The sequence below is a fragment of the Mustela erminea genome, chromosome 4 (assembly GCF_009829155.1).
Source record: "Mustela erminea isolate mMusErm1 chromosome 4, mMusErm1.Pri, whole genome shotgun sequence".
Taxonomy (NCBI): domain Eukaryota; kingdom Metazoa; phylum Chordata; class Mammalia; order Carnivora; family Mustelidae; genus Mustela; species Mustela erminea.
This window is the reverse complement of record NC_045617.1, coordinates 57,045,893-57,334,250: the sequence shown is the minus strand read 5'-3', so window position 1 is coordinate 57,334,250 and position 288,358 is coordinate 57,045,893. Positions and strand designations below refer to the sequence as shown.

At 38.3% G+C, this 288,358-nt stretch overlaps 2 protein-coding genes and 2 long non-coding RNA genes across 6 annotated transcripts; 1 reads left to right on the top strand and 3 right to left on the bottom strand.

The window, feature by feature from the left end:
* Positions 1–31,757: 31,757 nt before the first annotated feature.
* Positions 31,758–48,622, bottom strand: LOC116587753. The gene is made up of 3 exons (XR_004284623.1): positions 48,529–48,622; positions 43,527–43,529; positions 31,758–31,768 (listed from the first exon to the last, which is right to left on the bottom strand). It is a non-coding gene; the product is annotated as an uncharacterized LOC116587753 (long non-coding RNA).
* A 51,643-nt stretch (positions 48,623–100,265) lies between these two features.
* EPM2A (EPM2A glucan phosphatase, laforin) lies at positions 100,266–262,557 on the bottom strand. 3 transcript variants are annotated; one of them, XM_032339317.1, is made up of 4 exons: positions 262,460–262,557; positions 167,300–167,474; positions 110,770–111,011; positions 100,266–102,664 (listed from the first exon to the last, which is right to left on the bottom strand). In XM_032339317.1, exons 2-4 carry the CDS (start codon positions 167,359–167,361, stop codon positions 102,387–102,389), a joined length of 582 nt encoding a protein of 193 aa, XP_032195208.1. In that variant the 5' UTR covers positions 167,362–167,474; positions 262,460–262,557; the 3' UTR covers positions 100,266–102,386. The 3 variants fall into 3 exon arrangements, with proteins under 3 accessions (XP_032195208.1, XP_032195207.1, XP_032195209.1); XM_032339316.1 differs by lacking the exon at positions 262,460–262,557 and adding an exon at positions 208,033–208,413; XM_032339318.1 differs by lacking the exons at positions 110,770–111,011; positions 262,460–262,557 and adding an exon at positions 208,033–208,413 and having other exon boundaries at positions 102,466–102,664.
* On the top strand, positions 102,660–109,666 carry LOC116588380. The gene is made up of 3 exons (XR_004284921.1): positions 102,660–102,745; positions 103,612–103,754; positions 108,582–109,666. It is a non-coding gene; the product is annotated as an uncharacterized LOC116588380 (long non-coding RNA).
* On the bottom strand, positions 245,499–262,567 carry FBXO30 (F-box protein 30). The gene is made up of 3 exons (XM_032339315.1): positions 262,460–262,567; positions 252,028–254,083; positions 245,499–247,342 (listed from the first exon to the last, which is right to left on the bottom strand). Exons 2-3 carry the CDS (start codon positions 254,065–254,067, stop codon positions 247,139–247,141), a joined length of 2,244 nt encoding a protein of 747 aa, XP_032195206.1. The 5' UTR covers positions 254,068–254,083; positions 262,460–262,567; the 3' UTR covers positions 245,499–247,138.
* Positions 262,568–288,358: the final 25,791 nt, after the last annotated feature.

The window sequence follows — 288,358 nt, the reverse complement described above, 5'->3', positions numbered from 1 at the left end:
AATGACAAAAAAAAGTGAAAAATGACACTAAACACCGATCTATCAATAATGCCTCTGAAGTAAATGGACTAATGCTCTAAGCAAAACACACAGGATGTCAGACTGAATTAAAAAACAAGAGCCACGTATATGCTGACTACAAGAGACTTATTTCAGATCTAAAGACACCTGCAGATTGAAAGTGAGGGGATAGAAACCATTTATCATGCAAATGGATTTCAAAAGAAAGCCAGAGTAGTGATACTTACATCAGAAATACTAGATTTTTTTTTTTTTAATTAAGTAGGCTCCACACCCATCATGGAGCCCAGTGTAGGGCTTGAACTCATGACCCAGAGATCAAGACCTGAGCTGAGATCAATAGGTGGACACCTAAGTGACTGAGCCACCCAGACACCCCAGACAAACTGATTTTTTTTTTAGATATTTATTTATTTATTTATTTACTTTGGGGATGGGGTGGTGGAGGAAGAGGGAGAGAGAAAGCCATGCAGACTCTGGGCTGAGCACAGAGCCTGACATACGGCTTGATCTCACAACTTTGAGATCAGACCTGAGTTGAAACCAAAAGTTAGACACTTAACTGACTGTACCGCCAAGGAGCCCCCAAACAAACTAGATTTTAAACCAAAGACTATAACAAGAGAGGAAGAAGGATATATCATAAAAAAAGGACTATTCAACAAGAAGATCTAACAATTGTAAATACTTATGCCCCCAACTTGGGAACACCCAAATATATAAAACAACTAATAACAAACATAAAGGAACTCATTGATAATAATACAATAATAGCAGGGGATTTTGACACCCCACTTACATCAGTGGATAGATCACCCAAACAGAAAATCAACAAGGAAACAATGGCTTTGAAAGAAACACTGGACCAGATGGACTTAGTAGATATATTCAGAACATTTCATTTGACAGCAGCAGAATACACATTCTTTTCAAGTGCACATGGGACATTCTCCAAAGTAGATCACAAACTAGATCACAAATGAGACCTCAAAATATACAAAAAGATTAATACCACACCATGCACCTTCTCTGACCACATGCTATTAAACTTGAAATCAACCACAAGAAAAAAATTTGGAAAGACCACAAATACACAGAGGTTAAAGAACATGCCACTAAAGAATGAAAGGGTCAACCAGGAAATTAAAGAAGAAATTTAAAAAAAAATACATGGAAATAGTGAAAATGAAAATCAACAGCCCAAAACATTTTGGATGCAGCAAAAGCGACCATCAAAGGGAAGAATATAGCAAGACAAGTCTACCTCAAGAAGCAAGAAAAATCGCAAATAAGTACCTAAACTTACACTTAACAGAGCTAGAAAAAGAAAAACAAATGAGGTCTAAAACCAGCAGACGAAGAGAAATAAATGATACAAAAACTAAAAAACAAAACAACAACAACAACAACAACAACAACAAAGTAGATAAAGACCTAGCCAGACTTACCAAAAAGAAAAAAGACTCAAGTAAACAAAATCACAAATGAGAGAGAAGAAATAACAATGAACACCTCAGAAATACAAAAAATTAGAAGAGAATATTATGAAAATTATACAGATTATACAAAAAACAATTATACTAATTGGGCAATCTGGAAGAAATGGATAAATTCCTAGAAATGTATAAACTACTAGAACTGAAACAGGAAGAATTAGAAAACTTGAACAGAATGATAACCAGCAAAGAAATTAAATCAATAACCAAAAATCTCCCAACAGGGGCAGTTGGGTGGCTCAGTCAGTTGAATATCTGCCTTTGGCTCAGGTCATGACCCTGGAGTCCCAGGACTGAGTCCCACATCAGGCTCCCTTCTCAGCAGGAAGTCTGCTTTTCCCTCTGCCCTTCATTTCTCTCTCTATTGCACTCTCTCTCATTCAAATAAGTAAATAAAATCTTAAAAAAAAAAATCTCCCAACAAACAAAGTCCAGAGCCAGATAGATTCACAGGTGAATTCTAACAAACATAAAAGAAGAGTTAATACCTATTCTTCTCAAACTATTCCAAAAAATGGACAAGAAAAACTTCTAAACCCATTCTATGGGAACACATGGGTGGCTCAGTTGGTTGAGCATCTGCCTTAGCCTTAGGTCCCAAGTCCTGGGATCAAGTCCCATGTCAGGCTCCTTGCACAGTGGGAAGCCTGCTTCTCCTCTCCCTTTCCCCTTACTTGCTACTCCACCTGCTGTGCCCTCTCTGTCAAGTAAATAAATAAAATCTAAACTCATTATATGAAGTCAGCATTACCTTGATTCCAAAACCAAACAGATTCCATTAAAAGAGAAGACAATTAGCCAATATCCCTGCTGAACATAGATGCAAAAATTCTCAAAACACTAGTAAATTCAATCCAACAATGCATTAAAACAGTCATCTACCACAATCAAGTGGGCTTTATTACTGGGCTGTAGGGGTGGTTCAATATTCACAAATCAATCAATGGGATATACCACATTAATAAAAGAAAGGATAAGAACCATGTGATCCTCTCAATAGATGCAGAAAAAGAATCTGACAAAGTACAACAACTATTTATGATAAAAACCCTCAACAAAGTAGGGATAGAGGGAATATACCTCAATATCATAAAGGCCATATATAAAATAACCCACAGCTAATATCATCCACAGTGGTGGAAAACTGAGAGTTTTTCTTCTATGATCAGGAATAAAATGGAGATGTCCACTCTCACCACTGTTATTTAACATAGTATTGGAAGTCTTAAACTTAGTAATCGAAAAAGAAATAAAAGGTATCCAAATCAGCAAGGAAGAAGTCAAAGTTCACTCTGTGCAGACAACATGATAGAAAACCCAAAAGACTCCACCAAAAATTTACCACTATTGATACATAAATTCAGAAAAGTTGCAGGATACAAAACCAAATACAGTAATCTGTGATATTTCTATACACCAATAATGAAGCAACAGAAAGAGAAATCAAGGAATCAGTCCCATTTTCAATTGCACCACAAACCATAAGACATCTAACAATAAACCTAACCAAAGAAGTGAAAGATCTGTACTCTGAAAACTATAAAACACTGATGAAAGATACTGAAGATGACACAAAGAAATAGAAAAAACAATCCACAGTCATGGATTAGAAGAATAAATATTGTTAAAATGTCTATACTACCCAAAGCAATCTATACATTTAATGCAATCTCTATTAAAAGGTCACCAGCATTTTTCACTGAGCTTAAACAAACACCTAAAATTTGTATGGAACCACAAAAGATCCCAAGTAGCCAAAACAATCTTGAAAAAGAAAAGCAAAGCTGGAGGCATCACAATTCCAAGCTTTAGGATACATTACAAAGCTGTAGTCATCAAGACAGTATGATAATGACACAAAACAAACCCACAGATCAATGCAACAGAACAGAAAAACCAGAAATGGACCCTCAACTCTATGGTCAACTAATCTTTGACAAAGCTGGAAAGAATACCCAGCAGAAACAAGGGAGTCTCTTCCACAACTAGTGATGGGGAAACTGGATAGCAACATGCAAAAGAATGAAACTGGACCACTCCCTTACACCATACACAAAAACAAATTCAAAATAGATGAAGACCTAAATGTGAGACAGGAAACCATCAAAATCCTGCAGGAGAACACAGAGAGTCAAACCTCTTTAACATTGGCCGTGACAACTTTTACTAGACATGTCTCCAGAGGCAAAGGGAAACAAAAGCAAAAATGAACTATTGGGACTTCATCAAGATAAAAATCTTCTGTATCGTGAAGGAAACAGTCAACGAAACTAAAAGGCAACCTTCAGAATGGGAGAAGATATTTGCAAATGATGTATTTGATAAAGGGTTGGTATCTAAAATATATAAAGAACTTAAAAAACTCAATATCTGTCAACTAAACAAACCAGTTTAAAAAAATGGACAGAAAAGAGGAATAGACATTTTTCTGAAAAAGACATATAGATGGCTAACAGATACATGATATGATGCTCAACATCACTCATCATTAGGAAAATACAAATCAAAGCTACAGTGAGATAGCACCTCCTACCAGTCAGCATGGGCAAAATTAACAACACAGGAAACAACAGGTGTTGGGGAGAAAGGGGAACCTCTTATACTGTTGTTGGGGATACAAACTGGTACAGCCACTCTGGAAAACAATGTGGAGTTTCTTCAAAAAGTTAAAGATAGAGCTACCTTATGATACAGCAATTGCACTATTAGGTATTTACCAAAAGGGTGCAATAATACTTATTTAAAGGTATACATGCACCCTGATGTTTATGGCAACATTATCAATAATAGCCAAAGTATGGAAGGAGTCCAAATGTCCATTGACTGATAAATGGATAAAGAAGATGTACTGATGTATACACAATGGAATGCAATGGAATGGAATATTACTCAACCATAAAAAGAATGAAATCTTTTCATTTGCAATGATGTGGATGGAGCTAAAGAGTATCATGTTATGTAAAAAAAAGTCAGCCAGAGAAAGAAAAATATCATATGATTTCAGCCATGTGTGGAACTTAAGAAACAAAACAGATGAACATGGGGGTAGAGAGGAGAGAGGGGCAAACCAGAAAACAGATTCTAAACCACAGAGAAGAAACTGAGGGTTATTGGAGGGGAGTAGTGGGAGTGGGTTAAATGGATGATGGGTATTAAGGAGGGCACTTATTGTGATGAGCACTGAGTGTTATATGTAAGTGATGAATCACTAAATTCTATACCTGAGACGAGTATTACACTGTCTGTTAACTGACTGAAATTTAAATCAAAACGTGAAAAAGAAAATTTTTAAAAATACAAAGATCCTTGTAAACTTATATTAGGCAATAAGCTATGGAAACAATAAATAAGTACATTACATAATATTTGAATAATGGTAAGAGCTACATAAAATGTAGAACAAGGTAAAGGGGATCACAAGGGCCAGTACAGTGGGAAGGCAGTTGGTAAGCCTAAATACAGTAGTTAGGGTAGATTTCACTGAGAAGGTAATGGTTATTCAAAGACTTGAAAGACATGAGGAATTAGCCCTGTATCTAACAAGTAAAGCAAAAGGAACAGCAAGTGCAAAGGTCCTAAGGCATGAGCATACTTGAAATGCAAGAACCAAAAACAGGAAAAGGGGAGCATGGTAAGAAGATGAGCTCAGAAAGATGATGGTGACCAGGTCATGCAGGAATTTTTAGATTATTGTATTTTTACTCAGAGTGAAATAAACAGCCATTGTAGGGTTTTGAGCCATGCTCTGTGGCTTGTGTAGAAGAATCAGTCTGGCTGGTATATTCAGGATGGATGTAAAGATGCAGGAGTAGAAGTAGGAGACAAATCAGAAGGCTATTGCAGTTATCTGCATAAGAGATGGTGGTGGTTTATACAGGATGAGAATGCTGATGTGTGAGAAATGGTCAGTTCCTATTTATACCCAATACCCAATTGTATACAATACCCAACAGTATTTCCTAACAGACAAAAAAGAGTTAAGGACAACTCAATATCTAGAACTTAGTATCTAGAAGAATGGAGTTGCCATCACCTGAGATGAGGAAAACTGTGGGCAGACAATGTTGAGGGGAGACAGATGGTTGGAAGATCTGTTTGGGACCTGAAAGCTTGAAGTGTCTACTACACAACTAACTGGAAATATTAAGGAAGCAGTTGAATATATAAGTCTGGAATTCAGAAGAACGGTCTAGACAGAAGTTACAAATTTAGGAGTCATTAGCATACACCCAGTATTTAAAGTTATATAACAGGATGATATGACTAAGAAAATGAGTTTTGATGGGAAATAGAAAAGGACCGAAAACTGAGACCTAGGGCAACCAAATATTAAGAGGGAAGACGCCAGCAATGGCAATTCAGAAGGAGGAATCAGCAATAGAGGACAAAAACAAAGAAAGCTGGAATGCCGGAAGCCAAAAGAAGTAACAAAGAGAAGGAAGTCATCTGCTATGTCAAGTGCTACAAAAAGGGACAATGAGAGCTTTGGTTTCCATGGAGGTCCCTGGTTTCCATGGAGGTCCCTGGTCACTTTGACAAGGGCAATTTTGGTGGAGATGAAGACCTGATTGAAAAAGGATTAAGAATGAACAGAAGGAGGGAAACTGGAATGTTGCAGCAAAGAGGAGCAAAATGACGGTGAGACAGAAGGTTATTTTTAATGGAGAACTATTTCAGTTTGTGTGTTGATGAGAATTGTTGAGCAGAGAGTGGAAAATTGATGAGATAGAGAGAGACTGCTGAAATGATGTCCTTGAGTAGGCAAGAGGACGCAGGATCTAGCGCATACATATTTGGGATGTCTGGCTTTCAATATGAATGTGGAGACTTGACTTCTGGCAATGGAAAAGAAAGCGAAGTATGTGTGCTAGATTCTTATGGGGAATAAAGGTGATGGAGGGATTCTGTCTATGTTTTCAGTAAACTTTCCAATTATCTAATTTTCTCGGTGAAATAGAAAGCAAATTCATCTCGTGACAGTAAAGAAGAGATTAGGGATTGTTTGGGGAAGGGGGATTGAAGACACGAAAGAAGGTATAAATAGCCATCTAGTACAATAAGAGATAAAAATATCTTATCTGATTGCCAGGTAGCACTTGAAAGACCCACCTGAAATTCAAGGTCAAGAATGTAAAAATGAGACCAGATAGTGTGGTTGTGCGCATGCACACGTGCATGTGTGTGTGTGTGTGTGTGTGTGTTCCATTCACAATCAGTTGCACAGGCACAGGCACTGAAAGTAGGCAAAGGACTGGACTTAATCAGAGTTACTATTTGTCAAGTTAGTACGACAAAGCAAGAGGGAGCAAGAAAGTGATTAGAATGATTGACCATAAATTTAAGGTGCATAAGCAGGGACCCTGAGCATTGAAGGAGTAAGGGATAGTGAAAAAAATGGTCAAATACTATTTAATGAAAAAGAGGTAAACACAGGATTGTAGGCCCCGGTAGGCAGAGACACATCATTGGAGTTAGTACACTGGAGGGAATGACATATAAATTTAGGAAGTAGTGGTCAGAGAGTAGGATGGATGAAATTAAGATTTTGGAGGAATAAGACGTATTGATAATGACGATGTCTCGGGTATGATCATGGGAGTGATCAAGCTGTCAAAGAATTTAAGAACTACAAAATGGTCCACATCATTTTGTAGAGGATCCACATCTCTACATCTTCTCTGCATTAACTCTAGCCCTAAATATTGCATGTTTTGAGATGATGTCCTGTCTGTGTTACTAGCTAAGATACTCTTTACCTATTGGCTATCTCCATTTGGATGCAGAAAAAATACCTCAAAATTAACATGCTCTGGGGTTAACTCATTGTTTTACCCTTTCCCTACCCCCTCCACAAGCAGACCCAGAGAATGTGCCATTTGTCTATTCTAGCTAAGCAAAAATCAAGACTAACTAGACCTCCTTCCCTAACCAGCAACATTAAAAGAATTTACAGTCTCTGTTGATTCTATCACCTACGTCTACATTTTAAGCTGTCTTCTTTCTCCAGTCACACTCTCACAGGCTGAAATTTATGCCCTCAACATTTCAAAACTGGATTACTGATGCAGCTTCCCAGCCTCTTTGCTATGGTTTTGTCCATTTTCAAAGCCATTATCCACATCCCTTCTGGAGTATTATTTCCTAAATGCAAACCTGCTTAAAGTCCTCAGTGGAGGCTTTATATTACCTTCAGGATGAAATCCATACTCCCAGGCAAAGGCAGGCAGCTGCTTATCTCATGCCTGCCTGCATCCAACCTCACATTTCACTGCTTCTCAGCACACCACATCACCTTTTGCTCCAGCCACACAGAATTGCAGCCAACTCCTCAACTCTTTACCTTTGCAAATGTGTTTCTGTTTCCAGGAATGCTCTTCACCTTTTTCAACTAGCTAATTATTACCCATTCTTTACAGTTAACTCAATCTTGCCCCCTTCTGAAAAGCTTTCTCCAGGGTTCTCAGTGGGTTTAGGATTTCCACCTATGTGTTCCCAAAGCATCCTCTTCCTATCTACATCAAGACATTTTCCCTATTGTAAATTTCCCTATTGTAAATTCCCTATTGTAAATTTTTAATTTGTCTGCTTCTCTTCTGAATCTGAGCTCACTGAAGGCAGAACATTGGGGTTTTTTTTAGTTAAACTTTCTGTAGCTCCTAACACAATGTCTGGGTACATAATAGGTAAACAGTATGGGCTTTCAAAATGAAAGACTGGTTCTTAATTGAATCCAGCCATTATGGTGGTTTAAATATCTGTTCAAATCCTGAGATCTCCATTGCATGAAATTTCTTCAGGACAGTAATTCTCTTATAGTTCCCAAAGTATATAAAAAAATAGCAACACAGAATAAGCACTTGGTGAACAGTGAACTGCATGAGTCCTGCGGTTTTTCCCTTGGTGATACAGCAGGGTCAGGACCTGCAAAAACCCCCCTCAGGCCAGCTGACCTCAGTTGTATTAGAACAGAACACAAGTGAGTGCAGTGGGCTAATACAGCACTCACTTTCCTTCCTAAGAAGGAAAACTGCCAAACAAAAGGAAATAATCATTTTTATATTAAACAAAGAATTACATTCTGAGTTTGTGTAGTTGCCACACTTCAGCAAACCATGTTCACTTACTTAGCCAAAGGTTCTCCCGTTTCCACTGCCCCTTCTTCCTAGGCAGTTCTCAAGTGGAGCTTCACCAGTTGCCAGCATCAACTCAACTAACCTCCAGCACCAGCTCCCCCGTTTCTTTCTCCTGATCAAGAAGTACAGCAGGATTCCAGGGAAGGACCAGTGTAGGCTTGAAAACTCTGGGATATTCGCCCTACATCAACAAATGGAATATAACATCAGAAACAAGAGAATGAGAGAGTAATTGAATTACAGGTTTTTAAGGCTTATTACTGTAGCTTTGTTTTACTTCACTCAACCATTCCTGAATTTCAGGTTAGCATGTGCCTGATGGGTTACTGTGCTATGCACCAAGATACATAGCAGAACACATTGAAATAGAAGTGTGGCAAGAAGTGTATGGTTGAGAGGCAGGCAGGTCTGCACTGGAATCTCAATTCTGCTTCCAACCCAAAATATTGTGTGTCAGTTACTCAGTGTCCTTAAGCCTGAATTTTTCATCTGCAGACTGGAGAAGATTATGTCTTCCATAAAGGGCTATTGTGAAGAGGCACTAAGATCATACACATCATGTGCCTAATAAAGACTTGACAGAGTTGACAATTAATAAATGATACCTGTTCTCCCAAAGAGTTTACTATCCACCTGAGAGACAGAAATTTACATAATTTACCATAATAAAATGTTATTAAATACTATTGAGCAAATCCTATGAGAGTAGAGACAAGGGAATAATTAATCCTGCTGGAACACGTAGCAAGGAATACTTTACAACCAGGTGTCCAGATTTTGCTGTTTGACACTAACATTGACCAATTCACCTCTATAACCATTGAACATGCTCTAACAGCTCTGCTGTAAAAGGAAACAAATCAATCTTCTCTTGACCTTATACCACTCCCTCCAGCTTCTTGCTCATTTCTCTTAGATGATCTCATCTAGTCCCTTGACTTTACAGACAATTTATGCCCTGATGACGCCAAATTTACATCTTCAAACTTGTACATTCAACTGCTGATTCGACATGAACACATCAGTAGGGTTCCCATACTTAATGGGTCTAACACAACTACTAATCCTGTCTAGTCTCCCCACAAAACAAAACAAATTAAAACAAAAATACTTGCTCCTTATTTATTTTTTCCCTGTCCTGTAAATGTCAACACCACAGTCATCTTTGCTTGCCCTTGGTCCTTCACCCTGTTTCTAATCCATCAAGTCCCTGGACTCAACCTCCTTGTTCCTTTCCCTCCATCTTTACTGCAACCACCATCACCCCAACCCCCACCATCCCTCAGCTAGACCTTGCATAGCCTCCTAACCCACCTTACAGTTGCCAATTCAGGTTCACTGCTCTGTCCATGTTCCACTTGTCTTCACAAAGTAATTCCAGTGATTTTCATAAAATCAGCATGCCCCTTTTTTAACACTACCGTGCCTCCCCATTTCACTTGGAAAAAGTCCTCAGTGCCTTGCCATGACCTAGGAAGCCTTGTGCTGTCCAGCCCCACTTAGCTCCCTGACCCCCTCTCCTGCCTCTCTCCAGTTCACTCACAATGCCCCAAGCACAAACAGCTTCTTTCCATTTCTCAAATGCAGCAAGTTATTCCCATTTGGGGAAAAAATGAATTTGTTCTTTGCTCTATGCAACACTTCCCCCAATCTCTGCATGGCCCATCCTTTCCCATATTTCAGATGTCAGTTCAAATGCCCCTATCTCAGAAAGGCGACGCCCCAACCATCCATTATAGAGGAGCCCTGCACTCCCTCTCACGCCAATCGCTATTATGTCACTCACTTGTCTTCTTCACAACACTAATTCTTTTCTGAATTTGTGCTTGTTCGTTGTTTATTCCTCTCCCTCCAAAATATAAGACTCAGGTAAGCCCAGCCCTCAAGAGCTTGTTCACTGCTCTATCTCCAATGTCTAGACCAGTGTATGGCACTTCATAAGCATTCATATAATATTTGCTGAATAGATGAACATAGTTCTGAAGTGTTTGGTAAGAGGAATTGTCAGATTTAATAATTAAAACTAAAGGGGAGGGGGAAGGATACATAGACAGAGCACAGAGGACTTGGTGCATGAAATGACTCTGAATGACACTGTAAGTATGGACAGGTGTCATTATAAATTCCTCCCAACCCACAAAATGTGCAACACCAAGAGTAAACCATAATATAAACTATGGACTTGGGGTGATAATCACGTGTCAAGTATGTTTATACATTGCAATAAATGTTCTATCTTGGTAGGGGATGATGATCATGGGGGAGCTAGGCATGTGGGGGCTAGGGGCAGGAGGTATATGGGAAATCTTTGTATTTTCACTCAATTTTGCTAAGAACCTAAAACTGCTCTTAAAAAGAAGTCTATTAAAATTTTTTAAACTAAAAAAAATTAACTCTAGTATTCTTTATGGCTTCACTTGCCTTCTGTGCCACTAGCAATTGTCATTGAGAATTTGCTACAGGGTGAAACCAGGGGTAATGTTGGAGTGACTTTACTCACAGATGAACTTTGTGCTCTTGGAAAAATGGTACTTAGAAGGTCAACAATAAAGGTACAATTCAGCCCGCCAGGGCCCTTCTCCCAGGTCTGAAAGGGATCCTGCACAAAATGGTACATTTAAGGCACTTATTTAACTTGAGTGACAGTGCATATTATTCTGAACCTCTTTTCTCCTAAATCAATGAGAAGTTTAAAAACAATGAGAACAATTAAGAGGAGTAGAAGAAATTAAGAAACTATTCAAAGCAGTCATTTCTACAAAAACATGTTCAAATTAAATCAGGAACGCAGAGGCCTTTCTAAGTTATGTGCCTGTCAGGAGGCCCCAAAAGCTGTCTCTAGACATTTCTGTTCAGGGAAAGGTCTAGTCAGCAGAAGGTGGGAGGCCAGACCCTCCACAAACACAGACTGGTAACGGGGACGACACTCCTGCTTTCCTCCTCTAACTGCCCAGGTACTGAGCGTTTTTAAGTCTAGTACCTCATTTGTGGTCTCATGAATTCTAGAAAACAAAGTCCCTCATATGGAGTCACCCCGTATTATTTCTGCATTGAAATCCGAGACTGGAAGGCACAGAGTCCGTGCCTCCAAATCTGTTTTTCAAGGCTCTCTCTAATTGTTAGTGCAAAGGTGCTACCACACCTATGAGCCCTGTATCCCCTGGGTGGTCACTATCACTGGTGACAGAACACTCTCCTTCCTGACAGAACCAGCATGTGTCCTTCCTGAAGAGTCATGCAACCAACCTGACATACGCCCGCGCTTCATCTCTTTGCCTCCTGCACTATCTAGTTGATCATTTTCATACTGAAAACTGAAGCAACAGAGAAGGAATAGAGGAATCTGCCTTCCGTTGTCCCATTCCCCCCAGTCTGGTGAGAACCACCCGCACGGCCACTGCCACCTTGGATCCTGGGACAGTAGCAGTGAACAAGCCAGGCGAGGCTCCAGTGTGGAGCATCAGTGTTACCATCACTTTAAAAAGGACAAGGTAAAAGTTGCTTTATTAAATGTTGACAACCTTTAAACAAAGCAAACACAGCTCAAGGTGACACTGTCAAGGAAATCTTGCCTCCTCTAGGAGTGTTTTTTCAACACTCTATGCACATTTGACTCACCTGGGGAGCTATTTTTATAAACTCACTGAGAGGTTATGATTTAATTGGTCTGAGGTAGGATGGTTCTAATGAGCTGCTACCGTGAAGAGCCAGCACCCTAAGTAGGTAAGTAGAAACCTCCAGATTCTTAAAGAGCCAGGGAGAGCTCCTGGCATTGCAGTGCTGACCTTTGTAACTGAGAGGACACAAATAATAAATAACAAGAAAGCAAATGAAGAAACACATCTCAATTAGCGCTGGAAACCAGTGAGGTGAGGAAGATTCATTCTACAGTTACAAGGTCTTAATCACAATTGTGTCATGTGTACAGTTATTTTTGGTAAATGAAATAGTAAAAATGCTCTGTTGATAATAGCTTCAATTGGGCTTTGTTTTTTCTGATGATACTTTTGGTAACTTCACTTTGACTTTGTGAATTTACCTTTTCCAAATTGACTTTCATAGGAGTAAAACTCCCTGAGTTATTTCTTTGCCTGAAGCCCTGCTTTGATGTGTTTAAGGTAGGGGGGAAATCCTTTTAAATGAATTTCAAGGCTATGTCAAAAGCAGTTTAAAAGTTAGTAAAATATTGTCATAAAATTGCTAAAGTAAATACTTTTTTGAAATTTAACAGCAGCACATTGGACAGTTAAAAGTACAGTTCGGTCTGTATGTTGTGGGTTTTTGTGAGCTATTGGCTTTCTACCTAATCCTCTCAGACTCCTTCTGGAAGGGCTGTACTGTTTTGTTTTTGCCATGTCTATACCCAGTCCCTCAGGTTCATTGCTAAGATGTGAAGTTTGGTTGCCCGTACACTCTCAAGGTCTTAACCATCACTCACTCCCACACAGACCCACAGGGCTGTCCACTAAGAGACAGATGCCATTGCCGACCCATGGCAATCACCGAGTTCTCCCACAGTGGGGAGCAATTTGTACGGAGCCACCCACACTCAGCCGTCCGGTCCTTCTCAGAACTGTGGAAATAAATGAGCACCAACCAATGAGGAGAGTAAAGACTATTTATTCTGAACTAGCTATAGCAAGGGAGTCAGCCATTATCACTTGTGTTTGGGTATAGACTCAAAGACAGGTAAGGGAGTTGGAAATTTTAAGGTGAAAAAGGTAAGGCTTAGAGCATGCCCTGATTGGAGGCTATTGGCACAAGGAAGCTGCAGGTGGGCTAACTATATGTGCTTCGTGATTGGTTAAGAAAACAAATTTGGCAGGGCGCTTGGGTGGCTCAGTCAGTTAAGTGTCTGCCTTCAGCTCAGGTCATGATCCCAAGTTCTTAGAATCGAGCCCCACACCGGGATTCCTGCTCAGGGAGAGCCTGCTTCTCCCTCCCTTTCTCCCCCTACTTGTGCTCTCTCTCTCTCTCTCTCTGTCAAATAAATAAGTAAAATGTTAAAAAAAAAAAAAAAAAGAATACATATTGGGCTTTCTCTTGTTGGTCATAAACTGGACATGGGGGAAAAAATAGGGAAGGTCAGTTACTTTTTTAAATTAAATTTAAAGAGAGAAAAAGAGAGAACATAAGCAGGGGAGAGGGACAGAGGGAGAAGGAGACTCCCCACTGAGTGGAGAGCCCAATGGGGCTCCATCCCAGGATCCTGGGATCATGACCTCAGCCAAAGGCAGACACTTAACCAACTGAGCCACCCAGGCGCCCCAAGAAAGTGTTAGTTATTAATCAGGTTTTGGCTCTTTGGCGCAAACTATTGCAGAACTTTTTATTTAGAAAGAGAACTTCGTGAATTCTCACTACAGATAGAAATCTGGCTTCCTTCAAGTCTGAGTTACAGCAGGCTGTCTTCCTGGATTGTTTATTGTAGATAAGGGGTTGGTTTCTCAGGCAGGTTGCTGCAGGTTGTGGGTCAAAGTTCTATCTTTATATATGGTCTGGCCATTGTCCCTTCATATATTCAGTCTCTCTGAACCAACAGATTACGGGTTATGGTGGCTTCTCTGCTTTCCAATCTCTCCTACCTCCTGCCTGCAATGATTAGCCACAAATATACTGATACTTTTATTCACTAAATATAACTTATATTTAAAAGGCAGAACAACTAGGGAATGGTCCAGAAGGATACTATTAGCTACTTCTTTTATTATGATCTCATATTTCTGGGAAATCTTAACCTTTGGATTTAAAGATAGATAAAGGCTTTAAAGCAGAAGCTGTCCTATGACAGGCCTTTCTTTATTTGGTTTGTGCCAGGCACCATGAGAGCTGAATACATGTTTCATCATTACTTAGAAATAAGAAGGAAGTAGCTATGGCAAAATCAAGGTGTCTGAGCAGTATATTCCTGATTTCTCTGGATGCAAATCAGAGAGCAGTCCTCTGGCAGCTCTTCTTCAAGAGCTCTTCACTCTGCATTCTCTCTCTCTCTGGTTCCTAGAAGTGCCACTTATCTGTTGATGATGAGGCCTGAGCAACAGTCAAATCCAGGCTCCATCAGGAGGAGTATCCCACACCCTATGACTTGATTGCCCCTCCAGTTCAACTCAAGACGTCTGTAGCTGATCAGAACACATAGGCCAATATATACTTAAAAAGTACATTTCTGTCCAATTTCTTTTCATTTTTTTTAGAATATGCAAACATGGGAACAAATATTACGTCAATTAGTTTCAGGCAAATATTATGCTGAGATTTAGTTTCTCGTTGTACTTGAGATCCATTTAACCAGAGAATGGTAACCACCACCAATACTAAAGTCAAGGATGAACACTTACATACATTCTTTAGAGGAATTCTTTACATACATATTTGCACAATTATGGGATATAGACATTATTCCCATTTTGTACACGAGAAGAATGCAAGCCCCAGAAAGACCCAAGGGAATGCAACAAACAAATTGCACAGCTTTTATTTCGTGTACCAAGAATCCTTGCTCCCGGTTACTCATACTATATTAGTTTTCCAGAGAAATGTGTTCAGTAGGGAATCAGGGAAGCCGGGTGTGTACTTCAGTCTAAATCTAGAGGCCCAAGATTCAGGAGCACCAGTGTCAGAGACAGGAGAAGGTGAATGATGAATAGATGAATATTTCAGCACAAACAGAGAACAAATTTGCCCTCCCTCTGCCGTTTTGTTTCCATCAGGACTTCAGAGGAGTGCATGACACGTACTGACAAAATGGGAGTGATCTTTCCCCAGTTCGTTAATTCAAATACTCTCTGTTCTAGAAACACTCTCATAGACACACCCAGAAATGTTTTACCAGCTCTCTGGATGTTAACACATGACATCAACCATCACACATGTCCTGTGACAGCAGATATTTAAAGATGCTCCTAGGTCATTTTCACAGAATAACCAGAGGCACGTGTTCTAAAGACAGCTTAACCCTTCCAAAGCCAGGGTTTTGGGCACCCAGGAGTCCTTTCTCATGCTATATAGCAGACCATGCTTGGTTCTCCCCAAATGATAACACAAATTACCTTGTAATAATGCCAGCATATATGATAAATTCCTTCTACACAAGCTCACAGATCACATCCTGCCTCAGGGAGCAAAGCCTTGGTACGTTTATCAAAGCTGCTGCCAAAACTGTCACTTACGATTCAATGGTGCCACATTCTCCATGTTCATTTCAACTTTATAGTTAATATAAAATCACTTCTTGCTTTTGTTATTTTCAGCTGTCCTCCAGCCACCTTATCAGTTTGATGTTTATATATGTTTATGATGTTATCAGTGTGAGATAGGGCATTTTTATTTTCTTAGCGGTTGGCAGAAGTATTTATCATCAGAAGAAGAGATCCACCAGTGCTCAGAAAATTATTTGAAGCTTCTGGTTGAGTAGAAGCTAAGACCTTGGAGGGACTAAATGTAAGAATTTGCCCGCCAGAGGCAAGGAGAGGAAATTGTTTTCACTGGAGAGGGAAGAAGGAGCCAGGCAAAGACAGGAAAAGAGAGAACACCCACAGTTGTTTATAACTCCTTGTAGCTCTCCACTAACACTTCAAGCCTACACTAATAAAATTCTGATTGTGATAAGAACTTTTGTGGACACTGATGAAGAGTATTCTCAGTCTCAGTCTGTAGGAGGAAGAACCAAGATAGTGAGCTAGACCTAGTTGTATGAACTTTGTCTTTTTAATCATGTATTCTGATGCTTTGACATCTGGGGTCTTGCTGACCCTCCTACAGTTGGCCAGTTCCTAGAGATAGGAAACTACTCTCTTAGGAGAGAGCTCTTCAAAGACAAACCAAGTAATGCAGAGCATACACCTCCAACCATCTCCTTTCTTGCTCACACTCTGGGCCACTCTCCACCTACTCTCATCTCCTGAGACAATGAGGGACAGCTCCTATGCCCTCGAGCCTGATGAAATTGTTCCATGGATGGGCCAACCCCAAGCCTGCTTACCCTGTCTTGCCTGTTCCTTCCTGCAGAAGCATTGGGGGAAATCAGAGGGGGAAAATGAACCATGAAAGACTGTGAACTCTGAGAAACAAAATGAGGGTTTGGGAGGGGAGAGGAGTGGGGGGTTGTGTGAGCCTGGTGCTAGGTATTAAGGAGGGCACGTATTGCATGGAGCACTGCGTATGCTGCGTAAACAATAAATCTTGGAGCACTGAAAAAAATTAAATTTGTTTTAAAAAGGTCTGTGAAGTAGTTTGCAAAGAGCAGAAATTTTAAAGCACATTAAAGCACACACATACACACACAGTGAAGGCCCTTGTTCCGTTTCCCCTGCTTTCTCTCTTCAGGCTGACTCTCATTCTTCCCCGTGCAGGCCCACAAGGCTTGGCATGACTTCTGCACTTGGGCATTGTGAGTAACTAGTTTTTCAAAGGCAATCATCTCCCTATCTGTTGGCCTTACCCTACCTCAACGTTCCTATTATTATGCTATGTTTTTAAAACACAGTGGAAAAATCCAGAGGAAACCACAAAGGAGAAATATGTCAGAAGTTCCTATGTGGTGAGAAGAGCTCGGAATTCTCAGTCACTGAGCTGGGGCTGAGCCAAAATTACTTTAGTCTCGGAGGGGCAGGAAATCCTCCCTCCTGGATATATCTTTGCTTCACCCCCAGCATTATACCTCACCTCCCTTCTCCTGTTACCTGGTTGAATTAGCAAACCAATCAATCAATCCCTAACAGTTTGTTTTCATAACACGAGTGATTCTCCGTGAGAATCACACGGTAGGAAGAGATATGAAAATACGTATTTTCAGCTCTGAACAAAAACAAGAATCTTCAAACCGATGTCCATGGTCAAGTTTTATCTGAACTGGGTGGTAGATAAAGGGTAAAACATTTTTCTCTTTAGGGAAATTTCTCTTTTCAGTATTAAGGACACACCTAACAGAATAAACATTATACATGACAGGAAGGGAAGAAACATGAAAAAACAGTGTGAAAAAAATTCATCTTTTCAGAAGATCTCTTGACATCTAACTAACCTATATGTTTAGGCTATTAGAAATTCCCGTTGGGCGTCCTGAAGCTTTAAGAAAAATGTAAACACTAAGATTTGAAATTATGTCTATGGTAAATCCAGAGCCCTAAAGTCACTTAGAAATAATGATAACTCAGAAGACAGGTGTGTATGATAGAAATTATTTTTAATTTCTATTTAAAATAATGTATTAAAATTTAGAATAATTATAATTATGCAAAATCTGTTCTTATTTTTATTCCATTATAAAGTAAGAATTAAGCAATTCAAAGTCAGATACAAATTATAGCCTATAAAATATAGAACTGGCAGCCATTTTGGACTGTGGGGATATAACACTCAACACAAACACACACACACACACACACACACTCTCACTCAATTATTTTTTTATTTTAAAGGTGTGAGCAGATTCTTTGTGACCAATAAATTAAGCATGCATGAAAGCAGTTTTGTGAAGAACTAAAAATAAGTATTAACTGTGTTTAAGAAAATATATATATTTGGTGTTCTTTTTAGAATAATCTTTAATGGAAAGCCATTCTTGTAAATTAAAATACTTTGAATTATTTTCACTCTGTAAGACAAAATTTTCTAGGACCCTTTTGCATGCAAACAATCCATGTAATTTAAGTAGTAAAAATTAAAGATTTAAAAAGTACTTGGCATAATTTTCAACAGATGCTTCCATATATGCCAGTTAAAGAAGTCAGAGTGAGTTAGGCATCTAGGATTTTCATCTTTGTGCCCTCACCACTGGCACAGTATCTGTCATCTTGTAGGTTCCAAACAGGTGTTTTAATAAATGAACAAAGGAGAATTAAGAATACAACTGTAATGATAGCCATTAAATGCCAAAGATCCTCCAGAGGTACGTGCTAGACAAATTAACATCAATTTCTCTAAGTGTGATGTATTAGGGAAGATTACTATGCACAAAAATCCACCCAAGCCACATAGGACTCCAGTTGGTTTCTACCCCTTGGAACTTACAAGACATTAAATGGCAAAAAACATTGAACATTTCCAAGTAACATGCACCATGGTTTAGACTTTCTGTCCTTAAACACATTTATTTTTCTTTTAAAAACTCAGCCTTCTATACGAGACACTAACAGTAAATAAGGCTAAGTCTTCGTAGATAAAACAGAGAGTTATTTCAAAGGAATCTAGGACAAATGTACAATTCGTAGAAAACATTATCAGACTATAAAACTGTAAAACAATTGACTGGAAGGAAAACAATCTGAAAGTCAAGTCTACATCTTAATAAGGATGTGGTTCCAAATGTTCTGACCACTTTCTAACCATAAGGGACCATTAAGAATTCTCCACTAGCTAAATCCACTTGGGATAAGGGGATCCTACCTTCCTGATCCCCTCTGCCATTACAAGTGTCCAAATTCACTTCTCTTCCCCTATCAGAGGCCACAGCTAGGGTTGCTGGCAGAGTGACTCCTGAACTTCTCCTGGTGGACAAGTGGGATTCAGGTATATGGGAGTGAAAAAACTTCTTCCTTTTCCCTCAAGTTCAGTGACTGGGGCCTGAGAGTTAAACAAAAGGTAGACTAACAGTATGACAGAAAAGACAAAAAATTTTATCAATATTTAAAATTTTGTGTGCATGGGGACATCACAGAGAAGAGGTGAAAACCCAAAGGAGCAGCTAGACTCAGGGGCTTTCATACCATTTTAACAAATGGCAATGAGCTACAGATACATCACTAGCAAAGAAAGGAGTCTGGGCTGCCAGGACTCACAAACTGTGGGAAGTCAGAAGGAAATACAGGGGAGAGCTAATCATGGAAGACAGGCATTATCTTAGTAAGGTTTGTCACCTTACTAATCTTACTTACCAATCTCAGTGCCAGCTCTCCATCTCCAGTGATCAGTGTCTCTCTCTTAGTCCTGGTATGAGGTGGGGGTGGGGATTTATTCCCTCTTTTCAGACAGATTGGGGGAGGGCAGGAAGCTCTTTTTTTGTCTGCTATTTCGTAACTGACTTTAACTCAAAATAATCAAATATGCCAAAGTGGCAAAATTTGGGGTGGCATATTCTGGACCCCTTCACAGGAGTGGGTGAATTGTCACATATTCCAGGGGGGCACTGCTCAAAGTCCTCTTTAGTTCTATCTGAAATGTCCTTTGAGGTATCCATGAAAGGGCAACTTAAGAAACTTACACAGGGGCACCTGGTGGCTCAGTCAGTTGAGCATCCAGCTCTTGGTTTCAGCTCAGGTCATGATTTCAGGGTCCTGGGATCAAACCCTACATGAGGCTCCATGCTTGGAGGGAAGCCTGCCTGAGATTCTCCTCTTCCTCGCCCTCTGCCCCTCCCCCCACTCACATGTGTGCTCTCTTTCTCTCAAATAAATAAATCTTGAAAGAAAGAAAGAAAGAGAGAGAGAGAAAGAAAGAAACTTATACAAGTGAAAGCAGTATATGGAGAATATGCAGAAAATAATGAAGTCAACCGCTAAAGCAAAGAGATCTTACTGAAAGGCAAATTAACCTGGAAATAAAACAATTTTTACAAAGCCAGTTAGATCCTCTTCATCTCATGTCATTTTGTGGGTAATTTAAGCCAGAGCTCCTAGATAGATCCCTCTAGATAGTTTAAATCTTGCTCTGGATTTTTCAGCCTCTATTATTTTGCTTTTATTTTTTGTTGGTTTAATTGCATGCTCGATTTTGTCTTTGTATTTCATTTTGCTCACTGTGATTTTTGAGACCACTTCCTTCTTAGCACTTTCCATTGCTAGATTTAGATTTATGAGATTAAAGGGATGAGAAATATAGCCTTGAAAAAACACAAACAGGATGGAGCAAAGGATGCTCTTTTTTCTTAATCATGAAAAATGAATGACACTTAGGGTAATCAATACAGTCAAAATAAATTACTGTCCGTTCAAAGAATGATCCATGGATTCTGAAAGGTGTCTACACCAGCAAAAATATCATTATAAAATAATAAATCAAGGCTAGTATCAACTGCTAATCCATAGAATGAAGAACATAGACTTTTATCTACAAAGGTCTTCGTGGAGGTCATCCAAGAAAATCTCAGTTTCCACAGGAGAATTCTGCAGCTCAGAAGTATTAAATGACTAGCCCAAGGCCATACAATAAATTTTGGCAGTATCAGAACTAGAAAAAACAAAGTTTAATGGTTCCAAATCTCCTGCCACTTCTATTGAAACAGTATCTTTGACATCTGAAAGAGGGGGAAAAAAAAAAAGAAAAAGAAAAAAAATACTTGTTTTGTATTTGGTTTTACCTAAAAGGAGGAACTTTTTTCAGGACATGGCTTGGAGATTTTTGGGACCACTTCCTACTTTGATTTTTGTTCTTCCCCTTTATTGGGCCATATTTCCCCTAGACTTCAAGAACTATGAAATGAAAAAGGGAGAAATACATATCAGTATATTTTAGTCCTTATCAGCTGCTCTGATGGAAATCTTAAAGGAATGTTGAATGTGGGAGATCAAATGGGATCTTACACATCCCAGCTTTACCAACTTACCTAAACATGTTTGTTTGGTTTTTTTTTAATTTTTTATTTTTTATAAGCATATATTTTTATCCCCAGGTGTACAGGTCTGTGAATCACCAGGTTTACACACTTCACAGCACTCACCAAAGCACATACCCTCCCCAATGTCCATAATCCCACCCCCTTCTCCCAAACCCCCTCCCCCCAGCAACCCTCAGTTTGTTTTGTGAGATTAAGAGTCACTTATGGTTTGTCTCCCTCCCAATCCCATCTTGTTTCATTGATTCTTCTTCTACCCACTTAAGCCCCCATGTTGCATCTTCACTTCCTCATATCAGGGAGATCATATGATAGTTGTCTTTCTCTGCTTGACTTATTTCGCTAAGCATGATACGCTCTAGTTCCATCCATGTTGTCGCAAATGGCAAGATTTCATTTCTTTTGATGGCTGCATAGTATTCCATTTGTGTATATATACCACATCTTCTTGATCCATTCATCTGTTGATGGACATCTAGGTTCTTTCCATAGTTTGGCTATTGTGGACATTGCTGCTATAAACATTCAGGTGCACATGCCCCTTTGGATCACTACGTTTGTATCTTTCGGGTAAATACCCAGTAGTGCAATTGCTGGGTCATAGGGCAGTTCTATTTTCAACATTTTGAGGAACCTCCATGCTGGCTAAAACATGTTTTTAAGTATTAATTGTAATTAATCTTCCTAATTCTGGTGTCAAAACACACACACACACACAAATATATAAATATATATATACACATATATATTTATACACATTTATACACATATATACACATATAAAACATATATATGTATATATACACATTTATACACATATATAAAAATATACATACATATATAAACATATCTATATCTATATTTTTTTAAGTAATTCCTGTAATGGCTGAACCCCATCGAAAGGAGAAGAGAGACCAACCGCTAAGCTGGAGTTCAGTCTAACAGGAAAATGCAGCAGGCAGAATGGAGAAGCTCAGACCGAACAGGCTACACTGCCTGATGAATGACTCCCAGATGGTTGTGATGCCCTCACCTCCATCAGGAAGGCCACACAGCCAGCTTGCTGTCTCCACACCCTTGCGGACCGCGAAACCCCACCTGCTCAGTGACAGAGTGAGTCACAATCGGCCTGGATTCTTGACTTGGTGCAGTTTGCTACCTCATTTTTGCAAGAACTGAACTGCCAACATTTATCTTCTCACTATGTTAGTGAAAACCAGGCTGCTTGCAGCTCGCTAACGGACAGAAAATAGTGTCTTGCTTCTCTGAAAAATATAAAAAATAAAAAATAACCAGCCATTAGAATTACCCAGAATGAATTGGGAAATTGTATGGGGAAAGGGCAGGCTACAAGGCTGTGGATCCAAGTTCAGGCATAAAGTGTGCCTCAGGCAGAAAGCCGGACAAGCATCCCACACTAAAATGTAATACATTGGGGTTTTTGGTTTTTGTTTATTTGTTTTTGGGGTGGTTTTTTTTTGCTGCCTTGTAAAAGTGATAGGTTTAGTGTTTCTTAAGAGCAGAAGTTGGCATGCCGGTAACAGCCTCAAAGCCTTAATAGGACATTAGATGACCAATCATGTCAGAAGTCAGGGCCTGTCCTCTGTCTAGTCCATGGTCACAGGTCCTCTGAAGCCTGGGCTGCGATTACCTCTGTGAGAGGAACGGTGCGTGGCCAGCAGCCTGCAGCCTCCCCCGTAGGCTCCTAGGAGAAGGTGCCTTGACTATTGAATTTTTTCACAAAGTCATGATCTTTGTAGTCACAAATAAAATGACATAAAGCATTTGAAAGCTTTGAGCATATTCAATTATCTTTAGGACCATAAGGTTAGAGAATACTGCAAGAACCTTTGGTTGAAATATCATCTTTGGCATTTTCTTTCCCATTATCTCTGCATTCAGTTGGTCATCCATATCACCAACCCAAAAGCCTAAATATCTCTGAAATCTATTCAGTTCTTTCCGTCATTTCTGCACAGCCATTATCCCAGTCTGATCCACCATTGACTCTTACCTAAGCCATTAATTTGTCTCCTTGCTTCCATTCTGATGCCCTCCTGTGTGTTAGCAAACCCCACCGTGAAATCTCAGTGGCTTAAAGCACCAGGCATTTGTTTTTCTGACTTGAGGCCTGGGGGTCGGCTTAGCTCAGGTCTGTCCGTCTCATCCTGGGACCAGTGGCACATGGACATGAGTCTCATGACTGACAGAGAAGCAAGAGGCCAAGACAAAACTTGGAAGCACATCCAGAGCCTCCACCAACATTCCACTGGGCAATGCATGTATTATTGCCAAGCCTGACATCCCGCAGGCATGCACATATGCTGCCCCCATCTAGTGGGAAGGGATACAAAGTCACAAGGTAAAAAACAAGGATCTGTTATTCCAACTGTGGAGGGAATGCAGAAGTGGAAAAGATAATGCAATACAACACACTACCTATTATGTCTTCTCCCATAAAACCAGAGAGGTCTTTTAAGTAAACAAATTCAAATAAACATGCCACTCCCCTTCCCATACTCTTTAATGACTGTATTACCAATTGCAAAAAAGTGCCCTACAGGATCGAGCAGAAAAGCCCTTGCTTACAGCTCCAGCCTAAACCTCTTGCCATCTCTCTTCCTCCTCCATTCGAGGCTCTAGCCATACTGAACTTCTGCCCTGCCAGCCTCTCCCCCGCCTCGGAATTTGCTCAACATACTCTCTCTTCCTGCCTGGAATACATTCTCTCCCTTTTCCTTCATTGAAACTTATATCTGAATGATGTCACTTCTGAGAAATTTTCCCTGACCAACAAGACTGGATCAGGTCCCCTTATTAAACATTAATTCCTTCTAACCCTCCTTATGGCATTTATCCCAGTTCAAATTAATTGATACTTGGTAGTCTAATGATTATCTCCCTTGCAAAATTATAAGCTCCATGATTGTAGAAATAGTACTTACTGTGGGGGAGGGGTGTTATTTTCTTAGCTTCAGGGTTCTGCATCATGAACACTCAAAACACATATACGTACATTCACATAAACACACACTCACACACATATATTCCCATATGAAAAGTTTTTCTTTAATGATCTCTCCCAAGAGCAAGAGCCCTCAATTTCCACAAAGGCCTGCCAACTTCACTCTCTATCCTCTTCCCTCTATAGTATCTTAATAAGCTCCTAATCAAGCGTTCAGTTTATTTGGGCTTCAAATACCTAAGAGAAAATATACCCTCAAGCATCCTCTCTGTAACTTTGATTAAGAACCCAAATAGGAAAAAAATTACCTTTCACTCTCATTACAACCCCATCCATTTGTTATCAGAGACTAGGTCTTTGGAAACACCCTTGAAGTAGGACGCTGGTAGGTCTAATTCTGGAATACATTAAAATAAGGGGATATTTTACCAAATATGTCATGGTAATATGGGAAAGAAGATTCACATCATAGGGGCACCTGGGTGGCTCAGTCGGTTAAGCATCTGCCTACAGCTCAGGTTGTGATCCCAAGTCCTAGGATTAAGCCCCGCGACAGGCTCCCTACTTGGTGGGGAGTCTGTTTCTCTCTCTCCCTCTGCCCCTCTCCACGTTCGTGCTCTCTCTCACTTGCTCTCTCTCTCTCTCAAATAAATAAAATCTTTAAAAAAGGATGCACATGGTAGCAAAACCTACCCCAAACCCAGTGTGATTCCCCATTGATCTCCCTTTTCTCACCCAAAACCTCTTCCCTGAAAACACATTTGTTTTCCATATGTTTCCTAAGAACTAAATTCAGTTCACACTCACTTCACTTGTTCTACTTAGTAAATCAAAAGTCTGGTACATAGCCTGCACCTAAGCAGTCTCAGAACCCCACCCCAAATAGAATTGTCAGAGTATTTATCAAATAAAACAAGGCTCTTCCTAGAGGAAAATTCTACTATTAAGAAAACATGGGTTCTCCACACTAGTATTCATCCTTTGAAGATCAATTTAAATGCCATGTCCTTCAGAAACCTCCTCTAACTCAACAAAATGGATAGACTCTTTCATATCCAGACTTCTGTATAGTGGGTTGACTGATAGACCCTGTAGACTTATATTAAGAATTTTTACTTTGAGGCATCTGGGTCACTCAGCCAGTTAAGTGTCTAGCTCTTGATTTCAGCTCAGGTCATGATCTCAGGGTCGTGAGATCAAGCACCGTTATCAGGCTCAAGCTGGGTGTGAAGGCTGCTTAAGGTTCTTTGTCTTTTTCTCCCCCCATCCCTCCCCCACTCCCTCTCTAAAAAAAAAAAAAAAATAGTGTAAACAGCATTGAGGACTGAGCAAAGAGCTCAGAGCAAGGGAATATTTTACTCTTCATTTTCACTGACAATAAATTGTTACACTCTTCAATTCCTCGCTCCTTCCCCCCCCAAATTTTTTTAAATCCTAACATTGTAAACACTGATATTACAAAATATTCCCAAGGAACAGATGACAGAAATCTATCCATTATGGTAATGGAGCTGAGAGCATAGGAAAATTGCTAAGGGAAATTGCATCTGGATAAGCTGTCCCAGATGGTGCCTTATGATGAGCAGCCTGCCCTTCCTAGCACAAACTTATGGTCACAGGGTCCTCCATCCCAGAGGGAGAGTATGTGCAGCATAACAGGAAATTTTGCTAAGCCATATGGCCCTGTTTCTCTGCTACTACCTCACGTACCATGTACTTCAATATTCTCCATCACCTGCCTGGACATGATCTATAATATGCATCTATAAGCTGATAGCAGTTAAAATGACTCCGGGAGCTTTCCAACCAGAGTTAATGTGAATTTCCTTTTATTCATACATTGTAGAGTCCAGGACGACAAAAACTACATAAATTGGTAAATGCATTTATAGCTTTCAACCACCAAGTCAGAGAACCCCCTAAATACCTTCAATGATTATGGTTCTGTGTGGGTGAAGAGATTTCATGTCTTTTAGTCAAATGTCCCTGGCAGAAGTCTAAGTAAAGCACAGTGTAATAAAATTTGATTTTGACTTTTTAGTAATATAACTGGTTATACAACTCAAAGAACTTTTCTGAATAAGATAGATAAACTATTTTCTTAGGAATCATTTTAAATGCACTGCTGAACTAGCACACACAAAAAATAGGAATCAAAAGATCCTAAAAATTAGGGGTAATAATAACTAAGGGAGTTAATAAATACCAAGACCGGCTTTTGTCCCAAAGGTTTTTGCTGAATGATGGAAAGCTAAGCTTCTGATTTGTTAGGTTCTTTGTACATGAAGGGAGGTAGGAAAAGTCTAGTACCCACTGAAGATGGGGAAGCCAGAAGGAGACCATGTATAAAGCAGGGACCCTAATGACACTAAAGGAGAAAGTAAGGATATTTGCATGCCTGAATTATGACCCTGGAAGAAAACACTTACCTGAGAACTTGAGAGCTCAACCTGCCCTTCAAATGGGTTTGGGCACAAGTTCATGCTTCTTAGTCCAAAAAGTAAGAAATAAATTTGAAATCATTTTGAGTTGGATGTGTCACACAAAAGAGAATGGCATAAATAAATGTTAAGTCAGCTTTTACAGTGTCAGTCTGAACTCTGACCAAAGACTCAACACAGATACAGACCAAGACAATAAATAGTTCACCCTACAAGAGCCAAGGACTCACATGAACAAGTTACCATAAGGAGTAAACCATAGAAAGAGACTAAAAATAATTTCAGACATTAGAATTATTAAATAAAGAATGCAAAATCATTATGTTTAGTATGTTTAGATAATTTTTAAAAATTAAATAAACTTGAAACCATGAGCAAAGAACAAGACATGATAGAGAATGACCACATTTGATGAAGAACCAAATAAAACTGCATTTAAATAATACCCAAAATAAACCAAAAAATCATATTTAAATAAAAAACAAATAAATAAAGCTTTAATGATCAAATTAGAAATTTAAGAGTGATTAAACAGCAGATGAGATGCATGTTCACTGAGAATCAGAGAACTGAAACACAGCTATGAAGAAATTAGATGTAAAGTATGAAAACCAGATTGAAAGACATGGAGGATAGAGTGACAGGGCTATAATAATACCTCATTAGAGATTCATAAAAAGATGAATAAATGGGAATAGATAATATTTGAAGATAAAAAGGCTGAGAACTTTAAAGAAGTATTGAAAGACCTCCATATGCAGGACTCCAATACACCTCAAATAGAATAAATAAAAACTAATTCAATTTTAGACACATAATAGTGACACCGAGAAGTGACAAAAGAAAAATATATTTAAAACACTCTAAGGAGTAAGACCAGATTATATGCAAGAGAAAGATAGAGTGCTTGCTGACTTCACATCATAAAGGATGGAAACCAGAAGAATGCAGAAATACAGACTGATGGAAAATCACTGCCAACCTAAATTTCCATACCAAGCAAAAGTATCTTTCGAGAATGAAGAAAAAACAGAAACATTTTCAGACAGAAGAAAAAGTGAGTTTACCACCTAAAGATCCCTACTACATGGATTCTAAACAATGTCTAAATCTTAAACAGAAGTAAAGTAATCCCAGGTGGAAGATTTTACATGCAAAAAGGAATAGTGTGCAAAGGCATTGAATAACCAGTGACTGTATAAATCTATGAAATTATCACCTAGTTTATGGTGAAATGTAGGTGAAGAGTAAAATACCTCATAACAATAATATTTTCTTCTTCTTTTTCTTCTTGTCCCTCTTCTCCTCCCCCACCCCCTTCTTCTCCTTCCTTCTCCTTCTTCTTCTTCTCTCCCCCACCCCACCAGAAAGAAAGAGAGGAGGGGCAGAGGGAGAGAGAAAGAGAGAATCTTAAGCAGGCTCCATAAGCAGCCCAATGCAAGGATCAATCTCGTGACCCTTAATTCATGACCTGAGCTGAAATCAACAGTCGGATGCTTAACTAACTAACTGAGCCACCCCGGTGCCATAATAGTATTTATTTCTATCCTGCGTTCCTACCTTTGGACAGGGCTTTGACAACTTATTCTTCGAGTCCAGCAAATATGTCCCCAAAAATGGTTAATTTGATTTTATATGATTTTGATGATTACAAGGAAAAAAATGTGGAATTTACTCTTTGTTAAAGACAGCACCAAGGAGATTAATCTTCACCTAGGAACTCAGAATGCTTTACCTGATTCACGAAATTCATTCTGGCTCCCTTTCAAGTTGAACTTTTCTTCCTGTCCTCCTTCAGAACAGTGAGCCTTGCCAATTCACAAAAACACTAAAGGGACTACTCTTATATTGTTTAAATCGGGGTGGAAGACAAAATGGCACTTGTGTTGCCCATTCCCCAATCCTCTGCCCAGGGTGGACCTTGTTAGTTAATCATGGCACTCTTTGCTGAGGGGCCAACTGCCTTCACAATCTTCTCAAGGGTTGTAGACAGCCCCTCCAGTCATTCAAAGCTAGCATTTGACATTGAACCTACTTGCCTTTTCCAACTTAAATGCTGCTGGCTCTATTCTATATGGAAAACAGTCTGTGATTGCTATTTCTTTCCTTAGTTGTTACAGAGAGAAATGTAATTTTATTTTCTATCCTGGAAATATTTCTTCACTTCTGCTTGCTGGCCCGGGGTAAAAATTATAACAAGTAATAATACCAGCTTAGATGTTCACACTGGCTTAGGCATATACAGTCTGGTTATTTAGGTACACACATTCTATATTTGCTTATAAATAACTGAACAAAAATTATGTGTTTGCCACATAACAATAAAGTCTCATATTTTGATAGTGCTTTACAGTTATCAAAGCACATTACCATAAATCTTTTGTCTCAGATTCTAAAACAAATATGTATTGCACAATGGCATGTGACAGGCATTGTGCTGGATGTTGGGGATATAAAAGTTCTTGCTCCCTTCAGTTTATAGCTTAGTAGAGGAAACAGACACATAAACAAATAATGGGAACATAGGATGACACTTTCATAATGAAAAATAAGGGGAGGCAGTGTGATGAAGTGATTAAAAGTACGGACTTTGGAACCAGAAAAACCTTGAGTTCCTGTCCCTGCTTTATAATTTCCCAGCTCCCTAAATAAGGCTCTGTATTAGTTAGGGTTCTCCAGAGAAATAGAACCAATAGGATATGTATATGTACATCACATATAAGTATTTATTATATATGCTTATATATAATATATATCTGATATACTTCAAGTATATCTTATATGTAATATATATTTTTATATAAAAGTATATATACATACAGGCATAACTTAGGGATAGTTCAGTGTCAGTTCCAGACCTTTGCAATAAGGTATATTCATAGTAAAACACATTGAATGATTTTTGTTTGTTTCCCAGTACATAATAAGGTTAATATTCTTACATGACACTGTAGTCTATTAAGTGTATAATAACATTACATCTAAAAAGAATAATGCATACACTTTAATTTAAAAAAATACCTTCTTGCTAAAAAATGTTAACTATCACCTGAGCCTTCAGCAAGTTATAATCACCAATCACAGATAACCATAACAAATAAAAAAATGAAATATTTTGAAATATTAAGAGAATTGCCAAAATGAGACAGAGACACAAAGTAAGCAAATGCTGTTGGAATGATGGTGCTGATTGACTTGCTCAATGCAGGGCTGCTACAAGCCTTCAGATTTGTAAAAAACAGGATCTGCAGAGTTAAGTCAGTGAAGTACAACAGAACAAGGTATGTCTGTGTGTATGTGTAGGGGTGGAGAATATATATATATATGTATATATATATGGTATATATGGGGGACAGGAAAAGGAAGAGACAGGGAGAAGGAGAGAGAGAGCAAGAGACTGAGTCTAAGGAATTGGCTTACGTGATTGTGGGGGCTGACAAGTCTAAATTGAAATTCTGGCAGGAGCCATCTGGAGCCAGAATCCCTTCCTCATACGGGGCCTTCAGTCTTTTCTCTTAGCACCTTCAAATGATGCGATGAGGACCACCCAAGCTATGGCGGGTAATATGCTTTACTCAAAGTCTAATAGTTTATATGTTAATCACATCAACTCAGCAGACAGCCCAGTCAAGTGGACACATAAAATCAACCATCTCAGCCTCATTTCTTTATTAGTCAAATAACAATGAGTATGAGGCAAACTAATAACACCTGCCTCATAGGACCCCTGTGAGGTTGTACTGGACTCTGTACTATCAGTGCTTGGCATGGTGTCTGGAAAAAAGTGCGTGCTACGGAGCGCTGGGGTAGCCTCAGCATCAGGTCACTTGCCACTCCTCTCCAGGGAACCACGAACCAGCCCCAGGCACTGCCCTGCCTGTCCTCCCCACTGCCTTTGTGCCTGTGACCTCTTGTGGCTGGAACAGTTCCACCAGTCCTTGTAGAGACACTAACTAACACCAAACACAAGGTGGCCCAGGAAAAATCAGCAATATTTGACTGTCGTTGATATACAGAAATCAGCCATTTCACAGGTTCCACTTACTATAACCAAACTACTTTGTAACACTATCAGTGTAGTTTAAAAAGAAATTCCAGAATAACATCCAAAAACTATCAAAAATCAATGGGGGTGTTACATTTTTAATCCACAAATGAAATCTCAAAAGTTCATTTTCTTTCTCTCAGTCTCTCTCTCTCTCTCTCTCTCTCTCACACACACACACACACACACACACACACACACAGAGCTGTCTCCGTGGCCCAAATGTTCCTCTAACCTAGCCTTGCCTCACAATCTTAACTTCCTTTTTTCTTCCCCTCCCGCCTTCTAGATTATTCTTCTGTGCTCCCATAAGTAGTTCCCTGACCTTTCTGATATAAACAACTAAAGCTCATGCTTCCTAAGAAAGGTGCAGTCTAGCAAAGACAAGACTCTGTAATGGAGAACATTAATTAAACTACACATTAACCTTTTTTTGCAGTCATAGCATTTTATGCATACATAATCTATTTCCAGATTCCATTACTTTTGTGTCTGCTGGTACTTTGAGTTCTACAACTAAAGCCACTCAATTAAATGGGGTGGGCCAGGGACCTCAGAGTTTTACATATTGCATTTTTGTCCCAGAACTATATTTTTAAACAAACAGTTCTTGTTGTGAACAGAATATATAAAAAGCTTGCCATGATTGCCCAGGCCTCAAACTGTATACTTGTGGAGATACCTTCAATTAATACCTTGGCGAACATGCTCTTCTCTTCCTTTGGGTGACTACCACTGACATATTTTTATTTTTTCCCTCATCTCCTTATGCAAAGCCAGAAGGTTCAAATGTATTTCTGATGAGCAGAGATCTTACAAGTTACTTGACCCCGATATGATAGAACTTTCTGAGCTGAAAAGATGAAGAGTCCTTCCAAATTCCCCTGCCAGCCTCACCACAGCTTGGAGGTTAATAAGAGAGTATTTAGGAGGCAGAAAGTATTTAGAGCTTGGGGAATTGAGGTAACAAGTGGAGGAGGAGAAGCACTTACAATTATAAGGTAATATTGTGAATACAAGAAGTAAGTGTCAGCCCATTTTCTAGAGAGCAGCCTTTGGCATCAGGCTTTCTGAAAGGCTCTCTGGGAAACACTGAGCAGCAGGGCAACTTGAAGCACTTAGCTTATCCTCAAGCCGTATTCTCCTTGTGGTGACTGTCACCTCTCTGCTGAAGAAAGCTGACTTTCCTCTCCTTAAGAATATATGCAGCCATACCACGCAACTGATAGCGTCTCTGATTCCCGTTCTTTCTTTGAACACATCCAAAGTATTTACGATGATTTTCATTGAGACGTTTTGTGTTTGTAGTTATATTTTTTCATAGCAATCAAAGAAACTCTGGTGGTGTATATATGCAAATATTGTACAGAATCATGTTAAAAAGCAAGAAAGACCTTTTGCTCATAGCAAATCATGGTATGCCTGAGGTCTGTTCTATCTCCAGTGTTATGTTACATCCATGTAAAAATAGAAAATAAAAGTATAGCAGTTTTAACAGTTCATCTGTGTGTATTTCACCGTACACATAGAAAAAAAGTTGTCCCTAGGGGCATCTGGGTGGCTCAGGCAGTTGAGAGTCCAACTCTTGATTTCAGTTCAGGTCACAATCTCAGGGTCATGGGATCAAGACCCATGAGGCTCCATGCTCAGCAGGGAGTTGGCTTCTCTCTCTCTGCCCCCTCCTTGCTCGCTCGTTCTCTCTTTCTCTCTCTGTTGCCCCCCTTTCCCCCCTAAAATAAATAAATAAATCTTTTAAAAATTCCTCTAAATACGCAGGCATGGTATCATTACAGCAGTGTTTCATTACAATCTTTAAATTCAGAAAGTATGTATTTTGGGAATAATCTTCCATCTGTCCATTTTCTGACAGGAGTTCACAGAGCTGAAGGGGGGGAAAGTTTTCTTCAACCCTCTCAGGGTGCTTGCCTGGGTCTGAAAATTGAACTGTCAAAGATAGGTTAACAAGAGAAAAACATATAAATTGTATTGAATTTTTACATGTACATGGGAGCCTTCACAAGAGAAGGAAGACCTCATAAAGTCACCAGAGCAGGGAGCTTATATGTCTTTTAGACAAAGAGGCAATAAATTGGTGAAGAATTAGGACAAAGTGGTCCAGACTTGGGGTAGTAAATAATGGGGAAGAAACTAGGTGATAGGTATTAGTTTAACGAGGTTGGTTTGGGGATTTCCCGTTCCTAAATTCCCTGTCTCTGATGATGAGAATGTCCTCTCCTCTCCTGATACAGGGAGGGCAACTTCTGCATGGGAGACTCATCTCCTGCATTCAGGTAAGAAAGTGAGATGGTAGGGAGGTGTGACCATTCTGTTTCTACTATTTTCTCAAACTTCATTGGCTTAAGATATTTGATACATCAAAGTGCCATATCTTGGGGGTACTATATCTGAACCCCACCAGAGTGACTACAAGCACTACTCTCTAGACTGGCTGCAGGAAGGGGTAGAGAGAAGGGAACAAGAAACCTAAAATAGCAAAGGGTGCCTGGGTGGCTCAGTAGGTTGGGGCCTCTGCCTTTGGCTCAGCTCATGATCTCAGGGTCCTGAGATCGAGCTCCGCACCAGGGTCCCTGCTCGGTGGGGAGCCTGTCCCCCCGGCCCCGCCTGCTTCTCTGCCTACTTGTGATCTTTGTCTGTCAAATAAATCAATCAATCAATCTTAAAAAAAAAAAAAAGAAGAAACCTAAAATATCAAGATGAAAGGGTGAAAGGGTCACATCACCTTCCTCTTCAACAAAATTGTAATTTGCCAAAATTGTCCTTGAGGAATAATAATTTACTAGGCTGCATTTTAGAATTTAGATTTAAATATGAGATAAATCTTCACAAACTTCCCAAGTACTAATATTGTAGGCATGGTAACAGTCTAAACTGGACTACTTTCTAACAGGATCATCCTTATGCAGAAGCTACTACAGGTCCTAGGGTTCCCTGGACCCCTCACCCCCACCCTCTATTACACTTGTATGAGGCCAGTGGGCCAGTGCTGAAAGTTTCATCATTATAACACTATCCCACTTAAAATGGATATATATATATATATATATATATATATATATATACATACATACACACAAAAGCAACCATGGACTATATGTAAATGAAATATATATAAAATGGATATATTTATATATATTTATCATGGAGGAAAGGTAATATGTGGTCATTATTTGTCCAGTATATACATCTGCAAGCCAGGAGCTTCCTGAGAGCAGGCATGTTGTCTTCATTTTTAGAATCCAGACACAGGCAAAATATTTGGTAAACAGAAGTCATCAACAATTTGTTGTAGAATATATAAATAAATCAATCCCAATTAGTTCTAGTGTGAATCATTTTTCCCATTTCTTACAATTCACCATCTATCTGGGAGCTGGCTGTCATGGGAAATAAGAAGGGGACATGAACAGGGAATGCCTAAAGCCTATGGAATTACCCAAAAGGACTAGAATTGAGTGGGTGTCATGGGAAGCCTAGAGACAATAAAGGCAAAGGATTTGGAAAAGTAAATAAAGCCAGTGTTCATCTCAACTTTCTACTTGTTAACTATGTGATTTGGGTCAAGTCCCTTCGCTTTCTTCATCTCAGTTTCTGTGACCAGAATAATAAGAGTTGTGACAAATATAGCATAAGCTTATATGTAGGTAATAAATAATGGATAGAGACTAACTTGCAGCCATTTTAAATGATTTATAATAACCACTACAGTTATCCAATACCATTAGTGTCAATTAAAAAAATAATCACCTCCAGGAAAGGGGAAATTTTTTAAAGGATAGTAGAAGAGAGATAGAGAAATTTATTCCTTCATACTTTTTCTGCGGATGGCTCCTCTTCTCCAACTACATTCTCTCCCTAAAATGGATGGCCCTTTAACAGGTAAACACCAAGTCGATGTAGTAAATTAATTGATTCTGACTTCATAAGAAGCAAATCTCTTCACCACAGCTAATCTGAGACTGACGGACACAGTAATTATGTAAAGACGGCATAATCTACTCTTCTCTCTGTGGTCATAACTCAAACTCTTCAGATGTACAATTTACAAAGCCAAGATTAGTTCAGCAATCCAAGTAGTTGTGCGAAAGGAAGAACAAGAAGTAGCTTCATCCAACTGATCATCCAAAATGATAAAAGGCCCCATCCATGAAAGACACAAGACCCTGATACTGAACAGGTGATAGGAAGGTCACTTCTGGAGCACCACTGTCCATCTGGCTGGTTCTTATCCACATCAAATACTTGGACAACCTGGCACAAAGTGCTATGGATAGACCCAGACCTTGGAGACATCAGCCCAGGTGGCAAGAGTGAGGTCAGCAGAGAAATTCATCTAGAAAGACCAATTTGCCTCCATTGCAACTCTCCTCTCAGTAAATCAGTTCTGTTCAGTATGTATTCCGCCAACTTAGAATTTCCTGATACAATCCACACTTTCCTTGAACTGAAATCATTGGAGATGTCTTAAAACATAAAATTCATAGAGCACTCATCATATAATAAATAACCTGGATCTTATTTTTCCAGTTGTTCAGGGGAAACTTCAGATCACTGCTCAAGATTGGGATGGGGTGGACAAATTTTTTCTGTAAAGAGCCAGATAGCAAATATTTATGCTTTCTGAGTCATATAGACTCAATTCTCACAAAAGCAACCATGGACTATATGTAAATGAAAGAACATAGCTGTGTGCTTACAAGAACAGGCACAGGGCAGGGTCTAGGCCACAGAGGGGCCTAGATATGCAAACTCCATATCAACATCTAAATCATGCCATAAAATTAAATACTCATGTATCATTCTCTCTGGTTGGAAACGTCATCAAACGAATGTGATTTTTCACCACATCAAGTAATGTCAGTAATTTAGAGCTAACACTACCATAGGTGTTCATAGTAGACAGTCAAACAATATTTGTTGAATGAATAAAGAGATATGTTAAAATATAGGGATATAGTTCTTCAATCATGCTGTATCTCCAGAGGTTGCAAGTTTTTAAATTCTCAAAAATACATCTGCCTTGGGACGCCTGGGTAGCTCAGTGGGTTAAAGCCTCTGCCTTCAGCTCAGGTCATGATCCCAGGGTTCTGGGATCAAGCCCCACGTCTGGGCTCTCTGCTCAGCAGGGGACCTGCTTCCTCCTCTCTCTCTCTACCTGCCTCTCTGCCTACTTGTGATCTCTGTCAAATGAATAAATAAAATCTTAAAAAAAAATACATCTGCCACTGTGCTATGCTGAGGTTTCCCTTATTATTATTATTGTGTATTAATATGCATTTTCAATAAGTTTGCTTGAGAAAGTGTATGAGGTACATAATTATTTATCCACCTTAAGGATAGATTTTGGGGAAAATTTTGAGTTTTCATATTTTACAAGACTCATGTAGGGTATATACTATATTATTTTTTCCCATTCCCTTCAAAGTCTGGGAGCACACCAGGTAATCAAATACCATAGTATTTCTCCAGTGAAACATATGAACATTCCTATCAAGTGAGATAAATAAAAGATTATAAGAATCCCGCTGTTCTCAAAGTATGATTTAGGGATGGCTGGGAATCTCCAAAACCTTTCAAAGGGTCTATGAAGCCAAAATTATTTTCATAAAAATACTTAGACATTTAACTTTCTCACTTTACCTTTCTTTTGAACACATAGTGAAGTTTTCAAGGGGTTCCATGATGTGTGATATTAAGGGCAGATTAAATGTAGAAGCAGATAAAAGACTCTGGCTGTCTCATGTTAAGTGAGTCTATATAGAGATTTGCAAGGATATAAAATAATCCTACTCTTCTTATTAAAATTTGGTTTGGGAAAGTATAGTTATTTTCATTTAATAATATTTCTGTCCTGACTCTGGGAAACAAATTTAGGATTGTGGAAAAGGAGGTGGGTAGGAGATGGGGTAACTCAATTATGGGCATTAAGGAGGGCACATGATGTGATGAGCACTGGGTGTTATACTTAACTAACGAATCATGGAACACTATACCGAAAACTAATGATGTACTGTATGTTGGCTAATTGAATTTAAATAAAGACATATATATTATTTCTGTTAACATTTAATCGACTTGTTATTTGAGAACAAACATGGATACATATTCATTTTTATTTCTAATATGGCAACAATTGATGAATACAACTCACATAAGCAAAAGACCATTGGGGTCCACAGTAATATTCAAGAGTGAAAGGAGTCTGGAGACAAAAACATTTGATGAGTGCTATAGAAGGTTAACTTCAGTTCAGGTCAACGGTAGCTTCCCAATGAGTGCTGCCAAAGCTTTTGCTATTCTGGGCACTTGCACATCCCAGTTAATGATGAGGGACGGTGGAATACCTAGGTGACTTGGGGTTAGAAGATCATCTAATGTTTGTTCTAAAGCAAAGTCCCAAATCTTGGTGTCTTGGGTTTAGAGGGCTTTCATAGGTTGTAAATTGAAATGCTTTCAGGATTCAGGCAGATAAACAAATTGTATGAAACAAGGCCAGTGCAGACCATGATATCTGGCCCATGGCATGCCATGCAGGCAAGTGAGCCTGGTCTTTTTAAACCTTTGGAATTTAGGAAAAACTGGAAATCTAGTGTTTTTTTAATGTGAAGTTTCCTTAGTTTAATCAATGTTTAAAAAAAATACCACTGGTAAATTAAGTCAGATCATCTGCTGGTTCTTGTTCACCTGTTACTCAGGTAGTTATGTGGTCTTGGGTACACATAAGACTACACCCCATCCTTGAGAGGTGTTGACTAAAAGTTAGCTCTCTTTCCCTCAAGGCATGGACAGATGGAAATGTTGGTCAGATTTGGGAAACAAAAGGCATGGAGTAGCTCTACCACTGACTCTTCTATTAATGCTTCTTCTGTTCTAAAACCATATATTTAATAAACAGTCAGCTTTGTCAAATATTTTTAGTTGACTTTTGGTTTCATTTTGAAATAATCACTTTGAATTTTGTCTTCATATATTAGTTATAGAGCTATAACCAAAAGCTGTATATCCTGAACATGAAGGTTATTGATTTCTAAAATTAATTTTAGTAATACAATTCAGAAAATATTCACTAAAAATATTCTGGAGAACATGGGTCATGGGATGACAATAATTAAACATGTAGAATCATAGTTCTTTTCCCAGATACATTTCAAGTGAATAAATACTGTGTTAAGTCTGTTATAAATAAAGCACAGGACAAAAGTAATGCACCTTGCCTCTCTATCCACTTGCCTTTATAAAAATCTGCTTTATAAAAAACAACTTAGAAGCCAGAAAACTGAATTAGGGAGATAAATGACACCATGAAGCGTTCCAACATCAGAATTATTGGGATCCCTGAGTGGGTTGAAAAAGACTAGAAAATATAGTTGAACAAATTCTGGATGAAAATTTTCCCAATCTGGGGAATGGAACCAGTGTTCGTGTCCAGAAAGAACATCTCCCAAAATCAATGAATCTAGAAAGACCTCAAGACACCTGATTGTGAGACTGATGAATCATAATTTTAGACAAGAGCTTCTGAGGGCAGCTAGGAGGAAAAGATTCCTTACCTACAGAGGAAGGTCCATCAGAATAATGTCACACCCGGGAAGCCAGAAAGGGCTGGCAAGACATATTCAGGGCACTAAATGAGAAGAACATGAAGCCAAGAATATTTTATCCAGCAAGGCTGACATTCAAAATGGATGGAGAGATGAAGAGCTTCAAAGACTGGCAAGGTTTAAGAGTATGTGCCCACCAAGCTGGCACTACAAAAAATATTAAGGGGGGTTCTATAAAAAAAAAAAAAAGAAAGAACCCAAGAGTGACATAGAACAGAAATTTATAGAGGCAATCTACAGAAACAAGGCAACATGATGTCAATAAAAACATCTTTCAATGATCACTCTCAACGTGAATGGCCTAAATGCTCCCATAAAACAGCACAGGGTTGCAGATTGGATAAAACGACAGGACCCATCCATATGCTGTCTACAAGAGACCATTTGGAACCTAAAGATATATCCAGGCTAAAAGTGACGTGATGGAGAAGCATCTTTCATGCCAATGGGCCTCAAAATATAGCTGGGGTAGTGATTCTCATATCAGATAAATTAGATTTTAAACTAAAGACTATAGTCAGAGATAAAGAAGGACAATACTTCATTCTTAAAGGGTCTATACACTAAGAAGATCTAAAAATTGTAAATATTTATGCCCCCAATACAGGAGTAGCCAATTACGTAAGACAATTGTTAATCAAGATAAGGAGTCATACTGATTATGTATTAATGTATTAATGAATACATTAATAGCAGGGATCTTAACATGCCACTCTCAGTAATAGACAAATCATCCAAGCAGAAAACCAATAAAGAAACAAGAGCATTGAATGACACATTGGACCAGATGGACCTCATAGATATATACAGACCATTCCACCCTAAAACAACAGAATACTCATTCTTCTTCTTTTTTTCTATTTTTTTTATTTTTTAATTTTTTGAATTTATTTATTTTCAGAAAAATAGTATTCATTATTTTTTCACCACACCCAGTGCTCCATGCAATCCATGCCCTCTATAATACCCACCACCTGGTACCCCAACCTCCCACACCCCCACCACTTCAAACCCCTCAGATTGTTTTTCAGAGTCCATAGTCTCTCATGATTCACCTCCCCTTCCAATTTACCCCAATTCCCGTCTCCTCTCTAACACCCCTTGTCCTCCATGCTATTTGTTATGCTCCACAAATAAGTGAAACCATATGATAATTGACTCTCTCTGCTTGACTTATTTCACTCAGCATAATCTCTTCCAGTCCCATCCATGTTGCTACAAAAGTTGGGTATTCATCCTTTCTGATGGAGGCATAATACTCTATAGTGTATATGGACCACATCTTCCTTATCCATTCGTCCGTTGAAGGGCATCTTGGTTTTTTCCATAGTTTGGCGACCATGGCCATTGCTGCTATAAACATTGGGGTACAGATGGCCCTTCTTTTCACGACATCTGTATCTTTGGGGTAAATACCCAGGAGTGCAATTGCAGGGTCATAGGGAAGTTCTATTTTTAATTTCTTGAGGAATCTTCACACTGTTCTCCAAAGAGGCTGCACCAATTTGCATTCCCACCAACAGTGTAAGAGGGTTCCCCTTTCTCCACATCCTCTCCAACACATGTTGTTTCATTTTTTGTTAATTTTGGCCATTCTTACTGGTGTAAGGTGATATCTCAATGTGGTTTTAATTTGAATCTCCCTGAGGGCTAATGATTATGAACATTTTTTCAGGTGTCTGATAGCCATTTGTATGTCTTGATTGGAGAAGTGTCTGTTCATATCTTCTGCCCATTTCTTGATATGTTTGCCTGTTTCGTGTGTGTTGAGTTTGAGGAGTTCATTATAGATCCTGGATATCAACATTTTGTCTGTACTGTCATTTACAATTATCTTCTCCCATTCCGTGGGTTGCCTCTTTGTTTTTTTTGTTTTTTTTTCTTTTATAATTTTTATTTTTTATAAACATATATTTTTATCCCCAGGGGTACAGGTCTGTGAATCACCAGGTTTACACACTTCACAGCACTCACCAAAGCACATACCCTCCCCAATGTCCATAATCCCACCCCCTTCTCCCAAACCCCCTCCCCGCAGCAACCCTCAGTTTGTTTTGTGAGATTAAGAGTCACTTATGGTTTGTCTCCCTCCCAATCCCATCTTGCTTCATTGATTCTTCTCCTACCCACTTAAGCCCCCATGTTGCATCACCACTTCCTCATATCAGGGAGATCATATGATAGTTGTCTGTCTCTGCTTGACTTATTTCGCTAAGCATGATACGCTCTAGTTCCATCCATGTTGTCGCAAATGGCAAGATTTCATTTCTTTTGATGGCTGCATAGTATTCCATTGTGTATATATACCACATCTTCTTGATCCATTCATCTGTTGATGGACATCTAGGTTCTTTCCACAGTTTGGCTATTGTGGACATTGCTGCTATAAACATTCGGGTGCACGTGCCCCTTTGGATCACTACGTTTGTATCTTTAGGGTAAATACCCAGTAGTGCAATTGCTGGGTCATAGGGCAGTTCTATTTTCAACATTTTGAGGAACCTCCATGCTATTTTCCAGAGTGGCTGCACCAGCTTGCATTCCCACCAACAGTGTAGGAGGGTTCCCCTTTCTCCGCATCCTCGCCAGCATCTGTCATTTCCTGACTTGTTTATTTTAGCCATTCTGACTGGTGTGAGGTGATATCTCATTGTGGTTTTGATTTGTATTTCCCTGATGCCGAGTGATATGGAGCACTTTTTCATGTGTCTGTTGGCCATCTGGATGTCTTCTTTGCAGAAATGTCTGTTCGTGTCCTCTGCCCATTTCTTGATTGGATTATTTGTTCTTTGGGTGTTGAGTTTGCTAAGTTCTTTATAGATTCTGGACACTAGTCCTTTATCTGATATGTCGTTTGCAAATATCTTCTCCCATTCTGTCAGTTGTCTTTTGATTTTGTTCACTGTTTCCTTTGCTGTGCAAAAGCTTTTGATCTTGATGAAATCCCAATAGTTCATTTTTGCCCTTGCTTCCCTTGCCTTTGGCGTTGTTCCTAGGAAGATGTTGCTGCAGCTGAGGTCGAAGAGGTTGCTGCCTGTGTTCTCCTCAAGGATTTTGATGGATTCCTTTCGCACATTGAGGTCCTTCATCCATTTTGAGTCTATTTTTGTGTGTGGTGTAAGGAAATGGTCCAATTTCATTTTTCTGCATGTGGCTGTCCAATTTTCCCAGCACCATTTATTGAAGAGGCTGTATTTTTTCCATTGGATATTCTTTCCTGCTTTGTCGAAGATTAGTTGACTGTAGAGTTGAGGGTCTATTTCTGGGCTCTCTATTCTGTTCCATTGATCTATGTGTCTGTTTTTGTGCCAGTACCATGCTGTCTTGATGATGACAGCTTTGTAATAGAGCTTGAAGTCCGGAATTGTGATGCCACCAATGTTGGCTTTCTTTTTCAATATCCCTTTGGCTATTCGAGGTCTTTTCTGGTTCCATATAAATTTTAGAATTATTTGTTCCATTTCTTTGAAAAAGATGGATGGTACTTTGATAGGAATTGCATTAAATGTGTAGATTGCTTTAGGTAGCATAGACATTTTCACAATATTTATTCTTCCAATCCAGGAGCATGGAACATTTTTCCATTTCTTTGTGTCTTCCTCAATTTCTTTCATGAGTACTTTATAGTTTTCTGAGTATAGATTCTGTGCCTCTTTGGTTAGGTTTATTCCTAGGTATCTTATGGTTTTGGGTGCAATTGTAAATGGGATTGACTCCTTAATTTCTCTTTCTTCTGTCTTGCTGTTGGTGTAGAGAAATGCAACTGATTTCTGTGCATTGATTTTATATCCTGACACTTTACTGAATTCCTGTATAAGTTCTAGCAGTTTTGGAGTGGAGTCTTTTGGGTTTTCCACATATAGTATCATATCATCTGCGAAGAGTGATAATTTGACTTCTTCTTTGCCGATTTGGATGCCTTTAATTTCCTTTTGTTGTCTGATTGCTGAGGCTAGGACCTCTAGTACTATGTTGAATAGCAGTGGCTATAATGGACATCCCTGCCGTGTTCCTGACCTTAGCAGAAAAGCTTTCAGTTTTTCTCCATTGAGAATGATATTTGCGGTGGGTTTTTCATACATGGCTTTGATGATATTGAGGTATGTGCCCTCGATCCCTACACTTTGAAGAGTTTTGATCAGGAAGGGATGCTGTACTTTGTCAAATGCTTTTTCAGCATCTATTGAGAGTATCATATGGTTCTTGTTCTTTCTTTTATTAATGTATTGTATCACATTGATTTGTGGATGTTGAACCAACCTTGCAGCCCTGGAATAAATCCCACTTGGTCGTGGTGAATAATCCTTTTAATGTACTGTTGAATCCTATTGGCTAGTATTTTGTTGAGTATTTTCGCATCTGTGTTCATCAAGGATATTGGTCTATAGCTCTCTTTTTTGATGGGATCCTTGTCTGGTTTTGGGATCAAGGTGATGCTGGCCTCATAAAATGAGTTTGGAAGTTTTCCTTCCATTTCTATTTTTTGGAACAGTTTCAGGGGAATAGGAATTAGTTCTTCTTTAAATGTTTGGTAGAATTCCCCCGGGAAGCCGTCTGGCCCTGGGCTTTTGTTTGTTTGGAGATTTTCAATTACTGTTTCAATCTCCTTACTGGTTATGGGTCTGTTCAGGCTTTCTATTTCTTCCTGGTTCAGTTTTGGTAGTTTATATGTTTCTAGGAATGCATCCATTTCTTCCAGATTGTCAAATTTATTGGCGTAGAGTTGCTCATAGTATGTTCTTATAATAGTTTGTATTTCTTTGGTGTTAGTTGTGATCTCTCCTCTTTCATTCATGATTTTATTTATTTGGGTCCTCTCTCTTTTCTTTTTGATAAGTCGGGCCAGGGGGTTATCAATTTTAATTCTTTTTAATTCTTTCAAAGAACCAGCTCCTAGTTTCGTTGATTTGTTCTATTGTTTTTTTGGTTTCTATTTCATTGATTTCTGCTCTGATCTTTATGATTTCTCTTCTCCTTCTGGGCTTAGGGTTTCTTTCTTGTTCTTTCTCCAGCTCCTTTAGTTGTAGGGTTAGGTTGTGTACCTGAGACCTTTCTTGTTTCTTGAGAAAGGCTTGTACCGCTATATATTTTCCTCTCAGGACTGCCTTTGTTGTGTCCCACAGATTTTGAACCGTTGTATTTTCATTATCATTTGTTTCCATGATTTTTTTCAATTCTTCTTTAATTTCCCGGTTGACCCATTCATTCTTTAGAAGGATGCTGTTTAGTCTCCATGTATTTGGGTTCTTTCCAAACTTCCTTTTGTGGTTGAGTTCTAGCTTTAGAGCATTGTGGTCTGAAAATATGCAGGGAATGATCCCAATCTTTTGATACCGGTTGAGTCCTGATTTAGGACCGAGGATGTGATCTATTCTGGAGAATGTTCCATGTGCACTAGAGAAGAATGTGTAGTCTGTTGCTTTGGGATGAAATGTTCTGAATATATCTGTGATGTCCATCTGGTCCAGTGTGTCGTTTAAGGCCTTTATTTCCTTGCTGATCTTTTGCTTGGATGATCTGTCCATTTCAGTGAGGGGAGTGTTAAAGTCCCCTACTATTATTGTATTATTGTTGATGTGTTTCTTTGATTTTGTTATTAATTGGTTTATATAGTTGGCTGCTCCCACGTTGGGGGCATAGATATTTAAAATTGTTAAATCTTCTTGTTGGACAGACCCTTTGAGTATGATATAGTGTCCTTCCTCATCTCTTATTATAGTCTTTGGCTTAAAATCTAATTGATCTGATATAAGGATTGCCACTCCTGCTTTCTTCTGATGTCCATTAGCATGGTAAATTCTTTTCCACCCCCTCACTTTAAATCTGGAGGTGTCTTCGGGCTTAAAATGAGTTTCTTGGAGGCAACATATAGATGGGTTTTGTTTTTTTATCCATTCTGATACCCTGTGTCTTTTGACAGGGGCATTTAGTCCATTAACATTCAGGGTAACTATTGAGAGATATGATTTTAGTGCCATTGTATTGCCTGTAAGGTGACTGTTACTGTATATGGTCTCTGTTCCTTTCTGATCTACCACTTGAGGCTCTCTCTTTGCTTAGAGGACCCCTTTCAATATTTCCTGTAGAGCTGGTTTGGTGTTTGCAAATTCTTTCAGTTTTTGTTTGTCCTGGAAGCTTTTAATCTCTCCTTCTATTTTCAATGATAGCCTAGCTGGATATAGTATTCTTGGCTGCATGTTTTTCTCGTTTAGTGCTCTGAAAATATCATGCCAGCTCTTTCTGGCCTGCCAGGTCTCTGTGGATAAGTCAGCTGCCAATCTAATATTTTTACCATTGTATGTTACAGACTTCTTTTCCCGGGCTGCTTTCAGGATTTTCTCTTTGTCACTGAGACTTGTAAATTTTACTATTAGGTGACGGGGTGTGGGCCTATTCTTGTTGATTTTGAGGGGCGTTCTCTGAACCTCCTGAATTTTGATGCTCGTTCCCTTTGCCATATTGGGGAAATTCTCCCCAATAATTCTCTCCAGTATACCTTCTGCTCCCCTCTCTCTTTCTTCTTCTTCTGGAATCCCAATTATTCTAATGTTGTTTCGTCTTATGGTGTCACTTATCTCTCGAATTCTCCCCTCGTGGTCCAGTAGCTGTTTGTCCCTCTTTTGCTCAGCTTCTTTATTCTCTGTCATTTGGTCTTCTATATCACTAATTCTTTCTTCTGCCTCATTTATCCTAGCAGTGAGAGCCTCCATTTTTAATTGCACCTCATTAATAGCTTTTTTGATTTCAACTTGGTTAGATTTTAGTTCTTTTATTTCTCCAGAAAGGGCTTTTATATCTCTCGAGAGGGTTTCTCTAATATCTTCCATCCCTTTTTCAAGCCCCGCTAGAACCTTGAGAATTGTCATTCTGAAATCTAGATCTGACATATTACCAATGTCTGTATTGATTAGGTCCCTAGCCTTCGGTACTGCCTCTTGTTCTTTTTTTTGTGTTGAATTTTTCCGTCTTGTCATTTTGTCCAGATAAGAGTATATGAAGGAGCAAGTAAAATACTAAAAGGGTGGCAACAACCCCAGGAAAATATGCTTTAACCAAATTAGAAGAGATCCCAAATCGTGAGGGGGGAGAAAGTGGATAAAAAGAGGTTCAAAAAGGAAGAAAGAAAAAAAAAAGAAAAGAATTTAAAAAAAAGAAAACAAGAAAAATATAAAAAAGAAAAAATATATATATTAGATAAACTAGTTAAAAAACGTTAAAAAAGAAAAAAGTAAAAGTTAAAAAAAAATTTAACAAGAAGGCGAGAAAAAAAACAAAAAATGAAAAAGAAAAATATTAAATTAACTGCAAGACTAAAAAAAATCACAGGGAAAAAGCCATGAGTTCCGTGCTTTGCTTTCTCCTCCTCTGGAATTCTGCTGCTCTCCTTGCTATTGAAACCGCACTCCTTGGTAGGTGAACTTGGTCTCGGCTGGATTTCTTGTTGATCTTCTGTGGGAGGGGCCTGTTGTAGAGATTCTCAAGTGTCTGTGCCCCAGGCGGAATTGCACCGCCCTTACCAGGGGCTGGGGTGAGTAATCCGCTCAGGTTTGCTTTCAGGAGTTTTTGTTCCCTGAGCGCTTTCCGTAGAGTTCTGGAGGACGGGAATACAAATGGCGGCCTCCTGGTCTCCGTTCCGGAGGAGCCCAGAGCCCAGGCCCCACTCCTCAGTGCGCCCTCAGAGAACAGCGCCCAGTTACTCCCGTCTGCCTGACCTCCGGCCGCGCTCCGAGCTCACCGAGCCTGCGACCGGTTCAAGGTAACACCGAGCTGTTAGCTTACTGTCGGCTCTGTCTCTGTAGCCGGCTTTCCCGTTCCAGTACCCGCAAGCTCTGCGACACTCAGACACCCCCAATCCTTCTGTGACCCTGCGGGACCTGAGGTCACACTGACCCCGCGTGGGTTTCGCCCCGGTTTAGCCTCTGGAGCGATGTCCCTCAGCGGAACAGACTTTTAAAAGTCCTGATTTTGTGTGCCGTTGCTCCGTCGCTTGCCGGGAGCCGGCCCCTCCCCCCGGGGTCTATCTTCCCGTCGCTTTGGATTCACTTCGCCGGTCTTACCTTTCAGAAAGTGGTTGTTTTTCTGTTTCCAGAATTGCTGTTCTTCTTCTCTTCGATCTGCCGATGGATTTTCAGGTGTTTGCAATCTTTAGATAAGCTATCTAGCTGATCTCCGGCTAGCTGAAGTAGTCTCAGCCTGCTACTTCTCCGCCATCTTGACTCCTCCGCCTCTTTGTTTTTTGACTGTTTCCTTTGCTGTGCAGAAGCTTTTGATTTTGATGAAGTCCCAAAAGTTTATTTTCGCTTTCGTCCTTTGCCTTTGGAGACATATCTTGAAAGAAGTTGCTGTGGCTGATATCAAAGAGATTACTGCCTATGTTCTCCTCTAGGATTCTGATGGATTCCTGTCTCACGTTGAGGTCTTTTATCTATTTTGAGTTTATCTTTGTGTACGGTGTAAGAGAATGGTCGAGTTTCATTCTTCTACATATAGCTGTCCAGTTTTCCCAGCACCATTTATTGAAGAGACTGTCTTTTTTCCACTGTATATTTTTTCCTGTTTTGTTGAAGATTAATTGACCATAGAGTTGAGGGTCCATATCTGGGCTCTCTCCTCTGTTCCACTGGTCTATGTGTCTGTTTTTATGCCAGTACCATGCTGTCTTGGTGATCACAGCTTTGTAATAAAGCTTGAAATCAGGTAACGTGATGCCCCCAGCTTTATTTTTGTTTTTCAACATTTCCTAAGTGACTCGGGGTCTCTTCTGATTCCATACAAATTTTAGGATTATTTGCTCCAGGTATTTGAAGAATACTGGTGGAATTTTGATCAGAATGGCATTAAAAGTATATATTGCTCTAGGCAGTATAGACATTTTAACAATGTTTATTCTTCCAATCTGAGAGCATGGAATGGTCTTCCATCATTTTGTGTCTTCTTCAATTTCTTTCATGAGTGTTCTGTAGTTCCTCAAGTACAGATCCTTTACCTCTTTGGTTAGGTTTATTCCCAGGTATCTTATGGTTCTTGGTGCTATAGTAAATGGAATTGATTCTCTAATTTCCCTTTCTGTATTTTCATTGTTAGTGTATAAGAAAGCCACTGATTTCTGCACATTGACTTTGTATCCTGCCATGTTGCTGAATTGCTGTATGAGTTCTAGTAGTTTGGGGGTGGAGTCTTTTGGGTTTTCCATATAAAGAATCATATCATCTGTGAAGAGAGAGAGTTTGACTTCTTCATTACCAATTTGGATACCTTTTATTTCTCTTTGTTGTCTGATTGCTGTTGCTAGGACTTCTAATACTACGTTGAACAAGAGTGGTGAAAGTGGGCATCCTTGTCTTGTTCCTGATCTCAACGGGAAGGCTGCAAGCTTTTTCCCATTGAGAATGATATTTGCTGTGGGTCTTTCACAGATAGATTTGATGAGGTTCAGGAATGTTCCCTCTATCCCTATACTTTGAAACGTTTTAATCAGGAACGGATGCTGGATTTTGTCAAATGCTTTTTCTGCATCAATTGAGAGGACCATGTGGTTCTTCTCTCTTCTCATATTAATACAGAATACTCATTCTTCTTGAGCACACATGGAACTTTCTCCAGAATAGACCACATACTGGGTCACAAATCAGGGCTCAACTGATACAAAAAGGTTGAAATTGTACCCTGCATATTCTCAGACCACAGTACATTGAAACTGGAACTCAACCACAAAAAAAAGTTTGGAAGGAATTCAAACACTTGGACAGTAAAGATCACCCTGCTTAAGAATGTTTGGATCAACCAAGAAATCAAGGAAGAACTTAAACAATTCAGGGAAACCAATGAGAATAAAGACACATTGTTCCAAAATCTATGGGATATGCCAAAGTGGTCCTAAGAGAGAAATACATAGCAATCCAAGCCTCACTCAAAAAAATTGAAAAATCCAGAATACAGAAGCTCTCTTTACACCTTAAAGAACTGGAAAGTCAACAACAAATTAAGCCAACCTGATGCACAAGAAGGGAAGTAATCAAGCTTGGAGCAGATATCAATGAAACTAGAAGCTGGTTTTTTGAAAGAATCAATAAGATCAATAAGCCACTGGCCAAACTAATCGAAAAGAAAAGAGAAAGGACCCCAATTAATAAAATTATGAATGAAAAGGGACAGATCACAACTAACACCAAGGAAATAGAAACAATCATCAGAAATTATTATCAACAGTTATATGCCAGTAAGTTAAGCAACTTAGACGAAATGGAAACCTATAAACCTGGAAACCTATAAATGTCCAAAACTGAATCAGAAAGAAATTGACAACCTGAATAGACCATTATCTAGTAACAAGACTGAAGCAGTGATCGAAAACCTCCCAAAAAACAAGAGCCCAGGACCTGATGAATTCCCTGGAGAATTCTACCAAACATTCAAAGAAGAAATAATACCTATTCTCCTAAAGCTGTTTCAAAAAGTAGAAACAAAAGGGAAACTTCCAGACTCTTTCTGTGAAACCAGCATTACCCTGATCCCCAAACTAGGCAAAGACCCCATCAACAAGGAGAATTTCAGACCAATATCCCTGATGTATATGGATGCCAAGGTTCTCAACAAGATCCTAGCTAATAGGATCCAACAGTACATTACAGAGATTATCCACCATGACCAGGTGGGATATATCCCTAGGATGCAAGTGTGGTTCAACATTCACAAATCAATCAATGTGATAGAACAAGTCAGTAAGAGAGAAAACCACATGGTCCTCTCAATTGATGCAGAAAAAGCATTTGACAAAATACAGCCATTCCTGATTAAAATTCTTCAAAGTGTAGGGATAAAGGGAACATTCCTCAACTTCATAAAATCTATGAAAAACCCACAGCAAATATCATTCTCAATGAGGAAAACTGACAACCTTCCTTATGGGATCAGGAACATGACAAGGATGTCCACTGGTGCCACTGTTGTTCAACATAGTACTAGAAGTCCTGGCAACAACAATCAGAAAACACAGAGAAATAAAAGGTATTCAAAGTGTCAATTCCATACTTTATATGGAAACCCCAAAAGACTCTATCCCCAAACTATTAGAACTTATATAGAAATTCAGTAATGTGGCAGGATACAAAATCATTGTACATAAATCAGTTGCTTCCTTATACACTAATAATGAAAATACAGAAAAGAAAATTAGAGAATCAATTCCATTTACTATAGCACCAAGAACTATAGGATTCCTGGGAATAAACCTAACCAAAGAGGTAAAGGATCTGTACTTGAGGAACTACAGAACACTCATGAAAGAAATTGAAGAAGACACAAAAAGATGGAAAAGCATTCCATGTTCATGGATTGGAAGAATAAACATTATTAAAATGTCTATACTGCCTAGAGCAATCTATACTTTCAATGCCATCCCGATCAAAATTCCACCACCATTTTTCAGAGAACTAGAACAAATAATCCTAAAATTTGTATGGAACCAGAAGAGACCCCAAATTGCTAAGGAAATGTTGAAAAAGAAAAACAAAACTGGGGTCATCATGTTCCCTGATTTCAGGCTTTACTACAAAGCTGTGATCACCAAGACAGTATGGTACTGGAACAAAAAAAGACACACAGACCAGTGGAACAGAGTAGAGAGCCCAAATATGGACCCATAACTCTATGGTCAACTAATCTTTGACAAAGCAGGAAAAAATATACAGTGGAAAAAAGACAATTACTTCAATAAATAGTGCTGGGAAAATTTGACAGCTATGTATACAAGAATGAAATTTGATCATTCTCTTACAACATACAGAAAGATAAACTCAAAATGGATAAAAGACCTCAGCATGAGGCAGGAATCTATCAAAATCCTAGAGGAGAACATAGGCAGTAACCTCTTCAACATCAGTCACAGCAACTTCTTTCAAGACATGTCTCCAAAGGCAAAGGAAACAAAAGCGAAAATGAACTTTTCAGACTTCATCAAGATCAAAAGCTTCTGCACAGCAAAGGAAAGAGTCAATGAAACAAAGAGGCAACCCACAGAATGGGAGAAGACATTCACAAATAACACTACAGACAAAAGGCTGATATCCAAGATCTATAAAGAACTCCTCAAACTTAACACTCAAAAAACAGATAATCATGTCAAAAATTGGGCAGAAGACATGAACAGACATTTATCCAAAGAAGACATATAAATGACTAACAGACACATGAAAAAATGTTCATCATCATTAGCCCTCAGGGAGATTCAAATCAAAACCACATTGAGATACCACCTTACAACAGTTAGAATGACCAAAATCAACAAGACAGGAAACAACAAGAGTTGAAGAGGATGTGGAGAAAGGGGAACCCTCTTACACTGTTGGTGGGAATGCAAGTTGGTGCAGCCTTTTTGGAAAACAGTTTGGAGATTCCTTAAGAAATTAAAAATAGAGCTATCCTATGACTCTGCAATTGCACTACTGGGTATTTACCCCAAAGATACAGGTGTGGGGAAAAGAAGGGCCATCTGTACCCCAATGTTCACAGCAGCAATGACCAAACTGTGGAAAGAGCCAAGATGCCCTTCAACAGAAGAATGGATAAAGAAGATGTGGTCCATATATACAATGGAGTATTATGCCTCCATCTGAAAGGATGAATACCCAACTTTTGTATCAACTTGGACGGGACTGGAGGAGATAATGCTGAGTGAAATAAGTCAAGCAGACAAAGTCAATTATCATATGGTTTCACTTACTTGTGAAGCGTAAGAAATAACATGGAGGACACTGGGAGACGGAGAGAAGTGAGTTGGGGAGAAATCAGAGGGGAAGACAAACCATGAGAGACTGAACACTGAGAAACAAACTGAGGGTTTTGGAGGGGAAGGGAGTGGGGGGGATTGGTGAGTCTGGTGGTGGGTGTTATAGAGAGCACGTATTGCATGGAGCACTAGGTGTGGTGCATAAACAATAAATCTTGGAACACTGAAAAAAATAAATAAATAAAATAAATAAATTTAAAAAGACTTTAAAAAATAAAAATAAAAAACTGAGCCATTTATAATTTTTCTGAATATTAAAAAATGTATGTTCACTTTGGAAATTTTAGGAAGTTATAAACAATAAATAGAAGTCATCAGGCATCTCATCATTTGGAGAGAGCAAGGATTAGAGTGTACAGATGTAGATACAGGCATAGAGAGATATATTTACATTCCTAGCCATAAAGATATTTTTGGGTGTCTATTCTCCAAATACATATACATGCAGATATGTAAAAAACAAAATTAGAGTAATTTTTTTAAAGATTTTATTTACTTATTTCACAGAGAGAAGAAAGAGCACAAGTAGGCAGAGCAGCAGGAAGAGGGAGAGGGAGAAACAGGCTCTCTGCCAAGCAGGGAGCCCGATGAGGTGTTCGAACCCAGGACACTGGAATCGTGACCTTAGCTGAAGGCACATGGTTAACCAAATGAGCCATGCAGACACCCCTAGAGTAATATTCTATATACAATTTTGTTCTGCTTTTTTTTATTAATGAGCACCTTTTTAGTTTTGATTTGAAAATAGCATTTCTCATTTTACTAACACAGCACTGGAAGAAAGCAAGTGGAGGGTGTGGAGGCACAGCCATGCCCAGTAAGGACATACAAACAGCAGTTATTATTACAAATTATAGCCCTGAGTCAGTCAAGCCCTAATAACTGAACTATCATTTTTTCTCCCACTCCCTGACTCACATATCTTCTCTTATTTATATAATAACAATTGGAACACTAAATGCATGTGAAGTACTTTCCAGCCCTTGGACCATTTATGAGGACCATGATTACCAAGAGACTAATTAAAAGTCTCCGTGCCAAACAGTGGCCCCAGTTTTTCTGTACACAAAAATCTGGTTGTTACTCATATGCAGAAAATCCTACTAGAGTCTGAAATTATACAGTTCTCCAGGAGCTTTTGATATAGCTGGATATCACACAAACACAAAAGAAGGATGAATATCATGCTAATTTAATGAGTTAAATAAATTAGTAGAGTAGCAGGTATAAAATAATAAGTTCACAAATTCAGGTGTGCAAAAAACAGCACATATCTTTCTTTTCTAGACCAACCCATTTCTGGCCCAGATTGAAAGGAAATTCAATTTGAGTCAATGCCAAGGGCTCATTTCCCTGAGTTGATAGAGCATCCAGGTCTGAGGAGGTCACAATCACCTGTCCACATGAGTTATTTTGAGACAACAGTCTACATGATTTCTTCAGGATGAAAGACCCTGACACTTTGATGGTCCGCTCGGCTTGGTAGTTTGGGGGGAGGCTGAGTTCTGAGACCACAGCTGCTTCCTTCTCTGGCATACGCAGAGCTACTTGTCTGTTCACTGCTGACCCTGGGATGTTGCCTGGGAATTGCTGCCCAGTCTCCACTCCCCTGTAAGTCTTTAGCTCTCTTCTCCTGTCCCATTGCAGAGAACACGCTTCACTTTCTCAGGCTTCCTCTCAAAGACCTTCTCTTTTCTTTCCTGCTACTCCAGCATACTAATATAATCAATTCCATGGATAAAGGTTTTACAAAATACAGGAAAAGCTGTTGTTTGAAGTTATTTAGCAGAGCTCATGGAAGAAATCATCCCAAATATGAGAGGGGTCTATCCATCTTGAACAAGCAGAAAAGAGTCAGGGCTTTCCAAGTAAGTGGAATTGTGAGTAAGGAGGTAGAGAGAAAATAGTCATATCCTAGTCAAGAAAGACCTGTAAAGACTGACTGGTTGGGAGTTCATAGAGTAGGGAGAGACCTATTTGGAGATGTAGTGGTCACTTTCTGGAAGGTATTAAAGGACAGATCATTGCTATTTTACTTGTTTTGAAAACAACAGAATGCATTAATGACATTTTTGAGGACTGGGACATGGAAAACACGATGAGATAGAGAATTATTGGCAAAGCTATCCTGGGATAATTGTTAGAGAAGACCTGTCTGAGGAACTGTGCATTGGGGTTGCACCATAAAGGGTGAGTCAAACCTTCCACTCATAATTGATTTCAGTATGGAGATTGATAAAGCCATTCAGGCACTAAGAGTGTATGAAAAGGTTTATTACTTACATAATGAGGCTTTTGAGGGAGAACCATAGATATCCAAGCCAGTTCAAATGACATGAGCATAAAGAGGGGCATGTGGCTTAGTTTTTTGTTGTGGTTAGGTGCTGGGGTTAGGGTGAGTGTTCCCATGAATGGGTTGGGTCTTGCATAATTTAAATTCCCACATGTACCTGTGTCAAGGGAGTGAGAGGGTAGACTTTCTTATTGGCTTTCCCAGAGGAGCAGGCTTGTAGCTATCTATGGTTAAGCATTAAACATGGAGACAGACTCTATTACAAGGCAATATTTCAGTTGGGACCTAAGGATGGAAGAGCCACGGGAAGAGCTGGAGGAAAAGAATCCCAGAGAGAGGGAATGTATGCAAAAAAATCCAAAGTTGTAAACGTTTCAGGAATAGAATGAAGCCAATGTGCATGGAACACAATGAGTAGAAGAAGATAAGAGTAGAGAGGCCAGAAGAGTTCCTCTCATGCAGGGCTTACTACTGGCTGTGAGTTTGGATTTGATGGCCAAAGCAACAGGAAGTCATTACAAGATGGCAGCTTGGAGAAGTCAGAATTTTACTGCAAGCCTGAGAAAACCTGAGATCTGGATATGGTACAAGAGGAAAAATAGAAAAATCAATAAAACATCTCTTATTTTTTTTTCCACTTAGATATTGTATACCCAAATAGACCTAATCCTCTTGCATCAAAGGGTTTAGCCTAAGGGCTTAAGACAGGCTTTGAATCCCTGCAGAAATCTCTCTACCCACCCCTAGCCTCACACCATGGTGCTGCATAAATCATTAAACACAAATGTAGAAAATAAGAAAAAAGTAAGTGATATAGAAAAGTAATAAACACATAACCATTCCTTCTTTAATGCTATTGAAAAGATGTACGGCAAGTTTCAGTCCAGCTCCATCAGTGTTTCTTTCTCCCTCCATGGTTACATGCCTTAGCTCCAGTCTATCAAGTATCCTTGGAGAAGAATGACTGGAAGTTAGAAGGAAGTTTCTGAAGCCCAAGATCAATAGCACGCACCTGCTAGAGAAAATCAAGTACCATCGCTTCTTTAGGAATGCTTGCAACAAAACCTGTATCACTTATTTTTGGCTAATATAGTTAGCCCTTGGTGATAGATGTGAAGTAGTCACCCATTTGTTTTCAAAAGCAATTGTTCAAAACCACTATTCCTTTAATAATAATATAATGTAATATTTTCCTGTTTATTTAATTTCTCATTTGGAGAAACATTTATGATTAGAATGATTTCTACAACCTTTGAAATGATTGCACTACACATTTCTTATTATCACAATATTACCTTTGTACCTGTGACTTAAGCGAGGCAATAGGAAGCCACTGAACATCAGCATTACATCCACCCATTTGTACCTGGAAATAGGTAGCAGCCTCCTCACTGATGGGGCATGCCCATCAGTGCCCATCCAAAGGCCATCCTGTGAATTTTGCCTTTGAAGGCAATTAATCTATTTGAGAAACAGCTATGTTTCTGACCTTGCAAACTTCATTTTTACTGATTGTGTCTCATTCTAGGCCTTAAATTAATCCTAAACACCATAAAATTTCAGAATTTCTATTCCACTAAAATAAAACTACATCAGTACCAAATTAGTTATCATTTTATGGTCAACTTCCTCTGTTGTTATTACCCAGAATCTTTTTTTTTTTTTAGCTATGTTTCAAAATTGTCAGTCATCAAGGAATACCCTGACAAACTGACATGTCTTGTGTGGGTTTTTATACTTGACTTAGGCAAATGAATTTAAAACCTCAGTTGTCCCAGGGTTACTGCTCAGAGCAAGCAGATATTTATGGAATGTGAACTTGGAGGTGACAAGAAGTGCCTCTCTTCTTGCTGGCCACAGCACTTTACACTTCCAACCAGCAGTCAGACCTGAACAAGGGTGTGGTAACCAAGCTCCTAAGGCACAAAATCTAAAGGGGCACTCACTGAGTAGTGCAAGTCCCTCTTTCGATTTTGCCATTTAGGCACCTGACCTACCTCGCCCTCTTCTAGGCCCTAAAGGCAGCGCATTAGGGATAAAGCTCAGAAGGACTCATTGTATGTGTCCTTTGTGTCCTATGTGTACAATTACATTCTCTAAATTCTCTAATAGTGTAACACCAGAAGACATGAGCAACCACCACGCAGAACTAGTTTATTAGACTAGAATCAAACTCACCAAAAAGATTCTCAGGAAAATGGGACCCTGAACAGGTAAGTTTTGAGAAATTAGAGGGCACTTGAGGTTTGGAAACTATGGCACTGCCCAAGGCACAGCATGTGACAGAAGAATCCTGATGACTATGGGGGAAGAGAGGTATGGGTGGGTACCGAAGGAGGAAGAGGAAAAATCATCCAGTCTCTCAAGAGGACACAAGCTCTGCAAAATCTGCTTCTGTATGGTGTGGATGTGTGTATGGGGGGTGGCGAGGGGGTTACTACATTGTAACTCATGTGATCATATATATATATGTATATAAATAAATATATATATATGTGCACTCATACATAAATACATAAAAGAGGTATAATGTCATATATGTAACTACTCATAGATATGAAGACTAAAACACATACACACAGGGTGTGCATGTGTATGTAGTGGAGTATGTTGATAGGAAGTCTTGTATGAAACTTGACAGGACCAACTAACATCAAAGCTGTGTTACATTCACATGGAAGGTGACCCACCTAACCAGCAGCCCTTTAAATTTGCCTGGAGCTTATTTCCGTGTTTGTGCCAAAGAAAGGCTTAATCACCACTGTTACCATAATATAAGCCTCAGGAAGCTTTCAGCTTCATCCCACCAATGACCATCTCTGTTCTGTTTGTTTTGATTTTTTAAGATTTTATTTATTTATTTATTTGAGAGAGAGAGAAAGAGAGAGAGCTGGGAAAGGGGAAGAGGGAGAGGGAAAGAGAATCCCAAGCAAACTCCCCACTGAGCACAGAGCTCTAGGCCAGGCTCCATCCCATGACCCTGAAATCATGACCTGAGCTGAAATCGAGAGTTGGACACTCAACCAACTGAGCCACCCAGGCACCTCCTGCTTACCCCATTTCTTAAGTATTAACCAGTAAAGGTTATTGAAGAGGAGCTGCTTTCATGTGGCCTGAGAGGAAGAGAGACAAAAACCATTACCAACACCCAAAACAGCAAAGAACATTCAGAAGATACTGCAGGCCACCCTTCAAAATGCAAGTCAACCTTTTGTTGTACACTCCAGTCAAAAGAAACTATTAAATTTCTTAAAAGAAGACTTTCTCTAAGGCGTTTTAGACCAGTGACTTTCAGCTGTTGCCTGGCAACAACCCTAAGGCGAAAGTAGCCTAAGGTCTGAAGAAATCTAGTAAATTAGGAAAGAAATGTGCCTGGTGCCTGTGTCAAAGTCATTCTGGTTTAGTAGTACAATAAAAGGACAGTGAAAATCCAATAAACAGAGTCTGGAATCTTTCTTAGAAATCACAAAACAGCAAGTTGACTTTGGCAAAGGGGAAACGTGCTCAAGACACTCCCTGTAAGCCCATCGTTTGTGAGTTAACATTGTCTCGGGCTCACGCCACCCTTCACAGGCGCCGTCTTAGAGCGTCTGCGGATGGTCAGGGAAATAGGTGCAGCAGGAGAGCCTCGGGAGCCATTTAACAGCACCCCGTGCACACAAGCTCTTCTCAAACACCGTGGTGACCCAGACACGGTTAACTGACTCATTGGAAGGTCAATAACTTTTCTTGACCAATCTATTTTTGAAAAGTTTCCTTAGACTACTCTTCCTTGAGAACTGGAATTGTTTCTAGATAACTTTCAAACATTTGTCGTCCATCTCCTATACCCTCTACCCTCTCTTAAATGGGCTGATTAACACAAGCTACTACAACACAGAACCCCCCAACTTGGATGACTTGAAACAACAAAGGTTTATCTCTCGCTTAGGTAAAGTCCAATCCAAACTGACCAGCCAGATCCATCATGGAGCTAAACCATCTAGAACATGCTGCCAAGACAGGATAAAAGAAATTGGTGGGAGCAGACAGATTCTTATTGTTTGTGTCTGCAAAAGGAACCAAGACATCTGCTCCTAGCTCATTGGTCAGAACTAGCCACAGGCCCACAACAAAACTGCAGGGGAGCCTAAAAAATGTAAGAAAATACATGAGACTTAGTGGGTGCTGTATCTGCCACATCCTGGTTCCCCAGCCAAGCACCCGGACTGGAAGATGAGGCAGATACCATGATTTGATCCAACATGAGGCTATTGAATCCTAAAGCCAGATCATGCCAAGGAATGTGCCTGTGCTTCTATGATCATACAGAGAGAGCCCAATGGTCATCCCCCAGAGTCTGACATCTGGCCCCCCATTCTCTATGCAGTGCCCAGAATGGTGAATTTCCCCCACTATAGGCTGGATATTTAAAGAGCCTAGTGGTATGGCCACTCACCCTTGTTGTCAACTAGAAGCACTTCATATTTGTACTCCAGACTTAGAGATCAAGAATGTGACAGCATGAGGGAAGGCTGCCACATAATTAATGTCATTTTATGTTTATTAAGATTGCATTAATTAAACTTGTTATTATAGCTCTATAATAAATATACCTGTTCTGCATTTCAGATTTTCCCAGGGGGCTAAGAATGAGATAATTTCCAGGAAATGGACTTCTCCTACAGGCCAAAACTCCTTGTTTTGTCATCTTACTCACAAACAGGAATCTGAAACTCAGAGACCGAGTGACCTATCTGTGCTTACATGACCTGTAAATGCAAAGCCAGAACAGGAGCCCAGATCTGTGACTCCCAATCCAGTGCAAGGTGCTTTGTTAAGGGCTTGCCAAGAACTAGATTCCAATCTCCTCCATGCTTTCTTTCTCTTTTCAAATGTCAGAATACCCACCTGACACTGCAGGGAAGAAAAAGATGGACAGCCAGGTTCTTGCTGATAATAGCACCTGTGGTGTCTCCTCCAGCCAAATAATAGGCAGCGGCAAATGCACATTTAAATCATGCAGAAATTAGCGGCATGATGAGGACAGTAAGAGTCCTCTGATGGAATAATTACTTCCCCCTGGGGTGTTCAAGCAGCTCCAGTGTTCTGGCGCCCAGACTATAAATGAGTTTGCACTGGAGGTATCAACGTAGCCAGTACAATGGAATTGAAGGGGGAGGAGGCAGCCACAGGCATGGAGTTTTCAAAACCAAGTGATATATGAGTTGCTGAAATGCTGTTCAGGAAAATTTACACCTCTTTAAAAGCTTTACACTTTGAAAAGGAAAAGGCAAAATGGCACTTCAGCATTGACTCTATCCTGACTCCTGCAAGGTTGGTGTAGTCAACATCTACTTTTGTAATAATAGCCTAGACAGATATTAAAAACCACACACCTGGTTAAGCAGCATGAATTTTACAAACATGTTTTGCTCTTTAGTCATACTAGAATCATTCTACTGTACTATCTAGGCAATCCATGATAATGTGAAGGGACGGACTGTTCAAGAACATTCAAGGGACCTCATAACCCTTTCCCCAACCCTGGCATGCTACCCACTGGCAGAATCAAGCATCACATTATGGAAAGTTCCTGATAAAACCAGAAAACTCATGCACCCTAGTGGCAATGGCAAATGCACTGGATTGATTTTCATTCATTTCTAGAATGATCAAGAAGTTACGTGAGATTGTAAGAGTATTATGTAAATATAATAGATGAAAATCTATGTCCCATTTCAAAGCACATATTCAAATGCATTGTTTAAAAGCCCCCTTTGGGGATGCCTGGGTCGCTCAGTCAGTTAAGCCACTGTCTTCAGCTCAGGTCATGATCCCAGGGTGCTGGGATCGAGTCCCGCATCGGGCTCCTTGCTCGGGAGAGAGCATGCTTCTCTCTCCGCCTCTGCCTGCCTCTCTGCCTGCTTATATGCACTCTCGCTCTCTCTCTCTGACGAATAAATAAATAAATAAAATCTTTTTTTTAAAAAAAAGCCCCCTTTGACTTAGGTAGTTTCTGACTTTTTTATGCAGAGTAATAATTATTTACATTTGATAGTTTTTACACTTACACAGATTTTAATTGTATCTTGCTTGAGCCTCATACAGTGCTTGTAAAGTAAAGTGGACAGATATTATTATCTCCACATTTTAAAATGAAGAAATGTGAGGTTCAGAGAAGTTATGTGCTTTCCCCAAAATCACACAGCTAGCAGGAAATAAAGCTACTATTCTTAGCCAAGGCTTACCTCCTGCTTCTTCTCCAAAGGCTGTAGGCCAGATTAATCTCATCATCCCAATATTTACCAGCCAGATTCTTTTTTTTTTTTTAAGATTTATTTATTTATTTGAGAGAGAGAGAGCGCGCAAGATGAGGGAAGAGACAGAGGGAAAGGGAGAATCAGGCTCCCTGCATAGCACAGAGTCGACACAGGGCTCCAACCCAGGATCCTGGGATCATGACCTAAGCCAAAGGCAGATACTTAACCAACTGAGCCACCCAGGCATCCTGCATTTTTTATAATACTTCCAGAAGCACACGCTGTATCTACAGTTTCTGGTACTTCCCAGAGGACATCTGAAAACAGGATGATTGAAGATATAGGCTACGAGCCTGGAATCTGTGGGCATTTGGGAGCTGGATCTGTGGATCCCCTTACACTTCTACAAAACATTATGTGTGGATTCATTTTTCCAGAGAGAGGGTCTGTAGCTCTCAAAACTCTTCAAAAAATTAAGAGTCACTAAATAAAAAGTAATAAGAATGTCCTAAAAGAGTGTTTCTTAATCTTATAAACCTTCTTCTCTTTCATTTGCATAAAAATCCAATGCCCTTCTTTAAAACTATTTAAAAATCAAAATAAGTAAAAATCACCAAAAAAGAAACCACAAATAGGACATAGATCTGCTTTGTTTTTAAACTATACATTATCTTATTGTCCAAAGATTTTAATATACTCTGGCTTTCCATTCCCTCCTATCCCACAATTCCCACCCTGGAAGACTGTCTCCCCAGGCTGATTAAAAATACTTCTCCAGGGGCGCCTGTGTGGCGCAGTCCATTAAGTGTCTAACTCTTGATTTTGGCTCAGGCCATGATCTCAGGATCATGAGCTGGAACCCTTAAGGTTCTCTCTTTTCCTCTGGCTGTCCTCCTACCCCATACCCCCACTTCTCCCACACCCCCAGCCCCACTCACACGCTTTCTTGCTCTCTCTCAAACACACACACACACACACACACACACACACACCCCAAAACAAAAAAAAAAAAACTGTTCTTCAGAAGCAATGTTACAAGGAGAGTGGAAAGAATCAGCCCCTGGTGTTGGATTTCTGGGGAAGGCCTACCTCTTCTGCACTTCCTTCACCTTTTGTTGTTCAATTAATGAGAGATTTATAGGAGAGTCTAGGGGTCAGATTTCAGGGGCAAGAAATACTATCATTAGGACAACACAGTAGCATTTTTTTCCCAATTTATACAATATCCCAAAGTACAAATCTGGCAGTTTAAAAGCCAATGAACAGGAATAAATAGCAACTTTTTCTTAAAAACAACTTTATTGAGATATAATTGATATAAACTTCACATACTGAAATGTATAATTTTTTTTTTATTTGTTTATTTGACAGCTAGAGAGAGAGCACAAGTAAGCAGAGTGGCAGGGAGAGGGGGAGAGAGAGAAGCAGGCTCTCTGCTGAGAGCCTGATGCAGGGCTCGATCCCAGGACCCTGGAATCATGACCCGAGCCGAAGGCAGCCGCTTAACCAACTGAGCCACCGGGGCGCCCCTGAAATGTATAATTTGATTAAGTTTTGATTCATGTAAACTCTGTGAAATTATCACCACAATCAAGAACATACCCATTAACCTCCCAAATTTCCTCATTCCCCTTCATAATCTATTTCTCCTACTCTGATCCCCATTCTCAGGCAATCACTCATTCATTTTTTATTTGCATTTTCTAGAGTTTTATATAAATGGAATCAGTCACATACAATGTACTTTTTTTTTGTCTGGTTTCATGTGCTGAGCATGATGATGATTTTGAGTCATTGCGTATATCAGCCGACCATTCTTTCATTGACCTGTTGGTGGATAGGGTTGTTTGGGTTATTTCCATTGGAAATATAGTATTATATTGGGTTATTTCCAGTTTAGAGCTATTACAAATAAAACTGTATGAATGGGGTGCCTGGGTGGCTCAGTGGATTAAGCCTCTGCCTTCAGCTTGGGTCATGATCTCACGGTCCTGGGATCGAGCCCCGAAATGGGCTCTCCGTTCAGCAGGGAGCCTGCTTCTCTATCTCTCTCTCTCTCTGCCTGCCTGTCTGCCCACTTGTAAATAAAAATAAAATGTTTTTTTAAAAAACTGTATGGATGTCTTTGTATAGCTATATGTTTTCATTTCTCCTGGGTAATATGTGGGAGTGGAAAGGCTGGATCACAGGGTAGGTGTTAGGTTTCAAATTTTAAGGCAGCACCAAATTGTTTCCTAAAGGGTGTGCACCACTTATATTCCCAGCACCATTCTATGAAAGTTCCATTTCTTCCGCATATTCTCCAGTATTTGGTATGGTCAATCTTTTTAAGTTCAGCCATCCTAATAGGTGTATAGCAATATTTTATTAGGGTTTTAATTTGCATTTCCTTAATGGCAAATGATGCTCAGCATCTTTTCCTGTGTTGATGTGCCCTGTCTTTGATGAAATGTCTGTTCAAAACTTGCACATTTTTTTATTGAGTTGCTTACTTTTTATTATGTGTTGAGTTCTTTACATGTCCTGGGTGGAAGTCCTGTATCATATATATCATTTGAAAATATTTTCTCCCACTCTATGACTTATATCTTTATACTCTTAAAAGTGTCTTTCAAACGCAGAAGTTTTAAATTTTGATTAAATCCAATTTCTTATTTTATGGATCGTGCATATGGTGTCATATCTAAGGAAACTTTGCCTAACTCAATATCACAATAATTTTTTCCCAATGTTTTCTTCTAGCGAGTTTTAGATGTTCAGAATTTCTTTAGCATATTATCTAATTTTTAGTTAATTTCTTATATGGTGTGAGCTATAAGTCAAAGATTTTTTGTTGTTATTGTGGGGCTTTTTTGCCCCTAGACATCCAACTGTTCTGGCACTATTTGTGGCAAAGACCATACTTTCTCTCCTGAATCACCTGTGTACACTGTTGAAGATCAGTTGTCATAGATATGTTAGTCTAATTCTGGACAACTATTCTGGTCCATTGATTTGTCCATCCATCTCTATGCCAATAATACACTGTCTTGATAACTGTGGCTTTATAGTAAGCATTTTCTGTAGAAAACAACTGTGAAGACATCTGGCCCTGGAGTTGCCTTGTGGGAAAATTTCTATCTACAAAATTTTGTTAACTGATAAAGGACTACTCAGATTTTCTATTTCTTGCATGAACTTTGGTATTCTTACAAGAACTTTGGTAGTCTGTCTTTTAAGAAACTCATCCTTATTTGTCAACTTATGTTGTTTTCTTATTATCCTTCTAATATCTGTAGAATTTATAATTATCCACCATTCTCACTCCTGATCTAATTGGTTCCTTCTCCCTGCCTCCCACCCCGATCACTGGCTAGAGATTTATCAATTTCATTGACCTTCTCTTTTTTTTTTTTTTTCATTGACCTTCTCAAAGAAACAATTTTGGTGTAATTATTTTTTCTGTATGATATTTCTGTTTTCTATGTCATTGATTTCCAATATAATACTATTATTTCCTTTCTTCTAGTATTTAGGCCTAATTTTCTTTCATTTTTTTTTTTTCTTAGAGTGTAAGCTGATGTCATTGATTTGGGATCCTCTTTTCTAACACTGGCATTTAGTATTATTTATTTCCTGTGAACTATGACTTCAGAGACATTCCACAAATCTGGTATGCAGAATTTGATTTTCACTGAGTTCAAGTTGTTTATTGAGACTCTTCTTATGGCCCAGAATGTGGTCTGCCTTGGCAAATGATTCATGTGCACTTGAAAAGAATATGATTTCTATTTTGGGGTGGAATAATCTATAAATGTCAGTTGGCTCAAGTTGGTGGCATTGTTTATGTTTTCTACATTCTTGTTGATTTTCTGACTACTGGATCAATTATCAAGAGAGACTGAAATCTCCAATTATAATTGTGGATTTGTTTGTTTCTTCTTGCAATCCTATTAGCTTTCTCTTAATGTATTTTGAACCTCTATTTTTAGATCCATTAAACATTAAGGATTGTAATGTCTTCTTGATCCATCTACCCTTTTATAATTATGAAATGACCTTATTTATCCCTCATAATATTCCTGGCTCTAATATCTACTTCGATAAAATACAGCCATTACAGTTTTCTTTCAGCTTTCTTTGGTAGTGTTAGAATGGTATACATTTCATATTTTAACTTTTTACTTAGGAGTGTCTTCAAATTTAAAGTACCTTCCTTCTAGGCAGCTTACAATTGGGTCTGACAATGTGTGCCCTTTAATGGAATATTTAGACCCTTTACATTTGTTGTGCTTATGAATATGGCTATGTTTACTATTGCTATTTGTGGGGGGGTTTTTGTTGGTTTTGGGGTTTTTTGTTTTTTGGGGTTTTTTGGGTTTTGTTTTGTTTTGTTTTGTTTTGTTTTTTTGCCACATGTGTTTCCTTTGTCTTTTTCTTCTAACTTTTGGATTAATTGAATTTTATTTTCAATTTATTTCATCTTGTGGCTTTTTAGCAGTAACTCTCTGTACTGTTACTTTAGTGATTACTTTAGGTTTATAGTAGAAACCTCTAACTTACAACAGTCCATATTTAGATGATATTATACCACTTCACAATAATATAATAACCTTATAGTATACTTCCATTTTTTTTGTCTTGGTCTTTGAGATTTGTACTTAAACCATAGAACACATTGTTATTATTTCTGTTTGAAGAGTCATTTTTTTCAAAAATATTTTAATAATAAAAATGTCTTATAAATTTTCCCATGTAGGGAAAAATTTTATTTCTCTTTATTCCTGGTTAGATCCGATTTTCCATTTGGTATCATTGTCTAAGGGATGTTCTTCAACATTTCACATAGTGTAAGTCTGCTATATGACTATGATATATATCATCATTTTTTAGTTTTGTTTTGGCATACAATTAAGTTACTTGGAAAGAGTTTGATCTTTTTTGAGTCTTGCATTTAAAATATATTAAGCAGGACCAGAGTACACATTAGCTAAAGCTAATTTTGCCTCAATCATAATGCAAAGTCCTTTTACATACTTAACAAAATTTTCCATAAATTAGATTTTCCAGACTGGTTGGTAGGAATAGGCACAATTTCCAGGCCTGTGTGAATGCTGGGAACTTTCAAATCTCTTCCTTTTTTTTTTTTCCTCTCAGTCTAGTTCTCACCTCTTCAGGACTCTGTCCTGCAAACTCTAGCTGCTTTCATCAACCCAAACCCTCAGGGAGTCTCCTCAGGGAATAACCTAGATTTCCCCTCCCTGGGAGCAGGCTGGAATTTCTTGCTAGAGGGTAAGCTGGGACAGTCACTGGGCTCCAGTCACTTGTCTCTCATCACTCAAGGTCTTTTATTGCTTGATGCATTGTGTCTTAAAAATCTTTCTCTTATATATTTTGTCCAGTGTTTTGCTTGTTGAATGTGGGATACGAAATCTTTTTCCTGTTACATCATCTTCACAATCCTTTAAAAAAAAAAACAAAACTTGTCTTTTAAAAATTAATATAGAGATCTTATTCTTTTTTTAAAAGATTTTATTTATTTATTTGACAGACAGAGATCACAAGTAGGCAGAGAGGCAGGCAGAAGAGAGAGAGGAAGGGAAGCGGGCTCCCTGCTGAGCAGAGAGCCAGATGCAGGGCTTGATCCCAGAACCCTAGGATCATGACCTGAGCCTAAGGCAGAGGCTTCAACCCACTGAGCCACCCAGGCGCCCCTAGAGATCCTATTCTTTTTACTATTTTTCTGAGCTAAACTTTGGCACTCAGGGAGGAAGCAAGCAGCACACAGGAATAATGGCATTGTGCTCTCAAATACCAAAATACACCGTCAGAATTATTTATGCCTTGAAATTACATGACTGCTCTTTGTCATTGAGTCTATAGCCCAGACATCTATTTTTTGAGCAGTGTTAATATGAACAAAGAGAATAGTGAATATCACTATATTTGAAAATAAAGAAATATGGTAAGTCATACACAAGATATACACTCAAAGATGCATTCCTTTATTTTGATCTTTATATATTGTGGAGATGATTATGTGTCCCCCCAAATTATCTTTCCTATTCATTAGTTTTGTTAAATTTAAAGACATAATTGACTTTATTCATAAATCCATGAATTGGGCAGCACACCATCCAGCATGTAGAAAGAGCTCCCGTTCCTATTTATTAATAGCAATTTCTAACCCAAACCCAACCTTCAAAGAAAAAAATTTTAGAACTTAACATAATAGAAATAATTCTAGATATATCCCCAATCCAAAGAAATGCATATTTCCCACCTTATCTAAAACAAAACTTCAAATGAATTCTGATGGTCCTTAATGCTAATCTGCTTAAGAGTACTCAATAATTAATATAATCTCTATCTTTTTGTAGTATGGCTTCCAAGCTGACTACAACATTACCAAAAACTTCCTAATTGCCAAATCCAGTGAATGCTATTGGGGTTGGATTTTTTTTATATTTCCTTTTACACCTGACCTCTTTCAAGTATTTGAAAACTCTTCTTGAAATGTTCTTATTTCAATCACTTCACTAGTTCACCCTCATAACATCTCCCCTAGATTCATGCAATAGCTGTGGAATTATGGAAAACATGCAGTAATTTGTAGGAGCACAATATAACAAAATATAAAAACAGCCGAATCAGGGATGCCCCATTTGAAAGAAACATTCTCATTTTACTATGCTGTTCTTATGATTAATGAGAAAAGTAAACCCGATACATGTTTCTATTTTGTACTCATTTTATTCAATAAAGAACTGCATTGCACATGGCTCAGAATATATGAATTACTAATATGCCTCGAAGTGTTATTCCTCATGCAGAGAGAGGAAGAGTGATTGCTGATGTTTACTCTCACATACACACTTTATAATCCACAACAGAGGACAAAATATTGAGAAACAAGTTGCACAAGAGTGAAAAATATCCTCTGCCCAGACTGCTGTGTTTATTCTCCTGCTGTGATCCATTAGTAAACAGCTGTTCCTTGACTTCTGTAGATAAGAATTCTCTCAGTACAGCAAGTTGGGAAAGAAGAGACTCATTTTTTTTCGAACAGGTGAAGCCAGGGACAAAACATGATTTGCAATTCCTTGGATGTATCACACAAATTGAGTACCTAATTCATATATTCTAATTGTCATTACTGAACATAATTCTCACTTTACCCAAGTCTTACATCATTCCCAAGAGGAGAAAAAAATTAAAAAACACAAGAATTTAGGTTAAAGGAATATTTGATGAGATATAAAACATAACAAAATATCTAAAACTTTGAAGAGTATGCCATTTGAAGAGAATCCATCCTATTCTCTATGAGTCAATTTATCAAAAGATTTGAAAATGAAAACTCAATGTTGGTGACATCTCCTAAACAAAACCTCTGAATTAAATATAAGTTATGTACGCACAAATCAGAGAGTAATTTGCTTGGAAAATCACTTACATATTTAGCTGCCATTCACTCAACTACAAAATATATTAAGGGCATGCTTCTCAGTTGCTGACAATGAACACCAAAGACCTCAGAATACGTTTCCCTGATGAATCACAATGAATTACACAGACAACTACAGTGTCTTAATAATGTGTGTTCAGTGCCAAATACAGGATTTGTAGACCTCATTGAGTATAGTATTGGCATGTTTATCTTCTGGTAAAAAAATATATAATGTGTTTTAACATTCCTTAATATTGGAAAGAACCTAATAAAAACTATGAGTGCTATAGGGAAATAAATTAATTTTACTTAAAGGCCTATTGATTCTTCTTTTAATAAGAATGGACAAATCATACAATTTATGAATAATTCCTTAGAGAACAGAATTAAAATTCCTCATGTGGAACATGCTTAACTTGGATAATTAAGTTATTTTTAAGAAATGCCCTTCAGGAAACTTTATTCTAGTTTCATTAGTAATCCCAAAGTTAATTCAAAGGTAATTCAAATTTGGGCAAATTATTAAGGAAAATTTTAATGTTTGAAAATTTAGTGAAAATCATATTAATTAGCACTCATTGTTCTAAATTGTTTTTCTTTGGTATTATAAATGAATACAAACATTTCCACTTTTCTGATAAAAAAAAAATCATCACCAATTAAGTCATTCATTCACTTACCAAACTATTTTTGAGCACTTAGCATATGCCAGGAGTAATGCAAGATGACTAAAATATACTCTAGGACTTGTGTTTTGTACTCCGCAAACTTATACTTCTAGTATCAGAGGAAAACAAACAGATAAAGACTCAGGAACAATATATTGTGACAAAGAGATGGATCAGGTCCATCAGGATACAGGATACATTGTTGTTCTGCAGAAATAACCCAAGTTTCCAAGTTTCTGGAATGTGTGGGACAGTCTGGAGGTGGTTTACAAAAGCAGCTGCAACCGTGAGAGTAGGGACGAATTAGAGCTACCTTGAAGTGGCTGTTGGTAAGGAAAGTATAATTTAAGGTGCTACTGGACAGAGCATTTCACTCTAACTTCTCATTTACATATATGCTTGCTTCCATAAAATAACAGATACTTCATTTATGGAATCCAATAGAAGCTGAATACCATTGCTGGGGTTGATATGCAGGTGACCAGAGAACAGCAAAGCAGAATATATAAAGCAGCAGCAGGACAGAGGACTTTGTAAGAGATATGTTTAATGGGGCTTTGTCTGGGGCATGATGTGCAGCATGTGACTGTCATCTTTTCCAGTGCCTCCATAAATCTTAAGTAGAGACTACAAAACTAAGAAGAAGAGAATGATGATGAATGGTAAGTGGAATTGGATTTTATGTGAAAACCAATAAAGGGTCTGAGTTACATGTACCGATAGGTGTTAGGCCAAAAGAGGATCAGCGTGAATGGATGAGAAGATCACTAAGATTTGGGCTGCTCATGAAATGCACGGTCACTGTACCATTCAAATTTTAAAAGAAAGAAATGAGACAGAAGCAAAATAAAACTTGGAAAAAATAATCCCAACATCCAATTTCAGTTCTGACATGACATGCTTAGAAACTGTCAATGCCATTCTTAACTTAAGAAAAAACACTAAACAAACTGAAAATCAATGACCTCCATCAGAAAATTGAGGTCATAAGGCAAATTCAAATGCTGAAATTTGGAGAGACAGGAAAATACAGAAAACCACAGCCAACACCTATTTATCCAGCAGAGAAGTTGCTGGAGCCATACACTGTAGGTACACAAAATTGGCAAATTTGACAAATTGTTGGAGTCTGGGTGTGGATTTGAATGAGAATGAGAAACTCCTGGGGGCCACAATCTTTGAGAAAGTAAAGACTTCTGTGGATTTTACTTCCAGGAATCTCACAAGGTTGGTATTTTGAAGAGCCAAGAGAGAGTCTCCACATGTCCCTGGTGGAAGGTAGGGAAAATAGTCATATTGAAATATGCCGGAATAGTCTCCATAACAAAAGGAAAGCCTTTGTTATGGAGCCAAAGGACAACCACCCGTTAAAACACTGAAATTTAATCTTAAGATTATAAAATACTTCCTCTCGCTCACACCAATGCACCATGTTAAAACAGGACTTCAATATAAGAAGAGTGTATGACAGCCCAAAGTGCTCTAAGGCACAGACTCTACTTTAGGAAGAGTTCTTAGAGAACCCTGAAGACAAAGGGGAGACCAGAACAAGGACATTGGAGGAACTGGAAGCCACTGACACCTACAATAAACATGAAACACATCCTGTCTCTTAGCCAGATAAACAACATGAAAGCTCACACCAGTGGCCACTTACCACAGTTCTTATTACCCAATACATCATGTCAAGCTTAAGATATATATAAAATAATAAATAATAATAATACAAGGCATACTGAAAGTAAAAAACACAGTCTAGAGATTCAAAACCAGCATCAAAACCAGACTCAGATATGACATAGTTCTTCTAATATTAGAGTATTTAAAAATAACTATGGTTAATATGTTAAGGAATCTAACAGAAAACAGAAAACATACAAAAACAAATAAGCAATGTAGCACAGAGATGGAAACTCTAAAAATCAAAATGAAATGCTAGAAATAAAAAATATTGTAATAGAAGCAAAGAATGTTTTTGATGGGCTCGTTAGTAGACTGGACACAGACAAGGAAAGAATCAGTGAACTAGAAGATATGTGAATAGACACAGTCAAACCGAAATGCAAAGAAGAAAAAAATGAAAAAAAAAAAAAAAAAGAAGATAGGATATTCAAGAACTATAGTAAATTCCAAAAAGCATACATCACACATATTTGGAATACAACATTAAGAAAAAAAGTAGAATGGAAATATTCTGGAATAAATATTGGAAATAATAATGTCTGCGAATTTTCCCAAATTAGTGACTGATACCAGATCACAAACATTTAACAGGATATTTAACAGGATAAACATCAAAACCCAGAGGCATATCATTTTCAATCTGCAGAAAATCAAAGACAAACTACTAAAAGAAGCTCAGGGAATGGGAATGCCTTACCTATAGAGGAAGAAAAAGAAGAATCACAGCAGAATTCTCATCATAAACCATGCAAGTCAAAAAAAAGAATACAGTGAAATATTTAAGGTGCTGAAAGAAAAATATACCTTTCCAGAATTCTGCATGCAGCAATATTATCTTTAAAAAAAGAAAAGAAAATGAAAGAGAAAAAAAAAGTGAAAGAGAAAAAATTTCTCAGACAAACAGAAACAGAGAATTCATCAGCAGCAGACCTATCCTGCAAGAAGTATTAAAAGAAGTTCTTCAGGGAGAAAGAAAATAATATAGGTCAGAAATTCAGATCTATTAAAGAAAGGAAAACAGGAATACATTAAGGTAAAATAAAATATTTTATTTTTAATAGATTTTAAAGATAATTTGTTGGTTTTTTTGTTTGTTTGTTTTTGTGGGGTTTTTTAGATTTTACTTGTTTATTTAAGAGAGAGAACACAAGCACACGGAGTTGCAGGCAGAGGGAGAAGCAGGTTCCCCGCTGAGCAAGATCAAGTCCTGGGACTCCCAGGACCCTGGGATCATGACTTGAACTGAAGATAGAGGCATAACACACTGAGCCACCCAGGTGTCCCTATTGTTTAAAGTAATAATAGTAACAATGTATCATATGATTATACCACATGGAAAAGTGAAATGAACATAAGAGGCTGGAGGGAGGAACTAGGAATACTCTGTTAGGAGGTACGGGCACTGCACCTAAAACACTACAGTGTGATCTGCAGATGGATTTAGATTAGATAAAAATGCATATTTTGAACTCTATGGCAACCATAAAAAGTTTTTAAAAAGAAGCCTAAATGATATGCTAAGAGAGGAGATAAAACGGACCATGAAAAAAGGCCCAATTAAAACAGAGATAGTACAAGAAGATGGTAAATGAAGAAACAATGAACAAGCACAACAAATAGCAAATAGTAACAAACACAATCCAGTCACATCAATAATCACTTTCAATGTGAATGGTCTGAATACACCAATTAAAAGAAAGGAATTATCAAAGTGGATAAAAATAAGACTGAGCTATATTTGTCTACAAGTAACTCACTTTAAATATCAAAACTCAGACAGATTAAAGCAAGGGGCTAGAGAAAGATATGCCATGCTAACAATAATCTCACCTAGAGTAGCTATATTAATTTAAGACACAGTGGACAAGTCATCAGGAATGCAAAAGGACAGGACATGGTGATAAAGGTGTCTCATTCTCCAAGAAGGCATATTAATCATTTATTTGTATGTACCTAACAACAGAACATCAACATATGGGAGCCTAAAACTGATGGAACTGCAACGAGAAATAGACAAACCCACTTCAGTGTACTTTTTCAGTAACTGATAAATCAAGCAGGCAGAAAATTAGTAAGGATTTTGTTGACCTGAAAAGCACCGTCAATCAACTTGTTCTATTTGATATTTACAAATTCCTCCATCCAATAACAGCAGAGTACACATTCTTCTCAGGATCCCATGAACATTCAGCAAGACAACCACATTCTGGGCCATAAAACACACATTACCAAATTTTTAAAAAAATAGAAACTATTCAAAGTATGTTCTCAAACTACAATGGAATTAAGCTAGAAATTAGCAACAGAAAGAAAATGGAAACTTCCAAACATCTGGAGATGAAACAACTCACTTCTAAATAACATGGGTCAAAGTGACAGTCTCAAGACAAATTAATGATTATTTTAATCTAAAACATAACAAAATTTGTGGAAGCAGCACAAGCAGTGCTTAGAGGGAAATTTGTAGCTTCATTTAAAGAAAAAATATCTAAAATCATCTAAATTTCCTCCTTAGAAAATTAGAGACAGAAGAACAATTTAAGACTAAAGCATTCAAAAGAAAATAATAAAAATTGCAGAGGGAATCAGCTAAATGAAAAGAACACAACAGTGATAATAAAACCAAAAGCTCTTTCTTAGAAAAAAATCAGTAAAATTAGGGGTAGGGGAAGAAGAAAGGAGGACACAAACTACCAAGATAGGAAAGAAAAGGTGGATTCTTATTGTTGATCTTATGGATATTAAGAAGATAAGAAAGGAACCTTAAAAAACAATTCTGTACCTACAAGTTCAATAACTTAGATGAAATGGACCAATTTCTAAAAAGATATAAACTACCAAAGCTCACACAAGGAGAAATATATATTCTAAATATATTTTAATATGTAGATATTAATATTCTATTAAAGGAATTAAATCAATAATTAGTAACCTTCAAAAAAGGACCGCACAATACCCAGATAGTTTCACTGGTGGATTCTATCAAATACTTGGGTAAGAACTGATACTGATTCTCCACAATTTCTTCCAAGAAACAGAAACAGAGGAAATACTTGTTGACTCAACGTATGTTGCCCACATCACCGCAATTCCAAAACAAGAAGGATATCACAAGAAAGGAAAACTAGAGGCTACCATTGCACATAAACATACATGAAAAATCCTTAATGAAATATTAGCAAATTAAATCCTAAAATATACAAAAATTATACACCATGACCAAGTTGGGTCAATATCTTTGTTCATACATTTTTGTATACTTATTCAATTATTTCCTTAGGATAAAGTCCTGGAAATTTTCCTTAGGATAAATTCCTAGAATTGCTAAATTGCAGGGTGTATACTACCTGAAGAATTGTAATAAACCTACATTAGAGTTGATCTAATACAAGAACCTAAGAGCTATTTGAGCCATTGATATATCATCTCTGGTGATCTTGTTTTGTTTCCATTTGGTTTTTTCCCAACTTTTTTTCATAGTAATTTATATATTAAGGACTTATACAAGTTTTTCATATTTTGTAGCTGATTATTCCTGCTTTGTCATTGCCTTTTACCTCCATTTTTGGTGTTTTTTGTATTTTTAATACATATGCAATTAAATATCTACATATTTAATGCATGGTATGTTCTGGAATAATAATCCTTTCCACCACTAATTTTAGTTTTTAAAATTACAGTTATTCAATTATAAACTTGGGGGTCTTTTTTGTATTTTATTTGATTCTTCTGATATACCTATCTTTTCTGATATCAGAACCATCTTGATTTAGTTATTGAAATTGTGTATTACCTTATAACTTTAATATTTCTTCTTTCTTTAAGATTAAATGTAAACTTATTTAATAAGTTCTCAGAAAAATGTTTCATATGGATTTTTTAAATATCATCAGAAATGAGCCATTTTTCTTTTTTCACATTTATTTGTTTTAGTAATTTGTACACCCAACATGGGGCTCAGACTCACAACCCCAAGACCGAGAGTCACATATTCTTTAAGTACACACTCTTTCAACGATTATGCTTTTTCAATTGTTCAAATATACAAAGATGTAACATGTGTGTCATAGGTTTTTTATTTCACATTTTTATTGCTTTTTAAAATAAACTTCTAAACTTTTGGTGTTTAGCCACTTATTCTAGATAGAGCGCAAAACTATTGTTTTTTTTTGCATATGGATTTTGAAACCAGCCATGTTTCAACTAATTCATTTCCAGATTTGTTTTTTTAGTTAGGCCATTAAAGTATTACAAGTAACAATGGTTTTTGGTTTTGCTTATGAAAGTTTTTATACCTTTCTTTTTGTTTATCTTTAGTTCCTTGAGTAGCATGTGCAGAACAGTGTGCAATAATAACAATCATCAGCACTCCCATCCGTATCGTGATTTGATGATGCCAGCCAGTGGCATATGGCCTCTCAGAACACAGTGTGATAAAACTGAGCATTAATAACAAAATGTTAGCTCGAAACAATAAAACAGGTAAACTAACTGTTTCAAAATGCTAATACTATTCCTTAAAAGTCAAGGAAGTGTCCCTGCTAGTGGTATTTTTGTTTTTGTTTTTGTTTTTTTTAAAGATTTTATTCATTTATTTGACAGAGATCACAAGTAGGCAGAGAGGCAGGCAGAGAGAGAGGAGGAAGCAGGCTTCCTGCTGAGCAGAGAGCCCGATGCAGGGCTCCATCCCAGGAGCCTGAGATCAGGACCTGAGCCAAAGGCAGAAACTTTAACTCACTGAGCCACCCAGGTGCCCCCCTGCTAACATTTTAAAACACTAGTACTGCTAGTGTTTTAAAACAACATATCAATAATGTATGTTGTGATCAATCAAATGCATTTATTACTGTTTATTGAGATTAACAAATAATTTTTATCTTTTGATAAAATCCACTGAGATTTCCTGATGAAACATTCCTTTATGGTAGGTCATTACAAAACATGTAACTTATTAGTGCTTTTTTATACTGCTGGATAAAATTTGCCGACATTTTATTTAAAATTTGACTATTTGCAAATAAATTAAATTGGTCTTCAGGATTTGCATGTGTATGCTCACACCTTCCATTTTCATATTATTCTTATATGGAAAACTTTCAATTCTCTTTATAGAATAGTTCCGGTGATGTAGAAATATATATTTCTTGGAGGTTCCTAGAACTTCCATGTAATATAAACTTTGAATGTATTTTTCTAAATGTGTGTTTGGTTTTTTGAAAGCACTTTTTTCCTTAACATTTTTTATTTATTTATTGACAGATTTAGAGAGAACACAAGTAGGCAGGGTGGCAGGCAGAAGGAGAGGGAGAAGCAGGCTCTGCTGAGCAGAGAGCCCGATGTTAGGCTCGATCCCAGGATCCTGGGATCATGATTTGAGCCAAACACAGACACTCAAACAACTGAGCCACCCTGGCACCCCTGAAGGTAAGTTTCGAATATAAACTTATTTCTTCTTTTCTTTTCCAGATTGCTTTTTCCTCATTATTTTTTATAATTTTAATTGTGCTAAAAAATCATGTTTCATTAAAATGTTCAAATATGTTTATATATGGCATTATATTTCCATTTCTTTAAAAAAAATCCTTTTAATCTGTAGTTTCACTGCTCATTTTCCAGATATTTGTACTTTCCTGATGTTTTTTCCTAGATTAACATTGCCAGAAGTTTTCTGTCTTTTGATCTTTTCAAAGGGCTAGGTCTTATATGTATCAAATCTACTTTTTTCTTCTAATTCATTCATTTCTGTTTAAATCTTAACTATCTATTCTTTATTTTTCCTTTTTAATTTTTTTTAAATTTCTTGAAGTGAATGTTTAATTTGTTTCCATTTGTTATATGTTTCTTATAGTGAAATTATTTTAGTACTATGGATTTTCTTCTGAGTATTCACTTCTCTACATCCCACAGGTTCTGTTTCTTTCTATAATTAGTTTTATCTTTATCAAAGGAAGATAATAGCTCTTAACTACAAGGAATGCCATTTTCCTTCAGAGGGCTTTAGGAAAAATGTAGGAGGATTTAGATTAGTCACATGTCCAGAAGGGGCTACTGGCATCCTTTACCCAAAAATTAGGTGAGCCAAACATCCTATAACACATAGGATGCCCCCCAGAAGAAAAGCATTGGCACCCAAAATGTCAATAATGACCCTATTCGGAGACACTACAACATGTGCAGTATATAGCATAAACAAAAATATTCTCCCACATTCCCACCCCCATCCCACTACCCAAAACAATCACATTCTACTGCTTTTGCTATTTTGGGATTTGCCCACATCTCTACATAATATACATCTAATGCATACTTTCAACTATGTCAGACTTCCTCCTAATTATTCTGTTACATGAAAATCTGGTTTCCTCTTCCCCTCTTCCCATTGTCTCAAAATTGCTATATCACAACTTTTATAGTATATATATTGAATATTTTTATTAAAACTATGTAGATATTTTTTACGCTTTAGTACATTATGACTTAATTCCTCTTCTCGTGTTTCTTCTGGTTCTTCCTGGAATTACAAAATACTTCTCTTTTATTTCATTTGTTTTCATTTCTTTAAATCTATTTGATGGCTTCCTACACCCTACACAATCTTATAAAAACACCACTCAATATACTTTTCTACACTGTCATACTGAAAAGTTATTAGTTCCATTTTTGAACTAAAGATACCTCTATTCCTCCTGGAACTCTCTTACCTTCTGGCTATCATATGGACTGGATTCTCTCTAAGCCTTCAACAGACTTGTCATCCTGAGATTCCTCTTTACTTTCTTCTATGCTGTATCCTCTTTCTTGGATCTTAGGTCTTCCTCATTCTTGGTTTATTTACTTATTTTGATAGGAACACATTCTTCATTAGGTTCTTAAGAAGTGCTGCACAGGAAATAAATTTTTAAAGACTTTATGTCTGAAAATATCTTATTCTGAACTTATATTGATTGATAGTTTGGCTGAGCATAGAACTGTTTTCCTAATAGAAGGCTGTTTCATTGTTTTCTAGCATCCAGTATTTATTTTGAGCCACTCAGACCCTTTGTATCTGACCTGTTTTTTTAATTTTGGGTAGCTTTTAGGGTCTTCTGGTATTCTAAAATAGCGTGATTAAAGGTCTTGATATGACTTTTCTAATTATTTTTAAATATTCAGGAATAAAGTTTACTGAAAGTTATTGGCTAAATAGTAAACTTTTTCAATATGGAAATTTACATTCCTCACTTTTGGATGATTTTCTTTTACTACATCTTTGATAATTTCCTCCCCAATGTATTATCTATGCTCCCTTTCTGAAATTTCTACTGTTCAAATACTGTACTTCCAGAGTTTGTTCTCCAATATATTTTTTTAAGATTTTATTTATTTATTTGGGATAGACCAGGATCCAGCAGGGCGGGGAAGGGGGGAACAAGGGAGAAGCAGGCTCTCACTGAGCAGGAAGCCCTACAGAGAGTTCCATCCCAGGACCTTGAGATCCATGACCTGAGCTGAAGGAAGATGCTTAACTGACTGAGCCACCCAGGCAACCCCTCTAATTTTCTTATCTTTCCTATCAATTTTTTGTCATGTTCTACTTAGTGGAAAATTTCTTTATCTTTCAAACTCACTATTAAATTTTTTATTTCACTTATTATATCTTTAATTTTCAATAACTCTATTAATTCTTTTCTGTAGCATCCTCTTATTTTTTTAATGGGTGCCACAATTTCTTTTTTTTAATGTAAGTTATAATTTCTTTGAAATTTTCATTTGTTTTCTATATTATCTGTACCCATTTCTGTATACTATGATATCTTTCTTACATACATTGGAAGACTACATGGTAATCCTTAGCTTTTCTTATATACTTAAGAGTGAAACATTAAAAAACTCATTAGACTCTGCCTTATATGTGTGATCATAGTTCTTTGTGGTTAAACTCCATTCTAGGTCATTCTACCCGTTCTTTTTAATGAACCACTTAAATATTTACAGCAAACTGTGTCATCTGTAAACATAGTATAGCCCTCTATGTATATAAATTTCCTTTTACTTTCTTCAATAATGTATTATAATTTTCTTCACAAATTCATATATAACCTTTTGGTAGAGTATCTAAGTTATAGTTTTTCTTTATGTTACAAAAGTTACATTTTTCTTTAAAAATTATATTTTCTGATTTATTATTTCCAAATATAGAAATGCTATCAAATTTTATCTGTTGATCTTACAACTGGCAATCTTGCTGAACTCTTAATTTTTCTAAGTTTCTGTATATTCTATTCTATTTTTAGCCATCACATCATCTGAGAAAAACCAATGTTATTTCCTTTTTTTCTTTCTTACATTTGTTATTTCCATTTTTATCTTATCATATTGGCTATATTACCATTTGTCTCTTTATATTTATTGTTTGAGGTCACCCCAATTTTTATCCTTTTACACACACTTTTCTGTTGTTATACATTTTATAAGATGCCTGTTGTTTTATTCTCTTTACTTATCCATGAATATGGCAAGCTGTGTTCCACTTGGAGATTTTCACCTAATAGTAATCAATGAATTCACTCACTACTGTGAATGAATACAGGAAACCTCATTTAAAATGGAGGTGAGTGTTATATGCAACTAATGAATCACTGAACACATCAAAAACCAATGATGTACTTTATGTTGGCTAACTGGACATTAAGAAAGAAAGAGAGAGAGAGAGAGAGAAAGTAAGAAAGAAAGAAAATAAATAATGGAATTGGGAAGCCAGAAGGCAGAAGCAGGAGTTCTCACACTGTACCAATCACAGCCCCTTTTAGCCTCAACAGGAAAAGGCATACCTTTCAGAAAGAAGCTTACTTTACACTTCTTGCAGGAGGAAGATTTTCTCCTTGCCTAGCAACAAGCCCAGTTGCGAAGAGACTATCAGAGCTCACTCAATGAAGAGCCACTACACTTCAAACTCCCAGTTTACTTCAATGAACTTTTTGTTATAATAGTCCTTCCCAACTCCCCCCTTTTCCACAAAGACCATTCCTCTCCTTTGTTCTCTGGATCTGCCTATGGATTTTGCTGTAGCTCTCCTGTCCCAAATTGCAATTCCTCTTCTATTCCCAAATAAAGACATTTTCCTGGTAAAATAACTGCTGTTTTCCTCCTAAGGTCAATAGCTCTGTTCTCTGCACACTGTTACCTACAGTGAACAAATTCATAGCCAGAAGGCAAATGTCAGTCTGTGGCCAGATCTCAATCCTACTGAAGTTTCTAACGGAATTCTTCTATCATGTCTGCCTAGTTCTGTCATTTCTAACAAAAAACTGTATTCCTTCCATGCAACAACAACAAGTTTCTTCACTGACCACCTCCTACACCATTCCCCAACCTCCCAATCACACCCTTGCCCTTAGAGGGTTTTCATTTCAACATACACTTCTTACATTGTGACTTCCAGTAAGAAAAATGTATATTCCATTTTTGTCTGTGGTTCCTGGCTCATAGCTCCTAGAAGCCTTGCCATTTCCTATATAAGGGTAAAAGGGACATCTTTGGTATAATATTTAGTTTTCTTCCTCATTCCTGAAATAGTTCCTAAGTGATAAAGGTGAAATTAGTTTCTTTCGTTATTCCTAACAAGCCCCTTCCAACCACATCTGAGTTCATGTTAACAAAACAACTTTCAGAAAGCCCACAGGATGAAGACTGGTTGTGAAGAGAAGCAACTTGTGATTTAAATGTTGGAACTTTCAGCACCCCTCCTCCAAGGAGGTAAGAGGGTCTGGAGGTTGAATCAGTCACTGAAGGCCACTGATTTAATCAATTGTGCCTATGTAATAAAGCCTTCATAAAAACCCAAAAGGGCAAAGCTTGGAGAGCTTTCATATTGTGTACACATAGGGGTGCTGGGAGAGGGGCACACCTACAGAGTGCATGGAAGCTGTGTCTCTCCCACATATTTTTCCCTATACATTTCTTCCATCTAGTTGTTCCTTGTTTAAATCTTTTTATAACAAATTAGTACTCTAATAACTAAAATGTTGCTCTGAGTTCTGTGAGCTGCTCTAGCAAATTAATCAAACTAAATAACCCCAAGGAGGGGTTGTGAGAACTTCCAATTTATAGCCCAGTGGTTGGAAGCACAGGTGGCACCCCGGACTTGGGATTGGCATCTGAAGCAGGGGCATGGGGCAGTCTTGTAGGACTGAGCCATTAACCTGCAAGATCTCATGGAATCACCAATTAGATAGCGTCAGAATTGAGTTAAATTGTAGGACATTCAGCAGGTGTCACAAAATTGCTTGGTCTAAGGGGAAAAAATCACACATTTGGTGACCAGAAGTGTAAGAAACAAAGCAGTGTGGTAGTCAAGTGTGGAGAGTAGAAGAGACATACAAGAGGAATGGTTTTCCTTATTTTTCAATTTTCACCACTGGGTTTTGCAACATCTACCTGATTTGTAGGTATTGGCAATGATAGTTTCCTAAAGGGGGTGTTTCAGTCATCAACTTATTGCTTCTCAGTTCCAAATCCACTGTCTTTGCCTGTTTGTGAAATTAGAATGTTTTTTCCTTGCCAGGTGGCCTGATGTTAAGCTTGGGCAGGAGAAGGTGCTAGAAGGACACTGAAGGGGTTTTCTTCTGGTGCCTGGTTATGCTCTTCTCACTTGGCTCCCACAGCATCTGCAGCCACAGGACCACCTACAGGCAGCTCCCAGTTGGCACCCTAGAGGGCAATATCTCAGCAGTGGCCTCTCAGTGAGTTCTTCAGCAGGACAGCTTTTCATGGACAGCTTCCCCTACACCAGAGGATCGAGTTCTGACAGCACTTTGGCAAGGTCTCCACCATACAGCGGGTCATGGTTGCAGATTCTCCAGGGTAAGTCTGAATCTCACCATGTGCTGGAGAGAGGAAGGTAGTTACCTTCCAAATTCCCTTCTTCCTTGGATGCTCCATCTCAGCCCTATAGGGGGAGCTATTTCCCATGTCTGCTATTATTCTCCCATTCTTCATATTTTCTTTACTCCTTAGTAGATAATCCCACAACAGTTAATATTTTTTATATTAAACTTTCCCTTTTTACATTACTGTGTGATACATGTGTCTCCCGAATGGACTCTAATACCATATAAGATACAGCCTTCTTGGTATCACTTTACCTATGCTGACTACATCTCTCAGAATTCACCTTACCTGTTTTTGTTTAATTTAATGTAATTTAATTTAACTTAATTTAGTGCACTGACAAGTATATTTGCACCATTATCAAGTTACACCTAGCAAGGAATGACTTTCCTTTTGGTTTGACATCAATGACAACCAGATCATCTGCTAAGAGTATTACAGATCTGATCTTTGGAAGGATTTTCCACAGACTAGCTTGTGACTCTGTACCTTTCACATCTTGTATTCCTCCATTTCTCACAAATGTGTGGTGTTGGCCCCTGAAAGTCACATTCATAATATGATATGACCTCTGGCCCTGTACTTTCATGTTATAATGCCAGGTGGAGTCAGCACAGTGAGCAAGAGGAGTATTTCAGGAATACATTCTTATATCAGGATGGTTATCAATATTTTAACTTTGCCTTAAAGTGGCTGAAAAACTGCACAAACATTTCCCATTAAATGCAAGTTCAATACCTCAATTCCATTTCCTTTTAGATAAGTCTCATAAATTCCTGGAACCACTTCACGATCATCTGAGGCAAGAGAAAGGGACATTGGAGTAGAAAAAAACAGTCTTAAGATTGAAATTGCTTACTTTTCCAAATTTTACCACAAAAAAGAATTGTTAACCAAATGATTGAGACATCTTGGGTCCAGAGACAGAGCAACAGAAGTGTTCTTGCTGGCATCCATGCCCTGTAGACTGTCTGTGGTCTCTGTGGTTGGCCATGGAGAAAAGAGCCACTGAAGTCATGCCCGCTGGTGCAATGGCAGGCGCCGTGTCTAGCTGCGACCCTTTCAAGCCCGTGAAGCTGCAAATACCTTTAGTGTATGCCTTTTCTGTGCAAACTAAACTACCTAGAAAAGAAGCTGTTATTTCCTAAATTTTTTTCAAAAGAATTTTTTTCTTTAAAACCTGACTGCTAAAGTCAGTGAGCCTGACACCTTTAACTTGTGGGTTGTCCCAGTGACTGGATGGGAAGGAAACATTTCCCCATCCAGGTTCCTTTTGCTGTGTGCCCTCCTAGAACTGCAGTCAAAGCACTATTTTAGTTTCTATTTACATTTTTATGTGATTAATTCATTGGCCTCTCTCCCCACAAAGACTAAGAATATTGAGTTCAGGGATTGTGTCCATTTTAGTTCATTAGTACTTACCACTTGATGTTTAGTAAGTGCCCAATAAATATTTGTTTAAGAAAAATAAAAAGACTTATCAAATGAATCAATTCTTCCTGTTTTATATGTTTAACCTGTATTTGCCTTTATTACCATGTTTAACACATTCTGTTGATACTATCTATTAGCATGTCTGTATACCCTACTTGATTATAAGCTCCTAGAAGTTTGACATTATTTCTTAATTATTTAGAAGTCCCTGGTAAGTAATAAATGTTTGCTGACCTGATCTGTGCCCTGAACTGGGAATTCGTATATCTGCCTGATATCTCAGGTGGATTATGTAGCTTCTTTGAGATTCATTTTTTTTAATCTGTAGACTGAAAAAGTTATTCTAGAAATGATCTCCTAGAATCCCTTCCAGTTAAAAAATCTGAAAGTTATGTGATTCTAAATACAAAATACATTTTCATATCCCAAACCACTAATGGGATCATAAGTAACTTAAATGGGGGAAAAAAGCCTTCAGGGTAACTTTGAAGATGTGGGGAGAATTTTCATTAAAATATATAGGATGGAAATGTGTTGATTGATTTTTACCCACCAGAATTATAAACAATAAAATGTTTATTCAAAAAATCCAAATTGGATAACCATAAAGAGTTTATGTTCTTTGGGGGCCATGCAGAAAAATCTCTAAAATGTGTATACATTTTTAAAACTTATCATTTTAGGAAATAAAGTAGTTTGTACTTCTTGGGAATTTGAGAAATGTTATTATGCCTGCTGAATAATATTACCATATACAAAGACTTGAAACTTTCCTTTAGGAATTTACTATCATACTCAAGAAAAATATATTAGACATTTGGGTACACTGGACCACTTAGGATAATTCTCTTTTAAACAAATTTGATTTCTAGTAGAGACTAAAACATATGTATATTTAAATAATTCAGTTTTAGCTTCACCCTGCTCTTACAAATGTAAATTTTATATTGACTCTACAAAAAGTTACTATTTTAGAAAATCTAACCCAGGCACAGAAGAATATCTGGAAATACTCTATTCAACATGAAATAATATTTTCCCCATGAAGAAAATCTTCCCCATTTAGTTTTATTATGATCTTCAAAATATATAATTAAAGAACACTAATTTGCTAAAAAGTGCACAGTATTTAGTGTCATTTGTTCCAGAATAATTTTCATAAATCAAATAGTTCATTATGATCTTTCAAAGAAAGAGAAAAGTAGAAGAAGACAATTTGAGAAAAATAAGTAAGTCAGACTGGTGTTTTATTTCTCATGTTCTCCTGCAAAATACATCCCTTAGTTAACAATATTACTTCTTTTTGGAAAAATAGAATAAAGCACATTACCTCCAACTCCTTCCAACTTCTCCTTTCAAATAATCATGAGAATCTTAAACATAAGTATGGAGATGGTTTGCTAAAAGGTCAAAGTTTGGAAAACACTAATAAGGACCCCTGGCCTCCAAAGAGCACCTAGACCCTCCCAATGCCAGGGATTTCACTACTTAGGGTTCCTTTTTCAGGGATTTCTGAAGAGCAAGCAGGTCTCTTTTTGGTGTCTGATTTTGGGGACAGCATTAAATAGATCCAATTATTATTACTTAATCATGTTGCATCTAGAATTTAGAATACAGCCCAATCATGATAGTAAGTCACAAGCAGGAGGAACATTTGATAGTTTGGAGAGAGAGGGGATATGGCCTATAACTGAGGAGGGCAGGCTGCAGAACCACAGTAAGGCATTCCTAGCATTCATGATGGTGGCCTCTTGTCACATGGGGGTTTGGGAGAGGGAAGGAAGGATGGAGAAGAGTAACACACCTAAAGAGACAGCAACATGACAATGAAAGTTAAATAACAACTTTGCCAGGATAGATTATATGTGTTATGGTTTATTTATCACAGAAAAATCAATTTCTGAAAATCAGAAAGTGGCCTTAACTGTCAACCTGTGCTTTTTTTTTTTTTTTTCTGTGAGAGAGAGAGAGAGAAAGACTGCTCAGAATTTCCAGCAGCAATAATTATTCAACAATTATAATTAAAACAACATGCTATACTTGATAAGTATGGTTTAGCATGTTCTCATTGTGTAAAGGATTTTTCTGCTCCTTATCCGTTATAGAAACATTGAAAAAAAAAAAAAAAAACATATTCTGAATAGCTTGAACACTAGTCCTAACTGTGATATCACTAACGCCTGGTACTTGGTCCAATAGATGTGTGTACCTCAACTGTTCCATTAGCTTTTCTCTTCTCTGAAACAGGTGGTATACAGGAATTCTTCATTTTGAAGTTCAACCACAGAGAAAGGTGGAGGTATGATTATGCTGACTGCCAATCCCAAAAGGAATATATGTGGCTCAGAGGAAGACCAACATCGCTATCTTTCAAGAACACTTACATTCAGGGACGCCTGGTGGGCTTAGTTTTTTGAGCATCCAACTCAGTATTTCAGCTCAGGTCATGATCTCAGGATCATGAGATTGAGCTCCTCTGGGAGGATTCTCTCTCTCCCTCGCCCTCAATACTTTGGATTTATTGATAAAGAAGCCATATATAATCCTACCTGTTCATTCTGCAGCTCTCTATCCTATTATAGGATACATCTCAAACCATGTGACTAGCTATGGAAATTTACTTCTGCCAACTGACAGCCTCTTTACCAATAATCCAGATTCTTTTTCAATTTCACTTCCAACAAAAAAGGAAGAAAATGAAAACCAAATCCAGAAATAAATCCAGGAAATTCTGACCCCACATGAAAAGAAATCAACTGCACATGATTCTTGCATCCCCTGTCCAGCTATTTCAGTGTGCTGCATGAACGTCTGTAGGCAGCACACATGCATAAATTTAATCTGGCATAGCTGTGTAATTAATTTCTTAGATATCTTCACTCTTTTTCCCCACTTGTATTTTGTACCTATAGAAAAATAACCTCAGCACCCTGGTATAAATAAAAAAATGTATGCTCTTAAAAGCATGTATTTACATTTTATATTAATTTTTCATATTTAAATATTGTATTAAAATTTCATGTGGAAAACATTTCTAAATTACTAATCAAAATCTATTGGAGCTATGTCAAGACATAAATATTTGCTTCATAGTTTTTTTATTAAATATTTTAAATGTTAAAATTCTATTTGAAAATAGAATTTGGGTTGCCTTCAATACAGATTTAAAAGTAAACCAGCTATAAGGCAACACGGCATAATGGTGGAGAGTAGGGTTTATGGTATCAGACAGCCTGATGTTGATTCTGCGTATAACACTTACAAGCTGTGTGACCTTTCAGAAGGTATTAACTTCTCTGTACCTCAGTCTCTTCATCAGCAAATAAGAAGAATCTTAGTAAGTCCATCAAAGAATTGTTACGAAACCAAATTCATTTTAACCTATTACTGCTACTATTGTGTCTAGTACCAGAGTGATATCTTGATATTGCTTTCATCATCAGCCTAAAGAACCAACTCATAGCACATGTTTGGCCAGACACTATGTACAGGAATCCACTGCTTGAGCCCTCTCAAAATTTGCCAAACACACATGCACGCAACAATCTGTAACACAGCGGCTTACATATAGCTCTGTGATAATCCAGTTAAGAACAGCGTCTATGGATATGCTGTGCTGACATCAGAAACAAGACAAAAGGTGAAAAAGAAAAGAAAAGAAAAAAAAAAAAGGTGATGGCTGAGATATTCATTGAAGTCATGGCAATCCTGTATTCCAGGAGAAAAAGTGCAGGTCCCCTCTGGGTAATCTAGAAAGGTTTCATAAAACAGCAATGATCTTGGCAGTTTAATGGCAGGAGAGACACAACTGGGGGTATTTAAAAGAAGAAATTGCTCTCGGCTTATGAGCCTGTTGCCTTAAATGCTTGGCATTTGGACTGGAATGACTGTATCATGAGTGTTTGGGACAGGTTTGTCTAACATGAGAAAAGGCCCATGAACCAATGAATAGAAACTAAGGAAATGAAGTTCCAGGCTTGTCCCTGACAGGCTGTGATGTATGGTATGTACATCTTAGAATCCTGGACAACATAACCAGTGACAAGGCACTACAAGGCTTTGAGGGAAGAGAAGGAAGGGTGTTTTAAGAAGAATGTTGAGAGGCTAAGAGATGGGAGGAAAAAACAACACAGACTGCATGGGGGACAATGATTTAAACATAAAAGATATAGGGAGGAAGTCCAGGAGAGGGACATTGATCAAGATACAAAACTAAGAAGTATCCGGGACAGGTTTGTTAGCCAACAGCCATGAGAAAAAGGTGAGACAGACCTAACAGGGGTGCATGAGATGAAAGGAAATTTGGTCTAGCAGTAAAAGGCATGAACAGAATGAAGATGACAGAGGAAGTGAAAATGCCACGAGTTCGTGGCTTGAAAGGGGATGGCTCCGCTGCTCTGATGGACAGTGAGGCAGGGCAGAGGGTGGGTGAGGAGACAGGGCACGGCTCTTCAGTCTTCACCTGGCATGTCGTCTCCATCCCAAGCTGCCCGATGCTCAGGGTAACATAAGCCAAAAGGAACAGCAAGTAAAAGGAAAATCACAAGTGTACTTCGAAGCTCTTGCTTTCTTGTGAGGTCAGCACCAGCTGTCGTAACCTTTCTTTGCTTCTCTCCTCTCCCTGACCTGTGTCACGACTAGTGGCTGGACACCTGACATGTTGCTCCTGAGAGTGGGGGGCAGACAGTACTCAGGACTCAGAAAGAGTTGTGTGTACTCACAGTGAGGTATGCATGCCCACACATACACACCTTAGCAAAACCAGAAGTATCAGAACTAAACCATTTCATTAATGCCCTTTCTGTGTTCTTTTCTTTTGTAAAATGACTTTGCTTTCCACACTTAACTCACAGGGAAAAAAAAATCTTTGTTAACCCCCTCAGCTGCTTTCACAGGTATCCCCTCCTAAGCAGTTCAAGACCTTACTAAGTGAGAGGAAATGTTCGTTTGGCCTCCTCAGTTGGTCATCTCTTTTCCAGAGGTACACAAGAAGAAAAGAGCATAGTCAACACTTCTTTAAACAGACTGGCACAGAGGAAATGCTTCTTTGCAGGCCCATTCAAGTTTAATGCATTTTGAGAGAATCATACACCGCTGAAGAAATTGATAGGTGTGTGCCACAGAGAAAAGAGAAAAGCAAGACAACTTACTCTCAGAACGAGCATCTAAGGGCCAGCTCCCCTCACGAGCTAAGTACCTCCACTTCGGAATAGACAACAAGCATCTAATTAACACAAATATCTAATTGCTTTAACTGAACAGGCAGCAAATTATGTCAAAGGGAAGAAATTAAACAGCAGGGGAAACAGAAAGAAAACAACTCAGGAGATTATTTATTTGAGAAATATGATCATATTCACAAGTATCCTTGTCTTTAATGTACTTGGCTGAAACATCAACACAGCCAACAGCTCTTGTTTTATGAAACAGTAAAAGCAAACAAGCTCTTCCAACAGGAGGGCAGGGCTGGTATTTAGCCAGACGACTAAGAAACCAGTAAAATCCACACACGTCTAATACACTTGAGTAGTGCCCTGAGTCGATTTAATTTGATCTGACTCCCTAGTTGGCTTAAAGTTAAAATAATAAATGGGTAGACAGGCAGGACTTGACCAGTCCGTCTCCCTAATCTAAGAACAACCTACGAATTGTCAGTCAGTAAGCTAGAACTGGCTTCAAAAAGGATCAAATTCAAATTTGTTTCACCGACACCATATTGGATTTTCGTCAGGCATGTTTTAAAAGTGAAATCTTCATACAGAATTCTGAATAAAAATCTTACATGGAAAGTACATGGAGAAGATGACTTACACCCAAACAAGCCAGTTTTGCGAACTCTACCTGATTTCAGGGGCTGACTCCTGTGGCAAAGGTGATCATTTCTTTCTCCTGCAGGCTATGACCCTCCTTGCCCTTTAGGGAGAAGACACCCTCAGCTCACTCCATTTGGCCCAGACATGTTATTGACGTAGTCCCTAAACACATAATGTGAAACCCTCTGCCAAGCTACAGAATGTTCACAATTATTTAGGTTGTTATATTTTCTTTACCCCGTCTTCTCCAACATCACTGGGGAGTGGCAAGGGCTGAGTATCAAGTTTTCTCTTTGAGCATCATAGGACTTTGATACCTTTCTCCCATATCCTTTGGTTCCCTTGGTAAATGTTAGTCTGTAGCTTTTAATGTTCAAGGAAAAAGAGGAAATCAAAAGCTGACCTAAATCAATCATGTGAAGCAGAGATTATTAATTATGAAAAGGAGCTCAGAAGTCATATGATCAAATCTTCCATCCAGTAATCAATCCTCTCTAAAACATTTTGGAGGCAAATTTTTCAAATTCTGGCTTAAACTAATTTAGTAATGGGAAGCTCATTGTCTCACAAAGAAATCTGTTTTACCATCTTCCAAGTCTATTTAGAGGGTCCTTTTATTTATTTATTTATTTGACAGACAAAGAGATCATAAGTAGGCAGAGAGGCAGGCAGAGAGAGAGGGGGAAGCAGGCTCCCCGCTGAGCAGAGAGCCTGATGCAGGGCTCGATCCCAAGACCTCGAGATCATGACCTAAGCTGAAGGCAGAGGCTTAACCCACTGAGCCACCCAGGTGCCCCTAGAGAGTCCTTTCTTTAAGGAAGCAGAAATCTACCACCCTATAATTCTTGACAATGGATCTTACCTCCGCTCTCTGGAGCAGCAAGTACAAGGTAATTAATTGCTTTATTTATATACTGATCCCTCAAACATTTAAAAAGTGTCATTTCTTTCCATAGTCTCCTTTTCTCCAAGTGAATCTTCCTAAGCTCCTTTCCGCATGTTTTGATAATTACATCTAACTGAACAAACCCACCGTGATTGCTAAATGAGTGAAAACCCACACAACACCTGGAAGACAGGTGTTTGCATGGGTGTTCAAAAGGCGGAAATGCTCGTACAAAAAGATCTCGGAACCTTGTTTTCTCCATCTCTACTTCTGAAGAAATCAGAAGTCCTTTTCAGAAAATTGTCTAATCTGGAAATGTCAATCTCCTACTTCAAGCTTGACAGAACTGAATATAATCCTTCAATTGATTAGTAGTCAGAGTTTTGCATTTTTTGTGGTCAGGACCTGAGCACTCCTTGTTTGTATTTTTTTGTGTATAATGAGTCAGCCTCTCGTTGTTAGTCTTCTTAGCAGCAAAAACAAATGGCTGGCTCATTTAAACACCCTAGATTGTTTTCACTTCAACTACTACTAACCCAGGTTTCTCTCTTATATTTTTGCAGAATATCTTATTGATAGCATTTCTACTATAGCTGTGGGAAGGTTGACTCCTGACTAAAATGTGGATTTGGTTTATGTGTCCTTTATGTCTGTCATTAAAAATGATGATCAAAAATTATATATCATAGGTCAAAAAGTCGTTCTTTGTGATCTGAAAGAAAAGAGACCGCTGAGAGAGAAGTTATAGTCTGTACTAACCACAAGTAATTTCATGAAAGTAGTATTTGGAGAGAGAAAATTGGCAAATGCTTCAGACTAAACTAGGACACATTTGCTTAGGACATCACAAAATTATCTTGCAAAAGAAACATGTTTTATATGATTTGTTATTCCTTAGGCACATCCAGGACCATGCAGCTATCTAAAAAATAAAATAACTTGTCTTTGCACACAACTCCAATCCCTGCGTGCCAGCGTGCAGGGTTCCTTTATCAATTTGGTTCATATAATGATCCAGTATCCTCCAAAAAGTATCACCTCCATTTTCTAATCATCAGCTTAATATCCTGAAAATATTTAGGGCATCTGGGTGGCTCAGTCAGTTATGTCTGACTCATCCTCAGCTTAGACCTTGATCTAAGGGTCATGAGGTCAAAGCCCCATGTTGGGCTCCTCATTGGGCATAGAGCCTATTTGAAAAAGAAAACTTCACTGGGTGTTATACGTAAGTGATGAATCACTAAATTCTACTCCTGAAACTAATATTACATACTCTATATTAACTAATGAATTTAAATAAAAACTTGAAACTAAATAAATAAAAATAAAAATACTCAAAGCTTTATTGTGTACCTAAATTTAAGTCTTTTAAGGAATTAGTTAACAAATTTTCACTATTATTGAAGACAATAATATACTATAAATAGGCAAAAAATTAAGACTTAGTGCCAACTTTAAAAGGAAATACTGACAATGTAATGACACTGACTATAGTATCTGCAGTTTTCTCTGGGAGACAGAATTCCACTACTCAGAAACCTAAAAATGTAATAGGTCACTAAGTTTGCCTAATCTTTTAGTTGTGGGCTTTATTTATGACTTTCTGAGGACTATAGCTGTTTATATGTAGGAAAAACAGTATAAATATGTAGGAAGAACAGGTGGTCACAACAGATTATTTACTCTACTGATTACAAGAGAAATTATAGAGACTCAGTAAATTGCTGGATTAGTTAGAAAAAGAAAAAGAAAATACACTCCTCCATCTGTAAAATTCTCGATGTGCAGGAAACTTAGGACAATGACCTAAATTCTAGTTCATTCTTGCTTAGTCATGAGAATGCATCTATCAATCAAATTAACACATAAGTATGGAGACATTCTGTAGGTTTGAGAAAATGTTCTGATATTTGTGTCCATGAGGTGAAGGTTAAAGGATAATACTATTTTCGGGATATCTTCATTTCCAAAAGTTAGAATTTTGCCCTGAAACATTTATGAATTTCACTTTTTTTTGACATTTATACAATAATATTCATAATGTGAGGCTCTCTGTGGGGCAAGTGCTTCAACATGGCATTATTTATCTAAAATATGACTTTGATATTGCAAAATATGCATATATCCACACCCACAGATAGGAACAAAGGGTTGGACAGAATATGACAAAATGTTAAGTGTTTGCTCTTGGTTATTTTCCTTTCAGGTTCTTTGATTTTTTTTTTTAATTTTTATTATTGAATTACAGTTGAGGTACAATGTTATAGTAGTTTCAGGGGCACAAAATAGTGACTGACAATTCTATACATTATGCAATGCTCACCACAACAAGCATTGTTACCATCTGTCACCATATGATCACAGTATTATTGACTATATTGCCTAGGTTGTACTTTCCATCCTCATGACTTATTTATCTTATGACTGGAACCTCCTTGACCTATTTTACCCATTGCCCATCCCCCCTTCCTTTAAGTTTTTATTTAAATTCCAGTTAACACATGGTGTAATATTAATTTCAAGATTCCCCCTACCTTCTGGCAGCCATTAGTTTGTTCTACTTATGAGTCTGTTTCTGGTCTTTGTTCATTTGTTTTGGTTTTTTAGATTCCACATATAAGTGAACTGAAATGGTGTCTTTTTCTGACTTAGTTCACTTAACATAACACACTCTGCATCCATCCATATTGTCATAAATGGCAAGATCTCATTCTTTTTCATTGTTGAATAATATTCCACTCTGGATATATACCACATCTTCTTCATCCATACATCTATTGATGGACACTTAGGTCACTTTCATATCTTGGCTATTGAAAATAATGCTGCAGTAAACACAGGGGTGCATATATCTTTTTGAATTAGTGTTATTGGTTTTTTTGGATAAATACCCAGTCATGGCATTACTGGATCATATGGCTTTTCTATTTTTAGTTTCTTGAGGAACCTCCATATTATTTTCCACAATGACTGCACCAATTTAAGTTCCACCAGAGTACACAAATGTTCCCTTTTCTCCACATCCTTGCCAGCACTTGTTATTTCTTGTCATTTTGATTTTAGCCATTCTGACTGGTGTGAAATAATAGCTCATTATAGTTTTGATTTGCATATCCCTGATGATTGGTGATGTTAAGCATCTTTTCATGTGTCTTTTGGCCATCTGTATGTCTTCTTTGAAAGAATGTCTACTCAGGTCATCTGTCCACTTTTTAAATTGGATTTTCAGTTTTTTGATGTTGAGTTATATACACTCTTTATATATTTAGGATATTAACCCTTTATCAGTTCTATCATATGCAAATATCCTCTCTGAATCAGTAGGATCCCTTGTCATTTTGTTGGTGGTTTCCTTTGCTGTGAAAAAGCCTTTTATTTTGTTGTAGTTCCAACTTTATTCTTGCTTTTCTCTTGCCTGAGGAAACATCCAGAAAAATGTTCCTATAGTGGATGTCAAAGAAATTACTGCCTATGCTTTCTTTTAGGTTTATGGTTTCGGGTCTCATGTTTAGGTCCTTAATCCATTTTGAGTTTATATATTGGATGGTGTTAGAAAGTGGTTCGGTTTCATTCTTTGCACATAGCTGTCTAGTTTCCCCAATACAATTTATTTGCAAAGACTGTTTTCCTCCCTTGTATATTCTTACCCCTTTTGTCATAGATTAACTGGCCGTATAAATATGGGTTTGTTTCTGGGGTCTCTATACTATTCACTGATCTATGTGTCTATTTTTGTGCTGTTATCATACTATTTTGATTACAACAGCTTTGTATATATCTATTAAGATGTACTGATATATTAACATAAGATATATTAAGATTGTGATGCCTCCAGCTGTGTTCTTCTTTCTCAAGACTGCTTTGGCTATTTGGGGTCTTTTGTGGTTCCATATAAATTTTAGGATTATTTGTTCTAGTTCTGTGAAAAATACTATTTGTATTTTGAGAGAGATTGCATTGAATCTATAAATTGCATGGCAACTATTTTGTGTACTGATTTGTACCTCTCTTTCTCCAAAAGGAATTAAATACAACATTTTATAATGTATCAAACAATATAACAAAATGAAAATAAAATTTGAAACAAGAAAATGAGGCAATGGGGTAAAAATGGATAGGAATAAAAGGCAGACCCAGGTAAAGTTAGTTCAAAATCTTATACTACATAATCCTAATTGTTACTGAGAAGAGGAAAACCTAATTATTAGTAAGCTTCACAGTTGCATAAAATATTGGTTTTTTATTGCTCAGGAAAATAGCAACTGTGCTTAATCCTTGGCCAGAAGGAATTTCTTCCATGAGATCACTCACTGGGAAAATACTGTGCAATGTAATACAATCAACAATACTCTTAGTGCATATAGTAATGCATTTCCTAAGAATGTTCTTTTTGCAAGGCCATTGGTATTAGCCTATGATGGCAAACCAAAGAGGAATTGAATACATGCAATTGTCAGCAAGAGATTGGGTTGAAAATGCAAAAGGATATTTTATAGGATCATGGCTTTCTGATATATGATATTTGTTGTGATTCAATACCATTAAATACTAGTAGTATATAGAGAAATAGTTACTAAAATGCTTAACACAAAATAATAACAAAAGCAAGCCTTTGATAGTATTTACATTAATGAATTACCCCAATCATTAACTTATATTTTTAAAAAGTTTTCATGAAATGTATTCCCCACATTTTTCTTAGATAAAATATAAATTAGACCTCGGCACAGAATCCAAAAAAGTATTTGGCTTCAATAATATAAGAGTGCAAAAGCCTATATTGCTAAGCACTATTTACAAGTCCTCCCTAAAGAGGCTACAGTGCAGTGTGTTAAGTGCTTTAAGAGCAGCCAACATGGGGTCCTATGAAAAAGCCTGGGAGGAGCAAACTTGAAGACTCCTGAAGATATCTCAGAGAAGGTCACCTTGGAGACCTGTAGGAGGAGTTGAAATGCCGGCCAGCCACAGACGGGAGGAAAGAGGACTCCAGGCAGAGAAAAGAAAATACGTAAAAACCAGAGGAAACAAAGTTCATAGAGCATTTCAGTAAGTAGCTATCACTGAAGAGTACTCATGGGGGATTTAGGAATGACAAGAGAGACTGGAGGGAAAGTGTGGTCTAGATCATAAGGTGCCTTATATGTCACAATAAGAACTCTTACACTTTTTCCGAAGAACAATGAGGAGCCATTGAGAAGTGATGAGCAAGGAAGAGTATCACAGCTGACCTTCAGAACGGTTTCTCTGGTGCCCAGAAAGGGGTAAGAATAGCAACAGAAAGATAAGTCAGGATCCTTTAGGAGACTGTTGATAGTTAGGAATGAACACACTTCAGAGGTGTGTAGGAGGTATAATTGAGAGAACGTGTTGAGTGATTAGAAGGGGGTAAGGGAAGGAGCTGGCAGACAGGACATTTGGTTTCCTGACTTGAGCAACTGGGGAGAAAGTGCTGCCATAGTCTGCCCAACAACAACAAAAATATGAGAGATTTGGCAAAAGAGGGAAAACTTCAGTTTGTGGCATACTGACTGGAAGATGTCCAAATAAAAATGTTTACAAAAAAATTTTGATATATAGTCCTAGACCTCAAGAAAGAGCTTTAGGAAAAAAAAGAAAGGAAGAAAGCTTTAGAATTGAGACTGAGATTTGGGTGTCACTGTGATAGATGATGATTGAGAAAATTCTGATTTAAAATGGCAAACACACTACTCCTCCTGACATCTAAATGGAAATTACAATGTAAAATTTGAAGACGGAAATCTACCTGCAACAATGGAGAGAAAGGTAAGAAGGATTACCCAGCAGATAAGATATTTCAGCATGAAAGAATGCTTTTGGAAGTGTGCTGACGGCAGGACAAGGTAACTAACGAAAAGAAAGCTGTGGCTAATGAGGAGACACAGAACCCCAGGGGAGGTGGATAATAATATGCTCAGAGTCACTGGGCTTAAAATTCTCAATTATAATGGAAGTTGGGAGATGGAAGAAATAAAAAATGGGATGGTGTGGTAATTGTAAGTCTGGCAATGAGGAGTAGGTCCTCACAAACATTTTCTTTGTCATCCCTAACAGATTCTTTTTTAAAGCTAACAATAGAAAAGAGAAAATATATCAAAAACATCCCGTAATTATCACTGTAATAATGTCAACATAAAGGAGGGTAAAGACAAGTGGATACAAGTTGATGTCAAAGTTCTTTCCTTGTAAAGTAGAAGAAATAATTAAAATCAGAAATAAAAACAAGACAGGAGAAAAGAGAAAAAGCAAAAACAATTTTTAAATAAAAACTAAACAAACAGAAATGAGCTCAAATAACCACAAAAAAGCAGAAATAGCTTAAGTCCCTGGAACCTGGGAGGTGCTAGGCAGACATAAGCTTTGTCTGAATACCATTCTGTTAGAAATAGGGGATGCTTACCTTGTTTGTCCCACAATGGGTCCGAAATATTCACTGAAATTGTCTGGACCATAAATCCACTTTTAGGTTTGTCATTTAACATTAAGAAGGCAACAATAGGATCTCTATTGAACAAAAATATATTTCATTTTATTCAACAACCATATAAAGCAAACTAAATTGCGTTCAGTGAATTCTGAGTTTTCTCTCACTAAGAACTGAGAAAAGCCTTGATAGGTGTGACAAGGACAATTATCTACTCTATTCTGTTCCAGGTCCAGTTATCTATTCTTTCGCCATCCATTTTCTTCTGCATTTCTCCTTTGTAATCCGCACCACGTTCCGATGCTATGCCAGATCATTTAATACTGTTTACAGTTCAGGTTTTAAATGACAGCAATCCTCTTCACTGAATACCAAGCATTATTTCCTGTAGTAATATTGGCATAATGCTTGATACAATCACAGTACAGGAATTCATCCTGTCTCTTATTTGAATGGCCCCAGATTTTCTGTCTGCCTTGAAGTACTCTTTCAGCTACCTACAACTTATTCTTGGGTCTCTGTCTTTTGGTCTAATGATAACGTCCAGATTGTATTCAGCTTAAAGTCTTTCTCCCACAGACAGATTCCTGGAAATCCTATCATATCCTCTAGCTACAGTAACCCAATGTCTGTGTAAATACTGCATTCCTACTATAATGTATATGAACCACATATTTCATGTAAACACCAAATTAATGCTAAGAAATCAAAGATAAACAAACAAAAATGATTTAGAGGACATCATTTAAAGGGGATAAAAGAGCTCCTCAGTACACGATCAATGATAAAAAACATACAAATACATTTTTACCACATTCTAAATGACCTTACATGAGAAAAAAAACAGCTAATTAATCATCAACAGAGTATTTTGAATGTGAATTGTAGTGGATTTTTGAATAGGTTTCATCAGGTAAGAACTTGTTCTGAGTTTATAATTTAAGTGTACAACAGGAAACACTGAACATTGTAATAGCAATCATCTTAAGTTTCTCTCATTTAAATTTCTACTTGAGAATTCCACTTTTTAAATGTGAAAAACCAATTCATATGCTCAGGGGATAAGTACTCCATTTCTGAAAAGTCTATTATTTTTACTGTTTCTTCCTCTGCAGTTTACCTTTTTCTTTTTCTTCTACTTCTTAAAAAAAAAAAAAAAAATTCTTTATACTCAGTATAATTTTTGTCTAAAGGTAGGGAAAAGAAGTCATAAATTCCAAGCCCTCCCCATCCATTTTATTTTTCGTTAGCTGCTTGGCTAGATGGTAACATTACCTGTGTCATTTAAGGCTTGGAGATTACCTGAAGGTGTAATTCTGTGGAGTGTTTTTGTTTATTGCCAAGAAAAAATGGAGAGAGTTTTCTCAGTAACTTCCATTTGTAGTTAGCTTTCAGCTAGCTAGGTAAGAACCACTGCTTAAAGGACAATAACAAGAAGTCACAAATATATACAGGTTCCAAAGTCTAATAGATCCACTACAAATTACTTTTCTCTGTCACAAAATTCGAATTTGCGACAGAGAAATCATTCAAGAGCCTCTATCTCCCTTTCAACAACTATCCTCGGAAACCCACTTTTAGGCACTGCTCCCAACAGAAGCCAAATGTAAAACATAAGCAGTTCAAATGATATCAGAAATCAAGATGTGTTTTAATGCCACGAGTGATGACAAAAACAGATACTGTTTTTTAAACTACAATATATGTGCTGGTAAGCAGTACCCATTAACAATGCCTTCCACTGTAAACAACAGAAAACGCCACTCTAACTGACTCAAACACAAAGAAATAATCGTTTCACACAACAGAGATAAAGAAGGTGGGCAGATTTCAGGGCTCTTCTGGAGTAGCTCCAGCTTTGTCAGTCCCTTTCCTCCGTCCAGCTGTGTGGGCGTACTCCCAGGCTGGTAGGAAGATGGTTCTGCTCGTGGGGACCACACATCCACACACAATCACCACCAAAGGAACGAAGAGCATCTCTTTCTGTAGTTCTTCCTCCAGAGTGAGAAAACTTTATCCAGAAGCCCTCAGAAATTCATCCAGTATCTCAGGGGCTTGGAAAAGAACACATGTTTTTTCTACAACCAATCTCTGTCACCAAGGAAAGGCTTATTTTTTGCTCAAGTCTGGGTTCCTGGACCAAAAACGAGAAGGTTTTCTGTCAGTGCTGTTTTGCTACCCTAGCAGCACTGTAAATGTGGCCTGACGTCAGGCTAACCCTGTTGGGGGAGAAAAGGAAACTCAAGCCATTCTGGTCCCTTCCTCCAAATTTCCACTCTCCTCCAACCTTCTTGGGTCTTTCACCCTCCACAGATCTCAGATGGATATTGTCTGTAGTTTTGCAGTTTGAATTATGCCCCTGCCTCTAATCTTACATGCTGAAGGCCTAACTTCCAGTACCTCAGAATGAGACCTTATTCAGAAAGAAGGTCTTTGTGGATGTACCTAGTTAAGATGTCATACTGGAGTTGAGTGGACCCTTAATCCAAAGTGACTTGTATCCTTACAAAGAGGGGGAATTTGCCCACAGACATACACACAGGGGCAACACCCTGTGAGGATGAAGGCAGAGGTAGGGGTGAAGCTTCTACCAACCAAGGAAAGCCAAAGGTTGCCAGGAAACTAGCAGAGAGGGCCTGGAACAGATCCTCCCTCACATTCCTCAGAAGGAACCAGCCCTGCTGATTCCTTGACCTCACACCTGTAGCCTCCTAGACTGAAGCAGTAAATTTTTGCTATTTGAGTCACCCAGTATGTTAAGGCTGTCCTAGCAAACCAGCACATGCATTGCACAATGACCAGAGTTTGTACAGGAAGGTCATTAGGAGCTTACTCCTCAAACCAGGGGTGAAACTATCTTACTTGCCTGAGAACAAGTTAGTGTCTTCCCTATGCTTCTTCCATTATCTGAAAAATAGGGGTAATAATGATATTTATCATAGCATTGTTGGGAAGATGATGTAAGCTGACTGATGGATAGCATAAGAGCACACTACATGGAACACATGTGCTCTCATAGTTATTAGCTGGTTTAGTCCTGCACTCACTGGACTATATACCAGGCACTCTAGGTGCCTCACCAAACCAAACAGATATAAATTTTGGCCTTTCCGAGGTTTATACTGTAGTGAAAAGATGCAGACAATAAGACAAATAAGGAAATTATGTAACATATTGGCCAGGACTAAGCTCTATGAAGAGAAATGAATCAGAGAAGGAGGAAGGGGAGGGCTGGGGTTGGGGTGGCAGTTGCTGATAGGCTGGTCCAGACAGGCACTGTGGAGGAGGGCAGACACCAAGCTGATGCACACCAGGCAGACAGAAGAGCAAGTGCAAGTGGCCTGTGGTAGGAGCCAACTTGTATATTCACAGGGCAGGAAGGCCAGTGTGGCTATCGCAGAATGAGGGGGGAGGTGATGGGAGAGGAGGTCAAAGGTGTAATGGGGGCAGGTAGATAAGTCCTGGGAGGGCTTAGGCTTGCACCCTGAATGACATGGCAAGTCAGTGGAGGTTTTGAGCAAAGAATGACATGATGTGACCAGGCATTTTTATAGGCTCACACTGGCCACGAAGTGAGAGTAGATATGAAGAAGAAAAGAACAGAGAAACCAAGTTACAACACGGTTTCTGGAGTCCAGTCAGTGGAGGGATTAAAACATAATTAGGCTTTATGTTCTTTGACAAGAGAAGTAAAATGTTTCCCCAGTGGACTGAATGCAATGTCTGAATGAAAGAGGAGTTAAGAATGACTCTGAGGTTCAAATCCAAGCCGGAGGATGTATGCTTCCATTAATCAAATTAGGAAAGTCTTTTGGAGCAAGAGAAGGAGCGAATGAAGTTATTACCAGTGTCCTGCCTTATCTGTAGTATTTTGCCTTTATTATTGTTAGAATGAATGAAGTAGTTGCTAATATTGTCCTTCCTCTTCCTGTTACTATGATTGCTGTTATTAGAATGAATGATTTTTTTGCTAGAATTCTTGTTACAGTTGTCCCTCCTCTCCCCGTTACTATTACTGCCATTATTATTATTATTAAAGTGAGAGGTAGCTTAATCTACCCTTTCCTGTTTATTCTCAATTCCATCTTCTGTGGGAACTTCTTTTCCTTACAGGTAACAAGTCGCTTTGGAGTCAGCGCATTCTGCTCAGCTGCTCCTTTTTCTCCTCCCCCTCCTCCCCCTCCTCCCCCTTCTTCCCCTCCTCCTCCTTCTTCTTCTTCTTCTTTTTTTAAGATTGCATTTATTAGAGAGAGAGCATGACGAGCAGGGGGAGAAGCAGACTCCCTGCTGAGTGTAGAGCCCAACACGGAGCTCGATCCCAGGACCCCGAGATCATGACCTGAACCAAAGTTTGATGCTTAACCAACTAAACCCCCCAGGCACCAGCCGCCTTTTTTTAAGCTTTTCCTTATTTACAGCTGCTGCTTTTTCCTGCTGTAATCTAGTCCCAAAGGGAAGTCCGTGGCTACAGAGCGTGCCCTTCTCTCTTGGGAACATAACCTTGAGTCACCTCTGTTCCTATGGTCACACCTGCCTTCTCCATCTCCCAAGACTATCTTTGTGAAAGGGAACCCCTGCCTTTTCTCCCTTTGGACATTTCACTGCCCTTTGCTTTTTCTCATTGTAGCCATTTTTCTTCTGCTTACTCCAATTTTCATTAATCCTCGTACCAATTCTTCCCCACGCTCAGTATTGGCTGTTCTCGCTCGTGAATTCTGCTGTGACCCCTCAGTAAATCTGAATAAATCCCCTTCCTCACTGCTCCTTTCCCTCTGGGCCTCAATTAAAACTCCTGCTACACGAATTGTGGCTTGGTGTCCCTGGGGCTCAGTTTGCTCCTCTGAACAATAAAGGAAATACCCAGGTTAAATGCAAAGATCCTCAGTTGTAACTTTTGGACAAACTGACTCCGTGTTTTTCCTGTATGGCGAGTTCTCCCATCTATGTAACTTGTCTTCAGAGCCTGCCTTTCATTACTCTCTTATTACCAAGGCCCCCAGCTCATTTTTTCATCTTTATCTCTTAGGCAAAGCCAAGTGGCTTTCACCCACACCGTTAGTTGGTCAGAAGAATGTGTTTATTTTTCTAGACATTTCCTAATGTTGCATACAAAATATTTCAGGGACCATGATTCATGTTTGAAGAAATAAACCCATTTGGGCATTTCTTAACCATGAGTGAGATTTCATGATTTTCTTTAAGAAATCTGTAACCAGAAAGCTTTGTTAATGCCAGTGACAAGTAGCTAATGACATCATTCCTGCTTTGATTTTCTGTGACACATTTTTGAGGTTTGCATCCTCACTTCTTTGCGGGGCCCTCACCTTTGTCTTCCTTTTGCCCTGTAACTGCCAATTTTCATCAGCAATTGAGAAAATAAGAGTGCAAGGAAAAACAATTTAGCTCAGCTGACTGTTTCTTCAAGGAAACTGTTTTTTAAATTTCAGCCTAAGTTAATAAAAAAAAGTTTTAATCCTATAATCAGAGGTCGTTTTAATGCTTTTATTCAGCAAAATTCCAGGTAATTTTGAAATACATTGGACATCCATTTATTGAGGACAAGAGAGGTTATTCCAAAACATTCTTTAATAGCCCTAAACTGATTTTTCCTATCAGAGGAAAAAGGAAAATCCACCTGGAAAGGTCTTTCTATAGTGGAGCTTACATAGCCGAGCTTCTTAGGCATTAAAAAAATTCACACACACACACACACACACACACACACACACACACACACACCAGTGGTTAGAAATATTCCATTTTTAGTGTTAAGTTTTACACAACATATTATGATCATAAATGGGTTACTCAGATATAATAGTTATCTCTAGTTATTTTTAGCAAGGGGGCGAGATTTCATAATATTCAATCCTGCCTTATAAATTTAACTTGGAAACCTACAGGAGAAACGTGAGCTGTCTAGCATTCTCTGACGGATCAAAAGCCGTCGCCCCTGAGCCCCACAGTAACGATGTCCCTGCGCCCTCTGGACTCCAGTGGAACTTACCTTGTGTCCTTCTTATCCCCCATACTTCCTAATTCAGAGTCTCTCGTATCTATCAATAAATAATTAGAGAAGAAAAAAAAAAGGAGCAGGAAAATAAGCAGGCATTGCAGTGTCATAGAACAAGGGTGTTGAATTAAACAAACGTAGCTTTCTCATTTCACCCATTTCTTCACCATGGATGCCAGGCAGCTGACTGAACTATCTGATCCTTCGTCTTCTCGGCTCTATATTGGAGGTAATGAACTGCCCTCATAGGGTACCATGAAGGTTCAATTAAAATTGAAGAGCACCTGGCACACACAAGGCACCCGACAGAAGCTACTTCTCCTTCCCCCACTCCGGCATATCATCATAGATCAATCCTGCGGGAGGGCTGGTTGAACACCGGGTTGTTTCTGGGCTGTGAACTTTATGAAGGCAGGGTCTTGTTCATCTTTGTATTTCTAACAGAACCCTGGGTAGTGAGCCTCACATTCTGGGGGCACAGTAACTCTGTACTGGTTTAAACTGAGGGATGAAACAGGATGGCGCCTGAGCTGTGCAACAATCATTTACAGACTCGGGCTTTTCTGGTAGGACGGCTCCTCTTGTGAGCTATGGCTCAGGCCTCTCGGGTGCTGGCACAGCCCACCATGTTTTAAGTCGGGTGGCACAAAATAGAACTACTTTCCTAAATTCCTTGGCAACTAATCAGAACACTGTTCCATTTCTCATTGTAGAAACTGCTGTAGAAAAACTGGCCTTATTCTAAGAGAAAGACACAGAATCCACTACCTTGTGCTGGAAAACCAACAAGTTGTGTTGAAAGCACTGAGACACATAAACATGGGCTTTAAACACCAGCTGGTCCCAGACCAGCCAAGAGACCTGAGGCAAGCTGTCTACGCTTGTTGAGCCTCAATTACACCAAAGAGAGAGACAATAGCTGTCCTATGGTTGTCACACAGGGTTGTGGGTAGAGAAGGTAGTGCCTGGAACTGACTGGAACAACTGGGAAGCAGGATATCAACACCAAGCCTAGAAAGCCATCAACTTTCAGTCGGGAGAGCTCCTCCTCTGTCTCAGTCCATGCTTCTATCCACAGTCCCTTCTTTGGCAACTGACCAGCTCTCATTGTATCCTTTCAGTTTAGTTGAGCAGAAAAGCTGTGCACCTGTGCACGCACCAAGGTGCAAGGAGTCCCATCAATGGATCCCCCATCTTTTGTTCTGCGGGTCACATTACAGTGCCATGAGAAGGTGTAGTGATTAAGCCGTAATACAACAGATGCATGCATTACTTTTCTGTCCAATGATAGAACACTGTGCAGTCCAATTGTTTGTGGCTTTTTCTCCTGTGTCAGTTAGTCACAGCTTCCACGGTGAAGAATTTCAAAGAAAATACAGCCCAATCAAAGCATGACAGAATGTCAACCCCAGACAAAAGGGGGCAGACTGCAGGCCAAGCCAAGTGACCAATCTTCTCAGTTCTGGTGGAATCTTTGTTTCTAGTCATTCTACTAACATCACCTAAGGAAACTGGGTTCCTAAGGAAAATGGGAGGGTGGGGAATCAGACAGGCCGCCTACACACCACAGATGGAAGAACGAGCCTTCCCAAATTTTTTAAAAAAGTCTTCTTCTGCCCGGGCCAGTGCGTCTTCGTCAATGTACACAGCCGGCCTTCGGGCCATGAGGAAGTACTGCACCTTCCTCAGATTCCAGCCCATCACGTACTGGAGCCAGCCGCACACGGCCGCCGTGGACCGGCCGACCCCGGCGTTGCAGTGAACGTACACGGTGTGTCCATTCTCGAGCAGCGCGTGCAGGAGACAGACCGCCTGGGGCAGCATCTGTACTCGGCCTGGGATTGAGAAAGCACAGCACAGACACGTGAATAATGAAACCCCAATATCGCCCCTAATGAGAGCTCCTCCAGTGCCTGGTGAGATGAGTGCCATGCAGGGAGGGCAGGGGTATGCGAGCTTGCGCTATTCCTTTGTTGTGAGGGAAAGGGTGAGACAATGTCAAAACCTACTAATTATAAAGTAGAAAAAACACTCCAGAGGCAGTGGGTCAGCTCTGAAATTTCCCTGGTTTTTGCTCTGAGTGACTCCTGCATCAGTGCAAATTTCCTTTCAAAGAAAAGTTAACCATTGGCTATGGTCAGAAGAATGGATTTTTGCATCCATCAGAAGGGCTTGTACAGATGGGGCAGAGATTTAGAGAAATCTCACCCAGACTTTCTTTAATCCAAATGGATCTTCCAGATCAATGCAAAACAGAGAATTAATCCATGTTGGTTAAAGGAGCCAATCTTATTCACTCAACATATGCCAATTTTCATTTGGCCAATGGGATGGCCAACATTAACTGACACGCATGCAATAACCGATCATTTTTTTATTCCCTCATGATACAGAGTGTTCAAATGATTCCATTTCTCCTTTACTGGGCAATTGTGATTATAGTTACCATTACTTCATGACTACTATTTTGATTATTAGGTGATCATATGTCTTCTCCTTTTATACACTGAGAGGATACACAATGCTCTGCTCATACCTGCTAGATTCTCTTGTCTCGTGAGGCAGAGATCACCCTAAAGCCATCAAGCTCCTAGAGGCCTGGAATTTCTTCTGCACACAGGTTCTCAGAGCAAAGATAGTGGGTTTGGTGGGGGTGTGAATGACGGTCACACGACAAAGTGGACAACTTCAAAAGGGGATAAAAAGGGGAACTGTAGAGAGTCCTGGATTATGAGCCCGTGCCTTGATGTTCACTAGTTACTCTGTGCTCTCAACCACACAGGCGCACGGTGGCTCTTCGCACTGCCATCCCACTGGATAAGGGGAGAGGTGGGAAAAACTCCCCCCTCCAATGGTTTCACTGCAGATCCTGAGGCCTAGAATTCCGTGGTGGAATGGAGCCAGGAGGTCATGAGAACCACTCAAGTAAGTTCGGACTCCCCTCTTCAGATGTCCTCTTCCAAAATGTCAGTGCCTCTTAAGGACCCATACAACAAATGGCAATCAGGCATCAGTGCCTTAGAAGGACAGAGGTTATAAGACCACATCATGGTTTGAAGGCCCTCTCAGTTTCACTCCATCCCAGGTGGGTCTACCTTAGCTTCAGGCTCACCCTGTTCTGAGTTAGGAGCAGAAAATCTACACTGAAGCCAAGATAATATTCTAATTTTGCTGCTGGTTCTCTATCCCTCTGTCTCACCAAAGCACCTCAAGCCACAGGTCCCACACAGTAGTGTAGAGACATTTGTAACTGGAATGCCTTCAGTCAGCGGACACTTAGCAATCCCTCAGGCTCCATCTCTCCCTGCTGTCTATCACCCCGTGTCCATGTTCCCTGCCTGATCTCTGAGGGCATCTAAGGGAAGTCCCGCCAGCTCCTCTGTGCTGCTTGATTCCTCAGAGCCCAAACTCAGCCATAAACTGTCATTGATGGGCACTTCCTTACTAGGTTTCGGGGTATGTTGAGGTTAGAGCTAGATGGGCATGCCACATAGCCAGTTGCTCATGGCACTGCCCCAGTGGCAGTAAAACGTCACCAGAAATGGAACAAAGTGTAGAAGGTCCTATGTACCAGAGTGACCTCTCACTGTCTGTCTCAGGGAGACTACCATGTAGTTGATGCACCATTTGAGCTGGGAGATCAGAGGAGGCAAAACTTCCAAAGTACGTTTCAGTGACCCTGCCAATATGGGTGAGGTCTGCCCACAGACAAAGCTTTTTGTTCTGCTGAAGAGGTGTGAGAGGTGTAGCCCCACTAATACCAGCTGGGAAAGGAATGACAGCTGATCTAACTGGGAAGTTGGGTTCTTCCTGCCATGGCTGGCCTCACTGACCAAGTTTCCTGTTACAGATACCTCTCCAGCTACCATGTACATTGCCAGGAGATGAGCAGAAAAAAAATGTTTTTCATTGAAATATAGTGGACATACAATGTCAGTGTCAGGTGTATAACACAGTGACCCAACAATTCTATCCCATACACTATGCTCAGCACAGTAAGTATAGTCACCAACTGTCACCATACGACATTATTACGAGGTTATTGACTCTATTCCCTGTGCTGTACTTTTTATCCCCAAGGAGTATTTTTAACATGGGTTTTCATTAAATGCCCAGTATACAGACAGACCTCAGTGGTCTGAGGTAGGAGCTTCTAGAAGCAGAGTCCCAGCCCCCAGGCTCAGTTTCTGCAGCCTCAGTGTCACGGGACCTACCCAAACCGGGGTTCATGTGAACCTGTCAGGATCCCTTCCCCCACCTGCTCTCTGGCCAGAGAGTCACTGAGGAAGGATCTGCATCAAATGGCCCAAATGATCACTATCTCTCCCTTTCCTTTTTATCTGTAAAAGATTCTTCAAGAGGCATGCACACAGTTTAGAAGTTGAAAAGGGATATGTGTGAGCTTGGAATTCTATGACCTTGGTCATGCAATCCTAGAAGGTAAGTGACAGCTGCCACTGGGAAGCTCCAGAAGGTTTAAACACAGGTTTTACCCCGCAGTGGTCTTCTCCTAGAATAACTTAGCTGCTACACTTAAGAACTGTCAAGCAAATATTTAAATAACATATAAAGGACGCCAGACGAGGACGTGGCCAGGACGGCCACCTGTCCTAGCCTGGCCTCCACTGGAGCTCTTGCTTATTTTGATTTCTAGGGACTATAAATCACTCTGTGTTGACTGATGACAGCTCACATTTACTAAGCCCTTTTCTACCCACCAAGTGCTGTTCTGAGCACCGAGCAGGCAATAGTTCATTGGCAATCACCTTTTAACAGCTATGAGGTTGGTACTATTTTTATCCTCAGTTTATATCTGAGGGAACTGAGGCAAGGAGACCTCCCCAAGCTTATTCCCCAGTGGCCACTGAAACCCAGCAGGTGCAACTCCAAAGCCTCTGGTCTTAACCACTGCACCAGTGCCCTTCCCTGATCTGCCTGTCCAGGGGCACTTGCGGGCCGCCATGCTCTCAGTCTGAGTTCTTACTCAGTCTCTATCCCCTACCTACCCTGTCACACGGTTCTGTTAGCCCAGATAAGAGCAACAACTTCCTGGGTGTTAGTTCCTCTCCCCTACCCTAGAGCAGCTCCCTGTGCCCAAAAGGCCATGTGCCTCTGCTAGAAAACCCATTCTAGGGAGCCTGAGCTAACACAAAACACACCAAGGAATAAACAGAGGGTGTCCAGAATCAGAGCTTACACAACATCAACAAGAGCCCCCAGTTTTTTTTTTTTTAAGATTTTTTTTATTTATTTGACAGATCACAAGTAGGCAGAGAGGCAGGCAGAAAGAGAGAGGGGGAAGCAGGCTCCCTGCCGAGCAGAGAGCCCGATGTGGGACTCGATCCCAGGACCCCAAGATCATGACCTGAGCTGAAGGCAGAGGTCCCAACCCACTGAGCCACCCAGGTGCACCTAGCCCCTAATTTTTTATATTTTATGTATTTAGGCTCCATCCAGACCTTAATTAGATAAAAGGTTTCCATTCGTAAAAATAATACCTGAAGGCAAGAGAGAAATCCAGAATTTTTTTATAAAATATTCCAAATTCTAACTGTTGACAGCTAAGTTGAAAATTTTAAACCCTGTCCCGGTATAACAAAACATTTCACTGTTTGTGATACTTATTTTGGAATATAAAACAGGCCTTGGCTCTCAGTAGATACTCAATAAGCATTCATTAAATGCATGAATAAAAAATAAAATGAAATAAAATCCAATAATACTCATTAGATCTGAGATACTCCTGGACTCCTCTAATCTAACTTGTGGCCCACACCTTCTCCAGGCTAATCCAGCGCTGGAATGGTTAAAAGCTTCCTGAAAGCAGGTACTGAGCAAACAAAGGTTGGGAGAAGGGGCGCCTGGGTGGCTCAGTGGGTTAAAGCCTCTGCCTTCCGCTCAGGCCCTGATCCCAGGACCAGGGTCCTGGGATCGAGCCCCACATTGGGCTCTCTGCTCTGCAGGGAGCCTGCTTCCTCCTCTCTCTCTGCCTGCCTCTCTGCCTACCTGTGATCTCTCTCTGTCAAATAAATAAATCAAATATTTAAAAAAAAAAAGGTTGGGAGAAGAGGGACACAGACATGCTGGGGACAGCCTGCGGCATTAGGGCCTGAAATCACGGAGAGGACTGGAAAAGGCCCTGAAGATGCCCTTTACCTAAGGTTGACCTGGAAAGGCATTATTTATGGAGTGACTTTCAGCCTTTCCAAGATTAACACGTGTGCGTGTGTATGTGTGTGTATGTGTCATACACACACACACACACACGCACGCACGCATGCACGCACACCCTTCTTTTTTCACTCCAGGCAGATTTATGACTGAATGTATTATTATTTTATTTGAGCATATCTTCTTTTCCACCTTTGCAATGTAATATAGATAAAATCCATATTATCTAGTACAACCTTCAGTAGAAACTTAAGAAGTTGGGACTAAAAATATAGTCCCAACTTGGTGATTTTCAAAAGCCCTTACATATCAATCATCTTATTCTATTGTTATAATCCCACAAGGCAGAAATGATTACCCCATTTTCCAAGTGCAGGAAATAGCCCTCTCGCTATCACACAGCTAGGTGGTGGCATCCAGGCTCAAGCCCACACGCCGAATCTCAAGCCCACACGCCGTGGCTCCAAGGTCAGTGTCGGCATCACGGCAGAGCTGCACACGGTGTTGAGTCAGAGAACAGAGGGTGACAGCAGAGGGGTAGCCGAGGACTCTGGGAAGCACATGCCCTGACTTGGGAGGCAAGGGCAGACCCTATGTTATCACCAGCATTGCCCTGACAGAGGCTGAAACACAGTCTGAGTGCTTCCTGCGAAGGAAAACGGAATTTTAATGAACACATTTGGTTTTTTTCAGGTGAGTGCCTGATTTGTCTCAGGTGAAAGTTACAAACCAAAATTTAAAAAAAAAAAAAAAGGAAAGGAAAAAACCTAACTCCTTGGCATGTGACAAAATGTACCAGAGTAAGGATCGATAGTACAATTGATTGTAACGGGTCTGTGACAACTGGTGGTGACAGTCAGACCTAACACACTGTCTTCTTTCTCAGACTTTATCTGACAGCATTATGTTACAGCTCAAAACACTTCCAGATGGATTTTTCTCTGCATTCCAAAAATAGCTGATTAATCTATATGTTCATTGTGCTAATACTGTCAGCCACCCAGATTAATCCGGTGGTCAGAACTTCCCTGGAGCCTCGGAAATGGTCGTTAACCCTTTGACTACCCCCAGGTCATGCTAAACCAAAGAAAGCCTTCATTTAGTCTTATTTGGCCTTTTGCAGCTGGAAACGCTCCTTCTGCTGTCCTGGTTGTTGCCAGAAGGCCTCCGTGTGGGAGGTGCTCTGATGATGTGACTGGCATGGGACCTGGTGACCCTGGGTTTTAACAAACTACGGTGTACCTTTGGGGATGGGGTTTTCCCTCAGGTTTTTGCATACCCCAAACTAGCAGGCAAATACTTATTGGTCACCAGGGCCCCCAGATAATCAGTACAGGGATGGGACAGGATGCAGGTGAGCTACACTAAGCTTTGTCTCACCTTATCCTCCAGTGGGCAACAATGCTATGAAACCTGAAGTAAGGAAGCAAGAATCAGAACGCTCTCTGGAAGCTATAGGCAGGTGAACCTAACAATCTTCTGTTTTGAAACCAGAGAAACAAAGCGCTTTCATATCAATCATCTTACTCTATTGTTTTGATCCCGTAAGGCAGAAATGATTACCCCATTTTCCAAGTGCAGGATCTAGTCGGCTGGACATCACACAGCTACTCGGGAACTCTCCTTCCACTGCCACGAGTGCTGCCAAAGTGCCTCAGTGTGGAAGGTGCTCCACGGTCATGCTGCACTGGGACCCCAAAAAGACCGTAACACAACTACAGTGGGCCTAGATTCAACCACTGATCTTCCGTGCAAGTGAAGTTATTTTTTTTTCCTTGAAAACAAGCAAAGCTCTTACAGCTACATGGACCACTGTTACCAAGAGGAGTATTTCTTCCCTCAGGAAAAAAAAATTAAAATAAAAGTAAAAGTTATACCTCTTCCCTAGTGATGGTTCAGTCCAGCCTGGGAATCGTTTGAGATTCATAGTCAAGGTGGCCTACGTCCAGCTCCCTAGGATCCTTGAGAACTTTCTTCTGTCCCCACCCACATCCTGGACTGTTGACTCCGGGGAGACAAGCCACCTCCCTGCCCACTCACAACTTGTCTAAGTCCAGGTGATCACGACTACCAGGGACTGCAAGGGCGCTGGTCTGTGGAATGTGCATGCAGAGCCTCAGCGGGCATGCAGGGACAGGAGTCACCGCATGGTGTCTGCAGCAGTGGTGTGAGTCTAGCTGCCTGTCTTGAAATCCAGGGTACGTCTGTCCCTTTTCCTATGGCCACATTATTGCATATTTTTGTACCTGTCTTTTCCTCTGCAAAATGGAGATAACTGCATCTGCCTGGAGTCTTGTCGGAATTAAATGAGGCAAGGCATGAAATCGCTTAAGAGAGTGTCTGATACATTATGTACTTTGGGGGCTGGAGATGGTGGAGTCGTTTCTGACTAGGCACAACTGCCTTTCAGTTCTCCTTTCCCGCAGAACTGCAATTCACCAAACTCCCGCGTCCTGTGCCGCTCCCACAGCTCTCTGCTGCCCCCTGCTGACATCTTGTTGATACTGGCAGTGTAACGGTTCTCAGCGTCAGCTACCTCCTCCGTCCCGGCCCAACCTCCTCAAGCACCCTACTCCACCACCAAGCTGAAACACAGAGCATTCCTGTAAAACCCCATGCCTTGGGGCTACGCCGATGCTGTTTCCTCCGTCTGGCATACTCTTCCTCCCTCCCCATTGACCTGTCAAAACCAGGCCACTTCAAATGCCATGACACAGATACAGCCTCCCTGTGCTGCCCCCCGACACAACATAAGCCACCAGGAGCACCTGACTCCTTCCTCACATCACATTCTTCTCTGTATTGTAATTACTTTTGAACTTCTCCTACCACCTTTTGCTATGAGATCAAAACACCGCCTTACTCATCTCCTGTTTCCCCAGCAGCACCCATGTCATAACCCATCTTCACAAAGACATGCTCACCCCACCAGTGCTTGTGCTGGAACTACAGCCTTGCTATCGCCACCCAGCCCCCATCTGGGTCATCTCTCATGATCTCCCACTTCAACCACTATAGTGACCCCCTAACGGGGGTCCCCAGATCCACTCTGGGCCCATTTCCCATCCCTTGTCCACAGTGCCAACTTTTACCTCCCGTGACACTCTACATTCTCCTGCCACAGAGATGTCCCAAGCTGGCGGCCCTCTGGGGATCCTCTGGGATCTTCCTCTCTGGGAGAAGAGATCCTCTCTCCTACCTCACCCCCACTAGCCTTCAGACTTAGCTCAAACATACCCAAGCAAACCTTCCCTGACTCTCTTTCTACATCTGACTTGCCTGTGCATGCTCATAGCAGTATCTTCCTGTCAAAAATGTCATCATATTTGTAAATCTCTATTTATGGTCATTTGACGATGCATGTCTTCTCTTTATGACTAGAAGCTCCATGGGGACAAGAGCTATACCTGCTTTGCCTCAGCACTGTATTTCTAGCTACCAGCATAATGACACACATACCTTAGATACACATAAATACATAAATACATGTTCAATAAATAAGTCATAAGAACATAAGAACATAAATACATGTTCAATAAATAAGTCAAAGGAGCCATGTTAAACAGAATCTTAGCCAAGGTGCCAAAATACATTAAATATGTTAAATTAAAACCTTATATTGATTCCATTTCCACCATTCATGATTAAGTCATTCAATTATACACAGAAAGGTATGTAGGTAAGTAGATAGGTAGACAGATGGACAGACAGCAAGGGTGTCTCTGAAACACATTCAGCAAGAAGCCAGAAAGATTCTTCCGATGCTTACCTTCAGTGCTCATATCTGGCGTCGGCATCCAGATGTAGACCAAGCCTTCTTCCCTATAGAGCTTAATCATGGTGTCTGGTGTCATGGGTTCTGGGTAGCGGTTACAGCCTGAGGAATTCTGTATAATATCCCATTCAGTCTGGAAATTCATCACAGCTGTAATCCCCAATTCATGCTTCAGTTTGATGGTTATATGTTCCACTTGACGAGGGCAGCTACCCAGCCAGATATTTGGTAGAATTCTAATGAGAATATATAGAAGCAACTATTATTATTGTTACTGTCATGGCTTGAAATATGAGAAGCTGTAGAAAATGTAATAAAATTTAGTAATAAAATGCAATTAACCTTTAAATCTGGCACAGGAAAAGCTGCAGTAATAATATTAGATGGTGTAACAATATTATTGATATAATAACAATATTATTGAAAGAAAAAATACTGGGGCCTGTCATTTTTTAGGGAAATAAATAATCCTATTAACCAAAATGCTAGGAAATAAGCATTAGCAAGCTAAATCTTATAACATATTAAAATAAGCCCACTAAGATGTATTTATTCCTTGAATGTATATGTGGTTCAACATTAGGAAACTCATCAACATATTTCAAACACTAACAAGTTAAAGGCAAAACTCCAGTGATTAGATCAGTAAATTCTGGAAAACATTTGCAAAAATAGGCCATTATTCCTGTTTGAAACTCTACATAAAAATTTCAAACTCTGCATTTCAAATTTCAAAAGTAGGAGAACTTTTCAACACCAGAAGCTAACCATCTCCTTTTAAACAAAATCAAAGTTAAGCTTATATACCTTAGTGCCCAACACTGTCCTATATATTTCATCTAATGCTCCAAGTTAAGAAGAAATAGAACTGTCTGAAAAATAAAAAAAGAAAGAAAATGTTGTCGATATTTTTTCAAGTATGTTTCTATATCTAATATCCCAAAGGCTGGACCCCACCATCAAAATTTCTGAGTCAGTAGATCTGGGTGGAGAATCCAGGAATTTAGAATTCTAACAAGTTCTTAGGCAATACTGATGCTGCTAATTCAGTGCATCCTGAGAACCTGAGAACCACTCCCTAAAAGATTCAATTACAAAAGCTACGCAAAGTATTAAAAGTATTAAGATACGGGGCGCCTAGGTGGCTCAGTGGGTTAAGCCGCTGCCTTCGGCTCAGGTCATGATCTCAGGGTCCTGGGATCGAGTCCCACATCAGGCTCTCTGCTCAGGAGGGAGCCTGCTTCCCTCTCTCTCTCTCTCTCTCTCTCTGCCAGCCTCTCTACCTACCTGTGATCTCTCTCTGTCAAATAAATAAATAAAATCTTAAAAAAAAAAAAAAGTATTAAGATACATGGATGAGGGAAAATATACAAAAATCAAACAGCTTTTCTCTGTGTTCACAATACCCAGGTACAAATGGAGAAATGGAGGCGACTCTCAAATATAAAAACAAAATTATAGAACATCTAGGAATACATTTAACCAGAAAGATTTATAAAATTTTACTGGACATTAAGAAAAAAAACAATAGACAGACATACTGTGATATTATGATTTATAATAAGAAATATGTATTTGGTCTTCATCTCACTTTCCAGCACAGTTTCCTGAGTGATAAGAGGCTTAAAGGTGTCTTTTTTGTTATACATTCATGAGTAATTTGGATGGTACCTATCTGATGGGCTGGTTGCCAGGGGAACCAACTTTGTGACTAGAGGACAGAACTTTCAGTCCCACCTCTTGGCTTCTAGGAGGAAAGAGAGCTGGAGGTTGATCCAATCACCAATGGCCAATGACTTAATCAATCATCCCCAGGTAATGAAGCTTCCAAAAACCCAAAAGGTCAGGATTCCAAGAGCTTCCAGGTTGGCGATACAGGAAGAGTGGGGCTCCCTGAGAGGGTATAAAATCTCTATGCAATTCCCTACCGTTCCTTGCCCAGTGCATCTATGCCATCTGGCTGTTCTTAAATTATACCTTCTTAAAATAAGCCAGTAATCAAGTAAAATGTTTTCTGAGCTCTATGAACTGCTCTAGCAAATTAATCAAACCCAAAATAGAAAAGGGTCATAGTACCTCTGATTTATAGCCAGTCCATCAGAAGCACAGTAACAACTTTGTTTGCACATGGCATCTGAAGTGAAGAGTGGAGGAGCATCCTATAGGACTATAGACCTATAGGACTGAATTCTTTCCTTGCAAAAGCTAATGTTATCTCCAGGTGGATAGTGTAAGAATTAATCCGAACTGTTAGTGTCCAGAAAATTAGTTGGATGAATGGGAAAATACCCTCACTCTACACATGTTGAAATTGGGTTCCGGAACCCAAGAGACATACCACATAAACATCACAAAAATGTAAATATTTTCCAAATAACATATAAATGTAATGCACATTATTACAACTTGTTAGGTGTGGTATATATTGTCTTGCTCACTATTTCACATGTGTACATCCTCTCCAGAACTAATGGGTTCCTCCAGAAGTAATACTCTGTTTCAACTTTATTTCAGTCATGTCATCTACAACTTTACTAGGCTCAATATAAAGCATTCAGAAATGATGATGATGGTAAACATCACTTGATCCTCACCAGTATTCCCAGCATGAAGGACTAAACTACTTCTCTGCCTGAAAGAGCTCTCTGACTGACTTACATCAATAGACGTGTGTCCCTTCCAGAGGGACAGATTTAAGACCTCGCGCACAACGCTCTATGCTCTGTCTCTCCCTGCCACGACGGTAACGGAAACACATGTGGATGCTGAGCTGCTAGAAGACTGAAGTAGCTTAGAATGGTGAGCTACCTCTGGAGGCCAGCTGCCCTGGAGAGCTGATGACTCATTGTATTAAGCCACCGTTTGTTCCCACAGGGTAATCTGACCAGTTTTAATACAATGCCTACATAATTAATTCCTTAAAGTCCCTAATGCCAGAAAGGAAGTTGAACAGAGGGCCTACACTTTTATTCAGTTATTTTCATATTGAGCTTAAAGGAATCCTTCTGAGCTGGGGACAATTTTGTTTCCCAAGGGATAACTGGCAATGATTATGGAGGCATTTTAGATGGTGACGCTGGGTGGTGCTGATGGCCCCTGGTAGACGGAGGCCAGGGATGTTGCTAACCATCCTACAATGCACAGGACAGCTCCCACAACAAAGAATTATCGAGGCCAAAATGTCAATAATGCTGTGTTTAGGACAATAAAAGTGGAATAAAACTCCTCATTGCCTGTAGGAAGAAAGGGAATACGAGGCAGGAATGAGACCAACATATCTGACTCAGTGTATGGCTCATAGGTGATGTCATTCATATGAAAATATGGTATCCTATGTCATATTTTAAGATATTTATGTACGTATAGAAAGAGACAGACCTAGAGGGTGAAGCAAAAGTCTAATATAACATAGTTGAACACCACTACAACATTTTAAGTGGTGTGTAATGGAAAGGGCACTAAACACAAGCAAGAAAAAATGCCAATCATAACACGATAATTTTAAAGCACTTGGTAAGAACCATCTATTATTAGGCCAAGTTAGTTATCATCTCTAAGCCTGTGGTGAGCTTCTCGCTAAAATGGGTCTAAAAATAATTAATTCACAGAAAGAGAATACAATTAAATAAGGTATTTTGAATAGGACTGATTCTAGTGGATGCTCAATGAATGTAAGAGGAGTTTATGTCTATTTGTTATAATTTACTTACTTTAGTAATTTTGTATTATACTGACTATCCAGATAGTTTTCCATTGTTCTATGTATCCTTCATTAGAACACCACAGAGTTTAGAATACTTATCCTATTTTTTTTAAGATTTTATTTATTTATTTGACAGACAAAAATTACAAGTAGGCAGAGAGGCAGGCAGAGAGAGAGGAGGAAGCAGGCTCCCTACTGAGCAGAGAGCCCGATGCAGCGCTCGATTCCAGGACCCTGGGATCATGACCTGAGCTGAAGGCAGAGGCTTTAACCCACTGAGCCACCCAGGCGCCCCTCATCCTATTTTCTTAAATGAAATGAAATCGAGCTTGCTTTGTGTTTTGGTTCTTTTTTTTTTTTTTTCCTTTTGGCTGTTGCTGTCATTGTTCATGCTAACGTAAGAGGCCAAGGGACTAATCCTCAAACGTGGGTATTCCCCATCCACAATGAAAATACCTCTCAAGATCCAGCTTCTCCTCTCCATCTCCCCATGTCCTCCATGCTGTTTGTTATGCTCCACAAATAAGTGAAACCATATGACAGTTGACTCTCTCTGCTTGACTTATTTCACTCAGCATAATCTCCTCCAGTTCCGTCCATGTTGCTACAAAAGTTGGGTATTCGTCCTTTATGATGGAGGCATAATATTACATAGTGTATATGGGAGAAGGGAGTTGAGGGAAATTGGAAGGGAAGGTGAACCATGAGAGACTATGGACTCTGAAAAACAATCTCAGGGTTTTGAAGGGGCGGGGGACTGGGAGGTTGGGGTACTAGATGGGTATTAGATGGGTATTAGAGAGGGCACAGATTGCATGGAGCACTGGGTGTGGTGCAAAAACAATGAATACTCTTACACTGAAAAGAAACAAAAAATTTAAATAAAAAACTTTATAAAATTGAAAAAGAAAAAAAAAAGATCCAGCTTCACCTACAACTTGAATCCTACTTACCCTCCAGAAGATAAACCGATTTTTTATTGCTGCTTGGGCTTTAAGTCTAATCGCTTATTAGGCATTTCTTATGGGCTACTGAAGATGATTATGGAAAAAATAAAGGCAACAAATTTTAAAATAAAGAGAATATTCAGAAACACAGAAAAGACGTAATGGTATTGTGAAGATGAGGATACAATTCAAAGGCCTTTCAGTTTATTCTTGACCCTAAAGCATTCTCCAACACTCCATTAGGCCAGTGGGCAGACAGAAAAGTCATTAGCAGGAACACATTGAGAGTGCTCAAGGGATGCGCTTGACCAGGACATTGTTAGCTGAGTGTTCAGTCTTCACAGGAATGGAAAGGATGCACACCCTGGGTCATCGGCCCCTCCCTCTGGCTGCTGAGTGAGAGCAGGGACCAGCTCTATCTAAACGCTCCACACCCCCTTCAACTGTCGCTTAAAGATTTCTCCTCCAGTTCCCTGCTGGATGTCCAGTGGACAGCAGTGGTGGGTTGTCAGACTATGCTGTGGGGTCTAACGGAGCACACTAAAGCATCCAAAGTTGGAAAAGAGGGCAATAGAAACCCCAGAGGTTTAACCAAGAAATATAACCTTTTGAACAACTATGCATTTTTACTGGTAAAATTTTGAAGTGGACTGGTAAAATATTAAAATGAATGAAATTCATGACAGGTATGCTAAATTCCAAATGTTACCCAGAGTTCTCCTGAATACGGTGCTCTCTGAGTCCATAGCCCTTAGTACCTACCTAGAGAATAAATGCCAATAGTGTCTGGCCCCAAGATTTAAATAAAGACAAAATAATAGCTCACAGAGATCTACAAAGCAAATCAGACAAAATAAGAAATCAGAATGCCAAACGAGCGTCAGTATATAGAATCATACTCTGTTACTGGGAACGAAAACAACAAAAGGGAAGGTGTTACTCTGCCATCTCATTCAGACCTGGTCTTCAACTAACTGGGGACCTCAGGAAATTCAGACCAGCTCAAAGGTAAATGGGCCCAAAGTTAGTACCTTTCCCACATCAAGTTTCTAATGGAAATAAGCCCTTGAAAGAGGCACTTACATACATTCCCATACACACGTCAACCCTAGCTTTTCAATCAGGAATTTCTAACTTTTTGATAACAATTCTTCCTCTAGAAGTGCCACAAGTCAGAGTCCATATTGAAGAAATGAGTATAAATTCTTAAATTCCTGATTTTTTTTTAAGCAGTAAGTGCTGAACCTAGGAGATAGATCACTAAAGATAAATTCTGAAAACAAGTGCTGTGTTGAAGAATGGAGAATTAAAGTTAGAAAGTAAATGGTACTGAACTGTTATATTAGAGATGGAGCCAGAGGACGGAGTTTGTTGGAAACACACAAATCAATGGATCCTGCTTCCTCAGACAGCCTAAGTGGCCTTCCTATGTATCCTATCTCAGCTTGCTGTCTCTAATAACAGGTGATATATTTCCAGTTACATGATATGCTGGAGGTAATAAGATGCATGGTGTACTTTCTAAACAGTAATTACACTGTTACTTATCCATTCAGAAGAGAATGATTTGACACCATTAAAAATCAATTTTTACTCATCTCATCTTACTTTTAATCTTCTTTCAGCATCAATGACACTTTAAGCCATTTTAAAAATCCAGATTTTGTTTTCTTAAGGTGAAAAGAAGCTTGTTGAAATATGGGATTTGGGGAATAAAAATCCACTGTAAAGGTAGTTTCGAGGCAAGACATACAAAACTTCAAAGATAAAATAATGAAATAAAAAATATATAGTTCAAAGTTATATTATAAATTACACTATAAAACTTGCAGAGAATTACTTTATGAATAGCTCAGTCTTGATCATGAGTTACATCAGATTTCCGGCAGCTCAACTATAGATTATCTGGAAAGATCAGAGGAAACCATTGCACCTAATGGGTATGGACACACAAATGTTCCCAAACCTGACTGCATTCAAGCCACATCAGTTTTTATAAAAGCATATATTGGCAACATCTAGTCCAGAGGTAGTTATTATGTGGCTGTGCAGTAAGATCTATGATTCTGTGGATTTTTTTTTCCAGGAAATTAACCAGGTTTATATATATAGATATATAGATATGTATATTCTATCTATAGATATATAGATAGAATAATAGATATATAGAGATATAATAGATATATATAGATATCTATATATATAATCTATATATCTATATATAGATCTGGCTGCATAGGGAATATATATATTCCCTATGCAGCCAGATTCCAAAACCACTAGCCCAGCCAATCCCAATAAACATGTAGAAAGTTAGTATAGAGACCTCAATACCTTTTAATAGCAGCAAAAAAAATATGGCAATGAAAGGGCATGGATTGCTCAGCCCTACCCATCCACAGAAGAGTTTAGTCCTTCCCATTCTCCAAAAATACTTTCAAAACTAAACATGATTCCCACACAGAGCGTGGGGAATGGGAAACTGTTAGAAGAGAGCAGCTATGAGGCTGTGTGTCTACGTGTTTAATGAGTAGCATCTTCTAAAGAGTCAAAACTACATCTATTTCTGAGTCATGACAAATATTTAATATAGCAATATTCATTAAGAATGTACTTTGGCAAAGAAAAAAAGAAAAGAACGTACTTTTGCAGATAAAAGTTTTATTCATTTGAGTATTGACTATTGCTATCATGATTCAACAAAAAGGTGTTTAAATGAAATCCATCCTAATAAGATCACAGCTTAGCTTAAGTCCAGGGGTCGGGGTTACAGAGGGTGGATGGATGGCTGACATTCTGGAACCTTACTTTGTTGGACGGCAAATCAAAATCAATTTCACTCATTTGGGTGAATCTGGATTTGTGGTCCCAGGTAATTTCATCACTATACTACACTGTTCACTTCACCTGTCAGGCCAGGGCCCCTGTTACAACAGCAAGTGAAGCATACGAATCAGAGCCCATTTGTTCCATCTCTGCTGTCAGTCAAAGGAGGCCTTCCTGGCAATAATGCGTACATCATGAGCATCCAAGCACTTTGCAAAAAATACCGTCGGGTATTGACAGAAGGGAGGAGCATGGGGGAAACAGAAGATATCAGCAAATAAGCGAGTAGTATGGACTCCACATCTCAGTTCCATCACTAATGGCCTTGAAAAATGGCAGAATAACCTTTTCCTGAAGGTGAAAATTAGCATTATATTCTGTCCATAAGGAAAAAAAAAATGTCGGGAAACAAGGGATGATGGGATCAATGTATGAACATAGGATTTATTTATTTCTTATCACCCCAGGAGACGACAGCTGTTGAACACAGTGCCTTCTTCCCAGCCATAAAAACACAGCACCATTTCAAAGAGGGAGAAAATGGATTTTGCTGAGGTTCCTTATAAAATCCAGCTAATGATTCAGGAGCAAAAAAAAAAAAAAATGATTAGCACATTTGCTAAGTTGGATAATTTTGTTGCATTTACCTTATTTAATATTTTATAGGCAATTCAATGTGAAATTAAATGTGATCTGGCTTTTAAATAATGGGAAAAGAAAAAAAGTCTATTAGTCCTATCATTTAGATCTCATTAGTGGGAAAGCACGTTAAAATCAACCTCCAGTAAGCTCCAAGCTTCATTAGCACATATAAGTCCTGCTAAAAATCTGTCCTCTAGTGTTAAATGTTGTTATTATTACCAAACTTCTACCCCCAAAGACTCCAGGTAATGCTGAATGACTACACAAAGACAAATCTCAATTTAGAGAGTCATTCTAATTTCCTTATTTAAAAAACAGTTTTATTATAGTTTGCTTATAAGCTATACACTATAGTATACAAAGAGCACATGCTAATTTCCACAGGTACACTTAGTTTCTTAGATTTTTTTTTGGATGTGCTATGTAGTTTATAGCCACATATGTTTTTATTTTCTATATTTAAAATGCCATATAATAATTATTAAGGTCTGAAATGGATTGAATTGAGTTTCCCCAAAATTTCCAAATTGAAGTCCTAACCCCCAGCACCTTGATACCTCCTCACCTGGAGACAGGGTCTCTACAGAGGTGATCAAGTAAAAATGAAACCATTAGGGTACGCTCTGACCCAGTATGCCTGTTATTCTTATAAGGGGAAATATGGACATGGACACATACAGAGAAGACAATGTGAAGATAAAAGAAGACAGCCGACTACAAGGCAAGGAAAAAGCCTTGGAATAGATCCTTTTCTCAAAGCCTTCAGAATGAATCCACCCTGTAGACACATTGATCCCGAACTTTTAGCCTCTGGAACTGAAACAAATACTTTTCTGTTGGTTAAAAACCTCCCCAGGGGCGCCTGGGTGGCTGGATGGGTTAAGCCCTCTGTCTTCTGCTCAGGTGATGATCTCAAGGTCCTGGGATCGAGCCTGCATTGGGCTCTCTGCTCAGCAGGGAGCCTGCTTCCCCCTTTCTCTCTGCCTGCCCTTCTGCCTACTTGTGATCTCCTCTCTCTGTGTCAAATAAGTAAAATATATTTTTTTTAATTTTTAAAAAATAAAAACTGCCCCAATTCGTGGCACTTTGTGGGAGCGGCCCCAGAAAACTAACACAAAGTCTAAACATCCAGACTTAAAATATATACATGCAATCATCCAGATTCTTCAAATATCCATACATCAGGTATACTTAAAGTAAAACATTTTCATAGATATTTTTCACCTTTCATCCTGATCTCTGAAGTTCTACAGTTAACTGTTGATTGTGCCATCCCAGTTGTCCTTTTACACAACAGGACTAGCCACTCTCATTCCTTGACTCCTGTCCTTCAGTCTAGCACTTGAGTGTCTCCAACATGGCAGACAAGATCAGCAGGCCCCTGGTTGTGCTATTTGGGCTTCCTTCTTAATCTAATAACTCAGTTCCAAAGTTCTGAATTTTAGAACTAGATACCTAGTTTTGATAAATACAATACAGTCTTGAATCTCTTTGCTTGGCTTTCAGAGAATGGATCTCAAAGGATAATCAACTGAAATGTGTAAGAGCACACTCTTCGGACTCACAACTTCTTAAGATTTTGAGTCCAAGGGATGCCTGGGTGACTCACTCCGTTAAGCGTCTGCCTTCAGCTCAGGTCATGATCCCAGGATCCTGGGATCAAGCCCCACATTAGGTTCTCTGCTCAGTAGAGAATCTACTTCTCCCTTTCTCTCTCTCTCTCTCTCTCTACCTCTCTCCCTGCTTGTGCTCATGCTCTCTAATAAATAAAATCTGAAAAAAAAAAAAATTCTGTGTCTAGGAGAGTTTGGCTTTCTTGGTTTTGAGCCTTTGTTGTCCTGAAATTTGGCTTATATGCCACACTGACAGATTATAGCAATAAATAAGGCAACTGGCACACTTCACTTTCTTAAAGTCAGTCAAGGTAACACAGAGACTGAGGCAAATAACCAGGCTAAGCAGCCTCAGTTGGTTACTGTGATACAAATTTCAACAAAATGTTCTATTAAAATAGCCTCTTGGCATGTTAATTTTGTTTCCAAAGCTGAGCACTCCTTGAAAGAGTAAATGTCACATTTAATACTTTCTCACATAATGAACTTGAAAAGATTCCTTTAAAATTAATCACTTGCATAATGAACTAGGAACCACTGAAGATCAAGGAAGTAATTAAAAATTAAATGTAGGGTTTTTTTTCTGTATTTGTTTGAAAGTCATTCCATCTATTTAACAAATAGGTAATGATGCCTGCTTTTTGCAGGCACTCGACAATCAATGGTGAGCGAGAGAGTCAAGGTATTCCCTCCTGTAAGCCTACATTCTTTGAGGAAGGCAGGCAGTGAGCAAGTAAATATGCAAAATGTATGAAATTTATTTGTAATGTGCTACTGTGGACATGAACAGGGAGTTAAAACAGAGAATCACAGGAAAGCTAGACTTCAGTTAAGACAGTGAGGAAGGGCCTCCCTGAAAAGGTAATATTAAAACCAAGACCTGATGTGGGGAAAAGGAGTGAGACATTCAACATTCCTATGGTGTAGAAAAGAGCGAGGTAGACTTTAGGAACTGAGAGAAGCCTAAAGACATGGAGTGAGGTGGGCGAGAAAGGAGTAGGGCGTGAGTTAGGTTGAGAAGACCATACCAGGCCTTACTGACATGCAAGGGAATTTGTTTAACACTACAAATGCAATGAAAAAAACAGTGACAGATTTTTAAGTAGAGGAGTTACACGGACTTGTTTTTAGCATTTTTAAAGGGTGACTCTAGCTGTTAATAGAAAATAAATTGGGTAGAATCTAGAACAGGAAACTATGGAGGAAAAGGGAAGACCTCTGGGATAGTGACGGCTTGGAATACAGGTACTGGTGCAGATAAAGAAAAATGAATTAGCTCAAAATGCACTTTAGTGGTAGAACCAGCAGGATATGCACATTAATTAGATAAAAGAGTGGAGAGAAAGTGAAAATTCAAAAATGACTCCCAAGTTTACTAATGTGATATTATAATCTACAGTTTCTTAACCAGGTCTGCCTTCAGTGAAACCTATTGTTCCCTGAATTTGTTTACTATGTGTTTTTACACGTTTCAGATTAACCAACATTTTATATACCAGCCATCATGCTCATGGCTTCACATATTAAAGGCTTGATGATATCAAACTATTCAAACTTCCTTTCAGTTTTCCACTCAAATCATTATATCCATTATTAAAATATTAAAAACATAGGGTTTTTATTGATATAAGAACTTTGCATGCAGAATAAGTTGATCATCAACTAGATTTATCTCATATCAAGGAAATATCCACTGTAGACAAAGTGGTACACAGGAAACTGACTTATTTAATCAAGTCACTAAAGAGATATTATTTAAATTTATTTTTTTATACCTGTGAGTCTTCATTTCAGCTTTAGAATTTAAAAAAAAAAAAAAGGAATTTAAAACACATGACAGCAAATGAAAAAAAACTCATTTTTCTTTTTTATACTAATTCTTCAATGCCAACCAATCATCTGCTTAATTAAAACACAAGGAATTTCTAGCATGAAAAAAAAAATTCTATTCAGTACTTTGAACACAATAGGTGTTCACGCTATAATTTTCTTGACCCTATAGTTTTCTTGAATGGTTACTGTTCATCTAGACCAGAGCTCCTCAAATATTAACGTGGAGAAGCAGCATCTGAGAATCATCTTAAGATGCAGATGGTGAATCGGTAAGTCTGGGATGGAGCCTAAGATCCTGCATTTTCACAAGCTTCCTTGTACGACCAAGGCTGCTGGCCCCAGTAGCAAAGAGTACTCTACTAGGGGTGCCTGGGTGGCTCAGTGGGTTAAGCTCTGCCTTTGGCTCAGGTCATGATCTCAGGGTCCTGGGATCAAGCCCCACATCGGGCTCTCTGCTCAGCAAGGAGCCTGCTTCCACCTCTCTCTCTCTCTTTGCCTGACTTTCTGCCTACTTGTGATCTCTGTCAAATAAATAAATAAAATCTTAAAAAAAAAAAGTACTCTACTAATGATATTCAATCTAAATACTATCATTATTTTATTATGCATCACAACAATTCATTACAACTCAGTACTCAGTACTTCAGTACTCAGGTACACTGACAAGTAAAAGAAGGTCCTCCAGCAAGAGCAAACAGAGAGACAAGCACTGTATCTCTGCTATTGATGCTAATATTAGAGGCCTAATATTAACCATGCAGAGAGAATGTTATTTTTTTTAATTCTAATTACAGAATGTTTCTAAATCTCTTTAGCCCTCTTTCTTGATTTTCCAGTGAAGGTCCTGTAACAAGCCAAATGACGATCTTACATAACAACCTTCCTTGGCTCTAAAACATTCTTCTTTTCTCCTTTGTTGGAGTGCTGATCAGTTTCATGATAGAGACTTAAAATTTCCTTTTGTGTTATCTTTTTAAAATGTAGTTGGAGATTTTTTACATGTAGATGCTGAAAATCAGGGAAAATTCACATAAGACTTGAAATTTAAGGGGCCCAAAAGGAATTAAATGAGTGAAAACTCAGATGCCATTAGCACTTTTGGGGTGTTAGAAATTAGGTAAGGTTCCAGAAGGACAAACAAAAAACACCTCCTCCTCCCCTGTGAGATGTTAGTAGTTAGGATGGTGAGAACAGGAGAGATGTTAAACCACAAATATTCTAATATTGAGACATGCAAAATCCCTGACACATTTTGCTTCTTTCTTTCAGCCTGAAGTCAAGGCATATGCAGTATACTTCACAATGTATAGAGAGAAGCCATGAGAGCTGGTAAACCCTCCCAAGGATATGCAAATTGGAAAGGCCTCTGTTTTAAGTTACCCAGAGATCCTGAAGGTCCACCCCTATGGGAAAAGAGGCCAGGAAATAGGGATGTTTCATCTCCTTATGTTATCCCTAACTAGGAAAGGTGCTAAACAGTCAGACATGCAGTCTAATACAATTCACAAACAGGCTAAGTCCCAATCATACCCCAACCAAAACTGTTATATTTAAATTGGTAATCTTAAGCAACCCTAGTCATGGAGAGAGTGCACTCAGTTACATGGTGCTTTTATTGGCAGCTAATTTGTTCTGGCAAGACCTTCACAATACAGCTTTATTTAAGATCATCCACTCTACTGAGCACTCATTGAAGTGCTTAATTGGTAGAAATTGGCCTTAATTTTTTAAGCTAAAATTGCCTCTTCCATGTTTCATAACCCAGGACATTGTCTCTCCACCTTGCAAGTGCTTCGATTTTTTTCAAGACTTTGAAGATATTTACTCTGCATTCACAGCTGGGTTTCAGTGTATGGAGAAATGTTAGGATCTCAAACTTTCGAAACATGTTTGATATCTAAAGCACATGTCCCTTAAACAGTATGAACCACCCATAGGCTCCCACTAAGAGAATTCAGTTAGTGTCAGAGATCCAACACCCATCAAGTCCCATCTAGCACAACTGATACTCACACAGTTTAAGGTATTCCTCAGTTCTATCTCTGTTCCAGATTACATCCCTAGGTGGTAGTATGTATCCTCTTGATCACTTTCATTACCACACATACACCCAGTTTATTTTTACTATGCTTCTGTCTCCTTCATAAACCCTGCGTCCTCTATAAACCTTGTGAGTGTTTCTCAGAGTTCCAGACTGTAAGTCATCTCCCAAACACACACCGCCATCTATAACTGTCATCTACAACCTGGTAAATTCCAAAGCTATTGCCTCAGCTCAGACCTCAATGTTCTACTGGAATTCTCCACTGAATGTGCCGTAAGTAGCAACTGAACTCATCTTCACCATCTTCCACTCTTTGCTCCCTACCCAAAAACTTAATTTTCCTCTGGTGTTTTTGATTTCTGTAAATTATCCCACAGTTGCCCATCTAAGGCAGGAAACTTAATTTTTCTCTCTTCCCCTTCTTACAGTCATTAACCCATATAAGTCAATCTCCTAAACAGCTGTCTACATTATCTCGTCTACATTATCTCCTGGTCTACATTATCATTGCTTCCCTTCAGATCTTCAACACTTAAGAAGTGAATTACACCAACAGCCTTCTAAGTGACCAGTCTCTCTGTCTGCCACACTGTAACTAGAGTAATCTTTCTAAAACAGAAATCTGACCATGTGACTCCTCTACCTAAAACAGTCAGGTGCCTACCCATCACCTTCAATAGAAAGTCTGTAAGTCTTTTTTTAAATTAACATATAATGTATTATTTGTTTCAGGGGTACAGGTCTGTGAATCATCAGTCTGACACAATTCACAGCACTCACCACAGCACATACTCCCCAATGTCCACCACCCAGCCACACTATCCCCCTGCCTCCAGCAACCCTCAGTAAAGTCTGTAAGTCTTTGGTCTGATCTTTGGAATCTGACCCCTACATACATCCCTGATTCCACATCCCCTTGTGAACCCCACCCTCCAATTTATGAGAGATATTTGTAATTCTCCTGAATGCCCCGTATTCTTTCCCTGCTGTTTAACCTGTTCTTCCTTTTGAAATGCATTTTTAGTGCTCATCTATCTGATTAAGGCCATTCAGTCTTCTCTGATTGCCCATAGTCTCACTTGGGTCTTCCTTCTTTGTGTCCCCATAACATAAATAAATGACCATACACCTTTATTTCCAGCTCTGGACTCTCTCACTCTGAAATGCTGATTGTACTGAGCATTTCCTCCTCTATACTGTGAGCTGCTTGAGAACAAGAATGATCTTATTGAGCACCATATTCCCAGAAGTTAACAGTATATCCAGTATATTGTCAGCACTGAATGAATAAATGAATGAATGAATGACCAACTATAGAAATGTCTTTACTTATGATACTTGGTTCATTCAACTATATGAGGATTCATTCAACTATCGCCAACTGATCAGCATTTCTATGATTTTTTGCAAAACTGTGGTAAGGATATTTTAACTGTGTTATCCCAAAGATATATGTATTAAATTATTGGTTGAAATTTGTTCAAAAGTAACATTCTCTCTGCAAATGTGGAAGCTGTTTTTAGCCAAAATATAAAACTATGTCCCTTAACATGTTACCTTTTTTGCCTTCACTGCCAGAAAACTTAAAGACAAATTTAGTGTTTCATAGGAGTAGTTAGACCATCTCAAGGCCTGATAATTTCAATCCCATTTGGTCTCATAGGTGGTCTGTTTCTATGCTAAACTCCTCTACTATACATCATTTCTTTTCTAAAGTTTTCTATCATAAATGATTACATTTTTAAGTAGTTGAAGAATGGTGGCAGAACCTAATCCTCCAAAATACTTGTTTCTTCCACCATAAGTCCCAGGCATTAAACAGACAGATAAAAGGTAGAGAAGAGCCTCTATTTGAGTCATACAGACTTGTAGCAACCTACCCGAATCCTTGAGTTTTGAGTTAGTCTGGTTCTGCAGTTACACTTGTCAATCTAAAGGTCCCACTCACATAAAACTGATTGAATATTATAGCCACCAGCACAATTTATCTGCAATAATAAAGTTCCATTCATGTCTGGAATGTGGTAACATTTTTACTAATTATAACCCATAGCCCACATAAGTTTTGTTTCATTCCGTGTAGTATTTTAAATGTTAGCTGTTAAGGTCAGCAGACAAATTTAGGAGACCATAACAAATGTGATTCTAGAGCAGTGGTTCACAACACTAGACACATACTAGAAGCTCGTGGAGACATCTTAAATACAATAAAAAAATAAATAAATAAAAAGAAAAAAAAAGAGAGAAGAAATACTTAAGCCGGATCCTCTATTAAACAGAATTTTGGGGGCACCCAGGTGGCTCAATCAGTTAAGCGGTTGCCTTCGCCTCAGGTCATGATCTCAGAGATCAAGTCCCATGTTGGGTTCTGCACTCAGCAGGGAGTCTGCTGGAAGATTCTCTCCCTCTGTCCCTCCCCTCCACGCTCCCCAATGCTCTTTCTCTCTCTCAAATAAATAAATAAATCTTTAAAAAATAAATAAATTTCTAAGGTGGTGGGGTAGGGCTCAGCATCATTTTTTCCAAGGACCCCAACTGATTCTGATGTGCTCTGAGTCTTGGAAATGCTGATTTGGAGCCTGAGAGACAAGTAAGAGATAGAAATAAAGATCTGCCTATCCCATTTTTTTAAAGTGAAAATAATTCCAACTTTTAAAAATCAAATATTTACCCCCACTGAAAATGGAACTGGCTAGAAAAACCTGAATCGGAAAAAGGAAATTAGAGGTGGTTACTTATTTTTAAAAGGATCTTCTGTCTTTATAAAGGATTAATTTAAGCATTTCTTCGAGTGACAAGCAGTGATTTAATTGATTTGTAGACTTATCTCAGTTATTAATTATGCTTGTGACCCTTGCAAAGTCACTGGTGTCTCTCCAGACCTCATCTTCCTAATGGGTAAACTGAGAGAACCGTAGTAAAGAAGCACCTTCCCAGCTCACACAGTACTGAGTGCGCATCAATGACCAGATGTTACATGGAGGTGAAGGCAGCCAAGGGCACAGACTCTGGAGACAGGCTGCCTCTCTCTGAACCCCAGCTCCACTCATTCTGTTATACCTTGGACAGATAACCTGCCAATGCCCCAAGTTTCATCAACTATAAAATGGCATTAACAATACTCACAGGGAAAGTAGATGAAATAATACGTCAGAGCACTTAGAACCATTCCAGGCACAGAGTAAGCACTGTTTAAGCATTAGTTATCATTCTTATTACTAATGTTATACCCCTGAAAAAAATCAGGGCTTTAGTGTATCAATGCATCGGTGACCCTCTAAGAAAAGGAAAAATCATGCAGCATTTCAAAAACGTATTTGACCAGTTGATATTGATGCTCTATAGAGCACATTTTTGGGAAAGCTGTACTACATGATTGTTGTGTCCCTTATACTCTGGTACCGTGTGATTCATCTCTGTGTCTTGGAGATGCAGAAAACTATGGCCCATGGACCAAACCCAGCTCACCATCTGTTTTTGTAAATACAGTTTCAGTGGAACACTGCCATGCTCATTTGATGACATATTGTCTATATCTACTTTCACATTACAACAAAAGAGCTGACTACATGCAACAGAAACCATATGACCCAGCAAGCCTAAAATACACATTGCCCAACCCTCTACAGAAAAGCTTGAGAATCTTGCCTTACATATGTAATGTATTGGGGAGCCTATAGCTCTGCCCAGAGTAACTTAATCGCCAAGACAAATCTGACTTTCTGAATGAGCATTTTTAGTCCATCAACCCATTTGGGAGTAATCACTTCTAATTTCCTTTTTCCAATTCAGGTTTTTCTAGCCAGTTCCATTTCAGTGGGGTAAATATTTGATTTTTAAAAGGTGAAATTATTTTCACTTTTAAAAAATGGGGTAGAGGCACGTGGGTGGCTCAGTGGGTTAAAGCCTCTGCCTTCGGCTCAGGTCATGATCCCAGGGTCCTGGGATGGAGCCTCGCATCGGGCTTTCTGCCCAGCAGGGATCCTGCTTCCCCCCCCCCTCTCTCTCTGCCTGCCTCTCTGCCTACTTGCGATCTCTGCCTGTGAAATAAATAAATGAATAGATCTTTAAAAAAAATTTAAAGATGGGATAGGCAGATCTTTATCTCCATCTTTCACCCCTCTCTCAGCACCTAAATTACCCTCACCCTGGTTGAAGGTACTAACATACAACGGGCACTCTCTCCCACAATCTCTCCAAAAGTCTGCACACCCTCCCTAAAATGTTAGCTTTTGTTTATAGTGACTACTATTAATCACGTACAATCCGGGGGGGGGGGGGGGCATTTTTTAGGCTCTTTGATTCTTATAGGATATTATCCTAATTTTATAGATGAATAAACCAAGTCATGAAAACTTTAAGAAACTTCCCCATGTCTAATAAATGCTTGCACTCGTAGTCACACACCAGCTTTTTTTAGTCTCAGATTTTCTATCATGCTCAACCAGAGATTTTCAATTCTAGAACTTCCTTTAAGTGCAGAGAGATGCTATCTAAAATTCTGATGACCAGGATTTCTTAGGCACAGTGCTCAATAATTGTTTATCGTTGGGAAACGCTCTATTATTTCTACCCATATTAATAATCTCTTGCTCTCCACAAGTTCCCCTCTTGGGTGGGGGTGAGGGACAATAGGAGATGGAGAAGCAAGGTGATACAAGGCATCTGCCTACATCCTGCATAGATAGCAGCCCTGATGAAATTTATCCTACCAGGAAAGATAAAGAAGGAGATTCATTCAATACGAATAACAACACAGGAAGCTATTAAAGAACAGACCAAAAAATGCACTGTTTGAAATGGCAGCTGCAAACCTTATCTCTTATATTCCATTGCTACAAAGACTAGCCAGCTTTTCTCGCCAAATGTGAATTAGAAGAAACATAATTTAGTGTTTAGAAAATACGCCTAATTTTCCACCAAAGCTATACAATTTGCCTTGAAGTAAGGAATTCAACATCAGCTTTTTAAAATGATGGTGATTAAGTAGACTACAATATACTTTCAGTGTTCTGTTCTGTTCGTTATTTGTGGCACCCTGATGAAAAGTAATTATGCTTGGGCGGATTTTCCTCTTAGATGTAATTTGGACCACTTATCCAAGATTCTCAGAAGGGAGCTGACTTGACAACTAAAAGAGAACACCTGTTTCTATCAATGTAAAGGAAGCTTTTCTGAGAGCCCTTACCTCTGCCTAGCAATGCATAGCATGTCTGCAGCAAGAAATAGTGAGTGATATATTAATGAATTGCCTTCTCTATCGAGCAAACAGAATCAGGAATTAACTGGTGGATTTTTTTATATTTACATAAGGAAAGGAAGAAGAATGGTCATGAATATAAAATAACCACAACAGAAGAGGGAGCTTGGCAGAGATTGATAGCCCTAATACCGATGTCCACCTTATTGAACAACACACCTGCCACAGTATGCCCTTCAGCTACTCAAGAGCTTTTCTTAAAATTTTTCATAATTTGAGATTCTGTGATTTTATTATATAGATCAAAGGGATATGTAGAAAATGTTCATGTATGCTTTATTGTTTCCAATGCAAATTTCAGGTGTGAAAATTCTATCCATCCTCTTCTTGTTGATATTGAAAGTAGGCAGCTGGCATGATACTTTGGTACATAAAAGGAGGATGGTCCCCTGGCTTTACTGAAACACTAAATAATTCCATCTCCTGACTAGGACCCATGAAGCTTCAAATATACTTTTAAGAGGCTTTCTTTGTTTCTTTTATGATCTATAAAAAGCTATCGTGCTATTAGGTTGGCTTTTCCAGTGTGCTTTAGCAAACATCAGAAAGCACTTTCACAAATACAACCATTTGGTCTATCCCATTCTTGAGATAAAAATCAACAAGTAAAATAAGTACAGTACCAGAAATCTAAAACACAATTTAAGTGGATCTACTGAAAATCAGTTAATGGGCTTCAAAATAAATTGTTTTTCTCTGCCTTTTATTTTACCAGCCCTAATTACTTGCTTTGAATGAGAACCTAACTTTCTGATGAAAACTACTGAAGAGAAAAGTCACAATAAGTCATTTTGGTTGTTTATCTTTGTAACACATTAGGACTTGTTTCACTCTATCAATTTTTTTAAGTATTTGCAAGACTGAGTACATGAACTTTTAAGAACTTGCAACTGAAAATGATATACATTAAATATATATATAAGTGGACTGCTCAATAAATCTTTTTACAAACTGAATATAAACATACAGCCAGCACCCAAATCCAGAAACAGAATTTCTACAAACCCTAAAAGACTCTCCTTCTACTCCATTCTAATCATTACAAGCATAGCCACTATCCTATCTTTCAGAATAAGAGAGATAGAGCTTACCAGACAAACAAAAGCTAAAGGAGTTCATGACCACTAAACCAGCCCTACAAGAAATATTAAAGGAGACTGTTTGAGTGGAAAGGAAAGACCGTAAGTAAAAGTAAGAAAAGTAGGAAGCACAACAGCAGAAAAAATATCTATAAAAATCAATCAAAGAACTCACAAAATAAAAGAATGTAAAGACACCATATACCTAAAATGCAGAGAGGAGAGGAGTAAAGAATAGGTTCAAACTTAAGTGACCACCAACTTAATATAGACAGAAGATGTCATATACAAATCTATCAGTAACCACAAACCAAAAAACCAGTAAGAGACACTCGACAAATAAAGAGAAAGATATGCAAGAATATCACTAAAGAAAAACCACAAACTATCAGAGAAAAGAGCAAAAGAAGAAAGGATCAGAGAAGAACTACAAAAACAACTACAAAACAAGTAAGGAAATGGCAATAAATATCTATCAATAATTACTCTGAATGTAAATGGCATTTAGTCCATTCAAAGTAATATAAATGGACTAAACGTCCCAATCAAAAGACACATGGTGATGCAAGGGATAAGAAAAAAAAAAAAAAAAAAGACCCACCTATATGCTGCCTACAAGAGATTAATTTCAGACCTAAAGATATATGCAGATTGAAAGTGAGGGAATGCAGAAGCAATAATCATGCAAATGAATATCAAAGAGAGCTGGAGAAGCAATACTTACATTAAATAAATTAGACCTAAAAGCAAACAGTGTAACAAGAGACAAAGAAGAATGCTATGTAACAATAAAGGGGACAATCCAACAAAAAGATTTAACAATTGTAAATATTTATGCACCCAACATTGGAGCACCCAAATACATAAAAGTTAATGACAAACATAAAGGAACTAATGGATAGTAATACAATAAAATACAATACATAATAGTAGGGGACTTTACATCCCCCACTTACATCAGTGGACAGACTATCCAAACAGAAAGTCAACAAGAAAATAGTAGCTTTGAATGACACACTGGATCAGATAGATTAACAGACAAATTCAGAACATTCCACCTTAAAACAGCAGACTACACAGTCTTTACAAGTACACATAGAACATTCTCAAAAATAGATCATATATTAGGCCACAAAACAAGCCTCAACACATTCAAAAAGATCAAAATCTACCATGCATCTATTCTGACCACAATACTTTAAAACTAAAAATCAGCCACAATAAGAAATCTGGAAAGGACATAAATACTTGGAGAGTAGATAACATGCTACTAGACAATGAATGGGTCAAATAAGAAATCAAAGAGGAAATTAAAAATCCATGTAAACAAACAAAAATGAAAACACAACAGTCCAAAATATTTGAGATACAGCCAAAGCAGTTCTAAGAAGAAAGTTTATAACAATATAGGTCTACCACAGAAGCAAAAAAAAAAAAAAATCTCACACAATCTAATTTTAAAGCTAAGGAGTTAAAAAAGGAAAAATGCACAGAACCCAAAACTAGCAAAAGAAAGGAAATAAGAAAGATTAGAGAAGAAATAAATTATATGGAAACCCCCCCCAAAAAAACAAACAATAGAACATATCAATGAAACCAAAAGCTGGTTCTTTTAAAAGATCGACAAAATTAATAAACCTCTAGCCACATGCATCAAATAAAAAATAAAAGAAAGAGAGAGGAATCAAACAAAATCACAAATGAAAGAGGAGAAATAACAACCAAAACCACAGATACACAAAGGATTTTCAAGAGATTATGAAAAATTATATGCCAATAAATTGGACAACCTAATAGAAATGGATAAATTCCTAAAAACATATAACTTAACAAACTGAAATAAAAAATCTAAGAAATAAAAAATGTGAACAGACTGATCACCAGCAATGAATTGAACTGGTGATCAAAAAACTCGCAACAAACCAAAGTCCAGGACCAGATGGCTTCATAGGCAAATTCTACCAAACTTCCAAAAAGTAGAAGAAGGCAAACTTCCAAATTCATTCTATGAGGCCAGCATTACCCTGATCACAAAACCAGACAGAAACACAACAACAACAAAAAAAGAACAGTACAGACTAATATCTCTGATGAACACAGATGCAAAAATCCTCCACAAAACATTAGAAAACCAAATCTAACAATAAATTAAAAAGTAATTCACCATGATCAAGTAGGATTTGTTCTTAGAATACAAGGGTGATTCCATATTCACAAATCAATCAACATGATACATTACATCAATAAGAGAAAGGATAAAAAAGATATGATCAAGTGATACAAAAGGGCACCTGCACCCCAATGTTTATAGCAGCAATGTCCACAACTGCAAAAATATGGAAAGAGCCCAAATGTCCATTGACATCGACAGATGAATGGATAAAGAAGATGTAGTATATGGGGCACCTGGGTGGCTTAGTGGTTCAAGCCTCTGTCTTTGGCTCGGGTCATGATCTCAGGGTCCTGGGATTGAGCCCTGCATCCAGTTCTCTGCTCAGCAGGGAACCTGCTTCCCCCCCACCCCCCACACCGCCTGCCTCTCTGCCTACTTGTGATCTCTCTCTCTGTCAAATAAATAAATAAAAAGATGTGGTATATATATATATATATATATATATATATATATATATATATATGAATATTAATAAGCAATCAAAAAGAATGAAATCTTGTTATTTACAATGACATGGGTGGAACTAGAGGGTATTATGCTAGATTAAATAAGTCAGTAGAGAAAGATAAATACCATATTATTTCACTCATAAGGAATTTAAGAAAAAAAAACAGATGAACATAGGAGAAGGTAAGGAAAAATAAAACAAGAAGAAAACAGGGAGGCAGATAAACAGTAGGAGACTCGTGACTATATGGAACAAACTGAGGGTTGCTGGAGGGTGGTGGGTGGGAGGATGGGGTAACAGGGTGAAGGGCATTATGAAGGGCGCTTGAAGTAATGAGCACTGGGTGCTGTATGCAACTGATGAATCAATGGATTCTACCTCTGAATTTAATAATACAGAAAATGTTAACTGAATTGAATTTAAATAATTTTTTTAAAAACCACATGATTGGGGTGCCTAGGTGGCTCAGATGGTTAAGCATCTGCCTTAGGCCCAGGTCATGATGTCAGGGTCCTGGGATCACACCCCGCGTCACATCAGGCTCTCTGCTTGGCGGGAAGCCTACTTTTCCCTCTCTCTCTGCCTGCCTCTGCCTGCTTGTGATCTCTCTCTCTCTCTCTGTCTGTCAAATAAATAAATAAAATCTTAAAAAAAAAAAGTAAAACCAAGTATGCTATCTTTAAACACACACATACACACACACACACACACACACACACACACACACACACAATCATTTCAATAGATACAGAGAAAGCATTTGACAAGGCACAACATCCATCCATAATAAAAACCCTCAACAAAGTAGGCTTAAAGGGAATATACCTCAACATAATAAAGTCCTTATATGGAAAACCCACAACTAATATCATACTCAATGGTGAAAAACTGAGAGCTTTTCCCCTAAGGTCAGGAACAAGAAGACAAGGATGTCCATTCTTATCACTTTTATTCAACATAGTATTGGAAGTCCTAGACACAGCAATCAGACAAGAGAAAGGAATAAAATGTATCCAGATTAGTAAGAAAGAAGTAAAACTTTCACTATTTGTAAGTAACATGATACCATATAGAGAGAAAACACTAGACCCCACAAAAAAACTACTAGCACTGATAAATGATTTCAGTAAGGTTGCAGGATACAAAATTCAATGAACAGGAATCCACTGCATTTCTATACACCAATAATGAAGTAGCAGAAGAGAAATTAAGAAAACAGTCCCATTTACAATTACAACAAAAATAATAAGATTCCTAGGAATAAACTTTCCAATTTTAGCATATGTGCTGCTGAAGCAAGCACCCTAGGAATAAACTTAACCAAAGAGGCAAAAGACCTGTACTATGAAAACTATAAAACTCTGATGAAAGAAATTGAAGATGACACAAAGAAACAGAGAGGCATTCCATGCTTATGAGTTGAAAGTACAGATATTGTTAAAATGCCTATACTACCCAAAGCAATCTACACATTTAATGCAATCCCTATCAATACACCAACAGCATTTTTCACAACACTTAAACAAACAATCCTAAAATTTGTATGGAACCACAAAAGACCCTGAATAGCCAATGTAATCTCAAAAAAGAAAAACAAAGCTGGCGGTATCACAATTCTGGACTTCAAATTATATTACAAAGCTATAGTAATCAAGACAGTATGGTATTGGCACAATAATAGACACAAAGATTAATAGAGCAGACTAGAAAGCCCAGAAATAACCTATAATTATATGGTCAATTAATCTTCTACAAAGGAGACAAGGAGAGGCAATAGGAAAAAGACAGTCTCTTCAACAAAGTGTTGGGAAAACACTTTTTAATGAAGAAAAGCTACATGCAAAAGAATGAAACTGGACCACTTTCTTATATCACACACAAAAATAAACTCAATATAAGCCAGGAATCCATCAGAATCCTAGAGGAGAATATAGGCAGTAACCTCTTCGATATCAGCCACAGCAACTTCTTTCAAGATATGTCTGCAAAGGCAAAGGAAACAAAAGCAAAAATGAACTTTTGGGACTTCATCAAGATCAAAAGTTTCTGCACAGCAAAGGAAACAGTCAACAAAACAAAGAGGTAACCCACGGAATGGGAGAAGATGTTTGCAAATGACAATATAGACAAATGGCTGATATCCAAGATCTATAAAGAACTCCTCAAAATCAACACTCAAAAAACAGATAATCACATCAAAAAATGGGCAGAAGACAGGAGCAGACACTTCTCCAATGAAGACATACAAATGGCTAACAGACACATGAAAAAATGTTCCTCATCATTAGCCATCAGGGAGACTCAGATCAAAACCACATTGAGATACCACCTTCCACCAGTTAGAATGGCCAAAATTAACAAGACAGGAAACAACAAGTGTTGGAGAGGATGTGGAGAATGGGAAACCCTCTTACACTGTTGGTGGGAATGCAAGTTGGGGCAGCCACTTTGGAAAACAGTGTGGAGATTCCCTAAGAAATTAAAAATAGAGCTACGCTGTGACCCTGCAATTTCCCTACTGGGTATTTAGCCCAAAGATACAGATGTAGTGAAAAAACAGCCATCTGTACCCCAACGTTCATAGCAGCAGTGGCCATAGTTGCCAAACAGTGGAAAGAACCAAGATGCCCTTCAACAGATGAATGGATAAAGAAAATATGGACCATATATACAATGAAGTATTATGCCTCCATCAGAAAGGATGAATACCCAACTTTTGCAACAGCATGGAAGGGACTGCAGGAGGTAATGCAGAGAGAGTCAGTTATCATAGGGTTTCACTTACTTGTGTAGCATAAGGAATAACACAGAGGACATTAGGAGATGGAGAAGAGAAGTGAATTGGGTGAAATCGGAGGGAGAGACAAACCATGAGAGACTGTGGACTCTGAGAAACAAACTGAGGGTTTTGGAGGAGAGGAAGTGGGGATGGGTGAGCCTGGTGGTGTGTATTAAGGAGGGCACATATTGCATGGAGCACTGGGTATGGTCCATAAACAATGAATCTTGGTACAGTGAAAAAATAAAATATTTTTAAAAAGAGTTGCTACTGCTGGATATGTTTAGGTTTTGACCCCAAAATGCTGTCTGAGTATCCAGCTAAGATCTATTTTTCCTGCAGTAATTGAAAAGGAAATATTCAGAGCAAACCCAGAAATCTAACATGCGAAAGGGTAGGGAAGTTATCAGTTAAGGTGTTAGATTTCAAAAGTCTATGATGATAAAAAATGAAGCCACAGAAACCACAATAAATTCTGCTACAGAAATCTCAAAAAGTATGACTAATTTGGCCAGGTTCATGTGGCCAAATATGCTTTTAAAGAAGCATATATAGCAAACATAGGAGTCTTCTTCCTCATTCCCTATTTTCATTTCTGATCATTAGTATTTACTTGCACTACATTTTTAATAAGACAGCATAATACTTGGATAGCAGTCCTTAAAACCAAAAGTCTTGTGTTTGAATCCCAGTCCTACAATTTAGTGGCTACATTTATGGATTAATGGATTTAACTTCTCCATGGTTTAGGGTCCTCATCATTAAAATGTGGATATTAACACCCATTTTATTAAGTGTTGGAAGAGTAAGATGAATTAGTGCAATTAGTTACCAATATAATAGAAGGTAGTAGGTGCTCTGTAAAATTTTATTTACTTACTTACCTGCAGTGTTGGTCTTTTCTATGTTTTCAAGTGTTTTCCTGGTACTCATGAACTAAGAAAAATACATAAGCAATGTGATGAGCTCTGGGTGTTATATGCAACTAATGAATCTTTGAACACTACATCAAAAACTAATGATGTACTACTATATGCTACCTAATTGAACATAATTAATAAATAAGTAAAATAAAAAATCTTCTCTGGAAAAAAAAGGCTAAATCTCAGCATCTTGTCGTTCCATTTATGGTTATCAATTTTGAACATTTAAAAGTAAATTTATTCCCACGAAAAATGGCAGCATGGTTACAGCCTTGCAAAACCTTCCTCCTAAAACACAACCAATCCAAAGTGAACAGGGTGAAGAATATATCACCAGGTCTGCAACGAAGAGAAGAGCCCAGCCTTGTACTACTAACCTTAGGAAATGGTCAAAATGTAAAACCACTGAACCAAGTCAAAAGAATCAGCACATTTCTTTATCTCATGTAAGCCTGTCAAGAGTCTATCAAAGTAAGTTTTGTTATTATCATTATCTTACAGATGATGCACAATAGTTAAGTAAGGTACCTAACAGCCGACTGCCAGGAAGTAGCAGAGCTGGAACTCAAACTGTGGCAGCCCAACTGAGAGCACACACTTTTAAGGACCACATTATATAAGCATGAAGTAACTTTTTTAAAAACAGTGGAAAAAGTCCCATATTATAGGCACACCTGTCCCTTGGATTCCTACCAGCTGACCAGATATTTGTCTAAGGCAAAAAGGCTACCTGCAGCCCTGCTGATTAGTGGTGATGAGACTTCTGATAGCCTGCGGTCCTGGCTTGCATCATCAGCTCAAGACACTAGCTGGACTGGGTCCTACAAAGTGGGTATGCCACTCAAGACCACCCCAGTTTCTATGATTTGCTAGAAGATCTCATAGGACTCAGCATATAGTTGTGTTCACAGCTGAGATTTATTGCAATGAAAGGATACAAAGCAAAATCAGCAAAGGGGAAAAGTGCATGGAAGAAGTTTGGATCAAACCAGGTGCCACATTCCAAGAGTCCCCTCCCAGGGTGTGCTTAATTCCTTTAGCAACAAGTTGTGACAGTAAATAAAAAGGATTATCTGACAGGGAGCTCATTAGAGACACTGCCAATGGTATTTACCGCTCTGTAGGCACTCCCTGCAAAGCATGTACCAGAATTCTGGACTCCCAAAAGGCAGGCAGGAATTAAGCATAAGTACATTCTTTGCATATTTTAGGCACAGTGAGCCACCACTTTCATTTAGGGAAAGTTTTCCATCAGTCCAGGGTACCATTACTGCCATATTTCCAGAGAACCCTAGAAGGGCCAACCTTGCAAAGAGGCTTTTCTAAGAATAGGCAATCTCAGGCCTACTCTGCAGTGAACATGAAACACTTAACACCGTGATCTGAGTTTCCCCTCTATGACCCTGCAACATTGCCCCACAACATTCTACAACTCTTTATTTATAATTTTCTTATAATTTCAATTTCTTCACCTTTCTCTATGCCCATCGGCCTACTCTATCCACTGAAATTTGTACTTATCAAAATTCAGTTACTTCTGAAAACGATCCCCTCTGAATTACTAACTACACAAGGGCAGACTCTCTGGTCCTCTGGAGAATCAAACAGAGAAGAAGGCATTGTGCCTGATGGTAGCCAAGCTATAACTTTGTAGCAATTCAGTTATTTTCCCCTCTACCCCACCCTATGGCACCACACAAGACCTAATGATGAGTTTCCAAAGTTTGGTTAAGTTCCTAGAGGGCAAATAATAATGACCCATTAAAGTTCATGAAGTTGATCATTCAATGTACACATGTAACCATCAGTTATATGCAAGGCATTGTGTTAAAAGCAGTGAATAAATGTGAAGCTGAATTCAGACATACCCTACACTGACGGAGTATAGGTCTTCTGAGGAGGCATTTTTAAGTAACTCTCCCTTAAGATAAGAAGTGATCTAAATAAGCACACATAACCAAAGGGCAGAGAATACAAGCAAGGCCGGAAATATAATAGTGGATGAAATAGTCAAGGTTTCTTGACTAGAAGAATTACCAGAAAAGGATTTTAGGAGTTGGCATCAGAAAAAGGACCTGGCCAATACCTGCATATGTCAGTATGATGACATAATGTCAACATGATGGAAAAGAGTTGACATGGTTGTCAAAGGTTACCAAAGGAGCCAGCCACATGAAACTGGATGGGAGTTTCCTGATCCAGTGTGACTACTTAGTTCTTATTTACAAAATACTATGCACAGTATTTGATATCTCAAAGAAAAAAAATTTCCTGCTCTACCGGCTTTTTAAAAACATTCCCTTCATAGCCTGGCAGCATTAATTTTGCCCTGTTTTGTAGATAAAAATGGACACTATTCAATAGTTCACTGATGGGATAAAAATCTGCATAGGTCTTAGGTTTATTATTAGGAAATGCTAGAAATATATTCTGTGTCTACTAATCAAATAAGGTAGGATTCATTTTAGGCAATGTAATAGGCTTAGAATCAACAATAAAATCTGATGAGTGATAAACTACAATAAACAAAAGAATATGCTCCATTTTTTTTGTTTGTTTTGATTCAAGAAATTGAATTCTTCTGAATCTATTTTTCCAGGCATGTGTTGTAGGGTTTTGTTTTTTTTTTTTGCTGTTTGTTTGTTTCTTTGTTTTATGGAAGTTATACTTCCCAGGTTGACAGGATTTATTCTCATCATTAGAATATATTTAGTTTTTCTTTCTGACCTTTGCTTTTTCTCATTTACATTCTTCTCTCTTCCTTTTCTCCCATGTGCTCTTTCCCTCTCTATGCTAGCTTCTCTTAAACACTTGACCCATAACCAGGGATCGGAGTTCCAACATAAGTGGTGTTTTTGTAAGAACTTGTTTGGTCAGTTGGATCCTGATGTTATTATGGAGCAGGTATTTATTAGAAGTTGAAGAATATGAAGCAGACTTTAAAAAAGAGAGAGAGAGAGATTTTATTTATTTGAGTGAGAGACGGACAGTGACAGAGATAGCGAGAGAGGACAGGGAGAAGAGGCTCCCACTAAGCAGGGAGCCCAATGTGGGGCTAGATTCCAGGACTCTGGACTCGTGACCTGAGCTGAAGGCAGACACTTAACAGACTGAGCCACCCAGGCACCCCAAGAAGCAGCCTTTTGTTAAGATTTTCAAGTTCATTTTAAGGACCAATGTCATGATCAAATTAAAAGACTGTCCTTTCACTCTAAAAACATCTGAAGATTTACAATCTCTGTGCCCAGTGTCTGCTGAACTCAGATATATAGGCACACAGGTGACACACTTCATTGGACTGCCCTTCAACTTTCTCCAAAATTGTAATGCCAAATTCCCACTGGCTTAGTATGTCCTAAAACTGTGTTTGTTTCCTCAACTCTTTGCTTCATTACCTTAATTTTTCTCAGTACTACGTTTATGTACACTCTGTCTTTACTATTTTGATTTTCCAAAAACAAGTCTATTTTCATTAGCAAGAAAGCAGCCCCAAACAAACATCTCTAAATAAGTTGAAGAAATTAGTCAACAAGATGAAATACTTCAAGCTGAAGTTCAATAGTAAATGCTGTCTGCATCTATCCAAGCACGCGGTCATATTTTACCTCTCTATTTTGTATTTTATTTATAGATAAGTTCCATTAAATGACTGACCTGTTCTTCACTCTATAGCATTTTAAAATTTTACAGCCTTATTATTTTTCATGAAGATCTGTAGTTTGGATTCACTATTTACCACAAAATAGATGACTTTTGCTCCTAAACTCATTATTTGTCCTTATTACAATTATAGAACTCTGAAATCGTTTCAGTCAGAGTTAGTTGTTTCTTACTTTTATTTCTAAAAGCAGAAATCTCAGCAGATGCCTTCTCTATTCTTTTCACTTAAAATACAACTAAAAGATCTTATTTCAGTCTTATTCTGGAATGGCACAGTTCACTGAATTCCAAACGAAACTTAAGATATTTCCGTTAAAAGTCAATTCATAATTAAGCAATAAAAATTTTACTCCAGGATGACACATGCATTATAAGACTATTTCAAAAACCTAAATATGTAGAAAAATCTACTTTACTTTTTAAAGCAGGGAAAAGTCATACAGCTTTCTAAATTCAAAATCCAGAAGTAGTCGTGATTTTTTATGAAATTAATGCTAACTATTAATCTTATCAATAGCTTGAGGCCTTAATATAATTTTTTAATCTCAATTTTACTACTTTATTTAGAAATATTTTCTAGACATTTCTAGGTTTTGATACTTCTCCCGACATAAGCTCCAGAAAGATTTTTCAGACTGTTATTGCAGAGGAAAAAATTATTTTTCCTACTACCCTTCTAAGTTCTCTGGTTGAGGCTCTGTAAATTAGGCTGACAAAAGGCAGATTCACAAGAGAAAAGCATACAAATATATTTATACTAACATATAATTTTATATATTTAATATAATATTTAATATGGTTTTCATGACATGGAAGCCTTCAAAAGGAAAGAAGGACCTAAAGAAGAAGTTAAACCTGATCATTTTTATACTCGGTTTGATGAAGAGTGAAAAGTCATAGGAAAATGGGACAGGGCAAAGGGATATGAGTTAAAGGTAGTAAACTGGGAGAAACTTAGCAAGGCCTGGGGCATCTGGAGTCCTCCTAGTCTTCAGAGATACAGATGTTCCCTTCCTCCAGGTGAAAGGAAGGCACTTCTCTCACAAGGGTCTTCTGATCGACTTGGGAGGAAGATCAGAAAGTCCTTTCTGTACACGCTGTCTCTCAAATTCTGTCAGCTTAAAATATTCAATATCCCAAGGTGCCATATTTGGGGGTAGCATGTTCTAAACCTCAGCAATGTGAAGTTGGATGTGCTAAAGATTAAATAACTTAAGAGGCATTACCTCAAGCAGAGTCCCAAAGGAGATACAATGGAGTATCAGTCACTTGACTAACAAACTAAAAAAGATTAATACAGGTAACTTCTTAGAACTTACTATATCTTGGGCCCCAAATCTACTATAGAAATTTAAAGTACATATCAACCCAAAAGATTGATAAGGCCCACCAACTAGATTTTTATATGGTGTTTAAAATTATTTCCCAACCAAGCCCTTCACAGACAGCAATGTAGCCTTCACACTGCACAGAGCAAGTGGGGTGGGAAAGGGCTGTCACAGACACTACGATACGAATCACACGCTCCGTAGTTGTGCAAGGCAATGGTCTTCTACCCAACCCTCTATGAAGTTTTACTTTTTTTTTTTTTTTTAAAGATTTTATTTATTTATTTGACAGAGAGAAATCACAAGTAGTCGGAGAGGCAGGCAGAGAGAGAGAGAGGGAAGCAGGCTCCCCGCTGAGCAGAGAGCCCGATGCGGGACTCGATCCCAGGACCCCGAGATCATGACCTGAGCCGAAGGCAGCGGCTTAACCCACTGAGCCACCCAGGCGCCCCAGTTTTACTTTTTAATAATAATAAAAATCAAAAGCACAATTTTAAGACACTGTTATGCTTTACCCAGAAGGTCTTTTCTGTAACACATCAGTGTAATTATTGAAAAGATCGTATTATGATAAGAAAATAAGAATGTGAGGTAAATGAAACTGCTACTAATTTCCTTAATTTATAAAATGTTAAATACCCCAGACTCCTTCCTTTATTTAAAAAAATTAAGATTTTGTAAGCAAAGGAACATTTAATAGATTTTATTTATTTGACATAGAGAGACACAGGAAGAGAGGGAACACAAGCAGGGGGAGTGGGAGAGGGAGAAGCAGGCTTCCCACTGAGCAGGGAGACCAACATGGGGCTCAATCCCAGGACACTGGGATCATGACCTGAGCAGAAGGCAGATGTTTAACAACTGAGCCACCCAGGCGCCCCACAAAACCTCATTTTAAATACAGAGAGATTTTAACAGGAATTCAAGATATTATGTTACTCAAAGCTACTTAAATAAAATAAGTTAAAAATCACAGAGAAGTAAAAATAAGTTAATTGGATTAATACCTTCCTGGTAATACTTATTTTGTCTCTATCATGGAACTATTAGCTTCTGAAGGAGAGACACAAGGTCATGTTTAACTTTGCTCCCCTAGTATTTAGCTTCTGGCAAAACAAGGCACTAAAAACAGCTGAATGCATGAATGGAACAAAAACAAACAGTTACCTGATTACCATATGAAAAACAGGACATAGAAAATGTTTCAAATATGTGTTTAGGGGCACCTGGTGGCTCAGGTTAAGCATCTGACTCTTGATTTCAGCTCAGGCCATGATCTCAGGGTTGTGCGACTGAGCCCCATGTTGGGCTCCACACTGGGTATGGAGTCTGTTTAAGATTCTCTCTCTTCTTCGCCCTCTGTCCCTTCCCCCACTAAAAATAATAAACAAACAAAGATGGACTTCGATCCCATATTGTGTGTGGCCAGTTAATAAAGTATCAAGAAGAAAATAAAGAAAACAGGAAGAGGTGCCTGGGTGGCTCAGTGGGTTAAGCCTCTGCCTTCAGCTCAGGTCATGATCTCAGGGTCCTGGGATCAAGCCCTGCATAAGGCTCTCTGCTCAGCAGGGAGCCTGCTTCTCCCTCTCTCTCTGCCTGCCTCTCTGCCTACTTGGGATCTCTGTCTGTCAGGTAAATAAATACAATCTTTAAAAAAAAAAAAATCAGGCCAGGGAGTATTATTCCCCTCTGCTCTATCCTGGGAATGTTTACTCATCTAAATGTAAGGAAATCTTTTCACAAAGTGAAGAATGCTTCTGTGATATAAATAAATGCCATATAACATCATTATTATTTAAGCAGAAAATGTTTAAAAGTACAGAACACAATATAGGGTACATGGTAAAGAATCAAAATGACACTTCTTTTCAAGTATGGGATAATGCTAAACAAGTTCATAAAAAAAGGTATTTTGAAATGTGGTATTCTGACGTTCAATTAACCACATGTATTTCCAGCTTTTGTGATACCATTTTTATTGACTCTGCCTTGACTCAATTAACAATATCTGTCTTGAATATCCCAAATTAAAGAATAGCTCTCAAACCCCAGCAACTGTAAATAGTGATTATTCTGACTGAGGACCATTGATCAATGCAGATCTCTCTGAAAATGCTTTTTCCTTTCACTGCATCCCTGGGCTTTGTTTTCTTTGAAAAGACCTGAAGTAATAAAAAAAAAAAAAAAAAAAAAAAAAAAACTCATCATCATGGCTGTAATCAGTGAGACATATTAGAAACCGAAGCCCAAACCTCTGGTAACACCAGAAACAACAGACTATTCAGAAAGTTCAGAAAGAACTTTAGAGCATGCTTCAGAAGGAAATGGGACTGAAAAAATAATCCACGTTACCACCTGCTATCCCAGAAAAATGGAGTGGAAAGTAGCCAAGACACCCTCCCCTGCCAAAAAAGTCTATATGCCTTCTTCCTTCCCGCTATCTTCTCTATCCTTCCTTCTTTTTTCTTCTTTTCTACTTTTTCTGTGATATAACTAAACATACAAGTAGCTTTACAGATACAGATACACTTCACTTTGTACAACAAAATGGCTCCTCATGTGTGTGAACCTATTATTTTTATAACAACTTGATCCTCTTCTTCTTGATTTGCCACTAGTGAGTTCAGTTTCACTCCTGATTGATCATTAATTTTGGATTTAGGATCCTCTTCCTCTTAAATCCTTGGGGAGGTCACCATTTAAATAAATTTTCTGGTGACTGCCTACTGAATGCAAATACATCCCTTTGAGTGTTGGGACTTTATAATCAGCCCCATAAAAAGCACGTGAGGAATCAGACCTCCACAATGAAGCTGGAGTAGCAGTAGAAAAACAATGTGACGTAGTTTATACTGGACTATCTTTTCATAAAATGCCTCCCTCTAAAACTGATACACCCTAATCATAACAGCAAGTGCAATAAACATTCTGGATAATATGGGTGTAACTATGGGAAAGCCAGAGACTAATTTGAGAAGATTAATAATAATTTTCAGAGAAAAAAAAAAGAAGCCAAGCAAAGGAATCTTGAAGAAGAAAGGGGTGCTGGGACAGGATCTGCAATCTAGGAAAAGAGGAAGCCAGACAAGCAACTGGCACAATTCTTCAAGATCATAAGGTGGGCAGGGACAAGCAAATGAGTTAAACTACAAGGCAAAGAGCTGAATAAATATTGCTTTTCAAAAAATGGCATTAAGGTGATGAGAGAAAGGAAAAGGTTTCAGGTTCTTCTTATAATTAATTTAACTTCCCTAGAAATATGTGGACTTTATAAATTTTAAAATCTGATTAGCCATGGGAAACTCAGTTGGTTAAGCATCTGACTCTTGAATTTGGCTCAGGTCGTGATCTCAGAAGTGTGCAACTGAGTTGAGCTCCATAGTGAGCAAGGAATATGCTTGAGATTCTCTCACTCTCCCTCTCCCTGCCCCCTGCCACACCACCATTCACACGCACGCTCTCTCTGTCTCTCTCTCTCTCTCTTTCAAATAAATAAAAGATTTCAGAAAAATAAAATAAAATTTGATTAGCAAAAATAAGTGGGTTTTTGGTCATGTGTTTGTATTCAGAAATGTGTTTTGATTCACAGCAAAATGCTCTGGGAAAAGAAAATGGAGGCCCTGTCTTATGAGGAGAAAATAGGTGCCGGAAGGAGAATCTGGGAATGAGTCAGCTGTTAACGCAGCTTTGGTTCCCATTAAGCTCCTCTGTAACATGAAAGGATGCCATGCAAGGTTCTTGCTTGTTCTTGTTCTCTCATACTGAGAAGTAGCCAAGGATTATAAAACATTATAATGGTTTTACTTGCCCAATACAATCCTTGTGAAGAGCTTTTACAAATACACATTGTGTGTATATGTGTGTGTATGTGTGATACACTGTATTTTTTCAGAGTAATATTTACGCATTCAAATGAATTAAGTTAATATGTTTATTGCTATTGATTCATGTATCAAGAACAATAAATCTACATGACATTCAAAGAAAAAATTTAAAAGACTCAGGAAAAGAAGGATGAGGGTGGCATTTTATAATTGATCACAGCATGAAAATAAAGATCTCATTTTTCAAAAAAAATGTCTGTGCAGAGAAAGTCATGATAGAGTCTCTACGATATGAAAATAACTAACAGCAAAACTGATTCTCAAATATAGTAACATATGCATTTGACTATTATTTCTTAATTGATCCCTCCTCCATGGGTTTTATAACACTTCTGTTCAGCAAAGATGAGGCTGTGATCTGAGAAACTAGTCAGATATGGTCATAATCAATGAGTGACAATGGGATCTAAGTATCCAACCCTCTGAAAACCAGACAATTTCCTCGTGTAGTCACTGCTTTTGATCTTCCTGAAGTAGACCTTCCATAATGGCTAAGCATAATCAATTTGATTCTAGCTCTGAAAAACAGGGACTAGAATCCCAGCCTACCAAGACTCCATTTTAATGTGTTACTTAGACTCCTTTCTGGTCAGGTTAGAGTCACACAGAAAACCATAGAAAAAGCCTTCTTATCTCAGCTTGTCAAAAATATTCTGTCTTGGGGCACCTGGGTGGCTCAGTGGGTTAAAGCCTCTGCCTCTGGCTCAGGTCATGATCCCAGGGTCCTGGGATTGAGCCCCGCATTGGGCTCTCTGCTCAGCAGGGAGCCTGCTTCCTCCTCTCTCTCTGCCTGCCTCTCTGCCTACTTGTGATCGCTGTCAAATAAAATAAATAAAATCTTTTAAAAAAATATTCTGTCTTCTGTATTCATTTATTATGAGAGAATAACTCTTTTGGGGTTGTCATGGCCTCTACAATATTGGAATTGGGAGAGGCTTATAAAAATTAAAATTCAAGAGTCAGTACATTTACATTCCATTAGTTACCTGGTGTATATATCTCATTCAAAGCCCAAATTCCTCTCTCTTGTCATTGTCATCTGATGACCTCACTTCCTATTTTACTAAGAAAATAGAAGCAATGAAAAACTGAACTTCCACACGTTCTCACTATCAAACTGACCTACCTGCATCAATGCCCAAATACTCAGCCTTCCTCCCATGACCTCCCATGAACTGTCTGCTCTGGATAGAGGTCACTCCTGCTTACCCAAAGATTTTTGTGCCTACAACTCTCTTATTTCCTTTTTTTTTCTTTTTTCTTTTTTTTAAAGATTTTATTTATTTATTTGATAGAGAAAGAGAGATAGTGAGAGAGGGAACACAAGCACGGAGAGTGGGAAAGAGAGAAGCAAGCTTCCTGCAGAGCAGGGAGCCCCATGGGGGCTCAAACCCAGGACCCTGGGATCATCCTGGGATCATGACTGGAGACAAAGGCTGATGCTTAACAACTAAGCCACCCAGGTGGCCCATCTCTCTTTTTTTTTAATCATTAATTTTTCTCAAACATCTATGGGATACTCTTTAACATTAAAACATTCTGCAATACCACCCATCTAAGAAATTATCTTCCCCTGGGGCACCTGGGTGGCTCAATCGGTTAAGCGTCCAACTCTTGATTTCAGCTTAGGTCGTGATCTCAGGGTTGTAAGATCAAGCCTGGCATCAGGCTCTGTGCTCAGCATGGAGTCAGTCTGTCCCTCTGCTCCTCCCCCTGTTCACTCTCTTTCTCTCTCTCAAATAAATAAATAAAATCTTTAAAAAAAAAAAAAAACAAAATAAACTACTCTCCAGTATCCTATATATGCTCATTTCTCTGTTCTCTTTGGTAATAAAAAATCCATATTTTTAGAGGAAAGTTTTCACATTTTGGGTACATAATGACTTAGGAATCCAATTTGCTTAATTTATGTGATAGAATATTCCCTCTTTCTTACTATGATTCCTACCATTCAGACACAAGCTGAGATCTGATAATCAAGTTTCTTCCTTCAACCAAGCTTCTCTCTCATTTGGCAGTGCCCAAGACATTTCAATCATAAGTTAAATAACAACACAATAATATTCAAGGCAGCACAGAATCCAGCTACTATTTTTATACTTGTATGATTCCACAATAGCACACCAGAAAAATTTTTTTCTCCACAAATTTTAGCAGATATGTTTTAAGTAACTACTAAGAAACAAAATTTGAGGGGTGTGTTTGCATTTGTCCATACTACCATTAGAATACTATTATCTCTCACCAATATTTTTTAATATAATGTTGAAAATAAATCATCCCAATATAAGCATATATATAAAATATCTACTTTATTTAACATATTAAATATGTTTTATAGTAAATATATTTAAGCATAAGAAAAAGAAGATATCCCTTAATTAATTATCCCTATAATTAATTATAATTAATTAATTATAAAATATGAACTTTATTTTTATAGGAAAAAGGATTTTTTCATGCAATCTCACACATTCAGCTAAATAAAATACACCCAATAAAAATACACCCAATAAAAATAATTGCCTGATCAGAAGAATTAAACAGGAAAGAGAATTATGCTGTTTTCTTCTCTTACTAGGATGAACAATTACAATACTGGCTTCAATGTTTAGAAAAATCTCAAATCATTCAATCAGATGTAAATGCCAGTTGAAATTAGATTCTTCCTTTAATCAATAATGTCTTGATAATGAACCGCGGAAGGACAATGAGATTGGTTCCTATTCACACCAAATTTTGTGGTTATTCTTTATTGACTCCAAAAGAGATTTCATGTCAAAATTTGATTACAAATATAAGCAATGTAAAAATGTTCTAAGTATATACATACTTAATGATTATTTGTAAATAGGCTATAAAACGCATGTATTTCTAAATTTAGCTTCATGAGTTGAACTGAATGTACACCCTGGGCTACAAAAATGAAAGAGAGTACCATCTACAGGCAAACACTGTTGCTGGCGTTTGGTCCCTGGATGCAAAACCAGAAAAGCTTGTATGGAATGTAGTCATAGGACAGTGTAACATATTGGCAAAATGTTGCATAACCCTCGGCTTTTTAAAATTATTTTTTATCCCCGTTTATTTGCAGAATTGCCTTTAACAGTCATCGAGTTCCACCAGTTCACTTTGCAAATTAGGAAACTGAAATCCACAATCATTATACGATTGTCCTAAGGTTACCCAGGGAAAAATGAAAGAACTGTATGGCACCCAAGTTCCTCACTCTCTCACCAAAGTAATTAATTTCATTCATTTTAGAAAAAGTGCTAGATACAACAGCATAATGTGCAAAACTATTATTCTACAGTGTTTAAAATAATTTTGAGTTTTGAAAATTATGGTGTATCTTTTCTTTACAAGCCACAGAAGCTACAAAGTAAAAGCATGTTTTCATAATATATATTCTGAACTATAACTCTTTTTAAAAGCATGTAAAATGATTTTCATAAAGTCTAATTTATGTCTTGTAAAATGTGTTTATTTGGCAATAAGTCTTTTCAAGATACAGAAATTACAATCTCTTTCCACAAAAGTTTTCCTAAATTAGTTACCTGTATCTTTAATGCAACTATTCATTCTTCTGCATTAAAAAATAAGTCTACTGAAGAGGGAGATATAGCTTGGTACCAAGTATAGCCTGAATGTGGCTGATTTTTAAAATCATATTCTAGCAGGTAGCATCTTACCTGAGTCAGAAGAATAGGATAGGATAGAATATTGAAAAAAATATGTTCGAAGAAAAAAAAAAAAAAGACAAAGATACCCAAAACAAAAATGACTCAGGCCAAGGTTCCAATATCTGAATCATAGGAGTTCCAAAAAAAAAGGAAAAGAAATCATCAAAGATATAATTCAAGAAATTTACTTTCTGGGGCTCCTGGGTGGCTCAGTGGGTTAACGCCTCTGCCTTCAGCTCAGGTCATGATCTCAGGATCCTGGGATCGAGCCCCACAATCAGGCTCACTGCTCAGCGGGGAGCCTGCTTCCCTTCCTCTCTCTCTGCCTCTGCCTCTCTGCCTACTTGTGATCTCTGTCTGTCAAATAAATAAATAAATAAAATCTTTAATTAAAAAAAAAGTACCTGAGTTTGCAGAATTAAAAAAGTCTACTCACTGAGAGCTCAGCAAAATAGATAAAAATAGCCCTACATCAAGATATACCATCAAGAAATTTCATAATATTGGAGATGAAAAGATTCTATACACTTCTGTGGGCAGGGGAAGCAATTAAAACATAAAGGATCAAGAGCCATAATGCCTTTATTTCTCAACAGCAACCCTGAAAGCTATACATTCTTCAAAGTAAATGTAGACATCTGTGAAGAGTTGGGGGTGTTAAATAGCATTTACACAGGCTTACCATAAATATGTAAAATAATGATTTCATCAAAATTACTGTATAACTATATTGGGAAAATTGAACAATAGAAAGGAAGTCATTGAGGTTCGTAGGGGAAAGGGACAAAAACAAAAGAGCTAAATCTTCATAGTTTGTGGTGTGAGATCAACAGGTAATACCTAAAACTAAAACCAAGAAGTGGCAATATAATGACATTATTTATCATTTACCTGAAGGTAATTAGCAAATAATCAGCTTAACAATGTGAAAATGGTTGCCTGTGTAAAGACCAAATTGGGGAAGACACATGTATATAGGCAGACTTTTATTTTCATAATAAACCTTGTAAACCTACCACATTTGTTAAATACTTGTATAACTTGGTTAAATTTTCAAACCAAAATGTACCACATAAACCCCCTAAACATAATTATATGACAAAATGGGTGTGGATTTCTACAAAAGAATTTCCAGAGTCCCAGAGTGTTTATCAGTGTAACTCTCTGGATCAGAATGAGGTACTAGAAGGTTCTCTTCTGGTTGACATGTTCTTTAGGTTGTCCTATGTTCTGGTGTGTCCAGAACAGTCCTATTTTAATGTGTTGTGCAGGGTGATTATTAAAATTACCTTTTTTTACTCTCAAAATTATCCAAAATGGGCAAAACTATTTGGTCAGCTGAATATTACTCTCACAGCTCCATACATTTGCACCTGCTATTGTCCTTACTTGACTTCCCTCCCTAAATGTGCTCCATCATGTTCCCATTCAAGTGTTATTCATCAATATTTCCTTGAACTACAGACTTCTCCCCCCATCCCTCATTGCACCACATATACAACTTCAGAGTAACAAGATTCTCACTATATTGCAGCTGTTTACATTTTTGTGAGAACATGAGTTCCTGCTAGCAGAGATCATTGGCTCTCTGTCTTAAACTGTTCAGCACTGAAGACAGGGGTTACAAATAGGAACCCACACAATTCTCACTGAGTAAATGGAGTGAATGAATTTGCCACATTATATAAAACCTAATTGTTAGATATTGTATTCTTGAAAGTCCTGTCATTATGAAGGATAGTGACAATTCAGCTCTGATAAGATTTAACCCAACCATTTAAAAAAAAAAAGTATCACCTTACACCAGTTAGAATGGCCAAAATTAGCAAGACAGGAAACAACATGTGTTGGAGAGGATGTGGAGAAAGGGGAGCCCTCTTACACTGTTGGTGGGAATGCAAGTTGGTGCAGACTCTTTGGAGAACAGTGTGGAGGTTCCTCAAGAAATTAAAAATAGAACTTCCCTATGAACCTGCCATTGCACTCCTGGGTATTTACCCCAAAGATACAGATGTGAAAAGAAGGGCCATCTGTATCCCAATGTTTATAGCAGCAATGGCCATGGTTGCCAAACTGTGGAAAGAACCAAGGTGCCCTTCAATGGATGAATGGATAAGGAAGATGTGGTCCATATACACTATGGAGTATTATGCCTCCATCAGAAAGGACGAATACCCAACTTTTGTAGCAACATGGATGGGACTGGAAGAGATTATGTTGAGTGAAATAAGCAAGCAGAAAGAGTCAATTATCATATGGTTTCACTTATTTGTGGAGCATAACAAAAAGCATGGAGGACATGGGGAGTTAGAGAGAAGGGGGTTGGGGTAAATTGGAAGGGGAGGTGAATCATGAGAGACTATGGACTCTGAAAAACAATCTGAGGGGTTTGAAGTGGCGGGGGGGTGGGAGGTCGGGGTACCAGGTGGTGGGTATTATAGAGGGCACGGATTGCATGGAGCACTGGGTGTGGTGAAAAAATAATGATACTGTTATGCTGAAAATAAATAAATGAAAGAAAAAAAAAAGTGCAGGCATAATTCCACTCCCATATGCAAACTACAGAATGATAATTTGAGATTACAAAACTGTTAGATGAGTTTGAAGATCTCTACTATTACTTAAGTTCAAACATAACATATTGCATGTCTATTTCAACAGCTACAATAAATTCACAAATCATTTTAGCATTATAGTCAGATGAATATAACAAGCAAATAATTAGATGTTTTCAAGTTAATAATGAAATGTATGAATGTCTTTACAAATCTTTCCCTATAAACTGAACTCACATTTTTACCTTGCCCAGTTTCACATGAGAATGAATCAATTCATAAGGAGAGTTGAGCTAAAATGACTGAAGATACATAAAACAGTCCTTTTTTTAAATTCTAAGTTACTATCTTTATTGGACTAATCACACATATTCTCAAAGTTTTATGCCCATAAGAATCATATGGAAACACTGGATAAAAAAGTTCCCAGGACTCCATGGGACCCACAAAACTGTATTTTAAAAAGTCATGAGGCAGGTTCAGGATGGCAGTGTAGGGAGAACCTGAACTCACTTTTCCTATAGACACACCAAATCTACAGCTACATATACAACAACTCTGAAAAAGACCTGAAAACTAGCTGAGCAGATCTTCCACAACAAAGGATAAAAAAGCCAAACTGATATGGGTAAGAGAGGCAGAGACATAGTCTTGCAGAAACCACACCCCTGAACAGCAGGCCACAAGCAGATGGGATCTCACAAACACCTCACACATCCCTGAAGTGATGGGTTCAAGCCCCACTTCAGCTATCCCAGCCCTTGGGATCTTCACTTGAGAGAGGAACCTGCCAAACATCCGCTTTGAAACCAAGTACTACATTCAGGATACCCAATGAAATTCTTGGGATGTCTGGATGTCTCAGTAAGTTAAGCGTCTGCCTTTGGCTCAGGTCATGATCTCAGGGTCCTAGGATTGAGCCTTGCATTGGGCGCCATGCTCAGCAGGGAACCTGCTTCTCCCTATGTGTACCACTCCCTCTGCTTGTGTTCTCTCTCTCTCTCTCACACAAATAAATAAATAAAATCTTTAAAAGAAAAAAAAGGAGGGCGGATGAAACTCTTGAAGGGGCATACACAGACTCACTCACCCTGGGATCCTAGTGCAAAAGCATCAGGTTGAAACACATCTAGACCATAAGTGAAGGAGATTCATTGGCTAATCTTAAAGCATCTGCCAAAGGGGCAGTGGTCTATTGGAACTATCTCTGGGGACAGAGGTGCTAGAAGTATGATTTCAATCTCAATAGTGCTGGCCCTGGAAGACACCATTTTTGTACCCTCTAATCTCTCTCTACCTCATTAGCACTACTTGCCAGCCCCCTACACTCTCCTGTGACCCTGCCCTGCTAAACCTGGTTGGCAGGCTTGTCCTAGTCCAATGTTCCCCCACAATTATGCCCTACTAAACCTGGCAGGTGGGTAACCCCAACTCAGTACTACCCCCACAGTCCTGCCAAAGCCAGCAATAGCATCCAGACCACACAGAGGACTCCCCTTGAATTCCTGGAAGTGGTGGCCAGTGGGTTTTATGCTTCTGGGCCCTACAGAGATGAAACATCAGAGATAGTTCTTGGCAGTCTATCTCCTAGAGGTAACTGTACAGACAGCGTACTGAAACATACCACCAGTCTTCCTGTGACCACTCCTTCAAGACTGAAAATGATATGTTTCACCTAATACATAAGAGTCAAGGCTTGACTCTTGAAAAAGACTTGACCTTGAAAGAGTCAAGGCTCCTAGATGGCTGTCCATTAAGTGGCCAACTCTTGATTTCACCTCAGGTCACGATCTCAGTGTCTGGGATCAAGCCCTGCACTGGGCTCTGTGCTCAGCTTGACATTCTCTTTCTCTCCCTCTCTGATCATCCCCCTGCTCACACACTTTCTCTCTCTCTCTCTAAAATAAATAAAATCTTTTTAAAAAAAGAAACAGAGTTAAGCAAACTGAAGAAACATAGGAGTGTGTTCCAAACAAAAGAACAAGATAAACCCCCAGGAAAAAACCTTACAGAAACAAAGATAAGTAAAGTACCTGATTAAGAGATCATAAATATGCTTACCAATCTTGGAAGAAGAATGGATGAACACAGAGAACTTCAAGTAAGTGATGGAAAACAGAAGAAAGGGCCAAACAAAAGTTGCAGAGCTGCGGAATACAATAACTGGAGTCAAAAATACACAAGAGTGGGTCAAGAGAAAACCAGATGAAGCAGAAGGAAGGACCACTGACATGGAAAAAGGGCTGTGGTACTCACCCAAGGAGAGCAGCAAAAAGAAAAAAGAATTTGAAAAGGTGAAAACAGCTTATGGAACCTACAGGACATCAAATGGAACAACATTCTTCTCATAGTAGTCCCAGAAGGAAAAGAAAGGGAAAGAAAACCTATCTGAAGAAATAGAGGCTGAAAACTTCCTTATCCTAGCGAAGGAAACAAACATCCAGATCCAGGAAGTTCAGAAATACCCAACTACAAGGAACCTGAAGAGATCCATACCAAGACCATTATAATTAAAATGTTAATTAATTTTAATGAAATAAAAGTAAAAGACAAAAAGAGAATCCTAGAAGCAGCAAGAGAAAAATAACTTGTCACATATAAGGGAAACCACACACGTGCGAAGATGATATTCGCAAATGACACTGCAAACGGCTGATATCCAAGATCTATAAAGAACTCCTCAAACTCAACACTCAAAAAACAGATAATCATGTCAAAAAATGGGCAGAAGACATGAACAGACACTTCTCCAATGAAGACATACAAATAGCTAACAGACACATGAAAAAATATTCATCATCATTAGCCATCAGGGAGACTCACATCAAAACCATATTGAGATACTACCTTACACCACTTAGAATTACCGAAATTGACAAGACAGGAAACAACAAGTGTTGGAGAAGATGTGGAGAAAGGGAAACCCTCTTACACTGTTGGTGGGAATGCAAGTTGGTGCAGCCATTTTGGAAAACAGCATGGAGATTCCTTAAGAAATTAAAAATAGAGCTACGCTGTGACCCTGTAATTACACTACTGGGTATTTACCCCAAAGATACAGGTGTAGTGAAAAGAAGAGCCATCTGTACCCCAAAGTTCATAGCAGCAATGGCCATAGTTGCCAAACAGTGGAAAGAACCAAGATGCCCTTCAACGGATGAATGCATAAAGAAGATATGGTCCATATATACAATGGAGTATTACGCCTCCATTAGAAAGGATGAATACCCAAATTTTGTATGAACATTAATGGGACTGGAAGAGATTATGCTGAGTGAAATAAGTCAAGCAGAGAGTCAATTATCATAGGGTTTCACTTACTTGTGGAGCATAAGGAATAACCCAGAGGATATTAGGAGAAGGAAATGAAAAGTAAATTGTGGCAAATCGGAGGGGGAGATGAACCATGAGAGACTGTGGACTCTGGGAAACAAACTGAGGGTTTTGGAGGGTAGGGGATGGGGGTTAGGTGGGCCTGGTGGTAGGTATTAAGGAGGGCATGTATTGCATGGAGTACTGGGTATGGTACATAAACAATGAATTTTGGAACACACACACAAAATTAATTTAATTTAATTTAAAAATTAAATAAGTAAATCTTTAAAATAAATAAATAAGTAAAAATGTCAAGTGTGACATCAAAAACATAAAACATATGTAGCCTGTAATGTAGTAGTAATAAGTGCGTAAAAATGTAGTAGTAAAACTATAGAGTTTTAGAATGCATTCAAACTTATTTGGCTATCAACTTAAAACAGACTGGTATAGATACAGATAGATTGATATGTGTAAGCATCATTGTAGCCACAAAACAAAAAACAACAGCTAATACACAAAAGATAATAAACAAACTGAGGGTTTTGAGGTAAAGTGGTGGGGGAATGGGTGAACCTGGTGGTGGGAATTAAGGAGGGCACATATTGCATGGAGCACAGGGTGTGGTACATAAACAATGAATCTTGGAACACTGAAAAAAATAAAAGAAAATTAAGCTGTTAAAAAAAGATAATGAGGGGCGCCTGGGTGGCTCAGTGGGTTAAAGCCTCTGCCTTCGGCTCAGGTCGTGATCCCAGGGTTCTGGGATCGAGCCCCGCATTGGGCTCTCTGCTCAGCAGGGAGCCTGCTTCCCCTCCTTTCTCTCTCTCTGCCTGCCTCTCTGCCTACTTGTGATCTCTGTCAAATAAATAAATAAAATCTTAAAAAAAAAAAAAAAAGATAATGAGAAGGGAATCTAAATATAACACTTTGGGAAGTCATCAAACCACAAGGGAGGAGAGCAAGAAAAGAAGAAAGGAACAGAAAGAAACTATATAACAACAAGTAAATATAAACTATATACAACAAGTAAATATCTACCTATAATTAACATAAATTCTGTAACAATGCAAGAAAAGAAGAAAGGAACAGAAAGAAACTATATAACAGCCAGAAAAACAATTAACAAAAACAACAAGTAAATATCTACCTATAATTAACATAAATTCTGTAACAAAAAGACAGAGTGGTTGAATGGATTAAAACAAACAAACAAACAAACAAAAAGACCCTTCTATTTGCTGCCTACAAGTGACTAGCCTCAGATATAAGGACATACACATACTGAAACTAAAAGAAAAGAAAAGGATATTTTATGCAGATGGAAACCAAAAGAAACCTGGGCTAGCTCTGCTTATAGGAGAGAAATAAACTTTAAGACAAAGAATGAAATAAAAGAAAAGAAAGGGCATCACTTAAGATAACGGGATAAATCTGGCAAGAATATATAACATTTATAAATATGAATATGCTCAACATAGGAGCACCTAAATATGTAAAGCAAATATTAACAGACCTATGGAATAAATTGAAGACAATAATAAGAGAATTTAATACTCCACTATACACAGAATATTCCATTTAAAAGCAACAAAAGACACATTCTTCTTAAGTACACATGAGTATTCTCTAGGATAGATCATAATTTGGCTGCAAAACTAGATTCAATAAATGTAAGAAGATGAAGTCATATAAAATTTTTTTTAGACCACAATGATATAAAACTAGAAATTAAACACAAAAAGAAACCTGAAAAAAGTCATAAATATATGAAGAACCAACATGCTACTGAACAAATGACTCAACAAAGAAATCAAAGGAGATATAAAAAAAATACTTTGAGACAAATAAAGATTATAATACAATATACCAAAACCTATGGGGTATAACAAAAGTAGTTCTGGGAGGAAAATTCATAGTAAGGTAGGCAACCCTCAAAAGACAAGAAAAACCTCACATAATCAAACATTACACCTAAATAGCTAGAAAAAGAGGGGGAAATGATGCCTCAGTTAGTACATGGAAGGAAATAAAGTTCAGAACAAAAATCAATGAAATAAAAACTAAAAAGACAATAGAAAAAATAAAGAAACTAAGAACTGGTTCTTTGAAAAAAAATTTAATTGATAAATATTTAGCTAGACTCACCTTAAAAAAGAGAAGGCTCAAATAAGTAACATCAGAAATTAAAGAGGGGAAGTTACAACTGATACTATAGAAATACCAAAAATATCACAAAGGACTATTATGAAAAATTATATGCCAAGAAATTGAACAACGTAGAAAAAATGGGTTAATTCTGGGGCACCTGGGTGGTTCAGTGGGTTAAGCCGCTGCCTTCAGCTCAGGTCATGATCTCAGGTTCCTGGGATCGAGTCCCGCATCAGGCTCTCTGCTCAGCAGGGAGCCTGCTTCCCTCTCTCTCTCTCTCTTCCTGCCTCTCCGTCTACTTGTGATTTCTCTCTGTCAAATAAATAAATAAAATCTTTTAAAAAAATGGGTTAATTCCTAGAAACAGAATATTTTAAGACTGAATCATGAAGAAATAGAAAATCTGAATAGACAGATTACTAGCAAGGAGATCTGTACACTAAAAACCTATAAGACACTAATGAAAGAAATTGAAGAATACACAAATAAGTGGAAAAATATTCTGTGCTCATGGATTTAAAAATTAATATTATTAAAAGGTCCATATTATCCAAAGCAATCTACAGAATCAATGAAATCTATTCAAAATCTCAATGGCATTTTTCAAAAATATAGAACAATCCTAAAATTTCTATGGAACCGCAAAAGAACCCAAAGTAATCTTGAGAAAGAAGAACAAAGCAAAATCATACTCCTTGATTTCAAACTATATTACAAAGCTACAGTAACCAAAATAGTATCGTATTGGCATAAAAAAAGACACATAGATCAATAGGACAAAATAGAAAGTCCAAAAATAAACTTTTGCATGTATGACCAATTTATATATGACAAAGGAGTAAAGAATATATAATGGAGATAGGAGATTCTTCAATAAACAGTATTGGGATAACTGGACTGCCTTATGCAAAAAAATAAAACTGGACCACTATCCTACACTATGCAAAGATTAACTCAAAATGTAATAGAAGACTTGTATGTAAGACCCGAAACCATAAAATTCCTACAAGAAAAAACAGGCAATTATCTCCTTGTCATTGCTCTTCACAAAAATTTTTTTTTGGGTCTGACTCTAAGGTAATGTCAACAAAAGCAATAATAAACAAAATGTGCTTAAACCAAACTAAAAACCTCTGCACAACAGAGGAAACCATCAACAAAATAAAAGGGCAACCTACTGAATGGAAGAAAATATTTGCAAATCATATTATCTTACCAGGAGTTAATATCCAAAATATATAAAGAACTCATACAATCCAATTAAAAAATGAGCAGAGGCTCTGAATAAACATTTCTCCATACAAATGGCAAAGAGGTACATGAAAAGAAGCTTGACATCACTAACATCAGGGAAATGCAAATCAAAATCACAATGAGTTATCATGCTAACATCTATCAGAATGGTTGCTATCAAAAAGACACGAAATAACAAGTGTTGGTAAGGATATAGAGAAAAGGGAACCCTCATTCACTATTGGTGGGAACGCAAATTTGTGTGGTCACTGTGGAAAACAGTATGGAAATTATTCAAAAAACGAAAAATAGAACCACCACATGATCCAGCAATTCTACTTCTGGTTATTTATCTAAAGAAAAATGAAAACACTAATTTAAAAACATACACGCATCCCTACGTTCATTGCAGTATTATTCACAATACCAAAGAGATGGAAACAACCAGTGTCTGTTGATGGATGAATGGATGAAGACATAATCTTGCTCTCTCTCTCTCGCTCGCTCTCTCTCTCTCTCTCTCTCACACACACACACACACACACATAGGAATACTATTCAGCCATTAAAAATCAAATCTTCACACCAATAAATTTGACAATCTGGAAGAAATGGATGCATTCCTAGAAACATATAAACTACCACAACTGAACCAGGAAGAAATAGAAAGCCTGAACAGACCCATAACCAGTAAGGAGATTGAAACAGTCATTAAAAATCTCCAAACAAACAAAAGCCCAGGGCCAGACGGCTTCCCGGGGGAATTCTACCAAACATTTAAAGAAGAACTAATTCCTATTCTCCTGAAACTGTTCCAAAAAATAGAAATGGAAGGAAAACTTCCAAACTCATTTTATGAGGCCAGCATCACCTTGATCCCAAAACCAGACAAGGACCCCACCAAAAAAGAGAGCTATAGACCGATATCCTTGATGAACACAGATGCGAAAATACTCAACAAAATACTAGCCAATAGGATTCAACAGTACATTAAAAGGATTATTCACCACGACCAAGTGGGATTTATTCCAGGGCTGCAAGGTTGGTTCAACATCCGCAAATCAGTCAATGTGATACAACACATCAATAAAAGAAAGAACAAGAACCATATGATACTCTCAATAGATGCTGAAAAAGCATTTGACAAAGTACAGCATCCCTTCCTGATCAAAACTCTTCAAAGTGTAGGGATAGAGGGCACATACCTCAATATCATCAAAGCCATCTATGAAAAACCCACCGCAAATATCATTCTCAATGGAGAAAAACTGAAAGCTTTTCCGCTAAGGTCAGGAACACGGCAGGGATGTCCATTATCACCACTGCTATTCAACATAGTACTAGAGGTCCTAGCCTCAGCAATCAGACAACAAAAGGAAATTAAAGGCATCCAAATCGGCAAAGAAGAAGTCAAATTATCACTCTTCGCAGATGATATGATACTATATGTGGAAAACCCAAAAGACTCCACTCCAAAACTGCTAGAACTTATACAGGAATTCAGTAAAGTGTCAGGATATAAAATCAATGCACAGAAATCAGTTGCATTTCTCTACACCAACAGCAAGACAGAAGAAAGAGAAATTAAGGAGTCAATCCCATTTACAATTGCACCCAAAACCATAAGATACCTAGGAATAAACCTAACCAAAGAGACACAGAATCTATACTCAGAAAACTATAAAGTACTCATGAAAGAAATTGAGGAAGACACAACGAAATGGAAAAATGTTCCATGCTCCTGGACTGGAAGAATAAATATTGTGAAAATGTCTATGCTACCTAAAGCAATCTACACATTTAATGCAATTCCTATCAAAGTACCATCCATCTTTTTCAAAGAAATGGAACAAATAATGCTAAAATTTATATGGAACCAGAAAAGACCTCGAATAGCCAAAGGGATATTGAAAAAGAAAGCCAACGTTGGTGGCATCACAATTCCGGACTTCAAGCTCTATTACAAAGCTGTCGTCATCAAGACAGCATGGTACTGGCACAAAAACAGACACATAGATCAATGGAACAGAATAGAGAGCCCAGAAATAGACCCTCAACTCTATGGTCAACTAATCTTCGACAAAGCAGGAAAGAATGTCCAATGGCAAAAAGACAGCCTCTTCAATAAATGGTGCTGGGAAAATTGGACAGCCACATGCAGAAAAATGAAATTGGACCATTTCCTTACACCACACACAAAAATAGACTCAAAATGGATGAAGGACCTCAATGTGCGAAAGGAATCCATCAAAATCCTTGAGGAGAACACAGGCAGCAACCTCTTTGACCTCAACCGCAGCAACATCTTCCTAGGAACAACGCAAAAGGCAAGGGAAGCAAGGGCAAAAATGAACTATTGGGATTTCATCAAGATCAAAAGCTTTTGCACAGCAAAGGAAACGGTTAACAAAATCAAAAGACAACTGACAGAATGGGAGAAGATATTTGCAAATGACATATCAGATAAAGGACTAGTGTCCAGAATCTATAAAGAACTTAGCAAACTCAACACCCAAAGAACAAATAATCCAATCAAGAAATGGGCAGAGGACATGAACAGACATTTCTGCAAAGAAGACATCCAGATGGCCAACAGACACATGAAAAAGTGCTCCATATCACTCGGCATCAGGGAAATACAAATCAAAACCACAATGAGATACCACCTCACACCAGTCAGAATGGCTAAAATAAACAAGTCAGGAAATGACAGATGCTGGCGAGGATGCGGAGAAAGGGGAACCCTCCTACACTGTTGGTGGGAATGCAAGCTGGTGCAGCCACTCTGGAAAACAGCATGGAGGTTCCTCAAAATGTTGAAAATAGAACTGCCCTATGACCCAGCAATTGCACTATTGGGTATTTACCCTAAGGATACAAACGTAGTGATCCAAAGGGGCACGTGCACCCGAATGTTTATAGCAGCAATGTCCACAATAGCCAAACTATGGAAAGAACCTAGATGACCATCAACAGATGAATGGATCAAGAAGATGTGGTATATATACACAATGGAATACTATGCAGCCATCAAAAGAAATGAAATCTTGCCATTTGCGACAACATGGATGGAACTAGAGCGTATCATGCTTAGCGAAATAAGTCAAGCAGAGAAAGACAACTATCATATGATCTCCTTGATATGAGGAAGTGGTGATGCAACATGGGGGCTTAAGTGGGTAGGAGAAGAATAAAGGAAACAAGATGGGATTGGGAGGGAGACAAACCATAAGTGACTTTTAATCTCACAAAACAAACTGAGGGTTGCTGGGGGGAGGGGGTTTGGGAGAAGGGGGTGGGATTATGGACATTGGGGAGGGTATGTGCTTTGGTGAGTGCTGTGAAGTGTGTAAACCTGGTGATTCACAGACCTGTACCCCTGGGGATAGAGTATTATGCCTCCATCAGAAAGGATGAATACCCAACTTTTGTAGCAACATGGACGGGACTGGAAGAGATTATGCTGAGTGAAATAAGTCAAGCAGAGAGAGTCAATTATCATATGGTTTCACTTATTTGTGGAGCATAACAAATAGCATGGAGGACATGGGGACTTAGAGTGGAGAAGGGAGTTGGGGGAAATTGGAAGGGGAGGTGAACCATGAGAGACTATGGACTCTGAAAAACAATCTGAGGGTTTTGAAGGGACGGGGGGGTGGGAGGTTGGGGTACCAGGTGGTGGGTATTATAGAGGGCACGGATTGCATGGAGCACGGGGTGTGGTGCAAAAATAATGAATACTGTTATGCTGGAAATAAAAAAAAAAATAAAAAATAAATTAAATATTAAAAAAAAAAAATGAAATTTTGATTACCATAAGAAACAACTGAAAAAAAAAAAAATCAAATCTTCATTTGCAACAACATGGATAGAACGTGAGAGTATACTGAGTGAAACAACTAAGAGAAAAAGACAAACACCATATGATTTCACTTATATGTGGAATCTAAAAAACAAAACAAAACTGAAAGATGAAGAGAACAGATTGATGGTTGCCAGATAGGAAAGGGATAAGAGGTGGGGTATGTGGGGGAGAAAAGGGTTAAAGGGTGCAAACTTACAGTCATAAATACACAAATCATAGAGATGTAATGTACAGCTTGATGATTATAGTCAATAATACCATATGTATATTATGTAACTTTATATAGTGACAAGGGAAACTAGACTTATTGTGGTGATCATTTCACAGGGTATACCAATACTGAATTATTGTCATATACCTGAAAGTAATATAATATTATATGTCAATTATGCCTCAATTCAAAATTTTTTTAAAAAATCACACCACCCAACTGATTTTCAAGTAGATGACTTTGGGACCAAACTGTGAGAAATCTTGGAAGTTAATAGGACACCTTAAAAGTAAACATAGACTCCAGGTCCACTATAAACAATTATTATTTATTACCAAGTTCCCAGGAATCTATGTTATAGAGATAAATAGAGGAACAAAGGATACTACTATTAAGTCCAAAACTGATAAACCTGAGATTTTATGCCATTTTAAATATATCCCAAGTATATAGGTATGCATTTTTTTTAAAGATTTTATTTATTTATTTGACAGAGAGAAATCACAAGTAGACGGAGAGGCAGGCAGAGAGAGAAAGAGGGAAGCAGGCTCCCCGCTGAGCAGAGAGCCCGATGCAGGACTCAATCCCAGGACCCCGAGATCATGACCCGAGCCCAAGGCAGCGGCCTAACCCACTGAGCCACCCAGGCGCCCCTAGGTATGCATTTTTATGTTATATATATATATTATACCTCATGTATAACCATATGTTTATTATATATTATAAGTATTACTTAGATATTGTATCTTTTTATACACATTATATATCATTTCAACCTATTATTATCCTTCTCAGGTATAAATATGTATATTTGTGTGTGTGTATATATGTATATATTCATATTATATGTATATAAGGAAAACGAAAAGACATGACTAAATTCAACATCCATTTATGATAATAACTCTCAATAAACAGGTATGATATATATACACACATATATATACAAACACAAAGACATATAAATAATATATACATGTACACATATACAGATACACACACACACAAAATATATACATATACACCTTAGAAGGATAGTAACAGATTGAATTATCTGCAAATCCAGTAGAATAAAGACTTAGATGTGAAACTGAGTTGTTTTAAGGATAATTTTTAAATATAGCTATCTTTGCATGACTGTGAAAGAACTATGAGTACATGTTTCATATTCACCCCACATACAGCTAAGATACTATATATGAAGCTGAAGAAATTCCTTCTTTAAAAATTGAAACCTAGGGGTTCCTGGATGGCTCAGTTGTTAAGCCTTTGCCTTTGGTTCACGTCATGATCCCAGGTCCTGGGATTGAGTCCCACTTCTGAGCTCCCTGCTCAGGAGCTCTCTGCTCCTCCCTCTCCCTCTCCCTCTGCCTGCTGCTCACCCTGCTTGTGCTCACTCTCCCTCTGTCAACTGAATAAAGAAAATCTTTTTTAAAATAAATAAATAAATAAATATTGGAAACTACATAGGGAACAAAGGCTCTCAGAGTGAGAAATGTGCCCTACACAGGTCCTCCTCATCTTCCAGTTCAGGGTGGGGTAGCAGTAGTCCCCAGGCTGACTGTTTCTTTTCTCCCCAGGGAGACATGATCTGCCCAAATGCACACCATTGTGCCAATGCTATTAGAGGTACAGAAGCTAGTAATGGCAGAGGAAACTCATGCTCACCAAATTTAATAATCAACCTCCTCCTTCCAATAATAAATGTGAACAACTGAGAATTTCCAGTTACATTTAAAACCAACAACAAAAAAGAAAAAGGCCAAAATGAGTAGAGGACAACTGATTCTGGAGGGAACAAATAATTTCGGTAAGAGAAGAGGACTTCAAAATCATTCTCATTAATATTGTAAGAAGGACTTAAGAAGATATCCATTTACAAAGCAGAATAGGCTAATATGCAAAAAGGGAATAACAAAATAAGAATCCAGAAAAAATAAGGATACAATTATCAAAATGAAAGGAAAAATTAAAGGGAAAATTAAGGGAAAAAATTAGTTGAGTTGGAAGAAAAAAAAGAAGTCTCCCAAAATGTAAAGCAATAAAACCTAGAGATGAAAATATTTTTTTTAAGTCAAGAATAAGATATAAATCCAGAAGGTCCAGCATCCATCTAAGGAGGATCTTTAACAACAGAACAAAGAAAACCTGGGTGGCTCAGTGGATTAAAGCGTCTGCCTTTATGATCTCAGGGTCCTGGGATCAAGCCCCACATCAGGCTCTCTGCTCGGCGGGGAGCCTGCTTCTCCCCACACTCTCCTCTCTGCCCACCTCTCTGCCTGCCTCTCTGCCTACTTGTGATCGCTGTCAAATAAATAAATAAATGAAAAAATCTATCTTTTAAAAAAAGAACAAAGGAGCAGAAATAATCAAATAGTAGAAGAAAATTCTTAGAGCCTAAAACAGGACCCTTCAAAATGTGGTTCACCAAAAATGAAAAATAACTCAGAACACGACCTCACTAAAGGTCAGGACATCTCAATGGGTGCTCCTTTTCAATTCTTTTCTCTGGATCCTCTTCTCTTTGATCTCTAAATTGTATGGACATGAGGCCTTATTATTTTCACTTCTTTCCTTTGTCTCTGCTATATTTCACTCATTCACTAAATGATCTCATCTAAACTCATCATTTTGGAGAGTGCTTGGTTGGCTCAGTCGGAAAGCATCTGACTCAATTTCTGCTCAGGATCATATCGAGCCCGCTGTCAGGTTCCACACTCAGCAGAGAGTCTACTGGAGGATTCTTTCTCTTTCCCTCTGCCCCTACCTCCACTTGGGCACTCTCTCTTAAAAAACAAAACAAAACAAAACCACACACACCTTAAAAATAAATAAATAATGGACTCATTACTTTGAATGTCGTCCATATATTGATAGCTCCAATTTTATCTGTCCATTCACAATCTCTCCACAAAACTCCAGACATCAAATTGATTTCCTTTCTGCAATCTAACCTACATTTCAAATATATTACATCTACAATAGAATATCATCTCAATCCATACTCCAAACTGCTCATCTCCTTGTCTTCCTGTCTCAAAAAAGAGAACACCATTAATCCAGTTGCTCAGGCTACAAAATCACGGCTCATGCTGAACTCCTCTTCCTCATATTCTACCTCAAATCCATCAGCAAGGTCAACATCTAGCACGGATTTACAAGAATGGTATGTCCAAGAAGAACATGAATTCCCTAACACTACAAAGGAGTTGCATCCTCTCTCCTACCATTCACTGCCCTGTTTGTACTAATAACATCTCTCATTCAAAGCAATGCAGTTTTTAAGAACATGAGAATGCCTCTCTTTGTCTATGGCATAAACACTGCACATTCTACAGTAAATGATACCCACATGCTATTTCAAATGTTGAGAGTATTGGTTTCCATTCTCAAATTATCAAACTATAAAAAACGTAATTTACTAAATTAATTGTAAATTCTATAAACCTTGAAAATGTGAAAGTAATGCAAAACAGGCAGTAACAGGTGGAAGTAGATGTGGAGGAAAATATAAGGACAATAAATATCTGACTTACTCAGTAGGAAATCAAGAAACACAGTCAAAAATGAATAGGTCAAGAAATAGAATTTTTATGAAGTTAAATAAAAAAAGAATTTTTTTAATGAACTGGCAGGAAGTGGGAGTAGGGAAAGAAGACAAGTCTAAGTGAAATTAATATCTCATGCCACAGATGGGAAACAATAGCGATTTTTAAATTGATACATTAACAAATAAAGTGTATGGATATTATTTAAGACTTGAAATTAAACTCCAGAAAAACTAACCATAAAATCACTGGAAATAATTACTTCCGATGAGTGGTAATGAAGGTGAGTGTATTGAACCTTGCTTTTCAGTTAGCATCCTCGTCAGTGTTTGAATTTTTATTATGGCACATATTGCTGGCATAGCAATTATATAAACAAATAAAAATAAATATATTACTAAATAACAGAGCAAATGATCACATCTAAGCTAGTTTTATGTCTACATTTTCACACATTTACCTCCATAAAAATTTATAAAGAGACACCAGTTTTTGCTTCAGTGTTGTTCAGTAGCATAAGAGATAAATGTTGACCTAGGAGCCACTATGAAAGTACAAAGACTGGCTAAATACAATCTGGTCAAAATATCTAGATGCCAGAGAGTATAATTAGTAAAAGAATTTTATACAAAGGATTCTTCACATTTAGAACCAGAAAAGCTCACACAGTGATTCACTATAATTCATCTCCTTAAAGTACTGCAGGCCTATATGCCCCTCCAAAGGGAGATACTGCTGTTTTCAACACAGTTAACACTTCCATTGTCCTAATACTACCTCGTGTCCTATTTCTATGCTTATAAACATGGCACTATTTTTACCTTGAATAATGCATGGCTTGGTGGCCTGCAATATTAAAATAGAAGTCTGTGGTGTGCTTCATCTCATTGGTGTGCCCAGTGGCCTCAATCCAGTGTCCTATTGGGAGACAATAAACACCATCCACCAAGTTGTTTTCATTATAGGTACAGCAACGGTCATGGTGAGGTCCATTGCCTGGAACAAGAAGAAATGACAAACAGAGCAATTAAATCAATGTTTTGCTTAAACACCCACAGAGTAGCTGATGCAAAATTAATAATAAGAAGAAAATAAATACAAAGCTTCTCAATCCACACATTTCAGTATAAACAAAAATAGACTAGAGGGGAAAAACAGAAGAAATTTGTAATTACATATGAATTTCATAGAGTTCTGTGCTCCCTTTGAATACATGCGTATTACCAAGAGCATACTAACTCTCAGAATTTAATGGTACCTCTCAGTGCCCTAACTACCCGTTGTGAGTCATTTTTCAGCCTTTTTTTTCTTTTTGGTATGCAAATTCATAACTAAAATCAGTAATAAAAAAGAATCAGTAATAAAGTGTTTTAGTATCAGCTCAAATAACAAATGAATTTTTAAAATAAATACATTAATAAATAATAAAACAAATGATCACATCCAAACTGGTCTGCATGTAAATCAGTGGTTAGTACTATTTTCAGATGCGAAATTGTCACAAAGATTAGTTATGTTGCCCAAGGTCACAAAACTAGTAAGTGCCAAGCTAGTAGCAAACTGATACCCCTAGATCCCCATCTTTCGGGCACCTGATACCTTCATGTTGTTTTCTGCCTGCTTCACAACCACCAGCACACACCATCCTCCCTCCATGGAGTGAATCAAAAGAGACAGAGATGGAAGAACATGTCTCTGAAAACACTATTTGCCCACATCACATTCTGCCCAGTATCCACTACACTAGTAAACAGATCCTTTACTTCTATGAAATTATAATTCATACATTATTTCTATTTGCCCTTCTTATGTGACCACCTCATTTCAAATCATTCCTTTCCTTAAACTACCTAATTTTCATATACTGTCTTCAAAACAAAAAAAGTATAAGCAAAATAAAAATAGGAATAAGTCACATTTGTTACAAACATAAAAATCAGACTCATTTGTTCCTTGATCTATCTTATAGAATATTTTACCTAAAGTTATTTGGCATAAAATCTCAAAAACAAAAAAATCTTTAAGTCATTGGACCATTCTTTAGGATATAACTCCCTTGCACCAAGTAGGAGGTACAAGATGGTTCCCTTAATAAATCATCACTGATCCTCCTAGATCAGACTTCTCTTTTTCTCTTGATGGCTACAAGGCACTACACCAAGTGGTCCTTTACCCTTGATATATTAAATATCAATGATGATGAAAACCAAACTGTACTAGTAACCCCACTTCTAGAAACATATCAAATAGAAATATAACAAGAATAAAAGAGATACATAGAGATGCATGTGTGAATAATACTCTTTTAATAGCACACACTCTAAACTATATAAGTTCATCTATTCATTTTTCCACAAATACTTATTAAATGTCAAAAACATGATCTACACTACACTGTGCTGTCATGTTAAGGATTTTGGTATTTTCCATAGGAACAACAAAAAAATGAAATATTTTAAGTAGGCAGGTAACATCACCAAGTTTTATTTTAAAAGTATCTCTCTGGTTACAGAGTAAAAATATAATTCAAATGCAATGAGATTAAAGCAAAAAGTCCATTTAAGAAACTACTGCTCTAGCCCAAACAGGAGATGACTGATGAAAGCCTGGAGGTAGAAGTGGAAAAGAGTGGGCAGATTCAGGAAGGAAAACCCACAGGACATGGTGATTAACTGGATATGGAAGGTGAAGGATAAAGGGAAGAAACAATGACTCTAGGCTTCTGGCAAATATAACTCAATATATGGTGGTATCATTCACTAAGATGTAAAATCTGACGGGAAGATCATCAGTCTAGTTTTTGGACTTGAAGTGCCATTTAGATACAAAAAAAAAGAGATATTAAGTACAGAGTCGGCATTATCAGTTTGACATCAGACCAGAGATCTGAAGTAGAAAAACGAATTTATGAGTCATCTAAGTATAAACGGCAATTGAGGCAAGGCTATATAGATGAGTCACAATGAAAAACAATAGTGATATAGAAAAAAAAGGTTTCTAGAACCAAGTCTGAAAGCATCCCAACATTTGATACCTGGATAAAGAAGGATGACCTTACAAAGAAGACACAGCATGCAAGAGATAGGGAGGGCAAGCAAGAAGAGGAGTAGAGAATGAGGGGGAGAGAGAGAGAAACCTAAGCAGACTCCATGCTGAGCACTGAGCCTGATGGGGTGGGGCGGGGGAGGGGGTTGATCTCACAACCCTGAGATCATAACCTGAGACAAAACCAAAAACTGGACACTTAACAGACTGAGCCACCCAGGTGCCCCAAGACTTACAACAATTTAAGTGTTACAACTTAAATAAATACATTACTGAGGAGTTCAAATAGACATAAATGACAACGTTCAAGAAAAATTATTTACACAACATCAACTTCCTAAGAATTCGTCATTCCTAGAATTAGTTTTTTGAATTACTCATTTTTACACATACATGTTTTAGGAGAAGTAACAAAACACTTCCATTTCTTTCAGCAAGGGAAGTGTCAGTGGAGGCCAAATGGAGAACTGGAACTCTCACCCCACTCAGTAGTAATAAAGTCAATCCCTTCAGTTGTCAATGGGTGGGGAACCTGGGTAATGAGGTATCCCCACCCTCCTACTGGAGCAGTGCTAGGGGAATCCAGTTAAATCAGAAGATTTGAATAAGATCTAGGGACACATTATATAATGCTCAACATGTTCAGGTTTCAAATCCTTATATCAAAAATCACAAAGATCTCAAACTGAGTAAAAATTAAAAATGCTTACAAGATGCCAACATCAAGATGACAGAGATGTTATAATTATCTGAAAAAGATATTTAAAAAAATGAACCAAGTGTATGATGTCTGGAAGAAACTTACTTCAAATTATAGGCAGGTACAAAGTAAAAGTGTAGAAAAAGATACACCATGCAAATATTAATCAAAAGAAAGAACAGGTGGTTATGTTAATTTCATATAAAGTAGAACCTTCAGAGCAAAGATTACTAGAAAGAGAAAGGGAAATTATATGATGTTTAAAGTATTAATCTATCAAGAAGCTGTAAGAATTCTAAATGTGTACATAAAAAAAAAACTCAGCTGCAAATATATGAAACTAAAAACTAAGAAAGCTAAATGGAGAAAAGACAAGTCTAGAATCATAGGTGGAAATTTAAACACCTCTTTCTCAAAAACTGATAGAACAACTAGACAAAAAATCAGCAAAGAATAAAATAACTCAACATCAACATCAACCAATGGAATCTAGTTGACAATTACAGAACACATTACCCAACAATAGCCGAATGCACATTTTCAAGTGTGTACAGAACATATACCAAGCTAAATCATATCCTGGACCATAAGACAATATCAAAACATTAAAATTAAATCACAGAAAGTGTTTTCTCTAACCTCAAAGGAATCAAATTAGAAATCAATAACAGATAATGGGAAAATTTTCAAACACTTGGAAACAAATATACATATTACTAAATAATCTATGGGTCAAAAACGAAGTCTCAAAGTTATTAAAAATACATTGCAATGAATGAAAATCAAAAAAATATGTATCAAAATATGTGGGACACACCTAAAGCAGTGCTGTGAGGGAAATTTATAGCATTTAATACATACAATAAAAATAGGAAAGTTTCAAATCAATCTAATCTCCTCTTCAAGAAATTAGAAAAAGGAAAACAAAATAAATCCAAAGCAAAAAGCAGGAATAAAGAATGAAAATAAATGAAATTAAAAAGAGAAAAACATTAGAGAAAATCAAGAAACAAAGAGCTGGGTTTTTTAAAAGATCATTAAAACTGGCAAACCTCTAACAAGACTGGCAAAGAAAAGTGAGAAAAGGCAGTTGTGAGAAGTAATATGGAAAGATCCTGTGTAGCTTTCTATATTACTTCTAACAACTCCATGTGAATACACAATTACCTCAAAATAATAAGTTTAATAAACAAAACTTGGGTGCTTGTTATGTTTTGCTTTTTCCAAATAGACTGGAAATTTTTTAAGCTTCTAATTCACTTTCTATTCCATAAGACTGGCCTAAGAGTACAATATATATAACACATTATTTAATACCACAGTGATCATTTATGCCTAGGAGCTCAGTTAACATTTCCAGGTCTCATCTACTTTATAAAAGGGCCAGCTGGCTAGGCTGTGAGAAACCCAGATATGGACCTTCAACTCTATGGTCAAATAATCTTCAAAAAAGCAGGAAAAAATATACAGTGAAAAAAAAGACAGCCTCTTTAATAAATGGTGCTGGGAAAATTGGACAGGTATGTGTATAAGAATGAAACCCAACCATTCTCTTACACCATACACCAAGATAAGCTCGAAATGGATAAAAGACCTCAACGTGAGACAGGAATCCATCAGAATCATGGAGGAGAAAATGGGCAGTAACCTCTTTGATACCAGCCACAGCAACTCCTTTCAAGATATGTCTCCAAAGGCAAAGGAAACAAAAGTGAAAATGAACTTCTGGGACTTCATTAAGATCAAGTTTCTGCACAGCAAAGGAAACAGTCAACAGAACAAAGAGGCAACACATGGAATGGGAGAAGATATTTGCAAACGACACTGGAGACAAAGGGCTGATATCCAAGATCTATAAAGAACTCCACAAACTTGGGGCACCTGGGTGGCTGAGTGGGTTAAGCCTCTGCCTTTGGCTCAGGTCATGATCCCAGAGTCCTGTAATCGAGCCCCGTATCAGGCTCTCTGCTCAGCAGGCAGCCTGCTTCCCCCGCTCCCCACCCGCTCTGACTGACTCTCTGCCTACTTGTGATCTCTGTCAAAGAAATAAATAAAATCTTAAAAAAAAAAAAAAGAACTCCTCAAACTCAACACACACAAAATAGATAATCATGTCAAAAAATGGGCAGAAGACATGAACAGACACTTCTCCAATGAAGACATACCAATGGCTAACAGACACATGAAAAAATGTTCATCATCATTAGCGATCAGGGAGACTCAAATCAAAACCACATTGAGGTACTACTTTACACCAGTTAGAATGGCCAAAATTAACAAGACAGGAAACAACAAGTGTTGGAGAAGATGTGGAGAATGAGAAACCCTCTTACACTGTTGGTAGGAATGCAAGTTGGTGCAGCCACTTTGGAAAACAGTGTAGAGATTCTTTAAGAAATTAAAAATAGAGAAAATAGAGCTACCCTATGACCCTGCAATTGCACTACTGGATATTTACCCCAAAGATACAGGTGTAGTGAAAAGAAGAGCCATCTATACCCCAATGTTCATAGCAGCAATGGCCATAGTTGCCAAACAGTGGAAAGAACCAAGATGCCCTTCAACGACAAATGGATAGAGAAGATATGGTCCATATGTACAATGGAGTATTATGCCTCTATCAGAAAGGATAAATACCCAACTTTTGTATCAACATGGATGGGATTGGAGGAGATTATGCTGAGTGAAATAAGTCAAGCAGAGAGAGTCAATTATCTTATGGTTTCACTTACTTGTGAAGCATAAGGAATAACCTGGAGGACATTAGGAGAAGAAAAGGAAAAGTGAATTGTGGCAAATTGGAGGGGGAGATGAACCATGAGAGACTTTGGACTCTGAGAAACAAACTGAGGTTTTGGAGGGGAGAGGGTGGAGGGTTGGGTGAGCTTAGTGGTGGGTATTATGGAGGGCACGCATTGCATGGAGCACTGGATGTGGTGCATAAACAATGAATTTTGGAACACCGAAAAAAAAATAAAGTTAAATTAAATAATTAAAAAAAGAAGGTTAAAGCAGTAACTTTGTGGCAGGGGAATAGGTTGGGGAGGAGGTGGAGTGAATTATCTGTCCAGATTGGAGCTGGCCATTGTTAATTATTCATTAGCATTAATTTAAAATAAATAAACAGCTCACTAAGGTAGAACAAACTAATCTGTTATTGGCAGAAAAGTGGAAATGGACTGATTTAGCTAACAATAAACACCTCTTTCCATAGAGCAAATTTGGCCATCATGTTATTTGTTCATCAAGGCAATATAGGTAAGTTAAAATAAAGTGTATAAATGTCAAGGAATAAGAGGCCTGCTTCCTGACACTCAAAAAAAAAAAAAAAAAAAAAAAAACAGAGAAGTAAGAAGCCTCAGAATTTAAAATCTTAACCAACACATTATTTCAAATAGTTCTACAAGTTTGAAAGTTCAGGTTAAAACAAGTATATTTTTTACAAAATCAGGAAGTTTTTTTTTAATTTGATTTTATTTCAATGTTCCAAAATTCATTGTTTATGCACCACACCCAGTGCTCTATGCAATTTATGCCCTCCTTAATACCCACCACCAGGCTTACCCTACCCCCCGAACCCCTCTCCCCTCCAAAACCCTCAGTTTGTTTCTCAGAAGTTTTCAAGTTATATTGCATAAGCACAATCAATTGGATAGTGCAGTCCACTTAAAATTAAAATTCTTATTATTATTCATGATATTTTATTTGAATCAATCCTCTTTGGAGTTTAATTAGTTTGAAGGTTTTTTTCTAGCACATGAACATTAAATCTGAACCTAACACATTAATCTCTAATTTTAGCTAGTAATTCACCCAAATCAAATTTCTCATGCCCCATCTATTACTACCTCAGAAGCTACTGGTGCATTAAGTTGTACAAACATGGTATAATCATTACCAACTCTTTGGCATTTTGATATTCTGTTCCAGTGGCAAAAAGCAAAATAAGGGGTACCTGGGTGGCTCAGTGGGTTAAAGCCTCTGCCTTCGGCTTGGGTCATGATCCCAGGGTCCTGGGATGGAGCCCCACATCAGGCTCTCTGCTCAGCAGGGAGCCTGTTTCCCTCCCTCTCTCTCTGCCTGCCTCTCTGCCTACTTGTGATATATGTGTGTCAAATAAATAAATAAAATCTTCTAAAAAATTTTTTAAAAAATAAAATAAAATAAAACATAGAAAAATTCTTTTTGCTGAACCAACTGCCTTTCTAAAAGAGTGGATCCTGTTTGAGTTGAGCACTTTGATAAATTGCAATATGCAGTGGTAGAAAAAAAGCTGGGTTTGGGGCTGGGGATGGGAGATAGCTGAACTGCTTTGTAGACTAGGGGACTCAGATGCAATCAAGGAAGGAGAGGATGGGGGAAAAGGATGTTGAGATTCAGAAGAAGGAAAGGTAAGAAGGAGAAACAGGAAAGAGAAGAGAGGATTCAGGTAGTAATAAACTACAAAAGGTGAAGCAGATAATCAAAACAAGCTGGTCAGGAGAACAACAAAGAGCAGGTAAAGGCAAGCATTTCAATATTTAATTTGCGTTGTCTGTCCTTCTGTTATTTCCTCTTTCCTCTTCGCCAACTGCCAATATAACCCACTACACTCACACAAATTTCTTGTATAGAGAGAGAGAACAGTCCACTAATAAAAATTTATTTAAAAACCAGATTCCTTGCCTATGTTGACTTGATATAGAACAAGCAGAGTAGAAGCAAGAAAGCAAAGTCAAGAACGGCCATGAGGATGTAAACCTTTGTTGCTTACACAGGCATCTTAGAGAGGTTCCAATCTCCCAAATCTACAGCAATAGAGACTAATTACATATATATAGTAGAATAAAGAGAATATATATATGAATACATACATATGTGTGTATTCTACACACACACAACAGAATGAAGTGTTAAGAAATAAAGCAATGAACTCTAATAGGAAAATAACCAATGCAAGACTTACATAGAACATTTTCATTTAAAAGATTTTTATCTTATTTCATTAAAGAAATGCACAAATCTTAATTGAAAAATATAAGTAGACAACACTTTCTGCTAATGGTAAAAAACAATGTTATTTGGCTAATGAAAACTAGGAAATCATTGACCACACGAGGATATGAAGGAAATTCTATACTAACTCAGACAGGTGGACAAAGCCCCATTCCTGTGTAACAGTACTGCACTAAGATAGGTTTATATAGTTAAGAGTGTCATGGCTACAGTTAGAGCTGAAATAACTCCTAAGAAAAATCCAGTACAAAGTAACCCAACAAATTTGAAAAGAGCTTTGAGAGATTTGGTTAAAAATAATAGTAACTACAAACACAAATGGTGGCCCACTTAGCAATGACAAAAACAGGAAATTAGACTTCGAGATAACAAGGATTTTCTATGGTAGATATGAAAATATTACTTGAGAAGGAGGATAGAGTTTGGAGCAACCAGAGAGAAAACATCAAATGTGACAAGGTGATTAAGGGAATGAACCAAACACCTGGCTCAGGTGTGTGTATATGTATGTATGTGCAAGTGCATGTGTATGCACTTGTATATATATGCGTGTGCATTGTGTGACTGTCTTTCCAAGTAGACTTATTGATAAATGGTGATTGTTATTTTTATGGCAAATAAGTTGAAATGTGGGATACGTAAACATCATCTCTTCAGAACATCTGGACATAGAAACTTACCTAACTCTTTTAGTCAAAAATGAGCCACTCAGCCTAAGACAATTACTTGATGGAATTCCAAGTCAGCAGGCTCATACTTTTGTACATAATAGGTCTGGCCTTTTTTGTTCTCATTAATAACCAGACTTAAGACCATTCAAATTCTATGAGAATGCTTCAAATTCTATGAAATGATCAACAAAAGTCCTTGAGTTGTTTGGTAGGTAGGTATGATGTGTTGGTCTTCTCAAAGGTGAGTTTGTTGTGTGCAGCAGGAATGACTAATAAAGCTTAACCCTGGACCCACTCTTGGCCAAGCCTCCAGAAAAGATCTTTTAAGTAAAACTCCTAGAATAATCTTGATCGGTTCCAGCTAAGAATTTTAAGAGAAAAAAAAAAAAAAAATCAATGGCTGCCAACCATACAGAAAACATTAGAAGTGGAAATTAGGGGAAATTCCCAAGATTACAGAAAAGTATGGGGAAAATGGAAGTTTATATTAAGTTAGGCTGAAAACATATAAGAGAAGGAAAAAAAGAACTTACAGAAGAAGAAAAATTCAATAGTTCTTTTTTCTTAAAAGATTTACTAATATGTAATATCTTCATTGTTATGAACTAACTTATGTTTCCCCCAAATTTATACATCGAAGCTCTGAATCCCAATGTGGATTATACCTAGAAATAAGGCCTTTAGGGAGGTAAAATCAGAAGGGTGAGGCCCTAATCCAATAGGATTAGTGTCTACAAAAAGGGGAAGGGACACCAGAGCTGTGTCTCCAAGCAGGCCAGGATGAAAAACTGCATGAGGACATAGTGAGAAGGTAGCCATCAGCAAGCCTGAAAGACTTCTCACCAGAAAACAAAGCTGATGGCTCTCTGATCTGGGACACCCTGCTTCTAGAACTGTGCGAAAATAAATGTTTGTCATAGGTCACCAGTCTATAATATTTTGCTGTAGCAGAATAATGTAATCATATATACATGAAATATTCTAGAGTTTAATTCAGCTCACATTCAAGTATTACTGAGAACTCATGTACCCGTGCCGTGGTAGAGGGAGGTTGACAAATGAAATTTAAAACACAATTCCCACCATGAATGAACCCGTTTTCATTAGACAAAGGTTACATAAAGCAATCAGTGAATGAAATACAGCTGCTTTAAATGATGAAAATAACTGTAAAACCATACGATAAAATACTAACACATAAACAGAATATTCAAGAATGGCAAATAGGCTTCCTTTCTGGTGCCATTTTCAACATATGGTGACTGATACTGTGTTGAAATGTACCGTAAGGAGCAACTGGCTCACTAGGAAAGAAAACGATGATAGATTTATAATGTGTCCATGGATGTAGAAGACTGAAAACCAAGGATGACAGGATCAGTGTGAGCCACAGTTTCCAAGACAGGATCTGTGACGGAGGTGACAGCTCTCAAGGTGTGACTGACAACAGGGTATGCTAATACATAACAGAGGGCACAGCAACGTATGAATAAGTAGGATTTAAAGCAGGAAATAGGTAACAGCAACAAATCTGTCTGTTCCAGTAGGTAGAGTGACAACCTAATTGTCATTGTGGGTTCATATTACTTACCAAATTCTAAAGCAAGCACTGTACAACAACTGACTTGCAAAACCAGAGAATCGAGTTACTAATTCTTTTTTTTTTTTTTAAGATTTTATTTATTTGACAGAGAGAGAGAAATCACAAGTAGGCAGAGAGGCAGACAGAGAGAGAGAGAGAGAGGGGAGGAAGCAGGATCCCTGCTGTGCAGAGAGCCAGATGCGGGGCTCGATCCCAGGACCCTGGGATCATGACCTGAGCCGAAGGCAGAGGCTTTAACCCACTGAGCCACCCAGGCGCCCCTCAAGTTACTAATTCTTTAGCCATTATTTAAGAAGTCAGATTTTTTTTTTGATGTGGAAGATTCATATTAACTAGTGATTCATGATGATACCCACATCTCAAAATGGTAGGCATCTCAGAGATTGAAGCTTTACTTGAAAAGGATCCCAAACAATGGCATAACCAGAAAATTATACTTCCATTTAAAATTAAATAGAGGGAACCAGGGTGGCTCTGTTGGTTAAGGGACTGCTTTCGGCTCAGGTCATGATCCTGGAGTCCTGTAATCAAGTCCCACATCAGGCTTTGCAGGCTCTGCAAGGAGCCTGTTTCTCCCTCTCTGTCTGCCTGCCACTCCCCCCCCCACCCCCAGCCCCGTGCGTGTTCGCTCACTCTCTCTGTCAAAAAAATAAACAAAATCTTCAAAAATAAGTAAATACAATTAAATACAATAACAGAGCTCTCCTTATACAATTTTTAGAGAAAATCTGAAACTCAGATTGTTCTTACTGGGCTTGACTCAAAGCACCAGACTGAATTATTAATAATTCATTCAATATGATGATAGTCAACAGCAAAGCCAAAAGGTCTGACCACCTGATTTGAAGGGATCAAATCTTTTTTGTAGCTAACTATGCCATTACTCAAGGGATTAAACAAGAAGATCGGCATATTAAGATGCTTCATCTCTGCATAATTGGATGTATTTGCTGGATACTGCATTTCCTTTCTATGTCACATGCAGAGATGTTTATTCATGTGCTTAATAAATTTTTGTTTAATTGCTCTAATAATTTTTAATGTTGATTTTCCCACTGTCATTTAAACAATTTTTATGGTAGTGTCTAGACTTTTGCTGTTTTATATGGGCAGGTCAATTTTTCTCTCCATAGCACTCTCCAAATTGACTAGAAATTACACCGTGTTTCATCATCTGAACACAAATCCAAGTCACACTCTAAAAATAGATAAAGCATCTTTATTAATAGTAGACTCACTATATGAAGAAAATGCTTCCAGTCAGATTTCACTACTTCATTTTTCATACCTTCACACCCACTACAAAAGCTCCCATGTCACCCATCTTTGTGTACTTTAAGCCCAACAATGCAGAGGCAGAAGGTGATTAACTTTCCCTAGCTGCCATATCACAAGAGTGTGGACATTTAGATGCAGAGAACACAAAATAATCCTATTCATCCCAGGAACTCTGAAGAAGGTTGAGGATTATTTGCCTTTTAATCCCTTCCTAACCAGAAAGACACACATTTTGGCAGTTTCATAGTAAGCAAATGTTTTGGCATAAAATCTCTCTTCGATTAAGATTTTCTAGAATGTGAAACAAATGGTTTAATAAAACATTCCCTTGAACTGACCTAGTTCTGAAGTGAAAACCATCTCTAATGGCTTTTTGACTTGGTTTCTTCCACAGCACAAATATTTTATGATATGATAGAGTTGATGCAAACATCATGCAGGCGCTACTCTAGTTACTGGGGAAAAAACTAGAAATGCATAGTTAATTGAAATAGAGAACAGAGTGGTCAGACATCATTTTTAAAAACTAAATTGTTTCTGAAACTGAAAAGCCATATTGTTTTCAACCCTTTTAATGAGACAGTATAGGCTGAAAAAAATAAAAGAGGCTCAGTCAGAAAGATTATCTTATAGGTTACCAAAGCCATAAACTACATCTGTACAAGAAAAAGCTGAAGCAGGATTTTGCTTGTCTCAGGACTTTTTCTGATGCAAGCAACACAAAACCTGACCAACAGTGAGTTCAACGAATACAGGTCTATCTGTCACATAACCAGAAGTATAAAGCCAGGCAGCCCAGAACTGATGTAATACCAAGTGCTTTCCCAATGTCCACTTTGCCATCCTTCACACATTGACCTTGTTGTCACACTTGTCATCTCCTGTTCAAAGGGTGACTCTAGGCATCATATTTGGACACTCCACTTCCTAGACACAAAAAAGGACAACGAATCTCTGTTCCTCTTCATGAGAAAAGTGACAACTTTCCTGGGAACCTCACCTAGAGGACTTCTAACAGCTCATTAGCCAGAACTAGGTGACACAGCTATCCTTAGACCAAGCGCTAGCCTGGGGGAATAGAGCATCACACGGATTAAAGCAATAATGACCCATCTCCAGTGCTACCACAACAAATCAGGATTCTGTTAGACAAGGAAAGTGAGGGGGAAATAAATGTTAATTAGGCCACTGAAGGTGATTATGATGGGTCTGAGCATGTCCTCTTTCTCCAGCAAACCATTTCAGAGGAAAAACCATATGCTTTAGGTTTCAAGGCTCTACTTGATTTCATTCAAAAGTTCTCAATGCACTAAATGTGAATTGTAAAGTACTTTTAAATAAATCAACAATAAAACAAAAAGCATTTTTTAACATATTTATTTATTTATTTATAGAGAGAGAGAGAAAAAAAAAAAAACAAGGGGTGGGGAGTGGCAGCAGATGGAGAAGCAGGCTCCCTGCTGAGAAAAGAGTCAGATGCAGGACTTGATCACAGGACCCTGGGATCATGACCTGAGATGAAGGCAGACGCTTAACCAACTGAGCCACCCAGGTGCCCCTAAAAGCATTTTTTAAGACACATATTTATTTATTTTAGAGAGAGAGCGCGTGCGTGCAGATGTGGGGAGGGGCAGTGGGAAAGGTTGAGAAACCCAAGGGACTCCCCTCTGAGCACAGAGCCCAACTCAGGCTTGATCTCTTGACCCTGAGATCATGAGCACAGCCAAAACCGAAGAGTCAGATGCTTAATCAACTGAGCCACCCAGGTGCCCCAAAACCAAAAGCATTTTAATGTACTTTACACTCTTGAAAATTGCTGAAAAGGCAGAGAGAGACAGATTATTCATCTAGTTTCTGGTATGTTTGGTTTGTAGAGCCTCTTTACTGTACAGAAAATCTCCTCCTTCCGTTTCTGGCCGTAAACCTCCCCCATGCCTCTACTTCCAGTTTTCCTGTGGACTGCCCTGCCATCATCTCTTATAACCTTATCTTTCCCCTGACCAGACCTGTCCTCACCAAATATACCCTCCTTCAATATTTATTCTTCAGGGCACTACAATTTGACATCTGCCCTCAACATTCCCACAAAAAAACTTGAAATGAAGTCATCTCCTGTCAGATTCATTTTTCATCTTTCTTTACCTGCCTGTGGCATTTAAAGATTGTGGCCACTCTCTGTTAAATCTTTCCCCTGTTGGCTTCATAATACTCCCCCCCACCCCTTCCAGAAGGCAGTCTAGTAGAGCCATTAAAGCAGGGGCTCATGACCTAGACTGGGAGTCCATTCCAAGCTCTACTACTTACTATAAAAAGTAATGATTAATTCATTTAAGCAATGTGTGCCTCCATTTCTGAAAAAGGAATCCTGGTACTATCTACTTCGCAGGGTTGTAGTAAGGGAAGTCTATTAGATAATCCATTTAAAGGATTTAACGGAGGACCTACCACAGCTGGTGTTCGATAAGAGCTCTTAACTACTGTTATTCCTCTCTTATCTCTCTCCCTGTCCTTCCTGTCTGTCTGCAAACTGTACACTGACTTACAGGACAGGTATATCCCAAAATGAGCTTAAATTGTTTCAATAACAGCTTTGTTCAGACCTGTATGTTTCAAGACAAGACTGCAATAACAGTAACTCCACATGGGCTCATGTTCCAAAGACAAGGTCCCTGATTTTTCTGGCAACTTCCCTACTTAAAAAATTCCAACCAATTTCTGCTCAAACCATGCCAGCTTCTCCCTAAAACCAAAACTAATTGAAGCTCCCAAATCTTTTCTCTTTGAATTGTTCTCAAGGAAATTTTTCTAGTTCTCCATTTTTATATAAAGCCTTATCGATACAAATGTAAGAGCTGATTTTTATTTTATTTTTGGGTTTATTCCTATTTTGGGGCCCTCATATTTCGAATACTGCTTCTCTCAGACACAACCGCCACTATCTCTCCCAGTTATCTTTTTTTTTTTTAAGATTTTATTCATTTATTTGACAGAGAGAGATTACAAGTAGGCAGAAAGGCAGGCAGAGAGAGAGGAGGAAGCAGGCTCCCCGCTGAGCAGAGAGCCTGATGCGGGGCTCGATCCCAGGACCCTGAGATCATGACCTGGGCTGAAGGCAAAGGCTTAACCCACTGAGCCACCCAGGCGCCCTCTCCCAGTTATCTCTTATCAGGAAATTTGATAAGCATGCTTCATAAATTACTGATAAAAAGACTTAGCAGGAAAGGATCTAGAATAAAGTGACTTGTAAAAAGCCACTGGCCCTCATCCTCATGTTCTACGGGTTCATCAATCTGGGCACATTAGGCTCAGTTATTCAACTTGCATGCATCCACCTAACTAATCTATCAGCCAGACGTCACTTTCTAATTTGTAGACAAAAACATTGGGAGATTTTTCTAAAATTCTTTACTGAAACCAAGATGCACTATTCCTCCATTTTTCCTCTTACCCAAATCAGTATTGTTATTTGATGAGGTTAAGAATTCTAAAGCAAATTTACAGCTACTTAAAAATATGTAATGATGGTGAAATATTAGGGTTCTTTTTTACTTTTTGTGGATCATAAGTGCCATTGAGAATCAGTGCAAGGCTATAGATACTCTTACTCAAAAAAATAGTTTAAATGCTCATGCCCCTGGGTGGCTCGCTGGATTGGGTGTCTGCCTCCGGCTTGGGTCATGGTCCCAGAGTCCTGGGATTGAGCCCAACATCAGGCTCTCTACTCAGTGGGCAGTCTGCTTCTCCCTCTGCCCCTCATTCCGCTCGTGCTCTCTCTCTCAAATAAATAAAATCTTTAAAAAAAAAAAAAGTTCACGCACACAGTGCATATAGCTTATCATTATTATGTATACCAGGATAAAAGGAATTGTGCTTTATAATTATGGCCGCCAGAGAAAGAGATGAAATTTTCATTAACATATCAATTCAAGTTTAGACAACCATCTTTTTTTTTTTAACTCATTCTTTTTTCCTCCCTGAAAACAGCAAAGACTTACTTGGCACAAAATTAGAATTTGCTATCAAATGTCACCATTTAAAAATGAAGACTTCTCTATCTACATCAAGTCTTATAAACAGCGTAATTTTTTAAAACAGCTACTTTCCCTTGTATAGAATGTAGTAATTTCGGTCACCTAAAAATCACATCAATGGTCTCCTTACAACTGAAAACTAGGATTCCATTATGTTGCTAAAAAAAATTTTTGTTTTTTTAAGGCTACAGGACAAGCCGACTCTGATAGACCTAAGCTACCACTTACATTGAAGCCTCAATATCAACAGAAATCAGCAAGAAATCACTTACCAAGCTTTATAAGGGTAACTTGTCTTATTTAACTCATCTTGTAGAATTAATTCTCTAAAAAACTCTGGCACAGTTTACTGATACGGAACCATGACAAAGTGGAACCATGACAAAGTGGTCCTCAAATATATCACAGAGATCAAAGAATCAGCACAGACCACGGCGGGGGGGAGGGGGAGGGCAGCTCTCAGCAAGCCGCGGAACAATGGAGCACAAAATCAGGACTTTTAAAAGTCTGCTCCACTGAGGGACATCGCTCCAGAGGCTAAACTGGGGTGAAGCCCCCACGGGGCCAGCGTGGCCCCAGGTCCCATGGGGTCACAGAAGGATCACGGGTGTCTGAGTGCCGCAGAGCTCACAGGTATTAGAGCAGGGAAGCCGGCTACAGAGACAGAGCAGAGGAGTGAGCTCTCAACTCGGGGTTACCTTGAACCATAATCGGTGGCACATTCCACTGCTCTGTGAGTGGGGTCCCCACAAGATCCAGGGAGACACCCCCTGGGGGAGCTCAGGGATCTGTGGGGTTCGGAGACTCCAGGTGGAGCTGTGTGCCAGGGAGAGAGATGCGTGGTCACAGGCTGGGTGAGCTCGGAGTGTGGCTGGAGGCCAGGGAGATGGGAGTGATTGAGCGCTTTTTTCTGAGGGCACACTGAGGAGTGGGGCCCCGAGCTCTCGGCTCCTCTGGGCCGGAGATTGGGAGGCCACCATTTTCATTCCCGTCCTCTGGAACTCTACAGAAAGCGCTCAGGGAACAAAAGCTCCGGAAAGCAAACCTGAGCAGATTACTTAGCATGGCCCCTGGTAAGGGCTGTGCAATTCTGCCTCAGGCAAAGACACTTGAGAATCACTACACCAGGCCCCTCCCCAGAAGATCAACAAGAAACCCAGCCAAGACCAAGTTCACTTACCAAGGAGAACACTGGAATTCCAGCAAGCCAGAGGAGGAGAAAGCAAAGCATGGAATTCATGGCTTTCTCCCCATGATTCTTTAGTCTTGCAGTTAATTAATTTTTTTAAATTTTTTTCTTCTGCTAAATTTTTCTTTAACTTTTACCCTTTCCTCTTTTAACGTTTTCAACTAGTTTATCTTAACAATACCTTTCTTTTTTAAACCTTCATTATTATAGTCATATTTTATCCTTCATTGTATCTAACTTTATTTTTTGTATACACATAGGGTTTTTTCTTCTAAAAAATTTGGGGTACAACTTCTTCTAATAGATCAAAATCTACCCTAAACCTAGCTCCGGGCTTGTTCTACTCTCCAGCCCGGGCAAATTCTCTCCACTTTCTTTTCCTTTATTCTCCCAACCAACTTACTTTATCAACACCTTTGTTAGGAATTTTTTAAAAAAGGGTTTTTTTCATCTTGATAGGCATATTCCATCCCTTCATTGTGTTTACCCTTATATATTTTTTTCATTCTTTAAAATTTTGGGAGGTACTTTCTTCTAAGAGACCAAAATACTCCCAAAATTAAATGGGTGACCCTATTCTAGTCACCAGTCTAATATATATATATATTTTTGTATTTTTTCTTTATTTGTTTTCTTTTTTTAATTTTTTTTTCCTGAACTTTTTACCCCCTTTCCCCCCACACCCCCGACGATTTGGGGTCTCTTCTGATTTGGCTAAAGCACATTTTACTGGGGTCTTTGCCACCCTTTTAGTATTTTATTTGCTACTTCATATATTCTTATCTGGACAAAATGACCAGGCAGGAAAACTCACCATATCAAAAAGAACAAGAGGCAGTACTGAAGACTAGGGACCTAATCAATATAGACATTGGTAATATGTCAGATCTAGAGCTCAGAATGAGGATTCTCAAGGTTCTAGCCAGACTCGAAAAAGGCATGGAAGATATTAGAGAAACTCTCTCCGGAGAGATAAAGGCCCTTTCTGGAGATATAAAAGAACTAAAATCTAACTAAGTTGAAATCCAAAAAGCTATTAATGAGATACAATAAAAAATGAAGGCTCTTACTGCTAGGATAAATGAGGCAGAAGAAAGAATCAGTGATATAGAAAACCAAATGACAGAGAATAAAGAAGCTGAGCAAAAGAGAGACAAACAAATACTGGACCATGAGGGGAGAATCTGAGAGATAAGTGACACCATAAGACGAAACAACATTATAATAATTGGGATTCCAGAAGAAGAAGAAAGAGAGAGGGGAGCAGAAGGTATATTAGAGAGAATTATTATAGAGAATTTCCCTAATATGGCAAAGGGAACAAACACCAAAATCCAGGAGGTGCAGAGAACTCCCCTCAAAATCAATAAGAATAGGTTCACACCTCATCACCTAATAGTAAAATTTACAAGTCTTAGCGACAAAGAGAAAATCCTGAAAGCAGCCCGGGAAAAGAAGTTTGTAACATACAATAGTAAAAATATTAGATTGGCAGCAGACTCATCCACAGAGACCTTGCAGGCCAGAAAGAACTGGCATGATATATTCAGAGCACTAAACGAGAAAAACATGCAGCCAAGAATACTATATCTAGCTAGGCTATCACTGAAAATAGAAGGAGAGATCAAAAGCTTCCAGGACAAACAAAAACTGAAAGAATTTGCAAACACCAAACCAGCCCTACAGGAAATATTGAAAGGGGTCCTCTAAGCAAAGAGAGAGCCTAAAAGTAGTAGATCAGAAAGAAACAGAGACAATATACAGTAACAGTCACCTTACAGGCACTACAATGGCACTAAATTTATATCTCTCAATAGTTACCCTGAATGTTAATGGGCTAAATGCCCCAATCAAAAGACACAGGGTATCAGAATGAATAAAAAACAAAACCCACCAATATGCTGCCTACAAAAAACTCATTTGGGACCCAAAGACACCTCCAGATTTAAAGTGAGGGGGTGGAAAACAATATACCATGCTAATGGACATCAGAAGAAAGCTGGGGTAGCAATCCTTATATCAGATCAATTAGATTTTAAGCCAAAGACTATAATAAGAGATGAGGAAGAACACTATATCATACTCAAAGGGTCTATCCAACAGGAAGCTCTAACAATTTTAAATACCTACGCCCCTAACATGGGAGCAGCCAACTATATAAACCAATTAATAACAAAATCAAAGAAACACATCAACAATAATACAATAATAGTAGGGGACTTTAACACTCACCTCACTGAAATGGACAGATCATCCAAGCAAAAGAAGGCCTTAAATGACACACTGGACCAGATACACATCACAGATATATTCAGAACATTTCATCCCAAAGCAACAGAATACACATTCTTCTCTAGTGCACATGGAACATTCTCCAGAATAGATCACATCCTCAGTCACAAATCAGTTCTCAACTGGTATCAAAAGTAGGGATCATTCCCTGCATATTTTCAGACCACAATGCTCTGAAGCTAGAACTCAATCACAAGAGGAAATTTTAAAGAACCCAAATACCTGGAGACTAAACAGGATCCTTCTAAAAATGAATGGGTCAACCAAAAATTAAAGAAGAATTGAAAAAATTCATGGAAACAAATGATAATGAAAACACAACAGTTCAAAATCTGTGGGACACAACAAAGGCAGTCCTGAGAGGAAAATATATAGCAATACAAGCCTTTTTCAAGAAATAAGAAAGGTCTCAAATACACAACCTAACCCTATACCTAAAGGAACTGGAAAAAGAACAAAAAAGAAAACCTAAACCCAGCAGAAGAGAAATCGTAAAGATTAGAGCAGAAATCAGTGAAATAGAAACCAAAAAAACAATAGAACAAATCAACAACACTAGGAGCTGGTTCTTTGAAAGAATTAATAAGATTGATAAGCCCCTGGCCAAACTTATCAAAAAGAAAAGAGAAAGGACCCACATTAATAAAATCATGAATGAAAGAGGAGAGATCATAACCAACACCAAAGAAATACAATTATAAGAACATACTATGAGCAACTCTACGCCAACAAATTTGACAATCTCGAAGAAATAGATGCATTCCTAGAGACACATAAACTACCACAACTGAACCAGGAAGAAATAGAAAACCTGAACAGACCCATAACCAGTAAGGAGACTGAAACAGTCATCAAAAATCTACCAACAAATAAGAGCCCAGGGCCAGACAGCTTCCCAGGGGAATTCTACCAAACATTTAAAGAAGAATTAATTCCTATTCTCCTGAAACTGTTCTAAAAAATAGATATGGAAGGAAAACTTCCAAACTCATTTTATGAGGCCAACATCACCTTGATCCCAAAACCAGACAAGGATCCCATCAAAAAAGAGAATTACAGACCAATATCCTTGATGAACACAGACGCAAAAATTCTCACCAAAATACTAGCCAATAGGATTCAACAGTACATTAAAAAGATTATTCACCACAACCAAGTGGGATTTATTCCAGGGCTGCAAGGTTGGTTCAACATCCACAAATCAATGTGATACAATACATTAATAAAAGAAAGAACAAGAACCATATGATACTCTCAATAGATGCTGAAAAAGCACTTAACAAAGTAGAGCATCTCCTCCTGATCAAAACTCTTCAAAGTGTAGGGATAGAGGGCACATACCTCAATATTATCAAAGTCATCTATGAAAAAACCCACCACAAATATCATTCTCAATGGAGAAAAACTGAAAGCTTTTCCGCTAAGGTCAGAAACATGGCAGGATGTCCATTATCACCACTGCTATTCAACATAGTACTAGAAGTCCTAGCCTCAGCACTCAGACAACAAAAAGAAATTAAAGGCATCTAAATCAGCAAAGAAGAAGTCAAACTATCACTCTTTGCAGATGATATGATACTGTAGGAAAAACCAAAAGACTCCACTCCAAAACTACTAGAACTTGCAAAGGAATTCAGGAAAATGTCAGGATATAAAATCAATGCACAGAAATCAGTTGCATTTCTTTACAACAACAACAAGACAAAAGAAAGAGAAATTAAGGAGTCAATCCCATTTACAATTGCACCACAAAACATAAGATACCTAGGAATAAACCTAACCAAAGAGGCAAAGAATCTACACTCAGAAAACTATAAAGTACTCATGAAAGAAATTAAGGAAGACACAAAGAAATGGAAAAATGTTCCCTGCTCCTGGATTGGAAGAACAAATATTGTGAAAATGTCTATGCTACCTAAAGCAATCTACACATTTAATGCAACCCCTATCAAAATCCCATCCATTTTTTTCAAAGAAATGGAACACATAATCCTAAAATTTATATGGAACCAGAAAAGACCTCGAATGGCCAAAGGAATTTTGAAAAAGAAAGCCGAAGTTGGTGGCATCACAATTCTGGACTTCAATCTCTATTACAAAGCCGTCATCATCAAGACAGTATGGTACTGGCACAAAAACAGACACATAGATCAATGGAACAGAATAGAGAGCCCAGAAATAGACCCTCTACTCCATGGTCAACTAATCTTCGGCAAAGCAAGAAAGAATGTCCAATGGGAAAAAGACAGCCTCTTCAACAACTGGTGTTGGGAAAATTGGACAGCCACATGCAGAAAAATGAAATTGGACCATTTCCTTACACCACACACAAAAATAGACTCAAAATGGATGAAGGACCTCAATGTGAGAAAGGACTCCATCAAAATCCTTGAGGAGAACACAGGCAGCAACCTCTTCGACCGCAGCCACAGCAACTTCTTCCTAGGAACATCACCAAAGGCAAGGGAAGCAGGGCAAAAATGAACTCTTGGGACTTCATCAAGATCAAAAGCTTTTGCACAGCCAAGGAAACAGTCAACAAAACCAAAAGACAACTGACAGAATGGGAGAAGATATTTGAAAACAACTAAATCTATAAAAAGCTTAGCAAACTCAACACCCAAAGAACAAATAAGCCAATCAAGAAATGGGCAGAGGACATGAACAGACATTTCTGCAAAGAAGACATCCAGATGTCCAACAGACACATGAAAAATTGTTCCACATCACCTGGCATCAGATACAAATCAAAACCACAATGAGATACCACCTCACAACAGCCAGAATGGCTAAAATTAAGAAGTCAGGAAATGACAGATGCTGGCGAGGATGTGGAGAAAGGGGAACCCTTCTACACTGTTGGTGGGGTGCAACCACTCTGGAAAACAGTATAGAGGTTCCTCAAAAAGTTGAAAATAGAGCTACCTTATGACCCAGCAATTGCACTACTGGGTATTTATCCTAAAGATACAAACGCAGTGATCTGAAGGGGCACGTGCATCCGAATGTTTATAGCAGCAATGTCCACAATAGCCAAACTATGGAAAGAACCTAGATGTCCATCAACAGATGAATGGATAAAGAAGATGTGGTATATAAATACAATGGAATACTATGCAGCCATCAAAAGAAATGAAATCTTGCCATTTGCGACGACGTGGATGGAACTAGAGGGTATTATGCTTAGCGAAATAAGTCAATCAGAGAAAGACAACTATCATATGATCTCCCTGATATGAGGAAATGGAGATGCAACGTTGGGGGTTTGGGGGTAGGAAAAGAATAAATGAAACAAGATGGGATCGAGAGGGAGACAGACCATAAGAGACTCTTAATCTCGCAGAACAAACTGAGGGTTGCTGGGGGTAGGGGAGAGGGAAAGAGTGGTGGGGTTATAGACATTGCAGGGGTGGGGGGTGCTGTGGTGAGTGCTGTGAAATGTGTAAACCTGGAGATTCAAAGACCTGTACCTCTGGGGCTAAAAATACATTATATGTTTATTTAAAAAATTTAAAAATTAAAAAAATAAAATAAAATAACTTAAAAGAATCAGCACAACTATTTTATGATCTTATGATACATAGGATAAAATAAGCATCCATGGTATTATCAGTCAAAAATGTCTACATGAGTTTATTGAAAAAAATAATTGTGGGGGCGCCTGGGTGGCTCAGTGGGTTAAAGCCTCTGCCTTTGGCTCCAGTCATGATCCCGGGGTCCTAGGATCGAGCCCCACTCAGGTTTTCTGCTCAGCGGGAAGCCTGCTTCCTCCTCTCTCTCTCTGCCTGCCTCTCTGCCTATTTGTGATCTCTGTCTGTCAAATAAATAAATAAAATCTTTTTTTAAAAAATTTTTTTTAATTTAAAAAAATAATAATAATTGTGAAAGCATTCACCAAAAAAGCCAATGGCAAGATTTTTGTAGGTGATTTTTAACTGGTTTTAATTACCTACCTTAAAGTAATTTGCTTACATATGAACAAAATTAAGCTATCTAACACTTCTTCCAAATGAAGCAGAAGTTCTGGATAAACTGCTTGCTGTCTTAGAGTGATTATCTTCACATTTATGTCATTAAATCTTTTTTAAATGGATGGTAACTTTTTCAGAATTGTTTTGGGAGATAGGGAGCACACAGGATGAGAAAGTGGAGAGATAAGGTTGGGAAAGAATGAGACTGTGATTTAAACCCTTTTGTCTGAGATTGTATACAAACTACAGAATTAAAGTAGAATACAAGTGAAATACTGCCACCCAGTGGAATTATAACATAAATAAAATCTTCAAATTTGGAAAGATACAAGAATTTCCGATCAATTTTCAATTGAAAAGCTCTTTCAAATGAAAGAGCTTAATAATGTTCAAAGTACTTTCAAATATACTATTCATCAAAAATAAAATGCAGGGGTACAGATGGGAGAGGTGTGAGTTACACTTCTCCAGAGTCTGAGGTTCTAGTCAATTAAATGACTTGACAGAATCTTTCGTGTATTTAGCAGCAAAGCAAGCACTGGAGCCCAAGACTGCTGGCTCCCAGTTCACCGCTGCTTACACCAGGGAGCCCCTCCTAAAGAGCCTCTGACTGCTCTCATCTAAACACTGTATTTCAGGGAAGAGGACACTGAGACTCGAAGATTATCAAGGCTTCTCCAACATTTCCAAGGGGTCTCGGGAACATAGCTTGATGCAGTACCCTACTGTCACAAAAATTCTTTGAAGACTTGTATTTTTCCTTTAAAAATTCCTGTGAGGGGATGCCTGGGTGGCTCAGTCACTAAGCATCTGCCTTCAGTTCAGGTCATGATTCCAGGGTTCTCGGATCAAGCCCTGCTTTGGGCTCGCTGCTCAGTGGGGAGTCTGCTTCTCCCTCTTCCTCTGTCTGCCACTTCCCCAGCCTATGCTCGTTCTCTCTCTCTGTCAAATAAATAAATAAAATCTAAAAAAATAAAAATTCCTATGAGGTTTGTGTTCTATTCTGTATCATACACATGTCTTCTTCAATCTGAAATAATGGGTTTGGTTTTTTTTTTTTCCTCAAATGTCTTTTAGAAAAAAATATTGCTTTAAGACAATGATGCATTTCTATCCTGTTCTACAAATTCACATGTCTAGAACCACATTGAAGATGGGAACACAGAGGGTATGAATATACCAATTTGAGACAGCTATAAAGTGCCTTTCTCAAGTTCATTCATTCATCAAGTATTTAATAAACACCTGCCAAATGTTAGGCATTGTTTTAGATCATAGGACATATTATGATAATAAACAACTGAGTTATCAGGTGGCACAGAAGAGCAAAGGTTTTCTTCTTGCCCACACTAGAGTTCACTGCAGACTGGCTAAGTAAGGGACATTCCTCACATTTTCATCATCTTCAAGCTGCGACCATCAGTCAGAGCAGTCGCTACTTGGAATATCAATAGCAATCTCTTCACAGAGAGAAAAGAGTGCAACAAATCAACAGGAAGTGACATACATCATTTCCTCTTACATATTATTGACCAAAATAAGCCATATGACAAAGATATTCTTCTTCAACAAAGCAAAGAATAATAATTCACCCACAGGGAGAGGATGGGGACACTGGTAACTAAGAGCATGTCATACCCCAACTTTTCCAAATATGCTGAGGAAAGGTGATTCTGGGTAATGTGGAGAAAAGAGGTAAGATCTCTCCATATGCCAGATGGAAACTCAAGCAATTTTACTTAAATGATAAAAGAAAGGGTTATCATAGAAGGCTAGAGGACTTGGAATGTGTAGACATCAGACGTGTGAGATCTACATGAGTATGAATTAAACAAGTAGACAGAAAGGTATTCAGAATGTTTGTAACTTTGACTTATGGCTCTAAATCCCAGTATTGACATAACATTTTTATCAATAAAAACTCAGGAAAGTTGTCTGTATCCAATGAAGGATACCACATCTGATCAGAAGCAACATATCAGGGTTGTTTGATGTACATATATAAATGATGCACATATAAATATGTACATTATATGATGTACATATAAATAAAACGATGGGGTAGGGCCTCACAGCCAAATGTACACAAATTATATCTAGGATCAACACATTAGTGCCTAACTTAAATCTACATAAAACTCACAACCAGTTGTGGGGGAGAAGCAATAGAGGCAGCATATGCACTAATCATATATATGACCAAACTATATTAGTTCATTAAACTCTGTGTTGTTTTCATAGCTTAGTAGGACATACTCCATCTGGAAGGGTGAATACTATTCCTTCCCTCTGCTAATGCTGGAAGGTTAAATCTCTGAGCACAGGTTCTAATGAAAGCCTTCATACTGAATCCAATCAACACTGATGGCCTCGGCAGCTGCTCAAGAAAAAGAAAGGGATCTTTCCTACAATGCCACTAATGGACCATGACAGACACCCATGGAGATTAAGATACTAATCCCCTGTATATCCCTAATCCAAAGAAATAGGTGTGCATGTGTGAGTGTTGTGCATTAATTTGGTTTGGTTTGGTTTATATAGATCCAATAACTTTACATTATAGAATCAATTGTCACATTTAAAAATTGTATAATAAATATAAATTATTTGAAGAAGCTACCTCTGATTAGTTTTCATGTTGTTTCACCAAAGCCAATGGAATAATGTAGATGGTTCATTGCAGACGTAAGTTTGCCACTGTAGTGACAGATATTGAAGAAAAGGCAGAGCACTATGAAAGAGCTGCATGAAACAGTGGGGAAAAAATGGAATCTGGGTGGCTGAAACTTAGACTGTTTTCAGGAAGTGGCAGAAGTGCAGACAAAAGTAGATAATTGTGAGAAGCCTGAAAGGCCACAGTAAGAAGTTTAGATTTATTTTATAGGAAATAAGAACTTGACAAAGAATTCTTAATTGCACATGTGACATTATCCAATCTGTATTTTAAAAAGAAAATTCTGGTAGCAATGTGGAAGAAGGATTGAATAGAGAAAGGACGCAAAGGAGTTAGATCATGTAAAAGGCCACTGAAATGCCAAGGAAACAAACCATAACCGAGGCAGCAGGATGAAAATAAAAAGAGGTAGTTGGGGGTAGGGTTGGGGGAGAACTGAAATATTTCAGCTTACAGAATCTTACAGAGACCTCCCAAACCAGCTGGTTATCAAAGGCACCTGGGGAAACTGTAAAATTCTTATTCCCTGGCCAATCCCAGAACTATTAAATCACAATCTCTTAAGATGTGGACTAGGAAATGCTTGGCATACCTCAGAGATTCATCATGCAATCAGCCCAGCCGAAGAAGTTATGCTTCCACACACTTGAGTGACTGAGCTAGTATCTTTACATCAGGAACACAGGGGGAAAAAAAGCTTTGTGAAGGTTTATCAGTAGTTGAGGTTTTGATATATTCAGCTTACAGTACTAACAGGACACCCAGATGAAAAAGTTGTATAGACAATAGAATACATCAGTCCAGAAGAGAAATTAGAGTTAGGGCTCGATCATCACAAGATTGGAGACAATCCTTTAAAGGAAGACTGTAGCTTAAGATAAGAGGTGATTTAGGGAAGAGGCTCAAAGAGCACCTACACTTAATGGTAGTGCACAAAAAGATGAACTTGGTAGCAGGGTTGGCCAAGGAAGATAAATGTATTTAACAGATAACTCCATTAAATCACCATTAAATCATATTGCCTTACTTGTTTACAACAAAGTAAAGTACTATACAAAACCAATTCATGCATTTCAAGGTAAAGACTTCAATGTTCAATCCAAGTTAGGTATGTCAGCTGCCTACCCTAGTTTCCTACAGCCCATCCAAGTATTATCTATATAGCCACCAGAGGAGAGTTTTAAAACACATGGACTCTCAAAATGCAGCAACTGAAAGGCAAATAACCCAATTAAAGATGGACAGAGATATAAATAGATATTTCTCCAAGAAGATACACTCACAAATGGGTAACCTCTGGTTGACATATGACCAATAAGCACTGGAAAAGATGTTCAACATTATCAGTTATTAGAGAAATGCGAATCAAGACCATAATGAGATACTTCACACCCCTGCAATGACTAAAATTAAAAATGCAGGCAATAACATATGTTGTAAAGGATATGGAGAAACTGAAACTCTCATGCAATGTTGGTGGGAATATAAAATGATAGTCACTTTGGAAAACAGTTTGATAATTTGTCAAATGGTAAAACCAAAGAGTTATCACGACTCAGCAATTCCACTTCTGGATATATACCCAAAAGAAGTGAAAATGAACAAAGAAATAAAAAGAGATAAAAACATGTCTATGCAAAAGTTCATAGAAGCATTATTCAAAAAGTGAAAACAACCCATATGTCCATCAACTGATAAACAAATAAATGGAATGTGGTATAGCCATACAATGAATTGTTGCTCAGCAATAAAAGTATGAATGAAGCATGTATAGTCCGTTACAAGGAGTCACATGTCATATGGTTCCATTTATATGAAACATTCAGAACAGACAAATTCAAAGAGACCGAAAGTACATTATTACATTTGCCAGAGGACAGGGAAGGGAGAAATGGGGACTGATTAGTAACAAGTACAAAATTTTCTTTTGGAGTGGTGAAAACATTGGGTAATTCATGTTGACTTTGTGAATATACTAAAAACCGCTCAGTTTTATGCTTTAAAGGGGTAAATTTTATGATATGTAAATTATATCTCAATAAAACTCTTTTTGAAAGTACAGATTTCCAGGCTCCATTTTTGGAGATTCTGTAAGTCTGTGACTGACCCAAGAATCTGTATGTTTTTAAAGATATGCCAGTGATTCCCAATTAGGTGATCCTAATGCTCAGTCAGGTTAGGGAATCACTGGCATATCTAGAAAATTCGCTGAGAGTTACCTGAGTTACATTTGAAGAAAAAGAAAAGATGCCAACAGCAGTGGTCCAAATGAACAAAAGCAGTAAGAGAGGCCTCAAGAAAGAAGGTCCTACTCACCACCCCATAAGCATAACCCCCACCCCCCACATCTCCTGTAGACCCCTTCCCCACCTTCCTCCCATCCCCACCTTCCTCAACCAGCTGCCTGACAGCACTCTCCCTCAGCACTCCTTTCCCCAAAATTCTACAGCTCAGCCACCCATCACAGGACTCCAGAGGAGTCCTACCACCAAAGGATTAAACACTTAAATGCCTTTGAAAAGACTCTGGCTTTTCCCTGGTCACTTTAATAACACAAGGATTCTCACTCATAGAAAATCAAGTCAGAGCACCAATTTCCTCTTAGATTCACATCAGACAAATCCTTGGGAATAATTGTGTTGCTTCAGAAACCAGCAAGGGAGACAAACCATAGGAGACTCTTAATCTCAGGAAACAAATTGAAGGTTTCTGGAGGGGAGGGGCTAGGAGGGATGGGCTGGCTGGGGGATGGACACTGGGGAGGGTATGTGCTATGGTGAGTGCTGTGAACTGTGTAAGTCTGATGAATCACAGACCTGTACCCCTGAAACAAATAATACATTATATGTTAATTTTTTTTAAAAGGAATAAATGTGTTGCTTTTATTTTCATAATTACAGAAAAAAATAACAAGGGAAGAGCTTGTTTTTCTTTAAATACCAAGTTAAAAATACTATCCCCTCCATAAAGACTTCCTCAACCCGTCTCCCATTACTGATTACCGGATAAACCTCTGCCACTCTACTGTACACAGAATTTCAGATTGCTGTTACAATCCTTCCTTGATAAAAAGTCTTTTTTTCTCTCATCTAGAATACAAACCTCTTACACTAAAGAGCTGTGAATTTTTCATCAGTGTTTCCCAGCACTTATCACAATGTCAGGTGGATAACTGAATCTCATAATTGTGTATAAAATGAGTTGATCAGATGAATCAAATACGTATTCTGATTTGTTAGGGTGCCTAAATGAGGAACGGAAAGTTATAGACGTCCTTTCTCAATGGCTAACACCAAAATAAGGTTTTAAGTAATAGTAAAATGTGAGGTTTAATGAGCTTAATACATTTTTATTTTCATAGCATTTTGTTCACCTTTGTAACAGCAGAGTACCTAAGAGTTCCCTTTTTTAAAGTTTAATTTGGGTTATATCTCTCCATATTCCTCACACCTGATTAGATTGATTCACTAATGAATTCTAAGCAAATCTCTCTGAAAAATAGTAAAACCTCTTGAACTTCAATTAAAAGACATCATCAAGTGAAAATTACAGATTCAAATTTCTAAACAGATTAAGTAAGTGAAAACTGAAGCCTTTGCAAAAATGTATACATAGTTCAGGGGTAAAGTGCTTTTCTTAAAAAATTTTTATGGGAGGGCGCCCGGGTGGCTCAGTGGGTTAAGCCGCTGCCTTCGGCTCAGGTCCTGATCTCAGGGTCCTGAGATCGAGTCCCGCATTGGGCTCTCTGCTCAGCAGGGAGCCTGCTTCCTCCTCTCTCTCTCTCTGCCTGCCTCTCTGCCTACTTATGATCTCTCTCTCTCTGTCAAATAAATAAATAAAATTTTAAAAAAAAATTCTCTAAAAAAAAAAAAAATTTTATGGGATACTCCTTCATTGCAAATAAATGTGAAGTACCACCAGAAAATGATAAACATAAATAAGCCAATGACAAAATCTTGTCAATATTTTTAGTACAAAATAATCATTACTTCCATTTACAAAGAATGTTCACGTGAATTGGCTCAATGTTTCCTCATAATTATTCTGAACTAGTAAATGTTAAAGCAACACTTTAAGCCAATGTCTTCTTGTATCCCGCACTCAGAATTTATACAACCTCAGAAATCAATAGGTGATATTTAGGATAGTTCTGAATCTAAGATCATGGAAATAGTAGTGTAACCCCCAAATATAATTTTCTGTGTATGGGAGTTCAAAATTTCTCCAGCTCTGGAATTGTTCTGGGTAATTGTTGTCATACTCATCAAACAGATAAATTTTTAGAGATTTCAACCAATAAAGAAGGTAATAAATTGATAATTTATGACAAAAGACATGAATTTAAATGTCATACTAACTTTTGCCAAAGGTACTAATAGTTCATAAAATCTATAAATATGACACCCAGAAATGTTGGCCATCATGGGTGAAATGTTGATAAAATTTTTCTTTGCTCACAGACATAATATAGAGCCTTTTACAACCACACTGAAAAGAAAATGATTTGATAGTAACCATTCCTCTAATTCTCTATAGTTTAATTAGCAAAAATTCAGGATCAAGCTCTGTGTTATGTTAATGTGACATTATGATTTAACATTTAAAACATGAAGGTCATAGAACTGAAAATGTCAAGCTTCTCTTTCAGTGTATATTGGCTGTAATACAGACCTGAGCTAGATGGACAGAGCCCAGGATCCACCATTGGAGCAGAAAACATAACATTTCTAGGTAACAATATTCAAAGTTGAGGATGATCTTGGAATAATAAAACATTTTAATTAGCTTGCCTGATTGGAAGCCCTGGCACCATTGCCGGCCCAAAGACACAGAGCCATCTCTCACACCTAGCGGGAGCTCAGCGAGTCAGACCTGACCTGCCAGCTGAGCCCACCTCGTTCACAGAAAGTTGAAATCTCCTCAGACTTGTCTCATCTCATTAAGCTATCCATCCATTCTCTGGCTTTCTACAAATCCAATTTGTAAATCTTTCCCTCATTCACACTCACATCCCAAATCCTCCTGAGCATTATCTTTACACAAAGAAACATATTTAATGAAGTATAAAATCTCCACTATATGCATTTTATCTTTCAATTAAACACCATAAAATACATTATACTCGTTTAATGCCTTATCCAACTGATTATTTTGTCTCCACAGGAGCACCAAATAACATTGCTAAGTTCATAGTTGCTTTACCACCTTTTGAAAAAAAAAAAAAAAAAAGTTCCTTCCCCACTATGTGAGCATGCAACAATATTTTCTTTAAATTTTCCTAAAATTAGGACCTCATTCTGCTTCTAGGGGACATGAACAGATCATCTAAAAACAGCAAGCACTTTCATTTCTGCTCCCATTAACTCTCTGGCAAATGAAGGAGGATCAGGTATGAGGGGAGATGGAGTAAGAAACTGCAGTAATATCTACTCCTGGATTATTTTCCTCTGCCTGATACAACTGGTTTTGATCCAAGAGAGGTAAAACGTGCTTTTCATTTTGGTTTGAATTATCCTTCTTGATGTTGTTAAAACTTCAGGTCATTTGGGCTGATATAACACATTCAATGAATGCTCTGAAGAGAAAGGAGTGGAGAGGAGGGAAGAGAGAATACTAAGAGAAGGATCCTTTGGAATAAACAGTCTCCATTCACCTCTCCATTTTTTCTCATTCTCTGTCAGTTCCCTTCTCACTGATGATACAGAGATATCCTAGATCTTACGCAGCCGGAGTGAACTCCTTCTCATCTATTAAGTCTTTGATTTAGAGTTTGTGTATGGAATATGAAAATTCACTCACCAAATTTCCATGCCCTGCCTAGTGCCAAATCATGACACCTGCCTAAAGGTGTTTCCCACAGCCAGTGTTTCCCACAGGTTAACAGTGTGTGGGCTTAGGATATTTGCTAAACCTCTCTCGGACCCACTTTCCCCATCACAAAATGAAATCATCATACAGTAATTTCAGCTGACCAAGAACCAGTTAAATTTCATTTATCACAATTTTCAGTCAGAATTTCTCATTCAACAGTAATAAACTATTACCAAAATAAATCTTTCTTTCTTGACCATGTCATAAGTCACTCTTTAAAGTTTTCTTTATTCTTGTCATTCATATCTCATTAAGTTATTCTCGTGTAACTCTCTATTAGGTCCCTCTCTTTATATTGCGTTTTTAATGATTCCTCTGAGTGTAGTAAGCACAGCTATGTTTTTGAAAGACTCTCACCACATAATGGATAAAACAAAGGCCTAAGTTTGTATTTAGGAGATCTTTCTTCTAGTCAAAGTTTATCCCATTAATACTGAGCACACATCTCTTAACTATAAGAAACAAACTGAGGGTTGTTAGAGGGGAGGTGAGTGGGGGAATGGCATAATTGTGTGATAGGCCTTAAGGAGGGATCTTGAAGCAATGAGCACTGGGAGTTGTACGCAACTGATGAATTAATAAATTCTACTTCTGAAACTATTAATACAGTATACGTTAATTAAATTGAATTTAAATTTTAAAAGGATTAAAAATATAAAAGAATTCTGCAATTAGACGAAGAAACAAGTTACATGCACTCTATCCACAAAATTCAGCTGCAATGTGGATAACATCCCTTATGCGGTACATGTCCTTCTATCCTCCACTCAAACCCACTCTTCACCAAGGTACAGGATAGCTGAAGTAGAAATGGGTAAGGCAAATAATTATTGGGAGGTTGCAGCAAAATCTAGAATATACTGGCAATGCTGGTATAGTTTGGGGTCAGTGTATGGATTAGTCCAATATTATATAAAACTGCTGCTGCTTTATGAACATAAACTATCTTTAAGATCAATAAATTTCATCAATTGTTGGCTATCTTAAAGTCATAGCTACTACTTTGTTCTAGGCACTTTATAAACTAGTCCTCATAACAACCACAGTATGGTTATTAATCATCCCTTTTAGAAGATACACCCAAGAAAAACAACCCAATTTTAACAAGAAAGATATAGATTAGACTGTGTATGTGTGTGAGTATGTCTGTGTATGAATACATCTACATATATATACACACACATATACATAAATATATTATAAATAAATAATAAAATCAGGAATTCTTTTGCAAAATTATAAAAATATGCTGGAAAAATACCTACCTGCAAACTTTTAAAAGTTAATCCAAGACTTTTTCTCCTGCCTATAAAATAACTTAAAAAATGGCACAATGTATGGAACAATTGTTTTTAAATGTTGAACAAAAAGCAGCATAGGACTATAATCTCTGAGAGAAGAAAAAGAAACAAGGTGAACAATATGAATGCCACGGATTTCTGCCTGTAGAGAATTTCTGAACCATGATGCAGGAACAAGATTCGAACAGAACTCAGTGGTCTCAGTAACTGAGGAAATAGAAATCCACGTTTGGGGAGAACAGGGTGATTGGAATTTGCAGGACCAAATTTCAGAAATGAAAAAGCCCTGAAGAGAAAGTTCCATGAACTTGCATAAATGTCTCTTAGATTCTTTGGCTTCATACCAATCTGTGGATGTATAAGATGAAATTTGATAGAGCCAAACAAAGAACAAATAGCAAGCCATACAAAAAACAAACAATACATTTCTGAATATTGTATGCCAAAGAACTGGCAGAGTTCACACAGAATTGGGAAACATTTGCATTTCCATCAGAATGAGGAGATCTTATTTAATACACGGGGCATTTAAAAGAGAACACAGAAGGGTCATTCCTTAGTGGTAGAGCTAAATTAGTCCTCCAGTGAAAGCTACCATAGACATGTCCTTATAAACCTTCAAGACAAACTTCAAAAGTAACAAACTTATCCACAAATAACTGCCAGAAAAAAGTTTCCAACTCTAAAATGAAAAACTACAATATCCAACATCCAAACAAAAATGAATAGATATGAAAGTCAATTTCTTTCCTATGTATCAGTGATGAACAATTGAAATCTACAATCAAAAAGGTTTTAAATATGCCATTTAAGCTAGCACCCTCCCCCCCCAAAATATGTATAAATTTAACAGAACATGTACAGGATCTGTATGTGGAGAACTACAAAACACTAATGAAAAAAAACAAAGAAGATCTAATTAAATGGAGATGTACTCAAGGTTCATAGATTGAAAGACTTGATATGGTTAAGATGTCAATTTTTCTGAACATGAGATATATATATATATATGTATATATATATATATATATACATATATATATATATAATCAATGCAATCCCAATCAAATCACATTATTTTGTAATATCAACAAACTGATTCTACAATGTAAATGTAAACAACAAAAAGACCCAACACAATACTGAAGAAAACAAAGATGGAGGACTCATACTACTAATATTTCAAGATCAGCATAAAGCTACAGTAATCAACACACTGTGTGACATGGGTAAAAGAATGAGCACATAGATCAGTGCAAATATCTAAATTTTAATAAAGGCCCATCAAAAAAGGAAGGAAAGAATTTTCAACAAGTGGTCCTGGAACAATTAGATACTCATAAAAAAAAAAAGAAAGAAAAGAATCTAGACACAGACTTTGTATCATAGATAAAAATTAACACAAAATGGATTATAGACCTATATATAACACACAAAATTTAAAAAAGCTTCTAGAAGATAACACAGGAGAAAAAATAGATGACCTTGGGTTTAGAAATGAGTTTTTTGATTCAAAACAAAAGGCATAACCCATTAAAGAAAAAAAAAATGATAAAATGGACTGCATTAAAACTAAAAGTTTTACATTGTAAGTAACACTGTTAAGAGAATGAAAAGACAAGTCTCAAACAGTGGGGAAATATTTGCAGATCACGTATCTCTTTAGAATTTGTATCCAAATATTCAAAGAACTCTTAAAAATCAGCAGTAAGAAAACAAACAACTTAACTAAAAAGTGGAAGAAAGATCTGAGCAGCCAATTAAAAAAGATATACAGATGGCAAATAGGCAATATAAAAAGATGCTCAACATCATGTATTTTCACAAATTTAAAAAATCAGATACCAACCGCCCAACTATAAGAATACTTAAAACCCAAAATCTGAGCAAAATCAATTGCTGATGAGAATGTTTAGCAACAGGAACCCTCATTCATTGCTGGTGGGAATGAAAAACGCTACGGCCACTTCAGAAGATGGTTTGACAAGTTTCTTAAAAAGTTCAATACAGTTTCATATGCTCTGGCAAACCCATTCCTAGGTATTTACCCAACTGATTTGAAAACTAAGTTTACATTAAAACTTGCCCATCACTGTAGTAGCTTTATTCCTAATCACCAACTGAAAGGAAGTATGTGTGTTGTGGGGAAGAGTAATCTGCTGAGGTTGCAGCTTTCCAGATACACGGGACACACACGGGTGGTGCTGCCAATCTTCTCTCTCCTCCCATATTCCACTGGATGCAGATGTGATGACTAGACTGTCGTCTGTCTTGAGGAAAAAGACAAGAAAATGCAATGACACCTCTCCAGACATCCATGGGCTGTGGGCCATTACCACACCATCTCTCTATGTACTTTTTATAGCAGAAAGATTAACCTTTATTAGTTTAAACAGCTGTTTGTTGTGTCTTCTGTGAACTTACAGCCCACCATATTCTAAACTGCCCCTGAAAGAGTCACTTTTGGGAGGAAAGTGTTCCTCCCCTACTTCAAAAAGTGCTTGCTGTTGGAAATACTCATGGTATTCCCACCTCCCTGGCAAGAATGACTGGGTTCCAGGAAGGTAAATTCCCATTTCTCCCACACATTTTTCTAACTAGAGCTGTCGGGGAAGAATTTTTTTTTTTTCCCTTCTCTTGGTTTGAGTATGTAAGCCTGGAGCTCCCTGTTGGGAAGTCTAGCTTGGTAGAGTCAGCTACAAGGAATGAGGGAATGAGGATTTCCTCATTCCTTGGTATGAGGTCAGTACCAGAGTAAAGCAAACCCACAGGGAAGAGAGACAGCTGGAGAGCAAGCAAGAGCAGAGAGGTTAAACTCCATGTTTCTTTTAGTTTGTTTCTATGAGTTAATAATAATTTCTCTTTTTTGACTGGTTCACACTCCATTTCTATTACTTGCAATCAAAGAGTCTAGGCCAATATAACTAATGTGCTTTTAAACTGTGAGATGAGATATGAAGAAAGGAAGAGCACTATGAGCAAGATTAAGGGGTGAGTTAGGGAAGACTTCTAAAAAAGCAACAGGTAAGAAGACCCCTAACAAGCACACGGATGCCAACCTGGAAAAGATTGCAAGGACAAGTTTCCCACATGCCTCCTTCTGGCCCACCGTATCCTCAACATGAATTCAGTGTGCTCTAAACATAGGAGGGAAGGGTTTTCCTGGAAAGGGCCCCAGGGCATATGAGCTACAGATCTAGGTGAACAGATCTTGAGATGTCTGTGGATCTACCAGTAGAGTTGAAGGTGACGAAGAAGAAGAAGGAGAAGGAAAAGGAGAAAAAAAAAAGAAGGAAAGAAAGAAAAGGCAACCCCATTTAGGAATAAAATATGCTAAAATATATTTCCCCATAGTAAAGTTTCATTTGCTTGTTTGTTTTTACTTTGCTAACGGTAAGGACCTGGAGCTCACTGGCTCCCCAGCCTCACACCCTAAAGAAGGAAATCTGCCAAACTACATGCCCATGCATGTCCCCCCACTTAGAGGGGATTTGGGGTAAAGATAAACAACTTAAACAAGAAATCAGCACAGCTGCCAATACTAATCAACATATACTTTATTTATAAAAATGAATGGTCATCCAAGGATTGTCCAATATTTAGGGAAAACTTACAGCATAAAAAAAAAAAAAATTGCCCGTAGAGAAAAAAAAGTTAATGCAAGACAGAAACAACTTTTAATGAATTCTATCTAATGTCATCAGAAAGATTTAGATATTAATTCTATCCATACAGGAAGAACAAGCAGCTATGAAAAAAGAAAAGAAATCAGATAATAACAGAAAAATGCAGAAGATTAAAAATATGATTGCCAAAAGTAAAAAAATCCAGTGTAAGGACTAAATGATGGAATAGTTAGTATTAAAAATCAAGCAGTGATCTGGGAAACATTATCAGGAAAATTCATCCAAACACAAACCAAGGAAAATATAAGAGAAAAGAGATACTCACATGTATGCAGAAGGTGGATTATATAGTTAATAGCCATTTCAGAGGAAAGAACAGAGAAAACAGGAGAGGAAATGAAATAATAAATTATCTCCCTGAGTTAAAAGCAACAATTACTTAAACTGAAAGATCCAACCCATTGTCAAGTGATAAAAACAAGAGACTCAGATACATCCTGGTAAAATAATTTAAGGAAAGGTTGTCTTCAAAAGAGGGAGGAAAAAACAGATTGCCTATAGAGGAATGGGCTTAGTTTGGCATCATAGTTATCCATTACAACGGGTACTACAAGGTATGAGGCAAAGGTTTCAAAGGGAAAATTAATTTGCGACTAGAATACCAAAGGATCAGTCAAGTGTGAAGGCAAAATACAGACATTTTCAAGAAACTGAGAATTCAGATATTTTATCTCCCATTTACTGTTTCTTCAAAATTATTTTAGGATACAACTCAACAAAATGAGTAAGATATTTAAGAAAGAGGAAGACATGGCATCCAAAACAATGTAACTAACCCGGGAGTTCAATTAAAAACAAAAAATCCCAGATAGTTGTGCTCTGAACACACTACATCAATGAAAATTAGAACAATAATCCCAATTTTTCAAGGCAAAAATTTTTCCAAAAAATGAGAAGTTTGCATTCATCAAATACTGCAGTCAAGCTAGGAAAATTCTGATGATCAATGTGCTGCTTCTGGTGTTAAAAAAAAAAAAAAAACCTAGAAATTTTACACAAGATGTAGAAGAACATTACCACCCAAATATGAAGTAAAACAAACCCGGGTATCTTAACACTTACAGTGTTAAGGGAAAAGAATCCCTTCCCTGTGTTCCATGTCACAGAATTACACTTTTTATGAGTCTAATTGCACTACTTGGTTCTGCAATAATTATTTCCTAATTGTAACAGTAAAGATAACGATCACTAACACTTATTTAACACTTAATGTAAGTCCTCTTCTAATTCTTTTAGATTTATTAGCCAGCTTAGTTCTTTCAAAGACAGCACAGTAGAGCTGCCTGGGTGGCTCAGTGGGTTAAAGCCTCTGCCTTCTGCTCTGGTCATGATCCGAGGTCCTGGGATGGAACCCCTCCTTCTGGTTCCCTGCTCAGCGGGAAGCCTGCTTCCCTTTCTCTCTCTGCCAACTGTGATCTCTGTCTGTCAAATAAATAAGTAAAATCTTTTCAAAATAAAAACATTAAAAAAAAACAAAGACAGCACAGTGAAGTTAAATAACTTGCCCAAGGTCACACATGGATTAGTAAACACAGGCATTCTGGCTCCAGAATCCTTACTTTTTTTTTTTTAATATTTTATTTATTTATTTGACAGACAGAAATCACAAGTAGTCAGAGAGGCAGGCAGAGAGGGAGGAGGATGCAGGCTCACTGCTGAGCAGAGAGCCGGAGGCTCTGAGAGGACCCTGAGATCATGACCTGAGCCGAAGGCAGAGGCTTTAACCCATGGAGCCACCCAGGCGCCCCCAGAATCCTTACTCTTAAACGCTGACCATGATGCTTCTCATAATGCTCTTTAACTTACCATTTTTAGAATCAAGTTATCAATCCAAAACAAGAAGGAATAGTAACAATTATAAAACACAATATAAATTATATACAACTTACCAATAAAGAGAAAATAACCAAAGTAAGGAGAGGGAAAAGAATATGTGTCAGCTATTTTTCTTACCTTCTTATACAGGGGGAACTTTCTGCACAGTACAATTATTATAGCACAGAATTTTCTATATAATAGCAAGTCAACAATTACACATAGATAATTTTTATATAAAATAATAATATAAAAACCAGCAGGGAGGGGCGCCTGGGTGGCTCAGTGGATTAGGCCGCTGCCTTCAGCTCAGGTCATGATCTCAGGGTCCTGGGATCGAGTCCCGCGTCGGGCTCTCTGCTCAGCAGGGAGCCTGCTTCCTCCTCTCTCTCTGCCTGCCTCTCTGCCTGCTTGTGATCTCTCTCTGTCAAATAAATAAATAAAATCTTTAAAAAAAAAAAAAAACCAGCAGGGAGCAGAGAGATAAGGAATTTAAATTCCTCTCATTTCACAGCAAGTATGATGGTTAAATTTATGGATACACAGTAGATACTGTCTAATTTTAATTTTAAAATGTTTTATAAAATTTATATAGAAATTCAAAATCTGGGGCACCTGGGTGGCTCAGTGGGTTAAGCCTCTGCCTTCCGCTCGGGTCATGATCCCAGGGGCCTGGGATCGAGTCCCGCATTGGGCTCTCTGCTCAGCAGGGAGCCTGCTTCTCCTCATCTCTCTCTCTGTCTGTCTCTCTGCCTATTTGTGATCTCTCTCTCTGTCAAATAAATAAATAAAATCTTTTTTAAAAAAAAAAGAAATTCAAAATCTAAGATCACAAAAGCTACACGTAATACATTAAGAAATAGCAATAGAAGCAAATTATTTAGAACTTTGGGAGGATTATCAGAAAAGCTAAAAACAGAAATGGAGGAGAACTAGGGAGGGGAAAGTCCATAATTTTTATTAAAATTAGCAGATATTTTATTGTTAAAAATATTATGTAATTCTATTAATAAAAGTTGTATTCTGTAAAGAAGGGCATAAACTGGTGAGCATAGCCCTCCATTCAGGCACGGTAATACAAAATGAGAATAAATGCCACCCGTTCATAAAACCAAGTGGATAATACACAAACGTATTACAGATACTCATGTTCTTTATTGATTCTTTGTTTCCACACCGTTAGGGACTAAATGGCCCATTTTTGTCATATAAACTTCTAAAGAGACATTCATTTCATCAGCTTTAGACAACTGTTGATCACACATACTCCAATCCTCTACCTTGCACACCACTTTTAAAGAGCTGTCTAAATTCACACCTCGCTGGGGGAGGTGGGGGGGGGGTGCTGGGGGTTGGGGTCTACACTGGTATAGCCTTTTCGGGGTATAATTTCGCAGTCCTTATTGAAATGTGAAATATGGCCACACGCTGACCTAACAAGTTCACCTCTCAGAATCTACCATACAGCAACTCAAAGATAACTCCATACATGGACTTTCAGTGAAGCAACTACTGTTTAACACAGAGGAAAACGAAAACCATCTGAATGCGCACTAGTTAGACGCAAAATACTTTGTTGCCTTTTAAAAAATAAAATGCATCTATATGGAGTGACGCTAAAAAGTATTGGCAACATATCGTTAATCAAGAAAAAGCAAGATACAGAATCATATAGTTTGTGCGTGAGATAGATACATGATAGGTAGAGACAAACACGTACTGGGCAGAAGGCAGTGCAGGGAAGAAGTTTTTACTTTGAAATTTGATTTTTTTTCTTTTTTTACAACTAGCATATATTGTTTTTATATCTTAGGAAATCAAAGTATATCTCAATAAATTAAAAAATTCAAAAGGAGAAAGACTCAATGTCTTTGCATTGGTTCGCTCTCAGATCTAAGGAAATAAAACCCCATACAGAAGCACGTGGATGAGGGAACAGGGCAGCTTCACCGGCTGGGTCATTTCTTAGGGGACCAGGGGGTAAACCCGGACGCCGAAACACTAGGGCAGAGCTCTGGAGAGAACCCATGAGCCCCAGGGCGGGCCAGGCGGCCAGGGACTCGCGCGGGGAGGACGGGTGCCCCGGGGCGGGGGTTACTTAGGAAACCGGGACGCGCAGCCGACACGCCAGGAAACACCCCGGGAACTCGGCGTGTGGGAAAGAGGGCGGAGGGTCAGGGAGCGAAGGGGCGGGCCGGCGCGCAGGAGCGCGGCAGGGATCTAGGGACGCGCCCCGAGTCCGAGGCGCGGCAGGCGGACACTGTTTGGCCCGCCGGGGCGGCCGGGGAGTTCGGGGGCAGCTTTCAAAGCCGGGGAGACGGGCAGAGCGCGCGGGGAGCGCGCAGCGGGCACCGGCGGGCGCCCCAGGCCGAGGCCGAGGCCGAGGCCGCAGTCCCCGGGGCGCGCTCGGGTGGGGACGCCAGCTCCAGTACCTTCCCAGGAGAGCTCTCCTCCGGGTTCCCGCTTCAGGAACTTGTACCAGAACGTGTCCACGCGGCCCGGCTCCGCCCCGTCCTGCGCCGCCTCCTCGGGCGCCAGCTCCACCTCCCCGAGCCACAGGCCGGGCTCCTGCAGCGCCAGCGCCCCCGCGCCCGCCGCCGTGCCCGCAGGCCTCAGGCGCACGGCCCCGCGCGGCTCCCAGCGCCCCAGCTCGGGCCGCGACCCCACGACCAGCAGCTCCGGCCCGGCCCCGGCCACCGCGGGCGGCACCACCACCCCGAACCGGAACCGCATGGCGGCGGGCGGCGCAGCTCCGGGTGTCGGTGCCCGGCGGCCGGCGGACGTGGCCCGAGCGCGAAGCGGCCGCGGCGATTGGGCGGCGGCGCAGGGGGCCTGGTCGCCAGGGGCCGGGGCGCCGGCGGGGACACGTGCGAGGCTGCACCTTTTTTGGGCTGCATCACGCGGCCTAGGAACCGGGCCTGGTCCAGCCCGGGGCCTGTGGCGACGGGAAGCGGGCGCGGGACGAGTGTCCTCTCGCGGAGAAGGACGCTTGCCCGGGCGGATCGCCTCTTCCCGCAGCGCGGCTCCGCGGGGCCGCTGGGGACGCGGCGGAGGCGACAAAAGGGAGTCTAAACGGGTTAGGAAAGGGAGGAAAACAGCCCAGAAACCCTGCGATTTTCCTGTCATCTTTCCCAAAGAGTCGAAATTATGTTTATGTGGGTCGTAAAGAAAAATGGCCTGACATTAACAGTGAAGTTGGGGGAAGATCCTGGCCGCGGTGTCTGGAGAGCTCCAGCCCTTAAACAGGTCCCTTCCTCTGGGCCTCGGGTTTCTTTATCTGTAACGTGAGGGTATAAAATAACCATCTTGAACGACCCTGCTAACTCCGAAGGTTTCTCTGATTGGTGGAAGAGATGCCGTTCAGAGCCCAGAGCTGATGCAGAAAAACACTGGTTACTTTTCCCTTGCCTAGTCCAATATGATGCCTGAAATGACACATGATCGCTTTCATTTTTTCAAGAAATGTTCTATTTTTAGTATATGTAAAACACGTTTGGAGTAAATACTTTCGAGTCCTTTTCAAGGTAAAACAATGCGGACCATAATTCTGTGATTACAAATGTGTGATATAATTTTTTTAATGGCATAAAAAAATGTTTAAAATTTGCTTTCAGTAAACCAAATACTTGTGTGTCAAGAAATACAGATTTATAGCTGTTTGGTCAAAAGGAAAAACCTATTTACATGGGTGGGGAGAGGGCTTTAATTTTTGTTACTGGTTTAAGATAACCATCCTTCCTGTTTACGTATTTGTTATTTTCTGGTTCTTTAATAAAATTGTTCTCCTGTTCTTACATTTGTATATTCACCACTTAACAACCAGAGACACATAAATCTCTCTAGTTCATGTTTTTACCAGTATTTGAAAGCTTGAGAAAAATAGGGCGGGGGGAGTTAAAATTTCATGCATTAAGAATATCATAAGTAAAACAAAAAGAAATACAAATGTAAGCCATACAAACTGAGTCTGTCAGTGGAACAGTTAGTAAACTAATATGCTTTACTCTTAAATATTGATATTCCATTCAGTGTTTGGTTGGTTGCTAAGCTTAAGGATAAACACAAAGAAAAGAAGACAGCAAGGCTAGCCAAACATGGCTGATTCAGTAGCAAAGCAGACATTAAATCATGGTGGCATGTGAGTCAGCTTATTCAGATTGCTGTTAACAAAATATTCTTAGACTAATTTTAGGAAATTAAGAGTCGTTTGGCCGTGCAAGGACCCTGGGAACTGACAATTCAGGACTTTCTTCTGTTGTTCTATGCAGCCTGTGTGTATGCTTTCCAAATGGCATTATTCCCACCAGCTCTTCCAGGGTGAGTATTGTCCATTCTGTAGATAAAACGAGGAGAAAGGAGGAGGGGGAGAAAAGGAAGGAAGGACTGTGGAAGGAAGAAAAGAAAGAATGAAGGAGAAAGAGACAAAAGGCAATATATTTGATCAAGAGGCATTATTTCCTTTCCTTTTCTATCATAAAGGAGTTGAGTAATTGTAACAGTCAGAAGTATCCCCTTAATCCCCAAACCAAATATGTAGTATTTTACAGCATAGATTTAAATATAGTAGATGTGATAGCTACATTGTACACTAAGTAAAATGCAGTTGGAAAGAAGAACAAGACCAAAAGGACATATTCCAAAGCCTCAATCATACTTCATCAATCATTTGAACATATTAACCATAAAAATTATTATAGCCATTGAACCCTTATTATGAACTAAGCATGTGGTTTTCAAACTCATATTGTCTCATTTAATTCTCTTACCAGTCCTAAGAAGTAACTAATATGGTATCTCCATTTTTGTATGTGAGGAAAATGTGCAGAAAGTTTCAGTAAGCAGCCCATAGCAAGGAAGGGACGGAGCTGGTGCTAAAAGTCATCCATTCAGCTTACAGTTAAAGATATATATAATAGGGTGCCTGGGTGGCTCAGTGGGTTAAGCCGCTGCCTCCGGCTCAGGTCATGATCTCAGGGTCCTGGGATGGAGGCCCGCATCGGGCTCTCTGCTCAGCAGGGAGCCTGCTTCCTCCTCTCTCTCTGCCTGCCTCTCTGCCTGCTTGTGATCTCTCTCTGTCAAATAAATAAATAAAATCTTTAAAAAAAAAAAAAAGATATATATAATATACATTATAAAAAATTTGATTTCTAGGAAAATCACTTACAGACTACCTTTAAATCCCAGCATATTTAAATGAGTTATTCTCCACTAGCTCTTAATGAAAAACTAACTTCCTATAATTATTTCCTATAACCAATTTCATCCTTAGGAATGACAAAACAGATAAATCTAAACTAATAGACAAGTCTATAAGGACATAAATATTTTAGTACTTAGAATGGATTTGATCTCAGACCCCAGAAAATGGTCATTGTTATGCCTTTATACACCTGTCTTCTTGACAATGGAAATACAGATTTGGAAAGTCAAGGTAAAAGGGTGCCGGGGTGGCTCAGTTGGTTAAGCATCTGCCTTTGGCTCAGGTCATGATCTCAGGTTCCTGGATTGAGCCCTGTGTCTGGCTCCTTGCTCAACAGAGAGTCCGCTTCTCCCTTTCCCTCCCTGACCCCAGTTCTGCTCTTGTGTGCTCTCTCTTTCGAATAAATAAATAAAATCTTAAAAAAAATAAAAAATAAAAGCCACTTTTTTTTTCCTGGTTGAGTCCTCCATCTGAGATTTTTTCTTACAGTTCAAAAAATTGTGGTATTTATTAGAAGTGATTATTTATGGAATCCGTTTGAAGTTAGATTCTTGATGCTATATGAAGACAAGTTGAATTTAGAGCAAGAATTGGCTCAGTAAAGAAACATAATTTTGATAATAATTTTTAAAAGATCAAACTAATTTGTTGTCATTGAATTTCATTTCTATAGTGCTATCTTTTATAAAACTACAATATTTATTGAAGAATGGGTGATAAATTTACATTTAGAGTTTCAGGATCCAATTCAAATGTAAATTCTTTCAATGCTCCCTCAGGGAAAGCTATTACTTAGAACTATGGTAATTTATGTTTTCTGAAGAAATCTTTCACTAGTCAGTGAGTTATCATAAATCTTCCTATATAACATTGTATATGTATACACACACTCACTAATGCAAACCATATTTCATCCAAATAGTTCAGGGACTGTTATAAGCATTAGTTTATTACTTGTCAGAACATACTAAGAGTTAAATGTGCCACATACACTATTTCCAATTCTGTGGTTTAAAAAAATAAAAGCAAACAATAAAACCTTCCTGAAAGAATTTAATTATAGCTTAGAAAATTTGCATATTGCAGCTTACTTTTTTCTGGGTTGGAAAATTGTAGGTTAGGCTACTTGAAATCCCTTCAAGGATCTGAAGCAATAGACAGATTTGACCTACACCCAGGCTTTGTCTAAAAATTCCACAATTTCTCAACTATTTAAAAAATCCATGCCCCTTTCTGATACATATAAAAATCTCCTATCTGCAGGAGATTCCAATAATTCCACCTCCCACCCCATCCCACCATACAGACAAGAACTGCATTTTTAGTACATCACCAACAGTCATGCATTTTTATGCAATTTATGCTATAGAAATATTGATTTTTTTAAATTGACCAGAGCCAAAGGCAGTCGTTCAACCAACTGAGTCACCCAGGTGTCCCAGAAATATTGATTTCTTTAAATGGTCCAAGTATAAAATTACAGTGAAGCATATTTCTTTTCAAAAGATATTGACCTGCCCCTTCCCTGCCACGCATGTGCACACACACACACACACACCGGCTGCTGTCCGCTTTGTAAAACCCACACCTCCTCTCCGCACTTCTGAAATGAATGCCTCTTCTCAACAGGTCATCTGAGCCTGGATTCTGTCAAGCAATGACCCCAACTGGCTCTTCCTAGCGAAAGTACAGGGCCAGGCCGGTTAGCTGGACCTTGAGTTCAGAGTCACCAGTTCAGAGCTTCCTTCAGATTGAAAAAGATCCTCCTAGGTCTGGGGTAATTTGAATGGCAGGTTAATTAACACCTCTCTCAAAAAGGGTAGAAGGGTCAATAACTCATCCGCTAGGAATAAAAGAGTAGTGGCTAGGAAGGATGATTTGACACTCCAACGGGAACTTTCGAGGAGTTTGAGAAAAGGGAAAGAGTTAGCTGAAAGCAGAGCAGGCTCCTTGATACTTAAGTGAAGAACTGAGACTAAGGTGGGGAAGGAGGGGGGCAGCCCCGCGCGGGGGAGGGGCAGGAGGCAAGCCTGACAAGTAGTTTTCAGGAATTTGAACACTCTGTAATTCACCCTTTGCTTCTTTTTCCTAATCATTGTACGTGTTTCTATCAAGCCTACAGGTATTTTAAACATGACGCTGTTTAGGATGCTTTCGTCTGGCGTGGGGAAAGGAGGACAAACAGAAGGTTGGTTTGGAAACATTGGTTTACTTCAACACCAGGGGGACAAAGGTGAGGATCCCAGAAGGAAAGCAAGGATTGGTGATGGCTGGAAAGGAGAAGCCTGAAGTGAAACCCCATTGATCTTCGATAGGAAAAAAAGGGTAAAAGCAGGAACTGTGTAAAGACCATGGGCTTCCCCGGCAAAACTCTAGTTCATACTAGGAGCTCAAGGATTCCCGGAAATGCAGAATCGTTGGGGAGAAGTTGTACTCATGTTTAATTAAAGGAAGTAACCACTTATTCAAAACTATATCCTCGTCCAAGCATGCACTATGGAGATTGTCAAAGTGTAATTTTTCAAAATGACTCTCACATATATTAATGAAGGAACCAGCAGAATGATAAAAGTGGTTCAAAAAGAATTCCAGACCTAATATGTATAGACTTGGAAAGACTGGTAGATTACTAGATTAGATACAAAACTGATTAATATCCTACTGGGCAATAAAACTAACCTTCGGATTTATCTATCCAGAAATCACTTGCATTTTAGACAGATAAACATCTACAATATTGAATAAATAGCTTTTGGAGGGAGGGCCCTAACCAATAGTAAACAGTAACATAAATCAGGCACAAATATTCTTGTAGAGGATGAAATAACTAGGAGGGTACTGAGGGTCCTGCTCCAACATGCAAGACAGGCAGTCACCCTTATATCTCAATTCTAGGTTTTGGATATTTTTTCTGTGCGGTGTGTAAAAATAACAATAATAACATCCAGATTATTGAGCTCTTATCTACAATGGGCTTGGCATTGTGCTGGGTGTCAAACACCTCTTATCTAATTCTGTCCACATTTCCATGATGTAACTATGATCTCCATTATCCAGAAAAAGCCACAAATTGTTTGACCATTAACTGATTTGCCTAAGGCCATACAACTAATAAATGACGAAGACAGGAATGCCTGACTCAATAGCCTCTCCAGACAAGGACTCGGCACATGGTTGTGCACAGAAACATTAGGCTGAAGGGCTGGGCGGGGGGGGGGGGGGGGGGGGGGGGGGGGGTGCTGAAATGCAATCCATGCTCTACTTGCAAAGCCTTTTGTTCTGGGAGCAGTTCTCCTCCCATAAACTGTCTGTTCCTGGGTAAGCCTAGTGCCACCGAGGCAAATCTACATATGGAGCCTTGGGGGGTGCCATCTCTCAGGTCTAACACATTTCACTATTTCCTTCTCCAAGCAGGGAATTATTCCAATTCTCACAAAGACATATATAAACTAAAGCCCTACTCTAAAGTGTTAAAAAAAAAAAAAATTAAGTTGTTTAGATCCAGTTGGCAAACCTCAGTAAAGTTATAGCTGTAAACAGATTATATGCAGCAGTCTGGACAAACACAGATGAATCTAACTAGATTTAGAACAGTACCCTAGACTTTATATACATTCACTATGACCATATCATCTGCCTTTGGGGTCTGCCTTGTGGGAGACTGCACTCTCTGCTAAGATTTTGTTATGCACGAACTTCACCAGAAACTCCACAGCCCTTTTGTAGTGCAGGGAACTCCAAGAGATGAATGAAACAGGAAAGCAAAATTCTAAAGCTTCCTTCCTTGGAAGGAGGCCAGAAACTGCTATTATGAGAGAAACAAGTTTTCTTAATCTGACTTAGCACATTTCCCTTCGATTTCAGGTAGAAATGTGACTAGAGTGAGGTGTTAATATCTCTGTACCTCTACACAAAAAAGAGCTTGTAGAATTTATAAAGTCAGGGTAGGGGGTAAGGGTAGGGAGGAGTTCTTCTAGATGGAGAAATTGTAAGAGTAACAGTTGCTCCCTCTGTGGGAAGTAACATAGTGGCTGCAACATCACTGGTCTGTGATCTTAGAAACCACTGGTACTTTCTGTAGCAGAGACCACAAAACTGCAGACCACAACCGACAGACATACATGGGCTTCTGTTTAATTCCTTGCCAAAATATAAATATTGGAAAATTTCACAGGAATATCCAAATTTTTGTCTTCTCTTGAAAAAACAGATTTAGCAAGAAGGGGCCACAGCTTCCAAGACATAATGGGCGGAGCTGAGAAGGGACTGTCTCCCCCTTTGGATGGGCTTGAACTCCCAACACTCCAGTTTCCACCATGCCCACATTGTCTCCCTGAAATTGGGGCCAAGTTGTTGTTTATCCGGATACTCCAAGAGTTTTTTTTGTTAGTTTTCATGACAGCATTAAAAAGGAAGTAATGACGATATGAAGATACTGGAACCTTTATTTAGGTTGATGAAAATGCAAAATAGTGCAGCCACTTTGGAAAACAATTTGACAGTTCCTCCAAAGGTAAAACATAGTGTTACCGTATGACCTAGCAATCCCACTCCTTCACACGATATGGAAAACAATGTCCATTCAGAACTCTGCAACTGAATGTACATGGCAACATTATTCCTAATAGCCAAAAATTGAAAACAACTCAAATTTCTATCACCTGATGACTAAATCAACAAAATGCGCTATATTTGGCCATAAAAAGAAATAAAGTACTGATGTATGTTATAACATGGCTTGATTTTGAAAATGTTATGCTGAGTCAAAAGGCCAGTTGCAAAAGAGCACATACTGTGTGATTCCAATTATATGAAATGTCCTGAATAGGCAAGTCTACAGATACGGAAAGGAGGTTTGTGATTGTCTCAGATCAGAATCTATAGGGAAGGGAATGAGGAGTGACTAATAAAGGTATAGGGTTTGGGAAAGGAAGTGTTAAAAAATATTCTAAAAGTGATTATAGTGATGGTTGCACAAATCTGTGAATATATTAAAAACCATTGAATTGTACACTTTAAATAGATGACTTCTATGAATAATATCTCAATAAAACTGTTCCAAAAACAGCAAGTCAACTATTAGAACAGCTGTGGGCCTCTTGAAGTCATGTGGGTTTTGAACCCCTGGTTTTTTGGTTTGTTTTTTTGTTTGTTTGTTTTAGATTTTATTTATTTCTTTGAAAGAAAGAGTGAGAGAGAGAAAGAGAAAGCCCATGAGCAGGGGCAGAGAGAGAGAGAGGGAAAATACGGATTTACCTCCTGAACAGGGAGCCCAACACAGGGCTCGATCCCAGGACCCTGGGATCATGACTTGAGCTGAAGGCAGATGCTTAGCTGACTGAGCCATCCAGGTATCCCGAACCCCTGTTTTTCAAAGGAAAATACACATAAACCTGATTCCTAAGAATCTGCAAGAGGAGGATTTTCTTCCTCAGCGTACACTGAGGTACTGATTTGCGATGGTACATAGAAGAATAACCTTTTTATTTTTTTCAGCTTCTTCCAAAAGTGATAACCATTTCACAAGAGACAATCTATATACAAATACTTTTGAAGATTTATTCATTTGAGAGAGAAAGAGAATGCAAGCATAGGGGGAAGGGGCAGAGAGAGAACGACAGTCTTAAGCAGACTCCAGCCCGGATACAGAGCCCGACATGGGGATGGTCTCACGACCCTGAGGTCACGACCTGAGTTGAAACCAAGAGTTGGTCTCTTCAACCAACTGTACCACCCAGGCACCCCAGTGTACAAATACTTTTGAAGTATACAGCATTGGGTAGGTGACTTGGAACACACCAACAAATATAAAACGTGATTCTTGTTCTCATAGAGTTCATCAGTATAGTTGCTGGAAAGAAATACACATGAAAACTGTTACAACACAAAAAATTATTGTTTTCAAATTTAACAATACTAAATTACTTGTCACCAAGCAGCTACAAACAACTGGCGGCAGGCGTCATAAAGGTCGCAGAAGGACTGAAGCACCAAGGACCTAGACAGGTTGGGTCTGGTATCCGGTCATGAAGGACTTGCAACCAGAGCTTGGAATGGACAGAAGACAAGAAAGAGGTGGGGGTGAAGGGCCACTGGTATTCCGGTACACTGGTAACCACAGCAACAAAAGCAGAGACACAAAAAATCTCAAAGCATGTTTAATGTAATGTCGGACTAACAAAGGATACAGATCCCAGAAATTGTTTTTTCTCAGATAAATATATGACATTTCTGCACTAATCAATTACAGGTTAGACTAGTTCTGCATTCTTACTTATATGTTTTACAATTTCTATTAAAAATAACAAAGAGGAGCACCTGGGTGGCTCAGTGGGTTAAGCCTCTGCCTTCGGCTCAGGTCATGATCTCAAGGACCTGGGATCGAGACCTGCATCAGGTTTTCTGCTCAGCAAGAAGCCTGCTTCCCCCTCTCTCTCTGCCTGCCTCTGCCTACTTGTGATCTCTCTCTCTCTGTCAAATAAATAAATAAAATCTTTTTTTAAAATAATAATTATAGAGAAACAAGCATATTATGGTAGTTCTATAATGAAGAAATGGGAAATAGAGAAAAGAAAATGTCTTGGGTGTTTACTGTCCAAAGAGAGAATATCAAACTTATTAAAATCAAGAGGTGAACGATTTCATACACTTTAGTTCAGTATGAAGATAAGTTCATTGTGCTATTTTATAATAGCAAAAATTAGCATACTGTAAATTGTTCTAACCTATTTGCTATTGTCTTTGGCAGTGAGTATGTGAGTACACCACCTGCAAGCTTACCAGGCAAACAGTATTAATCATGGCAAGGCTAATTTATATTTAATAATCTCATTTAGCTATCCAACTTCCTGAAGTATGATGTTAGATACATGAGATTGCATTTTTTAAGTAAATATCTTTGGATGCAGTAACATTCTTTTTAGAAAGTGTGATTTATTATCACTTTAAGGAAAAAATTGATTTTTCAGAATCTTTAATTTCCAATAAGTGTCCAGCTATGACATAGTCATTGCAAGGCCAGTAAATTCACCTGGAAAAAAAAAATTCTGTGGTTTAATTAAGTTTGTATGTCTCAGGTGGAGGAGCAATTGATTCCATGATCAATTTAGAAATTCTTCCAAAGAATAAATGAGAATATAATTTATTTCACCAGATTAATACCTTTAGTAGTCAATCAGTTTAATATAGTTGGTTTCCCACATTGCTCTGAGTTAGAAAATTCAAAGAACGAACAACTGTGCTTGGAACAGCAGAGTTCTAAGAACCAGAAGGAGCTCCATGTTCCTTTGTTTGATATATGAGGAAACTGGGATGCTTATAAAAACAGGTTTTAAGTTTCTCATTTATTTGTTTTTATCCATACATCTAATTTTCTAAAACATAAAGGATTATCAGAGACACACACTTCCTTTTGTTTCCATGTCCTTCCTCTCCTGTGGTCACCTCAAGTGTCAATGATACAGCCACCGGAACATACATGATCCATGATTGAGAAAAGTGATTTTCCTCAAGAAAATAAATATTAGTTATCTTTTGGTTTTCTGAACAATATGATTATAGAACTTTTTTAGAATATCTTCAATTAGTCTTTAATGTGATGGTTCCATCCATCACCAGCATTTTAAGCCTACTCCCTCCCTTGAGATTTTCCAGGAAGCTGTATTGTCCTGGGTTGTGTTCAAGAGCAATCTCAATGTTTTTTAGAGTAGAGAAATTTATTGCACTACCTTCAAATTAACCAGTCCAAAAAAGGAAGAGAGTCCTTGACACTTTGCAATAAAATAATGCATTGGTCTGTATATTCAGGAGTTGGAGGTATATCATTCTCATTATATGTTACTTTACCTTCCAGGTGAACAACACCCTCACTCCCAAGGACCTCAGAGTAAATGGGGATTGATCTTGCTGTTCCTGATCTCCCAGCTGGAAGACCACATGCAACACCCTCTTGACTTGACTCTCTCCTCCCCATTTCCAACCTATGAGATAGTCCCCATTGTTTTCCCTTTCTCCACACTCCCTTCAAGTGGGCCTTTTGGAAAAGGCTGAAGAATTAGGTGTTCAGTCAGGATTAGGTAATGCTTTGATAACAAATGTCCTCAAAATATCTGTGACTTAAAACCACCAGCATTTATGTCTTACTCATATCACGTGTCCTTATTGGGTTGACTGAATTATCTGCCCTACATCGTACTCACTGCATGTCTCCCCACAAAAATTAACAGAAAATGATGTATAAAAAAGAGGTTAAGATATTTATATATGTGCCTAAAATAAGTTAATTCACATATATATATTTATATATGTGCCTAAAATAAGTTAATTCTGGTATGTCCAGAATTCTGGCTCCCTTGAGTTTCCCTGAGGGGATTAAGCTGTAGTCATCCACAGTGGTAACTGCCTTGGAAAGAGTCCCTATATGATCTGCTTCTGTCCTTGTCTATTTCCCCACCTCTACTGCTCTTCTTCCTGACTAAACTATTTCATGGAACCATAACTGGCATTTGTTTAGGTCACAAATGATTGAGTATCAGTAGTTTCATAAGTTTCAAATTAATTCCTGAACCAGAATCCTTGATTGAGGATTTGCTTCTAAGGCACGCATACAAAGTTTCACTTATTTTTTTGAATTTCATAAAAATGAAACCATACTGCATGTTTTCTTTTGTAACTGAAGTCTTTTTCTCAACATTATGGCTTTGAAACACATACATCTTGTGGCATGTAAGTATAACTTAATTATTTTTGTTTATGTGCAGCATATTTCATTGCCTGAATATCCTATGCTTTATAAATTTTATTGTTAATAGGTGAATTTTTTTTTAAGATTTTATTTATTTGACAGACAGAGATCACAAGTAGGCAGAAAGGCAGGAAGGGAAGCAGGCTCCCTGCGGAGCAGAGAGCCCAACGCCGGGCTCGATCCCAGGACCCTGGGACCATGACCTGAGCTGAAGGCAGAGGCTTTAACCCACTGAGCCACCCAGGTGCCCTAATAGGTGAATTATTTTGGGTATGGACCTATTATAAACATAAAGCTATCAACAGCCTAGTATGTACTTCACGTTGTACATTTGCACTAATTTCTCTAGGACCTATCACTATATAAGTAGTTCTATAAAAGAATTGCTAAATCATACAGTATGTTCATATTCTATTTGTTCTTGAAAAAATATTAAAAATAAGGAACAATAACCTTTACTGGGTGTAATCTAGTATGTACATCTACTGTCTTGCTACTTTCTACATAGCATATCTTCAATGTAAAAGTTTTAATTCTATGCAGACCTGAGTTGGAAAGCAGGCTGAGGATTTCAATTCCTCTCGGAATAACTCCTCTGGATTTTCTCCTTGAAGAGTGTAATCTCCTTATGTTTACCCTTTTCTTCAAGCAATAAATAAATCCAACTCCTTTAGTTGTTTCTCTAGTTATTTCCATTGCTCTCTTCTGAACTGCCTCCAAATTTTTCAGATCCAGGGTGACCATATAACTTATTATCTTAAGCTGATAAATTTTGAGAATGAAAAGAGGTGTTAAAATAATTAACAATGTTAATTGATTTACAGTAGATGTAAACCAGATTCATGCCAGGCAAAACAGAATGTACTGTTACCTTACTCATATTATACTTTATTTAATGTACTCTCAAAGCAAATAAAGAATGTTTCTGGAGGATGGGCACATGTTAAGTATTAAGGAGGCATGGTTGGCTACATGACGCGTTTCCATTTATAGCCCCAGTCTCAGAGGATTTACTATGAATTTATTATGCACAAGTAACAACACATAATGGTATTTCTAAATAGGAAGTGTAGAAAACACTGGGCTTTTAGTGGCGATGAGGTAACATCAGCTAGGTTTCAGCTGTGTCCTTTAGGGAAATTGTGACTATCGTTTTGATCTTCAGTTTGGCAACAGACACAGATCTCAATGGCAATTCAGTACAAAAAGGAGATTTTTCTGAAGTATTAGCTGGTTGCTAAGTAACATGGAAAAATGGTTAAATTAGGAAAAGTTTACTAAATTCCCTTGTGTTTACTGGCTTCAGAAAACAGCTCTTGTTTAGATAGGACCTGTTTGACAACTTGTACTTGGAAAACTGAAAGTGTGACATTTTTCTACAAGCAGAAATATGCAAAACAAAACTATTTCAGGCATAAGAAATTTCACAGGGTTAGTATTTGTTTATACAGAACAGTCTATAATGCATCTCATTGTTTAGATAAGCAAAACATCAGAATAAAAATGCAAAATATTTAGGAAACAGTCTAATTGCTTCAAAATACTTGGATGTTCTCAAATAGTTTGGTCATAATAGAAGTGATCATTTAATGGGAGCTACATTGTTGCAGTCACTGAGCTTCGGACTTTGGTTATATTATCTAATAAAATTCTCTTAAGTAGAAATTAGGATTCCATTTTGCTGGTTAAGACACTGAAACTTAACTGGTTAATTAAATTTTTCTGTTACAAGCTAGCAAGTGGCGAGTTGGTATTAAATCCAAAGCTTTTTGACTCCAAAGGCCTTATACTTTTTATAAAATATTTGGAGGTTTTAATTTTATTGCTACCTCATAAAAAAATGCTACAGTTCAAGTGATGTTAAATTAATTGACACCGCAATTATAGTACAGAGATGTGAGGATATTATGTTATCAAAACAATTCAAAATGATGTGAGTAGAGATATGGGGGCCCACTTTAAAAAATAGAAGCTATACCTACATTGAAAATGTATTTCTAAACTAAAAAAAAAAGTAATATTAATATTTAAACACTAAAGAGGCTGACTTAATCTAAGAAGTATAAAAATACTATTTTTTAAATGTTGAATTTCACATTCTTGGGAATCAACTTAAGCAATGTCAATTTAGGGGGAAAGTAGGTATTAATCAGTACGATAATGTATATAATCAAGTAGGAGGACTTCAACCCCCAAATTCACAGAGGTAAGATATTTTCTGTTTGTCTCTCAAGTCTATCCAATTTTTGCTATGAAAAAAGTACACTTTGGTAGAGAAATTTTTAAACCACCTTATACTGAGTTTGGTATTATTCTGAAGCAGAAAACTTGAAATCTTTGGAGTAATGCTCCTGTGTAACCTAACCTTTTCAAAATATACTGAAAGTATCCTCAAAAAGTTGAAAATAGAGCTACCTTATGACCCAGCAATTGCACTACTGGGTATTTACCCTGGAGATACAAACATAGTGATCCAAAGGGGCAAGTGCATCTGAATGTTTATAGCAGCAGTGTCCACAATAGCCAAACTATGCAAAGAATCTAGATGTCCATCAACAGATGATGGATAAAGAAGATGTGGTATATATACAATGGAATACTATGCAGCCATCAAAAGAAACGAAATCTTGCCATTTGCGACAATGTGGATGGAACTAGAGGGTATTATGCTTAGTGAAATAAGTCAATCGGAGAGAGACAACTATCATATGATCTCCCTGATATGAGGAAGGGGAGATGCAATGTTGGGGGTTTGAGGGTACGAAAAGAATAAATGAAACAAGATGGGATTGGGAGGAAGACAAACCATAAGAAACTCTTAATCTCACAAAACAAACTGAGGGTTGCGGGGGTGGGGGTAGGGAGAGGGTGGTGGGGTTATGGACATTGGGGAGGGTATGTGCTATGGTGAGTGCTGTGAAGTGTGTAAACCTGGTGATTCACAGACCTGTACCCCTGAAGCTAATAATGCATTATATGTTAATTAATTTTTTTTTAATTAATAAAAAGATATACTGAAAGTAGAAGCTTTAAGAAACATTCTTTGTCATGGTTCTCATTGCCCATCATGCATAGGAATTCTTTTGTTTTCTATTTTACTCTTCCATCTAATTTCCATAAGTTAATCATTATTTTCCTCTAATCTTCTCACTCTCTGGCCTACCTTCTTTTATTATCTTAGTTTTTAACTTCTGGCAAATTCTTTTGAAATGTTTGAACCATGTTAGCTGCATTTCTTCCTTCACAGTACATTAAAAGTGATCCTTTATTAGAAAAAAAGTCATACTTTAAAGATCTATATGTATTATGAACTTTAGTCTTGCTGAGAATAAATACAAAGCTAATTACTGTGGTATGAGGGAAAAAGTTTTCAACTTTTGAATTACATATAAGTTCCCAAACAATACAAGCCACATCTTCAGTGGAAAATATTAAAAATGTCAAGATAACTTTTCTACTCACTATTTAGATGTGATTCTTTTATTGCTAGCTAAGTTAAAGATAACATAGGAAGAAAACTCTGGACAATAATTCTAACTTAGTGTCTCAAAATCAAGAATGATAGATTTCTATGAAACTTATACAACTTTGAAAAAAAGATGAAAGGTAGCATTTTTCTTGATTTTTGAAAATTGTAAAATAATAAAGTAAATTTAATTTTATAGTTCTATAAAGAATATATTTCAATGTCTGATCAGTGAAGATTTGATTCTGAATGACTTAAAGATTTGGTTAAACTATAATATCATAATGCTTGGGATTGGCAAGTCCTAAAAGGAATAGTGAGTCTTTTTCAATAAAATGAAAAACTGTATCTGTTTAGTATGTATGAATGTGCTGATTAATAATATCAGAAGAAAAATAAACCATTAGATGAGTAATGAGGTCAATAATAAATAAACACCTTTCAGTGTAGTTCGGCTGTGTGTGGTGTGTGTGTGTGTGTGAGAGAGAGAGAGAGAGAGAGGAACTAATGTGTCTGGGGATAGAGGAGAGATATCCCTGTAGTCATGGAGAAAAGCAGACACGAGAAGCCCCAAATCACAAGGATGTGGATAGGACCAGTGGCTACTAGGAGATCATCTCAGGAGAAAAAAATAGTGATAGGAAGATATTTAATGTCTGAAATAAACAGTTGACTTACCAACTTATAATTGTCTGGATTTGAAAACATTCACTAAGCACCAACTAGGCACATGGCCAACTTATCACAGCACCAACATCATCAGGAATCATCGTTGTTGCCAGTGAAGATTAGTGTAAACTTTGCTTCTATGTTTTAGGTGTTTGCAGCAGAAGTAAAAGCTTCTACTAGATCGTGGGTTAGGAAAAGAGTCAATGGGACACTCACCTGCTTTTGAAAATGATGTTTGTTTGAACGCAGGAAGGTTCACGCATTTGCATATTGTCCTCATGTACTTTCACACTAACCTGGCATTGTTGAGGACATGCAGCAGAAACCAACGTGCCTCCAAGCCTGAAATGTTTACTACCTTACCCTTTCCAGAAAAGCTTGTTCACTACTCCTCCACACCAGCGCTATTCTCTGCCTCAGCATTATCTACCTCTGGGGCCACATAATTATTTTGTGGGGCTTTTCTGTGCATTGTAGGAAGTTTAGCAGCATCTGTGGCTTCTACCCCCTAGATACCAGTAGCTTCTACCCCCTAGATACCAGTAGCACATCTGCAGTTGTGTCAACCAAAATGTCTCCAGATGTCACCAGATGTCCCCCAGGGTATCACACCACCCATGATTGAGAACGAAGACTCAAGACAAGTGTCATTTTTCTAAACTCCCTGCAAGTTTCTGACACAAATTGCTCTTTCATGTCGACTTACATAGCCACAGATAAAAAAGCCAATTTGAAGAAATTTTGATTGAAAGTATACAAATAAAGGAAAAGTACTAGATGCTATTGCTTCTCCCTTTTCTACCCAATAAAATATATGTGGATTCATACACTCTGCCTTCCCTCTCTCACAGTACATGTCAGTCCTCCTGGCTAAGGCTAACTCCAACTCCGCATGATCTCAGTTCCTCTCAGCTACTCAAGGGCATGACAATAGCCCTTCCCCCACCGTGCCACCAATTTCTCTTTCTTTCCTGGATCAGATACATCAGTAACACTTATATTACTATTTCTCTCATCTTGAAACAAACCAACTAAACCTCTCTTTCTCTATCTTCTTCTATTTACTGTTCACATTTCTTTGATATGACTTACAGTATGTCTTCTTGAGAAATATAAATCTTCAGATTCAAGAATGATGATGAATCCCAAATGGGACAAAAAATAATGCATAGCTGGATCTATCATAATGAAAACAAAGAACACCAGTGACCAAGAGTTTATCCTAAAAGCAGGCAGAGGGGGGGAAAAAAAAAAGGTAATATACAAAGGAAAGATAACTAGACTGACAGCTGTTTCCTCATAGCAAAAATGGAAGCCAGAGAATGGATGAATACTTTTTTTTTTTTTAAGATTTTATTTATTTATTTGACAGACAGAGATCACAAGTAGGCAGAGAGGCAGGGGGGTGAGGAAGCAGGTTCCCTGCTGAACAAGAGAGCCCGATGCCGGGCTCAATCCCGGGACCTGACCTGACCTGATCATGACCTGAGCCAAAGGCAGAGGATTAACCCACTGAGCCACCCAGGCGCCCTGGATGATACTTTTGAAGTACTTTGGGGAGTACTACTTACTCATGAATTCTCCTACAGAATCCTCAGCTTCTGTGTCATGTTGACTCAGCTGTATCATCTTTACTATAGGGGCAACGACAGTTACACAGTACCTGTACTGTCTACCTCACAGCAGATGAAAAGATGCTGAATCCCAGTATAAGACTCATTGTGTTCTTCATTGCTCTTGACTTCTTGATTACATAACCATCTTTTGCATTATTATACATATATTTCACATTAAATAAATGTGGCCATATAATTACTAATCTGTTCATTTTTAACATTTCGATGGTTTAGTATCAAAGCAAAAAGCCATTGGATAAATTAAAATGCCATAACTAGTAAAATACTCTAGGTCCAATGACATATTTGAACTATACATTGTACAAATCTATAAACTGTGAACAGATTTACTTTTTTAAAAGATTTATTTATTGAGTGAGTGAGTGAGCGAGAGAGAAAGCAGAGGAAGGGGCAGAGGGAGAGAATCTTTCAAGCAGACTCCCCACCGAGCACAGAGCCCCACAGAGGGCTCAATTCCAGGACCCATGAGATCATGATCTGAGCTGAAACCAAGAATCAGAAGCTTAACTGCCTAAACCACCCAGACGACCCTGAACAAACTTACCTTCTCTCTCTCTGTCTCTCTCTCTATATATATATATATTTTTTTTTATTTTTTGATTAACATATAATGTATTATTAGCCCCGGGGTACAGGTCTGTGAATCGCCAGGTTTACACTTCACAGTACTTACCATAGCACATACCTTCCCCAATGTCCATAACCCAACCACCCTCTCCCAACCCCTCACCCACCACCAGCAACCCTCAGTTTGTTTTGTGAGATTAAGAGTATCTATGGTTTGCCTCCTTTCTGATCCCATCTTGTTTCTGAATTTACCTTTTGATTAAACAAGTAAGTGGTAAAAAATTTGAGTATATTAGTATTAGACCAGTCATTATTTGTAATCAATATCTAAGGCAATTCTAGACAAGCAGATAGGTCAATGACATGCAACTGAATTGGTTGTATTAAATGAAATTAGGGGCATCTGGGTGGCTCAGTGGGATAAAGCCTCTGCCTTTGGCTTAGGTCATGATTCCAGGGTCCTGGGATCAAGCACCACATCGGGCTCTCTGCTCAGTGGGGAGCCTGCTTCCTCCTCTCTCTCTCTCTGCCTGCCTCTCTGCTGACTTGTAATCTCTGTCAAATAAATAAATAAATAAATATCTTATTAAAAAAAAGAATATGAAATTATTTAGTAACTGTCAATTGTCAGGAGCTAGTTATGGGATTTTAGGTATAAAATGTAATAACATTCATGCTTGAAAGATTTTTAAATTTTTTGATGCTCAATATCTATCTCCAGATAAATAAAAATATTTTAAAGCTGTTTATTTTATATAAGTAGCAAAACGGATTTTTTCTGTCTTTTTTTCTTAACAAATTTCTTCATGTAATGGGACTCATACACACACACACACACACACACACACACACACAGGCGCACACACGCGCACACTGTTGCTTCCCACTAATTCCTTCAGTCTCTAGTCCATCCCAAACTAGAACAATCAAAGAGGGAATCTAAGGCTTTGGCAAAGAGAAAAAATTCAGAGAGCCATTCAGGTTATACTATAAAAAATCAGCAGTCTATTGGTAAGAAAAAATTTTCTCTCATCAAGGTTTCTCTTTGAGAACTAAAGGAACAAAAGCACTCCCACCTAGGGAACAACTAACGGGAACAAAGGGTCTGAACATCTCTGCTGCTAACAACTGATCAACCCTCTTATTAAGGCATGCTTTTCGTAAGACGGATGAGGAAGGCTTTGTACGTGTTGAACTCTGATATTTGCAGGCCATCCAGGAGACATTAACTGGAAGACAACTGGGTCAATCACTTGGAGTTTAGAAGAGGTTTAAATTTAGGAGCTACCAAATCTGGTATACCTGAAGGTGAAAAGTAAACGGGATTGTCCGTTTATATGGGCAGAATGTGTGTGAAGAAGATGACCAAGGACAAAGCTCTGATGTCCACTGGTATTAGAGAAGAACCTTGAGATGGAGAAGGAACATTTATTCACTTATTTGACAAATATTTGTGTGTTTGTTCTGTCTGATACACTAAGTTTGATAATAGGAAGACCAATAAGATGTGGTCCATGCACTTAAGAAGTCTAGCTAAGAGCAACCAAAATAAATACAAGGAAAAGTAGGAGGGTGTAGTAGAGGGGAGATACAGGAGCAAGAGTTTCAAGTGTCAAGTTGGAATAAGATAAGAACATGAAAATATCCTAATGGAATTGATAATCCAAAAGGTTATTGCTGAACATGATTTATTTGCCTGTGTTGAAGGGAAATCAAATTGTTCAAAGTGCTTAATGAATAAGACCTGAGCTAGGGCAGAGTGAGAACCAACCGCTCTTTCAAAAGACTCAACATAAAGAGTTGAGAGATAGGATGGGATAGATGGAAGTGAGGAGGGCAGTGAAGCACCGGTGGGGGTTTCTGTTTAACATTAGATGGAGAAGATAATCATATTTCCACACCGAGGGAAAGTCAGTATGGAGATAGAATGTGAATGTACAGAGCACCGAGTGCTGTTCAATGGAGCACATTCCCACTAAGGGGATCACAACGCAGAGTGGCTGGGTGGCTCTGCATTCCTTTTAGCGTTTTGTCTAAAAAATTCTTTTTTGGCATTCAGTCTTATCAGCACCCTGACGGCAGGCAATGAGAACAATGAGCTCTAAGTCCCCACACAACCTTTGATATCAGGACTTCCTAAGGCCAACCTTTAACTCCCTAAGGTGGCAACTGCAACTTCAAGAAAGCATTGAGTGAAGGTCACAGAGAGCTGAATCATGGTAGCGTGGCAATACAAATACATCCAAAAAAGAGATACTAATTTTAGGAGGCTATGTTAGGAGGCTAATATTCAGTAACCCATGACTTGCATTGTTCTCAAGCTCTCAACTCCGGTGTCTCTTATAATAATTTCTGTTAGTGTCAAAGATCCGAAGTTTGACAGGAACACAGTGCTTAAAGTTCATCCCTGTACAAACATCACTCCCCCTCACTGGCTTTGCAGAAATGTTTGGTTGAGTGAGCAAGAATGGAGAGGATGTTAGAGTTAACATGAAGGGAATGGTAAAGAGCCCAAGTCCATTTCTGTGCCACACTCATTATTGGGTGACAATGGCTGCTGAGCCTTTTCCTTTGCAGGATTAATGAGTTATTGAAAGTGCTTATGTGCTGTGATGTTACAATTGGTTTTATTTTTAATTTTGCACGTGGGTAAATTTTTCATGCAGATAAAGGCAAGGATAAATGAGGAAATTATGAGTGGTAGATCAACCTTGCCGCACGCAAATGAGATTCATGCTCTGAACATTTCTGTTTGTAACAACACACAGTGTTGATGATCAAATGAAAAGCAGACAATACAAGGTCCAGGTGAAATTTTCAAAACTCTCTTTAAATGAACAATATTAAATTCTGTGAATTTTACACAGATATTTTAGTTTTTATTTTTGAGAGAGAGAAAGTGTGGGAAGGGAGGCAGAGGGAGAGAGAGAATCCCAAACAGATCCATGCCCAGCAGGAAGCCAGACATGGGGCTCAATCTCATGACCCTGAGATCATGACCTGAGCTGAAATCAAGAGTCTGATGCTTAACCGACTGAGCCACCCAGGTACCCCATATTGGAGCATTTAAATTGAGACGTATTTGTAGGGTGTGCCATAGAATTCATTCTTTTTAAATGTAAAATTCGCTGCTTTATAGTATATTCACAAAACATTTTCACTATCCTCCAAACCCAATACCCATAAATATTAACTCCCCCCACCCTTTCTTACCTCAGTCCTTAGAAACAACTAATAAACTTTCCTTCTGTATGCATTTGCTTATTCCAGACATTTCGTGTAAATGGACTAATACAGTATGTGGCCCCATGAGTGGCTTCTCTCACATAACACAATGTTTCAAGGTGCAACCAAGTCTTAGAATGTATTAGTAATTCATCCCTTTTTATCGCCAAAAAACATTTCATTGTATGGATATACCATACTCTGCCTCTCCCTCTCTCATTGACAGACATTTGCGTTGTTTCTCCTTTTTTGGCAAATACAAATAAAGCTCCCATGAACATCTGTGTGCAAGTTTTTGTGTAACCATATGTTCACGATGCTCTCAGGTATAAATGCTTAGGAGTGGAACTACTAGGTGGTACAGTAGCTCTACTTTTTAACTTTTAAAAATGAAAATCTTTTAAAAAATTAAAATTAAGACAGAGTTTTACCAGTTGTGAGTGCCTGCAGCATTTTCCATTCACATCAGCAACGTATGAGTCTTCCAATTTCTTGGAAAGAGCCAATGCTCGTTACTTTTCTACTTTTTAATTATAGCTATCCTAGTGGGTGCAAAGAGCTATCTCATTGCAGTTTTGATTTGCATATCCCTAATGACTAAGGATTTTTTTAAAAGAGTTTATTTATTTATCTGATAGAGAGAGACACAACAAGAGAGGAACACAAGCAGGAAGAGTGGGAGAGGGTGAAGCAGGCCTCTCACCAAGCAGGGAGCCCAATGTGGGGCTCGACCCCAGGACCCTGGGCTCATGACCTGAGCCGAAGGCAGATGCTTAACGACTGAGCCACCCAGGTGCCTCATGACTAAGAATTTTGAGCAGCTTTCTATGTGCTACCGGCCGTTTGTGTATCATCTTTGGATGATACCTTGTCAATATATGACAAGGTTAAGTAAAAGTAAATTGAAGAATCTAAAGCTGGAAAATTTAGTGCTAGTAAAGGATGGCTTAATAATTTTAAAATGTTTGGCTTCTAGAATGTTAAAATAAGAGATGAAAAATTTTTAAATTTTGATGAAGTCAAAAAAAATGTATGTTTTTAATTTTGTGGCTTGAGTTTTTGATGTCATATATAAGAAAGCATTGCCTAATCCAAAATCACAAATATTTATGTCTATGTTATTTTTTTCTTTAAGAAGAAAAACATAATTTAGCTCTTATATTTAGAAAAAAATAGTTTAGCTCTTTTATTTAGATTATTGGTCCATTTTGAGTGAATTTTTATGTGTAGTATAAGGAAGGTGTCTAACATCCTTCTCTACTATGTGAATATCCAGTTGTTCCAAAACCATTTATTGAAAAAACTATTGTTTTTTTTTTTAAAGCATGCCAAGACAACTCAATGTTGTCTTGGCATGCTTGTTGAAAATTTACACATGTAAAAGTTAATTTCTGGACTCTCACTTGTACTGATTTATATGTCTATCTTTAGGTTGGTACTATAGTGTCTTTATTAACAGGTTTATAGTAAGCTTGAAAAGTGGAAAAGGTGAGAAAAAACTCTGTTCTTTTTCCAGACTGTTTCAGCTATATTGTTTTGGCACCTCCATATGAATGTTAGGATCAGCTTGTCAATTTCTGTAAAAAATACATTTTGGAGATTTGATAGGAATTCTATTGATTATATAGATCAATCTGGGGACTACTGCCATCTTAACAATATTAAGTCTTCATAGGATGTTTTTCTGTTTATTTATTTAGATGTTCTTCAATTTCTTTTAACAATATTTTGTAGCTTTTAGCATGTAGTCTGAATTTCTTTGGTTAAGTTTATTCTCTTTTTTTTGTAAATAAAGTTTTATTAGAACAAGGCACACTCATTTGTTTAAGTTTTGTTTATGGCCATTTCCATGCTACAATGGCAGAGTTGAGTAGCTGTGGCCATATGAAACCATATGACCTGCTAAGCTTTAATTATTTACTATCTTGTGTTTTGCAGAAAAAGTTTGCTAACCCTTGTTCTACACCTCATTTGTGTTTTACTTTATTTTTTAAATTTATTTTTTATTTATTTTCAGCGTAACAGTATTCATTATTTTTACACCACACCCAGTGCTCCATGCAATCCGTGCCCTCTCTAATACCCACCACTTGGTACCCCAACCTCCCACCCCCCCCCCACTTCAAACCCCTCAGATTGTTTTTCAGCGTCCATAGTCTCTCATGACTCACCTCCCCTTCCAATTTCCCCCAACTCCCTTCTCCTCTCTAACTCCCCATGTCCTCCATGCTATTTGTTATGCTCCACAAATAAGTGAAACCATATGATAATTGACTCTCTCTGCTTGACTTATTCACTCAGCATAATCTCTTCCAGTCCCGTCCATGTTGCTACAAAAGTTGGGTATTCATCCTTTCTGATGGAGGCATAATACTCTATAGTGGGTTAAGTATATTCTTAAGTATTTTTTTTTATTTTAATGCTACTATAAATTTAACTGATTTCTTAATTTTATTTTCAGATTGTTTGTTGCCACTTATAGAAATACAATTGATTTTTAAAATTTTTATTCAATTTACTTAATTGAAGTAAATCGATGATTTATTCTGCAAACCTGGTGAACTCATTCATTCGTTCTAATAGTTCTGTAGTACACTCCTTAGAATTTTTTATATACTAGATCTATCAGTCTGCAAATAGAGAATTCTACTTACTCCTTTCAAATTCTTTTTTTAAACTTATTTTTTAACTTTTTAATTTTTTTCCCCTAATTTTTCTGGTAAGTCCTCTAATACAATGTTGAATAGAAATGGTGAGAAGAGTCATTCTTGTTTTGTCCCTGAACTTAGGAGAAAAGCTTTTAGTCTTTGCCATTAAGTTTAATGGTAGACGTGGATTTTCTGTATACACCCTTTAACAGGTTGAGAAAATTCCTTTCAATTCTTTGTTTGATGAGTTGTGTTTTGTTTTTTTAAGATTTTATTGAATTATTTGACAGAGAGAGAGACAGAGAGAGGGAACACAAGCAGGGGGAGTAAGAGGGGGAAAGGCAGGCATCCCGCTGAGCAGGGAGCCTGACTGGGGACTCTATCTCAGGACCCTGAGACTTGACCTGAATTGAAGGCAGATGCTTAATGACTGAGCCACTCAGGGGCGCCTTAATGGGTAGTTTTATCATGAAAGAGTGTTGGATTTTGTCACATGCTTTTCTACGGCTATTGAGTTAATTATGTGAGTTTTGTCCTTTATTCTGTTAATATCGTGTATCACATGAAATAATTTTATGTTGAACCGACCTTATAGACTCCCAATAATATATTAGAGCTTTGCAAAACCCCTCCATGGACATAGCATTTCTCAGCCTTTCCTTTTAAATATTTTCATTAGATTATTGTTTGCCCCAGCTATTATCACAGCCTCACATAGCTACAAAGTTAAACTATCACTGGTTATTTCCAATAAATGCCCTTGGATGAAGGTTGTTCACATTGGGGGATCTCTCATTCAGATCAAATAAAGATACGCATTGCAAGTGGAATTTGCCAGGGAACTGCCGGATAAGTTGAATAATTACATTTCTCTGAGAAAGGGACTTTGAAATACTTCCAAACCCATTCTGCCTCCTCCCGTTGCTGCTAGCTGCTGGTTTGCACCATAATTATAAGCTCTTGGTTTTCAAGATTTCCATGGAGTTTAAGAGAGGACGATGTCACAAGCTTGCTGTTCCTACTGAGATTCAGCCATTTTTCTTGAATACGTATTACCTGGATTGTTGCAAGTCTTTGGTTAATTTCCTGTGTTCAGGGTGGGGGAGGAAATTTTGACTATATTGCCAGTATTTTCATTATTCTTACGGAGAAGAGGATATTTGAGGTCCTTACTCTAACATTCTCAATATTGTCACTCTCATATTTTGAAATCTTAAATAATGAAATAAATTTATGATCTAACAGCATATATTACATAGTTTGTAAATGAAAAGATCCCTTGCTTTCCTTCTTTCCTTCCTGATGCTCTTCAGTTGTACAATTTCATTGTTCACATGCATCCATTAGAAAGAAAGAAAAGAAGAGCAAAGGATATAAAATTCAAATTGATCTTTCACTTTTCCTGGGTTGCTTTGGTAAAGAATTTCATGAAGATAGAATTGAATCTGATGACTAAATGAGAGATTTGAATTATCTTTATGGTAATTTTTCATGATAATTCATGATAATTGTCATCATATGCTTTAAAAGTACTGGAGGCATCATAAATATAATATCTGCTAAGATATAGTCTAGTCAGAAATGGTTAACTCAATCTAAATTTCAATTTTCAGGTAATACAAGGGATGCAGGAAAAAGCTAAACGAGGAAGTAATCAGACAAAGGCAGCAGATGATTTTCACAGAAATCTGGTCGGGATTTTTCAGTAAGTCAGTGTCATAAAAAAGGATAGTGCTAGTTTAAAAAGACACTTACAATATATAACAACTAGATGTACTATGTGGGCTTAGATTAGATACTGCATGGGACAAAGCAACTATAAAGAACATTTTGCAGAATTGGGTATTATTGAATATGGCCTGGGTATAGGTGGGACAAAAATTTACTAAAATAGAAAATAGAAATCACAAAATAATATTTACAGTATAGTATCATGTGGGTAAAAAATATGGTTAGGAAAAATCTAGAAATATAAAAATAAAAATGTTAAGTATGATTACTGTTGGGTAATAGAAATTTGATGTTAATATTTCTCACTTTTATCTATATTATCTATTTTCCTAGACTTAACATGTACTACTTTTTAATATTTTAAAACATCTACTTGTTAGAATGGCAGGTTTATCTCACGATCTCACATTAACAACACGTATTTTATGGTGTTCATTTCCAAAACTTCCCACGAATATACCTACATTTCGCATGATGTATTTTCTCTGAACCACATGAGGGAGACTGATGCTTTATAAATCCCATTATCCTTTTGGTAGTATAATCTGCATGGATTTTAAGGCAATCTTACAAATATTATCAGACATCTTTGTTACTAGCTAAAGAATTCACTTAATTTACGGGGCGACTGTGTGGCTCAGTCAGTTAAGCGTCTGCCTTCAGCTCAGATCATGATCTCAGGGTCCTGGGATCCAGCCCTGCATCTCTGCTCAGCCGGAGGCCTGTTTCTCCCTCTCCCTTTGCCCACCAACCCCCCCCGCCCTGCTTGCTCTCTCACTCTCTCAAATGAATAAATAAATAACTTAAAAAAAATTCCCCTCAGTGCCTCTATCACATTCGACCAAAGATGCAGTGTCCTTTACTGACAGCCCCAGACACAACTATCACAACACCTATTTTTTTCCAAGGTTTTATTTAAATTTCACTAAGTTAACCAACAGTATAATATTAGTTTCAAGAGTAGAATTTAGTGCTCATCACAAGCGCCCTCCTTGACCAATCACCCATTTAGCCCATCACCCAGCCCAACCCCCCCGTCAGCAAACCCCGGTGTGCTGTCTATAGTTAAAAGACTGTTTTCTGGTTTGCTCCTCCCTTTTTTTTCTCCCTCTGTTCATCTTGTTTCTATTCCTTGCTCCACTATAACCTAGACTCAATACAGCCAGAATGATCCCTTTAAAAGGACATTAGAGCATGGAGTAAGTCAGACTCAAAGCCATGAACTGACTCCCCACTTCTTGTAAAGCCAAAGTCTCACAAAAACCTTCAAGGCCCTTGATCTGGTCTCCCAGTGTTGCCGGATTGTTGGGTTCTTGTCTCATGGAGTGGAAGAATGAATCTCATGGACACAAAAGGGTGAAGTGAAGTGAAAGCTTATTAGATGAAGGTGAGAGCAGAAAGGAAAGAAAAACTTCTCTAGAGTGAAAGGGGTCCCAAATGGGCTTTTAGTGGCTGTCATTTATTGAAAACTCCTGAAAGCTGCTCAGGAGTCGCTGGTCCCACAACACATCATCTCCTACTCAAGGAAGCTTGAGGCCTTGAGATCTTGGGCCATCTTGGTTTGAGCAAGGACTATGGTAACATCCTTAAGAACTTACTTCTTTGAGGTCTGATCATTTTCTGTGATCATACTGTGGCCCCCAAAGAAAAATAGTCCCTCACATCTTGGGCAGAGCGGGGTAGGGGGGGTGTCTATTGCTTATCTCTGTTTCACTCTCTTCTGGTGCTTCTGTCTGCCAGGAATAGATTCAGAGCCTAGTTAGGGGCCCCCTACCCCTCTCGGCCTGTACCTTAACCCTTTCCTTACTTGCCATTACCTCTTTGTCTCTCCTGCTATTTTCCCCACCACTCACTCCGCCCCAGCCACACTGGTTTTCTTGTCCTTCCTTGAAGCTATTTAACACACTGGGTCTCGGGGGCATCTGTACTTGCCGCTACCTACACTCTTCCCCTAGATAGCCACTCTGCTAACTTCCTCAAGTCTGCTCAAATGGTGTCTTCTTAAGGAGGCTTACTACGATCTTTTTTTTTTAATTGCGAAGTGCCTCTCATCCCCTCCTTCCTGATTCTTTTCTCCGGTTTTATTTATTTTCCATAGAGTTTCCTTTCCATAGCCTACCTTTTACCAGAGATCAAGCAAAACATTTTGTAAAAGTAAAAGGGTTCATCAGAAGACATAATAATAAAGTGAACACCTATGATGAACTTCAAAATACCTGAGGTAAAAACTGATAGAACCAAAAACAGAAATAAATCCACAATCACAGTTGGAGAAGAAAACACCCCTCTCTTAATCATTAATAGAGCAAGTGCTAAAAGAAATCAGTAAGAAGATAAAACATCTGCATGACATTTACTCACTGCTACAGCCCAAACTGCAGAATACACATCCTGTCCAAGTGCACACGGATTACCATCAACATTGGCCACATGCTGGGCCTTAAAATAAAAGTCACGATAAATTTCAAAAAGTTTTAAGTTTGAACACAATGGAATCAGAAATCAGGGGCAACTATTATCTATAAAATTCCCCCAATTTGGAAATTTAATAGCGTACTTCTAAATAAATAAAAGAAGGAATCCCAGGAGAAGTGAAAAAGTATTTTGAACTAAGTGATAATGAAGTAACATCAAAATTTGTGGGATGCCACTGAAGCAGTGATTTGAGGGAATTTTCCATCTTTCGATGCCTATATTACAAAAGAAAAAAATGTTTAAAATCAATTATCTAAGTTTCCACAATAACAAGCTGGGAAAAGAGCAAATCAGAGGCACCTTGGTGGCTTACTTGGTTCAGCATCCCACTCTTGCTTTTGGCTCAGGTCATGATCTCAGGGTTGTTGTATCTGGCAAGTCCCACATCAAGCTCCCATTCAGCAGGGAGTCTGCTCAGATTCTTTCCTTCTGCTCCCTCCCCTACTTGCCTGTGCACACATGTGCTCTCTCTCTCTCTCTCTCTCTCTCTCAAATAAATAAATAAATAAATCTTTTTTTACAAAGAGCAAATTAAACACAAGGTAGAAACGAAGGAAATAATAAGGAGAAGAGGCAAAAGTCAGTGTCACGTAACAAACAAGGGATAAAATTAAGAAAGACAAAATTGGTTCTTTGAAAAAATTAATAAATTCATAATCCCCTAACAAAAGTGGTAAAGAAAAACAAAAAAAGGATACACAAATTACTATTATCAGCCATGAAAGATGGACCATGACTGTAGATCCTGTAAACACAAGTATAATGAGTCCCTTTCGTAACACAATCCTCCCCCTGCTGCTACCTCCGCTGCTCAGGAGTCGCTGGTCCCACAACACATCATCTCCTACCATTTGCAGCTGCTAAGACAGCCCTCAGGAATGAAGTCCCCTCCAGCCCCAAATGCATTGCTACTCAGAATTAGTCCCATACATGAATTTTGGTCATAAATTCCCCAATTCAAAACATACATCTGAAGCCTACTAATTTATCAATGTTATATCTCCAGGGCTATTATTCTAATTTTGTAAACCTAACGTAATTGGTGTTCTATGTGGCTGTCATTACACTGAGTTACATTCAAGGAAGCATGATTCATGAGTCCATGAGTTTTCAGAATAAGAATCCAAGCTTTATTTTTCTCTGCCAAAGAACATCAACAAATTCCACAACATAAGCAACGTTAACATTTCTCAGAACAGCCTTTCTTCTCTTCCCTAGATCTCTACTACCACTCTGATACTCGGGACCCCGAAGTTTCCCAAACTTTTCTCCACTCTCCAGCTTTGGTATTTTTTCTCTATGCTTTGCATGTTTACCCCATACTACTCCAACATCCTTGAGAGAAAACCTTGCCACTATTTCTGCATCACAGTGGACCAGTATGGGGAAACTATAAGATCTGGTAACTTCCTGATCCTCCCTTGACCACAGAGGAGTGAAACATAGAGGATTTTCAAGAATGTGATTCTTTTATTCTGACTCCATTTCCCTCAAGAAATTCTGAAGTTTCTCTGAGGAACAAAATTCAGTACTTTTTTACTCTCTCCAGTGTGCAAAAAAGAAAGAAAAAGCAAAGGATACATTTGATTTTTAATTGTCCCTAATTTTAAATATTCAAGGGTTTTTATAAGAAAAATCTAAAGAGGGAATTGGGACCTTTCCTAAGCATTCGTGATAGACTAAAGTGGACATGATTCTCCCCGTTCCCATAAACACACTCATTTGCAACATGAGTTTGCTGCTCCTCCCCTTGAGGTAGAGTCTATTTCTTCACCCCTTGAATGTGGACTTGGACATGTAACTGCTTTGGAAAATGGGACGTCAACAAACATGGCATGCAGCGATTTGGAGTGGGCTTGCACAATGCGACTTACTCTCTTACTGTTCTTGCTACTCTCATGTAAGTAAGCCGGGACTAGCCTGATAGATGATGAGAGACATGTAGCCTAATCATCCACATGACCCCAGTTAAAGATCACCAACTGCCAGACATGTCAGTAAGGCTGTGTTAGATCATCTAACCTTCAGCTGACCCATCAACTGACCATGGATATGTGAGCCAACCAAGCCAAGTCAAGCCAGACAAGAAGAGCCCAACCAACTAATCATGAATTAATTAAACATCCTTCAAGCCATGAAATTTTGGGGTGGTATGTTATGCAGCAAAAGCTAACTGAAACAGCATTAAAAATTATTTAATCATTGGGACGCCTGGGTGGCTCAGTTGGTTAAGCAGCTGCCTTTGGCTCAGGTCATGATCCCAGCGTCCTGGGATCGAGTCCCACATCGGACTCCTTGCTCCGCAGGGAGCCTGCTTCTCCCTCTGACTCTGCCTTCCACTCTGTCTGCCTGTGCTCGCTCTCACTCTCTCTCTCTTACAAATAAATAAATAAAATCTTAAAAAAAAATTATTTAATCATTGTCCATGATTAGTTCAACAGGCATCTCTGTGTGTGTAAGGCCCTCTGCCAAGCCCAGGGATCCAAAGCCAAGTTAAGACGTGGTTTCTACCTAGAGGGATCCACAAAACATAAGTGTACAGGTACCAGCAAACAGGTAATAGGAGTGCAGTGTGATAAATACTGAAAAGAGGTACAAGCAAAAAAAGGGTGAGGGAGGTCATAGACAAGAGTGGCTCGGTGGATTGGAATGATCTAGGAAGAAACAGGTGACATCAGAATTGGATCCTCACCAATGAACTAAAGTTTTGCCAGACAAAGAAGTTAGGGGAGGACATTCTAGGCAAAGGAAAGGGATAAGTAAAGGTGAGAGACATGAAAGTATATAATGCATTTGGGAAATGGTACAGAAATGTAGCCTCCAGGGGATGGAATAAGAAGTGATGATTAAGGAAATATGGGTCAGATAATGCATTTGGCAGTAAGTCCCAACTATCATAGAAATATTATAAAATCAAGTTAATGAGAAATCATCAAATATCACAATTATTATAGTATGAATTATTGCATTTATTTCACTTCCTCCCATTCTCTGACTTTAGACCATGTTGCAATGAGTAAAGCTATTAGAATGCAAGGGTCATCTACTGTTTATTCTGATAGCTTAGTTCACACCATCAACCTCACTCAGTTAATTTGCAAAGTTTTTTTTTTAAGATTTATTTATTTACTCAGAAGAGAAACAGTATGTGTGCGCAGAGGGGCAGAGGAAGAGGGAGGAGAGAAGCAGACTCCCTTCTGAGTGTGGAGCCTGACTAGACTAGGGTTCCATGACCCAGGAGATCATGACCTGAGCCAAAATCAAGAGTCTGACACTTAACCAACTGAGCCACCCAGGCACCCCTCATTTGGTTAATTTTATTATACTTATTTAACTTGGGACATATACATATGTGGCATATGTGCCCCCAATCATATCAGAGGCACAGTTATTTGCAAAGTAACTTAACTTTTTTTAAACCAAGAATGCAATCAATAGTTTTCTAAAGCCAGCTCCTTAGAAAACAGTGGAAAATAATTGGCTTAAAGTAATATGAAAATACTTCTTCCCAAAGTCATGAAAGTAAACTTAATTGTTAATAATTGTGTCCTTTTAAGTAATAAATTTTTCATGATCATGTGTATTTTACTGCACAAAAGAACATTTCTTTAAAGTGTTTGGGGAAGATTTATGCGAAGAACCACTTAAAGCGAATCTCTACCTAAAGCATTTCCTTCTCTGGAACTTCTCCATTTGTCCATGTATCTAGCATAGTTACCTGATTTTAGGATTTGGAAGGGGAGGTGGAGAAAGATGATGAGGGGAAGGGAAGGAAGTAGCAGTTCCCTGTGTCGACTTAGGCACATCACAACCTTCCAGAATCAAGCCTCAGCTGTACCTGGTGTGAGTGGTCAACAAAAGCCTGTTGAACGAACACACGTACTGAAAAATTCAAGCTTTGATTTCTCCAAAAAGAAAATGAGACACTAAATGATCATTAAAGTACCTACCAATCTCAAGATTCAAATGTTTCTCCCATAAGATAATACAAAAGAATACAAAATGTATACAATGATTCAATTTATTAATTTAGTCTTATGTAATACATCACTGTATTTGCTCTTTAAAAGGAACACAAAGTATAAAACTATAAAAAATGATCCTTAAAATTATACAAATTGTTTTTTCAAAGCATGATTTTAAAAACAGAACTTTAAAAAATGTGATTGAGAAGTTCCCCAAGGAATCATAAGGTAAAAAGTAAAATATGAACAATGACATGAAAGCCAATTGCTCACAGTCCAAATTGTATTAAAATAAATTGTGATGAATTACAACTTTATTTCTGCTTTTGTTAGCCATACTTCTGTGATGGGATTTATGAATTTCATTAGGACCTTTACCTGAATAAATCCATCACATTGTTAATGCTATAAATTAATTCTAAACCATACTTGAGCATTTCATAAACCTTGAGAACAAGGTAATTTTTGGCTTTTGTAATAACTGCAAATTACTTGCACTTTGCAATTGTAGTTAAATACATATAACATAAAACTTACCATTTTAAAGTGTACAATTCAGTGGCATTTAGTACATTCACAATGTTGTATAATCAATATTATCTTGTTCTAGAATATTTTCATTACTGAAACAAAACCAGTACGCATTAAGCAGTCACTTCCCACGATCCCCACCCCTCCCCACCAGCCCCTAGCAACCATTAATCTCAATGGATTTAACTATTCTGGATATTTCACATAAATGGAATCACAATTTGTGGCCTTTTGTATCTAGCTTCTTTCACTTAGCATATTTTTCGAGAAATACTATATCCCTTAGCATTTAAGGAAAAACCAACGATTAATGTAAATCAGGGGAATAACAGATACATTGGAATCTAAATGACAACGGAGGTAAGTGAATGAGTCAGTGCAATTACCTTTCAGAATGCATTCAAGTTTTTAGGATTGATTGGTGTTTAAACACTGATCAAGTGAACAATATAATTTTAACATTTTACATGCAGCACAAGAATCTTGAGAATTCATTTCCACTGAATTATTAACCATTCAAAGCAGTTTATTTCTTTATGTCAGAGTTTTTAATCACAAAGCTATTGGAATGTTGTAAGGGATCAATACCTTTCTCTACTTCAAATCTTTCTAATATAAGTCAGAGTTTTTAAAGTTATCAATTGATATAAAAGGCACCCACTTGACATAATTATTCACTGGGTAATTCTACTCTGTATCAGATGTTATACTTATGATTGTTTCCATTTCAACAGCTTGATTTCTTTGAATCAAATAGTTAAACCTGAATGCTGATACTTCAGTTTTTTATCACTACAAATTTGTGAGCTGAGACTTTAAAAGAAGCTGAATATGTTATTTAATCAAATCTAAACTTACTGACCAAAACTACTCAAAATATGCTGATTAGAACAAGTTTTTAAAAACTCTGTGTACTTCGTCTAGGTTATTTTGATCACCAGGTCAGAAAATTGAAGTCATAGCATAAAAAAGAAGTAATGACAATCAACATGGAAAAGAGGATTTCAGTGAAAATAAAATTCCAGGAAGGCAGCAAAGGGCAGGATCTCCTATCTTCAACTTCAATCTTTTGAGCAGTAACACATTATTGCTACTGTTTTTATCTTAGATCAGTGAATAATAATATAACAATGCTACTCTTTGACTGAAAGGGGCTGGGAAAGCTAACTCTAGTCAGTTCCTTTGCCAAAGAATGAAGCAACACATACATCAACCTATTTATCTGTTAAAGGATCTTGTCTGAGAAAAAAATAATTCTAGCAATTTATATTAGAAAAACATAAAAATTAAACCTGATGAATTTGCTTTTCCTGGGAAAGGATAATTTGATTTGGTGAGTTGGTCAGTCTTAAAGAGTTCAACATAAATGCTGTTTTATTACTTTCAAACACACAATATTATCACCACTAAACTAGCTATGTATTGAAGAACCATTTCCTGTCACAATACTTGCATGCAAATAGATTAAAAAAATGAGTTAGGGGATGCTTAAAATCTTTGGTATTAGTGAAAAGAAACATACTTATGTTGTTAGTTTTGCTTCAGAAATGCTTTTCTTCATAATGAACAATACTCAGACCAGCATGTCAAAAGGAAAAAAACAAAAAACAGGAGATTCATATCAATGACCTTTTACTGTATTTCTATAGAGCACATTCATGAAGCATCTTGATAACCTATTTCTGTGTAGTTATTAATGAAAAGTCAATCCCCAAATAACACATTTGAATGTCAAGCATTCTGAATACAAAATGTCAGTTCTGAAATGTTCTAAGATACAAAAAAAGCACCTGAAGATGTATCTCCATTAACTTATCTCAAGATATATCAAAATCTACTTAGCCAATATATGAAGATTATATATGCAAATAAATATATGTAATAAACAATAAATTTATAGAATTTTATCAATCACAGATACAAAAAAATAATTGTAAAAACTCAGCAAAAGACCCAGTTTTTACGAAGGATTTTCAGAACAACATCCATACTTAATTTATTTCTACCTTTTTCCCTCTTGATATTACCTAATTTCTTTCTAAAATACATATTAGGAATCAAGTATTGTAGGCAACAATATTCTCCAAAGTAATTTCCTTATATCTAACTGTCCCTTCTCTTTCATTAGTAAAGTAGAAAAGTGAACATTTCTCTGAAATACCCCCAGTCATCAGTACCTCAGTCTTGAGTGCCTCCGTTTTTTCATCATTAAAATAGGAGCTTTTATCTTTTGAACTAACTTTGATCTTTTAAATCAAAGAAAATAATTACATAAAAGGTGACGCTAGGAAGAAACCATCTGTCTTCTTTTATTTAGAACAAAGTTTACTAAAGTTGGTCTATCCTTACTAACATACCTCAAAACTTATTTGAAATTCAGATTTAGATCAAAACCTAACTAAACCCATCACTGAATTACATTAAATACAGTGGATGAGTCATTGACAAGTTGATTTTCTTTAAAGGGATAACTAATATTCTCTTACTTTCTAGGTCTCAGAAGTGTGTTAAGTGAAACTACTTACAGCAGTAGACAACCAGCCGGACACTTATCAGTGAAATTCTTTCCATCAAAAGACTTCATCCAGTTTACTGAGAGAATGAGGGCCAATTGTTTTCTTCTACTGCAATTCTGAACATCCACCTCTGGAGGTCCTAGGTCACATCACATTCTAATATGGTGTGACATGCATGAAACACATTATTTAATGTTTGTATAACTATTCCTTGGGAAATTTTTAAAATTAATAAATCCTATGTCTTTTTAGGTTGGAATGCAATGTATGAAGAAATCTATTTTGCTTCTAAATGCCAAAAACTACATTTAGATTGCTAGAGGTTAACAATATGTTATCAATATAGTAATATAAGCTACCGTATTTTCAAGGGATATGTATGTTTTGTTGAAAATTTCATTATCTTCAAAGTTGCTAAGATCTCAATATCCGTTGTCAGGGGATAGTTAATAATAGCAACTATATCGATAGGATATGTAGCACAGGGTCAAAGACCAAAAAAGATTATATACTTATATACTTCTGATAAGCCAGAAACTCAACCTTTAGGTTGAGTTGGAAGGATTCTTACAAATATTTTTGTAGGGATTTAACCCAGTGTTTGTGTACTTCTACTCTTTTTATCCTAGAAATCTATTATGTTCACATGACTCTACAACCATTCAACAAGAGTGAGAATGACGGCTAATCTAAAGCTTAATGCTAATGAACTATAAGTTGCACTGAAATTCACTTTGAACAGAAGAAATGCAAATGAAATACTAGTAATAACAGTAAATTTTAAATCCTAGTAAATGCTAGTTTTTAAAAAAATGTCCAGCCACCATGGTACCCAATGTATTTTGTCATATAACTGTAAGACTGAGACAACATACATCATAACCATTCATAAATTACCACTACTCTTAATTTTGTAATATACATGTGTGTATATACATAGCCACTCCAATACCACACCATTCAGGAGGACTGGCATGTCCTAGGCTCTTCTCTAAGTTCTCATACTGTGAGTGAGAACTGTGCATCAGAATCCCCTGAAGTCCTTTGTTAAAGCAGATTACTATTTTCCACCCCAAGTTTCTGGTTAAGTCTATGGAGAGACCCAAGAATCTGCATTTCTAACAAATTCCAGGGTGATGCTGATGCTACTGGCTCAGGGACCACATTCTGGGAACCTCTACTGTAAGGGATCTGTGAGTCTCAAAAGACAATTGCAGAGAGAGACGAAGAGAGGGGAAGAAAGAGAGAAAATTATATAAAAGGTGACACTGGAGGCTGTAGTTATTAAATTAATGAAAATAGAGGGTGAGAGAGAGAAAAAGACGGAGAGGGAGAGAGCGAACAAGCAAGAGTCCACTCTCAAGAGAGAAAGACATGCAGTTCTAGCAAAGGAGGCAGCAGATAAAAGTGAATACAGATACTGTCTTCCATCCTAATGCTTGCCCTTTATCTTGTTGGTTAGGAAAAAGTAAGAAATCATGAGGAGCTTGGGTGGATCAGGTTGTTGAGCCAGGGTCTTGGGATCAAGTCCTGCAGAAGGCTCTCTGCTCAGTAGGAAGTAGGCTTCTCCTTCTCACTCTCCCTCTGTGCTCTCTCAAATGAATAAATAAAATCTTAAAACAAAACGAAATGAAAAAAACTAACAAATCAACAAAGACCTCTCAAATGATAATTAACTTAATTGACATACAAACCGTTTCACACTTAAAAGGCTAGATAGAGGGGCACCTGGGTGGCTCAATGGGTTAAGCCTCTGCCTTCAGGTCATAATCTCAGGGTCCTGGGATCAAGCCCCACATCGAGCCCTCCGCTAAGCAGAGAGCCTCCCTCTACCCCCCTTTCTCCCTGCCTGCCCCTCTGCCTACTTGGGATCTCTCTCTGCCAAATAAATAAAATCTTAAAAAAAAAAAAAAAAGTCTAGATAGATTGTTCCCATTACAAGTTTTAGAAAAACAATATTGCCAGAAACTCGTCAGTCTTTCAATACCCCTAAACGGGACTACTTTCAGGAAAACACTAAAGGGGCACAGAAAGTTAACTAATGAGTTTTTCATATTAAAAAAAAAAAAAAAGGAATGTTCACCAGTAAAACATGGGTGAGAAATGATAATCAACAAACAACTCCAATTACATGCAGAAAATCTACTTAGAAACACTGTGTGTGGAATCTGTCAAACAAGTATTAAATTTTTATTTATATGAAAGTTTTTCCTTTAAAGTTACTGAGCCACATAAAGGGAAAATATTAATTTTATTAGAATTTGAACAAATGTTGCACAAAGAAAACATTTTAACAAAATTGTATGGTGGCACAACAAACAAAAAAGAAAACAGCCAAAGATGTGTAAAAGAAATATAAGGTGGAAAACGGTTAAATATCTCATGATCCAGTGTAGAAACAAGAAGTCTGAACTTAAAAACCAAAGAAGCACGACAATAGAACAAAGTTAATGTTTGTGCTATCCTAACCAGACACATTCTTCAGCAAAACTTTAAAAGGCAGTTATATTTTACAGTATTTGATCTTATTTCTGACTTTTTCAGAAATAGATTATTTATATAATTCAACCTCACAGTTCCAAGTTTAAGCACTGAGAAATAATTATCCTAGTAACTAAAATGACAGGAGAGGCAAAACAATTGATTAGTTTTTAATATGCTATATTTTCAACTGTAATAAGGGCTTGATCCAACAAAAGAAGTCAAAAGCAGATCAGAGTTCCCTTCTATTACCCAAGGAACACCTCTGCCCAATCTGACTGCCATAATATTGTTACCCTAGTTAACAAAAAGCATTCTCAGGGACCAATGTAGGAAGAGAAGACACACTAGAAGTTTGATATTGTATAGCAAGGTAACTTGTCACCATTTCAGACTACCAAATACCAGAAGTTACTTAAAACAAATTATTTAAGTGTTCCCCATCTTTGCGATTTATTTCTAAATAACTGATATATTCATTTTTTGAACTGACCACATCAGGTTAATAATAGTGTAAATCATTTGAAAACTACAATAGAATACTTCAAGAATAGGACTTTGAATATTTTTCTCTTATATCTTGATCTTTACACAAAGATGCAATTCTTACTCTCTTGGTAGAGAAGTCTATGGGAAATAAACCTGGAAATGTTTTAAGGAGATTGTCAACCAAGACAGGTTTCTCAATTTCATGATTGTCATCTAACAAAGATACCAAATTTCACATTCTTAAACATCTTAAAACAATATAGCTGTGATTTTATAGACATAAAAAGGCAAAAATTCTAAATACTTAGGAAAGAAAGCCCTTTGCATTCTAAATATTTGAAATTTATTCACACAATATGCCCAATCTGAACTTTTAAATGAGGTATATTTTCTTCTTTCCAAATATCAAAAACCTTGCAAATATATCATAACATGAACAGTTTCAAATTATAATAAATTCACAGGCTTTTTGTCAGTTTTCACTTTAACCTCTCATAAAACACACTGCTGTAAGTCTTTGGATGTGGTATCTAACAAAAAAGGAAGTTGCCCACGATCACTCTCTGTATGAGAGTTGCAAACACATAAGGTGAAAACACTTTTGTGGGTATTTTTAAAACATGATAAATGCACTACCAAACATTAATCATGATTTAAAATATTACATAAATACATATAAAGATCATCTAGGTATCCACAATCCTATAAGGGGAGCATTAGAAAATAAAAATCTTATAATGATCTTAGGGCAGTTCTTAAGCAATTGAATGTCTTTATCTGAAAAACCTATGCTGAAAAAATTTGCATCTAAGTTTTGCTTTCTGAATGCGCAGGTTATAACCCACAGAAAACATGAGGGACAAATGTTTGGTCAGGATCTTGTTAGTTTAAGAAACAAAAGATTTAAAAACCAAAATATGCACACCATTAAAAATACTAATTCTGGAAATTACGCAGCTAAAAATTAAAATCACCCTGTCCAGCAAGTTCCAAAAATTTCACACATTTCAAACATTAAGGCAACTTGTTTCCAACTAAACAGTACTTTATAAAAATATATGTCACTTCAAAACATTATATACATAGTGGCAATAAATTTAGCTAGTTGTAATCTTTAATACATTAATAAAGTGTCACATATTACAAAGAAATTATACTAGGTGTTTGCATGTATGCACAAGTGGAGTTACAGTTTTTAAAGTACAGGTTTTAAAACTGAGCGAAGTGAACGTCCCTCTTTAGTGAGTTCTCGTGTCACACACATACACGGCAATGGGATTGCTTCCTCTCGTTTCTCTACAATATTGTAACTGCATTTCTTCAAGTGGTCAGCCATGCTTAGGATGTCAGCAAATTTCCATTCATTAACAGAACAAAATGCAGTACTGAATCGCCATACCTAAAAGAAAATTCTACTTCAGATTTAAACAAGTCAATTTATAACAATCAAAATACACTTCTTACTCCAACTGCAAACATTTCTACTGTTTGAGAAATATCCAACATAAAGGTCCAAGCAGTTAGCTACAAAACTGAAAAGGAGTAAATCCATTTGGAGGCAGATCTGTTTATCAAACACTTGCAGGATAATCACTTCTATGACATTATAACTGCAATAAATGCAGTAACCAAAAAGAAAGAAATAAAAAGCAAAACTCAACATTAAAAATGACATCCAACTTGGCTTACTAAGCAGTTTTTTAAAAGATTTAGTCATTTATTTGAGAAGACAAAGAGAGAGAGACAGTATGTGAATAGAGGGAGAGACACAAGCAGACTCCCCAGCTGAGCACACAGATCCCAATATAGATCTCGATTCCAGAACTGAGCCAAAGTGAAACGCTTAACTGACTGAGCCACTAGCTGCTAAGCAATTCTTTAAAAATCATAAACTTGTAGGGATGCCTGGGTAGCTCAATCAGTTAAACATCTGCCTTCGGCTCAGGTCATGATCTCCAGGGTCCTGGGATCAAGCCCTGCATTGGGCTCCCTGTTCAGCATAGACTGTTTCTGCTTCTCCCTTCCCCTTTGTCTCTCCCCCTATTCATGGCCCCCTCACTCCCCCCACCCTTGACCCCCTGGAGCTCACTCTCTCTCAAACAAGTAAAATATTTTTTAAAAAATATACTAATACTATACCAAGGTACCTTATCACTCCACCATTTATAAGTACCAAAAGTACTTAGTAATATTCATGAATACAGGTACTCACTTTATTCAAAATGTTTCTGAAAATTTACATAAAACACTTTTGTAATATCAATCTTATTTAATTCCAAATGCATTTCTAGGCAAAAATTCACCTGCTATTCCTATTCATGTATCTGTTGGTAAAAATATGAGCTACTTCACCTTTTACCCACTCAGCAGCTCCAAGCCTTGAAACAATGTCATCTTATTAGTTCAGCAATGACAGCTGTGGCCCCTTCTCATCTTTACAATTCTAAATATAAAGCTATCTGAACACAGGAAATAAGCATGAATGGAGGACAGACGCAAGTAACAAGTATGAATGGGATAGATCAGGCCTAGGCATCCTAGCTAAGCTCATCAACAAGGAAATGTTAGAGCACACTAAATGCACAGTAAACAGCAGATACGCTAGAAAGTGGCTATGAATTTGAGGAAAGTCCTCAGCACTCAGAGCTTCTCAGGAAAGGAGAGCGAAGCCTTCCCAGGAAGACTAGATGTCTTCCAATTCCGTGGGAACACTTTTACTTTTCAGCGGGCGATAGAAATCACCACTGTTCCACACAAAGGGTACTTACTCCCTATATTCCTTAGGGTTATCCATCAATTACGCCTCCTGTGGAGTTCTGTCTCAGGAGTCCATGAAGGTCTAGAGAGTAGCTACCAACAGATTACAAATATTGCTAGCCTCCTTTACAATCCCCTATACCTATGAAACCATAGGAAGAATGAGGAGTTCTGTTAAGCCTCAGCAGAACACATTCATGAGCGATATCATGGTGACAGACAGCCTCCCAATTTCCACAAGAGTCTGGCGAAACAAACTCAGAAAAAAATGGACGATTCCCATCTCCTGATGCAAGGCTTCTTAGTAATGGGCCAATTTTTCTTTCAGAAGTATTCCTCAGGTACTTACTTAGTGCCCACTATATGGCAGTGCTGTTCTAGGCAGTGGATATTTTGGTTCCCAGAGAGTCTCACTTTTTAATGAACTTACAGTCTAAGGAAACCGGCAATTTATCAGTGAATTACGAACAGCCTGGAGAGTACTCTAGCAGGGGTATACAGAGTAGGGGAAGAGAATGGGGCACCACACGAACCAGAGCTGTACACCTCCCTAAAAGCTTCAGGGTAGGGTTCTAGAAGGCTTTCCTGAAGATCTGTAGAGTGAGCAGGATCTGTAGTGAGAAGATGAAGATCACAAGCTCCAGAGACAGGTTCCCTAGATGTGAATCCATCAATTAGTTGGACAAGTTACTTCATCTCTTTAAACTTTGGTTTCTTCATCCATAATATAGAGACAGTAGATTAAACAGGTAAACAGAAGTACAACGTTTATCAGCACAATGCCCAGCATATTGCAAATGCTCAGATGTAGTTACTATATTAGAGACAGCACATTCAAAGGCCTTAAGGCAAGAAGTCAGAAAGAAAACATCAGGAGACTAAGTACATCAACATAGATGGAATATAAAGGGACAAGAGGAAACTAAGGAGGTTAAGTAAGGACAGGATTATAAAAATTCTTAAAGGTTCATTAGGGAGTCTTTCTCTGTCCCAGTGCAATGAACAAACATTAGTTTTTAAACACTACAGTGTAAGAACTGTATTTAAGAAAATATTTAAAACTCTAGTCCTTATGTAGAGAGTATGTTGGAGAAGGGTCCAGTTAGGAAGAGAAATCCCGTTAGGATCTTGTGGTAATCAAGAGAGAGATGAAGGGGAGAGAGTTAGGTAAATGGCAGTGGAAACAGTAAAGCAAACCTGAGAGGTATGAAGAAGGGAGACTCAAGAGAATATTAAGATTACCTAGATATGAAAATAAAGGGGAAAAAAAAAGAAGTTCACCCTAATTCCCAAATTCCTAGTTTAGGCAATTTGATAGAAAATGCCACTTGCCGACATTTTTTTTAATCAAGCTTTTTCCCAGCTTTTTTTTCTCTTTTTAAGATTTTGTTTATTTGAGAGAGAGACAGAGAAAAATGAGCAGTGGGTAGAGGCAGAGGAGGAGAGACAGAGGGAGAGACTGAGAGAAGCAGACTCCCCGCTGAGCAGGAAGCCTAACATATCTGATGCAGGGCTTACTCCTAGGATCTAGAGATCATGACCTGAGCCACCCAGGCTCCCCACCACTTGCTGAGATAAAGAGGGGCAGAGAGGCATCTGGGTGGCTCAGTCAGTTGACCATCTGATTTTGGCTCTGATTTTGGCTCAGGTCATGATCTCAAGGTGGTGAGACTGAGCTCTACATTGGGCTCCGCACCCAGCCAAATGTCTACATGAGATTCTCTCTCTCCCTCTGCCCCTCTCCACTGTGCATGCAAGCTCTCTAAAATAAAATAAATCAATAAATCTTAAAAGAAAAAATGGGGGCATAAAGATGTGAAGTGGGTTGGACATGCTGAGTTTGATGAAGCTCTGAGATAATCAAGAGCAGATACTTATATTTAATCCTCTGGAGTTCAGGAGAAAGTGGCCAGGATATAGATGTGTAAGTAACCTGTATAAATGACGGCAATTTAAACTTCAAGAGTAGATGAGATTTCCTGCAGAAATAGAATCCCCAGAAAACATTTCACCCCACAGGTCAATACTAGTGGGCAAGGATAAAAATAATACTATGCTTGGAGTATCCCATCCCAAATGAAGAAAGAAACCAAGTCCTCTGTATGTGTATATATACATATACACAGCAAGTATGGAACTTTCTGCCACCAAAATTCCTATTTGGAGAAAAAAAAATCATAAAAGAAATAGATGTTCATTTGTTGGTGAAAGCTTCAGAAAAACACAGAAAATGTAGAATTCTGAAGAACTGGAGCGGTGAGTAAAAGTCAGAAAAAACCTAAGGGTGGTAAGAACAAAGTATTCAGAAATATGAACCTTGTGCAATCAAGGTGAAATTTACCAAATTTTTTCTACTTTATAAAATGCAAAATGTCATATTATAAATGTTCTAATATTAAAAACTCCTGAAATAAAAGATATTTATAGTGCCTTCTAGTTTCTACTAGACAGTGCCTCAAACATAAGGTGGGCAAAAGCAGGGGTGCCTGGCAGCCTCAGTCAGTAGAGCATGCAAATTTTGATCTCAGGGTTGTGAGTTTGAGCCCCATGCTGGGTACAGAGATTATTTATAAATATGACACTACTACTACTACTAATAATAATAATAAGTGCAAAAGTGGATTTTCACAAAAGAAAATGGTGGACCCAAGACTTGCTCCTAGATCTGCCTAAATCTCCAAGCTTCCTAAATCTCAAGCCTCCAATATGCAACACTCTCTTGTACCATTCTAACCTAGACCCCCCACCACAATATCAAATCCAAGTATCCCACTCTTTCCTCACTTCAACCTAGCACATATCCACATCCTCATGGTTTCTAGTCTCCAAATACTCCACTGCTCACTTACCAGTAGCAGCAGTTATAACTTATCTTTCTCCCTGAAATAACTAAGTTCTAAGAAGGTTGCTAGGAATGCAGAGAAACTGCCAATTGTAAGCAGGAGAAAACCTTCTCCTTGCTTCCTCCGTTGTCCTATGATGAAACATCTCAGATGGAGCTCAAACTGGAAGATGGTTAACATGGACTCAAAAGGAACTGTTACAGAAGAACTGAGTATAGAAAAGCAGTATGAAAAAAACAGAAGTGGCTGTGGCCATGTTAGATTAGAACCTAGTATTAGGATGTCTGCAATAAATACATGATTATGACAAACTACTCTAACCCAGTTTTTTATTAATCATTATTTTAAAAAATGTCTGTCAGATTAAAGTGTAAGTTTTAAGGGCGGTCAATTTTGCAACAAGGTCTTAATTTTACTGATTCTACAACATTAAGTGTCTACTATATATCAAATATGGGGGTGATATGGTTAAGATTAAACTAACCTTTTCTTTTATTTGCCATGATGAATTTCCTTCTGGATACTTCCTTTTTCCCCACTGCAGTATGACCATTCCACGAGACTGAAGCAGGCTGCCACACACATCCCTCATTAACCTGGATACACATGAGAGCTGGCATAAACTGAAGCCATCTAGAAAGCCTGCAATATGTTGTAGGACCTCAAAAGGAAGACTACTTATATGGTCACTATGCAATCCCAACACACAGTTTCTAGCAGGCTCTACTAATACTGTAGATACACATGGCTGAACTCCAAATGACCTCAAGTGGCGGTCATGTATAATCTTTGCTCCTTGTGTTGATGGACAAAATCTACGCTGAGAATAGGTACAACCATAATATGCTAAAGGACACCTCTGCTCCATCCAGCCATTGAGTCCAGCATGAATGTCACCATGCACGTTCTTAAAATGTGAAGAAAATTCTTTTCTTCTAAATAACTGTCCACAAACAAATGTAAACATTGAACGCTGCTTGGGTTGGTACCTAGCAACACATTCCAATACTAAATCCAGGCCAAGTGTCTGAAAAGGACTTGGATTTGAAAGCTGTGGGTTGGCATGATCACAAGCTGATGCTGAAGCTATTTCCCCAACCATTGTATTTGTAGCTAATATTGCAGATGGAAGTGAAAAAGTCTGAGTCCCAAAGTCAACGTGATAAACATCAACCATGCGACTATCAGATATACCCCTCCCTCCTGGAGAATCTCCTAGACAAAACAGCAATGCTGCTGTGATTAGGTCTATTCCTTGGAGGCCCATTGGATCTTCTGCAACTTCCAAATCTGATGTATCTACTGCTTTATCTTCTTTTGGTTTAGACCAACATGAGTTAGAAAGAAATTTGAATGAAGGAGGATGACTGAAAGATAAGACATCCACATTCCTCAAGTCCCCTAAGTCTACTTTTCTCCAACACAATGCTCCTTCATCCTCATCATCTGGCATGAGGATATGCTGAACTGTGCCATTAGGCAAAGCACCAGATGGTATTACTTCCTTAAGTTGTGCTGCTACGGAAAGTGAACTGGAAGGTTGTGAAGTGCCATCTGATGACATACATTCTCCATTTGTTAAGTTACTTTGTTTTGAATCACCATGTAATTTCTGATTTTGGTCTATGGCTTGTGTACATATATTTTCCAAAGAAAAGCCATTACAAAGAGCAGAAGTGGCATAAGAACTGTTATTTGAGTCACACAATAAATCACTTGAACCATTTTGTTCAGACTGGACATTCAGACTTGTGTCATTATGGTCAATTCCACCTACTGCTCCTATCTCATCCTCATAAAAATGGTCCTGGTCTTTTAAGTGTCTATTCTGCAAGCTTCCTCTGGGATCTTGCTCTTCACTCATGTCATTTGGGGAAGCACAAAGACTTGTACTCAACATGCCAATGTCTCTTGTGGCAGTATTCAGGATATCTAAAGCAGCGGCCAAACTTCTGGTTGTTTCTACAGTAGCTTGATAAAGTGCACCATAAGATTCTTCATCAACAGACACCAAACCATTAGTATGTGGTATTTCTGGGACACTTGATTTAACTGAGATTTGTTCTCTAGATTCTGATACTTTATCAGTCGCTTTTGACATCATGGTGGCTACTTTGAGAGATTCTAAGAGCATCCTTTGGTCTTGAAGGGCCAAGGCCATATCTAATTGTGCCACTTCATCAACATCTCTGCTTAGATTTTCATACGATTTCCGATCTGCATAACTAACTGGCCATCGGTTCCACTCCATAGTACAGCACACCACACTTGCAGGACACATTTCTAGATGTTCAGCAACTTTATTTCGAGCCATTGTAAATGGACATCCGAAGTCACTATTTAAGCAAGGCACTCGTTCAAATGGACATAAAAGTCGATGTTCATCAGCTTTACAAGAATGGAAAACTGCTCCACACACCAACGGACAACCAATCAAGTCACAGGAAATCCCAGGCTCTGGTCTGATCATACACCGTCTACTGACACAATTCACACAGTGCGAGTGCTGCAGCTCCTCCTCCATAATGGCCAGTCCAGCTCTAGTTGTTGAGATGGGAAAAAGGTAAGAAGTTAGGCAAAAAGTGGTTGATTTTTAAAACGGCTGAATAACAAAAATCAAGTCATAAAGAAATATATGTAAAATAAGCCTACTTAACAAGTTTATTTTACATATAATCAATTCATCTTGAAACAACTTAAGCACTCATTTCAAATAATAATGCAAAAGTTCATTTTTTACATATAATAATATGCCTAAGAGGCTAAATGTTTCAAAATATAATGCTTAAATTCTAGTATACTATGTAGTATATAAATTGATGCTAAATACAAATTAGCATATTTGACTTTTAGATTTCAAAGAATGCTTTAGCTTTTATTTTTAGTTTCAACTAAATGGACTCTGAAGCGCCCGTAGCACACTGACATCATCATATTCCTGAGAGAATGATCTGAGTTTCATGAATATACTTAACTAAAACTATTATAAATTTTCTTTTTATACCCTCTAAATATAGGAATCCATTTAAGATTTCATCTAGTGATCATTCCTTCTACATACACCTTAATACCTTCTACAACGAATCACCATAGTAAGCCTTAATTAAAACATACATGGAATTTACCCAGAAAATCTAAATTCCAGCTCTAGTTCATTGGTTCATAACTATGGATAAATCACTTACTTCTGAGGGCTACACCTTCTGTTTACTCACTCAACACCTATTTATTGTTTAACTACTATCTACCAGGCACTGTGTTTGGTGTGACAATATAAAGATTAGTCAGACATGGTATCTCCTCTGAAGAAGCTACAGCAGGTCAGAGATACAACAGTAAAAATCATGTCTCATTATTATGTGATCAATCTGACAGAAGTAAAATGGTAACACAGAGAAGATAATCATCACTATGGGGAGGAGCTACAGAAGAATTCACAGTAGTCTTCAAAGATGGGAAATCTTAAGCATAGGAGGGAAGAATTAGAAAGGAAGTATTCAGTGCTGAAGTAACAACACATGTAAATGGAAAAAAACAAGTGGCAAAACATGTTCAGGGAACCTCAAGTTTCCTAGTGTTGCTGAATCACAAAGTGAAATGCTAGGTAGCTCTGAGAGATGGGGCTGGATAATAGAAATAAATCAGATCATGAGGACTGTGCTATATACTACTCTTATGAGTTCAGACTTTAAGTAACAGGAATTCACTAAAGATTTGAGCAGAGAAATAGTATCTATAAAATAACAGGAGAGGGGCACCTGGGTGGCTCAGTGGATTAAAGCCTCTGCCTTCAGCTCGGGTCATGGTCGCGGGGTCCTGGGATAGAGCCCCGCGTGGTGCTCTCTGCTCAGCAGGGAGCCTGCTTCCCTTCTTCTCTGCCTACTTGTGATCTCTCTCTCTGTCAGAAAAATAAATAAAATCTTTAAAAAAAAAATAACAGGAGAGATTTACAGATACCTAATGGTCCTTCCTTTTATCAAGAAAAATTTTATACAAAAATAGAGAAAGCATCAGCACAATATACTGATTTAATTATAATTATTAATCCTATTCGATGTATCTTTGTCTAAAATCTTCAACTTCTTTATTGGCTTGTCCCTATGAGCAGTAAAAACTTAAAACTATTTCATCTTTAAAAACCTAAATAATAAAACAATATCTTCCTTTTATTACTACTCTCTTTTCCTAAAATTTCCAAATCTTCAAGCTTCCAGGAAATTAAAAAACAAACAAACAAACAAAAACAACAAATAGGCTTCATGCCTCCCATATACTCTTCAGCCCTCTAATCTGGCTTTCTTGTGACCAACAGTCATTAAAACTGCTCTGAGATCCTTGGTGCTAAATTCAAAGGGCATTTTTTTCCCCAGACTTCATCTTCCTTGGCCATTTACCTCATTATGTTGACTAGGCCCTCCTTTTTGAACTACTTGTCTTTCCTTAGGATGTTACATTTCCCTGGTTTTCTCCCTACCTTTTTTTTTTTTTTTTTACCTTTTTTAATGTTTAAAAAAAATAAAAATAAAAGCATTCACAGCAATGAGCCTACAATATTTATTTTTATTTTTGGCTATTCCTTAATCTTTTCTAATCCTTAATATTTTCTAAAATATTCCTCTTCTCCAGGGATCATGTCATTTCTTGCTCATTCTATTCATTCCCTCTGGGTGCTCTCAATTTCTCAAAAGCGTCAATTACCACCCATATGCTGAAAACTTACCTCTTGCCCAGATCCCTCTCCCAGACTTCAGATCTCTACTGATAAGTCAATTACTTATACGTCTCTACACCTACATGGGACAAGCAATTCATCTTAACACTCCCCAAATTAAATTACACTGTAATGGGTAATAATTTTCTGGGTAAGAAGTAGATTCTTAGCCTATTTTCTTCACTTCAGTGCATAAAAGATTACTAGCTCTCTGACATATTTTTCCATACATGCTATCTGGGTTTCAGGTGGCTAAAGTAAGCTAATTAGTCCCGAAATTGCTATTTTTGTCCAATCCAGGGATGATTTTCCTCAAACAATAACAAAAAAGCCTACCTCATACTGACAGATCTCTACTGATTACGTAGAAAATTTCGGAGTTGATATTATGGCACTTACTGATACTAGGGGGCATGGAGGAGGCAGGGGGAACAGGGCATCATTTAACAAAAAACTGTATTTTTTATTGTTTAAAAAATTACAAACTATGAATTAAATACTTCTGAATGTTTACCCCATACATTTTATAGGTTAAGACAGAACCTGTAAGTTAAACACAGACATGCTAAGAGTCATAACAGAAGAACGACAGACTAATGATGAGAAACATTTGTAAATTAAGCCGATGTTCAAAGAGCAATGTTAGTAAGAATTAAGACAAATTTTACTGAGTGCTTAGATTGTTAAAACAGTGGAAGCTTTCTTATTTTGCAACAAATAGAAGGAGTTCATCTCACATGATGAGGGTTATAAACTTGACTGTTACTAAGAGAGAACCTAAAAATACAAGCAGTTCCAAAGAAGTAACCACTACTCTCATAACTTGCAGGAACACTTTATGTTATGTGCACATCACATGACCATACCAGGCAGAACACATTCAAAAAACACCACTTAACTCAAAACTGTTTAAAACAGCAACTGCTACAAACAAGAAGTTAAATGCAAAACAGTAACAACTTTGAAAGGAAGACACAGAGGCTTCTCAAGCTTCAAAATAGTTCCACACTACTCCCCTTGGAATAAGAAAAATGTTTTAAATAAATAAATAAATAAAAGCATTCACAGCAATGAGCTACAATATTTATTTACTGAAGTAGACTTAGGAAGGAAAAAAGCACACTAATTATGTACCAATCTTCTCCTTACATACACCATTTCACTTAGTGTCCCATAATCCTCTTTAACAACCCCTAGGAAACTGAGGTTCAGACAGGCTTAAGGGACTCCCCTAAGGTCATCTCCCTGTTAAGTGGCAGAGCTGGGACTTCAATCTATATCTGATTGAACATATCAGAAGATATGTTTACTCATAAAAGTTGAAGAAAACAGGCAGCACTTCAGTAACTGGTGATCCAATTTTAAGATGTTATTTGAGGAATGGAGGTTACACAACTTTGCTTGTAGTTCATTCCAACACTTAATCACCCCTGTGGTCAAGAAAGTCTTTTTGGTCCTTTGTAATTACAATAGCACATAACTTTGCTTTGAATGTCAGTATTTAAAACTACTTTTAAAATAACTTGCATTTATAATAGTATAAACTTACAGAACAAGAATATAAATTTAGCAATTCTCAAAACAGCAATATAAAGCAGGAATCAAGTTTAATTCCATTTTACAAGTAAATATATTAAGAAGTAAGTTAAGAAAAAGCACTAGATAATAACCAGACTATTCTGGGGATAGAACCCTCAGCTTCAGAATTTAAAACTTCCAGATCCATCCTTTTTCTAATCAAGATCATTACCAGAGTAAATATTCCTCCATTAGGTAGTTTGCAATTGCACATAAATCCTGTGAAAGGGGTTTATAAACATCATCCCTGATTTATCAGTTGAACAGTGACACAGCAGGCCCATTAGAAAACATGTTGCTAAAATTGAGGCTTCAAGTTCAAGATAAACTTAATTATAGAACTCCTCAATATTAAGTCTTCTTAAACCCTTTTGAAAAAGAATCTTAACATTCCAAATAACATCTTTATAATTCACATTTAAGCTGAATGACTGGGGAAAGTCTCATTAGACTAGAAAACATGTGTAAATGATTAAATGCTTTACAATAGTTTCAATTTTCTCCAATAAAAATTCTTGGCCAACTGATACTCTGTGACAAGCAATCCGTAAAAATAGTATTAAGACATGGCATTTTCTCATACAGTGAAAGGAGGCCATTTGAAGTTATTTTCTATACACAAAAATAATGACTTCAAAAAAACATTTCTTTATTTTTCCAGATTCATTAAAATAATTAAGGAGATAAATAAATGAAGCACTGCAACTTAGCATGATTTTAAAAATGCTAGGTCAAGTCAGCCAAAGCACTCAACACAGCTTGCTGCTATCTGTGCCTCTGTTAGCAAGATACATGAATACACGCAAGCACCCCCTCCCCACAATCGCTGCCTAGGATCCTTAAGTCTCAGTTTAAATGTTACTTTCCACATACCAAAAGCAAGGTATGGATCCCATATTATGCTGTGTGCTCATTACACATTGGATTTTTCCTTGTAATACTAGTCACAACACTAAGTAAATCACTATCCTTTAGTATCAAACCCCACAGGAAAACTGTAAGCTCCATGAAGGAAGCAGGGCCATCTCTTGTCTCATCCATCCATTCTTGTGTTTCCTATATTTCAGACTGTGCCTAATTGGAGCATCACTTATTTTAGAAATATGAATAAATGAAAGAGATATACTACAAGAAACAGCTAAATGGATTCCAAAACAAGGTTTTTTATTTCATCGAAAACTACACACTTCATGAAAAAATACAACCTTACAGACCTAGTATTACACAATCAGACTGAGTCAAAATTACTTTATTGTACCAGCTATAAAGTCAATAATAGTGTTCAAACATTTGCTGAGTACCTAAATCTATATGTTCCAAGCATTATATATAGAGTTAAGATAAATCATCCATGAAAAAAGCAAGTCAAAGGGAAAAGAAGTCAGAGACAGGTAATTTCAACCTTCCATTATTTTAAAATCTTAAAAAATAGTCATAAAAGGCACAGAAGTAAACATTTACCAGTATATTGCTCCACTATTATTTTAACTCCCCAACCAACTCTGCGCTCTAGTTACTGGTTACTTGACTACAGAAGGCATTAGCTTCAAAAAGAAAAGCAGAGGTGAAAGTGTCCACACATGTGCACGTGCCTGAGTAGGTACTGCGCTAAAAAGCTCAAAAAAGGAAGTGGTATCAGCCGACTGCTTGATACTGCAGTTCATATGGTACTAGATGAAACGCAATTGCACTTAAACAATAAAATATTGCTTCAATGTGAGGATGAAATGGACCTATAGACAGACTTGTTCAATTAGTTAACACAAGTAAGTCCATGACTGAAATTTTACATTTAGCAATCAGCTATAAGCTCCTCTAAGCAAGTCTCATCCTTTTTGTATAGTAGGAGGTACTAGTTATAGTAATACAACTAACTGTACAATTAATATTAAATACAAACACCTCCTGGCTGATTTGCTGATCAAGCACAATCAGTTCTAAAGACCATAATAAACCTCAGCTGCACATCTTAACTGGTTTAAAAGGGGCAGGGGGGGGGGGGTGAGGGGTGCGGTGCATCATGGTGACTAGGCAAGATCTAAAATCCACTATCCTTAAACTCCACTCAAAGCACATGCCCTCCTGATGAGTCTAAAATGGCTAAATAGGTTACACTGTATACATTCTTTTTATTAAATTATAGTTCTGACTTTTTATAGAATGATGACCTAATTAAATGGAAAATTCTGTCAAATTTTTCACCCTTCCAGCTATGATATAATCCGAACATATATCTTCTAAGTCTAAATATGGTCATGAGTAACTTATTCCAAAATGAAAGTTCTAACTACTTGCAATGTTCTCCACTAAATAAATGAAATTATGACAGACTTACAAAAGAAATTAAAATAATATAATATTTAATACTCAGACCAGAACCTGTTTGCACTGATTCTCAGATAAAAATAATCCACCCAAATGGTGGTACTCAACTTATTAAAATGGGCAGCAGGGCATTGGGGAATGGGCTTCCAAGGAATCTCAGCTTTGTGACCTTGAGGCAATTAGTCTACTGTGAAAACAACCTAGAACTCTACAAAGGTTGGGTTATATTTTATGTGCGTGTCTAATGGAATACAACGTATTCCTCAGAAAAGGGATGTACTTCATTTTACACAACAGCCACGTTAACATACCCAAAGCTTTATGTAAAATTATTTTTTCTTTCAGGTCATTTAGACTTATAAAGCTTATAAAAAGCAGTTGTATGAGGAAATAACCTATGTTAAAAGTATCCACTCAATAAATAGACAGACAGACATACCCTTTTTGTAAAAGATGAGGTATGCTTTTCTGATTTATCTAACTATCTACACTATAAAAAGCATTAGCCCAATGCCAATCTCACGTATTTCATCAAACTGAATTTGAAATTAAATATTTTATATAGCCTTTTGATTGAGGACTTTGTCAAAGAATTCTACAAATACAATGTCCTTTTAATGATACAATCATAGGAACTTAGTTTAAAGATGTGTCCAAAATCATACAAAAATAGCATAGGGCTTATCCCATTAAAAGTCACATTTCAGTAATATAGTATATCAAACAGTAAACACACAGTAAGCAACACCTATGTGGTGACCTCAAAGTACCTAACTATATACATTACCTCAAAATATTACTGCCCTTAATTAAGTATTTTATTAGGACATTTTGTATTTTTCAGAAGTCTCCAATGCTAGAGATAGCAAAATATTGGGTTGAAATTAAATACCCAGCACACTTAGAATGTATAAAAGTTTGCCTACATCGGAAACTTCAGTTCTCTGATAACCCTCAAAAAACTCCACCCACCTACATTTCCAGAATCACAAAAAAAAAGCTTCTGTCACTGCATTAAGGTACTAGATAAGAACGAAATGGCAACTTAAAAGTTACCAAAACACCACGTTATCGCTAATTAAGCTTCTGGAGTAAGAAACAGTGACTAAGCATATGGAACAGTGATTCCGCATATTGAAAAACCGAACCGTCAGAAAAATCCTAAACGTACATTTTATGCTGTTCTTTTCCCCTTCCTGAGCCGAAAACTGGAGTACTTTCTAAAACCTTAATAAATATGAGCAAATGCAAAATCTGTTTCCATAGCCTGTGTCTCAACACAGTATTGAAATGCAGCGAAAGAAAGAATTTTAAAGTTCCAAACGTTTGGGAAGTTTTATGTTTAAAAGTGTTTCAACAGTTTTAAGTTCATCTACACTGACAGCGGAATGCCCATAAATAGGTTCCTCCTGGATCAGAGTCAACAGAGTAATTACGGAAGAAAAGGTCAATTCCTTCCCAAACATCTTTTATCTGGGACTTGCGACACGGCTCAGCAAGAAAAACAGGAGAGGGGAATGGAGTACAAGAACCATGGTAAACAACCCACTGCTCTGCCAGTCTCTGCCCCGTCTCCCGAAGACACACGCTGAAAACACACTCAAAGGAGAGGACTTTGAATTCAACGTGCACTCTGCGGCCCCCTGCCAAGCAGCGTTCCACGGGACCGGCCACAAATAACTTGGAAATGGCCAGACCCCTCAGATCGAGAAAATCAGGAAGTTTCTCTTTAATAAGGACGGGGGCGAAGACGAAGATCCGCTCACTACCATGAATGGAAAAGTTACTAACTTCACGCATCCCGGGAAGACAGCGGAGGATGCCTCCCAATCGGACTTTTAACCCATCTGTCCCCAACCACCCCCAAGTTCTGAAAAGGCAAAAGGAAACAGAACCCGCGTTTTCAAGGTTCTCAGGGCTTTCCAAGTTTACCTCCCGCTTCAGCCACCACCCCCCACCCCCCCACCCCCGCATACAGACAGACTCGCAGGCCAGGTGACACGGGGGTCGGTCCCCGGCTGTGGGTCGCCATTTGCCGGCCGCCTCCACGGCCAGCCAGGCAGGACGGCGGGCGCGGACGCCCACGCGGCGGACGCCCTCTCCGCGCGCCAGGACGGCCGGCCCGGGACCCGCAGCGCCGCCGCGGACGCCGCTTATGTACTCCGCCCAGGCCCGGCCCGCGGGACCCGCGGCCGCCGCCGCCGCCGCCCCGGCTGCAGGCCTCGCACGGCCCGGCCGCCGCCTCTGTCCCCGGCGCAGCCCGCGCCGCGCCGGCCTCCCCCGCCGGCCTCCCGACACTCACCGCCCCGCGCGGCCGAACCGCGGCCCAGGCCCTGGCTGCCGAGGACGCCGTGCTCGGCTGGTCCGCGCGGTCCCGGCTGCTCGGCGTCCCACACCCCCTTGCGGTCCGCCTCCTACTGGCCTCTCACCGCGCCCGGCCGCCGCCTTTTCTCCTCCTGTCCAGCTCTTCGGCCTCCTCCCCCGGCGGCCGCCCTCCTCGCGCGCCCCGCCCCTCCCCGCCCAGCTCGGCCCCGCCCAGCTCGGCCCGGCTCCGCCCACCGGACCCAGCCAGCCCCGGCGGACACGCGCACGCCGGGCCCGGCGGGGACGCGTACGCTGAGTTGGGCGGGGACGCGCACACCGCCCGCGGATGCTGGAAGAGAAGCGGCAGGGTGGGGTCTCGGGAGTCCTGGGCTTCGCGTGTACAGCGAGGGGATTTCACTGGGACCCACGTGCCCTCCCTGACAGTGCTACCAAATCTTGTTGGACTTCAGCATCTTGTATCCCTGGAAAGAGTCCTAGACCCGTAGTTTTGGAATTGAGGAAACGGGCCCTTGCAGACTGGCGTGTTTATCTCCCTAAATTGTAGAATAAGCAGACAAATAACTTACTTCTCCTGCGGTGCTCTTCCCATTAGGTCATACTTAGGAGGAAGCGGGGCAGCTCTCTTTGAACATCTTTGAAGATCGCTGCCGCAGGCCTTCCTGCCTGCTAACTCAATGCACCAGAGTTCTGTAGCTTAGTATCCTTTGTAGGGTTCTACCTACCGGGCACTGAGCTCCGACCAGGATTCAAGTTTCGCGAAGCTTTATTGGAGCCCAGACGGGATAGAGAGATTCAAAATCTTGGGTGAGGGGTATCTCTCATCCGCTCACCCATGCACCAGTGTCCATCCCTTGGGCTCCTCTCCAGTACCAGTGCAAGAGAACTATGACAAAGAAAATGGCTGTAATCCTGGCCTTGGGCGTGGGGGTAGAGACAGGAAAACAGTGTTTTGTAATCTTTTCTGTGGACTCTCAGACCTTTAGATTTTAAAGACCAGTATATATAAAGCAAAACAAAATAAAAAACCAAAAACCTGAAGAAAGAACTCCGATTACTAACTAGCTTTTTATTGCGCTAAGAAGTAAAAATTGCACCTCTTGTATTAATGCTTCATTTCCTAAATTAAAGGAGATTTTAATACCATTAGCCAGGACATAATCACAGAATAAAGGTCAGTTCTTTAAATGAATAAATTTAGCTTTTTGAAAAATTCAATCTGTTTTTCTTATTTTGTCAAATTTGGCCCCGGATGGACTCTGGTCCTCAGTCCAGAGTTTGAGAGACAGAAGTAGAAAGAAAGGCTAGTGAAACAGGTGGGTGCTGCTACAGCCTTGCCTTCCCCTGCTTCCTATCCTGGATTGAGTCACATATTTGCCCTTGACCTCAGTTGTCCTCCTACAAGATGAAGTGGCTAAAATAAATGATCCCTAGAACCCTTTCTAGCTTTAAAACCTCAGGATTCCATGATTGTACTTATTGAAATCTGGGGCTTTCCCCTTTACTAAATCACCTGGTTGATACTAGGTCACCCCTCAGGCTGAGTCATTCAGGCTGTAAACTTTTGTCTCCTTTGCCCCTTCCATCTTAGTAATTTTCCATGTCCAGGCGATCCAAAAACAAAAAACAAAACAAAAAATCCTTTCTTCCTGTCTTTCCCATTCATTCCCAGTTACCATCATAGGCACATTTGGGCTTCTGCTGGTCCCTAACCAGTCTTTCTGCCTCCAGTGTTTCCGACCTCAAACCAGTCATAGTTCTTCCTAAGAACTATTGACATAGTTCTTCCTAAGACATCCTTTTCATGATGTTATGTTTTTACTCAGATATTCACAATGACTAGGGCCCATGGGTAAAGCCTCAACTCCTGCCTTCAGCTGCTCAAAAAACATCTTTTATTCTAGCCTGATCAGTTTCCTTTTTTTCTCCACCCAACACCACACAGTCCAATTCCAAGTCACCTGTGCCCATGTAAGTTAGTGCCTGAACTTCTGCCCTCTTAAGCTATAACCCCATGTCCTCTTGTGAGAGGTTTCTCTAATTCATATTATTTATTTTCAGCACTTTGACCTGTGCCCCATGACTCTATTACCTGTTTTTCAAACATATGTCAGCTTCAAGATTATCTCAACCCCCTAGAATCATGTTTTTGCATTGTTTTGTATCTCCCCTCAGTCTCTGGTATCCTACCATGCATATTATAGATACTTAATGAATACTTGTTACTTCATAAACAAAACATATACTCCTCTCATTTCATCCTATCCCCATTTTCAGTTTTTGTCCTGTGTTCTAACTCCTCAGATAGACTTCTTTTAGTGCCCTATCAAGGAAATAAATCTAAAACTTCAGTGGCTAGCAAAGAGAATGCCAGGAATCACAGGTTCCTCAAAAATGCTCTCTTCTCTAGTATACATGGAGTCGACTTCCAGAGCAAAGCTATCATCTGTGTGGCTTAATCACCCAGAGGAGTGAAAGGGACCCTGGAAACTTAAAGTAAAAAAAAGGTATTGCTATAGGACATTGTTGAAATTGTCAATCGTGTGCATTTTAATGTTTCACAAATGAGTTTCACAATAAGGAGTAGACCTACATACTGCCTTAAAAAAAAAAAAAAGGAAACCCTCACAGCTCCTCACAACACTCTATACAGGTTGTCTCACACTGGTTTAGATGAGGCATAGCTCCTAGTGTTTTTGTTTTGTTTTGTTTTCCTAGAGGCCATTCTCAAGATGGAGAGGGTATAAAAACCATAAGAATATAATAACACCACAAATAGAAATACAAAACCTGGGCGCCTGGGTGGCTCAGTGGGTTAAGCCGCTGCCTTCGGCTCAGGTCATGATCTCAGGGTCCTGGGATCGAGTCCCGCATCGGGCTCCCTGCTCAGCAGAGAGCCTGCTTCCCTCTCTCTCTCTCTGCCTGCCTCTCTGCCTACTTGTGATCTCTCTCTGTCAAATAAATAAATAAAATCTTTAAAAAAAAAAAAAAAAAAGAAATACAAAACCTAACCACCAGACTAGACTGTAGAGAGAAAAGTTGCCAAAGAATGAAAATTCAGTTGATAAAGCAAATTTAACAGCCAAACGAATTCATCTTCCCTTTGTTCAATGTCAGGCAAATAACGTCCATGTACAAGATTTTCTTTCCTGCGTAGACCAGCCAGTCCTCAGGTAGCCCAGGGACCAAGGCAACAGATAAGTCTGGACTGAAGTTTAAGTCATGTACTAATTAAGGAAAGCATCATTGGCCAGAGACAAGTGTGAGAGGGTGGGGGCTGATTTGCAGCTGTGAAATCATGGGACAATCGGAATTCCCAGCTGGGACTGCGGTGGGAAATACCATTCCTCTTTTGTGATATGCTTATAAAGAATTACAAGAGAGAAAGAGCCACTTTGATCACCTAATTGCCAGAGTTTAGAATCTAATAGCTGTAATTATATTTTCTATACAAGTTTCTTTGAAGTATGCAGAATATGACAATTAACATACAATTATATGGTAATTTAGAAAGAACCTGTCAAGGATCATATTCATAACCCCAACTCAACCTTGCAGTTTTATGTAAATAATCAGGGGAATTTGAGCCAAGGAAGCATGGAATGTTGAAAAAAGTAGAAAACCCAGGTATTGTTCTTGTATACCACATACTCCTCTAGGACTTTGTTGAAATTATTTATCACGTGAATTTAATTCATAATTTCAGTTATTATAATTAGATTTATTACTATAGATCCTAGCTTACAGAATATATGCCCATTGACTGCATAAAGGAACACATGAATAATTTTATCCTCAGAAAGCCTGAGTGCCAAGTTGTTGTATTTACATTTCAGGTAGCTACCACTAGGGGGAACTAGATCGTGTAGGAGCAGGTAAGCAGGTGGCCTGTCAAGTGGGGGTAATAAAGAAGCAAATCTCTACAAATGTGAATGTAACTTTGTTAAGCTGACAGCACGTTTGGGGGTAATATTTAAATTCTATGTATAAATTTCACATTATTCAAAGAAATTTTATGTAGGTAAGATATCTGGGAGAAAACGCTTTTAATTTACCTAATAAATGAGCTCACTATGCAGTGCTGATAGTGTCTTCTCTGTTCAATTGCAGAAGTAGCAAAGTTGCATGTCTGAAGCTCAGTGGCATGCTAGGAACAGGAAGAGGGTTTGAAGGGAGTTGTTGGAATCAGAGCAGCACGTTGTTGCAAAGTTGTTACTTAGTTCTAGCCCAGAGCTGCTGTTGCCTGAAAACGGAAGGAGGTCGTTAGGTATCTTTGGATGATTTTTGTAGAAGCTCCTGGAAATTTAGATAAATTGTGTCAAAACCACCTCAAGTTTTTTTTGAAAACCTGTCTGGGGGAAAAAGACCAACCACAAAAGAACCTGCATCATCAGCAACCCTTATTTTCCTAACTCACACAAAAGATGACACAAAAGAAAAACAGACTTACTTCTGTGGGCAGCCAGTCTCCAAACTGTCTTACTTCCCTCTGGAGCTAGACTTCTTGTGCACAAATGCTAGCTTGTCTATTAGTGGCTAATCCTGGGGCAAATGTTATAGATTGAATGTTTGTGTCCCCGCCTAAAATTCATACGTTGCAGCCCAGTCTCCAAGGGGATAGAATTAGGAAGTGAGGCCTTTAGGAAGTGATTAGCTCGTGAGGGCAGAGGCCTCAAGAATGAGATTAGTGTTTTTATGAAATTGACCCTGCAAGGTTCCTGGGCCCCTTCTGCCACGTGAGATGACAGTGAATTGGAGTCTCACCAGACACTAAGTCTGCCAGGGATAAGATCTTGCTCTTCTCAGCCTCTAGTACGGGCGGGGGGGGGGGGGGGGGGGGATATCTATTGTTTCTAAGTCACTCAGTCTGTGGTATTTTATTACAGTAGCCCAAAAGGGTTAAGACTAAGAAAGTTAGTTAACCTCTCCTGTGACACACAGACACTCTGGGATGGCCCCAAATGACTCCTGTCTCCTAGTATGCACATTTTTGTGTAATCTTCTATACCTTGAGTATGGGCAGGAACTGTGACTTGCTTCTAAGCTGTAGAAGATGTCAAAGGCATTGGGCTATCACTTATAAAAGACTGTGACTTTCATCTCACTGGCAGACTCTCCTCTTACTGGCTTTGATGAAACAGGTCACCATGCTGGAGGGATCCATGTGACCTGAAACTGAGGGCATCTGCTGGACAATACCCAGCTAGGAACCAAGAACCTCAATTCAATGTGCCACAGGAATCTTGCCAAAAACCATGTACATGAGATTGGAAACAGATTGCTTCCCAGTCTTTTAGCCTGAGACCAGAGCCCTAGCCAACGCCTTGGTTGCATTCTTATAAGAGACCTTGAATAGAGGCCCCCATTAAACTATGCTCTGACCCATAGAAAATGTGATATAGTGTTTGTGGTCATTTGTTGTATAGCAATAGATAACTAATATACCATGCCTTCCCTTTCTCATCTCTAAAATGGAAAATATAAAGCACTGCCCACCCACACCCAACAGAGGCTATTGTGCAGCTTAAATGAGTTCGTCCATTCTAAGGAAAGTACTTAGAACAGTGCCCAGTGCATATGAGCCCTCTGAAGTGTTGTTTGTCTTTTCCTCAGGCAGATCTTAGATGTGAAGTCAGGCATCTTAGCAAGGAATGTATAGTGAACAGAAGCTGAGAGAGCTGTGTCAGTGCTGCTTGAAACCCAAGTGACAAATTCTGACACAGTGTTGGGCAGACGGAAATTTGTTCCCACTTGTGTACCACCAAGGGCAACTTTGCCACAGAACCTGACAGAGTTGTTGGCCTACCCATGGAAGCCGGGGAGCCATGCTCTCACAGAAGAGACAGCAGAGACTCAGCCTCTCCCTCAAGCCAATGACCAGTGAGGAAGAACCCAGATGGAAGATCATCAGTGGATTTATTTTTGAGCACATGGGATAACCCCCCTGGGAAAACCCAGAAACATCTAAACCAGCCTATGAGACACACCTCTGAAGGGTAGTATGCCCTACCACTGAGATTTGTAGCTGAATCCTTCCATTAAGTCTTATAGTTTCAGTCAGGTAACCCCAAGTGACCCAGAAGCAGGGTCTGTTGTCTGTCTTGTGCATTCCTGTATCCTCGAACCCAGGGGAGGATGACATATGTGATGTTAAATAAGTATTTGCTCAATGACACAGGTGTTACTTCGATATTTATGAATTATTAGTACTTCCTACTTTCAAATGACAGTACAGTTTTCACAGACTTTCTCTCGCCTGACCTTATAACTGACAGTGAAAGAAAAAGGATGCGTAATAATATTGGCTCAGAACCTCACCTGCCCACAGGTGAGACACATTTCTGGGAACAAAGGCAAGCTGGTCCTCAGGGTGTTTGCTTTTCCACTCCAGGTCAATATGTGAGGTTTGCCAAAGTTAATTTAACTCGCTAGAATAGAAATTTTCCTTAATAAATAACTTAACCAACATTACTTTCATCTCTCTTTAGTTATATAAACAATTGATGTGTTCAGAGTGTGGATGATGGGACTGGTGAAAAAAAGTGTGTAAGCAAATCAATAATTAGGAGGTGATACTGATGATCACTCAAGGTAGGTTAAGTCACTCTAGTAGGAAAACCTCTATCACTTAAGTCTCAAAAGTAAAAATGAAAACTTCAGGGAGTTTTCTCATTAGAAGAATTACATGTCTTTTAGAGCATGGAGGAGAGAACAGAAAGACCTAGAAAGCAAAAGTGGGCCTTTTAATTCTCTTTCCAGTATAAAAATGATTGAAAGGTAAAAGTGGTCTCCGTTTCTATCAGTATACAAAGCTGAAGCTAATATCTGGCAAAGGGCCCACTGGCTCATACCTGGACGGACTCCCCCTTGAGGAAAACAAAACCTGAGAAGTATGTGTCTTGTCCTCTCCCTCAAGATTGGGAAGTCTGAGGTGTACACCCAGCTATGTGAAAGTCGAGTGGGACACAAAATTGTCCGTGTGTTCCTTTGATGATTATGAGGTCTTCTAAAATAACCTAATAAAAAACCGATAAACATGGTCTAGGCAGTACTTTATTAAGGATTATGGACATTTTGCAGCAACAGCGGATCTGAAGCGTGGGAAGAGGAGATTCTCTGTGCCAATGGATGGTGACAGGGACCAAATGGAGAGATGGAGGCTTCCAAATTGAGCTCTGAAATTTCACCTCCTCTTTGTTCCCCTGTGGACTTGGGCCAGAAGCTAAACCTTCCACCCAAACCCCCTAAATTTGTATCTGTTTCTTTTTTTGTTTTTTTTCATGTGAATTGCACACTAATTCTGATATAACCAGAACTGGCATAGGATACAATTCTGACATCAGCATGCGAAATTTGTCTGGACCTTCCTGGACAAATTTTGCTCCATGTAGATGTTTTATTGAATTTCTTGGACACAAAGGAAGAACCAAAATTAATTGCCTCTGATATCCTTCTCACAGAATTCCTGGAGCTAGTTTCACTGGCATTTTATGTTCCCCAGGGCATTTTGACTGTTCATATCACCCATATTTTGTAAGTAGTAAGGACAGTAAAATCAATTTCTGAGCCAGGGCCCAAGTCTAGGACCTGACTCCCACACACTGTGATTTAATTAAGAATACATGGAAAACAAACACAACTCACACAAAAACTAAATTAATTCTAAATTGGCTTACAGTTCACTTATCAGATGCTTAATTTCATTTCCAATGTGATTTGGAAGGATCCAACGCTAGCCTGTGTAGGTCATTCATTAAAACCAATGTCAATACAACGCAAATACCTCATCATCTTCTTTGGGTATCAAAAAGGTATCCAAGTCTCTCTCAGACATTTCAGAGCCCAAAGAGCTGGCCACACCCCAATTCTGCTCCTCCACACTCTCTCTGCTTATCGTATGCAGAGAAACATTATAAACAACGTACGCTTCTATTCCTTCCCTTCCTTAGTGAAGTCACGTAACAATATTCTTTAGAGAAATAGAACTGACAGATGCCTCAGCACTAGAATAACTCTCAGCTACTTCCCACATTTGGTTAAAAGCTTTTAATGTTTATTAAAGAAGATAAACATTTATGAAATACGAGAAAGCAGACTTTGGAAAGAGACAGATGGAAAATAGTACTATTCAGGGCTGGCCTTAATGCAAAGTACATCAAAGTACCTCATCTAATGGTTGTACAAACTCATGGCTAAGACGGCCCTGACTTGGCATTATGTGAACAGCAGCATCAACTCATCCTTAAACAAAACAAACAAAAGAACAAATGAAAAGCATCCTTGAGTTCACCTACGATGTCTGAAAACATAGAGATCTCAGGATCAGGGATGAGGGGTAAGTAAAAGAATCCCTGAGATGGGGAGCTGGTCAAGGACATCTTCTTTATTCCCTAAGAGCCCCCGAGACATGTGAGTCTAGATGATTACAATAGCTTCCAGCCTCAGTCAGACTTCGCTTTAGTAAATGCAGGTGCCCTGGGCCAGAATGGATGAGATTGGCCCACACACCAGGTCAGGAAAAATATTCTCCCTTTTGACCCTCTGTTCTTGCCTCAGCCCTTGAAGTCCTGGCTTGGGCACCATTGTCCTGCTGTGCTGTTTTCATTAGCAAAGGCAAGTTCTCCTGCTCCAAAAGTCCGATAAATCCATCTTGATAAATACAATTGAACTAACCTAATTTTAGGTGAAAAGCCCCTTAAATTTGTATAATACATTTTAAGTTATTTTATTTTTTTAATTTTTTAAAGAGATTTTTACTTATTTATTTATCAGATAGAGAGAGCACAAGCAGGGGGAGCAGCAGGCAGAGAGAGAAGCAGGCAGAGGAAGAAGCAGGCTCCCGGCTAAGCAAGGAGCCTGATGCAAGACTTGATCCCAGGACCCTGGGATCATGGCCTGAGCTGAAGGCCGAGGCTTAACGACTGAGCCACCCAGGCACCCCCAGGCATCCCTTTTTAAAATTATTTTAAATAAATCATAATCCAATTATTGTAACTTTGCTATTATTTTTGTGTTATTCAAGTTATCCCTACTTAGCATTTGGGGAAGCAGGGACAAAGAACATTTAAGCAAGTTCTACCTTCAGGTCTTTCAACACAGGACTGGGAGTAGAGCTGAGATCCCCTGATGCTGTGTTCACCGTCTTGCAGGAACAAGATGAGCAAATACATTAGACCTTAGAGATAATTAACCCATCAATTTAGAAAAAAAGATGTCAGTGCAGACACTAAAGGCTGTGTAAGGCCAGTGCTAATCATTGTGGTCAGAACAACGTGGACTCAGTAAACCTACTGTCTGGCACCCACACCACTTTGAGCATCACCTTGCTTTAAAAAGAGCAACCTGGGAGCACCTGCCTGGCTCAGTTGGTTGAGCATCTGACTCTTGATTTCAGCTCAGGTCATAAACTCAGGGTCATGAGTTTAAGACCCGCGTCAGGCTCTGCTCTGGGTGTGAAGCTTACTTGGGATTCTCTCTCCCTCTGTCCTTCCCCCCACCCCCCACCAACTCACCACCCGCTGGCTTTCTCTGAAAAAACAAAAGAAGGGGTGCCTGGGTGGCTCAGTGGGTTAGAGCCTCTGCCTTCGGCTCAGGTCATCATCCCAGGGTCCTGGGATCGAACCCCACATCGGACTCTCTGCTCTGCGGGGAGCCTGCTTCCTCCTCTCTCTGCCTGCCTCTCTGCCTACTTGTGAGCTCTGTTTGTCAAATAAATAAACAAAATCTTAAAAAAAAAAAAGAAAACAAAATACAAAAAGAGCAACACTGTTGTGGGGGAACTGATACCTCCATTTTCAGAGTATTTCCAAGTGTTGGTTTTCTGGAGTCATGCTGCTCACAATTACCAATTCTAAATGAGGTGGCCCAGTGTGCACTATTTCTGCAGTTGGTACACATTATATACAGGCTAATGAAAGATCAAGTTTCGTTGCTTGCACATGAAATCATAACTTGTGAGGGTGGCAAGGAAATTGTTTAAAACTGAGTGTCTGTGTACATGGAGAGAAGAGAAAAGGAGATAGATAATTGAGGATTTGGGTGATGAAAATAGTAGCAACTAGATCTTGAAGCCATCCTACAGGCAGTAGGGATTTAAAAGATAGTTTGTTTCTAACATTAGATTGCATGTCATCTCAAAAAGTCATCTATACTGTTGTTGGGATTTTTTTTTTTAAACTTATTTTTTATTTATTTTCAGCATAACAGTATTCATTGTTTTTGCACCACACCCAGTGCTCCATGCAATCTGTGGGATTTTATTTTTTTTTAAGATTTTATTTATTTATTTGACAGAGAGAGAAGCAGGTTCCCTGCTGAGCAGGAAGCGGACACGGGACTCGATCCCAGGACCCTGGGATCATGACCTGAGTAGAAGGCAGACATTTAGCCGACTGAGCCACCCAGGTGCCCCAAAGTCATCTATATTGTAGTAAAATTTTGCTGTATGTGTGACATAGAACAGAATGACTATGTGTCCCATTTCATTCACAAGTCCATTTAAATAATAAAGCATGCCATAAAAGGATTCTACTATAAACTACACAGGAAAGAAATATTACTTACTATTTTTGAATACATGAAAAAAGTCTTGAGATTATGTTTGGAAATAAAGCATTTAACTCTAAAAGAAAAAAAAAAATCCCACATCTCTCATAGAAGCCAGTCAGTCCAGGGGTGCCTGGGTGGCTCAGTTGGTTAAGTGTCTGCCTTTGGCTCAGGTAGTGATCCTGGGGTTACAGGATCGAGTCCCAAGTCTGGTTCCTTACTCAGCAAGGAGCCTGTTTCTCCCTCTCCCTCTGCTCCCCACCAATGCTCACCCTCTCACAGGTTCTGTCAAATAAATAAATAAATAAAATCTTTTAAAAAGTCAGTCCAAATGGTTTATTGATTGTGTTTCTGCAATTTGCCCTGATTGACATTGGTTAAATATGTGATTAGTATCAACTTGAGACTCAGAATGAGCTTCTAAAGGGCTGGACACTAAGGAATTTACTGTCATTCAGAAGCTCTGGAGTGGGGGAGGGGAAGCAATGTAACTAGAGTCAGCACCTGAAGTACAACCACTTGTAGAATGTCTGGTCACAAGGGAAGGCAGGGCCAGGGCCGAGCCTTCCGTCCTGAGAACTCTGATAGGCCGCCCCCTGCTTTGACCTCCCCTGACCTGGCTGTCTCTGGCTGCATGCCCCAGGCTCCCTTGCCAGCTCTTTCTGGCGTGGCTGCTGCTGGCTGCCTCCTGCTCTGCCTTGAGCCAGGCTGGTCCTGGCCCACTAGCACGGTGGTGTCCCCCTGCCTGGGGCCCTGGCTCTGTCTCTCTCGGCATCTTGTCCTCCCTGACTCTCTTGGGAATGAAAAGCAGAGGCATATTAAGAGCCTGAAGGCTTTTTTTTTTTTTTTACAAGTATACATTGGGAGGATTTCTTTTTTAAAATTAATAAAAGCGACTCCATCATAAAAAAACCTGTAGCATAAAATTATTAAGTATTCTGTCCTAAGATCCTATATAAGTATCTACTATTTTCCCTTATGAAAATCTGCATTTTCCAGGGGCACCTGGGTGGCTCAGTCAGTTAAGCGCCTGCCTTCAGCTCAGGTCATGACCTGCATTCTGGGATGGAGGTCCCTGTTGAGTTCCCTCAGTGGGGAGACTGCTTCTCTCTCTCCTTCTGTCTACCACTCTGCTTCTCTCTCTCTCTCTCTCTCTCTCTCTCTCTGTCAAATAAAGGGCTTCTCTGTGTTCTTGCTCTCTCTCTATCAAATAAATAAATAAATGAAATCTTAAAAAAAAAAGGAAGGAAAGAAAATTTGCATTTCCCAGAGTTTAAAGCAAGAGTACATGAAATAAAACCCAGTAGGTATAGTTATACTAAATAGAACAGAAAAAACTCTAAACCCGGAAGACAATGAGCATTTCTTTTTTTTTTTTTTTTTTTCGACAATGAGCATTTCTAATAACAGACAAACAAATGACAGAAACTGACTGAGGTCTGTGGTTTCTACCACACATGTTAACTTTTTAAGGTTAGTGTAAGGATAGTGTAAGTGGTGATTCTGTGTTAATAATAGCCCAGAAGCTCAGACCTTCATATCTGACTATCAGGCTAGAACTAGCTTAGCGATGAAGCAAGTGTCTGAAAGCACGAACGGATACCAGACACGATGGATTTCCAATTAAGATGTAAGCGAGCGTGCTCAGAACCATCTGGGAATTTAAAAAGCAACTCATGCTGAGTTTCCATATTTGCCCTGGTTTCTCTGACAAAGATTTTTTTTTTCTGCCTTTTTTTTTTTCCATTTTTTCATAGAAGAGACGTTCAATTTTTTTTCTTTAAATTGCTGTATTTCTTTTAAGTCTCACTATCTTAGATATCTCATGTAAGGGGAATCATGAAATATTTGTCCTGCAACTGGTTTCTTTCATTTAGCACAACACCCTCCAGTTTCTTCCCTGTTGTTGCAAATGGCAGGATTTCTTTCTTTTTTAATGCTGAATAATATTCTATCGTATATATCTGCCGCATTTTTAAAGATTTTTTTAAGTTAATTAATTAATTTATTTGAGAGAGAGAGCAAGAGACAGCAAGAATGGTGGGGAGAAGCAGAGAGAAAGGGAGAGGAGAAGCAGGCTCCATGCTAAGCAGGGTCCCCAATGTGGGGCTTAATCCCAGGATCCCAGGATCGTGACCCTAGTGGAAGCATACTCAACCGACTGAGCTACCCAGGCACCCACATTTTCTTTATCCATTCATCCATCAGCGGACATTTAGGTTGTTTCTATATCTTGGCTATTATGAAAAATGCTGTAATGAACATGAAAAAGTAGATGTGATTTTAACATCCCAATTTCTTTTCTTTTGTACATATACCTAAAAGTGGTCATCAGGGACTGGGAAGGGGGAAAGAGGGAGCTGCTATTCAAACAGTATAAAGTTATAGGTATACAAGATGAATAAGCTCTAAAAATCTGCTATGGAACCTTGTGCCTACAGTTGATAGTACTTTTCAGACAGGAAAAAAAAGTCTGTCTTGGGACTGCACACTTTACTCGGTCCTGAGGACAGTGTTGTAACTGGTGTTTATAATAACATTTTGTAGCACAAAAGAAAAAGTGGACACGTTCAGGATCTGAACATGTGTATTTATCAAAATTTCTGTTTTATATGGTTAAAACAAACCAAAACAGCACAGCCAAATGATTATCAAGCTGAAAAGAGTAACACTTAGTGACTTTTATTGCTTAACTTTTTAGAATATTTAATTCACAGTTTTCTGGAGAGTCACATTTTCACTGGAATTTTTTTTTTTAAGATTTCATTTATTTATTTGACAGACAGAGATCAGAAGTAGGCAGAGACACAGGCAGAGAGGAGGAAGCAGGCCCCCTGCCGAGCAGAGAGCCCGATGTGGGGCTCGATCCCAGGACCCTGAGATCATGACCCGAGCCCAAGGCAGAGGATCAACCCACTGAGCCACCCAGGCGCCCCTCACTGGAAATTTATAATAGAATTTTCTCTAAGCAGAACTAACAATACCATTTAGGGCATCTGATTAATCAATTACATTGACACAGATGACTGGAGACACTCTCAATTTAAAGTCAAAATCACCTGAATTAACTCACTTCAATTTTGGCACAAAGAGTGAAAAAATAGTCTCCCTATTTACAAGAAGGAAACCCTCTGTCATATGCTTGTTGGAGTTCATTTAACAGGCATTTACTGAGTGCATCCTATGTACCCGACCATGGCTATTCCTTTATGAGGAGTAGACAAGCATTAGGTAAAATTGATCAATTAATGGTCATTCCTATATTCTTTTTCATGTATCTGATGAAAAATAAAGGGTAGAAATAAGCCAAGAATTTCTGTGTCATTTCTGATTTATTGTTATCTATTGATTTAACAGAGATCTACAGACTAACTTTTATAATTTTGATATAAATAGCAGGTTTTCTATGTGGATGTAGAGAGTTTATCACAAAACTACATATAAAAATAAGAGTGAAAAGGAACTGATAGGTTAATTTCATTCCTGAATGGAGTCAGTAAATCAGAACAATTAATAAACTGGTATACTAATAAGATGCATGCTTTCCTGACAAAGCAAATTATAATGGATACATCCTTATATAAATTACAGGAATGGCTTCATAGATAAGCTAAAATTATTGACTGGTGACAGTAAAATGAATAATAATAATATATCCCTTGATCAATATCAATGATACCCAAACCCAAACTGTCATTTGGTGTACAGTCGATGCTACATAACTCCATTGGGATGAATAAATTTCACATTAGCACCACACTGAGTTCTCTGGGATACTTCTACTGTGGGATACTTCTGTTCCAGGTGGGCCCATTGGGATACAGTGTCCTAAAAAGGAACTACTCCACAGGCCTGCATATAGACTTTGGAAACTACTTTTATAGATACACATGATACAATTTTGTAAAACATAAAGTAGGATATTTAATAATTTGTTTTATTAACTATTGCCTCCTCAAAGAAACAACAACAACAAAAAGGATAACTACTTCAAAGTCAGTTTTGGTTGAAAACTCTGTCTTTAAGTTATTATTAGGAATCAATGTAACATGACATCCTGTCTACTGATCTAGATGTACATTTGACAAGTAATCTCATGTGGACCCTAGGTCAAAATTTGGTGTTCCTGAGTGTATCCTAGGAATCTTACAATGTTGGGATCGGCAATCAGATATACTGATTTATAATTTTTGTCAACTAACTGTCAAGTTCTCTGGAAGAGAAATTTGGGGCTTTTTGACATTCTTTATTTTGTAAGGATGATCTTGGTTGGGCCTATGGAAATTCCCTTCTTCACCTCCAAGAGGAAGAGGAATGGCTTCAGGAAAAAGACATTAAGGTCTTTGTTTTTCCCAAGTTATCCATTCTAACCCTAGCTCTTTCCCTTAGAAGCCATATGAATGTGTCCTTAATTGGCAACAGAGAAGAGTTGCTAGTTACTTGCCAGAGATTCTTTCTTGAATTCTTTATTACTCAAGTATCTATTAAAAGCTCAACTAAGAGAAACAATGTACATGGATGATTTTGGAAAGATACACATTTCATTTATTCCTTTATATTTTGTCCCCTCTGTATTCCTAATATTTATGTCAGAACAAGTAGTAGGTATTTCAAAATATTTGCTAACAGAATATATTGTTTTATCCCTTCCAAAATTATTCCTCAATTGTATTTTGTACGATGCTCTGGGATTATACTGAGAATGTCTCTATCAGTCCTCCTGTGGAACTCATGTTATCAGAATACATACTCTCTACTTCATGAAAAACCTTACAACATTTATTTTTCTGGTCCTAGTATAACAAATAGTCTTGTTCATTTTTAGAATTTGATTTGCTTTATTTTATGCATATCATGAATTCTGTTACCAATCAGGTTCCCTTTTCCCAATTCCCTGCCATCAAGAAAAATCTGTAGCTCAAAATGCCACGATTGCATTTTTTAAAAAAGATTTTATTTATTTATTTGACAAACAGAGATCACAAGTAGGCAGAGAGGCAGGCAGAGAGAGAGAGGAAGGGAAGTGGGCTCCCTGCTGAGCAGAGAGCCCGATGCAGGGCTCGATCCCAGGACCCTGGGACCATGACCTGAGCAGAAGGCAGAGGCTTACCCCACTGAGCCACCCAGGCACCCCTGATTGCATTATTCAATTAATTCAATTCTACTTCTATTTTCTGCCCTATTTGTTTTTCCTTTTTCATCCTCATACAAATTGTAGTTTATGATTTGTTGGCATATTTAATTGTTAGTTTATTATATATTTTACATATCCTTTACAATAAAATTGGGTATCAGCAAATAAAATATTTAATCCATCAATTAAATTAAAGATTAAATTTATTGTATAGGAGAATTTGACAGTCATAATCTCTGGCTTTAAAAGCCACTGAGACAAGACAATCTTGTGGAGTCTACTTGCTTATTGTTTTACCCAAACCCTACTGCCTTCTTCTGGAAAAAAGCAACTCTATCTTCTGGAAACTGCTTCTCTTTCCACTGCAATCATGCTGTCCTCTGACCAACTCTGCCTCCTCGAAAGTGTTGGACATTCCAGGGATAGACTACTATACCAAGCCGTTCTACTCAGGCATCTTTTCAGTTGTTTCTTGGGGACAGGGATGTATTACGGGAGAGGCAGGCCTGTACTATGATGGAATTGAGAGAAAACTTGGGTGCTGAAAGTGATCACATTTCCTGCCTCACAGAGAAAGCCTGGTTCAGTGTGCGAAAAATTTGGCACAAAGCAGAGACAGCAAATGAGAAAGAGAAAATAAGTGAGAGATAGGAGAGAGCTGGCAACATTCAAATTCCTGGTTCTATCATTTCCTGATACCCAACTGATTCCTGGTTTTATCTTGTCCTGAGACCCAACTGAATCTTTGCTTTTCATGTGGTTTGGATGTTCACTCCTTCTTTATATTTTGTAAGATAACTACTTCTTTTTCTTTTTCTCTATGTTGGTTCAAAGTGGATTTCTCTCACTTTCAAGCAAGAGTCCTTGCTGATATATGTTGCTTCCAAGCTTTGTCGTGTGGAGTTTGGAGCACCAACCTGATTGCACAGAAAAGCTTTGTCCCTAATCCTAGTCAGCCCCACAGCCTACCTTTGCACAAAGATGTGACTTAATCTTCATTTTGCAAAGGGTATAACTGGCTGTAATTTTCTTTTCTTTCTTTCTTTCATTTTTTAAAATTTTCTTTTCTTTACTATTATTTTCTTTCTTTTTCTTTTTTTCTTTTTTTTCTAATTTTTGTTTAAAAGAAATTCAGCAATGCCTCTTCTAGATCTGGTGTAAAAAAATATTTGTGTTTTCTTCTGCAAGATACCAGTATTGCAGTTAGTTCCAGCAAACTCAAACTCAAAATTGTTTACTCTTCTGATTATGTCAAAATTTGGACTTAAACAATGGTTCCTACAGATGTGGGGACATAATAACTAGCATTTTCCAGACTGTTTTACTTCTGTCTCTATATCAAATCAACAGAATTGTACATTCTGGGTTAGGTAAAGTGGAAAGAAGATGGACTTTAGGTCAGGCAGACCTGGCTCCATGTCTTAGATTTACAACTTGGCCCAGTTCCCCGGGTTCTCTCAAGTCCCTCTTAGGTAACTTAGGGAAGATCAATAGCATGTACCCCATAAAGGTGTTAAAGAAAACACATGTAAAGCCCCAGTGCAGTGTCAAGATATGTAAGTGGGAGTTGGAAGGCCATTTCTAGTGCTGGAAATACAGTAGACCTTTAGAAAGGTTATATCTTCCATACTGACTGAGACTAACGATAATCTCAGTCATTTTGTCTTATTTGGTCAGTGAAATCAGAATAGCCTCAAAGAGCGATGCCAGGTATCAACAGCTAAAATCTATAAGCGTCTTTAGAAAATAATTTTTCCCAATACCTTCCATGTATTTGAAGAATACATTATAATGCTGTTTAGAAGCAAAAAGGATTATCTCTCCATTCTACCAACAGAGAGGTTTAAAGTCACAAAAATAAATTTTCCTAGTCCACTGTAAATTTAAAAAAAAAATTAAATGGACTTAGTTAATTTAAATTTAAAGGACTATCAATTTTCATACTCTTTGCAGTGAAAACAAAACAAAGAAAGATCCGAGGAATTTCTGCTTGGACCAATACAGAAAGGAGAGAGACAGCCTCTTCTCAGTCTCTGGTCTGTTTCACAACCTTGACAGTTAGGGGATTGTTTATCTTGTGAAATGCCTTTTATACAATCTGTTCTGGAAGGCATTTTGTTTATGGTCTAATACTGTTCCAGCTTTCACAAATTCCCTTCTTTCTCTTTTCTTTCTTGGTTGCTTTCATTGTTTCTTTCTCTTTACACCCTCTCTCACATCAAACACGAAAAACTGACTGTTCTCTGTCTTTGCAGCTCTTCCTCCCCCTTCCCACCAGCCCCGTGTCTCCCCTGCTGCCACCCGTGAGGTTGGCTACAAAGAACAGTAGATTGAGTGAACACATATCTATAAATTAAAGGGTTTTCCCTCTTCAATTATAAATATTTGTCGATATTTTATTCGAAATACCTTATGTAAAGAAAGTTTTAAATGATCCTATGAATTTTCAGCGATAACCTAATGGGTTTTGGTCATACAGCACTATGTATATGCGTCAGAAATAGACACTTAGCCTGTTCATTTAGTCAGTCCCCCAAATGTCAGGATGACAGGTAATTCTAGCTAGTTTATTGATTGCAATTCTAACTGTCAAGCAGAAAGGTGCTCCCTTTTACTGGGATCTGCAGCCATGGGGATAATGGAGCTGTGAGAGGCCAGGGGCCATCTTTCCTGCACTTAGAAAGAGCCCACGAACAGGGACAATAGAGGAAAGAACAGCCAGAGATGGAGAAAAGAGAGAAAAGAGCCTGCTGATGTGGTCTTCTGACACTGTTCACAGCTGTCTTGCAATGACCTGCCCAGTTATTTAAGACAATAAATTCCTTCCTTTTTTTTGTTTTTGTTTTTTGTTTTGCCTTAACATGGTTTAAGATCAATGTCTAGCCTAACTTTGAGAAAGTTTCAACATGCCCATTGCTTTTAATTGGCCCATTGCCAATTGAAATGCAGTGTCACATGGTCATATTTGTTCTAAGACAGAATATGATTTTTATTTATTTTTACATCTCCAACCCCAAACCTTTCCTGGATGGGAAGCTTACCAGTTTGCTAATAGCAGAGCTGTGGTATATTTGGTCTATAACATGGAGGAAAATGAGATCACTATTAAAAAAAAAAAAAAAAAGGAAAAAAAAATGGCTCTGTGTATACTAGAAAGGTTGTAACTATTACTGTACTTTGAAGAGACTTACAACAATGTTAAGCAGGTTGTTTGAGATAAACCAGACAGAAACAAAAAAAAAAAAAAGAAAGAAAGAAAAAAGAAAAAAAGAATGAGGAGGATTCGACTCCAATCAATATTTTTATAAAATAATTTCTATATTTTCTATAAAGATGTTTCAAATAAAATTTTGCTTTCCTCAAAAAAAAAAAAAACCCACAAAACTCAATGAACCTAGGTATCTGGATTTATTTTCTAGGGGTTTTTTTTTTTCATTCATTATTTCCAATAGCGTTTTGTCCTTTCCAACTTGAGAACACCTAGGAATAATTAAGAAGATATAAAGCCTTGGATTATACTTGATCAGACACCAGGAATCCTGCTGTTGCCATGTACTAACTTATAGTGTCTTAGGCATTATTTTGTTCAAGGACCCTTGAATAAAGGAGCAATAAATGCAAAGACCAAACAGAGTTCATGTTAATTTTCTATTAGTTAAAAATCTCTTTTATCTGGGTTTAGCTTTGTATATGTCACACCTGGTGGCTAGTCCCTCGTACAGAGAGGACAGCCAAGTAACCACATTACGCAGCTGTTGTACAAGATTTGGTCCTAACCTTGCCAAGTAGTTGTGACTATGCAACTTGCACTCCTGGGAAAATTAGGTTTGTCATTCTTTCTCAGCTAACCTACCCATGTAGTTTTGCCATTAGAACTTGAATTTTCCAGACCTAATACCTTTAAAAATAGAAGCAAGAATCTCAGTATCCTAATTCTGTCCAATGAGTCACTTTTTATTTCTGCCAACGACCCCTTTGGGAATTAGCCTAAGGTTAATTCCTGCAAGAGTCACGGATGTCTCTCCTAATGGGTTATGCAGAAGGGTGTGGAATCTGTGGTTTAGGAATGAAAAGCAAAAGAACACCTGCTATTAAAATTTCTCCCCCAACCACCTAATATTTTAGCATCAAGGGGACAATCTCATGAATGAAGATAGAACATTTGTTAAATAAATTCCAGCAAATCACTCTTCTCTGAACCTTAATTTCTCTTTTATAGAAATGACAATTCACTTTCTTTTTTAAAAAATATTTTATGTATGTGGGTATGCATGTATGTATGTATTTATAGAGTGTGAGTGAGGGTGGGGAGGGGAAGAGGAAGAGGGAGAGAACCTTAAGCAAACTCTCTTGAGCTGGGATCCTGACATACACCGGGCTTGAGCTCATGACCCTGAGATCATGACCTGAGCTGAAATCAGGAGTTGGACGCTTAACTGACTGAACCACCTGCGTGCCCCTAAGATTTTCTTTTTTAAATAATCTCCTATTGTGGCTCATGGGGCTCAAATGCACAATCCTGAGATCAAGAGTCACAAGCTCCAGCAACTGAGCCAGCCATGTGTCCCAGACAGGACAGTTCAGTTTCTGAGCATGTTTGTTGTGAAGAATAAATGAAGATTCAATATATAAATGTAGGTAGTGTTTAGAAATTAATTCTCACCAAACATGCCCATACGTCATCTGGTCCTACTTGCCTGTCCAGTCTTACCTTTCACTATTATCTGCTCTCATCCCTCCAAGCTCTATACTTAACCCTAAATCTGTCTGATCTCTCTTGCTTCTGTTTTTTTATGAAATACTCTCTTTGTTGCAGATACTGTGTAAACTATGTGACATACATTATTTCCTCTACTGCTCCAACCAGCCCAAAGGATATGTTCCTTATTGTAACCTTCAGTTTTACAGATGAGGGAAGAGGATCTAGAAAGGTCAGTGGTTCACTTAAGACTTTAGAGCACATGAGTGGTGGAATTAGGATTCCAAGCCAAGCTTGGAATTCGGAACCTAGAACATACTGCCTGGCTCACTGGCCACATCAATTTCCTTCTCAAGAATGAACAATTACCTCTATTATCAGGACTGTAGTGAAAACACATATGAAATCAGAGTCTTCTAAGATAAAAATAAGTACTTGGAAGAAAGGGTTTCAGTTTGTATTACGAAATTAAAACAAAAATAAAAATGGACATTACTGGGGTACCTGGGTGTTTAAGTGGGTTAAGTGTCTGACTCTTGGTTTTGGCTCAGGTTGTGATCTCAGGATCGTGAGACAATAAGTATTATGCAGTATTCTCCATAATAGCACAGGATGTCAAGCATCCCTGATGCCTGGCTTCCAGAAAATTCGGATACCTTCCACTATCCTGGAGCAAACCAAAAATTGTCTTTGCGTATTTTCTCAATTTGAGAAATTAAATTGTACAAATTAAATTGTAGATTTTGATATGCCTCATTTTATTAGTTATTAAGATGTCATTGTTGCTGATGCCTTCACAGTATTTTGGTCCAAATTTTACATATAAGTAAATACTATTCCTTCTATCCCAGCAATTTTCTCTTTCTCCCAACCCCTGTCCAAATCTGGCTAATCCCCATTCATCCTTCAGGTTCCAGTTCATATCTTACTTTCTTAATCTTCCCAAACTGGTTTTATGTATTTGATTACAGAGCTTCTTGTATCATGTGGTACTGTTAGGAGTGAGTTGGACGGTTCAGTAGTCAGGGCCAGGGTCCCCAACGAGAAAATATGGAGTCAGGACAGCTAAGACAGAACAGCACTGACATCCTGTTTTGCATCTTAGACATAAGCACACTAGCATTTTGCTTTGCAGCCTTTGCAGAAATGACTTCTGCAAAATGTCCTAAAATAAGACAATTAACCACAAAACATCTGTTACTCTCACAGGTAAGGGGCAGTTAAGACATAAACCCCCAGATGTCAACAAAAAAGACCATCAGCTTGATGACATTAACCCAATAGGTAGGCAGATACGTGACCAATGAGCACACTCTGATGGCTTAAGATAGTCCCACAAAAAAGTGCATAAAAAGCTCTAATCTTAGAAGCTCCAGGGGCAACCCTCTTGGGTCCCCTCCCTCTCTGAGAGCTTTGTAGTGTTGCTCCTAAACTTTGCTGTGCTGCCCACCCCTCTTTGTCTGGTCTCCCTCTTCATTCTTTGAAGGGGCGTGACCAGAAACCTTGGGCACTAAAGGCAGAGAATCCCTGAAATGGTACTTGACTGTTTTTGTATTTGTCATCTTCCCTAGCAAGGCTTTGCAAATATCATACCTGGTAATATGTGAAAGTTACTTCAACAATTTTCAATTTGGATAATTATAGGTCTAAAGCGTGACTAAAAGAAATGAAAGAATATGGCTTGTAAAGCTTAATGTTGAGTTTTTCATAAATGATGTCCCATGACCTCCACTCTTTCTTGTGTAATGATCTGAGCCCAGATGAACAATTTAACTTGAAAATAAGGAATGTAACTGAATAGATGCCATATTTACTAGGTTAGGGATGTGTCTTTCTAGATTAGAAAGGGAACACTTTTGTATAGGGTCTTGAAAACTGAAAATGTCTACTTTATCTGTTTAAAACAATGTCTTAGAAGATAATAATTCTATTTAGTCAAATGGGCTAAATTTATTGATCAGCATGTGCATGGAAGTGTGTTGGAGGCCAACAGACACATGAAAAAATACTCAACATCACTTGGCATCAGGGAAATACAAATCCAAACCACAATGAGATACCACCTCACATCTATCAAAATGTCTCAAATGTACAAGTCAGGAAATGACAAATGTTGGCGAGGATTCAGAGAAAAGGGAACCCTCTTATACTGTTGGTAGGAATGGAAGCTGGTATAGCCACTCTGGAAAACAGTATGGAGCTTCCTCAGAAAACCAAAAATAGAGCTACCCTATAACACAGCAATTGCATTACTGGGTATTTACCCTAAAGATACAAATGTGGTGATCCCCTCACACGAATGTTTATAGCAGCGAAACCCACAATAGCCAAACTATGGAAAGAGCGCAGATGTCCATTAACAGATGAATGGATAAAGGAGATGTGGTGTATATCTACAATGGAATATTACTCACCATTAAAAAAAGAAATCTTGCCATTTGCAATGATGTGGATGGAACGAGAGGGTATTATGCTGAGAGAAATAAATCAGTTAGAGAAAGAATTATCATATGATCTCATTCACATGTGGAATTTAAGAAACAAAACAGGATCATAGGGGAAAGGAGGGAAAAATGAAACAAGATGAAATCGGAGAGGGAGACAAATCACGAGACTCCTTTTAAAAAAAATTTTTTTAAGATTTTTATTTATTTCTTTGACAGAGAGAGAGAGAGAGATCACAAGTAGGCAGAAAGGCAGACAGAGAGACAAGGGGAAGCAGGCTCCCTGCTGAGCAGAGAGCCCAATGTGGGGCTCGATCCCAGGACCCTGAGATCATGACCCAAGCTGAAGGCAGAAGCTTAACCCACTGAGCCACCCAGATACCCCTTGAGACTCTTAATCATAGGAAACAAACAGGGTTGCTGGAGAGGAGGTGGGGGAAGATGGAGTAACTGGGTGATGGACATTAAGGAGGGCACTTGATGTAATGAGCACTGAGTATTATATAAGACCGATGAATCACTGACCTCTACCTCTGAAACTAATAATATACTATATGTTAATTAATTGAATTTTTTTTTTAAAGTGTGTTAGGGGAGAGATGGGGACACCAAGAAGGTTTTCACTGTGATTCAGAAGGTTTAATGACCCCTGTGGGGAAGGCCTTGCACCTGATGTGTTAAAGGGTAGATGTAAGATTGAAAATGGCCCAAAGAATTCCATTACTTTTTTGTCCTTTTTCTCCTGGGACTCCAACTATATTTGCAGGACTTAAACACATTTTGTTTGCACTTGATCATTAATTTTCTGTAAATTAACCTTCTGTATGAATATGGAAGAAAAAAACAATTGGGTTTTCCTTTATGCTCCAACTTTACACCTTGGAAATACTTATTTTTACCTCTTCTTATACAATGGAAGAGGAAAATGGCTTTGCTAATACAGGAGTAGAGCTTGAACATCCTTGGTGCCTGCTTTCTCACAATACAGGTGAAAAATCTGAGGCCCAGAGAGGCCAGAGGGGTCCTCCAAGACTTGGTGGAGGCAGGTTTAGCATCCAGGTGTCCTGGGATCTTTCCCCAACCCCTCCCTTTGGATTTTGTCTTCATCACTTGATCCAATCAACTAATGGGACATTATGTCATCCAGGAACCTGCTTCTAGCTCATCATTGCCAAGACTGTGTGACCTGAAAGTATTTATACAGCTTCTCAGGAGCAGGAAGAATAAGTATGATTTATATTTGTTCTTTAAAAATGATTTCACTTTAGAAAATAAACTAAGAGTAATTTGGGGCTAGTATGTGGTCAATATGATTAACTCTGTTTTCAACTTTTTCCAAAAAGTGCTAAGACATGGCTATAAAACTATGAAGTTGGTGTTGATGGTGGCTTCAAAACAAATCTCTAAAGTCACTTTCAAAAGAGGATTTCCAACAAGTTTAGATCAATATCTGATATTTTTTATAAGTGAAAAGATCTCATTTTGCTATATAAGTGTTGTAATGTGTTGAAAGCATTATGCTTTATCAGCAAATATGATCTAAATTTTCACAGGATGGTCTGATTTTATTGAGTTTTAGTTATGCTACAAAGTGACATTTTGAATAGTGGAATGTTTCAGTTGTTTCTACAATAAACAAAAGAATCAAGAGCATTTTGCATTAGAAAATGAATTTAAGGTTATTCTTACAATCTTAAGTCTAAGCTTAAGGAGATCATAAGCCCTTCTGCTAAAGGACCAATTCCAGAATACCTTTAACCCCCCTCCGAATTTTTGTTTGGATAGACAGAAAGTGTATATTCTAGGAGAGAGTCTAAAGGTTCAAAATGCTAGTGCTGGGTGACAGTGTGACCCAACCCACCTACAACCGTCACAGAGAATGCAGCACTGTGCAGTTTGGATCTCCTTGTCCTTCATGAGGTGCTTACAGAAACAGACTTACTTGTGGGTGGCCCTGACCTTATTCTCCTCATTTGCCAATATTTCTGTATAATTCATACTATAATGGCAAGTAAATTCAATACCAACACGTGTGCTTGTGATTATCATGGACCACATGTTCTTGGTAGTATGAGAAATATAATGTGGGCATCTTCAGAAGTGTAAAAAGCAACACAGAACTTTTGCTTAGGTGGTTTTTGTACATATATGTACTAGTTGAAGTTCAGACATACATGAAGGGCAAGTCCAACCACTTTTGAAGAATTGAATCCCAACTTTGAGCTCAGCAAAGGACTAACAATCTGATCTCATCTAATCAGCCTGCCATGTTAAATACAGTTTTCTTCTGATGTTTAGTTATTATATTTTCCTAATTGATCTATGTATACTTTAGAAAGTATTACACTGTTCAAATGATGGATATACAACTCATGTTTGTTTAATATGGTGTGTGGCATCATTTACAGAGTTCGGGCAAAGGTTTTGGTTAGGGACTCTATGATAACATTGCGTCTATGGAAAAATCAGAATAAATTTTCAACATTGCAATGTAATGTGTTTTGTTTTAACGGAATATTCTTTGCTATGAACATAGGGTCTTACTTTTATCTTAAATTATCTATGATCACTATGTTCAGAATAAATGATCTTGTAGTCAAATCAATGGTTGGCAATAGTAAAAGCAATCTAGAAACAAAATTGTCTGTGTTCCAAAAAGCAATGTTGGAATGCCTTTGGTTTCAAATAGTAGAAGACATTTGCAATACAAAAAAAAAAAACAAAAAAAGAAACAAAGAAACCAAAGGTCAGCCATAGTAAAGGTCACAGCTTAACCAGAAGGAGGATTCCAGTTAGAATGAAAATATGATAATATACAGTTACAGAATTTGCTTTCACGTGATGATTCTGAGTCCAAAGCAATATAAAACATTGAGGAAGTTTGGCTGGCAATGGCCAAGTTTGCGGGCTATGAATACCACCATGGGGACATGCAGCAGCAGGTGTCGGAAAGGCAAGAGGAGGAGAAACTGGTTTTGAATCTTAAGTTGGATTCTGTTCTTTCTAAGTGGCAGAAATGAGTATGCATTGAAGGTATATTAACAGTATCAAAGGTAG

Excerpts from the sequence above, each read along its gene's own strand:
- EPM2A (XM_032339316.1), bottom strand. The coding sequence starts at position 208,333 with ATGCGGTTCCGGTTCGGGGTGGTGGTGCCGCCCGCGGTGGCCGGGGCC. Across the intron at positions 167,475-208,032 it reads AGGAGAGCTCTCCTGGGAAG|GCAATGGACCTCACCATGAC; the intron begins GTACTGGAGCTG and ends TTCTTGTTCCAG. Across the intron at positions 102,665-110,769 it reads GCCAGATATGAGCACTGAAG|GCCGAGTACAGATGCTGCCC; the intron begins GTAAGCATCGGA and ends TCTCAATCCCAG.
- FBXO30 (XM_032339315.1), bottom strand. The coding sequence starts at position 254,067 with ATGGAGGAGGAGCTGCAGCACTCGCACTGTGTGAATTGTGTCAGTAGA. Across the intron at positions 247,343-252,027 it reads CATGGCAAATAAAAGAAAAG|GTATGGCGATTCAGTACTGC; the intron begins GTTAGTTTAATC and ends ATTTTCTTTTAG.